Here is a 278,934-nt window from a genome sequence, read left to right as displayed (position 1 = left end):
TTTCCCAAATTCTTCCAAGGTTTTCAAGTTGTGTTGGGTTGTGAGATTTTGTATTTTTGATTTGCATTCTGCTCAGCTTCTGGAACACCTGAATGAATTTTCTCAGGAGTATGAGCTACGAGCTGTTTGCACAAGCTTCTTTTAAAGATGAAGCTGTTTCATTTAAATATTTAGTGTTACACCTCCCCTTGTGAAGGCAGTCCTGTACTAATCACCCACCCTTTCCTCATTAAAGTCTGTTCTACACTGATGACATCAGAAGTTTTGATATTTGGCCAAATATTAAAACTCCATAAAGTAGTAAGTAGTAATTGAGTAAAACTGAAAAAAATTAAAAATTACTGATAAACACTGTACATTTCATATAATATCTTTTCTCTGTGAACTTTAACCATTGTAAAAGTTTGTAGGCTGTATGTGCCACAAACTTACTTTTGATATCATACACCAAACACAAATATTGCAAAACAAGTGCAGCACTTTTTGACCATGTATTTTTGTGCATTAAACAAATTACAGCTGGAGTATAACAGAGATAAAGCACTTGTTTTGGTGCCAGCTGACAGTCTGGGCTTGGATTGTTATACAGTGACAAAATATAAACACATAACCTTCTTTCACAAGCTGTATTCATATTACTATTTGATGTAAACACAAAACAAGGCTTGATAAAACTTGAGATTATGCTGAGTGAACTTTTTCCACAGACTAAACCTTAATTTTCAATAAAAAGCTCAATTTATTCAAACATGCTCTACAGATGGCTGTCAGCACATTTGTCTTTACTCTTCAATGCCATTTGCTCCTGCCTGTTGGCTTGTTGCTTATTGTACAGATGTTGCTAGAGGGACATATTTCTTAAAGAGTATTTGTAGTGTCTCAAGTAGCAGATGTTTCTTTGATGGCAAAGAAGTCACATGCATTTCCCCACACCTCAAAGTATAGTCTGCAACTTTAACAAGACATTCATAACATAAAATCAAAGTAACAAATTAGAGCTTCTGAGAGCCAACAGCCAGGGCTTGGTTTTTTTTTTCTTCAAGTGTTTACCCATAAATGAAATGAGAAACTCTAAGAGAAATACTTCCCTTCATGTAAAAAAATTACGTGTGAGTCTCCAGTCTTCTGTGCAGAAAAAGGACTGCAGGGCCATTCTGCCATCTACTGCATCATTCTTGAACCCATTCCAAGCAAGTGCTGTGGATTAGAAACTAAAATAGTGAACAGAAACAATCTTACATACAGCTAAGATAAAGTCAAAGCTCAAGTAGCTGCAACTGAGGAGCATTCCAGCTCCTCAGCATCCCATAGCAAGTCTTTATAAAACTCAATTGCACCAAATCTACATAAATCGAATTGTTCCCCTGTATGTATCTCAGAAGATACATATAGGTATCTATATGTATATATCTATAAGATACATAGGGAATGTGTTCAAAGGCCTTGTTTTGCACATGGAAACAGACACCAAAGCCTCTCCTAAAGCAACTCTCCATCTCATATGTGTGAGGCTAAGGAAAGAAAGAAAGAAAAAAACCAACTGGTGATTATTTCTCCATCCAACAAAATCACTGACAGTGTCTTTTCAGCACTGGAGTCCTCTAAGACGTCCTTTTTGCAAAGCCACATTGTGTTCAAAAGAAGCTTGTGTCAGAAGAGAACAGCCCATAATGCACAAGGAGGATTCAGCACGGAGGAAGGGCTTTAACACCCAGCTCAAACAAGGGTAAGGGCCAGCATAAAAGACACTTCCAAACAAAAGCATCCAGACACCCAAAGGCAATTACAGTTTTTTAAAATCAAGTTAACTTTTTTAATTATAAAAACTATTGCGATAAATCAGCTCACTGTTAAACAACACTTCCTTTAGACAGAAACAGACACCCAAAGGCAATTACAGTTTTTTAAAATCAAGTTAACTTTTTTTAATTATAAAAACTATTGCAATAAATCCGCTCACCATTAAACAACACTTTGTTTAGACAGAAAAACTTTCTCCAGACACACTAAGGAAGTTAGTTAGGCTCACAGCAGACAAATTTTTTAAACCTTATCAAGCATTTCCTCTTAATCTGGTTAGAAGATCTTTATGAATTCAAATTGAAGTTTCTGTCTCCCCATACAGTTAAGGAAGAACCTGATCAATAGAAGTTGATTTACCATTAAATACTATTCCCAATGCCAAGCAAATACATTATTACAATGTACAGTATTTGAAGACATAAAACCCACATGAATTCCGCCAACAATTCAAACAGCCCTTGCACTCACCACTAAATTACCTCTCAGCTCACAAGGATCCAAAACCATTAATAAACACAGATGTGAGCTGCACAGGAACTGTGATGACAAGTTACAACTGGCAAGTATGGCACATAAAAGAGCATATTTTGTAATAAGCAAGTAGGCCAGAAATGGCATATCATCAGTCAAACATGAACAATTAAAACTGAACTCCTTTCTGCTGCCAGCTTGGTAATACTAAGAGTAACTCCTTCAGCCAGGGGAGATAAGTGGCTCTCTGAGGTCACCCTGTTCATAAACATTTCAGGTGTGAGAGTTGAGGGAGACAGCTTCCACTCCTACACACCATCACACTTTGAAATGCTGCAGTGATTACACTGACAAGACAAAAGCAGAACACAACAGTGCTATTCTCATTTCCCAGCTTTCCATAGTCCAGATGAGAGCATGTGATGAACAAGACTAGCAGATAAAGGCCAGCAAGCATTCAGATTGCCAGGCCATCAGTCATGCCCACAGGGACTAGAAAACCAGGTCACTTTCAGGGCAGCTTATCCAAGGCAGCAGCAAACACACTTAACGAGGGCTGACTATCCAGTAAGGTAATTTAAATTAAACACTTTTCACTGCAGGCCAAGCTAATTCAAATCACTCTGTTTAAATACAGGCAGGCATAGAGTAATCACAGACAAACTAACAAATTATAAGTTTTAAAGAACTAAAATATTTTCATACATTCAAGGCATCAAGCATGACTTTCCAAGATGAAAGTTCAAAGAACATCCCAAAAGGATACATAAGTATTTCCCTCCTCACTGCAGGGTGCTTCAACTAGACCTTTGAAGGTCTCTTCCAAGCTAAGTTATTTTGGCTCTGCATCAACCTTGTAACACACCTGCATTACAGCACTACCGAGTCAGTACTCTGATCTAAACAATGGCACCTCTGTAATATGTTCACATGCTTCTTCCACAAGGAAACCAAAACCACACCAAAAGGAATAGAAAACTTGGATATCAAGCAACAGTTTCATGGAGAATTTAAACAGACCTCCACAATGCATTCAATGAAAACTAAAACCTTTGTTTTCACATCACATTTGTAAAAATCTAGGAGATCCCGTCTAGAAAATATCTAGTCTCTTTTCTGCAATTCACAACACTGAGTTTTTTTGAGGGAACAGCTACCAGGCAGCAAGTGTGTTTAATTTAGTATTTACCATTTAGTTATCCAAACGTTTTGCATTCCTGCTTCTCTTCTTGGAGGAGGAAAATTTTAATCCCGCTTTTTTCTCCCTCTCTAAGCCGCGCTGGCCCGCTGCGAAGCAGCCTCTCGAGTGCCGTCTCCGGGTACCGCACCCTCACAGCCCCGGGGCGGACGCTGCAGAGGGCGCTGCCCTCGGAACGCCTCCATAGCCGGAGGGGACGCTCCTGGCAGCTCAGAGGGAGACGAAGGGAGAGCGAGAGCCAGAACAGACCGGGAGCGGCGGCAGTCCCTGTCCGTCCGTCCCTCCCTCCCGTTCCGCCCCGTCAGCCGCCGCCGCGCCCTCAGCGCCTGAGGGCCGCGCGCCCCCGGCAGGTGGCAGCCCAGGCGCGCGCGAGGGCGGGCCGTGGGCGGGCGGGCGGGAGTGGCGCCAGCGATAGAAGGGCGTCAGGGAGCACCCTTAACGCAGGCGCGGTGGCCAAGTGGTAAGGCGTCGGTCTCGTAAACCGAAGATCACGGGTTCGAACCCCGTCCGTGCCTTGGCGGGTCCGCGCTGGCGGGAGCTCTCCCCCTCATTTTTAGGGGAAGGCGGAGCCCCGGCCCGGCGGCCGCAGCCGGGACCCTGCACGGAGCGTGCGGGCATGGCGGCTCCGCGGAGCTCCGGCTGCCCGAGGCAGCCCAGCGACAGTAGAGCCACGCCCCCGGGCGTGTCCCCGGCTCCCCCGAGCGCAGGTACCCAGCCACGGGTCTCGCAGCGGCGGCAGCGGCTCCTCCCGCTCCAGCAAAGGGTTTTGGTGAATGTCGTGCCAGCCCTGCCTCCTCCTCGGTCATTCCTGGCCATGCTGCAGCGGCTGCGTGACGGCCCTCCTGACATCTGCAGGAATAGAACAGTTTTTCTTCGTTTACTCTTGGAGCCTAATCCTGCTTTCAAGAGATCCTCAGCTCAGCCTGAAGAAACAAAACATGGTTTGAAATGTGAAAGGCCAAGGTGACTGCTGAGGCCCAGTGGAAGTCATGCCAAACGCCTTTTCTACACAGCACTATTGAGGCAAGTGCTGCTGCCTGCCTTATCATGCAGTCATTCCTGGGAGGAACAAGTGGAGCCTCTGCTGGGTCTTGTTTGAAGAGATCCTCCAGCTCCTTCAAATTCTTGTTTGAAGAGAGCCCTCTCCAGAGGCTGCAGCTATCAAAATCATCCTGTAATCCTCCAGGTCCCTTTCATTGGTTCACCCCCACCCTGCCACCATGTAATTAAGTATTTATTAATTTGGTTCTTTCTTCTGATTAGTAAACCATAAGGTTTCTTCATTGTATCACCAACCACTTAGAAGAATTATTTGCAATCTGATTAGTGTGTACTTTACATTTTCTATTTTCTAATAAAAAAAACCTCCCTGTGACACTGAAAATGGGTAAGGCAAGGGTGCAGTGGTTACACTCACAGGGGCCCAGCAGTGCTCCCCTTCTCCAGGTAAAACAAACACTGGGTGCTTTGCTGATCCAGCAGCACCCTAAGTGGCCGGGAGGTCCAACTCAGTGACCTGACGGGACCAGGCACCAAACCCGCCCACACAGTTAAGGGTTGACAGCACTGAAACACACACTAACAGTGTAAATAGGAAAAGAATTACTCATTGAAGGAAATCTTTATTGATTCATGTTTGACATTTACTTACCATTTGAAATTTTACTGACCACTATGTCCACACGATCAATTTTGTTCTCTGCCTGACAAATCTTCCTCTCATATTCTGCACCATTGTTGTCAGGAATATAAACTGTATATTTGTTGTATGAACAGAAATAAATGTCCTTAACTATTTACACTTTTTTGTAAATATTCTTAGATATTTTTACTTAGAGATACAAAGGACAGTGAGGTACATCCATGTCCCTGGAGGGACCCATAGGAGGGTTGTAAAAACTAAATGCAAAAAATCAAACTCAAGGACAAAGCACATATCTGATAAGTACTGCTTTTTGTTTACTACAGTCTCAGGGAGGGTGAAGATGAGCCACCTTGCCACTGATGAGTAAAGCTTTCATAAATTCATGCTTGTTTTTTAGAAATAATATATTTCTAGGACAAAGCCAGGTATGCATAAGAGCTGTGGCTGTGTCTCACCCTCTTAACAATGGTTTGAGGCCTGTGACCTGTGTTAGATGACACAGAAATCAGATAACACAAAGCCTGTTTTGCCACAGTTTGCAGACAGAACTTATATTTTGTTGAGTAACATTGCTGAACTTTTAGCATGATGAACAATGTTACTAAGTAACATTTCAAGACATGTCCTGTGGTTATCTATTGAAATTAATTTTGTAATTAGAAAACTATCTGTGCACTCAAAGCCTAGGAGAAACTTGTGCAGCCCGGAAACAGTTACTCCAGCAGCAGTTAAGAGGTAGAAATAATTAACATATCACACGGGGCTACTGCCACAATGGATTATGTTAAACCTTTTTTCAGTGTTGCTCTATTTGCCTTCAACTTTCTTCTTTTTAGACAACACAATACCCAAATTTAAAAATCTCTCCTTTTAGGCCAGGTTTTCTACACCTTTAATCACCTTTGCTACAATCCCCAGTCCTCTCCAGATGCTGCACATCACTGTTGAAGCGAGCAGCCAGCGAGGCTTCGCAGCAGCGCTCAGAGCGGGCATTTCCGCACAGCAGGGCTGCCGGGGAGCCGAGAGCCGAGCGGGAATGCGCATCGCACACGACGGCCCAGCGAAGGCCGGGCTGCCATCGCCACCGTGCCCAGAGGGGCTGGCCGGCTGCCATGGCACCACGGCACACGGCTCACCACGCTGAGCACTGACGGGCACACTCGGCCCTGTCCCCACACCAGACCGGGGGATGTGAAATTTAAACCCCAAACTTCCTCTGTGCCCACGCGCTTGGCAGCACCGCAGCTCCGGCTCCCAAGGGCGCTGGCAGCTCACTGTGGCACCCGGGCACAGCCGGGGGCCGGGGAATGCCAGGGCAGAATTTGTACTACAGTCATGTGAAATAAGTCCTCTCCATAATCCAGTTTCTATCATTACATAATTTAAAAAAAAAAAATCCCTTGCACTGTGCAGTGTTATTGGTGAATGCAAAAGGTGAAGCAAATTTAATTTTGTTTCATATTCTTTTTTTTTCTTTTTTTTTCTTTTTTTCACTATAACAGCCTCTTGCTGCCTTTTAAATTCAATTTTAGTTGTGACAACCAGTATGACCAACAGAGGACAGCACATCCATTTCTTTTAATCATTAAAAGATCCTGAGCTGGAAGCTGCCATTCACTTTTTCACTCAGGAAATGAGAGTGACAGGCAGAGTGGAGCAGTGTGCCATAAGTAAGCCAGCCAGATTAAAAAGGCCTTTTTGCAATTAACTAGAGCTGTTTTGAATTCCAGGAGATTACTTAAAGTAAATCTACTTCTAACCAGGCATTATTACTAACGAAACACTGTGGGTGCATGTCGGTGAAACCTGTGTCTGTATTTTGACACAATTGTTTACTGAGCGCTGCAATAACAGTTAAAACACACTTAGGAGTAAAAGCACACTCAGGAGTGTCAGGTGAACTCAGCTAATTCCCTTTCAAAGCTGCAGACAGACAAGGTGTCTGTAACCAAGTTTTGATTAAATGTGAGTGTTCATAAAACACTGAAGTGAAGCCAACTCTACTGTTTTTATTGCATTTGATTTGGGGGCAGAGAAGACTGCAAGTCATAATGAAATTCAAAGAACAAACTCAAGGATTTCATGTGGCTGAGGGGAATTTCATTAAGGAAATCCAATTAACCTGCAAGAGTTGCACACATTGAAATCTATTATCTTCTCCCAAAAGCTGGCTTTGTGGTTTTTATAGCAACCTTTGCCATTCCTGGATAAATAATGCTTTATTACAAATGCACTGACATCTTTATATAATTAAGATTATAATAACATCTTCTTTTTTTCTTTCTGCTTTGCAAACATTCAATTCTGCTTGCCACGAAACATATCAAATAGTGTTTTTAAAGAAGATATAAGTCAAGAAGTATTGGGTGTTAGACACTAGCACAAAGCAAACAGAGATTTAGGAGACACATGAGGAATAATGTGGCTCCTGACAGCGTGTGGGTCTGCGTTTGTCGGTCAGGGCCTGATCCTGTGAATTGCTGAACTGAATTAATTAAGAGCCTAAGATACCATTAAATCCACGGGGACTAACAGTGCTCAGCAGTACTCGGTGTTAAAGCCCTTAAATAAAAGCCAACCTACAAATTCCGATTCATGCAAGTAACAATATTGCACACATCTACAGTGGGGACATGAATTATTCACATCAGTGTAGCATGAAAGATGCAAACGGCAAAAGCCTGTTTAAAATAACACACAAACACTCAGTGTTCTGTGATATGTGGGAGGGTTATCATTTGGCCCGTTTTTCACTCATATGCATATTCCTTTTATTTGCTGTGTGCATAGGTATGATATGAGGATGTGGAGAAAATAAATACAGGAGATAGACATCTAATAAACATTATTAGAAAATGAGGAAAGGAGGTTACTGATTAGCATTCTTCCCATATAAAACTATTAGATTGTATCAGAGAAATGTGAGTTAAGTGTTTTACCGTTCTTTTTTTTAACCATTATCTGATCAGAGAAGCATGAAAAGCACTTTATTGCCTTTTTTTTTATCCCTGTGCCAGGAGCCCTCTGCAGGAAGTGAAGCTGAATTTCACAAATCTTCCCTTTCTGACGTCTCCCGAATTTCTAGGAATACCCCTTCCCTGCTACTATATTTGGTGGTAGTTTCTAGGAAAAAAAATAATTTTCGGACGATCTTGGACTCACCACACCTCCTCGCAGAGGACTGTGCGCCCCGGGTCTCCTGGCACGGCCCCCGCGGAGTTGAGGAGCTCACGGCTGGGGCTCACAACTCCCGGCGCAGACTGCACGTCTTTGTAGCACTGTTGGAGGAATGAGCATGGAGAAGGAGTGGGAAGGGGAGAGGTGTCTTTGTGGTAACAATGAGTGAATCTTCTCTAGTTTTTTGGGGTTTTTTTCCCTGGCTCCTGCTCTTTGGTTTTTTGGGTTTTTTTGGTTTTTTTTGTTTTTTTTTTTTTTTTTTTGGTTTTTGGGCTTTTTTTTTTTTTTTTCCCCCTGGCCTTTTTTTTTTTCCTTTTTTTCAAGGAAGAGGATCTTAATGAAAGAAAAAAAAACCCTCTGGGATTTTTTTTCCTCTCCGCTTCCCCCCTCTCCCCCTCCCCTTGATGTGGCCTCTTGTTTAGCTTGTGGCGTGACCGTGATGAAGAAATGTTTCAGGGCGCCTGGCAGAGTGATCTTTTTATGTAATGAGTCAGGATTTTGCCAACGGAAGGAGCCGGCTTGGAGCGAGGACCGGAGGGCTGTCTCCTTTCAAGAACGGGGACCTGCCCGGCGAGCGGCTGCCTGTGCGCGGGATCCCCGCTCGCTGCGGGCGCTGATCCATTCCCGGTCCCGGCTCTCCGGGGCACCGCCGCGGGCACTGACAAGTGGTGAGTTGCGCTCTCCCTCCGCGCTCCCGCTCCGCGCCGCCGGCCCGCCCGCGGGGAGCGGCGCGGCCCCGCGACGTCCCCGCACCCTCGGGAGCTACAGGTGCCCGCTCCCCGCGGGGCCCGCTCCCCACGGGGCCCGCTCCCCGCGGTGTCCGGCCACCGGCCCCGTCCCGCTGCCTCCGCGTGGCTTCTGCGGCGACTTTCGTCAGGCACAAATAACTACAAATGCGCGTGCGAACCGTCTGATCAGGTCGTGTGCAAGCCAGAAAAACCTCCTAAATCATCACAGCGTAATGTGTGATTAATAAATCACACGTAAATAAGTCAGTTAAAATGTACGGTCTGTAGAAAGAGGAATTATTTAAACATTTCTACTTAGCCAGAATTTCCATCAACTTCTCTGCGTTTTCCTTTCAGGATGTATTTGGGGATTATAAGGCAGTTCAGCTAGGACAGCATTCTTCAGCTGCGCATTTTGATTATCAAAAGTAGAATGAATGTAATAGTGGCTTTTCAAGGACAGCAATTACTATCTTTTAAAGTAACTGACAGCATTAACCTACTTCAGCCATCCAAGTGTAAACTAAAATGTTTTTTAAAATGGATTTTACATAGAAGCTCTGTTGGAATTATAAAGTGAAGATTTTGAATATATGTTCCTTTAGTCTGTGAATTTCTACTTTTCCTCTCATCTTTGAAGGATTTTATGAAACATGATATTGAGGGTAGTAAGATGCTGATGTAGAGCTGAATACTTGAGACTGTAATTGTTAGTAGGAAGAGACCTGTTTTCAAGTAAAGTGAAAATAATTTGTAGTTTATTGTACAAATAACAAATTTAGAAAAATGACAGATATTTCTCTATAATGTGTCAACTTTAGTCTGAAATACAGTGAAACAGATAAATAATAACTTGTTATATACTTTGAGAAGAAATCTTAGGTATTTTGAGTGCTGGGTCTAATAACTTATTCTGTGTCATTTTATAGACACTTAGAAAAGGTGCTTCTTACCTCCTTGATAAATAGTTCATAAAATATTAATAAAATCAATTAATATCTGTTAGCAATTCCTGCTGTCCAGAAAATGAAGGAGGATGTATTGTGACTGGGCTATAACGTTCTCTTTTGATTAGTCTGAAAATTACCCACTCCATAAGCAATGACTCTGTTGATTTGGCATATCTGACAAAGATACTTTACTTACAAATTGAATCTTGGAAGGCTGTGGTTCCAGAGTCGGGGTTTTGGGGGCGAGATGAGCTTATGTTTTATCCAACTGGCCCACAAAGTCCCGCTTTTGGTGGTCACTTTGTTCTGCAAAAGAAAACAGCACATTATGGCTCTTACACTGGACAGTAAACTTAGTAGTAAACTTCTGCTGCACTTAGTAAAGGGCTATTATGCACTTTAAATAAATAATCATGTTCTAGCTTTAATGTTGTCTTCAGCAATAAAAAAGTGGATAGAAAATAAAATAATTCTGAAAGTTAAACTGAGAAGTTTTCTAACTTGGTGGTGTTTTCCTCTTAAAAAAAACAGCAAAAGCTGAAGAAAAAGTCACCTTTCAAAGGGTGGTCATGCAATACAGGTGAATTGGGAGAAAAGACGGTTCCCAGAAAAGAGAGGCAGTTTAAACCTTGAAAAAAATCTTTTAAACCCTGGTAGCATTTGTATTGTCAATCCCTGCCTCTTTTTTTTTGTTCACAACATATTCATTATAACGTATCTCTTGAACGTTCCTTTCTGTGTGTCTGTGTGTGTCCACATGTGCATGGTCTTTATCTGGATTCAGTTTAAAGACTGCTGATTTTTGTACTGGTAAAAGTTGTGGAATATATTATTGTGAGTAAGGCAGGGTAAACCTGTTTAAGTTCATGTTACTATTTACATTTTGGTATCAATATCCTGAAGAATTGAAGTATTATTTTTACTTAAAAGTTACATAGCTGTACTTTCCTCATGGGATTCTAGAAGGTGTTGAAAACACTGGTAGAGGTACTGAACTTTCTCATGGTTCCAACTATCCTGCACAGATACTTAACAGTGAATGAACACATGATACAAATTGTAATTTTTACAATGTTTCAGCATATTCACATAACATATATGCGGGAGCTCAGCTGGTGTAAAGCTAGTTTAGGTAGGTCTGGCATAGTTTTGACATTTAATGCCAGCTAATCAATCACCTGCTTAAGCTACACATAAACATCCAGACATTCACATTGTGATCACATTGTCACTGCAGTCAGGTTAATTTTAAGAGTTGACCTATACAGACTGAATCAATTTGACTATTTCAAAAAGGCCTGGAAATTCAGCTGAAGTGAGACAGTGATGCACTGTGAAAGCAAAGTTGTTGGCATGTGATTTATCTGATGACTACATGCAGGATCTGTACATTTATGCAAATGAATATCAGGATGAGTTATCGAGATTTTTCTATAGAATTCTCACATTTTACATTTTTTAGCAATATAATTGCAACAAAAGTGAAATAGGATGTATCCAAACATCAGTGCAACAAATTCCTCACTTGTTTAAGACTGAAATCTGATTTGGAGGAGCTTAGATTAAATAATAACTGTGGTGCTAATATGCTTTTTAGTTACTATTTTCCATGAAAATAATGCTGTTCAGAAGCAGCATTTATGAAAGATTAAATTTTCATAAGCCAATTAAGTTAAAAATGTAACTGTAGAAATTTTTTGTTTTTGACTTATACTAGAGTAAATTAGTACTTAGTTTGTGAATACATTCCAGACTTGTCCAATATTCCTAGTTGTCAGATTTGGATTGGTTTAATTCCTGTGGTTGCTTCTCTAGTATTCTGAGAATGTAAGAGCAGAGAATCAGAGATGAGAAAGTGGATCAATGTGAGGATCTTGCTTTAAGGGAAAAGAGAAACATATCCAAACATCAGCAAAGATCAGCTCTGCTCTGCTGAAATACCACAGTTGCTTCTTACCAACTGTTACTTAAAAGCTCTTAAATTAAAACGTAATTTTGTGCAGCTGCTTCCAGTAAGATGTAAAGATCACACTTTGTTAATCGTCTATTTTTAGATTATTTTTTAAAATAGATTCTATCTGGCTCTCTACTGAGGATATATAAAATTCACTTGCATTGCTTCTAGCACCAATAACCTAGCTATAGAATTAATACACTACTTAAATGATTAATGAGCAGTGTTAAAGACCACAGTTACGCTTCTGTAGGCCTCCCTCATACAATATTTTTATTCACATTTTTTCCCATCAATAAGCTTACAGAAAGAGCTCCTGTTTGTCTCTGGTGTGCAGTAGAACCAACAGCACATACATAACCAACAGCAGCATCTATATCTGCTGCTATAGATATCATGTGTATATTTTAATCTTTAAATGTATGTTCATTTTGTATGTTTTACTTAAATTAATGATGATTAGACAAAACATTGATAGATTTTCTAAACATCTGTGTTATAAAAATTTGATCTCTTTCCCTCACACTGGTTTTCCCAGCAGGTTTGCGTGCAGCTTGGGGTGCTGGCCTCAGAGCTGAGACTCCTGAAGTGCACTGTGTATCCACAGTATTAATAATTAAATATCTGGGATCAATCTATCTTGGTATTTGATATGAAAAAAAGAAATTTACAGAAGATAAAAAGTAGATGGTCTGTTTGTAATAAAAATCAAAATTTTCTTCAGATAAAAATGTAATTAATTATTGAAATAAAAATATTTAGAAATATCAACCCCAATTATTTATTACATTTATAATTTACAAAATTGAATGTCCTACTAGCTATCTTTCTATTTAGAATAAATTTAAAACTACATTTTTAGAATGACTTTTCTACATTTTTAAGCAAACCTTTAAAAAACCAGCTCACAAACACACTGAATCAGCAGAGGATTACTAAATGACCTAATCTGTTTACTTTTGAAATTTTATTGAAAGCAGTGAAAAGATCAGGATCTCCACCAGATCCTGTGGCATGGTTTGGAGGTTGCTCTGGGGCCTGTGTTTTCTGAAGCAAGGCCTCAACCTTTGACACCTCCTGATCCCGTGTTGCAACAGAAAAGTTTTGTGACTCCCCTCTGATCCAGCCACAGAAAAAGAGACGGAGAGATAACGACCCCAAGTTTGGAAACTCATGACCTGGAACAATTAAAATTTTGCCTTACTAAAGGCTACAGAATCAGTTGTCCTTTCCTAGGAAGTTATCCAGAGTTTTCCAGGGCAAGAACACAGACCCTCAAGGTCTGGTTTTCAAACTGTGCCTTGTTCTTTGCTCCCTGCTGCAGTGTTACACACCAGCACTGCTTCCCTGTGGAGAACCTGGACCTCATGCCACAAGAAAGGTCTATGCAAACACAAACCAGTCTGTTCAGGCATATTTTCTAAAGACATCACTCAGAAGATAATTTTACCTGCCCTGGAAATTGTATTTAGAAGCCTATGTAGCAAAAACAAAACAAAGTGGACTTTTGTAGATGGGTTTAAAAGATTTGGGGAATCACCTGGAAGCTGCACCTGTAGTGGAAGACATGGTAGAAAAGTGGTTCACACCACGTGGCTTGAGCTTCTGGTGGAATCAATGAATTTAAAGCATCATTTGCCCAATTCACAGTGCACATCAGTTAATAACTACACTAATCCCTTGCTGCAATGCCATATGCTATTCTCAGTCAAACAGTGCAAACATGTAGAGAATTTGGTAAAGGTATAAACATGGAAAAAAGAAACAAAGAATCAGTGGGTTTTGCCTGTTGTCAAAATGCCCAAATAGTTCCTGTTTGCAAGGTTTGGGGGCAAGGGCATTGATTCTGTATTCCAGTGTGAATGGATAGGCTTTATTCAGCTTGGGAATTTTTTTCAGGACCTTTCTTACAACACCTACAGAGTAAATAAAGATAATATCAACAGCAATAAAGGCCCATGCATTAGTAAGGTAACTGGCTTTGTGAGGTAGCTGGCAGGACTACATGTTAGCAGTTGGTTCCAGGAGCTTTCCCCTGATCTCTGATTCCCTGTTGGATACAAGGCTCTGGAATTACCAACACTTTTTTTTAATATTGGAATCGTACTTCTCTGCACATAGGCTCCAGGGTTTTGTTGGGTTTTTTTCCTGTTTGGAGCATACCTACTCCTAGCTCATCTCAAAAGAAGTCTTAAAAATTTGAGTCCTATGTGATTTCCTAGTATGCTGAATACTTACATTCTTAATATAAATGAAAAACTTTTAAACAAAACTATTTTGATATTTTCAGTTACTACTGTTAATTTTAATTTAGCTGTTATTGGGGGAGACTACAATTCAACAGTATAAAATAGTATTGATGCATTTTTGCTATTTGAAATATCTCAGCTTCAGTCAGACAGTCCAAATCTTTTACTGCAATCATGGCCTTTCTATATGAATAAATACAAAATAGTATCTAGACTATTAAAAAAATCACTAATTTTTAAAGTAAAGATTTTCATTTGTAGGTCAGGACAAGAATTAAAACAGAACACCCCTTCTTCCCCCCCCCCCCCCCCCCCCAAAAAAAAAAAAAAAAAAGTGTTTTGTCATCTACAAGGCATGTATTGGCAAGGCAAGGTTGTAGGACAAGATGAGAAAAATAATTTCAGGATGTTTCAGGACTGGCCTGAAACATCATGCATCAGGAAAAATTAAGTGAATGCAGTAATTCACTTAATTGAAAGGGCATTTCTAGATGTTACACATTGCTGCTGTTAAAAATTTCTGGTTTATGGTCAGCAAAATCTGGCTTTCTGCTTTGATGCTGCTGCTGTTTGTATTAAAGCTTTTTTTTGTAATCAAAGGCCTATTTAAAATCACACAAAGCACACACACCTCTGTCAGTAGGTGCCTGGATGCTGCTCTAAGTCAGAAGTATCTCCACTGAATTCACTGGATTTACATCCATAAGAAATGCAAGTGAGATCATGTTTAAATTTCTGGAACCTGAGAAAATAATTTATTTAATTTTTCATATTTTAGCATGATCAAAGGGCAAATGTATTACCCAGAACATAATATTAAATAACCTGAAAAATTGCTTTTTTTCCAACAATATTTTTGTTATATTTTATGCTTTGTACTAAAAGAATCTGTGAAGTACATGCCTGTTAGATGCTACTCAGTGTGGATTGTTTTAAAATAGTAAATTTTCATTTGGCATGGCAATTGAATGGGCATAACTTAAAGTTCAAATGTGCTACCTGTTTTACTAATGATATTTATAAACATGGATAATTCAGCCTACTAAATTTGGATTCCACTTTGTATTTTCACTCTGACTGGTCCTTCTGTATGTATGGAAAACTGCCCAGACTGTTAATTGGAAAATATAGTAAAATTGTTTAAAATGAAAGATGTTCTATAATTCTATTATGTATAATTTTCTCCTGTAAAGTGATGTTCACTCTGTCACTGAAGTATCCTTAAAAATGAGAAATGCAGGTCAACAGTTAATTATGGTTATCCTGGGGTTTTGTTTTGTTTTTTGGTTTTTTTCTTTTGGAGAGCTGAAAGAAGAAAAATTGTCCTGTATTGTCTGGGCTTCATGCAAAATGTATTTTGCTTCCCAATAATAGTATTTCTAAGATAGCTGCCTCAAAATTAAGTCTGTTGCATGGATAGAACCATTTTCTATATCCAGAGCTAATGAATTAGAGGATCCTTGAAAAACTGCAGTTTTACTATCCAGTGGACTAACAGAAAATGATGAAATCATGAGGTATTGTTGAAAAGTTGTTCTAACTTAAAAATCTTTTCTTTATAGTTTCATTCTTGATGTTCCACAGCATTCACCACATCCTGCATGGCTTTTAACCGCAGGGAAAATGAGGGACTTTTGGGGGCAGATGTGTTTCCATTACACTATCATAATGCCCCTAAAAATCCTTATTGCTCTTGCAGTATTCTTCTGTATTGCTGGGCCTGGTGAGAACTACTTGAAGACCTAGCTTATAAATACAGCTTTTCTCTAAAAACACTTTAAAAACACCACTGAGTTTTATTTTGTTTGTCTTATATTATTTTTAGTTGTGTTTACTGTTGCTTAAAATATAAATGGCAAGATGTGCAACCACCTGTTGGTAAATAAATGTCATAAGTCATAAATCCAAGAGACATGCTGATAACTGCATGGGATTATGAAGAGGGGTCTGGTTTGGCTTAAGAGTGAGAGCTTAATTTTTTTGGTACAACTAACTTGTTTTTTACATAAGAATTTAGCATTTTGTATCTAAAAATATGACAGATATTTTGCAAGCTAACTCAAATGACTGCTGTAAGTGAGCCAATGCTTTTGGAAACACACATCAGGCCATTTATCAAATTCATAGATCAGTACATTTATTTAAATGCACCAAAATATTAAAATCATGGTTTTATACAGTCTCAAAATAAAATGATGATTATACCTGAAGAAGACATTGTGGGTTGTCAGGTATTCTATGCTCACTCAACTCAGAAGGTCTTTGTGTGGCCATACCTCTTGCTGAGGCTTCTGAGGAAGTCACAGTCCATTGGGAATGCAGTCCTGCCCTGTGGCTCCTCCCATGAAGGGAGAGATGGCCAGGGATCTCCCAGGCACAGTTTATTCCTGCTGGGTGGCAGGTTCCCTGGAGCCTGCAGTCTTACAGTTCTGGAAGGAGAAGGCAGAACATACACATGTAAACATGGTTTGTTGTTGTCTTGGTCTTGCAGAGCAATACATCATCAGTTTGACATGTGCAGTGCTGGTAACATTTATTTCAGTAGCTGAGTGTGGGGCACACACAATACTGTCACTGCTTTGTGTTAAATGTACTCTTGACTTCACTGACTCGCTTAACAGAAATTATAGATGGTGTTGTATGGTCCCTCTGACAGGGTCTGCTAATATCTTTAAATACCCTTCAAAATATTTGGTGACACAGAAAAGAAACTAACTGGGTGGATTCACCATAGCAGTTTAATATAAAAGTTTAATCTCCAGGGAGATGCTTTTCTTCATTCTGCTGTAGGAATGGGTCTTATTTTTCACACAGCAAAATCTTACAGGTCAAGTCACGTCCTACAGGTCACAAAGCAGGCTTGCTGATACGACTGAGGCTCAGAACTTGTGCTGCGCAGAGAAATAGTACAGTAACAAGAAAACTCCTTTCTGGAAGGACAGAATGAGCAGTGTTGAACAATTTTGTATTCACAGGTCAAAAGGCTGGAATATGTCCTTCAACATAAAACACTGCAAGATGCAACAGCATTTCAAATTAATGTATAGACAGAGAAGAGAAAACAGTCATTACATTAATTTGAAATTTTCATATCAATATTTCAGTGCTCCTATTTGGACTACTGATCACAAGATGATCCCTAGCACCTTCTGACATAAATGGAAGGTATAACACAGACTGGCTTGAGGCTTATCCAGCCTTTATAATTACAGTTACATACAAGGTATGAAACCAATAGAGCTATTAATATTAGTCATAGAAGTTTGTTGCATGTTTTTATTCTAAACATGCCAAGTACCAAGGTGTATGTTCAGCATTCTTTTTATTTCCAAGTGACACTCGTAGACTCTGCATCTAATAGAAATTTTTTTTTAAAAAAGCACACAACAGCAAATAGCATATAACTGTCATTTTGTTTTACACATTTTTATCACTGAAGAATAAGCATTAGAAAATGAGAGTCAAGCATAAAGTTTGAGATGTGTACTTAATTTTTTAATTCAAATACTTGCCTCAAATTGTTTAAGTATTTAAATAATTTTGGTGTGAAACAGTATGTCACAAATATCTTTGGATATGATATAGCCTCAGAGGAAGGACTGCAAAACTCATCTGTAAAACTGTCCACTGCAGCTAACAGCACATTGGGAATAGGCTGTAAGTAGGTTTCAGTGTCAAACATTTTGTAAAAGATAATATTTTTTCTCTGTCTTCTTAAATATTAGCAAAGCACAAATTTCTATTAGCCTCTTCTTAGAGATTTTAGTTTCTTTTAATTATAGGGCCAAGAGACATTAACCGAAACAAACAAATTGCTCTAAAACCTAGAACAGTAGCAAGTAGGTAATTTTTCAAATAGAATTTCCACAGTGGAAAAGATATTAGTGTATTTGTTATATGCCAAGAAATGAGTAATATGAGAATATTTTGATTCTTTTACGAAATGGAAGAGCATTAACAGCATTTTAGTTTTTTATTTTATATAAAATTCGTGATTACCAACAGTCTCCTAATAGAGAAACAAAAATAGAAGAAAGGACATGCAAAGGACATTACCAAATTAAGAGAATGTCAGTTCTGTTCCAGCCCATTCTGAGGGGTCCCTGTGCAGCTCCTGTGCTGTCACCTGTGGGGAGGTGACCCCAGAGCCAGGCTTTGAGCACAGGCAGCAGCTCCGGGCTGTGGCACAAGGACGCTGCTCAGGAAAGCTCAGATAAAGCCACCTCATTCCACAGTGGGCTAGAGAAAGAGGTGGGAAAGGGAAGCATTGTAGCAAAGGGAGTAGCAACTACAAGAGAGAAACCACTACTCACATGCTGTAAATAAGTCTATAGAATAAATACAGAATGTAGAATATATATAAAATATAGAATAAAGCAGCAGAATGTGGCCAGAAGTAAAGGGGAAGGAAGGATTCATCACAGCCTGCAATGGAGCTTTTCATTGAATGCTTAGTTATGGGAGCAGAAGTGCATACAATAATAAGCTCCAGGAATAAATGGTCACTACTGCATTTCTCAATTATATTGAACTGTTTCAGACTTTGTTAATTTGTTGCTATTTGTGGCTGATTAAATATGTGTAAATGCTTTTATTTTTCCTTAACTTTTGAGTGTATACAATTTTATTCCCATATTTAAATAATTAGTGCCAAGATTCTGACTAAAGCGGATCTTTATCATTGCATTATCAACAAGTGCAAATGTCAGTTATGAAGTCCATGGCTGACATAATTTCAGCTATAGCTGGAAAAAAAGTGTGTACATACACTTTAGCAACACAAGGAATCAATGAAAGGGAATAAAAATCATTAAAAGAAACAACATATTTTATAATAATACTTTCATCAAGATATGACCTATTTTATACTTAAGAAATTAAAATAGAGGCTGAAATGTTTGGAGATGATGAATTTATTCAGTAGTTAGACTAAACAGGTGAGATTACCCAATAAATAATTTTCTGAAAAACTGGAATTCTTAACCAGAATTAGTTTTGTTGACTACTGGGGCTTGGGTTGTTCTTTTTTTAAGGAGAAGCCACTTCAAGATTTTCCTTACTTTTCCAATGACAGATTGTATTTTGTATATTCCTTTAAAAACAAAATCTACAGCCTTGCTGTGACTACCATCTGAGAGTTTTGGAGATCTCAGCTGTGAGAACAATGTAAATACCAAACAAGATTGTAGCAGGTTAATTTTTATTCAGAGGAAGCAGTAAGATCTTCCTGTATAAATCCAGGGAATCTGTGCTAGTCCTTTTTGAAGTGCTGACCTAATCCATAACAAAATTATCCCATGACTGCAGTTGGCAATATTGAGAACTGAGTGAGCCCACAAGATTCCCGAACTGTAGTCTGAATCAAATGTGGACTTTGTGATATAATCTGGGCTCATACTCAAATAGTCTAGCTTCAGTATTTTGATAATTCTTATAAAATCTTATTTTATGGATTTATTCTAACTTGTACGAGAATGTCACCATTTTATTCTTTTAAGACTCTGTGTGTGTCTAAAACCAAAAGGAAACAAATCCCTTCTTCAAACCTACTTGAAATGAAAACATATCCAGAGTTCTGCTTCCAGTCTGAGCATCGGGAGGTGAATGTTTCAGCAGGAGGTCCTGGATTCAAGGTCTAGGCCCTGATTTGCCCTCTGGCCAGTGACAGGGAGGTGCCAAATGCCCTGCCTGGAGCCCAGGTGAGGTCAGGTGGCATGTGCCAGCACTTCACCTGTCAGAAGGAGCAATACAGCTGTCACCCAATTCCAGAATGTGTTTTGGTCTGGAATATCGGCTCTGGTCTTAAACACTGTATCTTTCTGTACCAGCTCCATTCCTACCTCCTCCTTTCCAGATTATCTAGTCAATAAACAGAAAGTTCCAAGAAGTGAAAAAACACACCCAAAAGCAGAGGTAGGTACAGAGCCACAGCTGCAATTTCCTGATAAGAGCCTTGCAAACATCCCGGAGGGGGCTGTGTGAGTGGAAAAATGACACCAATTAGGCTGCTCTGGCCTCTGCATTTTCAGGTAAAGCAGGACCCGGCCATGCCTGCAGTGTCCCAAAGGCCACCTTTAACCAGGCAGTCACACCACAGTGTGCAGGCAGTGTCCCAAAGGCCACCTTTAGCAGGCAGTCACACCGCAGTGTGCCGGCAGTGTCCCCCCAAAGGCCACCTTTAGCAGGCTGTCACAGGACCCCGCAGAGCCGGCCCGGGGCCTGGGGCACCCCGGTCCCCCTGCGGGGCCGCCCTGCGCCTCTGTCCTTTGTGCTGCAGCTGCGGCTGCTCAGCAGGCACAGCGCGCTGCACTTCTGTCGCTGCTATTTTAGCATTTCACTGATTTTTTCTCAGATGTCACCCACAAGATAGCAAGAGATGGTGAACTGCTACATCTTGAGTTTCATCTCAACCAACTCCCAAAGAGAATTTCCTTTATAACTGTTAATAATGGAACTGAAAAACTGCCTACAACTCTGGTTGGCAAACAAAACAGTCATGCTTTAATGACACAGTTTTAACTGATTTCTCTAGGAGTTAATACCAGCAGAGTATTTATATATTATAAGAGTATATTATTATATATTATTCTTTATAATACTTATATATACTTTTTAATATATATATATATACACTCTTTATTATATAAAGAGTATTCTATATTATATATATCCTCGAATAGCAAATCCACAGAGTATATTACAATTCCTGTAATAGCAAGTTTTATCTCATTGCACCAAAAAAAAACCCCCAAAAAACCCTTTCTAATGAAGCATGATATTGGGTAGTATTGACATTATTATATATTTTCATCTTTTTATGGAGAACAGAAGAATATATTTTCCTATTCTGCCTACAGAACACTTGAAGATAATTAAGTATTTTATGCTAAAGGACCAGCGTATTGCAGTATTACAGCAGAAACACTGAGTTTTAGATATATTTGGGAGACAGGGACTTTGTTTCTGTTCTGTATGATGATTCTGCATCTCCCAGTCCTGATGTATCCATTTAACACTCAGGTGTTAAAAGGTTGGAAAGAACAAATAATAAATTCAAGGTGCTGTACCTGATTTTGGAATATTTTTTAGGATGTAAATAATTATTGCCAATCTTTAGCATCAGGAATACAGAAAAATTTGGGCTGAGAAAAGGCATGGGAACAAAAAAATAGAAGAGTAAAGCAAAGTTTCTAGACTTCAGGCCACTTGCCAGCTGCTCCTTACAACAACTTTCAATTCTGCTTCTTGCTTTGACTGTAGCAAAAAGATAAACATTTCCTTGTTGCAAGTTAACAAACACAGCCATGCGTGACAATTTGATAAGGGGTATTATGAGTTGTATCAGGAGTTTATTAGTTCATTTGAGCAAGAGATAAACATGGTAGAAAGTTCTGATGTGCTGCTGAAAAATGAAAAATGACTGGTCAATGCCAAAACCAGTTCTGCTGAAGAAAGGGTTTCTATTCTTAGTGACTGGAGCTTTCATTGCTACAGACAATTTTTCTTTCTGTTTGTAGTAAATTCCTCAATGTGTCTGCCTCCTTTGTAAACTTACACCACTGCTCTGTGGGTCTGTATTTTCAGGTGGTACAGATATAGCAGTCTGAATTCTACACTCACAAGAAAATCTGTTAAAGTCATGGCACAACAGGCAGAATTTGGTTTAGTGATGTAGTCTTTTCTGCTTGTGTCTTTTCAAATTAGCTGTAGATGTTGAGATCTTGTCTCCACGTTTTTGTCTGTTGTAGTTATTGAAAATTAAATACAGTGTATTAAAGTATTCTTTGATTTAGCACTTGCCTAATTCTTGCCTGATTATTTTTCTGATGTAGGCATACATGCCTTACAACAAACTGATAGTGTTTGACTCTTGATGTTCTCACCAAATCTGTATTTGAACTAAGATCTGCCAAAACAAATATTAAAAATCCTGCCATACATCCCAAATGGCACTTTTAGTTTCCTTTTTGTAAGGCAATGCAGTATAATATAAACAAGGAGAAACCAAGAGATAACACAGCAATGTAGGATCAGAGTTTACTGGCAAAACCTGGATGTGGGTATATTAATCACAGATGATAAAAACATAAGCAAAAAGGACTTCCTAGATTGCAGGAAGAGATCCTACACTGTAATGACTTTTTTGTATCATTTATTTTATTGAACAATTATTTTAGGAAATTTTTGGGGTTTTTTCCCTTACAGAAGTAACCATACTATTCTATAGTCCCTTTCCCCCACTAAGACAGACTTTAAGGCAGTGTTGACATTTGTGGTATGCCAATTTTTATGGCTCTAGAGAAATAATAATAACACATCTAGGAGAAAATTCTGACATTTTGTCTGGCAAATGTTGTTACACTTTGTCAAAGGCATAAGAACTTATTTTAATATCCTGTCTCACAATATGGGGTAAAAGGGACAAGAAAATTAGGATAAGATCAAATGTACACGTTAGCAAGATGTGATCAGTGACCAGTCAGGTAATATTTTCAGTTATTTCCATGACTTCAATGATTCCCAGATGCTTGAAGTAGGGCAAGGGTAAGGACTAGGAACTTCTGGATTTGATGGTTGCTTGGCACTGTGGAATGTAGGTACCTTTGCCCATTGTATAAGAACTGTGTCCTTTGCCTTGGCTTCCCACTGGGAGCTCATGACTGAATACACTGACAGTCTTCTAGGACTTCCTCCTCCTTGACTGAGGGCACAGTCATGGGAGATGCGTGTGCAGGATGTTTATGGGAAAGAATAAAAAGTTTTACAGCAACTGAATGCTTATGACAGTGTCACACATGCAGATATTTGGTGAAAGTAAACACACTCCTGTCTGTTTTGAAGGAGAAAGAGCAAGGGCTTTTCCCCCCTCTGTTTCTCTGTTTTCTTAGACACTAAATCACATTCTGCTAAAAGGCAGACATTGTTTACGTGCAGATGCTTGGCTTTCTTGAAAATATTAAATTTTCTTGGTAGCATATTAATTCACCATATTAATATTAGTCAACTAGGGGTTACTATTTTTGAAGTTGAGCTACTCTGAGGCTAATAGCACAGAAGTATTGCTATTGGCATGTTAGATACTTTCAATTTACTAAATAAGTTCAATAATTTAATTAATTGGTTTTCACTCAGTTATTTATGGAACTCACATATTTAGTGGCTTATTCTGGCTTCCTCTGATTCTCCAGTCTAGAATTTTAAAACTTAGACAACAGACCAGACAGTGATATACATGTAAATTCAGGGGTGGGATATTACCTTTATAAAACAGGGCACTAAAATTAGAGATCTCTTGATACAGGAGACAGTTCCACTATTAAAAAACTGGTGCTAAGAGCAGTTCTAAGATTCAGAATGTGAGCAGTCTGAGAAGAAGGTCTGTAATGTGTACATTTCAGTTTAAGTCTTTTGTGAAGTTAAAAGCTTCTTGCAGTGCAATGAAATTCCTCCAAAGGGTGTGTTATTTAACAGCAGTAGATGTTTGTGTCGTGACAATCAGCAGATATCTGTTTTGTCAGTCTGTATTGTGATAATCAGCAGGTAACACATCTTATGAAACTACTGTACCTTGACTGTGGCATGAAGAAAGCAGGATACTAATGGATCGTTATGGGAATTTATGCAGGCCTGCATCATAAGTAGCAGGCTGTGAGAATGCAGGAATAAGGAGAAATGTCCCAGATGAGCTGAGTGGCTGCCTACAGGAGCATCACACTGCTTAAAGAATGAACAGTCTTTCAGCTTCACACCAACTTAGCTGAGGGTATTTCCTAAGATGAATAGATCATATATGGCAAGCACAGAAAAAGACAGATAGATTTGTCTTCTGAAGTTTAAGAACATTTTGCTTAGCCTGTGCTGTAAGGAGCTAATAAAATGAAGATAAAATGGAAGAGAATATTGTTTGATAATATTTGTCTTAGATTGGGTCTGACAGATTCAATGTTTAGGGTAGAATAAAGCACATATATCATAAAAGATCACTTATCTAGCACTTTAGACTTATTTTCCTGTCTAAAGCAGATTTTTTTTACTTTTTAAATCAGGTTCTGTTACATTAGGTTGGGTGTCACACCTCATTGCAAAAGTAATCTACAAAGGCACTTCAAGAACCCCTTCATTTAAAACAATAGGCCAGCAGGGGATTTTTTTTGTTTATTTGTTTATTTTTTTGGAGGATGCATATTGGAAGCATTCTGAAACTCCTCCTTTCAGTATGTGTTGTAGGGAATTTGGAGGAGGGGAAACTGTTCTGAAGTAATGGCTCTTAGGTGGTGCACCAGGAGCACTGCACAGGAATTCATCCCAACAAGCTCTGATGTTTATCTCTGCTCAGATATGCACCTCATCTGCTCTTACATCATGTATTCCAGTTGTGATTAGAATTACATAGAGTTCCTTCTGAATTTTAAAAATAATATAGTATGAGTTAGGAATCCTCACAGACTATTATGAAATAGACATAATTGCAATATATAAATCTTGCAATATATAAATTGCAAGAAATAAATAGCACCTTTGATGCAAAGGTGCTATTTAGTTGTACTTGTAGCCTTATTCACCTTGTACAACCCCAAATATAATTTGATCTTCTGCATTTAAAACTGTACATTTCCGTACTGAAATTGTTTTAATAAGATATGTGTTAGTTAGGCATTGCTAAACACATATTATGTTCCTGAGTAATAGTTCAGTATTTATTACTGCAGTAAAAGAGCTCCAAGACACAAGAATGGGATAGCAAAAAGAGGATCTTCCCAAATCCATGCAACCCAAGTACTGTCAGAATCATTCTCTAAGTATGTGCTGCTTCAGTATGTGGTTTTTAATCATTAAAAAGTGCAGTCTTTTGTAACTTGAAGATAAGGACTTTAATGAGAATTTTTGTGAATGTATTACTTTCCTGTTACAATACTTGGAACACTTTGTTAATCCTGTGTCCCCTAAACCAGGACATCCTAGTAAAGCAGCAAATGGAATGTAACAATGAATGGAACTGAAAGAATATAGTCCTCCTCTACGGAGAAAAAATACTACAGAGCCGACTGGTAAGTTCTTTACAGAGGAGTATAAACTGAGGAGAGTATTAGAAAGCATTCCTACAGAGCATGACTAGTTTAATTCTTAGGGAAGTAACACATTTTAAAAATTTAATAAATCTTTATTAAGTGATTTTTGATAATATGGGAAGTACATTATGTGTAGTCCTATAAATGAAATACCTATTCCTACTTGTTTTTTAGATTTACAGCCATACAGATTGTTAGCCAAGGTCTAAATGTAAGTGATTAAAATAATGAGCAAACATTTCAGAATGCAGGTAATGCATTGTATCTTGTTCTGTCTCACGGCAACATATGGTCATTTAAGGAGCAAGGCCCAACCAGTATCTATTTAGTTATATATAGCTATATATATATATATATATATATATATATATATACACACACCTATGGTTTGCATTAGGAGGTGCAAAGGAAATACCTCTTTTCTATAAAACCCACATTTTAATGTTTGTAGGGTGACTTAACAGCTTAACATCCCTAAGGATGGTGTCTGGTTTTGTAGGAACATCCAGATTCAGAGTAGAATCTTTCAAAACTCAGCAAATTCCTCTTTGAGTCTGACCTACCTCAGAGGCTTATCATGTGAGAGGATGAATAACTCTTTGACAGTACCATTACTCTTCACTGATAGACAGTCCTCTTGTTCATCATGGTCCCTAGATTTTAGGGACCATGATGAACTTACTCCAAAGTAAGGAGGGATTAATTATCCTTAGCGTCACTATGTTCCTTAGAGGATTAAAAAAATGAAAATCAGCACATTATTTTTCTTACATACAAGATCAGAAGAAATCCTGAGAAAAGGGGTATTCTAATATTGTCTCATTGTGGCTGCCTATTCTATATATGGCACCACTTTATAAACTGCACAAATCTATTCCTGCAACCTACAGATACTCTAAATGACAAAATAAAATTGAGCATGAATATAGAAAACATAATGCATTTATCATGCAGAAATAATTTCCACCTATAAACATATTCTAAATTGAATTAGACAAGGCTAATATCACATTAAAAAAAATAAAGCAGCTAGACATTTAACTCACAGGAAGTAACATGATCAAAGATAAAGTCTAAATGACAAAACAGTCCGTAATTGTCTCCGTAAAATTACTGGCAGTAAGATTTTTATGTCATTATTATCATATTGGTAAAACTTTCTACAGTATAAAAGTATACATGAAACATTTTGTGTTGTAAAAATCCCTGTGGTATGAGTCATAAAAAACCCCAGCAGAAACAGGTGTCTCTATTACCTGACATCTCTACAAGGCTTTGAAATCAGAAACTGATCTGCACAACCATAAGTTTAGCATGCTTTAAAATAAGTAGATTTGTGAGACCATTTTACTTCTAATTAAATACAGCAAAATATTCTTTTGACAGAACATTTTATTCTGAGTCCCTATTTCTATATTTCACCCTAAAAATCACTTTTATAAATTACAAGTGTCACATAGATCAGTGTGAATTAAAAACCAAATCTCAATCTATAATAACAGTCTTGATTTGAATAGGCTGTTTTGCTTTTAAATCAACTGGAAACCCAGACAAAATTCCCTTTAACGTATGCAGTGTGCCTAAGCTGATTTTGGTTTCATTTCAACACAGCAAATAGTACTGGTGACAGGCAATAACATGAAACTCGAGAGATTTTGGCCGTGATTCTTGCAGAATCTGGAGAATTAGTAAGTCTGAAGTATGTGAAACCAGTACAGAAGTGAAGGAATTATCCATGCTAACCATTTCATGCCTAATTATTTACCAAAGTGAAACATTTTTGCTATATTCATAAAACTAAAATCCCAATTCATACAACTGTACTGAACAGGAAGGGTCCCTCTGCTATTAAATGCAGAATGATTAAACATTGGAGACTGGAAATTCTGGTTGATAAAAATGGCTGGTGCCTGTCCCAGAGGAGGTTCTCTCTGGAACACAGACTGATAGCTGGATTAACACACTGAATAAATAAGAATGATGACTTTTTAGATATTACTACTGGCAATTTCTTTGTACTCATTCCTCTGGAATACTCCTGGAATATTGGTTTTTGAGGAGAGGACACAACAAATTAACCCTAAATCCTATGCTTAATTCCACATTTCAACAGGCTCCTTTGCTGCAGTGGGAGTTGCCACTGCAATGAGAAACTGTGTGTGTGAGGGCAGTGTCCCATGGATGTGTGTCTGTACATCTCTTCACACCTAACACTGTGACCTCAGGCTACAAGGAGATTGCTTGACTTTCATATAAAAAAGCATGTTGCATGATAACTGGAAAATTATTTTTGCATTATTTCAGTAGTTGGACCAAATAAAGAGCTGTTGTGATATAATCCCAGAGAAAAATCTCAGGTACTTGCTTTGAGCTGCAGAACACTGTCAAATGAGTAGCATAATCCAGAAATCATCTAGGAAAACTGCATTTTGTCCTTAAAACTTACATTCAAAAATATTGCTTGTAGGTGTTATTTCACATTTTGCACAACAAATATGTTTCATTTATACAAGTGTACATTTTCACTCAGTATTTACACTCTTCATACACACCCATTATTAATGTAACTCTTACTCCCTATTGTAGAATGGATTTTTACCTGTAGCATAAGGTTTATCCAAAAGCAACTGTTTGACTATAATAAATAATGTAAAAATCACATTTTCAAACAATGACCTACATGAATCACTAGTGGTTAGTGACAGAAAACAACATGCTTATAGTTTGCTGTAAGATTTTTCAGTTCTTGGATTGAAGTTTTCTGGCAAAATCTTCACTACCTTTAATCAATTGTGATAACCACTTATTCACCAAAACAAGGTACACATACACAGTTCCGTCAGAATTCCTCAAGTCTTTACCAGCATGGACAAATTGCAATAGAAAATCTTTTAAGGATTTACTGGAAAAGGCAAGTTGTTAGCCTAAGAGTCTGTCCTAAAATGCAACAGTTTAGTTAAAATACATAGGAGAAGCCCTCATGGTGCTCTCTGCACTTGACTGCAGCCAATACTATTAATCCTCTAATGTCATAAATACTGCAGGAAAGACATGCTAATAAAAAAGACAGCACTGACACCATTTATCATGTGTAGGAGTATATAAATAATGCAGAAATCTCTCTTGCTTTTACAAGAAAATCACCTTTACAGTTTTCTGAAGAATTGACTATAATTTCACTGCAAAAATATTTATACTCTGAAAAGTATTTTTAAATAACCACATGACTTTAATTCTCATTGTTATATCTGTCAGCTTTTAATGAAAGACTTATGGATGTGTTATTAGTGTTCCTGCTATCTGTTCTGTTTGTAGGAAGGTTTGATTTAATAATGAAATCTGTTCCATTTGAAAAATGCATTTCAGCCTAGTGTGAGAGCTTTGTAAGCCTGGATTGGTTTGATATGTAAAATGACTTACAGTTGGGAAAAATGGGTTTTCTCCTAATTAAGACACATTACAATGAGATTGTTCAAATCAACTACTGCTAACAAAAATGCCCAAGTTACATATATTTAGAAAAGATTTAGCAAATAGCTGTTCTCTGATACAAGCCTGCTGCAGAGCACTCTGTAGGGAATCCCACTCTGTGGAATTTAAAGGCACTGGTGGAATTTACAGAGTCCATACACCGCATTCCTAAAATGTTGATAAAGACTGAGTTTCAGTTACTTACATCAAATTTTTAAAGGTTGTCAAAATAAATACTGCAAGGTAAAACTCAGAAAAATGCAGCATTGTTTTTACCATAATCTTTATTTTCCAGGTATTTGTAAAATTGAGTTGTTCAGCCCATTTCCTATTATGAAGAAATCCTTTATAATTTTGAGTAATGGATTGTGGCAATACCCATTAAGAAGGAGACAATAAGTATACCGATGGCTTTGGCTCCAAAATCTAAACCCTAAGCCTGTATAACATTGTAGAAGTAGTTTTTATTTATTATATATAAAGTGTTATTCTTCCCTGTGTAAACTGTGCTTTTGCAAGGAGCCCTGTAATCTTCATTGAACATAATTCAGTGATGGAATTCCACAGAGGAACAGGACTGCCTGGATACAATGCATGTAGAACTGAGGAATTTTTATTCTTTTTACTAAACAGAAAATAAAGTATATTTTGCTATAGTTTTACAATTCTTGTGGGAAAATTTTGAAAAAAATCTAAATTTTGTCACAATCCTTGTTTTGCTTATTCTTTTCTTATGGGTAAAATATTCTATTCTGTTATTTAAAGCCATGTTGAAAAGTGAGGTGATTCATGTCTGTACAAGTGTCAGGATTATGTATATTCTGTATATTTAGATATTCATAATGAGTATAACTTTGGAATGAGAATAAAATATGAATTAAATACTTTTCCCAATACAAACTGTACAGATTTTTGAAAGACTTTACAATCCTCACAAAACTTCTAGGGCCCACTTTTGTCTGCGGCAGACACCTTCTGGCACATGCACTGATTATATGAATAGATGCTAGTGAATAAAACATCTCTAGCTAATAGTTCCAAAGATATAATTTATAGCAGCAATGGAACTTGCTGTATGTACTGCTATGGATTATAATTTTCATTGTATGACTTTTTTATTTCAACCACAACTCAACAGGATGGCAAAGGAAAGTGTGAATACACATAAATGTGAGATGTTGTGACTAAGCACAGGAGTGTAACAATGGGAAATTTTTCCTACAAATAATCTCTTTGCATGAAGCTTTAAATGTATTTCCTCCACAGAACTCAAACCATCCCCCTGATGTAATAGTGAAGTGAGTGTCCTCTCTGTGTATGTCCCTTACATCACCATTCCTTATAACTGCTTTGTATGATACACAACTGCACAGAAAGGAGTTTGCTGTGACCCCACCCCTGCAGTTCCCACAAAAGCTACCACTGAAACCCTCAAATGCCTGCCAGAAATCTCAGCACTGAGAATTCTAAGGAATTTGCCAGTATGGTTTTAAAAGAAGCCAAGAGGATCATCAGTTACATATAATGATTACATTTTTGCCTGCTGATATTAATCCATTTTTAAAAAGAAATGGAAACAATATGTGTTTTACTTTTCTCATGCTTGTGACTGCAAATTCCAGTTAAAAAGTGATGATTTAGGTTACAGCTTTTGTACTTCCATTTTCTCCTTCAATTTGTCAAATGCAGTGAGAGCACTAAAAAAAGGAGAGAAGAATAGAGGTGGCAAGGCTTCTAAATATAACCAAGATTGTTTATGTCAATGAGCTCTGCAAAAGGATAGTGTGTTTATGTGACTGTCTCAGTGAGTTGGTTTGCAATGCTCATTTATGCTGTGCATCCCTTATTGTTCATATTTCACAGACCTTTTTTTCCCCAAGGCTCTAAACATACATATCAAAAGTTTAATTATTAACTCAGTTTAGAAATTCAAGTATTGAAGGCGACTGATTCTGTCAAGTCAGTATTTACTATTACAAGAAGGATTGGATTTCATGTCATGCCTCCAGATCTTACATCCAGAATTGTCCACCTACCAAACTGTGATAAGTGTTCATGTGTTTGGATTTAAGTGCTTAGATCCCATGCAAGAGCAATCAGGAAAATTACTAAAAATTTCTCAAGGATAACTCAGATGCTGAACATAAAACCCCCTCACATTTCATGTTACAATTCTCCTCACTACCATTTCTCAGGAATGTTCTGATTCATCCCTGTGGAACACGTTGTGTGCTGCAGTGTAACTTTGTATTTCTGTCATGGTACCAGCAATGTGCCAAACCAGCGATTTCCTCCAGCCCGCGTGTTGCTCGCTCCTAAGCCAAACGTGTCCTGTCTGCTCCCATCCCTGCTGTCTGTCAGAATTATAATTTTTTGTAAGATAAGAAAATCCCACCTTTACCACTGGAGAGCCAGGCTGCTTAGGTCACAAGATTCTCCTGGCTTAATCCTTGCGTATGAATCATGAACTTTCCCTAATAAGTACCGGCATTCTTCAGATGATCAAGCTAGCTTACGAAGGCTTCCAGAGCTTTCCACATTAATTATCACCATGTTTAAAGGATCCAAAGTAGCAGCTAATTGAGAATTATTAAGACTGTAAGTTGTTTATTCTTACTTTTCCTTTGTGTCCTCTACTCCTTACTCTTATTTGGGTTGATATTGTAAATGGCAATAATACAACTCAGTTAAAAGAGAACAACATATGAAAAGGATTATGAAAAATGTAAATTGAACTGAAAATCAGCTATAGGAAAAATTGGAAACAAATTTGCTTGCTCTCTACACTACAATGGGTCAAAAGTAAGCTATACATGACCACAATTTTTGTTCAGAAAAAGCTTTTTTCTCACATTACTTATCAGGAAATTGTAAGATAACCAATCTAATAGTAAGCCTCTACTCTGGAAATAAATGACTTCTGCAACTTTTGCAGAAGCACACAAACTATTGAGAAGTCATAGTAAATACTATGTGATTAAGTAAGTATTCTGTTAGAAATAAATAAGATAGTGACTTTTAAAAGAAAAATAAACTATTTTTTAACTTTTGAAAGTGGAACAGAACATTCATTCTAGATTCAGAGTACAGAAAATTGCTGAAATAAGTCTGGACTTCTAAGTACTTTCAATCTGGAAACTTGATGATCATGGGCACCTCAGGAAAAGATATATATTCTTGCACTAAATTCAGATACTAAGTCTAGTAAAAGCAGAACAATTAAAAGCCTATTATGTTTAGCTACCAAAAATATATTTTTTTATCCCAGGATGAGTGTATCTAAATAAAGATCTAAAGTAAATTCCTCAAACACTATTTTAAGTGTGGCACAGCATGATAGGAAAAAAGTGTATTTTAAATTTGGGAAAAAATAAGAAGATTTGTACTTAACTGGCAGTTAATTAACAACATGCATAGGTGGATCAATTATATATGTATGAATAAAAGGACACACCCAAGTCATAGTCAAAAATCCTTTGGGAACTTCTGTGAAGACAGCAAATATTTTTACAATAGCAGTGATTAAGCCTGAAAATAAAAGGAGAAAGCCCTGAAAGGAACACAGAAGTGAGTCAAAATCATTAGTGGTTGCTCTCATATTTATCATCCAAAGTGAGTCAAAATCGGCAGGCATTACTCTCCTATTTATCACTATATAAACTGTACTGTAAGAATGCAGAGAAGAGGAAATAAAGAAACAAGATTAAAAGAGCAAATCCATCTTTAATATTATTTCCAAAGAAAGAGTATTTGAGAAGAGTACTGAAATTTGAGAAGAGTACTACTAAAGAAGCATTAAATAGAAAGTTCTTCTTTAAGCACTCAAATAAGATCTGAAAAAGAACTAAAACCAGTGGAATAACATTCTAGTTTATGTTTTCCAGACAAATCCTTTGAAATCAAATTCAGATAAATACTGTATGCAGATATTTACAATTTTTAAAAATGCATAAAATATCATAAAAGTTCAGTATAGCCCTTTTTTGAGGCATAATTCAGTGACATACTTGAACAAGTGAGAAGCTGAACATTAGTCTTGCTTCCAAGGACTTGCATAATTCAGCACTCAGGTTCAGGACCTGACTAAGTAATACCTGATTCAATAAATTATTTGAAGACACAGGGTACTGAGCATTGAATTTACTGTTTGCTATGTCTGTAAACAGATAAACAGAATCCTGCTCCAGAATTAAGGTGTCTCTGCAGAAAAAGAAACACTCTCTAGTTCTAGTAACTGTTTTCCTGACAGAATACAGTATACAGAAATCAGACAGAAAATCTAGCATCTGTGGGTAGAGATCTATGCCATCCCTGTCTCAAAACCCCATTATTTGTTAGGGATAAGCTCAAGTAACTTAAGTAAGAGCTACACAGAGATAATCAATGCTAAATTGATCAATGCTAATGAATTTTTTCCAGACTTAGTGAAAAACACTGCAAAGTCTTATAAACACTTCATAGCATCGTGCAAAAATTTAAATCAAAATTTTAGGCTACCACTGTGCTGAATGTTTAGAGGAAAAGTTTAAAGTTCTCCAGAAGCTGTTCTGTTTGATTATTAACTCTTTTTGTCCTGTTCTTCACTACCTCTGAAAATATTTTGGGGTTTTTTTATGGAAGGGAATCTGCAGAAACAGTTTCACAATTCATATTAAAAAAAACTCCAACTCTAAAGCTATGCTTTCAACAAAACACACCATAACATCTTAACCTAATAAAGCACTGCCCTACTTTCGGATTCACAGACTTCCAGAAAGGAATAGAAATATTTTACTTTGGCATGGGGGCAAAATTACTTTCTAAGGGAAAAAAACTTAAAAAGTTACCTTATCTTGGTACTCCTTTCAATCCTAGAAACTGCAGAACCAGACTGTTTTGAGACATGACAATGTACATGATGCAGATCAGTAATGGGAGCCACACTGAATTGCTGCTCTACAATGGCATCAAGTAATCGGAAAGGACGACAAAAGAGAAACATTTCCAATGCTGGTTTTTTCCTTTGGATGAAAGGATGTAGAGTTACAAAAATGAACTAAAATTATAAGGCCAGAGTACAGGCATGGCATGATCCTAAGAAGAATCTGTTTCTATCTTCCATATGCTGTACAAACACAAAAATAATGATGGATCTGAGCAAAAATACTTTCTATTTATGAAAATTATTAATAAAACTATATTGTAATAGCATTAAAAGCAACAATGAAAAAAAGGTAAGTATATAGCAAAAAGCAAGATGGTTTTGAATGCTAGACAATTATACAATTGTTTCCTAAAACTTCTATCAGTTACTACTAAGTGTGTCATTCTTTGTGCCTCATCTTTGCACAGAGAGCTCCATCACTGATCCAGTGCAGATTGTTGATTAATTCTTCATATTCTCTGTGTATGACTATATTAAAGTATAGGAAAGTAAAGATACGCAGGGTTTACACCATCTTTCTTTTCAGTCAGCAGTTACTTCTCTTATTGGTTTTGTTTAATCTCTCAAAGGGACAAGGGAAGGAGAACAATAGATTTTCTCTGAAAAATGCTACTCGTAATATATGATATCTACTTCCAAGTATTAAATTCAATTTAATGTATGCAGTGATCAATAGATATGAACTTCATGGGGCAGTGGGGCAGTAAGGCTACAGCAATTAAACTCTATCATAAGTCACAAGGACTGCTGGTAGCTGTTCTCCTTCTACCCTAAGGGTTTTCTCTTGCTTGATATACCAGTAAATTTACATTATAAACCTGATTTTTTCTTATGCATGTAATATATTTTAATATAAAAGTTCAGCAACGGCAATTGCATCAGTTTAACATTCAACATTTATCTCTTCTTCATGATCTTCATTTATCTACCTTATTTATTATCAGATAATGCATAAGTATATGTATAAGGATCCTATCACATTACATTACTGCTTATGATTTAAAAGCAAATGAGTTAATTTTTTCTTAACAAAGAATGCAGTATGTTATTTTTATGTACCACTAGGAGAAAACTGATAAAGAGGAAATGAAGCAGGGGAACAGAAAAACAAAGTGAGAAATGAAATCCAAGTTTCTAATGCAACGATGTAATGCCAAGAAACTGCTCCAAAGAAAATGAGTAACTGCCAGCTTTTCTACCTGTTGCCAAGAAAATGTTGCTGTGTTCACTGATCCTGTAATTAAACTGAGTGTGTTCTGAAACAACTTCTTCTGAATTGTGCCATCTTCTGTGAAGGGGGAGAAAGCTTCATTCCTATAATACACCAATAGAAAGATGGTTCTTCTCTAAAAAATTAGGTAGAAGAGCAAGCTTGGTTTAATCATGTACACACATTCTTTAAAGAAAAAAAGTAACATTTGGAAAGAGAAATCTTATTGCCTACAGACCTTTGGAGGGAAGCACAGAACTGTAATTTGCATCATTCAAAATACTTATGTGCAGGGCAAAAAGTTTTAATAGCTAGCTTTTAATATCCTACAAAAACAGCAGTCTTGCTGACTTCTGCTGTTTTATCAACATTTTAAAATGTGACTTATTAATTGTATGTCTTATAGCAATTTCTTGCTGGGATTTTTAATAAATTTAAGTTATTGGTATTACCCATGCTGGTCAAGGTATTTGTATACAAGTATGTCAATAAACCAGATCATACCAGTAAAATTCTGTTGCCACATTTTATCTTGTTCAGCCCAGTGTTGGTTAACCAAGATTTCATAAAGGCTGACTATTCTCTTCACCTCTACTATGGTCCTCTGGGATCTTCTGGTAAAGCTTTATTGTACTTTGCACAGCTTTTCTGCATTCCTCATGCTTTTACACCTGATGAGTGAATGAAATGTTGCCTTTTCTCAGCCGAGTCATTCTTTGCTCTGTGGCTCGCTGTGCTAGGCAGGACAATGGCCCTCTCAGACATCTGTCACACAGAAGCACTGAACAGCTGGGACTGGAAGAGACCCCTGGAGATTGTGCAGTCCAATGCCCCTGCTGAAGAAGGTTCACCTAGAGCAGATTGCTAGGATCACATCTTTATTGGATCAAGATATGTCTGGATCAGCTAATAAAAGTGTCAGAAAGCCCTGGCTTCCAAAACAGTTCCCCAGTCCTTTTCCTCACAGACAGTGGTAACAACTGTCTGAACGTGCAGGCTGACAGGTTCACTCTGGAGCAAGAGCTGGGCAGAGCTGGCACCCACACCTGCTGCATTTGCAGGAGAGTTGCTTTGTTTTAATTCTGTGTTGGCTAGTTTAGTTGAGGAGTAACAGATCAGAGTAATTCACCAGACAGAAAACTCTGCTACTAATCTACCTCCAAGACAAATCTCAGAAGCAGAGCCAGGTCACTCTTACTTTCCTGGCTTGCATCAGTCCTACTCTCTCTTACTGATATCAGCATTATCCACTGACTTCAGTGGACATGAATATGCCCAGGTGGTCTATTGCTGATCATTGCTTCTAATCCTTCTAATCAGCTAATCAATTTTTAAGCCAAGCTTAAAAAAGCTTCTAAGCCAAGCTTCTAAGCCAAGCTTTGGACAGTTTAGTGGAGAATGAACAGTTAGCTCCTGGTGCTGATTCATTATTACCTGTTCTTTCTCAAGCTGTCAGCATGGATTCCAAATACATCTCTTCACATTTTCACTGCTGAGCAGTTCCACTTGCAATGGACCAAGAAGCAAGTGGTTTCCCCATTTGATAACATTATGAATACTTTTCAACCACTACTAAATATGCAGCAAGAGTAACACAAATGTGTGGATGTATTTAGACTTGCTGCAAGAAAGGCCAGAAGGTAGATGCACAGTTATATTGCACCTGTTCAAAGGAGACCACGTTCCATAAATACTGGGTTTTCAGCAGCTTCTCCAGTTGCCATCAGGAGAGCTAACAAGGCTGGCTAGCAGGCAGAGCTCAGCTTCTGGGAGCTGCTGCTTGTTGCAGTGCTCTCAGCCTCCCTTTGTGCCTCTGTCCTTGTGCCTGCCCTGCCAGCGGGGCTCAGTGCACACTCGCAGGGATACCTGTGAGAAGGCAGCGTCTTTACAGAGGTGACATCAGCAGCACAAAGCAGCTTGTGTGAGATGTGACACCTCACTGCTCGCACAAGGTTCTTAATCACGGAATTTGGGGGGAAATTAAATCTGGCACACAGCCCTTAATGTTGCCAATGTATGACCTAGATTGCATTTCTGTAAATGGTTTATGAGAATGTTATTTGAGAGATTCTTCTGGATGAAAGCAAATCATTTTTCTTAGTTTATTTTACATTTTTTTAAATTTTTATACTTAAGTGAAAGAGAAACTAGTTGGATTCCTGCATAAAAGTAGTATTTGCAGTTAAGTTACAGGAAAATTCACCTGTTCTTTGTAGTCTGCAATAGTAAAAGACATCTAATTTGATCAAGTGCATTTAAAATGGGTTTGTTTCTTCATTTTTCCTCTTAACCTTATATTGTCTTTAACATGCCTAACTACCCTTTACAACTCCAACAGAATAATGCTGTAGCAGCTTTGTGTTCTGCTGTCTCCTTCCTTTATGACCATCCCCCACAAAATTAAATTTCATGTTATCCTATTATTAACCATTTTTAAATCTTCCACTTTCTTAACAAGTACATTATTAATTCCATTATTAGTATTAAAATATGTTTCTAATATTGCTAATCTTCAAAATAGTTTAAAAATCCACAATCAGTTCATGCCTAAAATCCTTTGCAATAATATTGTCATGTGAAAACTCTTCTTTCTATTCCAATGTACAGAAGCAAAACCTTTACAGCTGCACATGGCTTTAAGTAATAAAAGAAATAACACCTTGAACTTTTTATTTATGACATGTCTGGATAATTCAGTCAAGCTCTGCAACAGGTGAAATTGTCTCTGATACTGAAGGTCACACCAAGCTCTTTTAGAGCCATGAAGACATTAAATCATCTTTTTGTGAGGCAAATTGCATACTTGCCATTATTTTACTGGTCTTATGGGATAAAATTAATTTGCAGGGAGTTTTGGATTTCTTTTTAACATCAATCTACAAACAATAAAAACTAAAGTGGTTTTTCTCTATGGATATTTATTTTATGTATCACTACATGCACCATTTGGAATGTAACAGTAAGAAGTGCTTTTTATGTACTCAAATCTATTAGTTTATGAGAAAAGATTTGACACAGAGTGTATAGGTTAGTTCTGTTGCTTACTTAACTGCACTGATTGCAAAATGCTGAACTGAAACCAGCTCACACAGGATTTGTTTTAATTTCTCTCTGTTGGAAGAAATAAAACAGATAATTCGATCCAAATTCCAATGCTGTGCTCTGAGTTTTACATGCCATCTAAAATGTACTAATAATGCCAAAAAATGAAACACTGAATGTTCTTCTATTTATTCTCCATGTATCATTTTCTCATTTTCGGAATCAGGCTCTGAAGTGCTGGCAATTGAAATAATCTGAACCATGAGCTTTTGAAAGCTATTCCTTAATACAGACCTTGATTACCTTTGTGGGTGGTGTTTCTTTGTACCTACGTGAAAAAAGAAATTTTTTTATGTCCCACCTACAACTCCCTTATTATTACTAAAGCTTCAGATAGAAGGCTGTGTTTTCTCCCTAGATTTCCTGATAAATATGAAAAATTAATTTCATCTGTTTAGAAAGATGAATAGGCTTCAATTATGAGAAAATAATATTGGCACACATTTTTGTTGGTCCTGAGTTGTAAGGGATTAACTATTTCATTTATAAAGATTTCTGGGCTATTACAAGTAAACACTTTGCTCAATGGATTTAGATGACAATTTACTAAGTAAATCTGCAGGCTTGTTCAATTACATTTTAGAATGAATTTAGAGTGAAACAAGGATGAGAAATTCTTTCTGGACAGTGCAAAAGAAAAGGTCTTTCCTTTTTTAGTTCATACCACATATTCATATTTTACACAAGCTTTCTAAAGAGGACTCTGCCAGCATAAAATACTAATTGGAAGACTTTCTCAGTGCTTTCTATCTTTGTAAGAAAACAAGGCAGAAGAAGTAGGACCATTACTATCATGATCTGGGGGAAATGATTTTTTGTAGATACGCCAATAAAATTGTTCATCTAAATCTGCACTGTCTGTACAGTCTGGGGAAAGATGGAAAGCAGAAAAGCTGCCTTCCAGAAGTGACTGCTTCTTCACAGGAAAAGCCTGTAAGGGGCCATTCCCTGGGAACTCAGTCTTCAGGAACTCCAGAGCAACTAGCTGAGACTGAACCGTCTTTCCTTTTTTAGTTCATACCACATATTCATATTTTACACAGGCTTTCTAAAGAGGACTCTGCCAGCATAAAATACTAATTGGAAGACTTTCTCAGTGCTTTCTATCTTTGTAAGAAAACAAGGCAGAAGAAGTAGGACCATTACTATCATGATCTGGGGGAAATGATTTTTTGTAGATACGCCAATAAAATTGTTCATCTAAATCTGCACTGTCTGTACAGTCTGGGGAAAGATGGAAAGCAGAAAAGCTGCCTTCCAGAAGTGGCTGCTTCTTCACAGGAAAAAACCTGTAAGGGGCCATTCCCTGGGAACTGAGTCTTCAGGAACTCCAGAGCAGCTAGCTGAGACTGAACGGCCAATCTTTAAAAAGGTGGAGTGAGAACATTGCTACTGAAGAGATACAAACTTAATCTCTCAGTTGAGCAAGGATAACAATCAGCTTGCAGAAATTAACTGTAAACTGGTCCATCAGAAATGGATGTTTGAATACACACAACACATAGCTCTGAAATTAATACTGGTTTTTGGTGTTTTTTTTTAATTGGCAATTCCCTAGAAACACTCCTACAGTACTGCAGACAGCTGCAAACCAAATGTAAGCCTGTAGGCAGTAGGCCAATTTGTATGGTGTAGCACATCATGCAGCACTGAAGACTTTCACATCAACAACATTGCTACTAGAGAAACTTTTTTGTAAGCATAATGGTAGCAAAAAATTATTTTAAACTAACTCTAACTCTTTAAATTTGCAGCTAAATGCAGGTTTCATCTGAATGTGTGTAGGGTAGTGTCATTTCACCTCCCTCCAAAAGTCACATGAAAGACGCATCTTGACTTACCAAAAAAATTGCTGAGAAGTTTAGAATTACATTCTTGACAAGTGAGAAATGTTCCTTAACCTTACCTTTTAAACTTTTTCATTAGGAAAATACATAAGATACATAACATGCCACAGAACAACTGTGATTTTAAATCCACACATCCATATAAATAAATGCAACCAAAATTATTGGTAACAGTAAGACCATGTTTTCACAGTGCAAAGCTTGTGCCCAGAAGTTTAGAAATCTCATATTAATACTGTAAAACATTCAAATGGCACTACTCATCTTTACAGCCACATTCTTAGTCTGTTTTGCACTGCTGCCTTCAAACTCTGCATGGTCTTAAAGAGCAATTTTCATTATCTAAGTTCCTCTAAGAATGGCACTTCCTTTCTAGTGCTTTGGCACTTTAGGGCTACTGTTGTTTGGCTTTAAATCACAAAGCTAAGAGTGTCTCAAATATTCTATGCCATTGTTTTATCAATAAATATTATCAAAGTCTATATGCCAGGAATCCAGCAAATCTGCTTTTAAGCACCAATATATCTCTGAAGCCTTAGGTGTTATTTCTGAAAATTATATGCCTGCATGACAATAACACTAGTTTAGGATGCACCACCTTCTGAAGGTAGCCCCAGTACGATTCAAGAAAACAATTGTGATTACTGATGTATACACACTAAAAGGTACCCAGCTATTCTAACCTTCTCCAGCTGTATCCATTTAAACAAGTTCCTTTTCAGCTTTCAGACAACACAGCCACTTCCCTCTTGATATTACCTCCCTGCTTTTGTGAACTTCTGACACTTTTCTTCCTGTTCTATTTTCCTCTCAACAAAAGCAGCTCCTTCACTCTGTTTAATTAAAGGAGAATGCTGTGACTAACACAGTGCATGAGCTTAACAACATCCTCAGAAACATCAATTTCAATAACTCTTATATGTTAATTTGATAATACACTAATTTTTAAGCATATTGCACACATTCATGGACAAATAAGATTTCTATTAAGATAATGGATTGAACTACATGATGTGAAAATTGCAAACAGGAGGGAGGGAGCAGTAATGGCCACTGGCCATCATTAGACAAGGTAGAGGCAAGATGCCCTTGAAGTACAGAAAAACACAAAATAATAATAGGACAGGTTAAGAAACAGGGCAGATAAACAGGCTTGTGGCAGAAGAGCAAGAGATACCTCATGGTATTTAGCACAGCAGTTATTTCAAAGTAGCCTGGATATGTCAAGGGACATAAAACCTGAGATTATGTAGTACTCCAGTCCTGGAAGCCTTCTGAACCCAAATGCTTCATTTCCTCCTGAACTGTGTGGGTTGGTATAGACAACACAATTCTTTGCCTAAGAACAGGATAAGCTACAGGGCACAGATGAGCTTGTGGAGCAGCTCAGGTTTCTGACATTTCCTAGTGCCAAGCAAGTACCTGGGAATCACCTTGCTAAATTCATAAAGGTGTAAAACTCTTCCTGCTGCTCTGAGAGATAGAAAAATGTGTCCAAAATCATCCTTTAATATGCAAATACTAGTTTGCTGAAAATGTAAGATAATAAAAGTTTATAGTGATTCACAATTGCTCCAGGAGTTCTTTGAACTACTGGGAGTAACTCGAACTGGTTTTTTAAGCAGGACGTCAGTATTTCTCAGTAAGCATTCCTGATTAGAGTCATGGCTTTGTTTTATTTTTTTTTTTAATTTTTTGACCTTTTCTATCTGGGACAACATACTTGTGCTTTGTGAGCTTCCAAGGATGAAGGTTTTATTTCTTTTTTTCTTTCTCCCAATTCTTGTGTGAGTAGGACAAATTCTTTGGGAATGAATAGAAGCTATTTGGCCTGCAAAACTTATCCTTTTTTGGTTCTATCTTTCTCCCATGATGTCATGCAGTTATTTTTCTGAATGACTTCAATGTCTTTGCCTCAACAAGTCTGCTATTTTATAATTATTATTGTACTTTTCATCTTTTTAAAAGGAAAGCTCCACCTTTTCATTAAAAAAACCCTCAAAACCTACAACAAAAAAAAAGTCCCAAACAAAACAATTTTCTTTTCTTTTTTTGCCCTTTTGGTTCATCATAATATCTGGGAGTTGTCTTGTAAGGAATATATAAGGTGGTAAGTACTACATGTGTCCTGCAAATATAAACTCCTGCTATAATTTTTGTATTGAGAATCTCTGATAACATCAAGCTGACTGTAAATAATTAGTAGGACTCATATAATTTTAATCTTGGGTTTTCAATATGTGATTGTCAATGCCTCTCTACTCCATTCTAATATTTAATGATGATAGTATATTACATTTGATACAATTATATTAGTAGGAATTTTTTTTAAATTCCAACCTACTCCCTCAAAACAAATTAATAAAATTTCCTAAAAGAAGGGATTCAATAGAAAGGCAATTATAAAAGAATTATAAAGATTTCTGTAAAAGATTCTGTGATAATTGGAAATATACAGACATCTCCCTCTCATCTGGCTTCAGAAGGGGACAAATTCCAGATTGCTAAAATGGAATTTGTCAATGTAGAGTTTGGAACAGTTAAGTGGGATAACAAACCTGAATCTGATAAGAAAATAATTTGTGACACTGACTACCTTTCCTGCCTAGCTTCTTGGTAAAACAAATTTGTATAATCTGATTGTTGGCCTGTCACTGCTAAAATAAGTACCAAGTATTTCCTGAGAAGTTTGAGGAAAAGCACTGTGATCCCAGCACAGCATTTTTTCTCTCCCAGTGAGAATTTATAACAGGATCTTGTCTCTTGGGAGTACACTGGATTTAAGAGGCTACTGTGTACACATTCTGGTACTTCAGGGTGGATACAGTCAGAAAAAACCCAGCCCAGGTGTGTGCCAGCAGCAGTTCTCACCTAGGGGACAGAGGTGTCCCTTGCACTGCACTTCCCAGGGATGGCTGCTCCTCAAGAGGAGATGACACTCATGGGACTCAGGGACACTCTCATGGCCATGGACAACAGCAGTGTGGAAAAGAACTCCCCTGGGAACAACACCAATGACTGCACAAATCTGTCCTGAAGATCTCTGATGTACCCTGTAACATTGCTTCAAATATGGCACATCTTATTTATATAATACTTAAAATCCCCACAAATATTCCGTTTTCTTGGCTTATTTCTCCTTTATCCACTCAAGTCCCTGACATACCACAGCTGTTCAAAGACTCACTTTCATATCTTAAAAATTAATTCAAAACCACACATAATCACATATTTTTTGTTGTTTCTCACTGTCTGAAAGGCTTATGAAACTAAAATATAACCATTATGAATTTTAATCTATTTTGACATTGAAGAATATATTCTTCTATCCAATTGATTACTGCCAAAATTATATACCTTTCAAAGTCCTTTAACTAGCTTTTAGATTTGAACAGTTTGAAATAAAAATATCTGAATTAAACACCCCACAAAATCCTGAGTAATTTCAGAAGTTTTAAACATGACTTCTAGTTCTTTTTCCACAGTCCCAAATCACACGTACACAACAAAGCCCCTCGGTTAGAACTTCTGCTTTCTGAAGTTTTTATACACCTCTGTTATGTGCTGTGCCTTTATTTGTATTATCTCACTGTGCATTTATAATACAGCAGGTAAAAGTAAGAGGAGCTGGTAATAAAACATGAGAAATAAAATATTTGTGATTCTCTAATATTCTTCAATAAATCTCTAGGAAAAGCCCAGAAGAAATCCACATTAGAAAGCCACACAGAAAAGCTGTCAAGGACTCAGAGTAGGTAAAAAAAAGAACCAGAAAACCTAGTCAAACAAATATTTGCACTATGGGAATGTGGTGAGTCTCTCTCTCTGGTTATCAAGATAAATTACATTGTAACTGCCATTTCTCTCATTCTCCAAGTTTTCAATGAAATTCAGCTGGTTAAAATCTAACCTTTCCAATCAAAGCTCAGACTGTGGTCTCCATGAGCCAGAAGTTGCTTTATGAAATAACTGCAATTATTTTTGGGTTTGTTTTTTTTTTTTTGTTATATTTTGTTTTGTTTTGGTTTTTGGTTTTTTTTTGTTTTCTTTTTTAATTCATGCACTTTCATTGCCACTCATGCAAAAAAGAAAACATCCCACTCTCCAAGGGAAAACATAAGGAATAAAATTCAACACTGACACTATTTTTATTCATTTATAAGTCATGCTTTTGGCAGCAATGCATGGGATTCTCTATGTATTTCTTTTTTCACTGAATTGAGACATCCTGCTTTATATTTATTATTATTTATTATTATTTATATTCTTCATATTTAAAATACATCTGTCCTCCTCACTACTATAAACTACCATTAACATACAAAAAACCTGCTTCATTTTTTATTGGAATATATATCAAACTATTTGAATACTTATATTGTGGAGTAGGGAGACCATGGAATAATTACTCACTAATTGGAATGTTTAAAAAGAAAAGCAAAAGCAAAAAAAACTACTTAATTTTCTGTCTCTTTAGTTATAATTTTCTAATAGATTGCCTGTACAGATCAACTGATATAAAGGAGAAATTACTAACTTCTTTTGAAGTAACATTATGTAAAAGTAATTTCATATTTTTAAATTATAAATAATTTTGCTGTTTTCAGGAAATGCAGTATTACTGAAAAGATGTTTAAAAAAAGGGTGGATCTAATAGATAAGATGCAAGAGATGCAGCAAACTCACTGGAGTTTAATTATGGCACTGATGTATCAGAAAACAAGTTATCCAAAATATTTTGAGTTATGAGAAAAATAGGATTTTCCAAAGAAACTGACAGGAACTGAGAAGCTTTTTAGCACAACTGGAGAGTCTTCTTGGCAGACAAGCCTAATATTGAGGAGCATTCTAGAATCCCTGCACAAGCTTAAAGATTCAATTGGCTCAGGAGAAAAAGATAATCAACATGAAAGAATTGTTTACATGTAGATTATTTCATTCTAGGTATTATCTTTATGTCAATAAAAATGAAAGCATAAAATAACAAGTACCTGGAGTGATTTTTGGGGCCTTATTCTCTCCTTTGTGACACTTGTCATACATATTCATTTGTGTGCAAACTGCAAGTTAAATGAAGATTTTGTACTCAGTATTTCTAACAAAAATTTGCATCCATTTTTGACAGCTACTGGAGACAGCACAAAGTGAGAGGTGATTTCTTGATTCCCCTTTGCACTTGTAGCTTTACATGTGCAATGTGCACTTGTGTGTGCTTATGAGATGACTGCAATTTTATTGCTCGAGATTTATTTCACTGCACAGTTTTGTATGAGTGATGAAGCTCTGCTCTCAGCTTAAAACATAACCATCTACACTGCTTAGTCATAGTGCAGTCAGGAACCCAATATTTAAATGGACTAATCATAAAAAATTAGTCAACAAAAATCTTAAAGATGATAAAGACTTGAGAAAGACATTAAACTGATGTTCCCAGTGAATTATTTCTTTTTTTAAAATGCTTTTTCCAAGCATCTGGATTCTTAAATAAATCCAAAATTACTTACAAGTTCTGTAAAATTAAAATCATTATTCTCCATACTTATTTAATAACTACTACAAGGAGTGACAGGAATTACAGAGAGCAGAATTAATGCTAAATCATTGAAAATAATTCATTTATACATACAGTAACTCATGAAAGGTGGTTCATACATAAAGTTGTTCTGTAAAGAAAAATCTCTAACTGACAAAGCAAGTTCAGAATATTTGCAATTCAGTAGTTTTGCAGAATTCCTTGGACAGAACACATCCTTTAAACCATTAAAATCAGATTTAACTGTCATGTCTCTTAGCAGCAGGTGAAAAGGTTGAGTAACTGCAAACACTTTGTAACCATTAACTGCTGGTAATATCAAATAAGGCCAACCTTTCACACACTACTTTTTTCATGCTAGCCACATCCAAAATTTAGGTTCATAACCTTTTATGCTAATTCCTCAGGATAAAAACTGGGGAGGAAATCTACAGTCCAGTGCTGAGCAAGTGAAATAAAGCTGCTATTTGTTAAATTTTAACACACAGACCCATGACCTGCAATGACCACAAATTCCTTTGGTTCTGCAGCCCTGGAATGGGACAGCTGAGCTGCAGAGCTGACAGATGAAATGAACTCTGGAACCAAGAAATTCACCTACCTGGGTTCTCCAGCTGTGGTCAAACACTTCAGAGACAGTTATGATAAGTCTTAAGATGTCACCCCTTTTACTAACTTTGTATCATCCTCAAGCCCCAGTAAATGGAACTGCCTTCTTGAGCCAGTTGGGTTCAGCTGAATTACCTTCTACAGCAGTTAAAGATTTCTCAATTTATTATGTCAGAATATCTGCAGTCCAGTCACACTGAGACCTATGAGGGGACAGAGTGTATCCAACAGCTCATCATATGCACATGCTTCATGTGGAGAGAAGTTATGGAAATAATCTGAAATAAAATTATCAAAGATTTCACTGTTTAATTCTAGCAAGCAGAGCTCATACCAGGAGTTATGCCCAAAAGGGTTAAAACTTGGTTAAATATGTAGATTTTTCACAGAAATAACAAAAAGCACATGCTCAACAGGCAGGTCACTTTCCTGCCAACATCAAATCTCAATTCCAAGCCTTTGGGTCATTCCAGTATTTCAAAGAAAAAAGTTGCCAGACCTTTTTTTTTCAATAAGGACAATACAGAACACACATCCCTAGCTTGCTTTAAAAAAAATTTTTTTTGAATATGTTTACCATGTTTACTAAGTAGTTTCTTTGGATTTTGTGCGTTTGTTTGTTTCAAGGATTGCTATGGTATTCATAGCTACCCTAACTACATTTCAGACTATCTCATGTGAATATTGGGTTGAGCAGCATAACTTCTAGGAGTACTCATTTAGAATTTGTAGACATTTGGACTGAGTGCCAAAACATTAATTCTGCAGAATCTGAAGTTTAAAATTTCTTTCAATTATACTCTTCCTATGCAAGAAATATATTTAACTTTACAAGATACAAGCAGATATAATGTACACTGATATAAAATTAGAACACTTACAATTGCCTCTTAATAATTCTTCCTTCTCAGTGCTCTTTGAATTTCTAAAGAGTTTTTAACACAATGAGTTTTAGCTAATAAGTTCATATGTCCAATAGTCTGGGAAAATCTAAGTAAAGCAATTTAATTTGAAAATGCTCAGCATGACAGAGAAAGTGGGGATCACGGAGCTAATGCAACACAATTCCTTAGGCACTAACATTAGAGGCTTCCCTTGTCTCTGGTCACACATTCCTATTCCCTCCCCTCCAAACCAGCATGTCCTGACATGATGCTGGTCAGAAAGACCCTGCTCATCTTTTTAAGTAAGCTCAAGGAGTGAAGCAAGCAAGATGTTATCCTTACAAAAAAGGGAATTCTCTTCTGCCAGTTCACTTCCCTGAACTGGTATAACAGCGAGGTAGGAATATGAAGCCAGGATCAAGATGACCATTTCTGTCTGGACCTTTACTGTGCGCAAGTCAAAAATAACAGATGGTGCTACTTGAAACAACAGCAGGAGAAAAAAAAGATGTGGCTTCTGAAGCCACAACTTCTGAAGCCAAAATTTTGTTTCCAAGCTTCTAGCCTTCTATGTGTCCATTAGTTTTTCTCTTGTTTCTGATTCATAATCAGTCTGACATTCTTTAGCTTAGAGAAGTATTGGCTATATCTTAAGATTTATATACACCAGCTGCTGGCTTTGAAAATCACCTTTTTACTTAGAAGTTATGTGGTGTGATAATGCTCACTTTTCATATTTTATTCTACTCTAACACCTCTTACATACTCTGCTCATAAGAAGCAGTGAGGTGAATAAGTATTGTACGAAATAGAGAATGCCACCAGTACAGCTTGTAGGTAAAATACTCAGAACTGTTAAGAAACCTGTGAAAAAGCATCTGTGCCGACGTGGGAAATCTATCTGTGTGCAAAGCAGGGATCGTGGTTGTGGTTATGAAACTGCTGTATCATTAAATATCTCAGAGGATGTGAAATCAGCCATATGCTGTCAGGGCTGAGTCATCCATGTCTCAGACATGGGGCTGTGGTAAATGTCCCACCCTAGCAGCTCCCAGTTAAGAGGGAACATGAAAGGACAATGGGGTGTCTGAGCCAGACAACCACAATTCACCCAAACTCTTCCTGCAAACCAGGGTCTTAAGCTACAGATTTCCCCCAAATTTGAAAGGAAGATCAACACCTACAACCCCTGAAAGCTAAAGCATTTGAGAAATGCTATGAATCACAGAAAGAAAAAAAACTTGTGCATGGAGAAAGAACAGTGAGGTGTGCTTTGCTAACTAAGGGCCAAGCCAAATGAGAAGGAAACTGGCTTTGGAACTGTGACACAGACATGTATGCAACATAATTTAGCAAAGTTCTGTACAGAAGTGGATGGCACAGAGTGCACAGACTATGCCCAAAACAACATTAGAACCAAGGAAGGGAAGTATACACAGTATAGCCAGTGTTTTCTCAGCTGTATGATAGATGCCAGCTAATACAAAGAATCATTGCTTTTATGAAAATTTTACACCTGTGCTCGTCTCCCTCAACTATCACATCTTTCTATAAACCTTGAGTGCATAAAAGGGGGGCAAAAGGAGAAGCTGTGCTTAATCTTTCAGAGAATGTAGCAACACAGTTGTCAGTGCTCATCCTTGGGGCTGGGGCACAAGTGCAAGCTGCCAGCAAAGTCTCACATTTACCAAGGAATCAAAGACAAATACTCTGACTGGAAACTGAACCAGAGAGAGATCTGCTTTCCACTTACATCAAGCAAAGCTTAAAGGTATGTGGGCTTCCAGAGAAAGGGTGGAAACAAAGCAATCCTGTCCATTTGCATCTGACTGGACATTATGAAGCCTGTGACAAGCCTGTTTCTTGTCACTACTGCATCAGTTGAAATTTGCAGGTCAGTTGTCAAATTTTCACTTTCAATAAAAGTTAACCTAATTATGATTATTTTAGCAAACCTTCCATGCATTCATAGCTACAAATGGCTCTTTGCTACAAAGATGCTCTTCATTAAGTAGTTTTGACAAAATTTGTGCTGTTACTTGTCTCTTCTTCCTATGGTTTTAGCCAAATGCCAGAGGAAGATTTCCTACCTGAGACACATACTTGTTCCCAATGAAATCTATATTCTTCCCTATATTGTAAAATTACACCCAAGCTACTAAACTGGAATTTCAAGCCATTTTTAGAGATACCAAAATAGGGTCAGGACAACATTCAGAGTAGTTTCCTTGACATTACAGGTAACTAATTCTGTCCTTGGCTTCTTTACTCATAAGAATAATTTATCTGTAAGATAGCAATTTGCATTTTTAGTGTTTTCAATGCCTCTTCATTATTACGAATTTCTTATTTGTCCGTAGGAAAAACGTATGAGAATGTATTGTGGTTGTCTTCTTTTTTTCTGGGTGGAGAACCACAAGCAAGAACTTTGCAAATCACACATTAGCACAACATTCAAGTCAAACCATGTCCAAACAGCTCTGGCTGCCTGCACTTCAAAGCACTGGCAAAGCCCCACACAGTGTTCTTCCAAGGTTTGCTCGATTGCCACAGTGGTGAATCATGACCATAAAAGAAGCTGTGTGAATGTTGGTTGGGTTTTTTCTCTCCATGCAGGAAACAATAAAACATTAATAAAGAAGTGAGGTCAAGAGAGAACTAGAGAACTGTTCTTCAGTGAGATCTAAGTGGCCGGGTTTTTGTTCCACCTGGGACACCCAGTCAAAACATTTGTTATTGAAGATCTCACTATGACTCACATGTTAAAATTCCAGATTCAGATTTAACTCAGTCCTAACTCTGACGAACAAAACCTGAAATATTTCGTATCAATAAATCTGACAGAGTTTGGTGTAAGTCACTTCTGAGCATTCTAGCTTGGTTTGGGTTTATTACTCAGAAAAAAATTAAAGTATGGCAAAATTTATGTCACTTAGCTCACAGAAAATTTAATGTTTTGCAAAATTAGACATCAAATCTAATGAAGGAAGCATTAACATACATTATGAATTTGCATTGCCACAAATCCTGATACAGAGATTATGAAATGTTTGTATTTTCTTTTGAAAAATATTTCAAGTTTAATAAAAGATCTGCATGTCCTCCAAAAAATTGCTCATCTGTCCAAATTTTCAAAAGCAAACCAATCTTTCAACTGTACAGCAAATCCTGTAAAATCTTGCTTAGTACAATACTTCTCCAGAAATATTTCCTCTATGGCATTTCAATTTTTTTTTTCTTGCAGATAAAAACCTGATTTATTATTTCAGTTATATAAGGGAACACACTTATTTCAGTCTATAAAATCTTTATATGAAAGAAATATTTTTTGAAAAAAAAGGGATTATGTAATTGAATGTAAAACCCACTAAATTACAAATAAATAATTATATAATTCAAATAGCTAAGACCTGTAATTAATACTCTAAATAGTACAGAATGCATTCTAATTTCTTTTCTCTTTATGAGTATCTACTAGAGGAAACATTTGAATTGGAGGCTTGAATCTCAAGGGAGAAGAACATGGAAAAGCAAAACTGAGTGAAATATGAAATTCGGATATCTTTTGGAACTCTGTGCCCATGTAGAAAATATCCCCTCACTTCAGGATGTCAAAGGCAACATCTAAGATTATTCACTGAATTACCACTTATGTATACTGAAAGCACACAGCAGCAGTTGCTGTGTACTGACTTTCAAAAAATCGATCTTTAAGGAAAATCAGTCAAGTATGAAAATAGCAGGAAATTTAAGACTTCTGTACAGTATTAAATATTACCCATTCAACTGGCAGTCTACTCAAAAACCTGGTTTTACTTAATAATTTTTAAACTAAGCATTAAGCTAATAAACAGCTTTCAGTAGATAAATTTTACAGCTTCAGCTCTTGTATAAATTAAGAATATTGAAATTTAAATAACATAAAAATGTAAAAGTAAAGCTGTAACATTCCAAATAAAAGACTTCCTATTTCCAGTGAACATATATCTGTACGAAATGTGATTGCTGTTGACAGGGGCTGATGAGAGCTACTGGATTCAGCATTAATTTACAATTGTTTCAAACATACATAATACACAACATTATGCCAAATTCAGATGAGAACAGTAAAGCTCCTTTACAAAATACAGCTATGTTTAACAATTTCCATTAAGTTGGTTTTTGGCACCAGAAAGATTCCTATGACCCAATTTCCACCTGCTTATTGGCTTTATATACCATCCAAAGTAAAGTACCAAATGGGAAACTGCTAAGTAAAAAGTAACAAAACATGAGGTTTTTAACAGTTTGCCATGTGTATGACATTATTTCTCCACTTAATTTACGAAAAATAATTACAGTTTAGGAAAGTGATGGAGACTGTGAACATTACAGCTCTTTAGGGAAATGAGAGTTAGGAGACCAGCTGATTGATTTCCTGAAAATTTATAGCAGCAAACAAATAATCACAAACATTTATTAGAGTTACTATATAAACCCCCATATTTTTATATCCTGTGTGTGGGTTTCACATAATTAAGAATACAAGAGTCAACAATGCAACACCAGATAATGCAGACACAAATGTTAGATTCCAAGTCCTGGATCTTTTTTAAACAGATGGCTTCCTAATGGTTTTGTTTATTGAAATAAAATTCCACTTGAGCTTTTTAGGGGAAAATTGTTTAACTGAACCCTATTTAATAATTTCTAATTGTGTATGTGCAAAATAGCTCAAGCTAATGTGCAGTAAGTTAGGAGACTTCACGCTGCAAACGTGACAAGATTGGCAAGTGCAACAATGGCAAATTTATAACATTTCAAATCAAAAATTTCCCCAGCAGGTAAAACATCTTAAAATTCCATGGGGAAACACACTGGCAACTGCCCCTTATGTGCAGCCTTTCAAAAAACTTTATCTCAGTCTCTTTCAACCTCCCAAGAAATGTCAATAATCAAATCCATTCAAGCCACTTCAATTGCACCTGTTTGCACAAGGTTTGAACTCTAACTTGTGTGAAGTTGATTTGGTTACCAAAATATCATTAAATACTGCTGTTTATTGATTCAGTCATCTCAAACATCTATTGGCTTGCACAGGCCTGTGCAAAAGTAAAATTCTCAGCCCTGAATACCTTTGGTTCGAGTGTCTTTTCTACAAAATTGGTCTTTTAATTAAAATGCATTTAATAACACACAGTATGTACTTACTGTATACAAAGTCTCTAAAGACTTTGAATTCTGCACTACAGAATTTTTAAATTGAGGTCAAAGAAATTACAGTGTGATTTTGGGAAAGAAGCAAAAGTTTTCAGGAAGGTCAAACCAATGAATCTTTGGAAACCCTGGCCTTATTAATGTCCTAATTAGGTCATCCTGAAATAAAAAGTAGCTTTTTACATCACTTGGCTCTTCTGCAAATAAAGATGATATTTTATTATTTCCCACTTATTTTTTATATAATTTCATGGAATCACAGAATATCCTGTGTTGGAGGGGACCCACAAGGATCACTGAGTCCAAGTCCTGGCCCTGCACAGGACACTCCAATAATCCCACCATGCTCCTGAGAGCGTTGTGCAAACACTTCTTGAACTCCTAAGCACAGTACTGTATAGGAAAATTTGCTATCTGCTTCAAAATTATTTTAAATAGGGGGTTTAAATACACTTTTCCTGCCTGCTGTCTTCCACCAAAGGGAAAGCTTGCTACTTAAAATCACCCAGATGTTTTTTAACCACAGTCACATTTTGATGTGTACCTTTGTCTTGTCTTGTCATATAAAAGTAGTGAATTATCAATCACAAAGTTCAGCTCTGTTGCATATAATCAATCACTCATAAAATCCAAATAATTCAATGTTAGCATTGTTTGAAGATTAGTCTGATTGCTTTTAGTGTAATGGCAATTGCTCATCTAAGATGCAGCTATTCCTTTAGCAGAGATAATTCCTACAATTCAGCTTGCAGCATCTTCATATTCCCTCATCTTGGAAAAAGTCCTGATCCCATTTATGTGATCTACACATAGAAACTAATTAAAGATTGCTTTAAAAAATTTAAAAGGTATTTGTAGTTTTACTTTATATCAACAAATCTACTCTTTGTACATTTAAGGAGAAAGAACCTCAAACTGAAGTAAGCCTGTTTCATGGTGTTTCAATACTGCAATTCCATTAGTCTTGGTCACACTTGTTTTTCCTATTCCCCCTTTCTTGGTCCCCAAGGCTTCATAAGGTGGTCAAGTCACTCCTCATGCACACTCATTTTCCAACAATGCCTTGTGTCCCATTGTCACATGAGGGCCCAACAGCCCCTGGGACAAGAAAGATTCCTCTAGAAGTTCTTGTGGTACTAAAGCTACGTGCACGTCTGCACACTGCTACTTCAGGGCAAGGGAAATAATGTGAAAACTAACAATTGTTCACCTTTTAAATTGAGAGCACTGTGTTCACTAGGCCTCCACAAGCTTTTAATAAGAAGTGTTAATTATGTTATTTCTGTTTATAAAGGTGATTTTCTGTCGCAGCAATCTAAGAATGCAACTTGGAAAAAAGTCAGTTGAAGGTCAGGAAGCTGTAAATACTAAAGTTAATTTGCACAAATGTCCCTCTTTTACTGCACACATTCAACATTGATATCACAGCAAAATATTTTCAAACTTTACACTGTAAATTGAAAAAAAAAGTATAAATGACATGCATGGTTCAACTTGGCTAAAGTATTTTGGATCAAATTAAGCTCAAGTTCAAGTGTGAGGTGCTTCTATTACAGAGCTGGATACTGCACTTATGCACTGCACTGCATATATTACATGAAGAGTTATATCCTAAGCAAATTAAAAATATTATTTATTGTTTGCTACCTTTCTTTGTGAGTCCCAGAGTCTTTTTCTCTACACCCAAAGAACTCTGTCTGCATAAATAATGTATTTTATGAGTGTCTACTCTGCATGGTTTTTAAATCCCAGACATTTTCAAGCCACCTTCATAAGCCCTCTCCTGGAGGTATCTGGCTCACCAGCAATGTGCATAGTTGGCAGAATGTACATGACCTTTAAAAAAACCAACATTTAGTTTTTGCTTAGATGCCGTAATAAGTCCAAACACAGCACAAGAGAAAACACTGTACTAGAATAAAATGACAGAAAAACTTTGTTGAAACTTAAAAAAAAAAAAATTTGAATGTGAAATTAATGTTAAAATTTTCATTCAAGAAATAAAGCTATAAGGACACAAAGAGAGCATACATGGAAGTTGAAAAGAAAAAAATTGAAGCATGCTTTCTTCTTTGCTATGCTCTGTTTCCATACAAACTCAAAAGCAAAAATTATAATTAGATTATTGAAACAAACAAACAAAAATCCAAATTCAATTTACTCCCATTTGTAATGCAATCAGAGCATCACAAATAAGTGGCCCGAATCTTAGAGTCCTGGTCTATCTGTTAGGGGAGAGGGAATGCACTGGATATGAACTGAAATTAGCATGTCACAACACAGGCAACAGAATAAACCTTTCTCTTTGTGCTTACATGACACTTAAACTCCACCAGGAAAATACTTAAAGAGAACTGCAGCAGATACTAAACGTCACTGGAAAGTATTTTTGTGTATTTAGTCGAGGAAATTTAAAAAAGTTTGTGCCTTTTCCTACAAATATCAAGATGAAAAGGCTGTGTTGTCCCACAGACCTCCATTTCTACACAAATACACAAATATTATCCAAGAAAACCTAGACTATGATTTCAAAGAACAGCTATTCTTATTGTTCTTTTACTTCATTTCCCCTGCCTCCTCCCAGTACTGCATAATTCCTGTGTAGCATTCAAGCTGCACAAAAACCCAGTTTCTGTGTAGCAGAGTAACTGCCCAGGTTAGGTTTTCAATGAATATTTATCTGTGGGACCTCGGGCACGCTTTCAGTGCCTACTGTTGTGAAGACATCTCAAAAAATAAGAGTTTGTCTTTTTTGCCTAAGGCAACTGCTCAGAACAAACTTCTCTAAGAAATCTCTTACACAGTAATTAACTTCCAAATTCACAAAGCCTTGGTACACATTGTTCAAACAGGAGTCGTCACCGAACGAACGCACATTTCTAACTCCATGCTCTGAGCTGAGAGTTTACAATGCCAGGAAAAGCTGCCTTGCAGGTCTTTTCAGGACAAGGTGGTGGGGGGCAGGGAGTGAGAGCACTGCATAAACTAAGATTCTAGAAAACAGCACCGTCCCTTATGCATCGAATTAGAATACAGAATAACAGAGTTTAGTTAAATAACACAGTTTAGCTAAAACACTGCTGGGGCACAGGCAAGGTGACAGGACCAAGACACAAAAACATAGTATTTCACGTATTTTCTGCAGATAGATCCTGGAAAGATTTCAGAAAGAACAAATGAGGCAGAATATTTAAGTGTGCATGGTCATATTGGTCAAATGAAATTGAAGAAAACTGTCATACCTGATTTTGTCAAAGACTTTACAATAGATGTAAAATAAATTAATTCACCATGTACTGCTTTCATGGAAAAAACTCACATAATCCTGAGTAAATAAGTACTAAATTCATTTAAGTAATGATTCTTTTAATATGCAATAATGCCACACATGAAAATAAAATATACTTATGGAGCTTAACTGAATTCAGTCTCAGAGAAACATCAGATATGTAATTATCCCTTCCATTTCAGAGATGGAGAAACCAGAGACACAGAAGGGTTAAAGCGTGCTGCCCAATGGCACGCTGAAAGCTGGTGGCTAAGCTGATGGTGACAAAAATCAGATTATCCAGCACCATCCTACCAGGGAAAAAAATTATCTGTCTCATAAATAACAGAGCAGCTCAGAAGTGTTTCTCCACTTTGCCAACATTGTGGATAAATGTTGGCAGTGTAAATGTGTGGAATTTGGCATAGAGCCTCTTTCCTTACAATGTGTCATTCATCCTCATTTTTAGCAATTCAGTGGCTGTTCCTTTTAGGTGGCTATTAAAGGGAAGAATAACAGAACAAAACCAGACAATAGAACACACTTATATTACACTAATGAAACATAAGTTAAGTAGAACATCCTCTAGTAAGTTTGCAGCATTAAAACAACTCTACAGTGACCATCAGATTAAGTGTTGGAGCTGATCTAGCCCTGGGATATACTGGAATATTAATTTTTCTGGTTTGATTTTGTTGTAAAAATGTGAAATTCATTGTGATATGATTTTATCGTACATTGAAAGAAGTGGCAGTTAAATTGACAGAGCAATTACTCTATGTAGAGCTAGCAGAGACAGGAAATACTGTACTGTTTCCCCTTGCAGTGCTGTACATCTTCACAGCTTCCCTGAAGAACCATCCTCAACTAAAAACTTTAGCCGAATACAGTATTAAATTCACACTTACAAAACACTTTAAATTTCTGCAGGCTGACTCAGTGTTGAGTATCCCAGCCACAGCCACTTACATCCAGTTCCAACAATGAAGGATTTCTGTCTTTTGAGAATAAGATTATGTCACAAGAATAAGAAGCACTGTGAAGGCAAGCAAGAGCTCCCTTAAATTGTATTATATTGCACACTAAGTTTGAAAATACATTTGTGAACTGTTCTGATTATTTCGTATGCTGCTGTATAATCCTCAACAGAGCAGTGGAAATACAAATAAACTAAAAAATAAGAAAAATTCATTATCCATATTTGTTGTAAAATCTCAAGTAAGTACATATAGAAACAAAAATCAAAATGCTTGCAGATTCCCACCAACCATGAATTTCAGTGTTAAACTTGTGATAAACATCCCAAATCACTCTATGAAGAATCGCTTTCATTTCAGACAAATGATTTCTGAATCTTTTTAGCTTCCAGTTAGAATATAATATTCAGTAGCACGTATGGCATAAGAATTGGGTGTTGTACAAGGGAACTCATACAGCTCAGACTGGCTTGCTCAAACTCCCAAGCCTTGCATTTGTAGCTCCCACTCAACTCAGTGCTAAAAGGAAAAAAAAGAGCATGAAAGGTGCGAGACAGTTGCAGGCACGTGAGAGCGAGCTGGATCACAGAAACACATGAACTGGCATGTCTGAGTATGACTAAGTGCCAAGCAGTTCTGCAGTGATTTAAACAGGGCTCGAACTTCAGGAAATGAAGGGGGAGTGGGAGACTGTGCTTTTGAATGTGCCATAATATTATTTAATCACTAAGCCATTACCTTCTTCTAATGAAACGTAAGTAAAGCACTCATGATTTTCAACTCAACTGTGTCAATTCTCCATTTGTTCTTCTGTTTGGATATTCTGAATTTTACAAAGGCTGTTAAGTCCCTGCCTTGGTTTTATTATTAAGCAGATACTGTGTAGCTATCATTACGGATGCTTTAACTTATTTATATTACCTATTTTTTCCATTCCAATTTCCAGTAGACATTTCAGTTACCTAAAACCCAGCCAGAGCATGCTAAAATGGATCCACCCAACCAGAGGGATCTCTGTCACATTTCAGATTTTCTCTCAGGATCATTCACATTTATTTCTATTCCACAGAAAAAAAGTCTGGAACATGGCAGCACTCTCAGTTTTTTATCTACAATAATAACTCTGTGCTGCTTACACTAAAAGCTTTGAAAATTCAGTGTGATGGGGTTTTTTTTTAGTTTGAACATGGATAGATCTCAGTAGGGCTCTCCTAATCTATAGAGTAAACACTGATGTCTGGTAGGTTCAGAATACACAAAGCAAGAGCACCAATGGAAAATACACAAAAGTGACAAGTCCTGCAAACTTTTCTGATCTACTACAAGTACTTGCATTTACATCTCACTACAGTAAAAATTTCTACTTTCTGTTTTGCTAGGTTAGACTACATTAAACTTGACAAGCAACTCACTTCTCTTAGAAGATACTTAAAAATCATCTGACCTTTTTGCCAGACTGAACTCTAAATCTATGTGAGATGCAAATACATTTCAGCATTAAGAAAAAAGGACAAACCCCCAAGTTTCCTGCAAATGAGTTAGCTGGCACTTATGTTACTCACAACATTAGACAAGTGTCAGCTTCATGTTTTTTCCCAGAAGTTTCTACAGTTGGATTGTTAGCAAACATAACTCCAGTCAGATTTATGTGCCAGAAAGATCACTTACTCTGTTCCGTTTCCCACAGCACTGAGATGCCAATGCTTGGCCTTATTCTTCCTGTGCATATCATACACACATCTGCACTCGTTCCATACTCCCATCTAGAGCTAGACAACACATTTTTGAATCTTATTTTTAGAATGTGCCTTGCAATACAACCAAGACTTCACAAGACTAGGATGCAATAGAAATGGAATATTCTCTTCAAAGACTGCTCAGACAAACATGTATTCTTACAGTGATGTCTTTCTCAGCAAAATCTGCTCACAGTCTCAGTAATTATCTATAAACTGAAAAACTAAGCTGAAAGCTGAAAAACCTAAAGTTTATACAGCATCTTCCAACTGTCTCAAAGAAACATACAGATAGTAAACCTACTAGGAATGTTTGATAAGAAAATATTTCTCATCTTTACAAACTAAAATTAAATGATTAAATGAGGCGCCAGAGTTCTTCTTAAGGATGTAAAAAGAATCAAGTAAAGGAATTTGGACAATACAAACCATTTTGTTCCTTTTCCTGTGTCTATTTGACTAAAAATTTGTGTATTGTTTGCTAACATAAAACAAAGTAGGTTCTTGTAAGGGTTTGTGATACAAATTCCATAGTATTGGCATTTAATAGAAAAGCTGTGCAAACAAGTAGCAGTAACCTTAGAGCCTGCTACATGCACTATTATTGCATGTTAAACAGCAATGTCAGTGACTATGAATTAGTTGTCCCTGACAATGACAAGACACGTAAAATCTTCCCCAGGGTGAAACATCTCTATCCTGTGGTCCAGCTGAGTGCTCAACACTTCCAGGCAGTGTTGATAGAGTTGCATGCTATCCAACAAGACGGGAAAACAATTTCACCTTTTTTTCACTCTAGTGTCACATTTGTCAAAGGGCATTCCTGTATGAAATCTTACCTGCACAAGACTTTTCAGTTCTGGTTAAGAAACCTTAAATGTGAAGACACAGACAAGAGTTCAACAACTGACTAATTAACTTCTCATGTTTACTGATAACCTCTGTTCATTTTCTTTCAGCTATTGTGGGATTTTTTGGGGTTTGGGTTAGCTCTTCAGCTTCCAAGCAAAACACTTGCAGTTTTCTGTAGCTTTTATCATGTTTGACAATGTACAATTCTCAGACTGTTAGATGAGCTGTTTGTCAGCCCCCCCAGCCTTCCTGCTTGCAGGAATCTTTTTGCACTGGTGGCAGCCTGGCTGGACACAATCCTTGCAGTATGTTAAACAGTCATCATGCCAGATTAGTCATCTTCCACTTCCCATAAATACTGTGCACGTGGAAATGCAGTGCTCTACCCATGAACACACTGAGATTACACAGGTTGCCTGAGTCATACAACAGCCAGTGAGAGGTAAAGAGGCTGCAATTTTAAACACAGTGATAATTTCAGTCCTTGCAGAGAGAAACAACGTGAAACCTATTTGTCAAAATGTGTAATGGAGCAATAAATACTGATTACAGTTCACAAATCTACCTTAAACTGTGTGACTAATGGTACTCCATGTTCAATTCACAGCAGAATTTTTATTATAATTTACTCCCAAAAGGTAAAATACACACAAGCAAAACTCTACATAATGCAAATTTTCAATATTTTTCAAAGTTTTTTACTGCATTTTTAAATGATATGTTTATGTGTGTGCTTTTCAGAAATGTATTCAAGAAATAAGAAAGTGTTTGGTTCATTTAACATAAGCAAGCATTATGTATAGAGAAATAGATGAGAATGTGATAGCCACCTTTAAACTTGCTGTGCATTACCTTGAACTGTTGAGATATGCTTGGGATGGAAGGCAGGGAAGTACCTTTATTTAAGAAAGTGGAATTCAGAACTTATCACAATTCTTGTCTGGTCTGAACTCCTGTAGAAGCAGAACCCAGAACTTCCCAAATTCCTTCTATGAACTGAGAAAACATCTACACTAGATTGAAAAGCATCGACTGACAGAAAATCTGTTTCACCAAAATACATGGGCCTGAGTGCTTGTTTTGGCAAGCCAGAATAAGAAAGTCTGTGCTTATTAAGATCCTGGGACCCATGCACAAAAACTTCTAGCTCTTGCTCATAACACACACACCCTAAGTTTAGGCATCATATACCCAAAATCCCAGACAAGGCCCTTCAAATATGAGTTTGTACACCCAACAAGTCTTTGAAAATTGCCAGACTATGCTGGGAATCCTCTCAGCACACTGAAGCCGTTTTTTGGCATGAAAAATAATGCACTGTCCTCAGAAAATGCTACTTTTTACTGTTGCTTATTAGACCTACTTTATATGTTGGAGTAGCAATTTCAGATGCATGTCTTTTACAGATTACTTCCAAGGCAAAAAAAGCTCCACCTGCTAATATTTGAGTGCAACTAGTATGGAAATATATTAAATTGAACATCATTCTCTTCTTTAGTCTTCTTAGAAATCCAAGTTTTGTAAGAGTTTGTATAGCTGCTACAATATTTTTTTCAGGTTAAACTACATTAATTTAGATTTTAGTATGAACTAGTACTCATACTGTCATCATAAGGGGTTCAAAATATCTTTCAGAATGTTTGTAAGGAAAAGAGGTATTTGCTAAAACCATCACTCTAAAATGCTTTCATATTCAGTTTATATTTAGTCTAATTCTTCTAGTTCTTTTTTCAAAAAACAAAAAGAAGGCAGAAAAAGACCCAAAGGTATTAAACAAGTGATTCTGCCACTAAATCTCCTTTTTACTTTAGACACATCCTCATCCTAAATTTCGTATTAGACAATAATTAAATGAACAATTACATTTTAAACTCCTGTTCTTGGACATGATTAAAACCAAAGGTGTGAGTCTCAAAAATTCTCCCGTGCATAATTGCAAATATCCATTAGAAATGAAGATGTTGTAAACACTTCAGAACACCTTAAAGTTCCACCCTCTACAAGACAGAAGAATTTACTTCAATTAAGGAACCAATGAATGAAGGACTAAAAATACAGTGATCTGTTCTATGAGAATGGAATATTAAACATTTCAAGCAACACCTCATTTACCTCCTAAAATTTGCCAGTTCCCATTAACTTCTTCACAGACTCATCACTTAGTACTACCACCCTTTAATCTGTTATAGTAACACTTACTGTAAAAGCCCAGGGGACTATGGCACAACCCAGCAGAAAGGGTTATCAGTCTGTGGGTGAGGGAGTCCAGTACCACTGAGGGGAAATTCTCTGGCAGATCATCTCTTTGCAACACTGCATTATTCATTGAAGACAACATGCTCAGCACAGGAGCAAACAACTGAACTATTATTTCCACTTTCAGCAGTTCTACACCATTGTAGCAAGTTTCTGATGGTAACTGGCAGCTTCTCAACAGCACATCCAAAATTGGATAACTGAAATTAAATCGAGCATATGAAAGAATTGGAAGGAAAGGCTGAAGCAGAGACCTTTTCTAAACAGAATGGAGGGTCAATTTTAAATTGCTGTGGCAATGTTAGCAAACATGTATCAGTTATTTATTGCAAATGAGGCAAGCAACTTCCCCTAATGCAAAAATTTTAAATTGTAGACACATGCATATGCTTGGAGCACACTTATTTTTGAAGTAAGAAGTATCCTACAATTAAGTCACCTAACATCTAAAAAAAAAAAAGAACAAACTAAAAAAACCCACCCCTGAGTATATACATGAACTAAACATGTTCAGTCATCTTTAAACATTCTAAGTTTAAAACCCCATCTGAAAGAAATATTCAAAGTTATAATACATATTTAGAATCAAATAAAATAGCCATTCTTACCTCAGTAACAGTGCAAAGCTTTTTGAAGCTAATAAAAGGAATTGCTAATTTCAAAAGTTTTCTTTTAAGCAATCATCTTTAATACAATCGTATTTTCAGTCATTTGATGGGTTGAAAACAGGTCACAGATTAGGGTTCAAGTGTCTCAGCACAGCAACAACCTCCAGACGTTCATGTTCAGCTGCACACCACTACCTGCCCCATCATACAGGGGCACTCTGCTAATAAACCACAACATTGTTTGCAAAACTTGCAGACTGTTGACTGCTTTGTACAAATACAGCTATCAGCTCTTTTCAGAAATTAATATACATGCAGGGAAATCTAACTTTTCCCAGTTTGGCTGAATGCTTTCTATACTGCATTTCTGAATATATGTGTTCCATATGAGTTTGCCTTGAGCTGGGACCAACCTGTGATCTGCTACAGCACTCATGGAAGCACATGGCTGCCAATAATTACTCTGGTGGAAAAAAACATACTTTTAAAATGAGCTTCCTGCATACCTATTGCAGCAAAAAGAACACCCTAAATATGTATACATTGACCCTATAAAATTCAGTCTAACCCATCATCTATTGCTCCTCATCCAATGAACATGTAGCAATGTATCTGTAAAGCATGTAGCAGTATATCTGTAAAGCACACATGCAGTGTTAGTTTAGTGTAAGTTTAAAGCTGTAACAGTACAATACAAACAAGAAAATGTTTATTCATTTACTAAATGTACTGTGGAGTAACTTGAGGAATCTTCTTCAATGTACACATCTGCTCAGCTGGCAGTAGTCTAAACACATCGGAAGCCAAGAACTTTTGATTGTCAGGAGTCTTTATGCTCTGACTCTGAATCACAGAGGACATTTTTGTCTGCATTACATTTACTATGATTTAAAGACAGTGAACACATCCAGGGTACCAGACATTTTCTGGGCACCATGACAGAACTCAAAAGTTTAAAGAAAGAAAGAATTACAACATTTACTTTTTCCCACAATCACCAGAAGTTTTAGCTTTCTATCTCTCTCTTGGTTTTACCACTGGGTCCATCATAAAATTTAAGTCTCCATCTAAATCATCTGAAGCTTTTAACTTTTTGCTCCAAACCATAAGCTCAAAACTGAGACCACAAACAGGCCATTGCACTCACAGCAATCTTAATTTCATATAAGATTCTTCCAGTCTCTTACCTGTCCCCACTCAAATCCATGCTTTAGGGACACTCATACTCTTCCCTTAATCTACATGACAATTATCTCTATTTCTCGTATACCAGCAACTTCCTAATCCCGTGCTGCAATCCTGGGCATTTTGACTCATTAACACTTCCCACCCATAAATACTTGAGATGAATTTGAAAATTATTATTTCAAATACAGTTTTGGTGTGCTTTCTGAGGTGAACAATGAAGTACTCCATCACCACAGATAAAGTACCACTGTCAAGTCTAAGTTCCAGCCAAATAAGCCAATTCTTGTTGCTGTGCAGTGGCAGGATTTCAGCTCACCTCCCTCACGTTTCTCCACACCATTTCGTCACATTCTGCCACGTTCAGGCCTACACTTCCAAGTGTCCTTTTTTTTTAAACACATACAAAACTCCCTCATTTTCTCAAGACAATTCCTCAATTCCTCCAACGCCTACTTCCAGCACTTCTATACCTTGCTGCTTGTTACTTCCTACACCTCCTCAGCGTCCCCCCAGCTCCGTCCCCTCCGAGCCAGCGGTGAGGACTGGCCGCTCCGGACCCTGCCCCGAGCAGGAACGCGGGGAACCCACCGCCACAGCACAGCCGCTGAGAAAATGTTCCACGTCAGCACTACCGAGGGCAAGGTCACGCCGGCTCCTTCAGACAGTCGCAAGGTAAAAGCACAACTCAGGGCGGCTGCAGCCCCCAGCTCCATACGGCCCGCGGGGAGCGGAGGGGCGGCGGCCGCGCCGCCAGCGCCCGCCCGGCCCTGAGGGGAGCGGGGCACCCGAGGGCGCGAGGCGCCGGTACCACGTTCTCAGGCACACGGCGGAGCTCGGGGCTGTCCGGTGCAGGGCCAGGAGCTGGACTCGACGATCCTCAGGATATTCTGTGATTCACTGACCTCTGGAGTCAGGAACAGCACAAACCCCCAGTGACCAGGAAGCCCCAGAGCCATCACAACTAGTGATGACAGCTTTGCTTTCCCAAAACAAATTCTATGCACATATTTTAAACATACATTATGAAATAAATGTGGATCTAATTTAAGCTACATTCTTTCCCTTCTAGAATTAATGATTTCATTTAAGGCGCAGGGAAGCGGACCAAACCCCACACAACAGCGGGGTCTGGTGCAGGATGAGTGGCGTCAGTCCCTGCTCTGGACCCTGACCTCCGACTCATCCACCCACATTTAGTGTCAGAAATATTACAGCCCCATCCAGCACAGTTTAGTAGCTTATCCAGGTGTCAACTGGTAAAATCAAACATACATAAAGACTAGGGCATGCAAGAAGCCCCTTTTCTTAAGCGGTATTAATTACCGATAGAGATCAATAACATCCAGCTTCTGAAAATGACACCTGAGAGGATTTGCATAGAAATAGTGGGTATAGCTGTTAACCTTTGTAGTGTAGACAAGTATGCATGTAGCCTATTCTGAAGAAACAAGTTTTAAGAGACTGAATAGTAAAGTCATTAAGACTTACATTTTCCCTGCAGGTATGTAAGCATTGCTGCTCAAGAGTGAAGATCCCAACGGCCTCAGAGTACAGACTTCAGGTGGATTCTCTGCTACACTGTGGCCCTTTGTGTCTCTTGAGCAGCTGATTCCTTGCCCCTTAACCTGTACTCCTGACAATCCCCTTAAATGCTTCTGTACCCTTTTGTCATCATGACTCAAGCTCTGTCCCAAATCATGGTAAACTAGTTCTTTAGGATATACAGTTAATAACTCCCTCCAACATTTGGATAGAACACCATGTCATTTACCTGAATCACCTCCACAAGAGATGAAGACTCCATTTGACTGTACTAGGTGTTGCACATATTCTGAGAACTAAATTTACAATTGTTTTGGACACTCAAGATGAAAGTGAATTTAAGGATTTAGTTCCAAGGTCATGAGTCTTACGGAAGAAGTCTCTGGATTCTGGAGAGCAGACGAGTTCAGTTACTAATTTTCCCTTGCATCACTAACAGCAAGTCTTCTTTCCCACATTTTAATGTGAGAATGTGATGATAGAGCTGCTATTAAACAATTTAATTATAGTACTTCTGGGAGTATTCTAAGGTTAGAAATGCAACATTTCACATTTAACATCTTGAAATTATTTTTTCCCTTTGCAATGCAAGTTGACAATCATTTAAAAACCCATGAATTTTGACATACCTTAGAACAGGTTATTCCACATTTAATAGACAGTGGTTCCCACTCTAGTGTAAATATAATGTAATGAAGCCTTCTTAATATTCCACACTTCCACAGAAATGGTTATGAATGTGCTGATTTGCAGAATTCTTTTGTTTTCAAGCCTCCAAGGGAAACACATAGCAATTTAAATCTTATGACAATAGGCTTGCTTTTCTTGGTTACCTTTCACAAATATCTTGAAAATAGTTCATGGAACAAAACTGTCTGCTACTCACAGGATGACAAAAAATTGTTATATTAGGAAGAAGGAAAATAAAAAAAAAAGATCTCACTCAAACCATTTCAGACACTAATAAATAAAAACAAACCAGTTCCTAAGAAAATGTCTTTAATTTTCATGTTATGGAAATACATATTTTGGTTTTATTTCCATGATACAAAAATTTAAATATCAAACATTTTCTGAAATCTACCAATGCAGATCTTCTTTTAAACAAATAAAGGGCTGGTGCAGTTAGCAGGTTCATCACATTTACCAAAAAACATTTTTTTACAGAATCAGGATTTAAAAGTGGAACAACAGATGTGAAAACAAAGAAAAACTACGTCCCGCCAGGAAATGAATGTTTGAGAAACTTTTAAATTACAGTTTTTTGAAAGGGTAGGTATGTGTAAGGCTGTATTTAGATGAATACCACCTGCACTGGGGGTGGGGGTAGAGAACAGAAATTCAAAAAATGTTCCTGGATAAAGTAACAGGTAGAAAGCAGTAAGTAAAACTGCAGCTCTACCTGTTTCCAGAATGCTGACAGCATACTGAAGCTGCCTGAAAAAATAGTTAAATATTAGGAGAGCTGTGGTAACTCCCCAAGCAAAGGAAACAGCCTAGCACAAAATCACAGAGTGCCAGTTCTTGTACAGTTCATAGCCAGCATGCCAAAGGAGGTGACCAAAGGACACTGAATCTTGCTTCTCAAACCTAACATCAGTTACAACAGCAAGGATTTCACAGGATCAACGACAAGTCATATACTAGGTGATGTACACATGAGTAGAATTGACAGTGATTGTTCAAGAAACAGTTTAAAATAATTAAACTGATTTTCAGGACACATACTTTGTTAACACCACTTTATTTAAATAAAGTATGGCTTCCAAGAGGTGTATTCTCTCAACTGCTTTCAATGAATCCCACTTTTTAAGGCAGTTGTTTCCTACCATGTTTCAGGGACCTCAAAAATTCCAGTGGAACTAGTTGTGAGGCTTCCTAGAAGACAGAATTATGGAATAAAAATTACATCAAACGTTTTTTTTTAATATGATGCAGTCTTCAGTTTCAAGAAGAACTTGGAATGTAATGGAGTAAGTTACTGCTAGAAGCAACAACTTTCAGGAAAAGAATTTCAGTTCTGTTCAGGCCTAGAACATTTCCAAACAGAACAGAAAACCATGTGCATTAACATGGTTCTAGCACTTACCTGCTGGAACTTGTTCTGTCTTGATCTTTTTCAACTTTTTGGCTCTCTTCTTACCATCTGGAAGGGACTCTGCACAGGAGTCTGTCTGATCATTTTCTGGATCTTGGCCTTCTTCTCCCTCTTCCATATCATCAGAAACAGTTTCCTCCTCAATAGGACTCATGCTTCTCTTTCCCACTGTACTGGTACCTGTAAAACTGGAACACAGAAGGAAGATGATTGTGAAAAAGTCAAGAGTAACTATTTCATAAGTACACATTGTTGTGCATCTATTAAACGCTTATGAATGTAGAAGAATAAACTGGCCTAAGTGGTGTACCGTGAAATTACATTTTCTGAAAGATTTGGCTTAACTACAAAATTCCTTAAATTTGCTATCTAACCCAATCTTATGTAGATCAAGGTATTCATTTTCTGTACTACTGATGTCTCAGACTTAGCTGCTATTCTGATGAGATCACTCATCTGAAATGTATTTAAATCAGTTCTCTATCCCTGCACAGTTTTACATGCTATTCTCATAGTTATGCAAGCTCTTTAAAGCACTGTCAAGAGACACCAAATCATGCACAACTGAAGCCTTAAAACCACACACTGAAATTGAAGGAGTCAACATGCTAACTTCACCTCTCTCCTGGAACTACAGGTAGTTATAAGAGCATTTATATATAAAGGCAGAGAAAACCATCAAGCTCCATAAATAAACTTTAAATCTGGTTTTCAAGTGTAGAGTCCTATTATTCATGGGGTCAGTAAAATAAAGCGCACAAAAAATTGCACACTCATTTCATTAGCAGCATTTGAATGAAGTCTGACTAACAGTATAAAGATGAACTCAGAGCTCCACTCCATTCAGCACACACTGAAATAACCTTGTGTAGGCTTTTGTTCCACTGAAATGCTATTGTTAAATTTCCTTAGAAGACAAATGACAATATTAAAATCAAATTAGCATGAGTATAAAACAGAATGAGGTAGCAAAGGGGCTAATTAAAAACCAGTTCCCATTATGAACTTCTAGATATGTAAAAACCAGCTACTTAGATGTCTAATATAATGCTTTTAGAACAACCAATTTTAAAAAGGGTAGGTTTAGATTTATGAACTTTTATTTTTTAATTAGAACTACACAACATGGCTGTATGCATCTAAGCCCTGTTCTATTCTGTGAGCTAAATAAATATTAACACTAAGTTATAAACCAAAACTTTACAAGGAATTTTTTTCTTTTTAATCAATAGCAGTGAATTACAGTGTTTCAATAAGGTTTCAGCTAAAGGAAGAACTGTTAAATTTTGCAGTATACTTTTGGCTTTGAAATGGAATTTTTTCAGCTGAACATTTTGCAACTTAAAACAGAGTCTGTCTGGGATGTCCAAAGGCAATAAACAAAGATGAAACATATGATTACATCTCATGCTCTTACATCCACTTTAGGAGCACAAACACCATTTACTTTGACGAATAGCTGGTTTTTCCTCCAAACATTCACACACAGAAGGCCTTCTTGCCTGATTTCTTACAAATCATCATTTTGAGTCATGCCACAACCACCACCAATAAAAAGCTGGATAGAACTGTTAATCCTATGTACACACTTTGAGATTGCAAAACAGGCAAAAACTAGGGTTGGAAAGAAAAAATGTCTAGGGAAGAAGGAGCATTAGGCAATGAAAAGCTACTATTTTTTAAAAATACAGTTTAGAAAAGCCTGTAAGAATTCTACTTTGGGGAAAGCCATTCTGAAAAATACATTAGGAAGAAAAAACTCAGGAACCATAAATCATGATCCCAGGATTTCTTCAGCACTTGGCTCTCAGAAGGGAACTTGCACTCACTGTAGGAAGAAGATTCCTTCTTGAATGGTCTTATGGCTGAATTTAATTTTTTCCAACATAAGACTCTTGTGAAGTTATTGCAAATAAAGAGAAAAGTTCTTGACCTTCAGTGCACATTTAGCTGGGTACCAAAGAACAACATTAAAATTAATTTTAGGCCTTATGGTCCTCCTGCAGATACCTTACAGGAAAAAAAAAACAGCCCAGCACCAAAAAGTGGCAGCACAAAATATGAAATAAACATATTTTATAATGAAGAACCATTATTCTTCCAAATAATTTTATTTTCTATTCATTTATTGATTGCATGGCTTCTAGAGGAGAAAGGGTTAATTTTGTTATGTCTTGTTCTCCTTTAACCTTATATAAGATTAAAGATTAGAGCAACATAATTTATGCACTTAGTAATAAATGAGTATGGTTGCATATGTGAGTTAGAGCACAACTCAAAGTTCAGTTTTCTAATTATAACAGTTATTTTGGATGTGTCCACATATCTGCCTCAACTTCCTCATTCAGCTGAGAAACAACTGAAAAAAGGTAAAGATTTGGACACAGTAATAGTTTTCAGTCATTGCCCAATGCAGACAGATTTCTTTTATGATCCTTATGACCATGCAGAGACACAGATTTACACCATCCTCTAACCACATAACACTTAGGTTTCAAAACACACCTGTACATCAGCTATCCAGGCAATAACTCTATTTTCTAGAGAATATATTTCAAGACATACTAAACAGTAGCAATCCAACTAGTACTATGGTAATTAAATTGAAAGAATCAGCAAGTGGAGGGGAGCAAAAAGTAGGAAAACAATTATGATGTAGCATTTCACATTTTCTGTTTTGGAAAAGCATGTCTGAGTTTTCAAAGAAACACTTCATCACAACAAGGTATTTGTAACTGGCCTGGATATATGAGGACCTACAATTTCAAATAAATTTAATTTACACAAAACTACAAGTTCTCTTGACACCTGAAACAACATCAAGGTGTGGGAATAGATACTGATCCATCACAAAAATCAGTTATTTCAGCTGAAGAGCAGGTGAACTCACCTAAAATAACACTACATGCAGGAACACTATAATAACTTACTTGCAATATTTTTATCTATACCCTTAATACCTCAGCTTTTGCAAATCCTATTCTTTACTGGGTAATAAACCACTATAAACAATCATTTCTGTAATAAACCGAAGGAATCATCATCAATAAACCAAGTAGAAACACTTGCACATTTCAAAAATTAGATAATCGTTGGCAAAATGAAGACATGCAAGGAAGTGGTGCTACAAACAGCACCCTGCATTGACAGAAGATGCAGCACTCATAGCTTTAGGCAGAATATTGCATCCCTTCCTTGTACTTCATACGAGCCTTCTGTCATTGCCCTTACTCTACTCTTTCCAGATGATGATCAGGAGAATAAGTACAAATAGAGCAGGGTACCTATTCTTCCATAGAGCATACCCTATTTGACTTTTCCTGCTATGGTTTAACACTGTTTTGCTAAGGCAAAGCTCTTAAAGCCATGCATTTAACAGTCATGGCAGAGCTGGCAGGCAGTCATTTGCTAAGCACAACATAGCCAGTTCCATCTGTTTCCTATGTGTGTTCTGAATAGCAACAGATTTGGACAAGGGGATCTTATTTACTACTTGAAGTTTTGTCAAATACAGCAGTTTTTCATCTACTTCTCCATCTTACATTAATAATTAGACATATTTCCATGGAAATCAATTTTTATATTTAAGGGTAGTATTAATTTATATGCTAGGGATACATAGTAATTATAAATAATTTTACCTTGTGACTGCTATTAATGCTATTAAACTTTATTTTCTGAAGAGAAATTCCTCTACAATACAGAACTACAGTTTTATCAACAAGACAAGAATTATAAAACCTTTGTTGCATATTTATCAATCTGTCAATTTAAGACAAAAGTTCCTTACAAGAAATACTCAACAACTTGCTTACTGAATGAAAAAGTAACGAGGACACATTGTCATCATGGAGACAAACAGCTATCCTGCAGCTGTGCTCCTTGGCAGAAGCTGATGCAGCAAGCTTATTAAATAATAAATAAATAAAGGATGTAGTAACATGAAGCTATTATAAGGGATCAGCTGCTGGATACATCACAGTGCTGAGTGCTCAGTTAGATATGACTTCAATTAATCTGGATAAATATACATGCACACATATATATTTGTCCTGATTGTTTATATAAATACTGATATTATATTTTATATCAAAGTTATTGTATATAATAGATAAAACTGAAATTTTTTTATACCTTTAGATAGAAATATTTTTATATACCTTTTCTGGAAAAGAATGATTTCACTCAAGATGAATTCTAAGACCATGGTTTGCAGTTCCACATTCTATCTAAACAGATTATACTTCAGAGGAAGCATTTACAAAATATAAGTTGACAAAAGAATTAAATATAACTGGTAAAAAATAAAAATAAATTAAGAAAAAAATGTCAAAAGACCTGCATGAGAGGCAGTGTGGGACAGAACCAAATCACTTTATTAATGGAATAATAAGAGAACAAAAAATTATGTAACATCAATTACAAGAGATCTGTCAACAAAATAAAGGCTGCTATCCAAGGCTATCAAGATATTGATCACATGAAAACAAAAACCTACTTCTTGTAGAATTTTACAACACTAGCTGAAGAAATATATTTAAAATTTTCAAGGAGAGTAAGTACTTAAGACAACCAACTCACTGGGGTATGTCAAACTTTTAGGGAAAAAATGTACTGAAAATTTTGTTCAGCAATTTTCCAAATGACACATTTGTGGTGGATCTTAAACTTCTTTGCAAGACAACAGCAAATCAGCTTTCTGCATTTCCTGTTCTTCGTGAGCTGCCATCATTACCATCTGCCTGGAGCCTGTGAGGTACCCACACTCCAGCAGTCATTGAGAGGAGACACTTCCTCTGGCAGAAACAAAACTAGAACTTAGTGTTTCTTTGCAGCAAACTCAAGGTGTAGTAAGTATTTCCAGACTAATTAATAGTCTACCACCTTAGTTACAGAGCTAAGCCTTAGCCACGTGCAGGCTGGTGCCAGGAGCATCCTTAAAGCTCCTCATCTCCTCACAGCAAGGACTCCCCAGGATCCCCGAGTACAACAGTTCCATTAAACTAACTTCATTTGACATGGATTGTATCATCATTCCTCCGTATGTTTTTTTGAATCAAACATGTCTATAACACATTTAGAATTCCCACCATGACAAAAGCCATGAACATCTGACAGCTTGCCAAAATACACACCTGCAAAATCATAAGGTCATGAGAAGAACAGAGCAAGTTTAGTGAATTTGTTACATGTCAGATTAACATTTACAGGAAGATACAATGAGAACTCGAAGTTAATTTCCAAGAAAGACAAAGCAGAAATACTTCAGCACTGGTTTTATGACCACCAAATTTGCTTTGTGTTACCACAGGGCAAAGAGGAAAAGGAGACAAAACCCCCCCAAAAACAAACCAAAACATCTGCTTAGAGAAATGTAACTTACACACTCCACTCAAACTTATTCTCATATAGAATTCATAGAACTGGGAGGACAGTGCAGGAGAAAGGAGGGGGAAGAATGGCAATAACTTGATAGGTTACTTATACAACTATATTAATACTAAAAATCTCTTCACATGCTCAGTTACACAGATGACTGAGAAAGAAGCTGCCTGTTACCATCACACCCAAAACCTGTCACTAATGTCAGCAGATAAATATGGAACAAGCAAAACACACAGCAAAATAGGGAACATGTCCTGACTTAATTTTGTCCTTAAATAATGAACTAAAGCCCTTTTCAAGTTTTATACTGAAAGCTTAAAGCCTTGCAAGTATCATCATTTGCTATCCTATTTCTGAAGCATAAGGACAACTTCACCAGGACAGCTCTAGAAGAGAATTTATACCATTCTTTGTGGCACTATTATCACCATGGAAAGTCAGCCCAAAACCAACATGGTCTTTAAAAGGATATATGATGACAACTAAGTGTCCACATGACACAGCCATTCACAAGTGTCATACGACTAAAGAAAATAATTTTGAAATTTTGGTTATACGAAACGATGCTACTACATCAAGCTCAGAAGCTGTGATGTGACCTGCCCTCAAGTCCCAGCATTTAAAAGTTTGTCTGATCATATTTATAATGAAAATTCCCTCTGCTCCTTTACCTATCGTCTTTTGACAGCTGATGTACCACTGCTGATTTATATGCCAAGAAATACATACAGAAAAAAGGTCCTGTATTAGTTAAGAACTACCTGAAAATTGCTAGATTTTGGACAGAAATGCAGTAAGAGCACGAGCTGGCAGCGCAGACATCTCACCTGTTAACACAGTAGTATCGACTCTGGGAAACGTAAGGTGTGCACTGGGTTTTTAACCTCTTCCTCTCCATCTCCTTCCAACTATCTTCTGTACATTTTCTCTTGGCCTGTTTCTCTTCATGTTTTTTTTTCTCCACATATTCTGCATATGTCTGGATCCTATAACTTTCAGCATACCGGCTGGTGTTTACAGCTATGGAGGAGGAGAATGATATTATATACAAAACACTTAAATGACAGCATGCCCTCTACTGAAATAGCTTATTTTGAAAAGCAGAAGGCTGCAAGTTATTTGTTCTGTTCATAAAACAATTTCTAGTTCCATTGTTAGCAATTAAAAAAAACAAAACAAACCCAAAATGCCATATTCTCTAGAAGTCACAATGTCAAACTAGATGCTCAAAGCTCTTCTCAAAGTCAGACTTTGTGCAAAAAGAGTTAAATCTACTTAAGACATTTCTTTTAAATTAGAAACGATCAATTCTTCAGTCGTAACCCTCTTCCAGATTGCTTGTTGGCAAGAAAAGATTTCCTGGATTTTTTCCCTTTTAGTCTCATTACTTAACCCAGCAGGTTTATTTTGCAAGTCTGCCAGGAAAAGACGACATTTGCAAAGCCTTTGCCAAAACTCTGTTTGATTGCTGTGAAACATAAGCTTATTTGAGCTGCATTTTTGGTTGCACAAGATATCCATGGAAGAAGCACTTAACTAACAGCCAGCTGTTCCATCCTTGTATCTTTCTATTGTCTGATCTCCCTTTAACCAAAAAACACTTCTTCAAGTTCAAGGTAGAAAGATTTCTGTCAATTAGAAGCGCTTTAAAACTGAAGAAAAAAAAACTTTCACTGCCTCCACTCAGTAACAATTTAACAACATTCCTTCAAGTCTCAGCATCTTCTCAGCTCTCAGCCTTTAGTCTGCGAGCCAAGCTCTGGCCTGATGCCATCCCTGTAACAGATGAATCAGCAAATTAAACTGACTGTCAACTGGTGTCTTCTGCTGCTGTCAGCCTAGCGCTCTGAAAGGAAGTATTGTAAACCAACCAGTAAACCAGTTTAAATGTAAACAAAGCAAAACAAACCCCCTTCCAACCTCAGATTGTTTTTCTGCACATTTTAAAACATTGCAATTGTAGTGGGACAAAAATCCTGATTGTATTATGTACTTCCAATTTTTTAGAGCCATTTCAGATGCATATCCCGCTTCGGGATTCTAGCTGAGCTGTTTTAAATACAGGTATTCTGTGCTACCTCTGGTGCAAGCACTAGAGATGGCAAGCTCCAACACCAAATTTCAGAGAAGGTGAGGAAGATGGGTGGATATGGCTTTTTCTCCTCTTTCAGGATGGATCATCCATTTTGTATCTTTGCTGTGTAACAGTGAAATGAGATATCTACAATACCTGCCATGGTACATAAATGCTGCTGTTGCAGTGTACATAAGACCAGGCAAGAGTGCTGATAATTTTAATCCCAAGTACAGATAGCAGTAGTTATGATTAACAGCCCCATGAGATAGTTGCACTAACCAAGTGTCAGACATACCTCCTTTCATCCCCCTTATATTTGTTTTGAACAGCGAAGTTACAGGGTCTGTTTGCAAGAATTAGGACAATATTTATTGCCCATGAAGTTATGAGGCAGGCATCATGAATGAATTAATAAGGCTCACTGGAGTTTACTGCATGCCAGCCAACATTCCTTGGGGTAAAATTTGTTTAGTTAAACTCAAGCATGTTTTTACTCGCTAAAATCAAGCACAAAGTTACCATGGATCATCTGATACATACTCATTTGTTAAAACACAATAACATTATTTGTTTTGCTACAAGATATGAGCCAAAGTTATGGGTCTGCCATTTAAATCCCTGATAAACTCAGCCCTTTCTTAAGGAAGAAAAACAAATAATTTGAGGCCTAAATATAATTCTAAAATAAATCTGTGCAAGAGTCAGTATTTTTGTACAAAGTCAACCCTACTTTCTTAAAATAAGGCATGTATTTTACAGCAATCCATTCATATGGCACATACACACACAAATATATACATATTATATATATATACATATATAGCATATATATTTAATATAAAATGTTACATGCTGAATATTTTGTTTCATCACTGAAAAACTGAAATGAAGCCATATGGAGAAGTCTAAGGAGCCACACAGATAAAACAAGCTTGCAATAGCAGCTCCTTGTAGGAGTTTAATACATTTTCTCTGATGCTTTTTTGATGGATGCTGTCCATATTGCCAAACAAAGCAAATACAGTTAGGTTGTTCTGCACTCCCAACAAAATAAATGCTCTGCAAATTCCAAAAAACTAAAGAGAACTCAGAGGGACTATTTGATTATTTCTTTAAATTGTAAGAGATGAGACAAATCTTTCTGTGAGAAACCTGACCTAGTAACCAACACCACATGGCTGCATTTCACATTAATTGCAGCCCTAAAGTTTCTGTCTCATAGCAGAATAACAGTAATTGCAAATTGTTTTGGGAAAAGCATTTCTAGAGGATGGCACCTTCCCTCATTATTAGGGAAGACATCAAACAGGCTGACTGTCATTGAGTGGTCCAAGAGGAAGGTGCACAAAAATACCCTTTTGTCAAGTCCTTGCTTTTATGCAGAGCAACATCCTGACAGATGGCCACTGACAATATTAAGCCTCTTAATAAAAAGACAAATATGTTGGTGAACTGTGTAGATAAAAGAAAAGCCACTATATATAAATACAATGAACACACAGAGCTATACAGATTAAGCTGCAATACTGAACACTTAAGCTTATGAAATACTTCAGAAAAATTTCACTTATGAAGCCTTTAAGTGACCTTTGTATCGATGCTGCATTAACCTTATCTGATCATGATTTACTTAAAACATGAGACCACTGCCTCAGCCAGAGCAACAGTGTGCAATTAGTCAGTAGCTAAGGTGGTATTTTCTTTTACCCTCAATACTCACCATATTGTTCCACAGCCTTATTTACTGACTACTAGGGCTATTCATGCCACATGTAACAATCCAGAAGTTTGCCATGATGAGAAAAGTGCACATGCATAATCCAGTTTTCAAAGTAAAACTCAGCAGTGGAAGCAGCAGTGCTGTGTGCCTATTTTTTCAACAGAAAGCAGAAGACTCAACATCCCAAATTAGAGGGCATCTTTTAAATTAACCTAAATGGAATTAAACTGTCCCCTACATTCAGGGCTGAGTTCCTCCACAGCAAATGCACAACTATAGAGGGCATCTTTTAAATTAACCTAAATGGAATTAAATTGTCCCCTACAGAACATTCAGGGCCAAGTTCCTCCACAGCAAATGCACAACTGTATTCCTGGAGAAGCCATAAATCCTAAAGAAACATGTATATGATCACATAACCATGGACATTATCAAGGTGTAAGAAGAATTCAACAATATTTTGTTAAATATTAGTGAAATCATCAGTGTAACATTAATGGCCCCTTTTGTTAACCTATATACAGTTTTCAGCCTTTCAAGCATACCAGGACTATTTCTGCTGCAAGGCATTAAAATGTTAACATACATGACTAATTAGCTGGACCAGAGCCTCTTAAGTATATTTGATAACAGCACTATCTGCAGACTGTACCCAAACTGATAACACCAATTTGTACATGGTGCTGCCCATTCCTTTGTTTTCCTCTCCTGTATCAGTTTAAGATAGAAGGTGCCTATCCAGATTCTAAATAAAAGAGCATTGTCCAAAGATTGGTATCTGAATGCAGAGCAAGGGGCAGTATCAGTGCAGAGACAAAGCAGATCTCCACCTTGCAAAGGAGGATGGCAAGTCAGAGAGCAAACCAACATAAGGCTTTGAACCTCCATGTTGGAGAGCAGGGGAAAATGGACAGGTGATCTGAAAGAAAATGGTTTTACAGAAGGGAGATAAAGTGCTAATTACGAAGCATGCCAAAGAAAGAAGAAGGATCCTTATGCAAAGCTTAAACTTAAAATATTTTCCTTAACAAAGAACAGAGAGGACAGCACACATTTCATGCTGTGCACATGTATGTAGATTGTTATAGAGCACTTTAACTCCCTTACAGATTAAGTTATTTAATTACTGAAAGAATTCAAGCTATCCCTTCTTTTTAGGCCAGCAACCTGAACAGTCAAAGCTGGATGACAACATTCAAAGAAATCGTGAAAAACAAGGGCTTAACATTGATCCAAAGCATTAACTGAGGACTCACAAGTTAACTGCACAGAACAGTTGAGGGGCTGAAGTAGTTGAAATACAACTACTTCAGATCATACCAATTTTTTCACTGAAATAAAATAGTGGGTTTGCTTGACAGTTAAGACAAGCTGAAGTCTCTCCCATTTTCCCCACCATTTCCAGACTATCTGGATGAAGTCTAGATCCTTGTAAGTCACAGGATCACTGAAACAGTACTTATTCCATACTAACCTCTCCAAATGAAAAGCCAGCTTTATAAATACATAAAGCTGAACAGCATCCAAAGGCAAACTTATTTAGCAAGACAACAATCTTAAAAGTCAGAAGTTGTATGCAAAAAGTTAGTGCTGAAGTTTCTTGTGTTCATCAGCTCTAACAGTGCACAGGTTTATCTTCTGCCACACACTTAACAAATATGTGCTTCATGTTTGACAGAAATGCTGATGCCACCTGCAGTGTAACTTGGCAACAGAAAGTTTTGTCTCCCAGATGTCCAACTAAAGGAATATCAACCTTTTAACAAATTCTTATTAATTACCTACTTGGATCAGCAAATCCCAACAGAACATAGACTATGTTTATTATAGTGACCATTATAGTTTTCAGGTGCTTGTAGCCTGGAAATCAGTTTACAGCACAGCATATTCCAAAAAGTTAAGACAAATCAGAGCCATATAACCACCACTTTCATAAACCTGCTATTGGCTTTAAGATGACATTGTGGCACCCAACAGCAAGAGTGACACAGAGCCCACTAGAAGCCAAGAGGCTCCCCCGGCAAGGGCCAGGTCCAGCTTGCACAGGCAGGCACAGCAGGGTGACTGTGCAACTGTTCCCTAGCATCTGTCCTGCTGCAGCTTCCACTTCAAGCTACAGAGAATGCATACATATGATTTTATACAAGAACAAGCCTTTTCTACTCATAATAAAGATTGCCAATGTGTGAGTTGCATGAATAACCAAATAAAGTGAAGATTCTTGGCCATCATCATAAGCAACAAAATGAGAAGTTTAAGGCATTTGACTCTTGTTTCCCAAGGTTTCTTGTTTGTGTGTTTAAAGCATGCCATATTCAGTTGGAAAGTTAGAAGCTGCTCCAAAATTGCCTATAAAAACACTGCCCTTTTCCCTACTTACTTTTTCAGAGGAAATAAAGTGGAAGAGAAAACAAGTCTTTTTATATTATGCTAAGATTCATAGGTCCTTCAGGGTAACTCCTGAACAATTAAAACACTGGAATGCACATTCTCCCTAGCAACATAAACACTACTGCTTATCATGTGAAATTTGAAGAGCTGCTTATTAGCTAAATTCAGCTAATCAAATGTACAGTTTATAAGCAGAAAATCTTATAGGCCAATGTTTTACCAATCAGTTTTGGACTAGGTTTTAATGGTTACCATCCATTACATTACTTAACTCAGGCACATTGTTTTAAAGAGCACTGGGGGATGAAGAGATATATTTTATTCTCTACATATTCAAAATGGATTTTTGAATCAGTGAGAAATCCAACATATTCCCAGGATGCTGATGAACAAGTTTTTAGCCTATTTAAAATAATTAAGCCAGGAGAGCTAGAAACAACAAAAACAGCCCAGCAGCAACAGTTTACACAAAGTGCCACATTTTGAGAGGTCTGTCATGTGTAAAGGTTAAACATGATAACTAATTATTTGAAATATGAAAGACAAGTACCATCATTTCAATACTACACTTAGATACAGTTACACAAAGCTAGTCATAGAGACAAATCATATTTCAAGTTCTCTTGTAACACCTATGAAGCTGAACAAAATTAAAAGTTATTGGAGCAAAATTGTTAAGAAACCAGGCAGATCCATCGACTGGTTATGTTGGGCATGCACACCCAGGGAGGATGGCAGATCAGTCTTTAAATGATGTGCTCTTCAAGTCTCTAACTTCACCTTAGTTCAGCCAAATATTCAGTGTTTGAATCACTGCTGCAACAGAAAAATAAAGACACCTCCCAGTTGTGAACAGGGTTTCAAAATCTGATAGACATGGAGTTAACACTCCATGCAGATAATTACAAAACCAGTCCTATTTTCATTGCTTTTTCACACACAATTGCCTTATTAAGAAGATGCAAAGCAAGTCTGGATGTTTTTACAGTACTTAGGCTCCTCTGTAAGGGAAATCTGAACACTTTAGGGGAAAATTCCATACACTTTTCATGTCCTTGATCCATTTATGTCCCATAGATGTTCTTGGTGCACTTGTGTTTACTTAACTGTAAATTTTAATACCAGCTCAAAGTAAGAAACCTCTTTAAGAGGTAAGCATAGAAGTACACCCGTAGCAACATCTTGCCTTGTATTCATGTTGCTTCACAGTCCTCCAAGGCTTTTTACAAAGTCCAGAAAATGCAGACATTTATAGGAACAGGTTAAAAAACAGGCCACAGTTTCTCCTAGGTCCTTCAGTTAAGCATATCTCACTAAATCACAAGTACAAACAGTGACTTTTATTACCAAAACAATTCATAAAGAATTGAAGATGAGGGAATAGAATAACAGAATGGAATTTAAAATGCATTTATTACAGAAAAACCCCAATACCCAAATAAACAAAATATCAAGAATTTTTAAAAAAAATTTACAGTAAAAATGACACAATTTTTGGTAATTGAGGTTGCTTTAATTTATCAGCTTGGTAAGCTCACTGCTTTCAGTACATGAATTTCTACTAACCTGATTTCATAAAAATCTAAGAAAGACTATAATCACCTGAGCTTTCAAACAAATAACATTTCCCAGCACGTAGGCCACAGAACAAGCCTCCCTGCTTGTCAAAGCACAAAAAAAAGACACAGAGCAGTGCCAGAAAGATTCAGTTTCAATATTCTGCAGACATTCAGCTCTTTCCAAAATATGTAGTTGCTATAACAAAAGCAGGAAAAAAAAAACCAAAACCAAACCTAACAACAACAACAACAACTAGTGGTGAAGTGGATATACCAAGCATTTAGACAATGTTACCCGGTAAGTACCTGAGGTGACAGCAGTGACAACAACAACAACTAGTGGTGAAGTGGATATACCAAGCATTTAGACAATGGGTAAGTACCTGAGGTGACAGCAGTGGGGAATTTACAGTATCAGCATCTAGGAAGGCTTTAACTGACATAATTCTTCTTCTGAAACTTCTCATTAGAAGTTATTTCATTCTTATATCTATATATGGATGCAGAAACAATGGCTCTTCCTGCTATGGAGCAATTGCTGTAAGGAGGCTGCTGGTGAGCCCTCAAAATCCTCTGCAGAGCTATGAATGTATGAGGAAGTGTGATAAACACTCCCAGGATGTTCACAAGGAATTACAGAGATGCAGCGATTGTACATGCAGACCCCAAAAGCTTCTTTAGTTGAGCTTAGTAAGGACAGATGATGGTAAACTCAGCAGTGTTTTCTAATTGGTTTTATTTCTTTTTTTAATTGTGGGAATTCTGTCTGAATAGCTCTTAAGTGCAATAAAATTTTAGCCAGTTAATTATAAGTGCTGCATATACTGCTGCTCTCACTGGCCCCACAGCATTTGATGCAAGTGTTTCAGAAAACAGGGGTGACACTACCAGAACATATCCCAGATCATCATCTATAATGGCCTACTTCCAGCCATTGCTCCCTGAAGTAAGGTGATGGGTCAGAACTCAAATAAATGCCCCAAAGAACTAGAGAAACCACTAAGAGCTTGTGGATTCAGCTACAGTCAAAAATCTTTTAAAAACCCCACCCCCAAAGCCACCCCCAAAAGAACATAAAATCCCCAAACCACAAACAAACCCAGCCTAATACCCAACACACTAAGAAGACTGTTTTCCCACATAAGTAACAGCAATATTTTCAAATGTTCGCATAAACATTTAAAAACTTAGGTCTGGAGAGGCTGCACATTGTTCATACACAGACACTAGGCACATTAGCAGTCCAGGCTCTTTGGACACTCTTATTCTGCGTGTGTTCTACAATGCACCAAAAGGCTTCTCACTGCATTTGTTCCTTGAAAATGTAAACCAAACTAAATGTGCATCAGTCCAAAGGGTACTTGGAGGTGAAGACCACAAAAGTCTTTGATAGTTATACTCTGTGCAAAGTAACAGTAAATAGCCTCAATAAATACTGCACCAAGTGAAGAAATCAGCACTATTCTACCTACAGGTTTAGGTACTTGGAGGACACTGGAATGAAACACAAAACTCTCAATCAAGTTCAACCTGGACTTGTCTTTGCTGCCACACATGTGCTGCTGCTGGTATGGAAGTCTAGTTCCTCCAAGCAAGTCACTGGTTTTGCCATTGGAATCACAGACCCTGCTGGCTCAGAGCATTTTGCAGGAGCCAGTTAAAGTCTTAATGCTGAAATAAATCCAGCAACACTCACCTATTTGTACTTGCTCTGGCTGGCTCAATGAGACAAATGCTGATGTATCGTCAATCCATGAAACCTGAATGTTACCTAGAAAAGCAAAAGAAATTTTTATTACTATTTTTATTTTCGACTCAGTCACAGATTTTTATCTGATATGTCATGACATAAAAAAGCCAACTAAGAGTAACTGCACTTGAGAAGGCTTTTGTCCACTGTACAGGTGTGTAGTTCATACCCCGCTGCACAAGGGCCTGGAAATGCTCAGAAAATCAGGACAGCATGAGCACCCTGTACACCCCAGACCCTCACATCCTCCCTTCATGGCTTCTATGCGAGTCTATGAAATAAACTGAAGTGATTTTCTGGGAATTTCAGCCCTTTACTCAAATAAATAACAGCTCTTTGAGTGATGATAAATTCCAGTCAAAAGGGGTGGGTAGAGGATTGATCACACCAATGGAGAACTCCACTGTTGGGACACTAAATTTTCAACCTCTGATTTGTTTGAATCCCACTATACATAATTTCCTGGATGTGAACTAAAAACTTAATTTGAGTCAATATGAGTACAAATGCAGAAAATCATGGACCTCATTTGGAAGCTGTTACAATGGAACAGTGACTGGAAATAAGTCCCTCTATTCATCAAGCAGTTAGTGCATTTTCTATGTGAATGGCTTAAAATGTCACATTAGCACTAAAAGAGCTCATAATCAAGCAAAAGCAGAGGAAAGGATTCCCATTCCAGACACAAGGTCTTATTATAGTCTGAAATCCATTTACATCTCCTGGGCTTACATCTCCTGTCCTTATCTAAGTGCTTTACTGTTAGTACAATTCAGGTATTGAAAACTGGTGCAATTTTTTTCATGTAGACTAGAAAATCAAGTTATATATAATGTTACATTACACCACCATTTAACCTTCAGACATTACAAGGTTAAAAACAACGATGCAAAAGGGCTTAAAATACATTTATTCTCAGTTGTTTAATCTATTGAAATCTAATTTAGTCTACAGGTTACACGGTTATAGAAATCTCTTCTGAAATCCAGCCAGATTATAAACAGATTTTCTAATTATAAAAAAATAAAAGCCTAGATAGATTTCATTCGCATGCTATACATTTGAGTAGCCAGCTATTTAGGAGTTTAAGTTATAATCATTTTGATCACTGCCAAAACCATAATTAATTCAGTATGGTTTCTGACATCTCCCTGTTCTGAAGGGCTAAGGCTGCTATTAAGGTGAGCCTACACCATGAAGTTAGAATTTCTTTAAACATTTTTTAGGGCCCAGAAATTCAATTTCTAATCATTCTGCCTTTGAAGAACACAGAACTTTGCTGCCTATGGGTAAGGCTCTTTGGTGTAGGAAGAACATCCTTTTGGCAGGACACTAACATGTCACAAAAAAGGCCCAAGCTGACTCGTGACTGCAGCTCAGAACTGTGGTGCAGTTTGGTAGGACCTGGACACAAAGTGTCCTTTAAAGGACAGAAATTACTGTACAAATTCATATTGCTCTGTATGCATTGATAAGTCTTTGCTCTAAAATTATTTAGGTATGAATTTCTCCACTTTTGTATTACTAATTACACAATTTTCTAAACAATCATTTCAGACATCTGAGACCTGTTGTATCCTGTTGTAACTCTGGAACACAGAAATGCTGTCCAGATTGTGTCTCTTTCCTATATATACGGTTTATTAATTTCAATCTTCCTCAGTAGACAAAGATAAAAAGAAAAATTATCCTGAATACCTTACAACTGAGCCCTCAATATAAAATATGAAAGATCAGTGACAGACAAAAAAAAAAATCTCATAACGGAATTCAGCTACTGTTCAAATGGACTTCAGTGTCCACATTTTCACTAAGTGGCAAATTAAAATAAATTAATAAAAATCCAACCTATTGGTGGCACATAATTTCAGTATCAGATCCTTATTTATTATTGCAGAAAGGCTGATGCATTCCATACGACTTCTGACTTTGTATATTGATCTAATAAAGGGTTTCAACACCTGCCAACATATCTTGCTTTTATACTCAATATTTATACATTTTCAATACAGAATTTAAAGAAAGTCAAACATTAAATAGCAGACAATGAATGCCCATCTGAAGCAAACCACAACAAAGGCTCTTATGCAACTCTCCATGCTTAAGAAATGCTCTCTTCAGACTGCCACATTTCATCATTATTAAGAAGTAAGAATTTAGAGATAAGATTAATAAATTAAATCATTCAGCAATACTGCTAAGCACTCAGTAAATATTGTGCATTTCAAAACTATGGTGAAATGCAAATAAAGAGCTGGAAAGCAAATGCAGCTGCAGTACAGTGTTTAGCAATCAGCAGAGCCCTGTGCCAGCTCACTGCAAGGCCAGTGCAGATAAGCCATGGACAGCAATGTAACAGAACACCAGCTCTAGAGAAATAAACCAGGAAATTTCTCTCACTGCACTTCTAGAATACATCAAGTCTTCAACACTTTGAAGAATGCCACTGGGTGGTGGCACTGGTGGACTATGACATGAAAGTGCAAGTAAAATGTATTTCTTCTATAAATAAATTTGAAAATTCTCCATATATTAGATTACATAACTGAAACATTTTCCTTTTTATACTCTGTTTTTGTACATTTCCTACATGACTTCTACTGGTAATTAAGCAGTAGTTTTTATAACACTTCGATAGTATGAGTTTTAATCAAAAGCCCAAAACCATTAATTTAAGTAGAACTTACACTAAAGCTGTATTCCAGCAAATCCTGTTTTAATGACTTCCTATTTCACATCGGCATGACCAAATAAACAATGCAAATTTAAGAATCTAAAGTCTGCTAAGAGACTGCACAGTGCTGCAAGTACTTGTACAGTGAAACTACATTCACCCCTGAGACTATAAAAACATCTTGCATGAACAGGTGTCCACTTGGTATGCAGGCAGTCCTGAAGGGTTTCAGAATCATGAACACCCCTTCTAGAGTAGCAAATGTGAACCAGTTCCAAGTGTGACACTGCAGCCCTTTCAGCTGTTTCACCATATTTTGTTAGAAGCCCCATGGAAGATTATAACTCTGCTTGAATTCATTCTAAAATAATTTTTCTGTAAAATTCGACTAATACTGCTTGATTTCAAGACGCTTTGCTTTAACTGATGTAATACCTTAGGATAATTCATGTTTGCTACTGCCTTTTTTTTTTTTAAGCTTTTGGGAAATCACTCAGCCTTACACCGTACCATTCTGTCCCTATCCACTGACAACTGAAAAACCATGGGTACTTCTGTATTCCACAATTTTGGAAGGAATAATTTGCAGTTTGAGATACCATGGCAAAAAGACTTTAAAAATATATAGATTAATTATCGAGCCTGGAGTCTGTACGTGGAAATACGAAAACACTCGGCTCTAGAATCTGGAGAAGCGCGGAATTGCAGCGCCACAGCGAGCCTCGCGCGGGGCGTGGGCGCGCCCCCTGGCGGCCCGAGGCGCGCTCGCTGCCCGGAGCAGCGCGGGAGGGCCCGGCCGCGGCTGCATCCGCCACTCGGGCTACTGACCCGAGCCACTACACTGACCCTGCCGCACTGAACACCGAATGCCCACAAGGAACCGAGGGAGCTGGATGCCGCTCCAGGGACCTGCACAGACCACCAAGCCACAAGAGATAAGGAGCAGGAGACCACCATCAATTAGTGCAGCTGTCCAGGTAACGAACCTGGACACTAACCTACAGAAACTAACCTACATTTCATACTTCTGCTTAGTAGAGCAACAACAGGACTACTGGTCCTCAGTTATTAACTACCCTTTTTGTTGTTTCTTCTCGTTTGGGTGGTGTTCACAATCTGGAAATCAAACTCTTTATTTTCAAGCTTGCTTGCTTGCCTGAACTCACATATGCTGGAGTTTGGCTTTACACCAGCTGCAGGATGAGAGCCTTGTTCCTAAAGCCTCGATCTGCCCCACACCAATCTCCATTCCCTTTTTCCACCTATATAAACTCTTACTTCCTATCAGCAGAGGCTGTAAATAAAAGGATAAAAGATCCACAATATTCAACAAGCACCAAATAAAGATGTCTAAAGAATAGTTAATAAGAATAGTAATTTTCAACACATCATTACAAAGTTCACAGGACACCAAATTTAAAAATTACAAAAAGAGATTCATCATTATTTATACTAGGCATAAGTCTGCACCAACAGACTAAAAATAACAAAACAAACCAGAAGTTTAACTTGTTAATAATAATAAAACAAAACCAAACCAAAAAAAGACAGACTATATCACTCACCAAAGGCACTGAAAAGCTGGTATAGGTCACTAGTCTTCCACTCTTTGGGAAAAGTAACATGAAGAACATGATCTCGTTTGGGCTGCACTACAAACAAAAATGCTTTTGTTAAAATAAGAGTCACTGCTAGTATCTTTAGAATATCCTAAAACAGTCATCTAATGTGGTCATGTAGCTTTTTTCTTTCCTTTCCTTTTTAAATAAGAAAACAGGCAAAGATTTATGAAACTGCACCAGATACAGTGAGAATTTGCCTGCACTCAGGCATGAAAGATATACTAAATCCTACCAGCTCATCTGCTTAAGAAATTGAAACAGCATTTCCTGCAGTGGGAAATGTCCACAAATGTAGTCCTTCCCATCCCTTGCACCAAACCAAGTTCAAGGACAGAAGAAAAAGGAAGAAAAAACCAAACACAAAACAACAACCTCTTCATGCTCCACCTTTAAAAAATTCTTAGCAATGGTTCAATTTTTGCCATTTTTCTGTTAGTAAAAAACTTCCTGTGAAACAATGTTCAACTCAATGTTCAGTTTTCATATAATATTAGATACAAGCTACAATAGACACACTTTTTATTATTACTGAAAATTACACCAAGAAAAAAAGACAGCTTATCAAGGCCAACATCAAGTGCAGAAGAAGTCTTCAGTGTACTACTGGAAGTCATTTTAAGGCTTGTGAATTTGAGAGAGAATCCAAATCAAGCTTCTGGAAGAGGTAAGAATACAGCAGATATTATTACTACGTATCTTATTTTTTTACACATTTCTCCTACTTGAAGTTCCTTTCACTGGGGATGTGAGCTTTTATAACCTGTGAATTCCTATATTTTAAAAAGAAACAATTGGAACACTGCATTTTCAGGGACGAAGATACTGAAATATTTCACAAAATTATTCCTATGGAACTATTTGCAGATCATTAATTAAGCCTTTCCACTGGTATCTGCAGAGATCTACTTTGTTATGTATGACACATGGCTAAATCTTATGTGTTGTTTGATTTGATGACAGAGGCTGAACCATTGAAGTCAAGTGCTCCAGTTTGTTCAGGATAACTCAAGGGTTAACTACAAACAGCTCGATGTGATCAGATTTTAATCTGACCACCGGGTAACACTCTCAGGAAAATTGTCTCTCTTCTTTTGCTATAGAGACATAGGGACTGGTTTTCATTTTAGTGAATGATTAGTGACTTATCCTCCTGAATTCCTTTGTAATACAAACTCTTCTAGTTTCTGATGTCCTTAGCTTTCAGCATTCAAACAGGAGAGCTTTCCAAGGTGCATCTCATTCATACAGCAGCTGTCCAAAATCAGACTATCAGCCACTTGTTATTGCTAAGTGTTTTAATCTGTTTCACCTAACAAATGGATTAGTCTGAGTTGACCAGAAACTCCCCAATGATAAATTACAGGTGTACATGAGCACTGAGAGTGCAATCAGGCTGGCCAGAGACACAAGTAGCTAAGGAAAGCAATCCCTTCAGGAGCACAGGTGAAATCCTTTTCCCTAAATCTGCTACTTAAACAAAAAGGACACAATATTTTTTAAGGACTAAAATTCATTTTGCATTATACAAGTGAAACAGCAAAACCCCACAAGCAACAGAAGATCAGTTCATTGCTGTACAGCTTACTGAACAGAGAGTAACTCACAGTTAAATTATTTGTAATCCAGTAGTAGAAAATCATAGCATGAACAACTCCAGTTTCAGATATTACAGCCCTTTTACATGGACCTAGCCTTCCTGTATCTGCTCATTCTTAAATTCACAGTGAGTCTGCTCTTAAAATCTCTAAATTTTCCCTACTCGGGTGAAAAGTATTTGATTCTTTTCTTTTTCTTCGCAGTAATTTTGTGCAGAAACTTCATTCTTTTAAATCAGTTTTTAACACACGTTTTAACAAAAGATGATGAAAGTCACATTCACATATTTAATACTATTTAACTTAGCACATGTTACTGAAATCCATTATTTCAGGAAAAATTGCACAAACTTGCTATTTCGCACTACCTGACAAACAGAAACATACAAATCACAACAGTCACCTAGTCAGCTGTGCCTCATTTTTTAAAAATACAGACTCCAAGTGCACCTCCCACAAAAACCTGGCTGTACTCTTTAGGCAGCTTTGCCTCTCTGCAAAACAGTCCCCCCACAAACAACCACCAGACTGCTACCTCAACCTGCAGGGGAGTTTACATCTCAGAACAGCAACTGAAGTGGCTACAACAGCCAGCCCAACATGCCACCCCTGCAATGCTTTCTGTTTTGAGGCTTAGAAAGCCTCCTTGGCTCAGGTTCTCCTAGACTATCTGCCTCAGTCTGCTCTACAGAAGTGGCTTTCAGATAAAAGAGACAGACTTTCAGAGGCAGACTCTTTTTTGGCAACCCTTCTTGGCTAAGTATCAAAACAATCCTGTAAGTTGGCCAGCAAGTGGAAGTAGCATCTTTACAAATTAGTAGCTTTGGCACTCTCTCAATGACCCAAAGTATTTACCCATTCTTCCACTCAGTATCAAACAGTTGGGGAAGGAAGATGCAATGTAATTAGATTACCATTCCAGCAGAGCCAGAGCTCAGTGATCTGACCACCTAACTGAATTTAAAATTAAATTTATGCCCTTACAGCATGTACTCTCCTCTCCAACAGTTACTTCCATCTCTCTAGAACTGCATTCTGTTACTATTACACTGGCATCTAATAGGGTCACACTCCGGTCTGAGCTTTCCGATGCAAGGAGTGGAAAATGTGGCCACATCAGTACTGCTCCCAAATGGGTATAATTTTCAAGACAGTGTGTACCTGACTCCTCAATATAAAATTAAGCTTTTATCTCATCAAGGACCAGACTGACCTCCAAGGCTTCACATTTTCCATAGTCAAGGCATCAGTGGGAACCCTCATCCAAAGTTTTCCCCCTCAAAATGAAACATCCCATAACAGCAAAGACATTTACATTAATAGAATCTATTTTAATTTAAATCTATTATCAACTAATTACAGTTCCAGGTCTGTAAACTGAAATAACCAGAAAGGTAAAAATGTTTTAAGTAGTACTTCTTCATTATCATAATCCCATGTGGCAAAAGAATTTTTAGGCTGAAGTTCAGGAGAGGTACTACTGCACGGCCAGAACCATTTGCTACTCACTAGTTCTGTATTTACTGCTGGGGTGAGAGGACAGTGTTAAAATCCCACTTTTTATGTGATATGCTACATAAGAATAGTTACCCAAAATAACAATAAAGCTGTTAATTTCAAACTCTCTCATTTAGTAACATTAACTTGATTTGTCCTTGTCAGCCCCCTTTATCATGCAGATTCTCTGGTCAAAGTTGAAGAATTTCTGGGTTTACTATTTTGTTAAAGGGAAACAAGGGAACAGACATATTTAAATCATTCCATAAGTAGCTAATAACCTAAACACAGCTGAAATCCTTGCTTTAAATATACATAATTAATCTTTACACTTCCTTCTCCAGGAAGTGTGTCAGAATGGTACTACTTTATCAACGAGAGAAGCTACTTACAGTCTGGTCCTTCCAAATTGAGATATGGTATGTCCATTACTCTCATAAGAAATAGCCTAGAAGCAAAATGGAAAAGAACCATTAGCAAATTTCTGCCTGAAGACCTTTTCCTTTTAATAGTTTTTTTACATGTTTCTTCTAAAGATGCCTAATTAACCATCCCAAACTTATCCTAAGGTATGTTAAAACGAAACAGACCCTCTAAGCCCAATCTCTTATCTAATAACCAGATTCAAAAGTTACTTGCATCATGCCAGGAATTTTACTTATTCAAGAAAACAAGGGCAAAAAAAGCCCAATTTGTTACTGCTGAAAACAGTAAGGACAAGTGGGGAAGGAACATTTAACAAGTGGCAGCTTTATGCAGTAAGAGCCCCTTGCACAGTGGGTAGTGCAAATGCTGCCATCATTCTATAATCACATAAATCTCCCCATTTTCTGAGCACTTCAACATGCTTTAGACAGAATGGATCTTAAAACCCTAAACTGCAAAAGCCATCATGACTTCTTTAGAGATAACTGCATTGAGTCTTTCCCTCTTTAACATGTATCTGAAGAGTTTCTCAGAACATTCAAGAAATGCTTTCAATAAAAGCTCTTACTCAGCTCTGAAAACTATTTCCTTCCCAAGTAAGATGAACATCTTAAAGTCCTGTCATAGGTACAGATGACACATTGATGGTACAAAACATTTGCTGTTTATAGTCACTGGAAGGCTAAAATAAATAACTTTTTCATCATAACTTTAAAAAGCTTCTAAAATGCTTATCAGATTGCAGTTCAGCATTCAACTAAGTACTGACTGATGAAAACAGCTGAGTTTTTTAAGTATACAGACTGTTCTGTAATTCCCTAGAGATTCTTTATATCACACCACGCTCACTAGTAGTTCCTAAGAGTTTGAGTATCATGCCCTTATAATTCCCTCTATCGCTGGTAAGTCTACTGGAATGCACTTGTTCACTAGGTTTTGCTACAAACAGGAGAAAGAAAAAAACCCCAAACACTGGGGTAAAATGCACTGTGTGGCAGGTTCACATGTGAGCCACAGGGTGTGAGAACTGGCACCAGCTGTGCCACACACTGTCCCACCTAAGTTGTCTTCTGAGTCTCAGGAAAGGTACAGTCTAACATGCACTGCATCCCCCTGAGCACTGCAGCACCTACAAGGAACTTTATCAGTAAAAATTACAAACATCTGTATCAATTAACTTCAGAAACTTCACCCGTTCCAGCACAGCACAAGTAATGAAGACATTCTACAAGGAAGCCAGAGTTTCTTTGCATGTTTAGCCTTAGGTGCCACCCTCCTGTGGTTTTGGCTTCAACACAGCTGTCTGTCTAAAGTGGACAGGAGTGGCTCCACCAAGAAAACAAGGAGGCACAGGGATCCCATCACAAGGGTATCTTTTATGGAATTAAAGGAAGGGGGAAGCAAAGAGGGAGCATGGGATACATCCTCCAAGGAGCAACAGAAGGGATGGGACTACTTTCCAAGTCTGCTGGAAGACACTGGGCAGGATCATAGCACCATAACAGGGCACCCAGCTGGGCAGAAAAGAACTGGGATCTGTGCTCGGCCAGTAAGCTGGACTGCAGACTGCCAAAAGAGGCTCGATTTATTACATATGATTTGTGCTCACATCTTCATCTGAAATGTCAGTGTCACTGTTGGTAAGAGATACAGCCCTCTTCAGACCCCAGTGCAGAGGATAAGCACAGCTAAATACAGTTTTTCTACTGGTCAGTAAAAGCAGTTCAGTCTTTCCTGGATACAGGACATCCATCATCCATGCCAGGACAGCAAAAGTGGGAGGTTTTATTAAAAAAACCAAACCAAAACAAAAAAAGCAAAACCAAAAACCCAAACAAAAAAAATACCAAAAGGTAGGTTTGTTTTAAGTTGACTTATCTGAACAAACTTTTGCCAAGTTTTCAAAAATCTACTACTTTTTAAAGCACTGAAATAGTAAGTTTTGTAGGTTTTCATAAAAATAAAGATGAAGTCTACTAAAAACACAACAAAAACTTCTGGAGAGAAGACTATTTAAGCTTCCCTCCCGCAGGTTTAATCATATTGAGGAAAACAATACAGTACCAAACCACAAGAACAGACCTGTACAAAAAATAACACATATACCTGAAATTAATTAGCATCAGTTTTTTATTCCCTGAGACAAATCCTACATTTATTTGTTTGGCCAAACAATTATGTCACTAAACAGCACATACACAAACACACATACTCCCTGTAGTCTAAATACTGATTTTAGTATTAAGTGCACTTCAGGTGTGTAACAGAAGTAACTGCATCTTGCAGCACTAACTTACTCCACATGGATTATGAACACTGAGCTCCAACATAATCCATTCTTAAGTATTCATAACTGTGGTTCTAGGATTCCTCATCTATCTGCAGAATTTAAATTTAAATTAATAAGACTTTTCTGTATGACAGCTTGATTCATGAAGTTGTGAGTTAGTGTTGTGAAAATCAGTGTCATAGCCATTTTTTTTAAAAGCTAAGCAGACCAAGCTAAAAAATGTTATTTCCTACACTGTTTAGGGACTACAGCTAGATCACACAGTCAGAGGACAGAGATCCATTTCTCAGTAAGACCTATGAGGTATTTTGAGGAACTTGGAAAACAATTGTTTCTGTGTCAAGTCAAATAAAATGAGGAGAGGAAGGCCATCATTGTGCCAGTCACAGCAGTGCATCAATATTCTCAAGGACTCAACACTGTTCCTCTGCACTGAGCTAGGATGAAAGTTTTCACAGCTGTGTGGTGAACTGTGCAGAGAAACTAATCGAGCTGGAAAAAGAAAAGGGATTTTTTTTAAACCCAGCTCAGCTTATAAATCCAGGTTACTTCAGCCACACATGGCTGCAAGCACAAGAACAGCAACTGTTTACTCCTACAGAGAGAATGGGAAACTACTGGTCAAACTGCACAAAGGCACACCCATCTCCTTTTGCAGTAATTTTGCAAAGAAAAATAAATTAATATAGAAAAGCTGAGGGATTTCCAATATATGCCAGAGAACACAGCTCCCTATGAGAAACTTTCTACAAATACAGCACAAACCCAAGTGATTTGCATGGATTTTGGTTTCTGGTATCCATTTTATAAAAACATTTCTAAGCTAATTTCTATTTCTACAGTCCATGGTGCTTTTCATGTCAATAAAACATGGTGTTCTCATTTCTCTACACCTCTTCCACCCCCTGCCTCCAGCTACATCAAAAGAATAAACAGCATTCAAACAACCCAAGGAGATAGAAAAGAACATTGTCTTTAGAAGTTTGTGAAGGGCTTGCGGGTGGAGGCAGGAAGACACGGAAGAGCCATTACTCTAAACCAGTCAAAAAATTTCAAACCAACTTGAAAGTATATGAGACAATAACAATATCCAAATTATACACATGAGAGTTTAGATACTGCAATAAAGAGTCCCATCATCTCAACTCATAAATGTTCATTGGGGATTACTCACAGCAGACAAACAGGATTTCTCAAAGACGTTGTATATACAATAAAGCATAAAGATTGCAGAAATGCATCTCTGGAATTCCTATCTTATTGAGCTGTTTATCATATAACTTACTGCATTATGCCTAGAAGAGCCTAACAGCCCTAAGGGAAAGTCTGTTTTTAATCAGTTCCCCTCTTACAAAAGCCCTAAAACTAAAGATTTTACCTACATTCATCAATAATCTATATGAACATTAATGTACATCCTGGCTGTCATTCTTGAACAGCCAGCCAGGAAGTTCCCTAATATTCCTGACATAATGAAACACATCAAAATTACTCTTAAAAAAAGTATTACCTTCATTTGAAAGCTAAGTTCATAAAAATCAAAGCTTGATTCTTTACATTTTAAATGTACCAATTTAAATCACATTAGTGACAAACCCATTAAAACAGGAAACATTTCCAAAGTCCCAGCAATGCCGTGAAAGTTTAATCACTAAACTGTAGTTAAATATTAACATCTAATATACAGATATCTTGAAATTAAGACTTTATAAGCAACCCAAAGAATCATGGTCTGTTTTAAAGAACATTTTCAAGACTGTATAATAGTTCAAACTGAGAACACTGCTTCTAAATAGTTGCCTTACACTAAACTCATCTGCTTAGCTTCTTTCAGGAAAAACTTGTGACACAAGGTGTAACTTGCATTTGTTTATCTTACAGTTTGCATGTTGTAGTTTGTGTTTTGCTTGAAGAATATGACTACAGCAAAAAGGAAAAGGTTTCCTTGTTCTGACTGCTGCCCACAGGATCAGATAGAACTTCTGGAGGAAGGAGGAAGACAGCTTTTTTCTCACCAGCAGGAAGAGAGGATGCTCAGCTAGGGAAAGAGTCTAGACCACAAACTAGAGACTAGGTGTAGCAGGAAGCTGGCTTGCAGCCCAGAGCATACCTGCCAAAGCAACACACTCACTAAGGGACCTTTAGGGAACTTGGAACTGCAGAGCCCTGGATGCTACTACAGGTGCTAAAACCACCACATGCTGCAGACAGACCTGCAAGGACTGACTGAACAGAGCAAAAGACTTGCTCATTTACACACCCCACAGCTCTGACTTCTGACACTGTACTTGAACATTCTTTATTTAGGAAAAAAAAAAAAAAACCAAAAAAAAAAAAAGAGTGACTTATTCTAGTTTGTCAGTTTTACATTATAGGAGAAAGAAAACTAGCTTGACAAATACAGGCCTTGGTCTGCTCACTGTAAGAAAAGGTGAGAGAGTCTCACCTCTAGGCTCTGACTTGGGTGATGTGGCAGATGTTAGTTAGAATATGGCAAAGCTTCTAAAATCATGTGAAAGTAAGACATGGCAAGTCTTCCAAGTTTCCATGATTTAAAAATAATACATAGCTTTTCTGAAACAAGAAGCTACAAGTTCTCAATAATGGCAGAATGGACAAACATTCTTTTCTTACAAAGAGTAATTTTCAGTTCTTGCTTAAAAAATAAAAAAAGGCAGCTGTGCTCCCTACAGCTTGTTAACTCTTCCTTTCTTTACAGTCAGGCAGTTAACCCTGAAGCCAGAACAGACACAGCAGGCTTCCTCTCACTTACTCTCACAACTTTGAAATGTCACTCCTAGAGGAATGTCACATTTCAAGTACACAATTAATTTGAAAAGCTTAAATTGAATGTACTGTTCTGACAGCTCTAGAAGTTGCTGTTTGTACTTGTAGCAAATAGGCATTTCTAGGAAGAATTTTGGTTAATGATTGAAAAATTAATCTGCTCAATTGGCACTTACTACTTGGCATGTGTGTTGGTGTTCCTGAAAACAACCTAGTGATAAATCCCATCCTAAAATGAAATTGTGCTGATCAATTCTATCTTCACTTTCACATTCAAACCAAGCAGTCAGTGTGGGTCCATGTTTCACCTAGGGAATATTTGTAGCATCTGCAAAAAATATATGGACTTATTGGCTCACATGTCTCAGTGTCAAGAGAATCACATAACTGATGTTACTATAATGATAGGATTTTCATAACAATGAAAGGCAAAAGTCATTGATTACCGTGATTTTCTCATTTGTGTGGGCCATCTGAAGCTAAAATAATTAATTTTGCCAACTGTTGTATTACAGGTTTGAAAGGATGGAATTTCTCCTGAATTTAAACAGACAGGGTAAGCAAAAGAATCTTTTTAATTTCAACTCCTTTTCCTTTATGTGACAGATTGCAGCATCTTTAGAAGTTTCCTAAGGTAAAATCGACAGATTAATTGCATAAAGGATTGACTCTGTGCACAAAGGATTCTAGATTCCCCAAGTCTTACTTGACTTTGTTCAAGGAGTTTGCAAGAAGATCCAATTCAAAAGCAAAATACTGCTCATAGCATCATCCCATAAATCATACATGCATATTTCTTATGCCATCTTAAAAATGGGTTACCTGACAATGTTAATACCAATGCTTTGTGTTATTTGGACTGACATTACCGTAGGGATATTTTAGTTTTTCCAGACTGCTGAGCACTCTCAGTTTTCATTATCACCAGTTACTGGGGGTCCCATAACATAAACAGCACCTGACCAGTTTTTCTTCAGTTCACCACTTCCAAAGCTTACTCCAGAAATAATGGCAAGCCCCTTAAAGCAGTCCAGGTACTTTCACAGGTCAGCACAAAGTAAACCATCCTCCTCAAAAGAAAAGCTATTTACTTCATAGCCTCTCCAGCACTACCAGCATGAATCAGAAAGCCAAAAAAACTTCAGTTTAAAGAAAAATGCAGTCAGCTATTGATTCCACAGCTAGAGGTAGATCTGCTGAAGCTCTTTTTGTACTTCCTTGTTTTAGCAGGTTTTTTATACAACTACTTACTTGTTAAAAAAAGGTTCAATGAGTTTTGATCTAGCAGACACATGGTTTTTCGGAGGACTGAGGAATGAACCTGATGAATGAAGAATAAATTCAGTATGTAATAAGCAAACACAGAGAGCACCAGGAAGAAGGTTTGGAAAAGATTTCACATGTACCTAGGAAATTAGCCATGGAAATGAAGCACAGTCCAGTAATGTAAGCATCATATCCTGCTTCGTGGAGTTGTTCAGATGCTGTATTGTAACTTGGAAATCCTTCTGCACTTTCTGAGGGGAAAAAGACAATTATAAATACACTATCAGAGAAGATAAAGATAGTCCTGTATGCTTACCCACAGGCTAATTTTGTCAGAGCATAACATCAGTTTACAAAACTTTCAGAACCTCTGACTTTTCTTAAGTTCTTAAAAAAGCAGTTTTGTTTGGCATTGTAAAATAAGAATAGGTTCATAAGATGGAAAGCCTTTCCCATTAAAAAGCCCTTAATTCCCAGACCTACTCAGCCAAAATGGAGTACTAATTGTAAAACAGTGACAGCAGAATTCCCACAAAGATTATCCTTTTTCCTGACTTGCATTTAAGAGAACAGTACAATTAAAAACTTTATTATTAACCAGATAGATAGTCAGATTTTTCAAGATATTTAAATGAAGATTAAACGGAGTGATTTGAAGATTTCTTTACTGACAAATGCACTTGGTGTTTATGCTCTGCACATTCAGCAATGTAAAAAAGTACTGCTCATCTTGATTTTGATCAAGCATTGAAACCTTCCCTTTCAACATACCCCACTCTACAGTATTGCTCTCCCTTTTCTAAATCAGCAGCTTAAGAAAAATTCCAGAACCTTGAGCTAAGCATCCCCTTGGATTAAATATCCTTCTGTTCACCTCAAAGCAAAAACCCCTTTTTCCTACTAAAAGAACTTTAGTGATTTCTAGAACACACACACACACAACTGGTCACTGCTATGTAAGTTTTCTCAGTTTTGTTTGTCCAAGTGCCTCCTGGAGTGCTCTGGCTTTGATCTAAAGGACAATCACCACATGAAAGTTTTAAACAAATTTCAAATTAATCCCCAAAAATCAACCTAAAAGAAAAAAATAAATCCATCATTAGAAGATGATGAAGCTGCTGTTCACTGAACTCATCATTCTTTTACTGTCTAGATTCCTATTAAGTTCCAGGCATACTTCTAAATATAATTGCACTGTATGTACAGTGCCCTCATTTAAAGTCCCTTCATCAAAACACAGAGTATTAGTAGGGGAATTTATATTTCATACCAAGAACAAAAATAATCAAAACATTTCAGAAATAAGAGCATTTTGATATATCCTCACCAACTTTAGGAGGGCTGAATGGAACCTCTTTTAAACGCTTTTCCAGTTCTGCAAGCGATGTATTATTAATGATCTCCTGCAAGAAAAGCCATCATTAATTGCTAATGCCAAGCACATTTTCCCTGGAAACTGAAATCAAACAGGATCAAATGAGTATTTACTGCTGCCACCTGGTGTTCTCTAAGGATCTACACATAGCCCTATTTCAAACTAATGCACCAGAGGTGTGTCAAGACAAATTCAGTTACCTTGCCTCACTTGCATCACAATGAGTCTCAAGCATTTATTAATGCTGCTTAGAATTATTGAGAGATTATGCCAAAGTAACATTTCTATTTGAATCTGGCTTCATGCAGGGTACATGTGGCAAGGGAAGAGGCAGCACAAACAGCAGGGCAAATATTCTAAATACTGGTCATAATGGTTGAAAGGCATTCAAGGTGAGTATTGTGTGCTTGCTGACTGGACATTCTTGCATAGTTTTACAATGTAAATACTGCTGATTTAAAGTAATACAGAGACTGTGAAAGAAGTCTGACGATCAGAAAGTTGCTCCTACACGACAACTTAGTTGAGTAGCATCAGTGAATCTGCTGATGAATTATATGCATTAAATGAAGAGCCACCAAGAGATATTATTAATATTAATTATGTATTCATATATATTAATTCCTTACTGAAGTTCTTAATCAAATATATGTTGTCAGTCAGTACAATGGAAACATGCACAATCAATAGCCAGAGAAAGCAAAACATCTCACACAATCTTGCTTAAAGTTGTCTGAGATCTATGAGGACCAGATTTCCTTTGGTTCTCAATCAAGCTTAGCTTTTTACGCTCATCAGGTCTGAAGACTGAAAAGTTATCAAGAACTAAGCACAATGAACAAGCTCAAATGATGCATTAATTTGGTATCCCAAAAGCAGTGTTTCATAACAGGCTAAAAACCCAAGCATCTGCTGCAGAATTACAAATATCAACATAGCTGTACCAAACATAAAACTTGTGGAGGTTTCTTACTTTTCAGAATGCCAAAGCCTCTATTCTTACCACAGCAGTGTGCAACACAAACCTGACAATACCTACAAGTGTATTTAATAGCACTTCTTTATGCAATGCTCTGGAGTCACAGAGCTATGCACAAAGAGAGATGCTGCTTCCTCAGCATGTTTTTTAATTAATTCAAGGGCACATGGGAAAACAAGAGCTTATGAACACTTATCTCAATACTTCTTTAGAGGAATAAAACTCATGCTGTAAGAGATTTTAAGAGAAACCTGTAATTTTTTTCCTCCTGCTGACTACCCACTGAGCAAAGGCCACAAGAGAACCTAATGATGATAAAGCGTTTTTCCAGACAAATCTAAGTCAGCATTCACAGTACTCTAAGGCTTTGAATATACAAGCAGCTATCCAGATCCTATTTGTTCATGAACAGCACTTTTTTATCTCCTGAGGGAACATGCTACTTAACAAGAAGAAAATAATCTACTAATCACATTTTACCTAGCAAAAACTCTGCATATTTTGCAATATGTTACCAAGTTACCATAAAGCTTCAAACAAAAGTGACAAAAGTCACTAGTAGGAAAGTAAAAATTTGCATTCTATAAATTCTGTAAGTTTAGATAAGGGGTAAAGAAAAATCATCCATCTACAGTAAAAGGAGCATCACAGAAAATATTATTGGACATCTTTCTCTACAAAGAAGTATCATTTGTTTCAATATACATGTATTAATGCAATTTTGTAACTTCAAATCATTCTATAATATCAACTTACCTTAAAAGGTTGTGTACTTGCCATCAGTTTAGTATCCAGTAACCTAGCAACAAAATAAGAGCTAAATAGGTTGAAACAGAAGAATGACCATTTTGCCAAATCCTCAAAAAATGTTTCACTGTATTGGTGGGGAAACAGCAGATACACCCTACTGAAAATTACTGTTGGATTTGGAACAGCCAAAACATTTCTTGGCTTTGTTCAGCATGAAAAAGGACAGCAACCAAGGCACAGCAAGAGCCGCAAACAACTAGCTGCAAATAAATCTTGTTCCAAATGAAGTGTAGATTCAAAACACCAAACATCATGCCAAACCCAGGGGAATAGCAAGGGTGCATCTTTTGCCAAGAAGTGAACCAACAACACTGCTTTTCTGAGAAAAAGCTGTTGAAAATTACTTTAACAATTGTATTTATCTAACTTGATCCAAATTTGTTTTCCAGTAACAGCTAGGGTACAGGGCTAGGACAAAAAACATCAGCTTGCTACAACTGTACTGAAATGGTTGAAAGTTTGAACTAAGAACTTACCGGGGAAAGACACAAGACGTGACTTCCTTGAACTCACTTAGGTCCTAATTTAACATTAAAGCGGAAGATAAAATCCAAGTCAGTGAACTGTTTACAGTCTTGGAGGACAGAGAGCAGTAGCTACAATCATCCAAAAACCTCTAAAAGTGAGCTACAGTAACTGAATTCTAACTTTAAGAGATGTATTTGTCAGCACTATCATAGACACCACCTGCAATTACACACAGCTACAGACTACGTATTTCTGATTTGTCTGTCATTAGTAATAAAATGTTCTCTCACTGCCAACACCTTGTCCTATTTTAGACCCTAGGCTAGCTCTAATTCCAGCCCAGTTAACAGTTCTTAAGTGTTCCCAGCATTTTGTATTTCAATGGAACATAAGCAGTCACTCCAGGTATGCAGGGACTGCCTCCAGGTTTAGATCTGCCAAGAGTCAAAATACAGGATCCTCTGACAGTTGCTTACACTCCAACAACATCCAAACTGGTCCCAAACCTCTTTTTCCCATCTTATGATCAAGTCTTTCCCCAAACACCATGTGAGCCATCCTTCCAATGTGACCTTTGGCTTCCTCAGACAGTGGTTTTGGTGCCAATACACTGCTTAGTTTAACTGAATAGTCCAGTCATTAACTGCCAGACAGCCCTGCAGCAGTCAAAGTGTGCTCCCTCCCATTATTCTGACATTATACCTCTTCACCTCAGTGAACATCATCCTGCTACAAGACTGCTTATTATTTTAGAAAGTGTACTATAGTATTTAAAACCACACATTCCCATTTTGTAAACTACAAAGGAGAAAACGCCATGTAATTGTGCTGAAGCTCAACACCAGTATCTTATAACACATCAGTCAGTTAAATATACCTGACATAAGCAAAAACCACTATTCTACTATCTGATTGAATCTTTTAAAAATGCAAAGGAGAACAATCCAACTAAACTTTCTACACAAATATTTATGACAATAAGGTAGTAGCCCAGAAGTACCAAACAGATTTTTCTAAAATACTTTTCTACACTTGTTCACAGGCTGACCAATTCTTCCATTCAGAACAAAGTGTGGAGATAATACCAAAATACATTAAGGCATTTATTCAATTATCTGAACACTCAAAAGATTACTTACATCAGGTAGGGGGCAATAGAACTGATGTATGGTGTGCATAACATCCAGCAGCATGTTGTGCCCAATAACAAGCTTGCCCTGTGAAAATAACATTAAATGTCTGTTACAAATTTCCAGTCCTGGCCATGGCAAAGGGCATGTGTGAAAACCCCACCCCAGATGCCAGCCAAAGGCACATGGGAACAAGTACACATCAATCCTCTCCATTTGCTCTCTGCCTGCCCCACAGACTCCTCCATTCTCCCAGAGCAGGCACTCCTTTTTCCTCTATTCCCACCCATTTATCACAGGCTTTCACAGCAGCTTCATATGTTGAGAAGATGCACTAGAACAGCTACTTACAACTTGGTTTCCAAATGTAATCTGTTTAAAATTGAAGTCAAGGCATTTCTCCATCCATTAACTTTTAATTTACTTCTACAACAACACACAATATATTCCTTATGGTTGTAACATACAATAGTTATCAAGGGCAAGGTCTGGCTTCTCAAGCTCTTTGAAAAAGCTCAACCAGTTTTTTAAATGTTAATTTTGATTCATTTGACAAGATAACAGTCCTTCTTTGAGAACCTTTAACTGCCAAGAAAAAAAAAAAAAAAAAGGAAAAAAAAACTCCAATATCTTTTCAGAACAGAGGAAAAAAAACCCACCAAAGCTTATTTACGTAAGAGCCCTAAGAAATTGCTATTCTTGACTCTTACAGATAGTAAGATTCTCCACATCATTCTTTAGTTTGAGCTTACTCAACCTACTACACTCAACCACTGTAAAATATGAAACAACCTAAGCTTAAAATGTCACTTTAACTTGTATTTCATCTTCTCCTCCAAAATGTAACAGCAAAAGAACCCTTTCTTTGAATGACTTACAAACAAAGGTAGGTTAAAAATCACATTAACTTACAGAATTAGCAATGGCATGAACAACTCTGGAAAATCCTACAGCATCATTCAATTCTTCCTGTAAGCAAAGATTCTGACATTAGTGAGACAAATACAAATACTGCCACAACTGTATCTGCAAACTGCCAGATGCCCCCAGTTCGCCTCAAACTGTTTCTCAGACATAGCCAAGAACAGACCATGAAGGAAATGTCAATATTTGGAAGACACAAGAGGTTAAAGCAGGATGCAGCTCACAGAATTTCCATTTTATATGTAGCTCTAGTTCACTGTCAAGTAGGATGAGTGGCAAGATGCTGTCCTGGGCTGCCCCTGGACAGAAGCCAACTGCCCTTTGCTCACTCCCCTACCCGAAATTCAAAGGCAGACAATAAGATTTGTGGATAAGGATAATGAGAGCCCATCCCCTCCAGCCTCCTTGCTTTTGAGGGAGGGTGGGAGGGAAAGCCTTGACACTGTGCAAGTGCTGTTCAGCAGCAGACAAAACATATGGATGGTATCACTGGTGTTTTAGCACAAAGCAAAGCACAGTAAAACACAGGCTGCTACAAAGAAGGATAACTTCTCCCCAGCCAAAGCAGCAACAGCTGCAGTCAGCTCATTGTCAGCACATGCCTCCAATAGTGCTCAGCAGCTGTGACACTGCAAACAGCTCAGAAGGTATTAAAATTAACCTACATATTTTCAGCTATACTTTTAACATGTATTGTTACATATGCAACTGGTTGAATCCTGACTGTCACTCCTATTAAATCAGACCATTCTTTTATGCTACCACAGACTGAGGAAGAAACATACTTCAAGGAGAAACATCAAAGTATGCGACTCATATTATATAACACTGTAGTCATATAAAATGACTTTTGATTAATTTGGGGGGTTCTGACTACAGCACAAACTGTTCTGTAACAGATTTTTCTTTCTCAGGTCCAGAAGAACAATTTCTGCCTTGTGTTATCTGTCTTTATTCAATCAGAACTAAAATTCAATAAAAACATTCACTGTTACTTTAGTTCAGCTCTGAATGCTGCTAGTTTGAGCAATACCCCCACTAAAAACCCTACTGAAGTAGTAAATTGCTCCCGACCTGCCTTCTAGAACAAGAGATTTCATATTACTTAACGTCTCTTTAGATTCTCTTTCCCTCTTAAAAGGCTTTCTGCATAGAAGTATTATTTGCTCCACCCAAACTGATTTTATCTTGATATATAAAAGCACAAATCATAAGAGTTTGATTAGGAACTCTCACAATTCAAATCTTATGACCTCCTGAAATTTGCATCACTCAGTAAGCAAGATACAAAGTTTAATAAAGAGTGGGAGTGTCTGAATACCAGGTGTGACCTCCCGGTCAGCCTGTTACCACAGCAGCAGTGTACAGTGTGGTTCTATCAAGAAATAACACATTCATTGTACTGGACACTAACCCAGCCAAGCAAGAGCAAGCAAGCTTTGTAAGAGAAGGGGAGACTGTGAATCCAAACCATGTAACAACTTGCTCGAGAATTTCTGCAAGAAACTGATGTTTCCTCTTACTGCGACAAACTTCTGTGAGTGTGGAGATTCATACATGGAGGTGGTCACTACTCCAGAATACTCATTCAGTATTCCACAAATTCTGATTTTTAAAAAAATGTTAGAGTGCCTTGCAACTCTTCTTGCTCTGTTGCAAGGTCTAAGTTATCTGGTAGAATTTAGAAAAATTCAGCCAGCCACAGCAAACTAAAGGGAAACAACAACAAACCCTGTGCTGCATTTTTGCATTGCTGAATGAAGTTGGAGATTCTCACCCTTCCTCTCTCACATAAACTAATGGAATTGAATTTATTTACCTGTTCTTTTTCTTGTTTCTGCTGCTCTCTTCTTTTTCGTTCCTCTTCATCTACCTTAGTAATAACAATATATCTCTCCTTCTAAAACAAAAAATGTATAGTTTGAGGAATGACTCTGAGAAGTTCAGATTGAAGGCTGCTGCAAGTTTCTGTAAATTTACATTGTAAAGAAAACGTTCATACCTCAGCAGCAGTTACCTGGCAACACAGCTGTTTCTATTGTAGGCACCACATTATCACCTACTCCCAGAAGCCTATTTTAGAAAGCTCTATTTGATTCATCCACCAAACGTAGTTTTTCCTGAACCCTCTTTTTACTTCTCAAGAAAGATTATCAGCATTTCCTTGTAAATAGTTTGTTTCAAATACCTTTTGAAGCAGAGATCTATGCTGGGAAGTGAGGACACAGCATGTGATGCTGCTGGTTTTCCTCTGAGATCACAACCTGCTTTTCACTAATACTGAACATCAGATCCACTGTATTTCAAAACACCTTTTAGTACCATTTAAAAAGTAATATTAAGCCACAAAAATACACACCCACACTCCATATGTTGGTCAGATAGAAACTAGTTCATTGTATTTCATTTTAAATGCTTTGAATTTGCATAAAAAAGCTCAAGTTAGATCTAAAACTCAGGAGAGATGGTGAAACTGAGAAATACAATTTCCTTTGAACAGAACAAACGTTAGAGGCAGTAACAGGCCTGGTTACCTTATCTGACTCCAGAGTTTCCACGTGGATGCCTTTTGGATACCTACATCGAAACAAATGAAAAGTAAATATGAATAGTTATTCACTTGGCATTTAGCATATTGAAACCACAACAGTAATTTAGTAATTTCATGTTTCATTATTTCTATAAGACTTGGGTGTAAAAGAACTATTACAAGCTTCTTTTTAATTTTAATAATGCAAGCTTTGAAGCAATAGGCTAGTTTAACTGGCCTCCTTACATTGCCTAACAGTAACTGGCACTTACACAACTTCCCATGCTATTGTTGTGGGACCTGTAATTTCTTATTTTGTGATATTAAGTAAACATCATCTAGACATTTCATCACAATCCAGAATCTTTGCTTTCAAGAAATCCAAAACAAGAATGCTCTCATTTACTTGCAACCCCAAGACAGCATCTCTTTAATACATCACTTATTTGAGGACTTATTAACAACCCTGAACTTTCTGCTACCAGTAGATTTTAGTAGGAATTATTAACTCAAATGTCATCACCTCTGCTACAGGGTTGCATCACACCATTACAATCACATTTAATTTCCGAAATAACACCATACACAGAGCCATAGAGCATCCAGCTGATAGCAAAAAAAGTATTGCCTTTTCCTGCTTAACCAGTAGCAATTAGTCTCATAATCTCATTATAATAAACTAACCACAGCTGTGCAACCACTTCAGAACCAGCAAGTTTCCTTGTCCTCTGGCTACTCCTAAAATTAGTACTGGAGAGCACACTCCAAAGGACCGTTGTCTCCTTTTCACCCTGACTCCTCACACAGTTTTCAGCCTCCATTGCATTTACAAGCTGCCTCATGCCACAAACCTTGGATGCATCAAAACACTGATGCACAAGAGACTATTTCAATAGAGAAAACGACCTGTGAAGAGGTCAGGACACAAGGGCAATCAATAACTTCAGTCTTCTGCTTTAATTAGCTCCATGCTACTTTCACAGCTTGGCTTTCTCTCTCCAATACACACATACAGTGTACACAGCTGTACTCTTGTAAAGCAACACTGCTGAATGTTAGAAATACACAAGAACACATTCTTCCATCCACTGAGAGAAGATGCAAGGATAAGTACCAGAAAAGCATAAAACTACATGCTACAGGAAGCTACAGACATGTTAAAAAAATGACACTGAAAAGTTGTTGAAAACACGTCTGCTTTTTTTTCAGATTAGTTCTTGAGCTCACTTCTTGAGATTCCATTTTCTAGAGAGAAGCTTTATTTTATCTGCTTCCAGTGTAAGTAAGAGAATGCCAGATTCAGCTGCAACACTGAATTAACTAAACTTATAAAAAAAGACTTGCACATTTTCCACATCTTACTACTGCAGTCAGAACAGTGAAAATCTTACTCTAAAGCCTTGGCAATATACTAAGGCAATATACTAATTTATCACAAGTGCTTATGTGCTTGGCATCCAACAGAAAACTCTAACCATACCAGTACCTACTACAGAACTACTATTTTTTCAGGTAAAGCCCACAATCTGTATAAGCACATGCACTTTCTGCTCACCAAATCCTAGCATGCTGCATTTGTTACATAATTCTAGGCTCTGCCGTTCTATTCAGAGATTTTACATAGGATAAAACAAACACTAAGCTTTAATATCTAAATTAATCATCACAAATAAGTTTAATGTAATTCATCTTCAGAACATTACAGAAGTCTTCTTTTAAAGGGAAAAATAAATTCTAGATCAATCACGTCACGGTTAAGTAGATATATCTTACCCAGATTTCTTATCAAAAACACTAAAAATATACAGTAAGGCAGTATTACCAGTAACTTACTTCCAGCTCAAGGTCTGATAAATTAATTTCCTTTGAAATCTAAAACCAAAAGACAATCGTGTTACTAATAATCCTTTTACAGAGTACCTCCTAGGAATGATTTCCAGTTTAAGCTGACTCTAAGTGTTCATTCGTAGAAAGATTTTTAAAGCAAGAGTCACTGCTAGCAGAACTATTGGCTAGGAAGAGATTTACTGAATTCTGATGTTCAGCTGCCAAACTGGAAAGGCATTTACACTATGTTTTAAAGTTACCCACATTATCTTCTCATCAGAGAGTATTCTGCAGTCATGATGACTCAATAAAGACACAGTGATGGTGCCTTATCGCCAGCTTCACCATTTTCTACTAAATTAGTTTTTTAAAAAAAAATTAAATAATCATACTCTCCAAATATCTAGTTTCCAAAGCTAAATAGAATTTTGGGAAGGAAACCTACTAAAAACAGTCACACACTGCCAACTGTGAACAACCAATAGCTCAATAGATTGGCAAAGTTTCTTTAAAAAATGCATCTCCAAGGCCTATGGATCACTTCAGCAGTAAGAAAAGGCAGCTCACACATACAAAACATTTATTGACTATACTTAAATATTTTGCCACTACACGCAGCTCAAAAGAAGAAGTTACAGCTCAAAATAAATTACAACACCCGCATACATTACCATGTATTCTCAACATTCAAAAATTAGTCAAATGAAGATTTTGCTACAGTTAACCCAAGTAAACATATTCTTCCCTGTCACTCCCCTAATTCTATATGATCAAACTAAAAAAAATTTTTAGAAGAAATGCAATTTCAGAAACTGACCCTGTACATGGCTCCAGTTCCAAACTTTCACTTTCTTCATTCTTTAATAAGTCTTCTATCTGATCCCTAGAAGAAACAGATTATTTGCTTCTGTATCTACTATTTTATTTTTTGGAAGTTTACAGCTCTCTCCAAAAGACAAGAAAATGCTTCATAACAAAAAGAGCAGCATTTTACAAACAGTGAAATAATAGACATGGCTTCAACGTGTGAAAATATCACTTCTGTTCACATTTTGGTTTTAACAACATCAGAGGATATTAAACAGTGTTACTTACACTATTTTCTCTACAAATTTTTTCTGGTCTTCAGGAATTGTTACAGGGCACTTTGTGGAATTAGGAGAAATGTATGACAGAGATCCTGCACCATTGGCTTGAGAACGTTTTTCATCATACTGTTCCCTTAGCTGTCTCTCTTCTTCCTGATTTAAATATGGAATTCCTAACAAAGAAAGTAAAAGCTCATCATAATTAGAGACTAATTAGGGATGCATGGGGGTTCAAGCATTGCCTCTGTTACACCTGCAGGCTGGAAGCAAACCCTTCCCTTTCAGTGACCTGCTGTAGATGTGTGTCTGTCCAGCCTCCCAGCACGTGCCAGGTTAGCTGGTACCACTGCTCTACAGAGCCCCAGCACTGCAGATCACCACCACTGAAGTCCTGAGCACTGCTCTCCTTGCTCTGTGCATCACCAAGAACAGAGGGCAGCAGCCCCAATCACAGTGCACTGGGATCCCTTTCCTAGGCCTTCCTGCTGATGTATTACACAGCTCCACACCTTGTTACTCATTCACGCTTTGCCTCCATACAAAAAAAACCAACCAAGCTCTCATGTCAGTAGGAATTCTGTTCTGCTGAACTACGCAATGAATTCTTGGAAAGGGAGTGAGTTATCATCAGCACAACAGCAGACTAGACAAGAATAATTCAAGAACTTCATTACATGTTAAGACAGTATCACAGATGGCAGCCTTTTTTCTTTTGCAGAAAACAATGAAAGGTGTCATCACAAATTTTGCAGACATTAAAAGAAATTGAAAACAAACCAAAACAACTCACCGTTGCGAAAAACTTTATTAAAATCAAATCCTTGGTTTGCTAAAAAATCTATACTTGAACTCTGCAACAAGAGAAAAAGGCTTTACAGTTGGCAAAAGTAGCTGTGGCATCAGTTCAGTCATTTTCACACTTGTTAAGAAATTATACAAAGTGGAAAGCCAAGAACAACCAAGTCTGTGACCCTAAAGAAGCCACTGAGAGTTTAGGCTCTGCTACTTTTCTTATTGATTTTCAACTTCCATAAGGTACAAGAACGATGAATATGGTAAAGGATAAAGATGAAAGAACAAACTATGTGGAGAGAGGAAACTAAAGAAAGCAAAATGTAATTCAGGACAACAAATCTGAGACCCGAAAAATGTTGGCAATAGCCTAGGAAGCAGTGAAAGTAGGATAAGCAGATGAGAATAAAGGATTAAAAAAGCAAGGAAACTGGAAGTTCAATGAGAAGAGGGGAAAAAACCAGAATCATCTTGCCAAGTTTGGAACATTATTTCAAATTCCAGAAATCACACAATGTAATGCATAACAAGAATTAAAAACTGAAGTCAAGCATATTCCCTTACAGTTCCCATTTTTGGGATTGCTCTTAACTGATGCTTACTTATTCTATAAGAAACAAACCCCAACCCAGAAACTTACATTTTTCTACCTTTTAAGCTCAAGTTTGTTTCAGGCATACCTTAACCAAATAAAATTAAACTGTTCTTCTACTAACCTGACAGACAAACTTGACATCTGGTGAATTTCTGTTAAAGGGTTTCGGAAAAATATAGAAATTAAATGACTTCATTATATACCTGTAGAAAAGATGAGTTACATGTCAATACACCTTATCAGTATTACTTAGAAAATCCTCAGTTAAGAAAACAAGAAATAAGAGAATAACGTACTTTTCTTCTGTGTCATCATATTTAAAAGTGCAAAGGCCAAACTGAAAGAGCAAAAAATCCATGGAATGCTGTAAAAGAAAGGAAAATTTTGCATGAGAATAAAACATGCACACATTTAAAGATTACCAGGTTGCACACATTTAAAGATTACCAGGTTGCAGCCACATATGATTTCTCTCCATTTCAAAATTAAGCAAAGTGAATCTTCTTAACCAATGTTTGTTTCCCTGGTAATTTGAAAGTAAACACACCAGAGTTTTTCTGCTAGTCTTCATCCCCATTTAATCATCTTACTCTTGGCCCAAGATGACTTTAGTATGCGCTTCCATTCCACAAAGAGACAAGAACTGAGGGAAGTTCCATCTCTCTTTCCTCCTGTTGGTCACACAAACAAGATGCTGCACCAAAAGCAGCTTCAGTTTTCATTTTGGTCCATGTAAACACTTTACCTTTTTAAGTTTCTGATACCTTTCTTCTGGAGTGTCAAAGCCATTTGTTAATGCACTAACTGAAGGCCCATCACTGATCCCTGAAAAAGTAGAACATATTTTGCTTCGGGTAAGCTTTTCAAAATTAATCACAGCAAAGAACCGGCAATTTGAGAAAAAGGCTTTCACTTAAAGTATGCATTACAATTATTTAATTTGAGAAAAATACTACTGCAATAAGCCACTCATTTTAATAAGGGGGTTCTAGAAGTAAAATTGTTCTGCAAAAGCTCTTGTCATTCTGGCTCCTATTCAACATGTCAGTAGCAGGCCAAGACCTACCAGTACTCTAATGTAAATGGGCTTTACAACACAATGCAGGATCAAAGAAAAACTAAAAATGGGAAGTGTTGCCCAGAGATTGATTGAATAACTTGGTCACCTTAAGCAATACGCAACAACTGTGCTTCCACAAACACCACACGTAACAAAACCTAGTCTCACAGGTGAACCGAACTCTACATCCCAAAAGTGAAGTACCTACTAAAGCATCTCTCTGCTGCACATACCCTCAGGGTTTCACAAGCACACAGGTTCTTAGCGCTGCCTTTCCTTGTCCAAACACTTGCAGGATCTGCCTCACTTAATCCCAATCCATAGCTTTCATGGCATATATAACACCTTCTGGTTTTTTTACCTTGAACTGCAACAATTATCAGTTGTCACGTAGAAAGATTATTGTGGGAGCACAAGCAGCATTCACATGACATGTATCTTTAACCAAAGCCTTGCTATCGCACACGTAACAAGTGGTTTGACGACTCTGCGGTAGCCTCAGCTTTAGCTTTTTCAAGCCAACCCTGAGATACATCACAGGAGCGAACTCGGGCACCGAGGTCAAACCAACCCCCCCCTCAGAGACTGCCAACAGTTCACAATGACAAAACAGGTGCAACTGTACCTGAAAACTCTCCATCGATGGCCAGGAAGTCCGACTCTTCAATGGCTTCATACACTTTGTTTAGATTATCCTTAAAATCTACGGGTAAAGGGTTAAAACACACTTGAGACTACAAACGACATCCTCCGGCAGCCCGGCGCCCCTCGGGCGGGCAGGGCCTGCCCGTCGCCCCCTCAGCCTCGGGGCCGCGCCTCCCCTCTCAGGGCTGCGCCTCATGGGTGAGCGGGGCAATGGGGACCCCTTCGCCATGAAGGAGAGGCTGAGGCCGGAGGGGCCGCCAGCCCAGGGCGGGGACGCCGGGACACCGAGACAGCTTAGCGCCAGAGGCGCAGAGCTCAGGACGCAGGGCCGGGTGGTCACTCACTGCTCCTGATCACCTCCATCCCTCGCCCCCGCCCGCCAGAGCTCGCTCCGGCACCGCCCGCCGCCGCCGCCGCCGCCGAGCGCTTCCGGGGCCGCCCCGCGCGCCGCACGTGAGCGCGCACGTGAGCCCGGGCAGCCGCCATTTCCTACCGGGGCGGAGCCCTCAGGGTCGCACCGCCCCGTCCGCCCGCGGGCTCGGCGCCGCCAGCTTCGAACGGTGCCTTCGGCAGCCTGCCGTGTGCTCTGAGCGGGCTCGGCGCCGCCAGCTTCGAACGGCGCCTTCGGCAGCCTGCCGTGTGCTCTGAGCGGGCTCGGCGCCGCCAGCTTCGAACGGCGCCTTCGGCAGCCTGCCGTGTGCTCTGAGCGGGCCGCAGGACCGCAGTGGCTGCGGCAGGGCCGCGGGGGGAAGGAAGTCTTACACCAACCGCTGCTCTGGGGGATGTGGTGAAATGTCATGGATGTGGACCTTGCCCTGAAAGGCAGAAATACGAAACTAGCACCAGCAAGGAAGAAGGCATGGGACTCTGCCTAGGAGACACCAGGAGCATGGTGGAGAACTGCTAGCGATGGTGCCTTAATGATGATAATTCCAGGGGAACTGGAGGCCTTGCCGTATTACAGAAGGAGCTTCTTCCTGTTCCGAGCGGCATTTTGACAGCTGGCTGCAGAGGAGAGCGCGCGGCAGGATGGGCCCGCGGCGGCGCTGTGCGAGCCGGAGCTGCCCCGGAGAGAAGGTGCGGCACAGGGGCAGAGGGCAGGAGCTGTGGGCACGGGCAGAGGAGTTCAGAGGGTGTGCTGCAGGGCTGGAGTGCACAGGGCTCATAAAGCATCTTTTCCAGAATTCCAGCAGAATGAAAACAAAAATTCTCACCAATTGTGGGGGGTAATTTCTGCATACAGAAAAGAGAAATAATTATGCAGGATTTAGTGGAGAGAGCTTTTAAAGATTCTTCAGTATAAGCAGTTTATTCAACAGACATTCCAAGGAAATCGAGTATGATTAAATGGCTCCCAGTAAGATGTTAGTTAACATGGCAGAGATGTTTTTATTTTGCAGTAAATTGGTTGAAGCCTAAAATCTTCGTGTTACTCCTCAGTTTTTTAAGATGCATTTCTGCACTTTCTAGTTAAAGTGCTCATGGCACTTTAAAGTGGTTGATGGTTGTTTTAGAAGCCTGACATTTCCCCACAAGTAGCTGACAAATCTGGGAACTCTTTGTTTCCCACACCTACAAAATAAACTGCAAGTCAAACAGTAAGGTAAGTAATTAAGTACTTTAATAGGAATTGAAGTACTATGTCTTACAGATTAGACATTTTTTACTTCAACATGTAGGTATTACTACGTAAGCAGAAGGAACACCTAAAAAGTGGGAGAGGGCAATACAAGCAGTTAGTTCGAGATTCCATGGCTTTTGATATGTCAGAAGTTTTATAAATTGGAACAGAAAGGCCATGTTTTCACATCATTCAAGGCTGCTGCACAGGCTATCAAACACTTGTATGCTCTTTTACTTTACTGAACATTGAATGTCAAACTAAGTGAAAAGACACAAAAAAGTAGTAAAAAAACTATATTCTAGAACAAGTACTCTGGGCTGCATTTTCACCTTGCATACCAAAGTAGATCTAGATGCACTTCCTCAGATCTGGAAGAGGTTGAATTCTTTCATGCTAGAGTACTTTAAAGATCTACTCATTGGTTCTCTGGAAAAAAACCTGAATAATATGAAAGAGAAAACAATGAGAGACTATTTCCTTTCTTGAAATAGGCTGGAATAATTAACTGAAATGTCATTTGAACTGGACTTGTAGTTTGTATTAAACTGAAACAAAATCCTAAAAGAAAATGTCACTGTGTGGAACAGTTGAAAAAAATACATCTCAGAGGTACACTTTAAAAATTCACAGAATCAATTAGGTTGGAAAAAACCTCTGGGATCACTGAGTCCCACCTGTCACCAAACACCACGGTATCATTTAGACCGTGGCACTCAGTGCTATGTCCAGTCCTTAAACGCCTCCGGGGACAGTGATTCCACCACCTCCCTGTGCAGCCCAATGTCTGATCACCCTTTCCTAATGCCCAACCTAAAGCTGCCCTGGTACAGAGTAAAGCTGAGTCCTGTCACTTGTTCCCTGGGAGAAGAGGCCCATCCTCACCTGCCTACAACCTCCTGCCATGGTGTTGTAGAGAGTGAATCAAATTTTTTTGGACTAGACGAAAAGAATTTCAGTAAGGGAACGGAGACTGATAGAAGTAATTGTGCATGTGTGGAGAGATGGACTCTTATGTGATAAGAATAGTCTGTGCACGAGGCGTTAGCACCTGAAAGTCTCATTTACTTCTAAGATTACACCTCGAATCTCTACTGTAAAATCAACCTTGAATAGTTTCTGCGAAGGAAGGCTGCCTGGGTGCGTAGTGTACAGTAAGCAAGCGTACCTCAGTTCCCACGATTATAGAAGTGTGTCTCTTCCCAGAAAAGGGAGCGTGGCAGTGCTCATGTCCGGTGATTTGACACGCTTGAAATAAAAAGGCGGTGTTGGCCGGCGGCCGCGGTGAGGGAGGAGCCGCGCTGCCGCCGCGCTCTCGGGGCGGAAGCGGCGGGGCGGGCCCGGGGTGCCGCAGGGGAGCGGGCCCGGGGTGCCGCAGGGCGGCGGGCTGGGGCCGCCCCGCGCCGGCCCGGCCGGGAAGCGCCGCGGGCCCGCACCGGCCGTGCTATGCCCACGGGAGCAGCGCGGAGTGCAGGAAGCTGGAGCGGGCAAGAAACAGGAGCTAGGAATCTGCTGCTGCTGCTGCTGGCTCTAACTTGGCGCAGACTGAGCGGTGAAATGTTTTTCCTGTATTTTCCACAGAAATCCTCTTGCCTCTATCTTTCAGGAAAAATAGAAGAATGTTTTTAGGTGCAAAAGCTTGTCTTTATTTTTCTTCTTACAAGTGCTGTTTTAGAAAGCCAACAGCCTGCGCTGTGCCGTGGAAATGCAGGTTTAGAAGTCTAAGGATTCTAATTTCACTATCGGTTTCTGGTTTTGGACTTGTGCTTTTTTCGTAATTTCTGTTCTTTACTTGCTTGCGTGCTTACTTCTTCGTGCTTGATCTGGAGGGCAGATTGGTAAGTTAGTAGTAAGCAGGAGCCGCAAGGTGGAGAGTGTAAACATATTTTGGTTTGGTAGTGTCCGAGGAGAAAATTGTCTAGTTCTTTATATCTTCTAACATATCATGAGTGATGAGTGAATGACGTGGACCAGTGTTTTTCTTAAGAAACTATATACTGCTGTCTAAGAGAATGGAGTAGGAATATAAAATATATTTTTTGTTAACTTGGAACCATCTTGAACTCTTAACTGTGCATTTTCTGTAATGCTGACAAAGTAACTACAGGTAAAGTTTATGTGGAGTTTAGACCTTTGCTGAAAAGGTGTGCAGATCAATCCCTTATGACTCTGAAGCATATGACTTGGTGGATCAAACTTTTATTATATTTTTTAACATTGCCCAACAATATCCAGCATTGACCTCTGTTAATAATGTTTTATTCCATGTGCTTGGAAAGAAGAGGGATGAAGTAAATTAGATCATGATGTTACACTGGTATTTTATTTTTGTATCCTCTGATGATACTTTTTAAGTATATTTTCTTTGACTGATTTCTTTTACTAAAACCTTGATTAAAGCTATTGTCAAAAGTCATGTGAATCATAGTGAATTATTTTGTTTCACTTTCATGTATTTTGTAACACAGGAGAAGAAAGCATAGGGAGATTGAGCCCAGCTGTTTACATCTAGAGTCTGGTTTTGATTGTAGTTGGGAATGAATATATTGTTGAAGAAGTAGATCATGTTTCATTTTGGGGAGGGCTGAGTTACGTAACAAATTTAAAACCATCCGAGTGTCAAAAGCAGTGCAATGATAAATCACATTGCTTACAATTCTAAACTTCTGTAATAGCTGTTTTCGTGTTGCTTTTCAGAAGTAGTGCCTTATCTGGTTTGAAGATCTAAGAGAGCTTTCTGTTCGTGTAAGGCTTAAAGGAAAATGGAAGAAGGTGAGACTTTACAAGGGGAAACAGAGAGGGCAAAAGTTGAACCGTGTGTTGCTCCTGGCCTGGGACGGCAGATATCAGTCAGTGAGTTCCTCTGCCACTGCTGCTACGACATTCTGATCAATCCCACCACCCTGAACTGTGGGCACAGCTTCTGCAGGCATTGCTTGGCCTTGTGGTGGGTGTCGTCCAAGAAGAATGAATGCCCTGAGTGCAGAGAAAAATGGGAAGGATTCCCCAAAGTCAACATCCTCCTCAGGTGAGTGAACTATTTTGTGGATTTCTCTTTTACATAAATGAAACCACAGAAATTAGCTGTCGGGTTCCTTGATTTGCTGCAGATATTCTTAGATAATTGGTAATCTGAACTGTCACAAAGAAATTTAAATCCCAAAGACTTTCAGTTTGTGCACTTGTCATGAACTGTTCAAGCACATGGAATTAAGGGGTGGGTTGGTTGGTTTTGTTTTGAGGGAGGAGGTTTGTTTGGGGGAGGGCTTTCCCCCTTCTACATTTTATGGGAGATGGAGAGGCAGGATCCTCAGTCTTCCAATATCGCTGGTTGTTTTCTAATAATTCTAAGTTAGATTGGTCTTGGATAATTGTGTAGTAATTTCTGTAATAGGAACTATTTATTGGAAGAAGTGTGATCATATTGCAGAACAAAGCTAAAAAAAATCTACTTGCTGTCTTGAATTACCCACAAGTTGTTTTGTTAATAATACTTTATCTGGGGTTAATAACATTTAAATAAATGGATGGTAGGATTGATTTATGGTAGGATTTATGTTGTCTTTTGTTTAGCATTTTTTAATAATTGAGGCTGGCGCACAATAACAGTGGCACACAGAATTCTAATTTTATATAAGAAATGACTTGGGAGTTATGTGGTATTTTAGCTTTAGAAACTAAGGAAAATATTGTTTTGCAGTGATCGATAAAATTCTAAATTTACAAAGCTTTAATAACTAATTTTTTCTTGCTTTTAAAAAGGATTGTCTTTAGTAAGAGGTTGGAAAACAAAAATCCAAAAATTACTCCCTTTTCTGAATATTAAGCCTCAATGGTTACAGTATAATGACAAATATTTTTCCTATTAGGGATGTTATTGAAAAGCTATTCTCTGATGCCATTGAACAAAGAAAAGAAGATATTCAACAGAACAGTGATGTAGCACGCAGCTTAGCAACTTTCCAAAAGCATGGGAACGACCAGATGCCTACAGTTCCAAACACAGGAAGAATTAATCCTCGAGGAGGGTTCTTCTCAGGTGTTCTGACAGCTTTAACTTGTGTAGCAGTAAGTTTCATCTGCTTGGTTTTCCCTGGTTGGGCTGAGTAAGTAAAGTTGCCTTCAGAGCTGTCTGTCAGGAACTACAACTGCAGTGTACAGCAAATGGAAGTCAGTGGGTAAAACTTCAAAATACTTTCTTAAAACCTGAATGTTCTAGTCTCCATGAAATGGAAGATTCTGTGTGTCAAACCTCTTACTGTGTGTTTATTTATATAATTCATGTATTTGCTTTGCAAGTAAAGGATCTTTGTTTATTTATCTTTGTAATCTACCTGTAGGTAGTTCTACTTGGCTATCACTGGAGTAGCAGAGAATTTGAAGATGACCATCTTGTCCACAAGCCTGTTGCTAAGTGGACTGCTGAGGAAGTGATACTCTGGCTGGAGCAGCTGGGCCCGTGGGCTTCACATTACAAAGAAAGATTTTTACTGGAGAAAGTAAATGGAAGGTGAGAGGCCTTGTGGTCAAGGACAGCTGTTATGTGATTGGACTAATGACAGATTCATTAGGGGTGGCTTATTGTGAAATGACTGTACTGTGTTACATGGATTGTGGGAATATTCTGTTGATGTGTCAGAATAAATTTCAGAAGGAGTTTTAACAATTGCTGTTGAAAACTTTCAGTAGTAGGTACTCAGTAAGCTACTGAAAATTTTCTAAGAACTTTTTAAAATGCTGACAATGCAGACTGAAATGATATCAAGAGTAAAATTCTACTAATGTATTATCCACCCTTGCACCTTTCATTCCTTGTGGAAATACGCATGTGCTATCTGCGTATGTATTCCACCCAAGAGCCATGCTGAAAGCAGGCAAGAGGAAGCTGGAAAAGAAGGAAATTTAAAACCCAGGCTCTGAGATGCAGTTGGTGTAGAACACTTGATATGCAATGTAATGATGATCTTTTAAAGTCCCAAAGTTTGCCAACCCAAAGTATTCTATGATTCTTTAACCCAAAAGGTGCTACCTTGTATCAGTAGCTTATTTTTCAGTATGCAGTTGTGTATTTGTTAGTCATCTTTTTGGTGAGTCGGCACTGCTCACCTTAATTCTTCTGCTTTCGTAGACTCCTCCTAACACTGACTGAAGAGGATTTCACCAAAGAGCCTTACAGTATAGAGAACAGTAACCACAGGAGAGCTATTATGGCAGAACTGGAATGTGTGAAAACTTTAGGTGTTAAACCACCACAGAACCTTTGGGAATATAAGGTAAATTTTATATAAAGTGTGTCATGTCATACATATTAATTATTTTTAAAGTAATACCTTTAAAAGAAGATTCTCTTAAAAACAGGAGGAGTGTTAAAGGAGTGGAATTACCTGTGTAAAAACTGCTCAGTTTAATGACCTGTTGTATTTGAAAAACAAACCTTTGAAAAATGATTGTCACAAAATCTTAAGAAGTGGCATGTCCCCTTCATTTTACTTTTTTACTGATTGAAACTTAATAATTTGATATCTTTTAGGCCGTAAACCCAGGAAAATCACTCTTTCTTCTGTATGCACTGAAGAATTCTCCAAGACTCAGTATGTTATACCTATATTTGTTTGATTATGCAGAAGCTTTCCTACCTTTCATCCACACAATTTGTCCTATGCAAGAAGACAAGTATGAAGATACTGTCACAAAACTACTTGTAAGTATTGAAAACATTAAATGTTTGCTTTAGTTATAAGCGTTTTAAGACTAGCAGCATAAAAACACATCATGTAATTATTCATGATTTCATCTCTTTACACTATGGCTTTAAAAACAACAGACCTGCAGAGTAAGCGGTTCTTTGATTTTATTGTATGCAATCACCAGTGTTGCAACCATTACCTTTAATAGGATTGATTTTAGCTTTTAAGACTTTAAATGTGTGAAACTGATTCTTCTGAAGTTCACATAACTAGAGAAAATGATGTTCTAATCTAATGGAAATTACTGGATTACAGTATTACCTACTAGCAAGTATAATAAAGATAAATTACTGCTTTCAGTGTATAAAACCCCCAGCTTTTCAACAAAAGACTAGTGGAAATAAGCCAGTATTAAGTAAGTTTAATAGAAAATTGATTAACAGTCTTTTTATCCTAATTTACAGGACCTTAAAGATCCTTCTTGGAGGCAATGGAGAGAATTCACTGTAAAGTATTTATTTTTGCCATACCAGCTGATAGCTGAATTTGCTTGGGATTGGCTAGATGTGCATTACTGGACATCAAGATTTATAATTGTAAATGCCATGTTGCTGTCTGTTCTGGAATTATTCTCTTTTTGGAGGCTGTGGTCAAGAAGAGAACTGAAGTAAGTCTTACAAAGCTTGTGGAAGAGGGTAGGAAGTACGCGGCCTTATAAAGAGAGAGTAACAGCCTTACAATTTCACAGTTGCTCACTGAAATGAGTGTCTAACCCAAACCCTGAGGTTAAGAACGTGTCAGTCTGCATTCCCACATATGCTACTGCTTGCTCTTGAATACCTTTATTTCTGTGCACGCTTCCAAGGGTTTCTTAGAGACAGTTTTACTTATCAGATGTAGCAAATGTGGAAACAGCAACAAGCATGTTCTTAACCACTGGGAGATATTAAACCTTACCTTGAGAACTGCCTCTTATGGTGCCTGGTATTAGCTGTCAGCTGAGAACTAAATACATCAGAATGTAGCCATGACACAGTGTAGTTATTTTGGGATGAGTCCTCAGAATCGTAAATAAGTTCAGTTATACTGATACTAGTTCTGATAATATATCAGAATTCCTGTTTTCCGTTACTACCTCAGTCTTAACGCAAGCATATTAACATTGGTAGTTGGTGTGATCTTTGGAAGTGGGACGGGAGAAATTGTGGTTTTGGTGTGTGCTGTGTTGTGCCTTTGCCAGCCGCTAGAGGGCAGAGCGTGCCCAGAACAGCTCAGGGAGCAGGGCACAGCCTGGGCAGAGCTGTGCTGCGGCACTGGCACTGCGGGCTCTAAGTGCACGGACAGCGCTGCCTCTTTAAATCTGCTGCTACTGCCTTTTAGGAAAGCTTTTCGTGGAGTGTAAAATGATGTTTTCTACAGGTACCCGAGTAAGGGCTAAGTAGTGCAAAGCCACAGCACCTATTAGGATCTCTTAGAGCTGGGTAAGAACAAACCAGAAAGTTCCTCTAAGTCTTTCCCTTTCCTTTTTCACAGGACTATTCCTCACAGAATGTGGAGACATTTCTGGAAAGTCTCAACCCAGGGACTTTTTGTTGCCATTTTTTGGCCTTTTATTCCTCAGTTTGTCTGCAATTGTTTGTTTTACTGGGCCTTGTATTTTAACCCAGTTATAAACATTGATCTTGTAGTTACAGAGATAAGGCGTCTGGAGACACAAGTGCAGTGACTGGCATTGGAACTCTTGAGCTGTTTAGCTTCTAAAAATGGACATTTTAAATAGACTTTGCTTGTCTTCTTTATGTATGTGGCAGTGAAAATGGTGGATTATGTTAATTTAAACATACAAAAAAGCTTTAAGATAAGTTACTCTTAAACCAGCTGATTCCAAATTGAAGGATGAAGGAAAAACGAATTTTCCATTGGAAAAAAAAAAAAGCACATTCCTGTATAGCCATGTAAAACTCATACAGTCATCTCTCCCTATTTGTATCGGATAAATTTCTTTATTCTGTCCTGAGCATTCTGTGTGTTTTCAAGCCTGCCTTAAAGTCAGTGTCTTCTGCACTGCTACAGTGATTTCTTTCTTTTTCTTTTTAAACTTAACATTTCATACCAACAATGTGTTCCTCAACTTCAGTTTGCCAAAGGAATGCCCTTCCTGAATAGGCTTGATGTTGAAAGAACTTCATTTATTTCAGTCTTTTACATGTAGCATTGTGACTGCCCTATACACAGTCTCACAGTAGAGTTTGCTCCAAAATTCCTGCAGTTGAAGGCAAAGACTACTTGAATTTTCTTGTGTCTTGGAAAATGTGATAATTACCATGGAAATTTTTTATTCAACTCAGTTAGACTTCATCAACAGCTCCTTTCATTCTCTCTTCTTAAATTCTGTTGCAAATTCTTAAATTCTTAAATATCTCTTAAAAAGGATTATTTTGGAAAAGTGACCTGACACTGTAATTATGGCAATATAATGTGTGTATCTATGTGAGCAAATATTGACTGGAAAGTTATTTGTGTAAGCAGGATTGACATTTCTTAATGCATGTTCCTTTGACTGAATCAAAAGGTAATCAACAGATTTTTTTTCAATAACTTTGTCCCCTTGCAGTCTGCATTGGTTTGTTGTTTTGTTTATTTCATTTGTGTCAGTAATGTGATCTAAATTTGCCTATGAATATTTTTCACGATTAAAGATCTCTCTTGAAATCTTCACTGTTCCTATAGAGAATTTGGGGTTTTGATTTTTATTTTTTTTAATACTGAAGTACATGTCATTAGCTTTGACTTGTGCAAACCTGTTCTTTAGCCATACATCTCTGAGTAAGTTGAGGTGGGTGAAAGCAGACATGAAACACTTCTATAAGTGTTGAAAACAGCAGATACAAAAAAGTGTATTATTCGTCAGTTCCGGGTACTGATTTCTCTTCCCAGAGGGTTAAAAATATCTGTGAAATTACCCTATCTTTATATCCTGATGAGGTGTATACACTTCTGAGCTTCATAAACTGTTGCTGTGCAGGATCATAACTTGTGGGAAAGCCAGTTGGTCCCAACAAGTTCTACATTTTTTTTCGTGTTTTGTTTTGGTGATGGTTTGCATTTGCATTTTTAAATCTGACTCTAAAATTCTAAGAGTAGAATTCCTCCCTGTGCTTGCAGGGAATTCAGGGTGTACATAGACTAAGGAGTCTGAGCCTTATAAAATAAACAGCTGTTTAGAAAACTCTACTTAAAAAGTAAATTCTAGAAAAAACCTGATTATATGATTCTTCAATGCAGGTAGCATTACTCCAGGTGAATGAAATTCAGCACTTAAATTAGGCTTTGTAGTAAGTGTTTAATGTAGATGAGAGGGCTCTTTGTGCTGACACTGCCACTTCATGAACGTTTTCCAGCCAGTTCAAAGTTAACAAATGCTAAGATTTGTTAGTGGAGAAGTTTGATTTGTATCTTCTAGCCAGTGGAGGGGGGGTAAGTTCACAGCGAATTATATTATCAATCTGAAAAATCTGTGAATCTGAATATAAACAAAAATTAACATTGGCAGTTACTCCTTAAGCAGATAAATTCAGATTTCTATTTAGTCAATAATAAGTGCATGGGAGAAAGTAAATAACAGGAAAAATGTTTACTTTGGCCATTTTGAGGTGGAGAGGCTGAGGTGGAATGAAGGAGTATCAAGAAAGGGGGAAAATCATTTCTTGTCATTACTGTGGCCAAAAAAAGTAATTTTAGATTTAAATATATACAAGACTTACGTATCTAATACCTGCACAAAGGCTGAATCTCACCACACATAAAGTCTGGCCACAAAAGGTATTTTCTATGGTAGGGAGCTTTAGAAAAACATTTGGCAGCTTCACGGTCACATTCACATGCCATTTTTTGACATGTATCTTCTAGTGAGTCTGAAAGAAAACACAGTAAGTTTGATATTAGTCTGAAGAAATTAAAAATCCCCAGTGGACTTTTACCAAGAATTGCTCCCTCATGTTCCCTATTTGCAGTACAAATGCTTACATTTCAAGTGCAATAGGAACTGCACTGAGCTTTGGTAAGAATGGGAACCTGTGGATCAGTCAGTAACCACTGATCTTGGCAGGTGAAAATACAACAGCCGGATAAAGACTTAAATACTCTTCCAGTTTTTTAATAAAGGAACTCTGATAACTGATCTCTGTTTAGAAAGTGGCATGGGACCCTCCCTGCTTCCCCTCTTGCTCTAGTGAAACTTGATTTTGGGAAGATATTCCATTCACATACCCTTTATAATCTACTATAGCATATAGCATTAAAAATTATATACGGGATATATACATGGCATGTAAAAGTATTCCATGTCCAGCCTAAACTGCCCACCTTTTTTTATTAAGGTGAGAAGTTAGGTAAAGTGTGTTTGTGTGACAAATCCATGTCTTGTCATGTTTGTTTTATAATTGTAGTGTTGTAACTGAACAGATTTCTTGGCATGAGTGTTTCTTCTTGGCATGAACATTTTCTTCTACAGCCACGTATTTTGGGTTCAGTGTGCCAACCCAGAAGTGTGTGGTTTTTTTCTCTCTGTAACTGTCTGTAAACTGAAGAATCCTTGATTACATTTTGTCTGAGTGTTTACCATTTTAAAAGCTTAGCCAAATGACTGCTTGAGATTTGTCCAGAAGCAGAACAAGTGTTCAGTTTTGTGAATGAAAATTCAAATTCTGCCATGAAATGGAAGCGTTCTTAATGTATATGTGTTTATGCTGCAGCTAACTGCCCTAAGAGCTACTCAATAGCACAGGTGGCATGAACAACCTGACAGGATAAAAAATGAAAACATGAAAACTGAGAACTATTGCTTCTTCTGTTCTTCTCCTGGTATTGCTCCAGACTTTATCTTCTCCATGCTGTGCCAGGCACTTGGTTTCCTGACATCATGCCTGATATCTTGGCCAGTATTTTGAATATTGTCAGGAGCAAAATCTTTACAGCCAAATAAGGGTGGACTGTAATGTGATTAATTAGTGTGAGAGAGAAGATGTTTTGTCCATCTGGGGCAGGGAAAGATGTGAGCAAGTAGAGATTCTGAATGAATTTTTTACTTGGGCAAAGTAAAAATTGAATGTGAAGGAGGAAAGGAAGTAATATCCAAACTTTCATTTGTTTTCAGGTCAGGCAAATTCTAAATTGAATATGAAATGAGAGGGTTTTGTATTCTCTGTAAATGGCCAACTGTTGCCTTTAAACCATGGTAGTCAGAAACTCAGACTTGTTTTAAACAAGTTTATGTAAGGGTTTTTGCATTTCTGTAGTGTAAATAATAACCAATTTTCAAGCTCATTTGCATTCTAGGTAGAAGTATAAAATTATATGCAAATTAACTGACAAAGCACCTCATTTTAAAAACAAAACAAGCAAATAAAATCCCAAACAACACACAAACAAAAAACCAATAAAAGCGTGACAACAACAAGAAAAAAAACCTCATAAATATTGGGGGGGCTTGTGCCAAGCTACAGTTTCAATGAGTCTTTCAGTATATCAGAAAGCATTTGCTAAAACTTTGGAAGTCATGAACAAATAATGTAAAAGAAAAGCTGCATTTTCCTGTTAACCATTTTTTGGGGCTTTTCTTTCTTTGTGATCTCTTTGTCCTTCCCTTACCTCAGCATGGCAAGGATATTTTGGAGCAATCAAACAAAATTTATCAGGGTGTGGTCAGCAATCTGTTGCAGTTTGTATACTTGAGTTATGTAAATATTTTCAAATTAGTATTTGTTAATTTAACTTCCAGAAATAAACTCATCAAATATTTTATTACCTCATTGTTTGAAACTGTAACCCGTAATTATGAATTCATTCATAAATTGCAGCCATCAGTGCAACTGATCAGGGATAAATGTGCCAAAAACATGTCCCTTATAAACTTACAAATTGTGGGAAATACTTTCTGCTAAGTAGGGAAAACCTCCTTTTTAAACTGTTAAAATTTTCTTGTCTCCTGTTGGTACTTGCTCTCCAGGTGGAGACTTGCAGGGAGTAGCATAACATGGGTTCCTCAGCAAATGTAAAAGGATGGTTGTGGTTGTGCTTTCTGAAAAGGTAATAGGTGCTTCTAGCTCACAGTTTTGTTTGCTTATGTCAGAGGGAGGATTAAGAAAAAGAAACTGCATTCAGTTCATTGGTTTAGCTGTGCTTTCTGGAGGCACAGTGTATCCTGACAAAAAAACATCACAAAAGGAAGGTAAACTAAGAATTTTACAGTTAATGAAGAAAATACCTTTCTAATGAGACAATTAGTAGAATTAAGAAACAACCAAACAAATAACCCAACACCAAAAAACTTCCAAGTGCTCACTCACCACACACAGCAGAATTGTCTTTGCATTCCCAGTGGTAGCTTTCAGTCTTTGGCTGACATCCTGCTTGTTCTGCCCTCCCATAGCAGCAGTCGTGGTGAAAGCAGCACCTGAGAGGAACAGAGATGGTGATTTATGGTCACACACTCTGGGTGGGCTTTATCAGTGGGTTACTACAGCTGTGGAATAATGAAACAGTCAACATCAGTGAGTGTACAAACATTACCTGCTCAGGAACCAAACCAGGGTAATGGAAAAATTTACTATTTGGAAAAATTTACTACTTTTTCATGTAATAAGTGATGAGAAAAATGTCTGATATACATTGAGCTAATTGAATCTTCAGAGCATTCTCTGTTATATGTGAGTATGCTTTTCTCCTAGCCCCTTCCACAAAATGAAGCTCATTATCATCAGAAAATTTGGAAAGTTGCTCAAAATTATTATTTCAAAATTGTTCTTGTCATAATTGGCACAAAGAAATTTTAGGCTTTCTCTATGACATTGTGAAACTGAACAGTACAGGTAAGAATTAATGGCATTTTAATGCTTAAAAAAGGCATTAAAATATACTGCTGTAGTGTCTCTGCTGTGGAGTCATTGCAAGCCCAGAAAAGCAAGGAGAGGAGGTAACAAGGACCTGAAATTAGGCAGCTTGTAAGTTTTTGCTGCAAACTAATTACATCCTTTCTTTTTGACTTGCTGGAAGAACTGGGTGTATCCACAAAGAATTCATTCATTCATTCATTCATTCATTCATTCATTCATTCAGTTGTGTCTGCAATAGGAAAAGTTAATGCTGTGAGCTCTCACTTTGCAATTACTGTTTTTCCCATGCTTATTAAGTAATTACTTGGTCCTTCCCCACAAATCATTGTGTAAAGATCCTGTGGTACATAACAGTTGAACAACACAGCTCAGTAACTCCTTTTCACGCATAGAAATTTTAAAAAACCCCAAACCATGCAACAACAAAACAAAACCAAAACGAAACCCCAAATCATCTTCTTGTCAGTTAATGTTCAGTTATAAGTTACATTGATGATATCAGTATACTGTGATTTAGTACTAAATGGAAAGGTTTGGGTTTTAGAATTATTTTTCACCAGGTTGAATTTTGCATAATTCTTATATATTATTGTGAATACTAATGACATGAAAGATAGTAAAATCAAAATATTTACTACTGTCTTTATTTTTTTTAATTTTTACTTTAGATAGCTTCAATGTTTGAACTTTAAAGCTTCTCCAACAAAACTTTAGTTATTTAGCTCTTTGCTGAAACACAACAGCAAAGACTCAGTTGTACTGTGAATCCTGTACTAATGCCATGAGAATTTGAATTCAAGGCAAGATAGTGTAGATCTACAGCAACACATTTTGAATGCCTCAGAGTTTCTTAGCAATCTGAGCTGTATTTAAACTCAGTTCCCTCTCTCAAACAGGCCTAATTTATATTTTAGTCCTTTTATTTGTCATCTGCATTCAGTACTTAATTATTCAGATAAATAGTTGCTCTCACCAGTCTACTCTGTCCTTGGGCCATCCTCTTCCTCCCAAGCCACAGTAGCATCCGTAGCGCAGGTAGGCAAAGGGAGAGCGCCCTGTGGTGCATCTGATGGCTCCAGCCAATTCCAGGATTCCTCTTCGATTTCTCAAATGGGCTTCCCCAAAAGTGCCTTTATAAACTGTGGAAGAAAAACTGTTATTGAATCCAACATGCAAATATGAAATAGTTGGGATTGTTTGGGTTTTTTAAAGCATTGATAATAAATTACAGTACTTGAAAATAATCCGGTTTTATTTTTTGGCACTTTGGGGCCATGCTGCCAGTCCCTTTGTCCCCAGTCCAGAGTGAGCAGAATACTGAACCCTGAGAAGAGCTGCAGTGGTTTTCTCCCATGGAGGCAGTGTTCAATGGCAGACCAGTCATTTCCAGTCTTCCAGCTGGTGAGGGCCAGCATGTGTTCTGTGGCCCAGGCCCACCCAGTTGCTAAGATTAGCCGCCTCAGAGTTGCAGTGTTTTCTCTTTAACATAACGTGCAATTTTGCCCATATTATTTTGTAGAATGTAGTGCTTTACATTGGAAGAAAAAGGTCCTTTATGATAGGGTTTTTGTTTTCCTGATTTTTAGACAAAGCAGCCAAATTACTGGTGGGAATGGTGTGGTGGATGTAAGGAAGGGAAATGAATGAGTGCTTGGAGTTTTTCCAGGGAAATTAGAAAGGTAGGGTTTGGTTATTTTCCTGTTTATTTTTGTTTGGGGTTGTTGTTATTGAAGTGATTCTCACTATTATTTCTCCAGAACAAAATTTACTTTAGGAACTATATTTTAACCATCCCATATCAGTACTAAAGCAAGAGGTCCCAAGCAGCAGAAAACTGTTGAGACTCTAGGTGACATTTTAAGGGGTTCATGTCATGCTTAGAGATTGAACTAACACACTGAAGACCCCAATGGTAATGGGCAGCCTCTCCTTGCAGTGCAGGCTCCAAGCTATTCAAGCAAATTTTAAGAAGTTGAATGACTACAAAACAAATGTTTTAGAAGCCTTCTGATTAGAGTTTTTTATTAATCAAACTAATTACTTATTTTGGTATGAGGAGAACAGTTTATAAACCTAAACTCCAGTACTGGTTACAGATTCCAAAAGGCATTAAGATTTAATAACTGGTAATACCTGTGATGGAGACAGAAAAAAAACCAGGCTTCATTGTTGAAGGCTTTGATGGTTACTTTCCTACAAAATAACTATATGATTATGCAGTTTTTATATAATCTAAATAAGCACATAATCTATTATAATAGCATAATAGAGTAACCTTTTGTAATAGATTATATCATAATAGATTATATGATTAACTATAATCAGTTAATGGAAAATCTGACAGAAAAAATACCGGTCCCAGCACAGTTGAGTAATTTGAAATGTGTGGGATGCTGGTGACCTCTGGCACTTGTAATGTCGTGAAACAGTGGAATTTAAACACCTCATGAAATCACCTCAGTAAGAAATTCAATTGGTTTGTGAGTGAGAATGGTTAAAAAAAACACTTTAGGAAGAATCCTGAGGCAGCATCACTTTCCTGACTGGTGACCACTCCCAGATCTTGTCTCTCCTGCTTTTTGAGCATGTGATCTGGGGGCAGAAGTGTTGAAACAAGGGTGTTTAAACTTGCACATACAGCTTTGGCCATTGATTAAAAGCAATCATATCCTGAGGAATTAAGAAAAGCTTCCTTGCTATGTAGTCGATTGCAGTTTCATTTCAAAACTGCTGAGTTAGCCCTAAATTTCCTTGCTAAGACAGTGAACAGTATCTGTTGTGCATGGCTTCTGTTCCAGAACATTACCTGTATGTTTAGTGTGAAAGTTTGGTTCTGGGTAGCAGAAGCATCCTTTTGGCTATAAACAAATTCATTTTATGATAGCATTGAGAGCTTTATCTTCATTGCCACTACAAGTTCAGTAAATTCTGAGCTGAAAACCCTGCAATAAGGCTGCAGCATTACAAGTGAAAACTGGTTATGCTCTTAGTGTCAGTAATGGTTACTCTTGTAGACAGCCAGTAATGTCTGGAGGAACCATGGTTAATGGCAAAGCTGTGTTTGCTCTGCATGACCTCCGGGATTCTGAAAAAAGTGAAGATTTTTACATTATGTCTCAGTTCCTGGTAACTGGGGAAGGATGGTGTAGGAGAGATACAAGTCAGGAAGAAGAAAGCAAGAATTTCCAAATCATATTCCTGGTTTCATCTGAGAATTGTTTGCTGACTTGGGACAATTGCCAGTCCCATGATTTAAATCCATGACAAGTAGAAGTGATGAACTCTCTGATGAACTCTCTGACCTGAGGAGCTCAAGTATAATATGCCATGTGTCTTAAAGAAAAGAACATAAACTTTTTGTCCTTGTAATATATTTGTGTTACAGCATCTGGACATCCAGTTGTAAACCAGCATGGCATAGATACTCTCAATATGATACTCTGTCACAACAGCTTTATGAGCTGAGTTAATAAAAGCAATAAAATACCATCTGAGAATGCACAGAGCTATGGAAACAGAGTATCAATATGATGATGATAGTATATGCTGTTTTGTGGGTTTAAAAAGAATTTTTAAGCTGTTCTTTTAAAGACTAAGGATACAGAAACATTTTTTATGGTAAATATGTGTAAAATTTCCTTTCTAGGGATATCTCTATGCAGTCATAAGGCTCCAGTAATTCAGAACTTGAAACTTGGGAATAAGCAGACTTTCTGATGCATTTCCAAAATCTTGCAAAAAATAACTGTATGCCTTATAGAAACCTTAGTTTTTGCTTAGCTTTTTACCTCTTGTTTTATAAGCCATCAGGAATGGCCTTTTTCCCCTCACTTTATTGCCCAGACAACTTACATGCTATCTCCACAAACTCTGGTCACATGTAAATTTTCTGAAAGGTTAAATTTTCCTGTTTTGATACTTTGGACCAGTTGGGAAACAGGTAAATTGCATTTCCCGTGCTCCTCACTGCCCACGGAGTGGGTGACTGAGGTGCCTGACTCAGAGCAATCGGAGCGCAGCCAGGCTCTCTGTAATGAGCGCTCCAAGCTGGCAGAAACAGTGATTTCATTGCTTTCCTTAATGTTCTTCTGAGGTCTGTCCCATGCAAAGGATGAAGTCTGGAGGATGATCAAAATGCAGAAGGAATCAAAGGGCAATCTGAGGTCAGGAGCTAGAATTGGGCCAGGGAGCTTGGGGGACCCTAAGTTGGCCCCATTATTAAGCACCTTACCTTATGGGCTTTAATCACAGGACTGCCTTCCCCCAAACCCTGCTCCATTCTGTGCCCAGAATCTGTTCTAGGAATTAATTGAGGCTCTTTTCTTTAGGATCCTGCCATTTGCAAGATTTGCTAACTGTGTAAGAATGTATGAAAAAAACTGCAAGAGAATCTTTTACTTAAGGCAGCTGATTGCTATTCTGGAAGATAGGATTTTATCCTTGCAGCTGTCACAAAGGTTCAGCATGAGGTTAATTTAATCACTTTAAAGCAATGCCTATTGATGTTTACAAATAGTAGGCTCCCAACCTGCTGAATATGCTGGGGTTGGAGTACCAAGCTACCACAGCACTCAGTAGAACCAGGATTTGATTAGTTGGAGTTCCACATAATTTTGTGTAGTTGTAAGTTAAGTTGGGTTCTACCATGTCACCATGGGAACCTAAAATTAGAGGATGCTTTTTTGTGTCAGCCCACATACATATCTGAAAAAGAGGGACGATAATATAGTTTCGGAGAAATTAGTACAATCAGATGCTGTACTGATGAATACCTCAGAAAACCTACGAGGAAATGGACTGTGAATTGTTCCAACCAGTCTTTAACACTGATTAATAAATAGGATGTAGGAGAGAAAAAAAAAAATTAAATATTTGCAAAGTGACTAATTGGCTGTGTGAAGGTGTGAGGCAGGGGTCCTTTAATTACATTCTCACATCATAACTTATTCATGAAGACTGATTCATTTTTCAGAATAACCCAATTAGGGTTTTGTAGGCGATCTCAGTCCTAGCAATTCCTGCTTCTGAACTGCTTAGTAACTCTGCTCCGTGACAGCTCACTCCAATACCCAGAGAAGAGCGGGGTAAAGTTCCTGCCTTTATAGAAAGGTTGGTATTGCACGTGCAAGCTGCAAACTGATTTCAAGCACGGAACTTCGTTAGCGGACTTGCACATTACTGATGAACTTTACAGAAGTAATGTGCGCCCCTGCAGCCCCGCTGCCATGTGCAGGTGCGGTCCGAGCATCGGCCGCGCTGTCGGTGCCGCTCCAGCCGCCGCTGCCAGCGGCAAACCGGGGGTTCCCTTGGGCGAGTCCCAGCCAGCTGTGCCCCAGCGCTGGCCACCTGTCACACGGACTGCTCTCCGTGGGAACACAGGCACCTCCCGAGAGGTGAGGTGTTTCTCCTAACACTCCTTTCTCTACCCCTCTTCCCACCTGCCAAGCCCCATCCCGCCGGGTCCGGACAAGGGAGCGCCGCTGGACGCGGCCGCTTCCCTGCCGGGAAGGACCGTGTGGATGCCGAGCCCCGGCCCGGGGCTCTGCTCTACTCACCGGCCGCCGGCAGCAGCAGCAGCAGCAGGAGCGGGGGCAGCGGCGCCATGCGCAGCGACGGGCGGGGGTGCGGGTCCGGGCAGCGGCGCTGTGCGCGGCAGCGGAGTGTGTAGGAGTGAGCCGCAGCCCGGCGTGCCGGCTATAAAAGGCTGCTTTCTGCCCCGAGCCGGGTCCCCCGGAGCCCAAGTCCAAGCTGTGCTGTCCATCTGGCCAGAAGGGAGGAGCTGCCGCTGGAAGAGCCGGCGAGAGCTGGGACCTGTCACTCGGGCAGCGGAGCGCGGTGCGGGCACGGGGGGTCACACCCCGCAGCTCTCTGAGGGGGGCCGCCTCTCCGCTCCTCCACACCTTCCTGCTCTGGCAGCTGTATTTTCTTTTTGAATTACAGCAGTTCGTAGGTAATTTAATCCAGATCTAGAAGAGGAAAGCAGGAATTGTGTTGTAAGTTAGTCTGGTGGTTAATTATAACCAGTGCTGAAGACGTGCTTTATCTGGAGTCTGCATCAGCCAGACTTCATCTACTGATTGCTCCTTTCCTTGGATGACTAAAGGACAACCAACTCCTAAACTGGTTACGGATATTTGTAGCTTGATAAAAACTTTTTAATTGCACCTCAAACAAATAAACTCTCAAAGTGAGTAATTTTTTGTACATTGCATATTTGTATATTTTTCCCTTTCCAACTCTTGTATTATTTTGCAAAACATACAACTAGGTGTCTTATTACAATCAGTTTCATTGCTTCTCTCAACACACAGACAATACTACTTGCTTTTATGTGATTTTTTTTTCTGTATTCATACTTTCCAAGTGTTTCTTCAGACCTTTCATTATTGCACTGAAACCAGTGCATTTCCTGTCAGTTGTTCAAGCAATCAGGAGCCCTGAAATTTAGAGTATTGATTATGTGTGCATGTGTTTTGTCTTGTGGTGCTCATACTTTTTCTTCTTTTTTTTGGCATTATTATATTCCAGGATATTACCCCCATAGGATCCCATTGAGGCCTACACTGCTAGGATATGGAAAGAGAAATAAAACTAGTTCTATTTATGGAACTTACAAATAATTTTTTATTTGTCATGTCATCTTACTATTGGAGAGAAGCTGGTAGTTTGGTGGGGGGTTTTTGTGAATGGTATTCTCATCAAAGAAATAAAATCATTTTTTCATGCACATACTGAGGAATAATTGTATTTTTGCATTAAAATGCTCTGATTTCTGTGTTATGACATTTGTCTTTATTCAGGAGAGGTAGAAAATCATATGTGATATGATTTCAAGAGACAAAAAGCATGTACAGACAGATTTGTTTTTGTTATGCTCTCATTAATCCAAGCTCTTTGAAATGTTTGTATTGGCACTGAAGTGAGGGGAGCATGGGATTAATGTGAAACGTTGATTGGAGGCAGGATACTGATATGCCATTGTACACCTGGTGGGCCTTTGTGCAACTCCCTGCAGAGCACCAGGCAAGGTGTGGCAGCTCAGCCAGGACTGTGCACGGCACTTTGCAAGGCAGAGGGTGCCTGTGGGAACTGCACACAGCAGAAATGAGCAGGGTTCCCACCACAGTGCTGGTGTTCTGCAGAGAGGGGAAGGTTGCTGGAGGCTCCCTGTGAAGCCCTGATGGCTGCAGTTCCAAGCAGCTGCAGGTGAGGTGTGCTGGGACAATGCTGCCAGCCTGTCCCTCTCCTTCCACCCCTATGCATGGCTCTGGCCAGCACGGGGAGCACAACTGCCCCAACACAGCTGGAGCGGAATACGAGTGAAGTGGCTTATGTGGCAAGCGGAAAGGCTGCTCGTGACCCTTATATGTGTTGGCAGAAAACTCATCTATTGGGGATTTTTTTTTTTTTTACATTTTTTAAAGATTTTGTTGCTATTGCCATCAACTGGGTCAGGACAATTTTCCTATTACTCATGGAGTCACATCGCTAATTACTGTTACTCTGGTCTCCTACTGTCACTTATACTTCATTTGTTTACCGACTCTTCCGGTCAATAAGTCACACCTATTAGAACACTTTAATGGTGTCCGAGAGCTGCTTAATGAAACTTCCACTTGAACACTATCCCATTCAGCATACCATTGCATATGACAATGAAAACAGTATCCAAGGGAGCAAGATGAATTACATTTCATGTTGTTCTTCAGGATGCTGACTGACGCAATGTGTTAGTGCAGCTGATATGTTTTTCTCTGAAGAAAGGAAAGTAACGTTGTAACCACTGAAAAATCAAATGAGACTGAAATGCTCAGATGACACCTGCTTCTATCAGAAAGTACACAAAGATGTGTGGGGACAGAAACTGTATATAGTGATGAAATAAGGAATGCAAGTCATGAGTTCTGATTCCTGTGAGTATAGTAAAAGTTCAAAGGAGAACATCCAGTGAAATTGGTGAGAGGGGAGGAAATCTGATAGAAGGAAATACTTTTATTGAGGCAGAGCTAGATTGTCCAGTTTATTGCCAGGCATATGGCTAAGAAAATATACCACTAACAGACTGGAAGTTCCTATGGATTACAATGATGGAGTCATGTTGTTAAAATTAGATTTGGTTCAGTTTAAATTTCTTAATTAAAAACTTATGTAGCAGTGTAGACCTGTCATATTTCTTTTTGCAGTGTTTCGTTTCTTCTATTTGAAGCACTTGGAAACTGGCCTAAGTCCTATATGACAAATGGCATTTTCCCTCTTACTGATGAATTCTTTCTGTCTGTCAACTGAAGCTGTGCAGGGGTGGGGAGAAGCATTTGCTTTTCAAATGTACTTTCTCAAAAAAGGCTGCATGTGCCTTATGATTGCTTTAATTGTTTTTAAATCTGAGAAATAGATTAATATAATTGAGACACATGGCTGTACTGAGGAACACTGTCACAGCATAACACTGTTATTGGGAAACTTGTTAAATGAGTTCTAAAAGCCTCCTTTCTCAGGGTCTGGGATTATGTACATGCAGGAAAACGGCAGGGTATAATAACCCAAAATGTTAAAATGTTTATGGAAAGTGCTAGAATGGTCTAAAATATAGTTAATGTAAGTGCAAGTTATCCACTACCCTGTGATCAGGTGAAGGTAGTGATCCTAAGTGTAACAGTAGATTTACTGCTGACTTAACAGCTGAAAAGCTGTATTTTTGTAGAAATAATAGCTCCATTAAAATTTTTATTTAGTAACAGCAGTTATTTTTCCTGAGAAATGAAAAAGCATGGCACCTACCTTGGTCAAATTTACAAATACTCTGCATTTAACTTGTTGTGAACCAATGTAATGTTGCTGCTGCTGAGTACAGAAGTACTAGGGTCTGTAGATGTCTAAGCAAAGTCCTAAAAAATGCCTACAGCATTAAGCATCTGGCATTTAAGCCATAGGGCATACTTGCTGCCTCAATGAATTAATGAACTAATAAAGAATGGTGAAAGAAATTATTTTCCCTGTGTTAGAGATGGGAATGGAGGCAGGGTGATTTACTTAAGGTGCTTATGATGGCTGTAGCAGAGCTGGAAAACAGGAACTTGATGTTTTGCATCCCAGGTTAAGTCCCAGATTAGGTTGTTCTGTGGCACTGTCTCCTGGAGGAAAATAAGGAAAGAAGCACGGGTATCAGAATAATTAGAACTGAAGAGTTGTTTCCCAGCAGTTAAGTCAAATGACTGTGTTTACTTGTTGCTACACTGGGTAAATGTCTCTGAGTTATCCCACATCTTCTTAAACATTGGATTGGAACACAGGTTTTGCCTGGAATATATCCTTTACAAGTGCATGTTCCTTCAGATACAGATGTCCATGTAGTACACAACTTCTTTATCATTGTTGTCTTCATAAAAATACCAAAGCAAACAGCCTTAATTATCTGAGTGTTTGGAAACATTCAGTGCCTTTGTTCCCATTTTTGGAGGTTTGGCTGGGTTTCCTCACTTTCATGTCCTTCCATCTTCTCTTAGCTCCTTTTCACAACCAATGCTTCCTGTTTACTAGTGTTTTCTTCAGCTCATGCTGTTGGGAGATGTTGTCCCAAAGTGTACAAGAGTTATAAAGCCAAGTTTGGAGAGACAAGCTCCATGTGGAAGATTAGAAAACATTCTGCTAAGCCAGTTTATAGTATTTTGCAATGTACATGTATTATCTCAAATAATAGTAAGTTCTAGCATACACCACAAAATCTAGCTTTAAAACTCTACCAGCCTATAGCATAGCTTGTAAAGTCTCTGGTAATAGCAAGTGTCTGAGTAGCACAATATGTCCCAAGAGAATTTTGGGGGTCATGTCTGTAGCATTGTCCTTTCCTGCCCTTTAGGAGCAACGTTACTCTGTCCATGCTGCAAAAACACCATGTAGTGTGTCACTGCCCATAACAGACAGTTGTGTGCTGGAAAGGTTGTTATTACAGAAATGTTCTTAAAACTGTCTGCAGAAGAGCTGAATTACTCCTACAGTTTTCTTTTCTCTTCCTTCTAGTTTTGTTTTTTTTCCTGATCCCCATTCTGCCCTCTGCCCCTCTAGTACAACAGCTGCTAGCACAGATCCATTCCATCCACACAACCACCCAGGCAGGCAGTGAGATTGCAAGAACGTCCTCAGAGCACCACGTATTTACCAATGCAGTTCTGTCCATTTTTATGGCATGGAAATATATTGCCTATCTTTGAGCAAAGGCACACACTGGAGATGCTGGGGAAAGACTCTATAAATAACTTGCAGCTTGCTTGGCTCTTAGGTTCTGACAGTCATCTCTGCCTTCCAGATTTGCACTCTCTAAGTCAAGTGCTACATTTGACATTTGCATCCAAAAAAAGACTCATGGCCTGTTTCTTGTGGAACCCAGAGCTATTTCTTATTTTTATATATTGAGAAAAAAAAGACTTGGCAATGCCGTGTGTGCATGTTTCTAAAACAAAATTTGAAGCCTCTGAAAGGATATTTGACTTGCTTTCTTTATATAGGTTACATCACCTTGGATTCTTGAAATGGCTGATGTAATGACCAGGATGATGGGATAGAATGACCTCTCAGCACATTTGTGGGTGATACCAAATTGGGGGGAGTGGCTGATACACTGCAAGGCAGGGTGCTACTCAGACAGACCTAGTCAGACTGGAAAAATGAGCTTTTGGGGACCTCATGAAGTTCAGCGAAGACAAATGCAAAGCCCTGCAACTGGGTTGGACGACCCCCCAAGTGGGACAGGCTGGGAACTGACTGGATAGAGAACAGCTTTGTAGAAAAGGAGCTGAGGGTTGTGGTGGACAAACTGAATGTGAGTCAGCCGTGTGCTCTTGGAGCTAATGTGCCCAGCTGCCAAGTGGGCTGAGTACCGCCGGTAGGTTTGGAGGGAACTGATTCTTCCCCTCCATCTGACACTTGTCACATCACATCTGGAGCTCTGTGTCTCATTTTAAGAAAGCCATTGACACACTAAAGCAAGACTACCACACTGCTCAGGCAGCTGCAGTTCATGACATCCAAGAAGATGAGAGAGCTGGATTTGCCCAAGTTTAAAGAAGATGGTGAGTGGAGATCATCGTACTGTGGAGCACTTTGTAAAGCAAGGGTGTACAAGAGATGCAACCACATTTTTCCCAGAGGTGCTCAAGAAGCAATGAGCACAACCTACAGCAATTCATTATAGGAAACTTTTTTTTTAAGGATCAAATACTGAAACAATTTTCCCTGAAAGGCTACGGCAACTCCATCCTTCCAGATATACATAACTCAATTCAACATGACTAAAGGCAACCTGCTTTAATGGGACCTGCCACGAGGAGAAAGCTGGACTACAAAACTTGTAGAAGTCCCTTGCCACATACATGATTCTGATATTGTGATGTGATAGCAGATATCTTCAAATTAGCAGTTCCACCCTGCCAGGGAAGGAGACTCCAATATCACTTCCTTTTGCCTAAAGGTTTTTATGAAACCATGGCCTGTAGGCAGGGAAGGCAGTAGGCCTGTTCTGCAGTAACAAATTAATTGCTAATAATTTTTTCCATATATCACCAAGTAAAATATGCAAATGCACTGAGGAAATCATCTGTGCTGAATTCAAAGAGACTTAAGATTTTGCCTGCTTTTATTATCTAGACAGCTTTGTCACAAACAGAAGCAGTGCCCTTTTCATACTTGCCTACCATTTTAACTCACTGTTATGAAATCCCATTTCTATGCCTTTGTCCTTGTTGACCATTTCTGAATTTTCTTCCAGTTCTATTTTTAATGAGACTGGGGGGAGGCTGCAGAATTGAATGCAGTATTGAATGCAGGGTGGAGGCAGAACATGCATTTATAGAGATTACAGACTATATTTCATTTAAGAGAGAAGAAAAATGAATTCACAGTTCTGTGTAACTTTTACCATGTCTGCTGGCTTTTTCATTGTCTCTAAATGTTTTAAAATGCTTGAAAACAAAACGAAGATATTTTCATTACCTATTTATTTGTTCACTTCTTAGTTGTTGTGTTGTTCACCCTCTCAACAGTGATCACCCTATTGGTCTGGTCTGCTTGTCTTGCAGCTTTCTTTCAGGAGCATCTGTGCAGTTTTATGGTAACTGAACCCATCAAGATAAAATCCCTAAATAATGTGTCCATCAAAGGAAAGGTGAACAGAATGTAGCCCTTGATTGTTCCAGGCTAATCTGCACAAGAGCCCTCTGTCTTTAAACACCATCCAGACTGCTTTGGGAACTGGGAAGTTACTAAATTTCTTGTTGAGGGTCAAAAAATCCCTAGAAGTACTGAGGGGTAGGGAACACGGGGATTAGTTGGAGAATTTAGGAGTAGGAAAAAAGTGAGGATAGGAAAACCCATATCTTAAGACATGTAAGATCAAAAAGGTGCTGAATAGTGCTGAAGAACTGAGTATGTGTAACTTGTCAACTAGGTTCTGAATTTCTCATCTCCAGGTCTCTGTGGAATGAAGCCCTACTTTTATTCTTTGCTTTTGCAGAGTGGCTGGGATGAGGAGTAATTGAACCAGAGAACTGTCAGCACTAAGACCATGATTTGCTATATCTGAAATAAACCAGATACTTCAAATCAGCCACAAGATGCAAGAGTCATTTGCTGAGAGCATGCACAGAGTGCCAGTGCACAAGAGGAAGGCTGATGTTCAATAAAATGTTGTTTAGGCACCAGGAGCTGCTTGATTTTCAGAGAGAAGTGGGGACTCAGTATTGCATTGGAAGGCAACAAATGCCATGAGTACTATACAATATAAACAAATTAGAGCTATTTATATAACCTGTAATTATAAAGAGTTAAGCTTATGCTTCTTTGGAGTATCAATTACTGTCTTAAGAATACATATTCCTAAAACAAAGAAAGACTTTATAATTCTATAGACTTTGTATTTCCTTTAAAAAGATCAGTCATGGACAAAAGAAGACATATTCAGGACACTTACGAGCAAAAGACTTATAGATTCATTGCCACAAAGAGCTAAGGAAACAGTGGAATGTGAAGGAAGCTGCTGAATTGAAATCCCAGTACCTTCTACATGTTACAGTGCTCAGGAAAGATGATATTTAACTCTTACAGAGTTCAATGAATCTTCAAAGACAAATAGAACTGTTGCATAATTTCCATAGTACAGATTGAAAACTAGCACACCAAGGGTTTGGGAGTCTTCAGACTTGGTCATTCTTTTTGATTTTATTTAAATACAAGGAGGATGATCAGCTGGTGACTGAGCACCAGAACAGATTGCCCAGAGTGATTGTAGAATTTCCCTCACTGGAGATATTCCAGAACCAGCTGGATGCAATCCTGTGCCATGTGCTCCAGGATGACCCTGTTTGAACAGGGGAGTTGGACTGGATGGCCCATGCAGTCCCCTCCAACCTTACCCATTCTCTGACCTAATCCAAATACGTAAATTGCTTCCTTGGTTTAATATAAAAGAAATTCCTCATGGTGATACTGTATTTACAGAATTTCATTGTGAGCCATCTAGAAAAACTCTTATCTACAGATCCTGTGACTAATAAAGTTCATACCAACCTAAACAAGTAGAGCTGCACTCTTTAAAATAACATGTATGAAGATTATTGTCTACTATTCCTACATATAAAGACTATTCCTACATATAAAGGAGAAAAGGTTTTAATTGCATATGAAATGCCATCATAAAATGAAAAGACCAAATGCCATGAAATGGCAATATACCAAATACCAAACGCCTCCTTGCATTTACTATACAGAACAAGGGAGTTTGCTGTACTGTGTGTACCAGGCCTTGCTAACTGGCATCAGGATGTGCAAGACAGAATGGAAAAAAGGGAGTGAGGAACCAGTCTCAGCAAAGCTTTAAAATGAGTTTTTTTTATCTTCAGCTGCTAGAGGCATGAATCTTACTAAACATTATTTTATATTATATTAATTTAAATTCTTCTGAGTACTTATCCTACAATACATGTAGGTAGCATCCAATCAAGGGTGATCTCAAACCAGCAGTCAAAAAGTGACTGTTGGTTTTACAAAGTAAAGTAGTTCACTCCTCTGACTCATTCCTTGGTAGCTTTCTAGTTTCAGGTCTAGGTTATAGCCTTCACTGATTAACCTTTTAAATAAACAGACATTTTCTCAAATAGCCATATTGCAGTCTTCACAAAAGTCTTTCAGTTGGTAGGTACTAAATATATTTTACCTTTTTAGGGTGTAAACCAGCACATTTTAATTGTGTCTCAGTTACTTAACCAAAAGTATCTTCATCTAAATTATGCTGAATGATAAAAATTTTGTCTAGCTTCTTTTTTGTGACTATGATACCTCAAAAATAGGAATAATATGGTACATACAAAATTTTATGCTGACCACTTTCAGATTACCTTTTAAAATAGACAGCTTATGCATACTTGACATTTTTACTTCGCAGAGCAAAACAGTTGTGCATACAGAGAGTATTCTGAATTTTATGTGTCCGCACATAGGATCTGCATACTGAAATGTAATGGTGATTTGATGTTGCTGTGAGGGTCACAACCACCCAATTTCCCAATTCTGTTTGCAATTCTTTAATGCCACATTAATATTTTAATCTTCCTCTGGTTATCGTCCCTCTCAGAAAGAAGAAAAGATAAACCCTTATTAGTTTATGGACCATGTAATCCCTAGGAAGGATTTGCCTGGAACAGATAATCTTCACTTATGTAGAAGTCTTATTTAGACTGGAGGGTCAACTTAATTACATAAGCAGGCCTAATTTTTATTCTAAAGTTTTTTTATTCTAAAATTTTTATTCTAAAGCACTAGACTGAATTTTTGTTTAGATTGGTTCTTTCTGACAACCACAAAAAAAATACCTGTATAGTTTTTATCAAAAAACCCAACAGCCAATACTGCACATCACTCTTCCAAATGCATGGACATACACAGATAATTGTGTGCAGAGATGCTGCTGAACATCCATTTTCCTCCCATCAACTGGGCTTTTTCATGTATTTATTTTTGTTGAAGCAACACACAGTTTGTCTATGGATGTGTGCAAACATGTTTTGCATATTCATACAATAAAGTTGAATTAAAATGTAAAGGAATGTGAAGTAGTAAATTCTCTGTAATGACTTAATTCCTGTTCCCAGGGGAGGGAATGCATCTTAAGATCTAAATAACACAAGCACTAAATGATCACTTCTTTCCTGTATGGAGAGAAACATTTTCTACCATAGCACATATATTGCATCCCCCCCTCCCTCAGTTTTCTGTAATCTGCATAGTTAGCTGATTACTGCACAACTGGAAGGACTGGAATTAGGTGGGTGCTTTTATGATCATTATGACAGCAATTTGAAGGAAGAGGAGGAGCTGCAGCAGTCCTAATTTTACTTGAAATACTGGATTTAGAAACCTATGTGAGAACACCAAGCAGCACAATCCCTTGGAGAAGGGCTGACCTCAAAACAAGTGTCACAGCTTACTGCTGTGCTGCTGCTTTCAAGTTTTTGGTCTTTGAATTTTGTTTTTCGTCACTTTTGTCCTGGCCTCTGCCCATCATCTTTTTGTTTTTGGCTTCTTAAGTCACTTGTCATTTGTTCAAGGAGCTGAAGGTCAGATCATCTGATCTGACTTGTATGCCACAGGCCCTGAAATTTCTTATACCAGCCCAAGTAACTTCTCTTTGAGCAAGGCATATTTTCTACCTGCTTAAAGCACATAATTAAATCTGGAGTCACACAACATTAGAAGATAAAGAACTTCCTGTTCTGTTATCAGAAGAGCATCTTGTAAGGGGCCTGTGTCTGGAAAAAGGCTGAATGGAGTAGGCACCAGAGGCAGAGACAGGCCAACCTAATTATGGAAGGATTTATTTAAAATTGATTGACTTACTGTAAAATGGGACTACAGACATTCAGAGTGTGTCATATTTTCATAGTAAAACCAAAATTTAATAAACACAACTTTTTTATCCCTTCAGAAAAAAGGCAGGCTGTTAATTGAAATATTTATTATAAGCAATAATTTGGACCTTTAGAAAAGGAAGGAATGGTAGTAAGTTCAATAATAAAATGTTTCAACTGACAGTCAGAGAAGGTTTAGTCTTCAGAAAATATAAACAGCATTAACAAATAGGTTAAATTCTGACCTCAGTTAAACCAGTACATAGCTAAAAGGTAACAAAAATGTATAAAATTATCTAATGCCCAAGATTCAGCAGTTTCCAGAAGAAAATACATTTTAAAGTAAATAAATAATCACAGCTGCATGAGTCCCTTTTTACAAATTTAACTAGTGAGACTCAGGATAACTGAAGCTCTCTACAAAGTCAGTGGAAAGACGAAAATCTGAAGAGCCCAGCTGCTTGTCATTTTCTGTGCTAAAGTGTGCTAGTTCTGCTTATTGATCAAGAATAACAATGCTGTGGTTTTAAAGAAAGGCTGACATGCCCAGACTAAATGAATATAGAAAAACCTCAGAAGGCAGGCAACATTTCCTTTTAAAAGAGCTTCTAACAATGCTTTAGTATAATTACACATGCTCCAGACTGAGGTTTGGAAGAACGTTAACTCTCCTGTCAATCAAAACCCTTCTTTTTATGCCGCCAGTGGGTGGGGTGCCATATTTGAAAGTGCAGCATTCAAGTTAAAACCTCAGCCATCCAAGGTTTGTTTTGAGTCTTACAGCACACAAACTCAAACCTCAAATTTTGTGAAAACCTACACTGCTAGAAACACAAAAATGGATTTATAAAACAGATTTCAAAAGCATGCAAAAAGTGAAAAGTTGATTAGAGTGAAGTATGAGAAACAGCAGGACTCTGCCTGTTGTAGCAACTTCCATCTTAACGGCAGTGCAATTCTGTCGCAACTACAATTGTTTCTTAAAAACATTACTCCACATACCTATGTCCTACCTTGTAATAGCTGTGTGGACTAAGACTGTGTGAAAGGTCTTTGCTGCTCCATCAGTGCCATCATTATGGGTAATGGCTACTGTAAACTCTGTGTCCTTCTGGATTCTCTTCCATACTTCAGAACCAGAACTCCAGGAAGCCATAGACACTGTGTTAGTCTCTTAGTCCACTGTCATGGAACTCTCATCACTTCTGATAATGCCAGTTTGTAGGAGTAATCTGTATATACTGGGATGCTTCCAATCCAGCTGACAGCTGCAGTTATGTCAGCACTACTAAATTAGGCAGTGCTAAAAGAGTAGCTCACACTTGCTTCCCAAAGGTCTTGGGCAGTGTGCTTACTAGGGAATACTGACTCTTTCAAGGAAGAAGAAAATGTGATAACTTTATTTTTAGATATATTAATTTCTTCAGAGTAATTCTCTGAGAAATCACTCATTTCTAAGCATAGTGTTGCTTATATGGCAAATCAATTTTAGCCCAAGACTTTATAATTTTAGGGTCATATTGGTTTGAATGCAGGACAGAGGGATGTAATGTGCAACTCTTTATGGAAAATACTTTCCTAGGGTATCTATGGCAGCATTAATAGGGTCATGGAATGGTTTGGGTTGGAAGGAACCTTAAAGATTATCTTGTTCCAGATAATAAAGATTATCTCTGTCACAGGCCCAGGGACACACTCCACTTGCACAGGTTGCTTTAGGGATGCATTCCAAGAATTCTCATGTCTTCCTGTTCTAATTGTATGATTTCCTTAAAATGCTAATCATTCTAGCTGGAGAAACAACAACTAAAATACTCTTTACCCTTTTTGTATTTTAAAACACTTACTTGCCCAAGAAGAGTCAAGAATTGAAATGAAGATTGCCAGGAAGGAATGAAAGGTGAATTCTACAAAGTTTAACCTGGAGAGGTGTGAGTGTTTTAGGAGGGTGGGAGGACTCTTTTTGCCCCTGCCCTCTGAAGATGTATTTTGGATCCTGTATTTTGGTAACAATTGTAAAGGAAACAAAGAAAGCTCTTATCAGTTTGATGCTCAGCAATATAAAACCAGAAGTATGTGCATTGAATGTGTCAACTAACTTCATTCTTCTTGTGTTTCTGCAGAGGTATTTTCTTTGAAAGACCCTAGTCAAGTCTGGCCACTCCTTATTTAAAGTTTTATTTAAATTCAGAATTATTCAGTGTATATATAAAATTGTTAGTTTTGTAGCATGGCTTTTGTTTCACTACATTTCAGGAAACATTATTTTTCTTTTTTTTCCAGTATTTTCTGCAACATGAGAAAACAAAAAGCAAATATTACTGTTAGGGACTTCAAACTCCAATTGCTTGCAAAAAGTGTCAGAGGTGAAGATGAAGAATTCCTTAAGTATGTTTTTATACACAGACAGCTTGAAGATACTTTGCCATTTGGATGACTCCTTGACCTTTTGGAGTAAGTATGACAGTTAAGATAAGCTGATGAATAAATGCTTATCCTGTTTGCAGGAATTAGGGTATTGGTCTATAACTGAGCATCATGGTGGCATTCTCTATAGAAGGCCTGAGCTTCCTCCATAGTACATGGAGAGAGTTGAGAATTCATAAGAGCCAATATGATCATTGGGAATTTCTGTTTTAGCCACATGGATATGGTTAAGCAAGGAAGAGAGGTGTAACATTTAGCCTCTTTGACCTAAGACTGCAGGGAAGCAGACTCAGTGCTGATGTGTTAATAGCTTTCAGGATACGAGAGAAACAGTTTAGAGGCTTTGAAGATGTTTAACCTACTTAGCTCACCTACAAAAAGGATAATCTGTTTGCCAGCTTCCAGAGGATTATAAACAACCCTTAGCAGTCTCCTGCAAAACTTGCTTTGGAGAGATCATTCATGCTCAGAGCAATCTATCTCACCAAGTGTGTGATTTAGCACTTCATTGTGGCTCAAAACTGAGCCAAACTGATTGTCCTCATGCAGCGGGCTTTGGTTCATTTGATAGGGCTGTCTCAGAGCATGGGACTCCTTTAGGGAATAAGACAGGAAGGTGTCCTCCAACCATGACATTCAATCTGTGTGTTCAGACTAAAGCTATTCCAAAGTTAACCCCTGAAATGTGCATTGAGGCTCAGCATCCAACAGCTACACAACATTTGCTTTATGAAAGGGCTTCATTTGGACGAGTCTGCTTGCACACAGGCATGAGCACGTGCAAAACCAGCAGCACCAGCACCCACCTTCCTCTCTGGTCTCTCTTGGACAACTTGTACTAAATATACACTCCTAAGAGGAACACTAATTTTCCTTTGACATTACAAGAGATTGAGATCTTCTAGATCTTGGCAAAGCTAAAAACCAAAGAAAGGTTTATTCTGGCAGGAAACTCCCTGTGGAGAGAGGTATTCCTCAGTGCTGCTGTGTTACTTGGCAAAGCACAATTCTTTAACTGAATTAGACAACAAACCATTGTTTCCTCCTCCCCCATCTTCTTTATGGGCAGATTTAAACCTTATATATAACCTGTGATAGAAAAGAGACCAATTCACTTTACCCCTATTCCATCTTTCCAACTATAGCAGAGTTCTCTAGCATTAAAGACCTGTTGTAGTTAACCTCTAAATAGAAAACAAAGCAATGTGGACAAGGTCAGGTGAAAAATCAAGACACTGAAGGTAACTAAAACATAGCTCTAAAGTACAGCTGCAATGAGCATTATGCATTGAATAAAACACTTCCTGAGTTTCACGCTAGCAGTGGATGCAGTGACAGTCTCTGTCTTCCAAAGGAAGTAATCAGACACACCTTATATTGCTAAATTAGTCAGTGCAGCCACAGTTACAGAAAAGCAAATGATAAAACTGAGACGTGATGTAAACAGCTGAAGCTCATGATAATGGGTTAGCTAGTTACAACAGTGAGGTAAATATTATATTAGCAAACAGGTCAGAAAATAGGTGTAATTTTCCTCACCTTAATCTTCAAAGCCTGTTTATTACATACAAATAAGACAGCACTTCAGAGAAAATGGAATAGAACAAAATAATCAAATAACGTAGGACATAGATTGTTACATTTAATCATTCCTCACTATAATAAATAACAAGGAAAAAAGGATTCCTAGGTTTTGTTTTTTTAGAGAAACTGAAAAACTAACATAATATTAACAAAATGAGAAGTGTCTCTGAAAGAAGAGTTGACAAACTAAAACCATTATGTGCTTATCCTGCACTTTCAGAAAGGATCCTTATCTTACTGGACATGGAGAGAGAACTGCTCACAGAACTACCTGAACTTCTGACTGCTCATTACCTGTCATAGCTGGGATAAATAAGTTATGGTTAAATCAAGAATTGAAGCAAAGTATATATGATTCCTATTGAAATACAGCCTTTTTGTCCACACAGACACATTTCTCCAATAGTAAGAAATTTTGCAAATATATGACTCTCTTAAGCAAATAGTAAAGCACCTTAAAAGATTTACAGATCTTCAGAGTATGCAGTGTCAAGGCTCAATAAGGTAGAAAACTGAATTTAATCTACTAAGAGCCTGCAGAACAGAACTTTTATGTGTATCAGCCTCTCAAATTTATTTACTCTTTAATATTCCTTGTTTAAATTAATACAGAATTTTTTACTTCATTTTTAAACCACATTTTCAAAGTTCTGTGTGTGGCTCTGCAAACAAATTCAAATCTTGAATTTCATAGTGTAGCAAAAAGCTTTATTTGCAAATTTTTACCTACTTTGGACAACTAATGCTTAGGAAGGCTGTTTTAGCTAGGCACCTTGATTGTAACAATTATTAACTACTGCATTTTTAGAACAGCGTGCTGGAAGAGATGGTTTGGGTATTTGCTGCAGAGACATTTTCAGGAATGGCTTCAGTTTTGCCCCTCCTCCTGTCCAAGTGCCTGTGTCACCATCAGGTCTAATCTGTAACACCACCCACAGCCAAACCGTTCTGGCTCTTATCCTCCCCCCTGCCAGAGCGGTGCAGTTTGATTTGTTGCCAAACACACTGAGAGGTTTGAGTACCTTAGATACCTCCGAGAGTAAAGCTAGCTGGGGAAAAAGAAGCTGGATCGATCTCCCACCTGCCCATTTTAATTGTTACCACCCTTTAGAGAAGGTTTGAACACAGAAACTGGCAGTACCCCACACCCTTTTTGTTTTATTTCTGGCTAACAGAAGATCTTTAACCAGTCACCCATTTGAAAAAAGGTTTTGTGTTTTTTCTGCTCGCATCTTCATTAGAGCAGTCATCCATGACTTTGTCACAATGCAACGTGCTTTACTCATGACTCTCCTCCCGGCTGTCCTGAGGCCTGAAGCTAATGCTCCTGATGGCGGCTGGCATTCACATTGCAGCTTAGCCCGCTTAAGTGTGCCACAGTCTGCCCTCTGTGTGCTCAAAGTCTGCACTGAAGCGGCTTTTTTTTAATTGTATTATTTTTTATTCAATCCATCAATTCCAGCGCAGAGGAATGGCGTTCCTCACCGGTCGTGGGCCGGGTCAGACACGGCCGGGAGGGACTCGCTCCCGCTGGCGGCCCGTGGCAGCGGAACTCCCCCTGCATCGCTGACACACTCCACGCGAGGCCGCACGGAGTGGCTCTTACCGCGGTTCATTTTTGCCGCAGACTACACTGAGACATTGAAATCAATCCAAGGTATTATCTCTTGTAAAAGATCTACAGGTGTTTCACTACCTTCCACCAATTTCAACAAAATTTTAACATGCAAGAGATCTGAATTTAATTTTTACAATGCTAAATAGTTTCCCAAGGAAACTAAACCTCGGACTCATACCACAAAAGTTACAGTTTAACTTGTCCTGTGGCTGCTCCCCCTCCACCAGGGTCGATCTCCCAGCCACAGCAGAAATCACATCGCTGCCAGGGCAAGAATGATATGTAAAAGGAACTGAACTTCAATAGTTGTTAGACTGACAAGTCACAAACACAGCTTTGCAGCATCCCATTTGTGTAGTTGGAAGATACTGATAAATTGTTTAGCTCAAGTCTGAGGGTAACCGAGTTATAATATACAGATTTTTAGGAAAGAATAAACAGAAAAGTAAAAAAAACCCAAACACCAAAAGCTCTTCATTCATACACAGGTAAGTGTTGTCTGCTATAGGATATTTTTTCTTGCATGGATGTAAAAAAAACATAGACTGATGTAGTTTCTGCTAAAGTAAAAGCCATCCTATTTTCATGGCTCAAACCCATAAATTGACTGGAAAGTGCTGGAAATTATAATATGTAATTTCATTAGCATTTAAAAAGAAAAAGCTGTTGCTGTTTCAGTGATGCAGTGGGTCAGGGTTTTCAAAAGCACGGTACGCACATGAGAGAGCAAATAAAATACCACAACGACCATAACTTGCATGCAATACTCTACTTTTTATCACTTAAAGATAAAAGTAGTGATATGTTTATATTAAGAACACATCACTACCAACAAAAAAGCAGACACAAAACCTAATACTGGCAATACCTTTAGTGAGACTCCTCCTCCACATACAAGAATGTCCATAGATCTTCCTGTTCTGGCCAGAGAAATGCTCGCTCACCTCTGGGCATCCTAAGCAAAGAGCTGTGTCAAGTGGTGGCAGCAAAATGAACAGCAGCCACTGCAAATTGACTTTTAGAATGGATTGCACTAGACTATATTTAATATACACATGATTACCTAGACTAAACAGCAGCATTTTGGTTAAGTCACCTTTGGAAGAGAATTGTGCATGCTGTAATTTAGTTCAGTTTAATTTTGCAGGTCTCTCTTCTCATTAAGTTCTAATATGGTTGAAGTATTTCAGTGTGGTTAATTCAGGTCAATACTCCCAAGTATGACTTTGCCAAAGGGGCTCTCCTTTTCACACTCTCGTTTTGTATAAAGCTCTGTCTTGGTGAAATTTATAGACTGTATACATCCCTTGTTGTGGAATATTTCCTTGGGTAGTAGTTATAACAAATTCATATCTGATCACAACTGACTATTTTTAGAGATGTTTAAAGGAAAAAAATGGAAATTTGTTGGTTTAATTATTCAAGGAGATGGTTTTTTTTTCCTCCCCATGACACATGCAGAGCTGGAGTAACCATATATTCCATGACTACTGTTTGAGGAAAGAGAGCAATGGCACCATCCATATATTTAGTATGTAATTCTGAGCCTGGGAAAGATCAAGAACTTGATTCAAATTGAAAAAAAAAATTGAAACAGCAAAATCAAACGTGTTTTGAAGGGAGCACATTCCTGAAATTATCTCCACACATAAATATTATTCACATAAGAAATTCAAGTGAACTGTAATCCTCAAGTCAGAAAGTGCTGCATGATAAGGACTTCCAATGCTGCAGATTAAGGAATACACTGGAAAAATGTACTTGTCTTCCACTCATCTGGAACTATCATTCACACCCATGTAATCCCCTTGATCAGAGAGCACATAATAAATATGGGTTCCCAAACAGTTTATAATACTTGAATTATAAAAAGTCAGACTGGTTTTGTCTCCTCTCCAAAAGTTTGCTTTAGAGGTCAAGAGAAGTCCCTTTGCTTGCTTTGTTTCATAAATTTATTCCAGATTTTATGGGAATGCAACTTTTAAAGTCAGGAACTTGTTCAATAACCTCCTAATTCTAACCCAAAATTTATTTTGTTTTCTAACAGTTTGACAGGCAGCATATTTATATAGACATTTTAGTAATTCAACTTTACCTGATGTGATTTTCAAGCTCCCACATTTGCAGTCTGTATTACATCTGAAATATTCCCAAAGTAGTCAGGAATTCCCAACAGGCCATTCTCTCCAGGTGAATAGTATGCAGCAAATCCTAACAGCAGGCTTGGAAAAATCAGCAGTATGATTTATGTAATACCTATATATCAAAAGGATTAACAGCTAAGATTTTCATTGTGTTACTAGCAGCCAAAAGGTTTTACCTCAGCAGTGGTTTGTTGTTCTGGATGAGAATGATCATACTGCTTGCTTTCTTAAGCTGCTTAGTGTTTACACAATTGTTATTTGGAATTGGATAAGCCTTCTTACCATTTTTATGGTTTATGATCCATGGATATAACTGTTCTTCTATGCATGATCTTTTTTTCTGTTTCTCTCATGTCCCTTTAGATCCTGCAGTAAGCAAAGGCCCAATTTCAGCATGACTCTTAGGGATCTGTTAAATGCCATACTGTACACTCAAGCACTACTATTTAATACTTGACTGCTGTGATTGAATTGTCACAGTCTCAAGAATCACTGGGCTAAGATCAGCAGGAGGTAATTCACACTTTGGAGCTGAGAAAAGCCTCAAGGCAAAGCTTCAGCAATTCAGACATAGTCCCTCTAGGGTAATTAGACTGGAATAATGTTTAATACATCAATTTATTAATAATTAATGTTTTAGGCCTCACAAGGTCAACAAACTTTCCATCAGCATAACTTCACCCAATAAACTACTAATTGGCTGCATTCCTTCCTGTCTTGATTAGTGGCAGTTTAATCTTCATACTATACTGGTTAGAACTTCTAAAGATTTCTTCATGGAGTCCTGCCATACAGGCCACATCAGTTACCACAGTATTTGTGGGGGCATCTGTTCAAGACTGGTCAACTTCACTACTGACATTGCCATCACTAATGTTGCTGAAAAAAACGAAAGAGAATCAGAAAATCCTTAGTTGTGAAGAACCCACAAAAATCACTGACTTCAGCTCCTGGTGCTACACAGGACAGCCCCAAGAATCCCACCATGGGACTGAGAGCCCTGTCCAAACATTCCTTGAGCTCTGTCAGGCTTGGTGCTGTGATCACTTCCTTGGGGAGTCTCTTCAATGCCCACCTGCCCTCTGGGGGAGAGCCTTGTCCTTATAGCCAACCTAAAGTTCCCCTGACACAACTTCAGCCATTCCCTTGAGTGCCACCACTGGTCACCACGGCAGAGATCAGTGTCTGCCCCTCCACTGGCCCTCATGAAGAAGCTCCAAGATCACAATAATGTCTGCCTTCAGTCTCCTCCAGGCTGAGCAAGCCAAACCTGACCTCAAGTACTCCAAATGGCTTCCTCTCCAGACCCTTCACAATGTTCCACATGATACTATCAGAACACAATTATGTCCACAGAGAGGGGGAAACCCAGTTCCTCTCGTTTGGGAAAGCACTGAAGACAGCTCCAATCCGGTCGTGCCGGGGGCAGGGGCTGTGTGCCACCTGCCCGGCCCAGGGACAGCGCCATTGCCCGGCCCAGGGAAGATGTCCCCGCCTGCACCTGCCGCTGGTCAGACCGGCCACGGCTTAAAGGATCGACAGCGCCCCTTCGGCCTCGTGCTCGCTCAGGGGCTTTTATCGGGCAAAGGCATTTTCATTTCGTGCGTTCCGCCATGAGAAACCCCAGGTCACAGCAAGTCCCCGCACTCACGCGGAGCGCCACCCCACCGCCTCACCACTCTCAGGGCAGCGGGGAGCGCGCACGGCACGACGCGCACGCGCAGCGCCCTCTCGGCCAGGAGTTACGTCACTGGGCGGAAGTAATCCCTCGAGATGCTCACGTCAGGAGGCTTCCGGGACAACCAACCGGAGCCTTAAAGGGGCGCAGCAGCTCCGGGTAGTGGCGGTCCCGGGCTCGGTCGTACCGGTGTCTCCACGATCGGCCAGACGGCACCGCTCGAACAGGGCCACAAACCGGCTGAGGCGGGCTCCGGCCCGCGGAAGGGAAAGAGCGCGGGGGCGGGGCCGCAGGCAGCCAACCAATCAGCAGCCAAGAGCTTCCCAGCCGCCCCCAATCAGAAGTACCGGTTCCCAAAACAATCGCGGCGAGCCAATCGGAAGCCCGCGCCGCTCGCGCTCGGCTCAGGCCGCCCCCGGGCTGTGCCCGCGGCCTCCCGGCAGCAGGGGGCGCGCGGGGGCGGCGGCGCTGCGCGGGCGGCGCGGAGGAGGCGCTGCCGCCGCTCTCGGTGTCGTTATCGCCGTCGCCGCTGTCGCGCCCGTCCCGCCGGCCCCGCCTCCCGCTGCGCTCCCGCGGCCTCACAGCAGGTACGGGCGGGGGAGGGACAGACACACCGCATCCCGGTGCCCGCGCGGCGCCCTCCGCCCGAGGACGGAGTGCTCGGACGCGGCCGGCCCTGTTGCCGTTCCGCCCCGCTCGGGGCGCGGGGAGCCGGTCCCGCCCGTCCCTTCCCACGCCGCGGGGCCGCCTCTCTCCGCCGAGGTTGAGCCGCGGGCTCGCCGCGCCCCTCCCGCCGGGGGTCGCGTGTCCTCCCGGCCGTGGCCGCTGTCGGTCCCGCCGGAGCCGCGGCCGGGCCGGGCTCCCCGGAGAGCTCTCCGCGGCTGCCGGAGCCGCTCGGCGCGAACAAAGAAGGCGGGCGGGCGGGCGCGGCGCGCTGGGGCAGCGCAGCCCGCGGCTCCGGAGCTCTCCTGTTGCGCCGTGAGCGGAACAAACCCCCGAGAGCGCTGACAGCGGCCGGGCCGGGGCCCGTGCCCTGCGCGCGTTCTCCGGGAGGAGTTCTGGGGCTGTCCGCGCTCTCAGGTGCGCGGTACCTCTGTCGTTCCTGCAGCCCAGGGAAGGTGCCTGCGCTCCGTGCCTTCGGTGTGCCCGGCAGCTCCGGCGGGCAACGCTGGAAGTGTTTTGTTACGGAAAGTCAGAACTGTCTTACAGGAAGTGGGAAAGAAACCCCAAACCAACCCCACAACCAAAACCAGCAGCGAAACTCGAATATTGTCGATTGTAGTGACCAAAATCGAGTATCAAAGTTTATCTTGGTTTAAATCCTGTTGATAAATCTGGATTTATTGGTAAGATGCTCTTCCTGCGGTTAGGTTTTTGGATCTATTCTTTACTGAAGTATCTGAGAGAACTGTAAACTGAAGTCCTCCAGCCCTGCTTCTTAATCTCCTAGGGAAGTGAAATGACTTCACAAAGCGTATTTGTTCTCTTCTGTTTCTTACATGGATTTTAAAAAAATGTAGCAAAGCTGTGAAAATAGAAAATAAATCTTGAAAACTGTCTTATTATTTTGTGGATAGGGAAGAAGTGGGAGGAGATGCAACTAAATACCGAAGGTAAGTAAAGAGTGGAAAATTAATACATCTTAAATTACTGCTATATGTGCTGGTTTTTTTTATTCAGATATTTCGTTTTTACTACCATCGGGTTCACTTTTTAGAAGTAAAAGGTGGAACTGTGTTTTGTCTGTGTTAGGTGGTTTTTTTGAGCTGACATAACAGACTTCTGTGATTGTGGCCAGAAGTACTAGATTAAGCAGAGAAGTTAACTTGGGACTATTGAAATGTGTGTTGTGTAATGTGTTTCCTGTTTCTCCCCCAGCATCATGCATGTTTGAAATGTCTCATAAAACAGCTCAATTATGCGTAAACATGAACATAAAGTCTTTTGTGCTTTTGCTGTCTGAGGAACACATTTGTTTTGTACAGATTTTGTATTAAGGTTTCTATTTTCCCTTCCTTATTTTGATGCCAGTCCCAGTCTGATGAGCAGTTTACAATCTCTGTAAGGCATGCTTTAGTTTGCACAGTAGTTTATTATCTGTAATTATGCTTTTAATCTGTCATATGACTGGGATGGGCAATAAAACGGCTTTGACAAGTCTGCTTTCTGGCAAGGCTCATTCTGTGATGGCACGTGCTCCATGTCCAGCTGGATCCTCGGCTGGGCTGGAGCTGGGGTAGTGGAGGTGTTTGTGGGGGTGGCATCTCTTGAGGAAGCCATTTGGGTGTAGCTGCGCTGTGCCACTTCTCACTTGGCTCTGTTGAGGCAGAGTTCTGCTTTCCTGTGCCCCTGGGGTGGGAATTACACGTCTGTAGCTTTTGGATCCAAATGCCTGAATGTATTGTGCTTGTTGCTGCTGTTAGTGGTGCAGGAGGTAGCAGCAGAGACAGGCCTGTTTCTAGTAGGTGAGAGGGATTTATATTGCCTGCCTCTTAGTCATGTCTTCACTCCTGCTGTTCTGTTTCAGTCTTGCTCTTCTCTTTGCAGTATTCCCTTTATTCTAGGGTATAACTTCTCTCCTCTGGAGTACAGTTTTCCTATATGGAAACAGTGGCAAACTGTTGTTGGTGTTGTTTTATAACACAGGCTTCTGGTTTCACAGATTCTGACCAAAGTTTTGACATATGATGGTGTATCTACATATGATGGGTTCATTTCTATCAGACTGAGGGGGCGAAGGCTGGTGCCAGGATACAGGAGGGGTCTCTTCACTTGGCGTGATTTTATTCGCTAATTCAGCTGAACCACTGAGGCTGGTAGAGATCTGTCAGCTGCAGTAATGAGAAAATTTTCCATGTGCTTTGTGCTGTATAGAAATTTGAGATTCCTGTAAATGTGTTAATAGTGAACTCGGTGATACATGGCAGAGGATACGCTCCTGTAATTTACGAGAACACATCTATGCACTATCCTTGCTTTGTAAGTTTTAGTTCTTTGGAGAGAGAAGTGAAGCAAGGATCACTGACTTCCAGTTGTTTTCAGCATTTAGGCTGAAGGTGCAGAGAATACTTAATTGAGGCATTTATAATAGCCAGAGCCATAAATATCTACAACAAACAATAACAGAATTATTTGGTCAGCTGAAGGTCATTAATTCCCAGAGGGAGTAGTTCTGGTCCCCAAATGATGTTATGCATTTTCACAGCATTCTCCATTCATCTCTACAGAAGCAATGTGCAAAACTGTGCAAGAGAACAGATCAGTTCTTCCCAGTTCCCTGTCCTGTGGGACTGAATTTTCAGCTGGGGGAACTTGTGTGCATGGCAAACTGTAGGTAGTTGCTCTCTGGTCCTGCAGTTTAGAAATGGAAAGGCTCAATTCTCTATAGTTTTACACAGTGGAACTTTGCTTTTTACAATAGCCAAGGCCTATATTCTTTCTACAGAAAAACTCAATTTCTACCTTCTGTATGAATTAATTCACTTGTGTTCCAGAGATTTGCTTTGCAAAGGTAGTCTAACAATTGTACTCAACACCCTTGTGCCTGAATATGACACTTGGTATATGCTAGATAATGGGAATGTCCTTTAAAATGTATCTTGAATGCCTTAGAAGTGCTAAAATCCAGAAAAGAAAAAAACTGTCTTGCCGTGTGCTGGAAGGAAGGCACATAGCCAGTGAGAGCCATAAGTGCTTTGTGAAAGGGAGAAGTGGAGGTGTGCCTGCCTGCCTGCACTGCCCAGACCTGCTGTCCTTCGTACCTCCTGTTTGTCTGGGTGCACCCTGGTCACAAAAGGTGTCATGGCTCCTGGCAGAGTCCTTTCTGTCACTTGGCTTCTGCTTCTGAGAAACAGGATAGTTAAAGCCTGTGGTGAAGATAAAACGGGATGAATTGTTCTTTAGGATGTCTAGGCAGCTTTTTTTTTTCTTTACTACATTTAGTAAATTGAGCTTGTATAGCTCAGTTCTCTCATAGCAGCAGTCGTAGAAATACTGCATTTAATGCAACAATTAGTTCTGCCTGTGATATTAATTAGTGATACATTAGTTTGCTTTTTTTTTCAGCTCTTGTACTATTTTTTTCTTTATTTTAGGTTGTTTCTCTCAGTGAATTGCACAAAGAGTAAAACAAAAGTACAGGCTTTGCTTTTCTTGTAATTTTTCAAGCGTCAAAGCAACATTTAGACTGTTTAAATGTATGTATGTACTTAAGTTTATTTTTCTTTAAATTCTGTCCCTGCAAATGGGGAAGGGCTGTTGCTACATAGGCAGGGGTTTCATCTTGCAAAATGAATAGATGACATTAAAAGGCCAGACATGATTGTTGTTTGCCTTGTATGTAACTGAGTCTTAACGTGTTTCTGGTTGCTTCAGAGGATATAAGGAATATTTGGGTGGAAAAATTACTGTTAAAGGTGCTATCTGAAACAATTTTAAATTCTCTTCAAAATCATCAAATATTGGGGCAATTTGACTGTCAAAAAAAGGTAATTTTTGCCTGAATATCTTGTGGATGCAAATGAGTAGGAAAAAATTAGAAAACTGCTTTGAATAATAAATTTCAGCACTCACATATGTTCATAATTTGCTAGCTATTCTTATGTATGCAATGCCAGTTTGTAACATTTCCATTAACTTTATTCGTGTGGAGAAATGGGATCTGCACATCCTCGAGTTCGATATATCATTCTTTAATGTTCTGTTAGAGGTGATAAATAAATGCAGGTGTCACTTTGTTGGACTTTTCCCATGGCATTGAAAGTTGAGATGGAATACTGGGATTTCTTAAAATTAGTAAAGCTGATTCTAATTTTGCCCAGATTGTGGCAATACACAACACTCTTGTGTGGCAAGGTATTACATTGTCAGCTGTTAATTCACAGGGCTAAAATGTGTTTTTCAAAGCTTACTTCTGAGGGAAAACATGTGCTACTATTCCTGCTTTCTTTGGTTAGTGTGATAATTTCTTAGTCTTACAAGACTTTGTTTGAATTCTAAAATCTAATCCATGAGTGATAAATAAAAACCATTCAGATGCCCAATAAAACGTCCTTTAGGTATTTACATTTTGATTTCTTCATGGATGCATTGTTATTTATTAAAAACTTTATCATATAGCAAAAGCATAGTATGTATTATTAACTTATGGAAGAAAAGTTGATGCATAAAATGACATGAAAACCAGTTAGTTCCTCTCTGGAAAGTAGATTACTGAGGGCTGTTTGTATACCCGAACAAGCAGTAGCTGAGAAATTTCTGTTAGTGAACTATCAGAGCTGTCCATGATATTTATCTAAAGACTGAGTTTTAGTTTCATGTTTTTTTATAAAGCTTGCCCTTTCTGAGGTCACAGTGGGAAGTGAGGTGAAATGGGGACCTTGGAGTGCTTCCAATAATTTGTTTAATGACCTTAAGAAAATTACTCATTTTTATGCTCATTTTAGGAATGTATTACAATAGGAATAACTTGTAATGACTTGAAGTAGTCTAGACTTCATACATTTGTTTAAGGGGCTTTGAAAATATTATTACTATTATTATTATTAGTGCTGAAGATTCTTTAATTGTTTTCTTATTCCAAATAATTCAGAGAAAGTAGGGTATCTTCTGCAGCATGTTTCTGTCCTCAGTTGGGATTTTGTGGAGTTTGCTGGGGGTTAGTGTGTTTCTCATTTTACTTTGTTTTCATTCTTCTGCCACTGATCTGAAATGGCAACCTGGCACAAAATACTGGCTTTTTTAACTTAGTTTCAAGACTAACATAATTGTACTGCATGTAGTTCAGGTTTTTTAACTATAAATTCCTACACTAAAGTAATTTTCTTCACAAAATATATACGGTTCCTCTAGCTAAAAGCCTTTTTTTGAACTTGAGTATTTTCAGAATAAAACTTTGTCCTATTGGTAATTTTTTGGAAAAATAAATTGTATTCTTACTTCACAATTGGGCATAACAATGTACAATTGTGACAGCATACTTCAAATAGCCTTTTTTGAAGGTTATGCAGATCATTTTAGCTTGTTTAACTTGAGCATTTGTAAATCCAGTCAGTTAAAGACACAAACTGGAAAAAAAAAAATCAGTGATTGAAACAAATTTAATTGAAATGTGGAATTACCTTGAAGTAATTCAGTTTTTCAAATGGAGTAAGTAGTCTTTGCTACTGGTAAAGTGTCCAGGGTTTTCACCTTGGCTGACGTAGGTATTAATAAAGCAGCAGTGTTTGCTTCTCATTTCACCTTAGTGCTTGGGGGATGATGAGATGCTGTAGAACTAGACTTCATGGTAGCTTTCTCATCTGTTTGGTTTTTATTAATAAATATACCAGGATCTTGAGTTTATTTCCACTTCAGCAAGCAAATAAAAGAAGTGTAAAGCTCTTACAAGGGGACAGTGTGGAACTGCAGCTCAGTTTAGCAGCAGTCCTTGAAAAGATGGACTTGTGGCTTGGTGCAGTTACACTGACAGGACTCTGCATCCTCTGGATGAAGTGAGTGGAAACCAAAGATAAATTAGAAACTGGAAGAAAGGTTCTCTTCAGCAGTATTGTGTAACTGGGCACTGATGGGGGGGATGTTGGTTGGGACCTGGGGCTTCTCCCTGTGTTTCTCTCTGTGGTTCAGCTGTGTCAGGAGTTTCTGCAGTGATCTCTGAAGCTTGGTGCAGAATTATCTTTGTACAGTGGACTTAGTGTTGATGTGAGAGTGGATCCTTCTGGGCCAAATGCACACTGAAACACATTATAACAGCCATTTATCTTTGTTCCTTTTTGAGGAGTGGCATATCCGAAAAGTGGATGTTCAGGATAACATGTCCAATGTCTCGGAAGAGAGAAGCACTAGACAACAGGACATTAAGAAAGGACTCCAGTTTATAGAGTATGATTTTGTGGTTTTTATTCTTGTATTTTCATTTACATGTTTATAGATATTTCTATGAGATGGCTCTGGGAAAGGCCTTTTGTGTTTTTCCTTAGAATATTTGCTAGCACTAACATATTAAACAGGGAGCAGCTTTAAAGAAAAGACAGCACTTCTCTTTGTTCCTAAACAGAGCAGCTTGAAGGTGAGAGGTTATTCCTTTCCTGACTTTGAAGAAAAAATAGCATTTAATCTTTTTTAGTGGGTAGAAAATGTTGGTATCCTGATAATCCACCTTAAGAATAACTACTCCTAAAACTAGGTTGCTACTGAAAGGGGTGGGTTTGCTCACAACTACCTAAATGTTTTAACTTTGTGGAGCTAAAATTTAAGCTATTGAGAAATCATCTGAGTATTTAACTTTCATGTGGGTCAATGCCAATTTTTTTTTTTAGATCCTGGCTGTCTTAAAATAATTTTGAAATTTCATACTTGTTCACTGCTCATATATGGCATTCTTAGAAAACAAAAACAAACAAAATATCAACCAGCCAACAAAAAATCCAACAAAACTTTCCCCTCCCCCCAATCCCTGACTATTTAAAAACTGTTTAAAAACAGAATCTCAGTTAACCTGTACGCAGAAGGAAAGGATTCCTGCTTTTCTTCCTGAAAATGTAGAAGTAAATGCTTCCTTTGTGTCCTAGAGAAAATCTGTTGTATGTCATACAAAAGGACTCTTAAAATTCCTGTTGTATCATTGGTGTGACTTAATTAAAATTGATGTGGGTTTTTGATAGATAATTTGTCATTTTATAGTACTTAATAGAAGATGGCAGTTCTCCTCATCTGTAACATGGCTCTGCACAGGAGAGGAGAGGAAGGAAATTGCTTTCAAAGAACAGTGTGTCTAAAATTCTCAAAGCATTCAAAATCTCAATGCATTTTGAACAGCAGAGTTCAGATTGACTATGTAACTTCAAAAGAAAGTAAGCCATTAGTAATAAGAAAGCTCAGTTTTGTAATCAAGACTCATCTACAGCATTTTTCCTTGTTCAGTGCAGGCTATGGGCAATATTCAGAGATTTGCCTGTTGCAGAAGCAAGGCTGCTTTTACTAAGAACCAGCATTCCTCAGTGTGATTGTCTTTTGAGCAATATATATAATAAGTGAAGCTTGTAATTTTTTTTCTAGATCCACTTTGCCCTATCCAGGGACGCAAGAACAATATGAGGTAATGAAATGATTTTTTAATTTCCAGAAGAGTTTTTAAATGGACCTATATTGTTATAGTTAATCTTCATTTTAGTCATCATTTAGGTGATGATATAATATGAATGGTAATTTTAAAAGTCTCAAAATTGGAACTGGACAACTACTAACATTATGATACAGGTATTCAGATATTTGGGTGTCCTGAATTTACTCATACAGCAGTTGAGATGAAGTATTTCTCTGCTGGTATTGTGGATGAATTTGGGGCATTAATTGAAAAAAACAACGTCCTATTCTGAGTAAAGCTCAGAGTAGCACAGAAAAAGTAAAATAACAGGACTTCAGTCACAGAAACCTTCAGAACATATTTTATTTCTGTATGTGTTACGATTTTGCATAATTTTGGCTTGTATTTTCAGACTTGTCCTTTTAGTACTTTTTCCAGTGGTAGGTGATTTCATTGGATTTGAGAACATATTAGATAAAAATGCTGCCAGTCACATTTTGATGAAAATACCCTTTTTGCAAAGCAGCTTTTGTGTTCTCCTGCTTTGTCAGTTGCTATGGCTGCTGCTTGCAGAAAGAGTATATGGAACATATATATATACACATACATCTTGGAGGTTGTCTTGGAAAAATGTCGGAAGAAAAACACTAATGTAGACAAAAGTTTTGCATTTCACTCTGATTCTGTGGAGTTACAAGTACAAATTTTATATTTAAAATTTTCCTTGGGAGTATGGAAGATAAACAAGCAACTGCTATTGATGAATCTTTCTTTTCTTTGTTGCAGTTATTTATACGAGATCTTGTTAGAAATCTTTTTCATGAAGGAAATGATGTATATCGAGAAGGTGATTGGAGAGGATCACTGAGTCATTATACAGAAGCTATAAACATAGCTGATTATGCTAATTCAGAAGAAATCCATGTTTCTGATGATGTGTTAGAGAAGCTACATGTGAACAGGATCGCATGTTTTTCAAATATGGTAAGCTTCTGTTTAAACTAGGATTTCTCCAGATCAGGATGCAAACAGGGTATGAAGACACAAAGTCTAGTGAGTGAAAAGCTCTTGATTGCAGTTTGAAGATTGACATGTTTCAAATAATCTCTTTGGTACGTTCTTGAAAAGCTTTTTACACGTATAATGGAGGTATTTTAGTTACTAATACTAGAATTGACATAAAAGAGTCATACTGGGCTTGGAATTTGATGGAATGTATTTTTATCCATTTACACTGCTGACTGCACTGAGTTGGCTGTTTTTGCTTTCTCTGTGGAACAAGATGGCTCTTGTGAAAGAGCTACATTTCCTTGTGACTGTTACTGCATTTTAGGTAATGATGGCACTGCTTGTTTTTAGTTGCCTAATTTAGTGACTTAGCAAAACTTACACATGCCCTGTGCAGTGGGCTTGGTGAGTGTTTGATAGTGTTTCCATACCTTTGTCCAATGCAGTTCAAATTCACTATTTCAGTGATAATAGTTCTGATTAGTGGTTTTTTTTTTCCTTTTTTCTCCTCCTAGGGTTTGCATGAAAAAGTTCTAGAGGACTGTGAGGTAGCATTAAGATTGAATGAGAACAATTTCAGAGCTCTCTATCGTAAAGCAAAAGCTTTGAATGAACTGGGAAGCTATAAGAAGGCTTATGATGCTGTAGCAAAATGCTCTCTTGCTGTGCCACAGGTGGGTAAATTGTATATTGGTGATTATTTTTAAAGTTTTGAAAAATACACTTATTTCAAGAGCAAGGTTGTTTCTTCTGGTTTGGGGTTTTTCAATGCTATAAAATATTTTTTGTTACTCTAAGCATTATTTTTTTCTTGTGGAAGTGCAGACTGAGGGCAGAGATTATGGTCCCTAAGCTCAGTTTCTTGTGTTAACTTTTAGCAGAAGAAATACAGCAGGGTTCAAGTGCCATGAATGTTTGCAGTAAGCAGTAGAAGCATTGAATTAATTGTTTAAAATTCTCTATGATGTGAAGAGAACCCCGCCATAATTATAATGTACATTTAATCTTCTGATAACTGCATTTTAGCTTTCCAAGTGTTTAGTAACATTGCTACCAGTGCATTGTTCTTGCTGTGAATCACTTGCTGTGCACCCTGAATCTTGGGCTCTGTGTGAGTTAGCAGGCACTGTGTGGTGTAGGAGATGGTCTGTACACTGAAATTCTGGTCCTAAGCATCCTCCTTCCGTGATTGTTTGTGTAGTTGGGTTGTTTTTTTTAATTTGTTTGGGTTTTTTAGGAGCTGGAGTGCATCAAGTGCATTCCTGCAGGGTTTTAGTTACATCCAAACCCACTTGGTTCTCTGGGACACTTGACAATGCAAACTAAAATGCTGTGAGTGAGGATGATTAAGAGATTTCACTTCAGAAATGCATTCCTGATTTGAACTTTACATGCTGACGGAATCTTTACGTGCTTTGCTCAAAATAGACTGGTCACAGGATAAAATACTGACTTGCTGCATCAAAACTACAGTGAGACACTAGACAAAGTGTTGGGCATAGGTTTGCCTCTTGATAGGCAGAAGGTTTCAGTTGTGTTTCCAAAGACATAAACAGTTCATCTGAATGCGTAACTTTGGACTTTGGATCCTCACTTTGCACCTTCAGATCTGAATGTTTTTGCTTAAGGTTAATAAGCCTTTATGTAAGTTTTATAAATAGCTTTTTCTAGCTGTAGGACGTGATCTGAATACTAAATCTTCAAATCTTAAAATATTTTAAATAGGTAGTTATAACTGTAGGACTGAGGGAAATACAATGACATTTTTAATTGTAGTGGTATGATGCAATGCCTCCCGAAATACAGAGTTCTCATTAAATATTAATCAGTGTCATGTACTAGCTCATATGCTAATCAGGAATGTGGCCCTCAATTTGTGTAGAAGCAAAACAACAAAACAAGCCCCCATCCCCTTAAAGAACAAATGCCCTCCTCAAATAAACAAACAAAAAATGCCCACCCACAAAAAACCCTTAAAAAAACAAACGAAAACAAAAAAAAAAAAAACCCCAACAAAACACTTCTTTGAATTTCTCTGGCTTTGGAAAGCCTCTATATTATTTTAAATCCAGATAGAAGGAGAAAGAGGATACTGTCCATTTTCTGTCAACATAGATTTTGCTTGAGGGTAGCTGTATTTTCAGCTATAGGTTTCAGTCCTGTGTTTGTGAAAGAATAAAGCTGCGTTTTCAGGCATCCTGCATGTAGGGATCTTGCAGAATACAGACTGAGATATAAACAGATGTCTTTGCCTGATGACAGTACATGTAAATTATGATATTTTATTTATGTCTTTTAGGATGAAAGTGTGATTAAGCTTACTCAAGAACTAGCTCAAAAACTAGGGTTAAAAATAAGGAAAGCATATGTTAGAGCAAAGGTAAGATTTTATTTTAACATTTTATGTTAAGATTTCCCTCTTTTGATATCAAATTTGTATTTAATGAAAGTATCTTTTCTTTGTAGCCTCCCTCATCAAATTCAGTTTCTAGTGATGTATCAACTCAGGTAAGGTTTTACGTGTTCCAAGTGCAAGCTGACTGTAAATTTCAGGGAATAATTGTTTCATAATTTCATGATGATAACGGGGACAGTAGTGCAATTGACATTTTATATTAGAGGCTGTTATTTGGGACTTTGGGGTTCTGTTGTGTTCAGTTTTGCTAGACAAGTATGGCAGACTAGAACATAAGATTATTATTCAAATTATCTTTGTTGAATAAATGTTATCTAAAAGATTAAATCCAGTGCAATGCATGTATATATTTTTCATGTCCTGAGGCAAGAGCGAAGTTAATGGATTTATTTGTAATTTTATTTAGTTGACAGTATTCAAGATGAAGGGTGCTGGGATAAAATCCCTTTTACTTACATGCATTTGTCCAAATTTGATCTTCATTAGCAGCTGAACTTGCATTTATCTTGCTCTTTGTAATGTGTCTGAATAGCAGTAGTGAAGAGGAGTTCATCTTTATCTTATAGACTTCTTTCACAGGAATATAGACAATTTAGCTGTAAAGTGATGAGGAAATTTAGGAACAGTTAATTTAAGATACCACTTAGACTCTTTCATTCCCTAAGTGTCACTCTCCCTTTGGCTGCTTGGTTGCAAATTTTGACCTTTACATTACATTAGACTTTGTAATTTGAGATTTTATAAAACCTAAATTTGAGAGGACTTATATTATTTATCTGTAAATATGTATTTGAAAAATTTTAATGGCTCTTGTGGCTGAGAGGTATTTTTTTTCTCATTTACAGAATTCTTCTGTAGAAGATATTGAGTTAGGTGAGTCTTGTGTTACATTACTAATGCTAGGGAGCTAGATATGCCATACATATTCCATTGCATTAGGAAAATCTGGATGAAAATTCATCTGGTCATTTGAAAGTACTGGGGTAAAAGTCTGATCTGGTTATCTCTAAAACTGCATATTTAAGTAGCTGAGCAGAATTTGCTTTGGCCTCCTCAACCTGATATGATGGTAACTGCTCCTGTAGTGATTGTCTCCATGTCCTCTTCAGCTTGAAAAAATAGAGGAGGGCAGAATATGCCAAAGCTTTAGTAAAGTATCAGGTCTGTAACTTTTTACGTTTTAGCTTGAGTAATAAATAAACATTGAGATAAAGATGCACATAATTTGGAAGCTGAAAGCATTTGATGTGGTTTTGCTTAAACATTCTTTGCATTTCTTCGCTCTCTCACCCTCCACATTGTCAGGGTAAAAGTAATGCAAGAATTTCTCACATCTTTGAGCAAAGGTTCCAGTCATTCCCATCTTACCTATTTCAGATTTATCTGACCAGAAACAAGAGATGGTTTCTGCTGCTTCTTCATCAAACTTTGTTTCTGAAGTGTCTAAAGTGTCACCAGTACCTGTACCACCTTTACCTACTGTTATGCCTCTCCAGATGGAAAAGGTTCCTTTGCCTTCTGCACTGTTGGCAAATGGAGGGAATGTTTCTTTCTCCATGCCAGAAGCATGTTTAGATTGTGGAGATGGAGATATAATTATCGGAGAAGAACTTGATGAGTTACTTGATTCTGTGCCTGATCCAGATGAAAGTGTAATGGTAAGACTTTTTGTCTGTTTTCTTTCTTGAAAGACTCTCTTTATGGGTGGGATCTCATATTTTTATCAGGTGGGCTAGTGGTGATGTTTGTGTTACCTTTCCTAGTTACATTGAGCTGTCTTTGGGCACAGTCAGGGTGGTTTTTTTTCAGGTTCAGATTCTTGTAAATGTGGCTGTAAAGATAGCAGGACTACTACTGCTTCAGAAATACTGTTATGCTACTACCAATGCTACTTAGAGGAAGCACTGTGAAAAGTGAATTGGACATTTGAAGTCTGGGCTAGTGTGGTTTTTTTGGGAGGTTTTTTTTGTGCAAATAAACCCTCTTAGAACATGAACAATGTGTTGGAATGCTCACCCTCTAGGTGTAGAAACTATAGTTAAACATAAGCAAAAACCTTTGCAGCAGAGTAGTACTTGGGCTGTGGGCATCTAAGATGCTCACTGGTATCTCTGCAATCAGAACTTTGTCCAGATCCACCACCTGGATGAACAGAAATAGACCACTGTGGGTCTGACTTCTTGTATTTTTAGAAGAGATATTGGAGAAGTGTAATTCTATGCAGTGTTGTTCCTACTTACATCATTATGCCAGACCTAGAGCAGACTGTGAAGCCTCCAGAGTTCTGCAGTTGTTAGTCAAACTGAGAGCTCTGATTGATGAGCAGAGATGTCTGAACCTATTACCAAGGTTACTGACTCCCTGCTCTGGCCCTGCCAGCCATTTGGAGTATTTCTTTTGTATTGCATTCATATTGCAGTGTTAAATGAGGCTGTGACACATTCAGTTCTGCAGTTGTGATTTTAATTCCTCATTCAACTCTGATTTACAATTGCAAAACTTTAAATCAAAAATGCTTGACTTTCTTATTTTCTATTTTGTGCACTTCATGTCTTAGAAAATGTGTCAGAAACAGAGAAAGTAATTATTTTTAAGAGATCCTAGGATGTTTACTATAGTAAAAGCCAGGAGGAAATGCAGTCTTCCAAGAGAGACTGCAGTCTCATGGAGTGTAGAATTGAGTGAGCTGTACTGAGTGAATTGCAGACTGATAACTGGGGGAACATGGAGTTTCTAACTGGGCAGACTGTGCAGACCTACTCACTCAACCTCCAGACAAGGAGGGAGCTCCTTGGGATGGCAGGAAGGGTGGGGAAACTCCCCCACTTGGTATGTCCTTAACAGAAGTGTACAGAAGGATATGTTACTTTTCATGGGAGGATGGAATGTGACCTGGCCTTTGCAGAACGTGTTACCATTTGATTGGATCTGAGGACTTCACCTCAAAGCCAGCCCATACGTCTTCTGCTGTACTACAGCAAAATTGAATTACATTCTCCTTATTTAGAAACAAATCCTGTTGATATCTGACTCTTCCTACTCTTCCCTGGTGTTTATGTTTTTACCATAATTTGGAGATTCAGCCATAATCTGATGAATAAAAAAAATCCTGATCTCTTACTGACTTAGTAAGTGTCTGGTAACTGAACCTTTAAGTGTTTGATCAGTGGATAATGTCTTGCACCTGGGGCATTGTTTAGGGCTTGGTTACTGCAGCTCTGTGGTGTACCTGTCACTGATGTTTTTCAGTAGGTTTACAAAAACTTTGCAGAAACTTGACTAAAAAAAATACTGTGGCAGATTACGTTCATGAGGCCTTCCTTGCTTAGTCTGAACATTCTTTTTAAATTATTTTTTTTTCAGCAAACTACAGGAGCCAGAGGACCCATTCCTGCAGGGAGTGTAGCTCCTAGTGTACCTTTCTCTGCCTCTTTGTTGGGGACACTGCCAGTTACTGCAGGATTTGTTCCTTCAGCTTCTCTTTCAGAAATCTTTTCACAGCCTTTGGCTTCGTCGCTGGAAAACTTCTGTTCACCATTAAGCACTTTTTCAATCAGTGACCCAAAAAGAGGTAAGAAATTAGTCCTAATATGTAACTTTTTATGATGATGAGAGTTGTGCATGAGCCAAGTGGTTTTCCTTTTTAACAAGTTAGTTTTCGCAACTATTGGTTATATTTAACACATAACATTTGAGCTGTGCTAATAGGTTTTGATTGTTGGTTGTATATAAGAATTAATAAATAAAGCATTTGTTTCCTTGGGGTCTGTATAAGCACGCTCCAAGCTCCCTCTGTGTAGTTTTTCTGTATCCATTATGTAAATTTGTTTCAGGTGAATAAGTTTAAAGAAGAAATACTATTCCCTCAAACTTTCTTTTTTAAACAGTCTTGCTCTTACAGCTTAAACCGTTTGTCATGATTTGGCAAAAAACAAGAATTCTAATAGGGTAATGTAACTGTACTCTGAAAAGGTACCAGTATTACATGCTTGGATTCAAGCTGCACAGACTATAATTATGTAGTGAAGTCAGGTATGCGAAATAACAAGATACAAGTAACAAACTACAGAAGATAAAATAGAGTTTTGTCTTTAATTATCAGTGTTACAGGACTATGCTGTCTTTGGAGCACAGCCAGATTTACAAAATGAAATAAAAAGTTGAAGAATCCTTTTACCCCTCTTTCATCTCATTTTTTCATAGTCAGATATTGTTTATCTTGCTGCCCTTTTTGTACTGAACAAGTATTTTCATGTTGCTTCAGTATCTGCCTGTGAATCTGCCTTCAGTATCTGCCAGTACTGCTGGTGGTAACCAGGTGTATATTTTGAAGATGATTGCCTAATAACTTTTCAGCCCAGATGTTTACAAGGGGCTTTTAGGTAATTTAAAAAAAAACTTAATGTAGCAAACAAAAAAAAGTTGGTGCTTGTCAAAAAAACCAAACCTCTAATATTTCTCAGGAATGATAAATTATGTTTTGCATGGGGTGTTCTTGGGAATGCATTTAATCAAAATATCTTTTTATTCCTTTAGACATCTCAAGTTCAGCTTCTAGAGATGGAACACCAACACTTAACAGCAATAATTCCCCATTGTTTGTACGTATCTTTCATGTTTTTGTTCACACCAGTTCAAATGTTATCACCTTGGAGGCTTTACACAGGTCTGCAATTTTACAGCTGAAGATTCTATTTTTAGAAAAACAGCGCTTCTACCATTAAAAGTGGGTTCTGGCTATGAGAACTTACAGGAACAGTAACAAAGAAAAAATTTATGGAGGTTATGTGTGCAAATTTTGACTGATGTCACAACCATTATTCCATTTTGAGGAACTTGCTGTAAAATGCTGTTGACTTGTAAAATAACTAGTATAAAATCCCTTATGATCTGAGTACCAAACACTAGGCACCCTGAAGAACTGTCCTGGTGCAGGAGCAGAGCAGATGCCACTGTGTGCCTGAGGATGTGTGTGCTGTGCGTTTTCAGTCACGCTGCTGGCACTGATTGTGGGGAAAGGTGGCATGAAGGATTGAATCCTCAGGAGCCAGGAGGGAGTAATAATTATCCTCACAAAGGCTGCCTGTACCTAAGTGGCTCTTGTTTTATGCTTAGTTTGTGCTGTGTATGTGGCCTTTGTAAAATCTCCATGTCCCTTCTCAGACATGTGTTTGAAGTTCATATTGTGGCTGTGAAGAAAAATCTCAGTAGGTTAAATTTTAATTATAGATAAATAAATTCTGTGTATCAAGTAAAATACGCTTTCTTTCAACAGATAAATGGTCCTAGTAGTCTGTTTGGGTCCGAAAATTACATGGGAATTGCAGGCCAAACTAGAAATGACTTTTCCAATGTTTTTAGCAGTACAACTGCTAATATACCTGTATCTCTGGCACTGGCGGGAAGGAACCCTCTGGAAGGCACACATGAGCTAAGACAGGCCTGCCAGTTATGTTTTGTCAAAAAAGGTAAGGATGGGGTTGATTTTTTTTTTTTAAATTTTTTATGGGGTTGATTTTTATTTTTTTTTTAATTAAAGAGCATGCATTTAAAATATTCACGTTCATAATTTAACACTGTTGGCTTCCAAACCATGTTAATCCTGACTTGTTCTTTGCAGATGTAGCATGATCTTATGATTGGTGAAATATTTCAGCCAGTGTTTTATCTTCTTTCCTACTGTCTTTGTTTCTTTTCCTAATAGATTTCTTGATTGCTAAACCCAGCACAAATCACCACACTCTTTCCCTGTGTGTAAGGTCATTCACATTCTGTATCCACTTTCCTCCCAAACCCCAGGGTACTGTGAAGAATGACACCTTTGCTCAAGACTAAATAAAACTTGCAATACTCTCTCTGATTGGCCATGGGGAATTGAACTGCAGTTCAAAGTACCTGGTAACCTTCACATCCCATCTGTTTTCTTGTTCTTTCAAACTAATTCTAAATCATAATCATAAGGCTTCCAAACCTTAGTAATAATTAACTCCACTGTATTGACTTAAAGGAGCTTAACCAGTATTGGTCATTAATATAACTAATCTTTTAGGCCTGAGCTGTTGCTGTTAAACAGAGCCATATTCTAAAGGCAATAGCTTCTATTAAAACTAATCTTAAAAATAAGCATTGTGTTTGAAGTTACAGGTGTCATTGATATCAGTATACTAATAAAGAATTGTATTGAGACCTTTAGGGGATGACTATTGTACCTTTAAGACCTTCTATACTGGTTTAAAATTATTTTTACTAGAAAAATCCACAAAGTGAAGTTTGAAAAACCACAGAACATATTCTGCTAAAGCTGGAGCTATAACATATTGGTGAGAGTACTTAGCATGTTCCTAGCTTCACTTCTTGTGTCAATGCATCTACTTCCTCTGTTTCTTTCCATCTGTCAAAGCCTTTAAGTGTCTCCTGCTTTTACTGCCTTTTGAAATGACACTGTTCCATCATCTTCTTGTCCAGAGAAAACTGGGTCATGCTCTTGTTTTTCAGTCTCACGAATAGCAAAATTCACTGAGCCTTGCTCATCTTCAGATGCTCTTCCTGATGTCTTCATTTAGTACCATCCTTAAGACAGAGTTTGAAGCTGGGCATATTTTTGTTTCCAAAATCACAAATTTCTGGGATTGACATTTATGTTTTTGGCACATGTGAGCTTACTCCAAGTGTGTTTTGTCTTTGAGCTTAGTACCTCTCCTAATAAAATAACTATTGAAGATTAAGAGAGCCATTTACTGATCACTGGAATTCACCTGCATTGACTTACTATACAAGCAATTTACATTTTAAACTAGTGTTATTGAACACTTTTAAACTAGTGTTATTGGAATTGATACTTCGTAATTTGAAAAAATGCAGCAATTTGCTGACCCCAAGAAACCTTAAGGTTGTAACACAGCATCCCTCCCCAAATATAGCTTGTGGGTTTTTTCTTGCTGAGACAGCCTTTTGTAAGTATTTGGGTTTTCTATTTTGCTCAATGTGGTGGTTAATGACTTTCGGTTCTTCGGAGCTGCTGGTGCAAGTAGGAATTCTATACAATGTGTTTGTGTACTTCGCTTTTGGGCCTCTGTGTGTATGGACATGTTCATGTTTGATGCAATTTGTGCCAATACAAGCAATTTTCTGTGATTGTTTCAGGTCCTAAATTATTGGATTATGCTTACCATCCCAATTTAGAACATAAATGTAAGAAGGATATTTTAATTGGCAGAATAAAAAATTCTGAAGATAAATCATGGAAAAAAATACGTCCAAGACCAACAAAGACACAGTATGTGGGACCATATCATATATGTAAAGGTAGGTGTTACAGAGGGTAACCTGGTAATGCCTGTGCTCAAAGTAATACAATTTAGCTTTTCCAAGGTGAAGTATAGAAGGAATTTTTATTTATGCTTTTGGGAGGTGGAGAAGTTAATTTTGGGGTGTTTATAATTTCAAAGGCTGTAAGGAGAGCCATATCTTGACCACTAATATGATTATTTAGAGAGCAGGCAGTGTACTTCTGTACTGTTCTCCATCAGGAATAATTTTGCTTTTGGGTGTTGGATGATTACTGTTAAACACAGCAATAAGGAAGCATTTTTGTTAGACTTAGGCAATATGAACCTCTAATTAGGATGTAAGCAATATGACTTGTGGGTTAATGAGCAGCTTTATTTGAGCAGGGGGTATTCTGGGTTCTTGGCATCGTTGCCCTAGATTAGTGCAAGATAGTTGATAGAGGTGTGCATTAGCTGTTTGGAGGAGTTTTACATTTACACTTAAGTCATTCAGCATAAGGTTTTGCTTCTGTTAGATTTAAGTGACAAATTTACAACAGATCTCTGTAACTTCTTTATTAAAAGTATTTGAAACTGATACAGTGGAAGTTTTGAAATTAATTTCCAAAAAAGTTGTGTAAAAGCACTGCCCTGTTTGATGCTGTCCTTTGAGATGTGGCTGCTGAGGAGGAATGCAGGTACCCAGGGCACTGCACGTTTGCCTACTGCCAAGAGGAGATCGATGTGTGGACGCTGGAGCGCAAGGGAGCCTTCAGTCGAGAAGCTCTTTTTGGAGGGCCTGGGAAGATCAACTTGACTGTGTCCCAACTTCTTCAAGAATACCACGGATTATTTATGTTCCTTTGTGAGGTGCTGCTTTATTTCTCGTAACACAATAAAAATGGTAATAGATAATTAAAATATGTGGAAAGAAATTCTTTGGTTCACACATGACTATTTTGTAACTTTTGAAACAGATTTCAGTAATTATCTGGCTGCCTTTAGATTAGAGACTAAATGAAGTATCTGTTGAAATCTTTAGGGTAAGGTATATTTTTAATTGTCTAAAATATATACTGTAAAATTACTTGTTTTTCTATTGCAGAAATGTTTCGATCACAAGCCCAGAATAATAAGCAAAAGGAACAAGGATAACTCATCTTCTTGTTCTCACCCTGCTATGCATGACTTTGAAGATAACAAGTATGTTTGAAATACTATCTCTATAAGTTGCAATTTAAAAGCAAGGGCAGTTTTTAATACTGACTTTCATTTCTTATCTGTTGGTCAACTTCTCTTCCCTGCTGACTGTTATGCTTTGGCAGGGTAGGCAAGACAGACTTGAAGAGCAAGGTTTGACAAATGTAACTAAGTTAAAGTGAGCTATTTCTTTATCAATCACTCAAAATTAGTGGTGTCTACCCTCATCTTTGAATCTTATGGGATTTGGTGTCCAGTTGTTAATTGCTTATCCACCTGGTGAGCTGTATTGCTGTAAATAAATAGATGTGTAATGTTAAATTAAAACAGGAATTCCAAAGTTGCTCTTTCTTTGATGTTTTGCTTATTTTGCTGTAGTTTTAATTCAGGTTTACCTTAATTACAGTCTGTAAAATAGACCATAGTCCTTATTAACTCAGTTGACAAAAAAGTGAGAGGAGTGTCTTTATTTTTTCTTGGAAAGTTTAAAAAGTTTTTATGGTTGTAATAGCATAAAATAAGTTTTGGAGAATTAAGAGACTTCTGTCTTTGTATGATCTAAAAGTAAATGGGAGCATTGGAATTGCTTTCTATTGCAGTGCCCTGTATTGAGGAAGCACTACAGCTACAAGAGCTAGGCCGTTACTGTTCTGCTGCTGTTCTTAAGTGGCGCTCTATAAATACTCCTTTATAGTACATGGGTTAGTAATTAGATCAGGATATATACTTGAAAGTGGGCATGATCTGCTTTCCTTCTTGGAAACCAGTGATCCATCTGGATTGAATTCAGTAATGCTTTGCAGAAGAGGGACTCTGGATTCCCAAGAGTGCTGTTTAGTGTGTTTACTCAGCCTCGAAACAATGCTTAGATGTGACCTCTTTCTGGGAACTTTCCTGACGTTCTGATTTCAAGTAAGAAGTGTTTAAAGGATACTTGAACAAGCTGTAGTGAAGGGTGGTTATTTTAAAGAATATCTAGAACTGTCTGTTTTCAAAACAGGTGCCTTGTCCACATTTTGCGAGAGACGATGGTGAAGTATTCCAAAATCCGCCCTTTCCAAGTTCGGTGTCAGCTTGACCTGTGCAGACATGAGGTGCACTACGGCTGCTTACGAGAGGATAAATGCTTTTATGCTCACAGTCTGGTAGAGCTTAAAGTCTGGATAATGCAAAAGGAATCAGGTATGTTTAGTAAAATGTTCCCTTTACTCTTCACTGTATTGTCACTCCTTCCTTTTGTTGACTCCCTCTGAAATTAGCAGCTTGGGATCAGTACAGGAAGCAAGCAGGAATAACCTGATGCCTCTCAGCTTGCATTTTGGAGAGGGACATACAGTGTAGGTTTTATGATTACATTGGCACTAGAGCTCTAGTCCATTCATTTAAATACTGAAAGATGCACCTTATTGTGAGCAAATTGTAATTTAAAAACCTTGTATGCTTTCCATTGGGATGATACAGCCAACATTTCTGTTTTGGATGCCCTTAATGTTCTTAAGAGTGTGTGTATGTATTTGTGTGTGTGTGGACATAACATCATATCTGTGATGTAAGTGTATATCATGTATATCACACGTGTGTGAATACTTACACAACACACAAAAAGAAAAATGCATCAAAGCTTTGGGGCTTCAGTAGCATTCCACTTTGAGCCTCTCTGTAAGGCTGCAAGAGTCATAAGTACTCAAAGACTTTTCCCTTCCTTTACAGGTATTTCACATGATACTATAGTTCAAGAATCAAAGAAGTACTGGCAGAACATGGAAGCTAGTGCACATGGATCACAGGTATTTTCATTTTTCCATTCAACTAATTTTGCAGTGACTGTGGTGATAATACTTTTTTTTAATGTGTGTATATAATGTAGCTTATTTTAGAAATTACTTTTTAAATTATTTCCAAATAATCTCTTTCAGTGTAGGCTTTCTTCATCTTGCTCACTTAGACTAAAATGCCTGCTCTGCTGCTGTGCAACTCCTTTTTTGCTTTCATTGTTCTGTCCCAGGTGAAACATAAAATGTAAATATAAGTTCAAAGTCAGCTGATCTAGGGCAATTAATTATCTTTTCAATATGTAGTTCTTTGATGTGTTTAGTTGTACACATTATCAAAACTTCAGGGTACATATACCTAAATCAGAAATAAGTTCAATTAAAAAATGAATTTGTTTAGAAATGTCTAGTTTGAAATGACAAGCTGAGCTGTTACAAGGCATGCAGTGTAATATCTGCTTCACAACATGTGTTGAAATCTGTGCTGTAGGGTGTAATTAATAACTATGTATGGATTTCTTTGCAGATAAAAAGTTCCTTTTATTGTTGTTTTTATTTTTGCTTAAGATTCTTGGGAACCAAATGAAATATGGATCGCTTAATTTGAAGATGAAGTTTGTTTGTGGACAGTGCTGGAGAAATGGTCAAGTTAGTGAGCCAGACAGAAACAAAAAATACTGTAGTGCAAAGGCAAGACACCCGTAAGTAAGATCAAACCGTGAAAATTCACTGCTCATTTGCTCACAGTCCTGAGACTGATCTCTGCTGTTTTGTCAGCCATTTAAAACCTCTTTTGGGAAGCTGTTGCTTCTTAGGAAAGAGTCATACAGGAATTAAAAAAAAAACAAAAACAAAACAAACATACTGAAGTAGGACAGAGTTATCTCTTTGTGGTATGCTAATAATTGGTACTGAGAAAACACTTTGATGGCTACCATAGTGTTTGTGGTTTGGTGTTGGAGGGGTTTTTTTGTTTAAGAGTTTTGGTCAAGTTTATATAGAACTTCATTAAATCTTAAATATATGGTGCAAGCTTTAAAAACAAACTAACTGAGCTTTCTTGCTTCTGCTTTATTTGCAGAAATTGTGGGGGTTTTTTTTGTTTTTTTTTGTTTTTTTTTTTTTTTAATAGTGTTTTCTTTCATTGAATGCTTGTGGTTTCCAGATGGAGCAAAGATCGCCGTGTGGTGCTGGTAATGTCTAATGAACGTAAGAAGTGGATGACCATTCGTCCTCTGCCTGCAAAGAAACAAGTGCCTCTGCAGTTTGATGTATGTTAACCTAAAACTAACATTTTGGTTAAGAAAGTAGATAATAGCCACTGGAAAATGCTAGCAATTGTGCTGGTTTCATCAGATCTGTAGAAATTCCCGTGGGAGTTTGTAGGAAAACGTTCATAGTGTTTCTACAATGTTCAGCCTTAGGAAAGGACTGATCTCATGTTACTACTGAAGTCCTTACTTGTCAGTGGAAGTAAATATTTCTGAAATAATTTATACATATCTGAGGTCTGGTAGTGTGGTGGGAGGCACTTACTTTCAGCAGTTCTCTTTTCCTAACTATAAATGAGTTTTTTTGTAAAATAAGCATTTTTATTTTTCACATTACATAAATATTTGACTTGGAGGGGAAACTCTATCCAAGACTGAAAAAAAAAAGTTCTACTAGCATCCATTCTGCTTTATATTCTTAAGGATTTCTTTAAATTCATGTTCCAGTTGTGCAATCATATTGCTTCAGGCAAGAAATGTCAGTATGATGGAAACTGCTCATTTGCTCACAGTCCTGAGGAGAGAGAGATGTGGACCTATATGAAGGAGAACAGCAGTAAGTAGAAGAGTAAATCTAACATGTTGTAAATCCAACTGTTCTGCTTTTCATTCTTGTACTTCAATTACTTTTTAATCTAATTTCTTCCATTATCTCTTGTAGTAAACCTTGCAGGTGCCCTTGTCTCTGAATTTAAATAAACCCAGATCAAGCATTCAAAAATAGTATTAAAAATAGCTGTATTGTGTATTCACTGCTTGATGGGTTTTCTAACAACAGAGTAGTCTGTGGTTTTTTTTAGGTGTCTTAGAAATATTGATCCTTGCAGCAATATTAGTTGGTGCTTGTATTGCCATGTGCACACACATGGATTCATGGAATTACATATGGGGGAAACTATTTGCAGAACAATCCTCCCCAGTGTATTTACTGGGAATCACCATTCACTTTTTGTGGCTGACTTAACTATCCCATCAGTGTTATTGGGGAGAAAGCATCAAAAATCAGAAGTAATAAATGACACAAGTTATCAGATCATGGTCTGCAAGAAAGCAAACTAAATTTACGAAAAGCTGTAGCACACATGAGATTAGTTTGTTGAAATTCAGAATTGATATGCAGCAGCAGAGTTCCTATCTGTACTTTGGGTGCCCATTCAGAAACCTGTAATCTCTTGCTGTCCCCTCAAGAGGCACAGAGGGCTTTTGGTAAGTAGCCAGAGATGCCTCTTCCCCTGGCTCTTAATCTCTGTGTAACTGTCAACATTTGTTTCCTTCCCTTTTTCTTCTTAGACTAGGTGGGGACTGAATTATGCTCACAAACTCAGTCGTTTATCTAGTGTTCTCAAACTCTTGCCTTAATTGCTAATTACTTATTTTAGCTTCTGCTCTCATTAGTTCAAGACTTGGAGCAGTTGTATGACATATGGCTAAAAACTCAAAAACCAGAAAAAGGAGATGATACAGCTGCTCAGGCAAACAGAGAAAATGGGAAGCAAATTCATATGCCAACTGACTATGCTGAAGTTACAGTAAGTAATCATGGGTATAATCCAAATCCAAGCATATGGGGGTTTGTTGGGCTTTTTTTTCCCCAGTCAGTAACTTAGGTTGTTTCCCTTATTTTCTTAGTGCTTCCTTAGACCATAGATAACTATACTAAATGTAACTGACACTGTACATCAGTTCTTCTAAAGCCAGTGGAGATCATAAACTTTAGGTGCTTGTTTAAATAACTGTGTCTGTTTAGGTAAAGAATATCCTGCTGGCCAACATAAAGAAAACATTCAAAATGTATTAGGAAAAGTTCTGTCCTTACAGGATTGAATTTGCAATGTTTTGTTTTCAAATTCCTTGTCAAACAGGTGGATTTTCATTGTTGGATGTGTGGGAAGAACTGTAATAGTGAGAAGCAATGGCAGGGTCACATTTCTTCTGAAAAGCATAAGGAGAAGGTTTTCCACACTGAGGACGATCAGAACTGCTGGCAGTATCGCTTTCCAACTGGATATTTTAGCATTTGTGATAGGTATGTCTTTTGTAAGATGGCAAAAATGTTTAAAAATGAAAGTTCATAGTTTAAATAATTAAGGCAGTTATTAGTTCTGACAAAGTTTCTAGTATTTCTTGATTTGCATATGTCTTTCAACAAGAAATTAAGTCATTAACAGTATTTTAACATGTTAGAACTCAGGGAGTGACAAGGTGCCTAATTTTGGAACCAGATTAACTGCCTGTGTGATGCTCATGAATGGTAGCAAGTTCATTGCAGCTGTGTGAATATTGTTGGTATTATTACAAGTTTGCTTAGGCATCTGCATATTAATTAGAGCCCAAGAACAGTACCTAGCTGGACAGTGATACTGGAGCTTTAAGGCAAGTAGAAATATTGTTAGCATCAAACCAAATTTGTTAAAATTGAGTATTTGTTACTAGAAATTACTTTTGAACAGGTGGGATAGATCCTTTTGGAAGGCTAAAAACTTTGGAATTGAGCATTCTGGAGTTTAAGGTTCAGTTTGCTGGTACAGATGTCTTTGTTACTCCATTGTCAGTTGAAGATTTTGAGTGTCTTGGAGATCTTGAGAAACTGCATAGCAGAGAAAGCAAGTTAGTTTTCATTTGCAGTCTTTACATGGAAACTTACATGTCCCTTTACTAAATGTTTAAGTAGCATTCTAAATGTATTTTCTTTGAACATAACAGACCTTGGATATGCAGCATAAAGCGAATACAAACTGGTATGTTAAGGTGTTCTGAGTATTCTAATCTCAAATTTAGTTAACAAACTAATTTTAGTTTATCCAACTAATTAATTAGTTGGATTTTTTAAACAACAGTCGTTCTTTAGCTTAGTGAGTTAAATGGTAAGATATTCATTAACATGATGAACTTGATGGTTTCAAGCATTAAGTGTCTCAGTCTAAGTAGGAACATGAAGAATAGAAAGAAAAGAGCCATCTGTTGTCCTCTGTATATATTTGTCAGCTGGGAAACAAAAATACAGCCAAATGCTAAACAGAGTTAGTGTCATCTAACTTTTAAAAGTATATACTCTTCCAATTTTATTTTTGTCCTTACTATGCAGTTTATTTGAAAAACGACCTGAAGAAAATACAGGCACAGTAGTGATCATGGTAATTCAATGAAAACACTGTTCAAAATCTGTCTTAACAGATATATGGCTGGTACTTGCACTGAAGGAAACAACTGTAAATTTGCCCATGGAAATGCTGAACTCCGTGAGTGGGAAGAACGAAGACAAGTTTTAAGAATGAAACTCAGCAAAGCAAGAAAAGACCACTTGATTGCTCCCAGTGATAATGACTTTGGAAAATATAGTTTTTTGTTTAAAGATTTAAACTAATACTGAGATGACACATACATGTTATCAGCTGGAAGCATAAACCAGAAAATTTGACAATAATCAAAAGCATGTGACAGAAAAGCTGCAGGTTTTCTGCTTTTATTGGCATACATTGTTCCTCCTGAACAGCAAAGTATGGTAGATTTAGGGGGATGGAGCAGACCTGTCTATGCTCTCATGAAACAGAGTGGTGATTAAAAAAATCTGAAGTATTATGTGCTTACTCACCTCCTGTTGGACAGAAAGTTAGGAAATAGAAGGGGGGAAGAGTGGTTATAATATCTAGGAAGCCCCCTAGTCTCGGACCTTCAGTTGAAAAACTTTAAGGTATCAAGGTATTGCAAAAGAGAGTGTTAGTGGCTAAGAAAATGATGGATGAAAATTCTTCAGATCTTTTAATGGAGAGGATTTGTTTAAAACAAAGTTTGCTACTTATCTATATGTAGGTTGCTAAAAATGATTTTCTTATTAAAGATTTTAAACAAAATAACCATTTAACTACAATATACGTTGAATGGGTATTTTTTCTCTATTTGTATGTTTCAATATAATTTACTGAAAAAGGATCTTGAGAGGAAAAAAGTATTAATTTTTGAAAATGAAGTAGTTAAAATTCTGTTTCTTGGTCTTTGCTGTTTAAATGATGATTTTGAAAGATTACACTTGTATGTCAGTATTGTGTATTATTGTATGGACTAATGTTGCCTGTAATAAAGAGAACTTTACACAAAGCTGTTTTCTGCATGTAGCCTCTCAGGATTGAGATTTTGTAAAAACAATGATTTGCCAGTTAGCAAAAGCTTGAGCACCTGTAGCTAAACATTCACTGAGTTGGTATTTGTGTCGCTAGTGGCTCGTTTGCAGTTCTGTATTGTCATTAGCTCATGGCATCACTGAAGTAACAGAAATGGCCAGTAAGTTGTGGTATAGGCAAGCAGTTTGGAGCTACGTGGTGCTGGGACACCTTTTCAGCCTTGGACATGGACATGAACCACTGCCTCAGCTGCACGGAGGATGGTGCTTCCCATTGCCTTTCCTGCAGAGCACAGGAAATGGAAAACAAGTTACAGGCTGAGGTGACTGCTGAGCCTTTGGGCTTTCCAGTCACTGGAGCTTCTGTTGTGTTTTGGCTTCTCTGCAGATCCTGCTTTCTGCTTTCTTTGTGTTTGCTTATTTCTTCTTTTTTTTTTTTTTTTTTCCCAACTAAGTTTCTTTCAGCCATTTATTTAAAATAACTAAAACTAGGTTTCTTCTTCCCTCCCTCCTCCTCCCCCCCCCCCCTGCTCCCCCCGCCCCTCCCACCGATACTTTTTTCTGTTCCTGCTGATCTTACATAATTAGAAGAGCTTTAACTATGACCTCAGTAGTTCGAATGTAGTCATTGGGCATACATTGGCTATGTAAAAAGTGTTGAACCAATGTTCAGTGATAACCCATACACGATATGGATGCTGTGTCCCTTTCACTTCACAAAAGCACAACTAATTTGAAACCAACACCTCCTGTGTGCTTCAGCCATGGCTGGGGGCTCTTGCGAAGTGACTGTTCCCCCCAGGCTGGGCTGCAGGACACTGGAGGACACTAGCTTGGTGCTTGAAATGCCACCTGCTGCAGTGCTGATTTTTTACATTATTTGTAATAAAGTGAGTGTGAGCCAGAGTACTGTGGACACTGTTATTTGTGTGACAAAACCTGATTGTATCGTGTGCCTTTCTGAATTGTTTTTTCAATTTTATGCTTTCATTGTTTAATGTAAGTGCTCTGTAAATCATTGGAAGTAATTCTAGACAAAACTAAACATGACATCCTTGTTCTCTGAGGCCAGTGTGAAATCTTTCCTGCTGCGGGGTGGGGCTGTTGGGGAATAGCTGCCGGGGGGCTCGGGGATTATTCACCGGCTGCTCCCGGCCAGGGGACTGGTAACGGTGCCGATGCCGGGTGACGGCCGGCTTTTCTTTTTCCTAACTTTCTTAAAATCATCTAATCCTATGGATTCCCACAGCCGGGAGCAGGAGACTAGCACAACACTCCCCGTCCCGGTTTTCCCGGTGCCGCGGGCTGGACCCGGAGCGCCGGGCCGGCCTGTGCGCCTGCTCGGGCGGGCGGACGTGGCGGCGGTCACGGGCGGGCGGTGGGAGACGTGTGCGAGCGGGAGCGGCCCGGGGCCCGCGGCCCTGCCCCCCTCGGCCGGGCCATGTCGGTGTGCGGCGGCCCCGGCGACGCGGCGGCCCCGCGACTGCGGCCCCGCGCTGCCCTGATGGCGCGGCGGCCCGAGCTGCTGTGCGGCGCGGCCATCGTGCTCGGCTGCGCCTTCCTCATCGCCCTCAAAGTCACCTGCAGGTACCGGCGGGGGAGCGGGCGGACCCGGGGCTCGGCCAGGGGAGAGCGGCCGCCGGTCCGCCGCCATTCCCAGAGGCGGTGCTGCTCCGGGGCCTGGAGCACAGCCGCTGGCGGGGCCTGGAGGGCTGGGGTCGCCCAGCGGCGCCGTGTACCCGCTGCGGCCGGGCCGCGTCGGGCGGGGGCATCCCCGGACTGGGGGACGAATTCTCCTCCCGGTCCCCACCACATGCGGTCCCCAGGGCAACTGCGACCAGTCGCCTGTCGGGGGGACGCCGTGTCTTCCTCAGTGGGATGGCACGGGGCAGGCAGGGGCGATAAGAACGTGAGTGGGGAGGGAGCTGAGAGTTTTAGGAGACATCTGCCGCACCGCGGGTGTCGTGCTGTGGCGGCAGATTCGCGGGGGCACCCGCTTCTGAGGACAGTATCAGTATATGCAGGGCGGTGTCTGAGGGAGAACCAGGCTCTGCTCGGTGGGGCTCAGGAATGGGACAGGAGGCAGTGGGCAGGAACTGATGCCCAGGAAATTCCACCTGAACACGAGGAAGAGCTTCTTCCGTTAGTGGCCGGGCACTGGGACAGATTGTACAGTGAGGCTGTGGAGTCTTCCTCGCCGCAGATATTCCGTAACCATTTGGACATAATCCTCAGCCATGTGCTCTGGAATGACCCTGCCTGAGCGGGGAGGTGGAACCAAAGGACCTACTGTGTTCTCTTCCGCCCTGACCCGTTCTGTGGCCCTGTGACAGGCACGTTGTTGGGATGGAGCTGTTTTTGCTCATCTCGGAGGTGCCTGGGACCTCGCTCTGCGGCCGAACGGCCGAGGGGGCTCTGGGCTGCTGCCCTGCCCTCAGCGCTCTGAGCATCGGCCGAACGAGCCTGCCCTGGCTCGTGTGTTGATGTCAGCAGCCCCTTTTGCCTGCACCTGCTTCGGACACAAAGATGTTTTGTGGTTTCCCTGCCAGTCTGGTTGCTCCTCTTGGGAGCTGGAACTTCCTTCTTTGCAAAGAGCTCTCCAGTTCCTGTTTGCCCGGAGCTGGCGTACGTGGAGCCGGGAGATGTTTGCACTGGAGGGGCGGGGAGCAGCGGCGATGAACGGTGGGCACAGGCTGCTGGTTCTGGAGCCTAAACCAGGGTCTCAATCTTCTGGATGGGTTTTAGGTCAAGGTCACTATTACGTGCTCCAGGCCATACTGTATTAAGAACATCTACTGCACTTGGGGTTTAATTTTGATATTAGGAGAAGGCTACAAGGTGCTGATTATGTCCCTGTTCCCCAGCATCTGACAAATTTTTGTTCCACAAAACACTTGATTCACAGGTAATGCGTCTGAAAAATACTAAGGCTTTCTTTGCTTACCTGTCCACAAAGGGTGTATTACTTGAATCAGAGTGAATTTTAGGTCTGTATATGAGTGCATCTGAGTAGCTGTGCCTCCATTCCAGGACTGTATTTCACAGTGACCAGATAATGTAGATGGAATTATAAAGCTCTTGCCATATTTCAAAATGTATGGTGAAGGATGTCTGGACATAATCACCTCCCTGGTGTTACATTACTAAGAAAATAATACTTTTTTTTTTATACTTACAATGATGCTTCCTGCTCTGCTGTATTCAAAACCTGCATATTCCTTTCATTTTACTGCTAGCTGTGTTTGAAAGCTCACCGATGGAATGTGGCTGGAATGTGGTTCTCGCCACCCTGTAATCTGGAAGTTTGATTAAGGGGGTTCAGCTTTTCAGATTTTAGCTAAATAGACTAATATCAGTTAGGTATTCCCTGTTTTGTCAGAAATATAGGAAATTCAGGTGTTAAAATTCCTTGTGCAATTTGGAGCATGGTTAATTGCACATGTTAACTATAAATATAGGACATAGTTTCTCACCACATGTCAGTGTGATTTACTAGCAAGACACAGCACCAGAGCATAGGTACTACCACTGCTCTTACAATATGTAACTTCCGATATCAATGGATAAAAAGTACAGAAAAGGAGAATTCCTGTACTGCAAGGCAATCCATTAGTGGGATTTGATGTGTTGCAGGTTTGTAGTGACTCAAGGAATAGCCAGATGAGACCTGACCTAGCATGGGTTGGTATGTAAAGCCTGTGGTCTAGAAACTGAATTATTTCTGGCACGATGCAAATGTCTTTAAAAGAACCCCACTCTCAGGACTGTGCAATCAAAGGGGCTGCCGGTCTTGTTGGCACTTGTATATGCTTCCCTTTATTACCAGGCTGTTCTCATAGAAAGTTTAAGTTTTTGTAGGCTCTGGCAGCAGCTAAATAACACAATCAGTGTTTTAATAAACACTTTGTTCTTACTGTGTTTGTGTAATCATTTCTTATGTAATCCTCGATTTATATGTGTGTAAATTTTAGGGGTTTTCTTAGGGAAGTTAATCAAGGTATTCTATTATATGTTGGGTATTGTACTTAGCAAATCTCCTTAAGCAGCTGTTAGCTATTGATTTATTATGTTTTGGGTTTTAATAGTTACTGGAATTTTTATCATATTTGAAGGTAGTCATGTAGTTTCTGACTCACTCATGTCACGGGACTTCTGCTGATGTGTTCTACCCAGTCTCAAAATTTGGAGCCAATTCATTTGCTAATTTTTAAGTCTTACGCTGTAATTCTTGAACCAATCATCCTCTTTCTGTTTAATTCAGTAGAGGAAGCAGAGATTTTATACATGAGGTTGTCTGTTTTCATTAAACTAGATGGAGAGGAGAAATTCTAGCTGCTGTCTCTGAAGAAGTGTCGTGCTTTCAGCAGCTGATCAGTGTGTGCCAGAGCTCGCACTGGAGCTGTGTCCTGTCCACTGGCTGGCAGAAATCATGGCAAGAAGCTGCAGTTTGGATAAGCACGGGGTGCAGGAATGGCAGGGAACCAGAGGTGTTGGTTGTAAGGTGACTGAAGAACTTGAGGGTTGGGAAGGAGGTGCTGAGATGGTGGCTGGGGGAGAAGGGAAGGAACACAGGTAGAAGTCCATAGAAGAAAGTAGATTTTGGATAATCTGTGCAAAAATGTAATGTTTGGACTGGATGAATTAATGAATTATAAACAGGAGGAACCATTTAACATTTTAAAATTTCTGATTTTGAAGATTTGATTTTGAAGCAATTTTCTCTTATATACAAATTAAGAATTTTGATAATTTGTCATATATACTGAGGGCAATTCTAAAATGCTAAAGCTTAAGTGAGTAGCCTGGAAATGAGAGACGAATTTTTTTGCTGTATTATAAAGACAAAGGTACTTCTTAAAAACTAGATAGATTGTGAAGTTTGAAAGTGTGGCAGAGTTTTTAGGAGGTTGCTTAATATGTGAGTTTGACAGTGTTCAGTGTTCAATAATTTTATCACAATTAATAAAATTTTAACCTGACAAGGATCAAATATCAGATAATATTTTTTATTAGCTTTTTATTGCAGGAAAGTAAAAGAAATGCACACAAAGTAAAGAAATGCACAGTTTTTCCTAAAACTTCTAGCCCTGTTATGAACCATGGCAACATTGAGCATGACACTGTTGTCCAGTTTTCAGTCTGGCTTACTCTGGTGTAAATATAGCTAGTGAAAAATTTTAAAATGAAGACAGTATAAAAAGATTTGCATTTAAGGCAGATTATACCATGGCAATTTCTGAACACCTGGGAAGTCCCAAATTCTAGATTGTTTGATTGCTGATTGGATAGAAAGGGTTACCTGAGTATTTGGTTTATTTCTTCGTATTACTTACTGGCCAATCTGATTTCTCTTTAAAAACTTCACCTGTCATAATGTCTTTAAATTTAGACTCTCTATTTGTTGATACTGTCCTTACATTGATGTGCCCACAGTTTGCAGTCCCTGCTATGATCAATAAAATAAACTAGTGCACATTTATATATCTTTTCCTAATAGAATATAAAACAATGTAAGTATAGAATACTGTAAAACAAAGCATAAGGCATGGTAATAGGCTCTGTTTATATAAACAACACGTCACAAAACTTTATGACCAGTATCTCTTTTCTTATCAGGCTGCTGTTACCTAAAGTACAAGTGTTAAAAGAGGATGAGGCCAGGGAAGAAATCAAAAGAAATCACTCTTCCTGGTAATTTTATGCTCTGCAACAACCAGCCATAAGAGTGTGAGCTAACTACCCATAAACATAGTGCATGGTATCAGAGTGTGACTTTCTAAAGCTTGTGAAGGGTGGTCTTTAGATTTTTATAGTATTTCATGAAACTAACTCAGATAACATAAATTGTAGTCGTTCTGCATCAATTTCTAAAGTTTTGTCATCATGTGACTTTTGCTAAGGATAAAACTTAGGGCTTTGGGTACACTTCTTTAACACTGCTGTACAGTCTCAATAACCACTCCTAATTTTCTTCTGCAGCCGAGCAAAAGATGTAACAATGCCAGCGAAGCTTCCCGTGAATTTTTTCTCCACAAGATCTCCAGTGATTGATCTTTTCCGGGGGCAGTTAGACTATGCAGATCAGCTCCGTCAGGATTCAGAAATTGTGCTGTATTTCTTCTATGCGCCGTGGTGTGGGCAGTCCATTGCAGCAAGAGAAGAAATAGAACATGTGGCCAGCAGATTGTCAGACCAGGTAACTCCAGAGAAAATACCAATCTTAAACATGACCTGGTGGCTTTTCTGTGTCCAATTTGATGCTGATTTCTGTCTTCTCGTGGGAAACAGTAGGACTTGAATGCTCACATTTTAGGGAAACTCATCAGTCACCTTAAATTTAATTTATCATAGAGAGTGGTAGAATAAATTCCTGCTCAGTTGTCTGTTATTTCTGCTTTTAAATGGGGAAGCTACATCTTCTAGTTATAAAGTGTTTTCAGATTTATTCACCTACCTTCAGACAGAAATTCCATGGAATTTGCTTCCAGCTCTGGGATCCTTGGAGACACTGGTAATCATATAAAGATTTTAACCATAGCAGTGCTTTCAAACAGTTGAGTGCCTGTGAATACAGCTGTCCTTAACCTCCACTTGTTGAGCTCCACTCTGCAGAAAAAGTTAAAAAATTAATGTGGGTTATGATTAAATTAGTAAATTTGAAAGATTGGGATTAAGCATAAAAGCTAGAAAGAACAGTGACCAAAAGGATTGCTGTTGCAAAATGACAAAAAGAATGAAAAAAGGTCTGTCTGTGACAGATACGGAATACTGAGTTGAAAAGGCCCTGAAAATATCAGATGAAATGGATTGGAAAAAGTACATCAAGTACACCTTGGATAAAGTAGGTCACAGTAATGTACTTTGTTTGCTGTGAATTTTTACCTGCTTTGCAGGTGCTGTTTGTGGCTGTAAATTGCTGGTGGAACCAGGGGAAATGCAGGAAGCAGAAGCATTTCTTTTATTTTCCTGTGATACACTTGTACCATCAGAGGTAAGATTACGTATGTACAGTCTAGGTTTTTTATTGTTATTTTCGGAAACAGGTATCATATAAAGTGCTCATTTTGAAAATGTTACATTTCTGGCTTCTGTAAATAGTTTTTGGGTAGATTCTAGGTGAGCTCATCCTGTATGCTACTCAGGTGCCAGGTAGGGCTGTAACTGTCACTTAAATGACACGCTGGGCAATTCTTCATCCTTATGGAAATTTTGGGTTGCCTGTGCATCTCCTGGAACTCTGCCTCCAATGAAAATAATTCACCATTACATATTAATTTCAGATGTCTGCTTGCTCTCTGGATGGATTATAACAACTGGTCCTAATTTATGACAGCATTAAAGAATGTACCTAAGGGTTGTTGAAGTTAGTGGAATTGAAGTGCGTATTTTAATTGCCCTACATAGTGAAGACTATGTTCTAGTTTTGAACTTTGCACTCACTTTTTTATTCCCCCAAAGCTAAGATACCATTGTATAAAATTTTATATAACCTCACTTTAATTTTTTAGTATTTGTATGTATTATCTGTTTTTTTTCTCTGTGTGGAGCAGGAGGTAAGGAAACACAGTTTCTAACACTACATAAAAGTATTTATCCCTTGTATTTTGCTTTATTTTGCTAGTCTTGAACTCCAGCTCTCTTTCATTACAGTAGAGGCTGATTTTGTTTTTTGGGGGGAGTTTATGCATTGAGGAGGAATAGTCCTGGTCTTTGTTGGCTGAACATGTAATAGTCACGAGACACTGGCATAATTCAAGCTGTAATAGAAGAACCCTACAATCCCACTTGGATGTACTTTGACTGAAACTTACTTGACCTTGAAATTATGACACAGTAGATGGATGCACTTGGTATCATCAGTAACCTTAAACAGTGTTGTAACAAGATGAGGTATAAATCCCTATGGATACTTCATAAAATCCTGAAGGGCAGTGCACCCCTCATGCCTCAGATACTAAACCTCACTTGTGGTGCCCTGGGCATGTGACATGCTGAGCAGTGAGTATTGCTGTGAAGACAGAGGTTTGTAATAAACTCATGTAGGATGTAAATGATCTAGTGGGCTTTAGGAGACCATTTTGAAGCACCTTAATGCAGGTGTCTCAGTGTGAGTTGGGTAATTTCCAGTGTATCTGTATGTACAAGCTATATTAAAAATGCATCACATTAAATTCTTCAGTGGAAATGGGCTAATTCTTTATGCTTTTTGTGTTTGATTTCATGTGGGACACTGATGTTTTGTCCAATCCATTTGTAATTAGGAAGAGAACCTCTGGAATTCACAGTTGCAAGCTCCAGCCCACGTTATGTTTTAGCACTAACATTGTGAGAGCTGTTTTATCATATGGCTAGGGGGGGAAACTGGAGCTTTGCTGAGTCTCTTCATCAGCAGTGCAACTGAATTTGTCCCTGCTTTACTGCTTGCTGCTCATAACAGCCTGTGTAAAAATATTGCACCTTTTCAGACTGACACCGTTTGAGACGCTGAAAAAACAAGGGAAAATAGTGACGTTTTTCAGATCTGTGTTTTTAAGTCTCGTGTTTACTTCAGAAAAAGTAGAAAGATATGTATATGGTCATGTAATTTATATCTGAGTTTTACCAAGTTCTTTAATGGGACTGAGAAGTGGTCTCCATCCTTCCAAGGTCACCAATACTCTGTCCCTCCCACAGATACTGTGGCACTTCCCTCTGGTAACACAACTCCCTCATCAGTTACAGAAGCCACTGGTAAAACACAGAGCAATTCCCTAGAGGCTGAGCATGCTGTCTATATAACTCCTATCTGCCACCCCCAGGAGGGACTCTCTACTGTTAATTTAAGTCTTAATGTTCTATTATTTTTTTTGGTACTAGTTTTGGACCAATTGAATACAAAGGCCCTATGAGTGCTGTTTATATTGAAAAGTTTGTTCGCCGGGTGATGACACCACTACTCTACATCTCGTCTCGATCAAAATTACTAGATTTCCTCTCAAATTATGAGGTACTTGTCTCTCTTCTCTAGCTTTACCACTGTGGTTCAGAAAGAGTTTGACTTGTTCAAGGATTAAATTTGATCTGCTCCAAAGTACTAGTTTATTTTCAGGATTCTGAAATCAGTGCCCTATAAATTTGTTAAAATCATAAAAATATGAAATGACAAATTCATAATGTTGATTCTCTGTATAGTTGCTATTATGATCTAGTGATGCTCTTAATTTACATTACTTTACTATGTCGAGACAACAGTCAAAGTTGTTATCTCACCAAACTGTTATGTACAAACAAGAAAGAAGGGAGAAATCTTTTCACAAAAATCTTGCGGTCTAAGTTGGGACAGCATTTGAGAAATATATTATCATTACTTTAATTTTTAAAGAATAGTAAGCTTTTCTAGTAGGATAAGTCTTTTAACAGGGAACAAATATGAAGACAGTTGAAGCAAGGGCTCCTAATCTCTTTGTATGTGGTAACTTGATGATTTTTAATCCACTGGTACACGTTGTTTTATTCATTTTTGTCTCTTGTGTTCAGGGGTGCCGAGATTGGTAGCAATACTGGTGGAACAATAACTTCCAGTTAAACAAAATATGCTTACAGCAGAGCCATTTAAAATCCCTTTATAACTGTTGATTCTTGCAGTGCACAGTGCAGAAGTACCATAATCTTACTAAAGCCCAGGCTGTGAGAGCAATGTGGAAAACCTGGTCAACAAATCAGTGCTGTGGCAGTGGGCACAGCACAAGAGGGACCCTCCAGTGTCTGGGGCTGGAGCAGATTCTGTGTGAGTGGAGCACACTGCAGTGCCTGCTTCTGCTGCAGGATGGAGCATGGCCTGTGCTGTTCAGTGGCAGCTGCCACAGTGTAGGGGACACACACTGGGAGTTTGCCTGGGCAGGTGCTGAGCTGTTCATGCCAGGAACTACTACTGGGTTTGGTTTTCCAGTGTTTTAAGTGAGGTCTGTTAGTTGGGAGTAGTGAGTTGTGGCCTGTCTCTGGTGCTGGTACTTTCTGTGATCACAAGCAATTCTGTTGTCCTTCTATTCCTTAAAATTCTAAAACATTTATTTGCCTCTTAGAGAGATTTGAAGAAAGCCATGCTTGGTTTTTGGTTTTGTGTTATTTCTTGGTAGACTGCAGAAGGTTACCAGTGAGCATATTGTCATTAAGCTTAAATTTGCTTTGCAGTTAGAGGTGCACTTCCACTTTAAAAAAAAAAGGCTAAGATAAAAGACAAGTTTAGGAGCAACAAATATATTTTCAAATACTGCTTAGTAGTTGAACAGATATTTTTGTTTCTGCATTCAGACTTTCCCCCCCTTCCTGTGCTTGAAATTGGTGGCTCCAAGTGCTGAGTTGCTGTTTATGTTCAGCATTTGTTGGTTCTTGTTTTTTTTTTTCTGAAATGGCCCAAGAGCAGAGGCTGTTGCTGTTCATGTTGCCCCACAGTCATTCCTGCCTGTTCTGTGCCAGACCATGGCTCAAGGTGCTCAGTGTCTTTCTTGCCTCTGTAAAGTTATGCAAGAGGGGAAGGAGGGGATAAAAAAGTAGCAGATACAGATAAGATGAAAGAAACCTAATTGTTTATGAAGATGGATGCAGAAAAAACCATAGACACAAAGGAAAAGTTAGTTTTAACTGGAAATAAGTAGGTTGTTTCATCACTTCAGTCAGAAAAGTGAATGTTTTACAAAGATTTCCCTGCGAGTTTAGAAGTTGATGCCTTTTGTAGGAGAAGATACAGTCCAGGGGTTAGTCCTGTGTTTAAGAAGAGAGAAAGTTTGGGGAATAGAGTAGATTGTGAGCAATTGGGACATGTATGGCACAAACTAACTGCTATTTTGAGACCCTTGGCTAGTGTCTTCCATTGACTTTTGATCTTCTCTGTATAAAAAAATACTGATTTTTAGCAGAAGGGAAAGGAGAGAAGACTGTCAAGGATTGCTGTTGGGCACTTTGTCAAATCTCTGCTGGTGGATCGTGACTTTGTGATTTCACTGAAAAGCTAATTAATTTCAAGCTCGAAATAATTTGCAAGATCTCTCATCATGACTCATGATTTCAGTCCTGTGTTCTCATAGCAAAAGGATTCTGCAGACTAGAAGAGATTCTGATGAACAGAATCCAGTTAAATGTAGGAGCCGGTGGTGTTTGTTACTTGGTCGTTGGTTCGTTCCTTGACCCTGTCACGACTGTCGTGACATGCCGGTTGCTGTCACTAGAGGGCGCTCACTCCCCATGAAACAAAACCTGGTTGAGGACTCGCAAGTTGAGCTCTTGCATTCTCTGGCACTGTTTAAGGTTGGTTTCTCTGGGGTCGTGGAATGATACTAGTGTGAAACTAGAAATGGGTAAGAATTCACTTTTGAGAGCAAGGAAAATGTGCCGTTTGGAAAGCAGTTAAAATCTTGCAATGTTAAGGAAGACCTAAGTTAAGTGAGCAGAAAGATGTGCGGTTTCTGCCGTAGCTCAAGGTACCTGTGAGTACCTGTAATTAGATTTCTTTTGTTTTCCTAACTGCAGAGATGTAACCGTTTCATTTTAATCCAAACGGGCGTGTCTCATTCCTCATCTGACTGCCCTAGCTGCTAGAAATGGCCTTGGCCTCCTGAGGCACAGAGGAAGAAACAGGAAGCCACTGTAGTTAAAAGAAAAGCTTCACTCATTTATCAATATTAAATGTGCTCAGGGATTTCATAATTTTCTGGCTTCAGGAGCAGTAGGAGAGGAGTTGGTCTCTCTGGGAGGTGGGTGCTGTGTCTCTTAACATGATGTCAGCTTTCTGCTTTGCTCTTTGTGTAGGAATGCTTCCTGAGCATCAGCCAGCTGGGTAGGTTTGACACAGACAGAGATTCAGCTGGCTCTTGTGTGGTGCCTGTGTTGAATGATGGTGTGAAAATTTGCTTTCAGGTCTGGGTGCACAATGATTTTGACATCATTGGAAAATGATGTGAAATGTAAATTTAATCTAGTATCATTCAACAGTTTCTTTGCATTTCTACAGTACAGATATAGTTTTATGTCACATTGGTTCTTCTCTTCCCCAGAGAAGACACATTCCTTTCCTCTTGCTGTTGGCCTTCCCATGTTCATAGATAAAATGAGGCAGGAATTGCCTGCCTGCACAAGTCTGAGAGTCTGAATAAAATGACCTCTCTAACTTCAATACAATATAGCCAAAACATTTTTTTAAATTATAAATTGGGATAGAAGTAACTGGAGTATTAAAAGCATTTATGCAGTTGTAAACGAATCAGTAGTTGGGGGATTTTTCCTATCATCTGTTCCCATTATTTTACTTTTTTTGGCCTTTAAATTTCAGAGCTTTTTCATCACAGTCTTTTAATGCTGCCTTTCTAAAACTTCAAGTCAGTTGTAGTTTCAGTGACTCCCATGAACCTTTGCAAGTGTTGTTACTCATCCTTTTCTCCCTTTTCTAAAGTGCTTATAGAAATACTGAACTGGCTGAGTATCAGTACACATCCTGGCTGGCTATCTTTGGCTGCTGAAAAACATTAATTTCTAATGTGTTTTGTCTTTCCTACTTTCCTAATCTGGAAAAGAGCCTCCCATGTTATTTCTTATCACCTTAGTTCCTTCAGGAGTGGTTGGTAACTTCTAGATTTTGGGGGATTACAGCATACTGCCTGGGGTCATCTACATGCTTGCTTATTTCTTCCAAAAGTTGTGATAGGTTTGAGGCATGGTTCAGTAATAACGTTGCTAGCTTTTCTCCAATAGAAATTACTCATCTGAAAATCTCTGTTCATTCTTAAAGTTTCCATAAACTTGCTGTTTGGTAATTGTTGAGATGCTTGGTAAGTCTGTTACTTGATTTAATTGCAGCCCACATCACTTCCATTCCTATGGTGTAGAGACCAAGCAAAAAATAGGCTTCACTGCATTTGATGATTTTGTATTTCCATGTATGAGTTTCATTAGGAGATAGCACTAAGAAGTCTTCACTAATGGACATCCTCAGGTTTGCTCCAAAGCCCTTCCTAGAGATACTTGGCTTGAGACAGAGACTGAAAATCATTCCATGGAAAGAAAAGCTCCACTCTAGCAGTGCCCATTCTCCTAATGCTCCTAAGCACCCCTGTGTCACATGTCAGTGTTTATTCCTCTGACTTTAGACAGCAGCCGGTTCAGCTGATTACTCCTAAGTGCTCACGTCAAGGTGGGTACCCAGAACTGCACACTGCTGGTTGCCTGGAAGCAGCTGCTCATCAGTAAGAGATTGAATGTAGATGTCCTCCTGAACTGTTTGCCAGCAGCTGTTGCTGAGTTTTGGAGGGTCTTACAAGAAAGAAGGTGGGAGTTGTTGCTGTACAGCTTTTCTTGGCATACTTGTATTCCAAACCAAGAAATTCTGTTCACGTTGAGATTCCTTGTCTGTGAGACTTGAGCCTCACTTGTACAGAGCAAGAATTGTTACTACTTGCAATACCTAGAAGCATTCAGTCTTGTTAAAAACTTCATTCTTACAGGCAGGAAAACTTTTCTGGTACTTGAGAAGAAATACAGTAATTTAGTCCCTTTCCTCCTATGTATAATTGCACCCTGTAACAGGCCAAAAACTTTAACTGGTCTGGGATGATGATTAAATGGACTTTATTTAACCAGATTACTGATTAGGCATAGAGCATTAGTAAATACTAGTATATATAGTAGTATAATATATATTAGTGTATAGTAGCATATATTCTCTAACTACAGTTTTTTTTAATTGAAAAGTCTTTTGGGAAACATTATTCACAATCTGGAAATCTTAAGCTTCTGGTGGTGTAAAGCAGGACTAGCACTCTGAATCAGAATGTTACCTTTTAAATAACATTATAAATACTTCTGCATCTGACTTCTGGCTTCCTGCCACATTTTACTGTCACTTTTGACTCTCCTTTCATTCACTGTTTGGTGTCCTAAATTCACTTGGTGCAGGATTAGTATTCAAAAATGGTCGTAGGAAATGGAAAGCTAAAATTTTGATTATCTTATCTGTCTCCTTATTTTCGTTCAGTTGAATGCTTTCAAAGTCTTTTAGAAGGGATTATTTATTTTTACTGTCTTAGTTTGGAACTAAAAGAAAAAAATTATCATTAATTACTAACCTGTATGTTGTTTAAAAAAGAACACTGGGTGCTATTATTTTGCTGTGTTTTTTCACTACTATTTTATTTCTATTTTTATTTTCTTCTTGGTAATTATTGTTGCAGAAATTTCCCTAATTGCTTGTAGATAATTTTTGTTATTGACAATTTTTTGGGATACCTCACGAAGAATCTTTATGAACAGGGGGTTTATGCTTAGCATTCATCCATGAAAGAGGGTTCCTGCCTAAAAAGGAAGTCACGAGCTGGAATGGGCAATGTTGTTATTGGTGAACATCTTCAAGATTCCTAATTCCTACTGAATTAGATCAGTGTGTTAGGCTGATATTAATAACTGAATTCATATTAATAATAACAGGTAAAATGTATGTTCCTGTTTTAAAAAGAAATTAAAAATTTTATATGTAGAGCTGAAAAAAAAAAGAAAAAGGAGCGTCTGAAGTACCAAATGAAAGTCCTCATGTGAGGATGTATTTGCCACACAAATGGGTGCCAGGTGAGTCTGGAATCTTCTGTTCCACAGCAATCCCTGAAGTGCTCTTGCTTTGTGTGTCAAATGCCTTCTGTATGCACTGGTGGAAATGAGGAACAAATAACACCAAATAACCAAATGCCATCACTTACTCTGTCCTGAAAGTTTATTAAGCCCATTTGAGTGATGAGTCAAAAACATAATTAATAGTAATTTTTAATGGATTATGTTTTGAAAAATTTTAAACCAAAGCTTAACTGAAATATTGGAAAAAGAAAAATCTAGAGTGTGTACCTCTTTTTTTCCAAGTCAGCTTCTCCCAGATTCTCTCCTGAGTTTAATAGGAAGTCATTTGCCTGGAAAAATCAGTAGGCCTGTTCTGGGATGAGTCTTTTAAATTTGGAATTGTCTGTCTGGCAATTTGAAGAGCTTTGTGGATATGCAGATGGGATCTGGAGTTCTCAAGATTTTTGTTCAGTTGGTCTCTCGCTGACTCTTGCAGGATGTACTGAAAGGATTTACAGGGACTGTGGCTTAAAGATGAGAGGATCACTTATCTTAGTAGTTCAAGTATTGACACACTAAATTTGTGAATTCATATGTACATACTAATTATGTGCAGCATAAACAATTAAAGTGTTACTGCTTAAGCTCTTTATACTCTGAGAAATTGTATTTGATACTCCAGTTCTTAAAAAATCTTTATGATGCTTATGCTTCTTACCTTGGTACTAGAACTGGTTCAAAATATAGTTGCAAAGCAAATAGTAATTGTTTTTGGTGAACTTCAACATGGGAAACACACCATTAGAAATGTAGCTTCCATAAAGCCCCTTTCTCTTACATAAGCTTTTGAATGACAGCTTCATTCTTTGAATGAGAACTGATTTCCATTCAGTCTTTTAATATTAAAATCTTTGTTGCAGCATAAAGTGACTGCTCTTCAGCAAACATTGTTGTCTTTTAAGAGTCTGTTGTGTTTACTGTAGTCCCATATATTTATACTTGAAAATAGCTTAATTAACTGTAATTCTTATTGTTTCAGCCTGGAGTTGTGGGATTTTTTGAGTTCAATGCTTCACCTCAACCGCCTGGTTATTTAACATTCTTCACATCAGCATTACATTCATTAAAGAAAGGTAAAAGCTCCATTTTCATAATTTAAGGTGTCTGTGAACGAGTGATATCTAAGGGCTTCAGTAGTTTTTTGCAATATTTTGTAACTTAGGAATTAATCCCTTCTGAGTGTTTCTTGGTGTTGGTCTAACTGTGAGACTGTCTCATTACAGTTGAGGATTGCTTACATAAAAAGCTTACAGTGTGATCAGCCTGGTTTACACCAGGATAGAGTTCCCTGAAACCCCCACGTGTAGCTGCAGCCTATCCAGGACCATAATCAGAGTGGCACTTGTTTAAAGTGAATCCAGGAGTCTTTGTCCTGTGCAGTGTCAGAGGCACTGGGATGGACTGGACTGTGTCAGCCCTTGGAAGCTGAATTCAGTGATGGGGAGAGTTACAGAGCTGCTGCAAGGCAGCCTGAGAAGGCCTTTCTCCCCCTCTTATTTTGCACTGATAATCTAAAATACAAACCCTCTTGATTGTGTTTAAACATGCAAACTTTGTGATGATTAATACCTGCTTTTTGAGTCATGAGTTTTGGATAGATTTTCTTAAAATTCAAAAATTAACATGTTTTTTGAATTTTCCTTCCTGTCAGTAAATGAGGGAGATTCATACTTATTTTTTCTTATTCATATTTATTCATTCTTATTTTTTACTGTGCCACTGATGTGATAAAGAGCCTGTTCTATATTTTGTTCTTGATTTTCACATTTGTGCATGGTATTAGTTCTTTGCAACATAAAGATAAGCAGTCTGTCTTTATGTGTACGTATTAATGAATGTAGAATGTATATTTATAAATAATACATATTTACCATAAATGTACATCACTTAACGTTCATGCCTTTCCCTTACGTATTTTATCTTGGCTTTTGAGATGCCATAAACCACAGCAGGGTGCATCTGTGATACCAGATTCTCTATTTCCTAAGCAAATGGAGAAGTTGGACAATTGAGGTTACACAGACAGGTCTCTGTACCTGGAGTGCAGAAGGGGAACGCGTTTGTGCTTCTTGCCATCTTTCTTTCACCATAATCACCAGCGTTGGCAGTAGCTCTTCACAGATTTCTGTGCCTTTACACAGCACTGTTGTGTGTTCTGGTTTGAGGGTGGTGTTCCATTAGAGTTCAGTATGTGTAACTGTTTTCAAAGATTCCAAATGTGCCCTTTCAGATTACCTTGGGACAATCCGCTTTGGAGTGGTCACGGATAAACGTGTGGCAGAGGAGATCTCCCTGGTGCACTCTGGCAGTGTGTATTTGCACAGACATGCCAACACATCTCTTGTGAGTATTGCTGTGTCCTGTAGGGACTCTGATGTGGTACAGGGATGCTCAGGGATCAGAATTAGAAGACTACTTGAATGAGGATATTGACAAAGGTTTTGTGGAGGGATGGTAGGAACAGTGAAAACTTCCATTTTGGCTTAAAGGTATAACATGGCACTGATTAGAAAAATCACACAAATTAAATGAATTTATAATAACTCTTAATCCATGTGTCCTGCTTTTTGAAAAGTGAAGACTGAAAATACTAACTTTCAGATTTACTATTTGGCATAGAGACACTGCCTACACACACTGGCGCCATGAGTATAAACTGTACAAACAGGTATTGTGATGTGTATTTTATTCAGTTGAGACTATGAAAAGCAGGGGTTTGGGTGAAATAGCACAAAATACATAAAAATTACATTTTTGTGCTAATTACTTAAGATAAACTTGCTTGAATAGATTAAAATTGATCCTAGAACCTGTGATCACCTTTTCTTATATATTTCTTTCCTTTGCATTCAGGAATGAGAAATACCAGTTTTAAATGCAGCCTTGATGTTTGAGTCTTAAAAGGCTAATTTAAAATGAGTTAATATGGTGACTGAATAGTAGGAAGAATGTTCTAACTTTACATAAATAAAAATATATGATGATACCAGCTTAAAGCTCTTTCACTTACAAAGAAATTTTTTACTATTGGGCAAAGTCAAGATTATAAAGATGTATTAAAAGAAAGAGGAGCTTCCCTGGTAGAATCCTTTTTGCTTGTGGATGTTACTATAATCTGATGAGCAATTGGAAAGCTTTCCCAAAGGGAAATCTTGTATGAAATGCTGAAGTTTGGTGACACTTACTGCATTTAGAAAGAAAGTTCTAGTCACTACAGTAACAACACATACTGAAGAGCTGCATTTGTTACTAAATCAAGTGAGGACAAAACTGTTTTTTCCCCCTCCAAGATCTATCCAAAAGACATCATGAACTTCACTGCTGAGAACATTTGCAAGTGGGCTCTGGAAAATCGGGAGATGCTCATACGCTGGCTGAGACCACATGGTGGGAAAAGCCTTCTTCTAAACAATGAGCTGAAGAAAGGACCAGCACTTCTCATATTTATTCCTTATAATCCCCTAGAAGAAATTCATCCTCTTTTAGATGAAGTAAGTGAACTGATGCTTTTTTGACTTCAGAAATACTGAAACATGAGAACTGTGGTCAGGGGTCTGAGCTTAATTGTGACAGATACCTCATTTTAACTCACTGTTCCAAGTATCTGGTTTTGTTTAGAACCACTTTTTCAAGCCATACTATCACAACTCCCTTACACTGGTTTGCATCTCACACAACGTGCCTTTGCCTTTGTCTCACTCAGCAGCTGTTCAGAACAAGCATCTAACTCTCCCTTGACCTCCTACTTTCTGTGGTGGGTACAGTGTAAGAGATGCAGATCTTTCCCAGCTAGAACTGAAGATTTGTGTGTTTTGTCCACCCCATTCTATTTCTCCTCTGCTGTCCTTCCAGAGGTGCTTGTGTAGCGCAGAATGGATCTTTTGTAAAACCAGACAGTGTTATTTGAAATACAGCCCAGTCAAATTACTCAGAGCCAACCTGATTTTTATATCCTGTGTGTTCCTTAGTCACCTTCCAATTTTCTCTTCCTCTGAACTGCCTAGGACAGGAGTTTGTGGAGCTGTGCAGGAATGACATAGGGAAACTAACTTGGATGAAAACTAGTCTTTTGTCCCTGGGCTATTTTTCAGTTGGAAGCCATCATCCCATTTAGTATAACAAAAAGCTGCACATCCCAGTGTGGTAATGTAGCTCTAAGCAGTGTGGAACAGACAAGCATTTGTGAAAGACCAAAAGCAGGGCTGAGTTTTTGTGACAGTGTTGACTTACTTACATGGCATCTGTGTCCTGGAATGTGTAGTTTCCACAAGGAGGCGTAATTAATATTGCAGTGTCTGAAACAATAAGCAAAACAGTAAGGAAAAAATTAAAGTAACTTATTATACACTATTTAGCAAAACAAAATAGACACAATAAAAGGTACACTGCTATGAAATAGTGTTGGGGAGGTCTATGCCTGGAGAACTGCCATTATCCTGTAATAACCTGTCTTCTGTTTGGCAGGCTTTGTTCAGTGGTGCTTGTCACAGATGAAACATTCTAGTAACAGGTACCACTTATTTCTATCAAATCAGTGCAGCATAAGGTGGATGTTCCATTTCAGATTTCATTCTGCTAAATAACAGTGTTTATCAAAATGTGAAATGAGATACAAAATAATCCCGTTGTCCTTGTATAGCTTCACTTTGACAGGGAGATATTATGCAACTTGTTTACCCTGGGAAGAGCTGTTTACTGCAGCCAGCCTGTGGATTTCATCAAGCAGTGAAACCACTTGACTGTAAGGCAGTTGCAGGGAACAAGGCTCTCAAGCTGAATGTTGAAAGATCTTACAGCAAAATTTTTTTCCTGATCACAGCTCACTGAAATGAGATTTCTTACTGCACATCTGGTTTTCTGTTCATAATCTCTTTTAAAGTTTCAAGTATTCAGTTTAAGCGTTTTCAGGATGAAAATTTCAAACAACTAATTCTAGAAGACTGTAACAAAGCATTGCTGTAGACCACGTGTTAATACTGAGAGTCCTGTGACACAACAGCCCTCCAGGATGTGACATTTTAACATCCTTTGATAATTTTAGCAGTTTCTGTCAAAGTGTTCTTCTGTAAGCAGTGTATGCTCTGTATTTTGTTTAGTGTGCTAATAAGAATGATAGGAAACTTCCTCTCTTGTTTTTCTTTCTTGCATGTTCTGTTACTTGTTTCCCAGAAAGGGAATTCATTATATGGTCCATACATGTCCCCTTTTCTCTGCTTGTTTACCCTTGGTTATGAAAAGCAAACTGGTGATGTAGCACAGAAGTGTTTGCATGGAGGGACAGGTTGGTTTTTTCCTGTTTTCTTTCTTCTCCCTGTAAGTTGTGATGTGTGCAGTACGCTTGGAGTATTACAACTAAATGCCAGTGGTTGGGAGAATGCAAACATTGCTTCAACACTGTCAATGATTGTTACAAAATCTGTGCACCACCTATCTCCTGTGCACCAGGAGAAATCTCTATTCCCTTTTCTTATGGGAATGCTATAATCTATTTTCTCCTCCTATTGGAAAATGAAGGAAATTCAGGAACCTCTACTCAGTGATGCTTCCTGTAGTGGGGTTTAGCCATAATATATAGTGTTATTGCACTGTAGTAAATGTTTGCATGGAGGACCTTTCAATCAGTGTGGTGGACTGAAAAATACTTTACAGTGACTTTATTGTTCTGTATAGTCAATGTTTATATGCTGAAATACCTGAAAACTTAACTTTGTTGTAAAGTCAGAGCCCCCTGTAATTTTTTTTAAAGATCAAAGATTACTCAGCTTCATGTTTCTGAAATTCCATCTCTGATTGCATATAATGTTGTTAAACCTGCAACAGATAGCTGCATTTGGTTGAACTATGTACAGTTAGTTTTGATTTTTTTTCTCTCTCTTTTATTCCCCCCAATAGATTACCAAAGTGGCCTTGGAATACCACAAGTGTAATAAAAGCCAGGCAGCTGAGGCAGACCTTCAGCACGTAGGAGACTCTGATTCACCAGCTTTTGATTCCTCTGTAACAGATGCACACCTGAAGTTCTCCGAAACATTTCCCATAGCCAAGTACCCGTGCTGTAACACGGTGGTGCTTCCGCAGTGGCACTCCATCTCCAGAACTCACAACGTCTGTGAGCTCTGTGTTAACCAGACTCTTGGTGTCAAACCAAATAAAGTCCATGTGCCACACTGTAATTTTTTAGAGATAGAAGCAGCTTTGGACTCTTTCTACCTCCAGGAACACACTTTTTTTCAAGTAATATCAAATACCATAGAATGCAGCAATTTCTTAAGTTTCTATAGTCCCTTTAGCTATTACACTGCATGTTGCAGGACAGTAAACAGGCATTTTTTAAGTTTCATTAGTTCTGAGAAGACCATCTTTCAGACCCCCAAAATAGCATTTTCTTCCCATGGGAAGAAAGATGACACTCAATTTTCTATTCCTCACATTGAGGATAGGAATTGTTTTATTCCTGATCTTAATATTAGTAGCACGAACATTACTGGTCTGAGCTGCAGGACCAACAAAACCTTGAATCTCTATCTACTGGATTCCAATCTTTTTTGGATATATGCAGAGAGACTAGGAGCATCAAGATCTACTCATCTTAAGGAATTTGCTGCCATTGTTGACCTGAAAGAGGAAGTGCACTATGTCCTGGACCAGAATCAGTCACTTGTTGGACCTACCCTGGGTACAGTATTCATTATACAAATACTTGCATTCAGAAAATTGTTTCCAAGCAGCAATGGAAAACCTAATGCCATTTTGAAAAGTGAGGCTACTTTGTGAAGTTAACATTGTGAGTTGTAATTTATTCTGTTCTATTTAGTAGTTAACCAAGCATTTATGAATGATTCTGTTGGCTAGAACAGAATCATATTCTAGGTGACGTAAGAGCTAAGTTCATTATACCATAAGTAATTTGCTTTATAAGAATTGAACCTTAAAATGTGTGATTCTTGACTGCATGCAGTGGTTGAATTGGTAAAATCTAAATTAACTTGTTTGTGGAAAAAAAATTCTGTTCATCTAAAATACCTGATTACAGAACACGTTTGTATATTAATGGCAGTGTTGGTGTTTGCTCAGCAGTTCTGTGTACTAAAATATCACAGAATTTTGGGAGATACTGACCACTTAGCAGCAGAGACTTTCCCATCCTCTTGTCCTCTGAAACCAACTTAAATTGCTTTAAATTTATTTTGAAATGTGTATCTGTTTTCAAGGTAACAAGACAGAACTCTGAAGTGGTTGTGGCCAAATCTGCCAATTACTGTTACTTCCTGTCAGAATTGGAGGAGGAAAAAAAAAATCAGAAAAACAAACAAATAATAAAAAAAAAAAACTGACAAAACCACTCAAGGATTTTAGTTCTGATTTATTTGCAAGTTTGTGAATAAGACAAAATACTCCCGTGTGCATTTGTGCTGATATGCAAAACTGAGTGTACCTTCAGAAAAATCTGGGTTTCCTAATGTTGGTTATGTAAGTAAACATGGAAGAAAATTCAGCTATTAAATAAATTGCTCAAGAACATACATCACTATAAGTCTTTTAGCACCAATTACATTTCCTTTTTGCTGTAAATCTAAGTACAAAAAGATGCACAGCATAGAATAAACAGCCACATTCTTATTAAGGATCACATGCAGCCCTGTATCCTGTCTTTATCCCAACCCCCAGGAAAAGACTGGGAAAACAAACAAAAACCTCAGTAACCATAAAAGGATACTTAGGAAATACTAAAATCAGAGTGAGGACATAGAAATTTCCTTCCCCTTTGTGCTCCTAGTACTTTCTGTCTCAAACATTTTTTAGGTCACAGGATTTCCTGAGCATGATAAGGCTTTCTCTGCAGAGTAAGATTCAGTACATTTCTGTTCCATCATTTGAACATCCAGAAAACTTTTCCTTCTACATATTTTGTCAAGGAGTCTCTGATTTATGATTGGGTTTTGTGCTTTTAATTTTGTTTTGATTCCTTAAGATTTTAACTTAATATTTCATAATATCAAAACATACTGATGGGTGCTTAATACCCTTGTCAGATCTCAGTCTTTATAGATGATTTCTAGAAATTCAGGAATAGTTATTTTATTTTAATTAACCCCTTTCTTTCATTACTGTTTTATCATGCACAGATATTCCAAGCCTGGAGATCTGAAAAGAAAAAAAAGCCTCTTTTGGCCTGGTGTGAGAATTAAATGAAGTGCTGAATAGTAAATAAGGAACTAAATGTACTGCTGTTCACAGTTTTTCAGAGATAAACTTGATGATCTGGTATTTTGTATGTCAGTACAAAAGTGCCAGTTTTACTTGGGCCTAGTTTTTATGCTGGAAATACAAGCACAAAGTGGTTTCTATTTGATCAAGCGATTATTTTTAATGTTTTTCATATTTTACCTTTTTTCCTGATTATTAAATACAGTTATTGTTTAATGCACAGAATAATATTTCTCTATTGAAGTTGAAAGGACGGATATTGCTGTAACCTTGGAGCAATTTTGAGAATGTAGTTCAGGCTCAGAATAGTGTAGCTGAAGGCAGTTCAGGGCTTTGGAGCTTATTTTAAATTTTTACCAGTGGCCAGCTACTTGCTAAATATCTCAAAATTAAGGAGAAAGGAGAACAAAGAGGAAGGTGGTCACTGGTAGACAAAAGGGGATTGGTATACTGTCAAATATGGAAATAGCAGGTCTTTAAAGGTCAAAAGAAAAGAATTGCAGAGAAACTAATTAAAAATGGAAGAAAAAAATGCAAATAAATATAGAACTAAGTGGAGCCTTTCAATATATCTAGAAGTTTAAAAATTGAGGTTACTTTTTATGATTTAGCAGGTGTGTGATTAGGAGAATAGAATATTATTATGGCACATTGACACAAGATTAAAGTCACGTGTGGCAACTGACAAGACTGTAATGAGCAAAATAAAAAACAGTGAAGCTTTATCCTGTTTTCACATCAGTTGTGGTTACTCAAGAGTTGATACCAAACTGTCAGAAATTAATGACGTGAAACCAGATTTCAGTTTGTATTTTCTCTGTAAGTTCTTCTGAATTCTAAAGCAAAAAGTGCCAAAATCACCTCTGCAAAACCTTAATAACTTTGGTATGTATCAATTTCATTTCAGAGAACTTCATTAAAAATTTCAGCGTTCTCTACAGTCCCTTGAAAAGGCATCTGGTTGATGACCCTTCAGTTCATTTTCATGAAGAGCATGTGGTCACTGAAGTGACCACGAGCACCTTTCACCAGACCGTGTTCCTGAGTGCCAAGGTAAGCCCTCATCACTCAGCAGCTTTCTTGCAGGTCATGGCACAGATTTTAAGGAGGGGGTGTTTAATACTGCTATGCTTTTCTTACTTGTAACATAAAATATGATGTTTTTTAAGAATTCAGAAGCTTTCCAATTGCATGCCATGAAAACAGATGTCATCCTGAGTACAGTTAAATTGCCTTGATTTTGTAAAATGTGTGATAGTAAGGAAAATCCATTGTCATTCAAGTCTGCAGTGAATGTTTGCATCTCCAGTTGGTTTCCAGCAGACCCAAGCCCTGCTTTGCCAATTAGAGGCAGAAAGCAGAAGTCTGGACATTGTTTTTCCCCATTTATGAAGTGTACAGTCAGTGTTATATAGGAAATTAGGAAAGGCTGCAAAAGAATCTTGGGAAGTGTAGTAAAGTTTGGTGCATTTTCACTTAAAGGGAGTGATCCTAAACTAAGTATCTTTTCATTTTGACTTTATGGAAAGAGAATTCCCCAATAATTTTTATGCGTTAACTCCGTAGTCAGAGAGCAGCAGTGAATAACCTACAAGAAAGTTCATTAATATTAGGAAAAAATTTGCTTTCACATTTCAAGAGTTCCCATGGCTAGATGGTGTGAAAACCAGTCCTCCTTTCTGCAGATTACTTCCAACAGATAATCAAACTCTTCTCCATTTCATTTTCCAGAATGTCTTGCTGCTGTATTACGCACAGTGGTGTGGATTCTGTGCTTCTCTTAATCACATCTTTATTCAACTTGCTCGGCTTTTGCCTCCTGACAGTTTCACTGTGGCAAGGTAAAAAAATTCTAATTTCATCTTTCCAGAATAATGTAAGATCATTGAGGTCATCAGCCTAGAAAATAAATACTTTTTTTTCTCTCTACAACTGTGCAATATAGATGTGAATATCATCTGCTTAATTTATCTTTGAATGCATTAGTTTGTTTTCCTTTGTATATATTTGGTGGTTTTCAATCTCACTGCAGTAGTTATCCACTTTCATTAAAATTGATTTTAACCTGGGCAATTAACCTTGAAACTTCCTAATTTCAGGAAGTGAATCCATAACTTTGTGATGATTTGTAGCAAATAGTAATATGCTGTTTGTGCATGTGTGTGTGTATATATATATATATATATATAGTTGTTAGCAACACTATTTGCATCACAAATGTAAAATGGCAACCTACATCCTGTGATAAAGAAAATTAACTATCCCAGCCAAACCAGTTTACAGAAATATATTTATAACTATATATGCATGTGTGTAATGTATATTTATATATATATGTTAAATACATTTAATATGTAAAAAACCATTGTTTTCTTTGGTGTTTCCAGGGTTACTAATATTTCAGTGCATCTGACACATTATTGTTCATGTATGTGATAATAATGCATAAATACTTAGAACATCTGCTCTGATTGCATCTTTATTTGAATCAGACTGAACTTACTCCAGGAGATGGCATGAAATGTAGAGAAACAATAAATCAGTTAAAAATCTGGATTTTCATCCCGTTTGTAATTGCGGCTTTATTGCCGCAGATGTGATGCTGTTCCCAAGGCTGCACCCATTCTCTTGCCTGACTTTGAAGTTCTCTCCTTTGCTCCATTATTTTCACAGCAGTATTACTGATGTGATTATCTGTTTTGTTCTGTAATAATTTGTAATTAATAAGAAATTTATTTGTGAAAAGAAGCCATAAAATACAGAAGAAGACAGTAACAGAACAGTTGAACCAAGTGTTCCTTTCTACTCATAGCTTTAGGGAAAAGAGCGCCTTTAAGCATGTGCTTGTCCTTGGAAGAAGCAAAATAATTTACTCCCAAATCTATTCGGGGGACAATATTAAGAGATGTACTTGAGGAGCAAATTAATGACTAAAAATAACTTGTCTCATGTTTGGTGTGTCTATCTCAGAAGGAAGATGTGTACACAGTGTGTGTGCTGTGTGTACACAGTGAGCAACGGGGCTTGAATTGCTGGCTGAGAGCAATTGCAGTATTGAACGTACTATTCTAGAGAAAAACCCACACAGCTGTTTGTTAAACTGAGAGTCATCATCTTGAATATTGGTAATTAATTCTGCTGACTCATGTGCACAGTGTATTTCTGGCAGAACACATTTAGACTTACTTTCACAGATACTTAGATTTCCTTATTCCCAGTTCTTAAAACAGTATTTTACAAGAAAATGTAGATTATCTGCCTGTTCTCTTCATCAGTGTGTCTTTTCCTCACAGAATTGATGTGACTCGAAATGACCTTCCCTGGGAATTTATGACAGACCGTCTCCCAACCATTTTATTTTTTCCTCATCAGAGGTAATGTAATTCTTTTCCCTGTGGTTTTTTAACTTCTGTTTTACTGAGCTGCAGTAATTATCTGGTTACATGTCTTAGTAGGGAAAAAAGCCAAAGAGTAATTAATTTCTGTATATGCATTCTCACCACATGTGTATTCTAATGAAAAAAACCACCAGGAAAACAACAAAATAACCCAGTGAACACAGATTTCCACCCTTCTCCCTCAAGGGCTCTTACCATCAGCAAATGGGATTTTAGTCTACTGGTACTGGGCAGTTACATACCACAAAATCTCTAAACCTGTGCCTTAAGTTTTGCCATTCATGTTTTAATCCAGTACAGAAAGAGTTTTGTTTTTATCAGTTCTGAGCCACCCCAACTGATTGGTTCCCTATTTATTTTCATTTTTCTTGGTCCCTGTAATGCTGTAGACAGTCTCTGGAGGGACAGACTGAGTGCTTTTATTAAAATTATTTTTGTAATATTCCAGCTGGCTTTATAAAGGTACCTTATCTCTAGTTACTGCTTTCACTCCTGCTTTTTCTCTCCAGTGTTTTTTATATTTTGCTGCATGTAGGTAATCAAGAAAATTAGGATCTGATGGTATTTGTAGTACCTGTAGGACTACTAGAGTGGTCATATATTCATTTTGGATATAAAGGTGCCTTATATTAGGGCTTTCAATGCAGCTTCTTATCCATTTGCTTTATGAAACAATTTTTGCAAATTAACTCTGTTCTCAGTTTCTTTCCACCACATGCTGTTAATATTTTGTTCTGCTATTTGTTTTAAACAGCCTTTTAGCTTCTTTGATACATGCTGTGGTTTTGATCAATAAAAATGGATGATGATGTAATAAAACATTACCATAATACAGTGAGTCAATTTTGATTTAGCGTAGACTATTTTTTGCCTAAATTATGTCATGATTCATTAATCTGGGATGGGAGCTGATAGTCAGCTGAGCAACTGCTGATGGTAATTACAAGAGTAACTTGGTCCATCACCAGGAACCTGCAGGGGAGGAAAACTCAGAAAAATGGTGCTCACTCTGCCAGAAATAGCTTAATCTTGATGAGCAGGAGCCTCATCTGACTGAAGTTCTTGAATTATTGATAAAATATGGTATCTTCTTCTACCTGCTGTACAGTAAGTAGTTTTCAGTAAATGAAATGAAACATTTTTATATCCCACATGTTTAGGAGCTGGATTTTACAGAAGGCATTTTTGAGGGAAGTGTAATTGGTAAGGAAGGAACTCCCCTGTTCCAGATGCACATTGTAACCAATTCATGATGTGATGTCACACACAAGGGGACATAAGATTTATCCATGATGTTGTACAGGAGCACCAGGAGACTTTAGGCTTTATAATTGAATCTGGATTTCTTGCTTTGCAATTATTTTTGTTTGGGCTTGTTCTCTGTCCTTTTTCTCACTTATATAATTAACTCAGATCTGAATGTATGCTACTTGCCACTACTCTAGTCATGAATTTGACAGCCAGATAGAAGCAAACTAAGCTTTTCTTCCTTGTTTTGGTGGCTGCCTCAGGAAAGAGAGAATACACTGCTGACTGGCAAAGCTGGAGCAGACCCAAAGTGATAAATTATTAACAGGCTTCCCAGTTGTACAGGGTGAGGTGGAAGTGGCTGTGCTGCAGGAGGAGGTGAAATCATGTTGTACTGGAACATGCTGAGTGAAAGGCTGAAGGTGGAACTGGTTCAGGAAGGGAAGAGCAAGAGAGAGTTCCAGTGCAGTCCTTAGAGGACAGTTAGCCTCATATGTGTGTTCAGGGTTCACAAAGGGCTGTAATGGTAACATTTGTCACAGCTGGAGCTGGTGGTTTTTAGTGGTTAATAGTCTTGAGGAAGAAATTTGGTACTTGGTGTTCTTGGCCTCTCTTGTAACAGTTTATGCTGTTGCAGAAAGCAAGGAGGCTTACCTGCTCCATGTGCTGGGCTTAGTATTCACAGCTTCAGGGTGGGGAAAAACACTGACAGAAACCAACAGAGAAACCTTGTTTGGTTTGCTTACTTCATCACCTCTGACATAAAGACAAAGCAGTAAGAGGAACAAGTAAAGAGACGTATTTTTTGACAGCAAAAGGGCCTTACTTTTGACTAAAGTGACTTACTGTTCAAAAGCAAACTGCTCCCTTGCCATGGCTTTCAGGTGCTAGAAGTCTCTAAGCTACTGCTTCCAGGAAAACAGATTCAAAATAGTGATTTCCCATTGTGTAGCTTTATGTATCTGGACTTAAATTCTAAATAATATGTGTAGACTTAAGAACATTTAAACATCATCCTTCAACTTACAAATACTAATGGTACTGTACTCTGTTCATACAGTGATGTTTCCCTATGTATTTGAAGCTCATAACCCATGATCATGACTATTTCTTTTTTAAGAATTAAATCTGTTTTCTGAGATTTTAGCAGAATTTTTTTCTTCAAATACCAGTCCCATGCAGAGATGCTTAGAGCACCAAGACTGGAACACGTGGAAAAGTGGAACATCAAAAGAAAATTTGTGTGATCTATGTCTGTTACATGAGTTTAGGTTTCTCTTAGCTGCTGTACTAACCATACTTGATAAAAAATAAGGTATCAAGTTGGAGTTAAACAGCAGATGCTTAGGTAAAATTATGCTTAACCTTCCAGAGTACTTTACTGTTAACTTGTTATGTCCTTCTAGGAAGGAGCAAAGTGTGAAGTTCCCTGAAGACTTTTCAGTTAACCTTCCTAATCTCCTGAAATTTATTTTACATCACTCAAGTCTTTCTTCGTCAGAGCCCTGTACCAAAGAATGCCTACATAAAGAGTCAGTTCTACAGCAAGGACACATCTCACATTTGGAGAGAGAAATTCAGAAGTTAAGATCAGAAATCAGTGCCCTTCATCAGGCCCATGACCAGCTTGAAGCACAGCTTTCTGAAGCCAGGAGAGAGGAACAGAGACTACAGCAGCAAAAACACACACTGGAAAAGCAGCACAAGACACTGCAGCTCCACAGTGAGCAGTTACAGGCCACATATGACCAGAAGAATCAAGAATTGTTAGAAATGGCTGAAAAGCTTCAAGAATTAGCTGATGCATCAGAAAACCTCCTTAAAGAAAATGCTTTACTGAGAATTCTGGTGGCATCAAGAGGAGGAAAGCTACAGAGCAAAGATGAAATTGAAGAACCCTTTCAATCTGAGCAAACACTTTCTGAAGATAATGATATATCACTTTCAACAGCTACTGCTGCTTCAGAGGAAAAAAGGATTGATAATATTGATACCATAGAGACAGAGCACAGTAGTGGAAATAGGACAGAATAACTGCTTACACAAAGTCAAGTGATGCAGTATTGGGTAGGTATTTATGCAAATTTTATTGACATTCAATGTAAATAAAGACTTCCCCCACATGATCTAGAAAAAGAAAAATCAAATGGAATATTTTTGTATACTTGAACAACTTATTAGATACCCCCATCTTAAGAGAAGAGGAGAATGGAAAACACTTTCTGCACTTTACTATTGCACTAACTTGCAAACACCTATCCATTTAAATGAAACATACTGGTTTGTAGGGGCAGCAGTTTGCAGCACCTCTGACTAAGGACCAGTTAGTTTTCACTGGCTTTCTTGTAAGCTGCTAGAAGGGAAATCAGACCTTTGATTTATACTTTTCCATAATTTCTGAAATTTGCCCTTGACACTGCATTCTCTTTGCTGAATTAAAATAGATACTTCATTTGTGTAATCAGTAAACTTGAATGGACAAAGTCATCTTGTTATAACTGTTCTGTTCTCAGACTTCAGCATTTTGTATCACTTTTGTATACTGGTATTCTGACTGCATACCACAAGAGCCATGTGTGAACTGTTCTCTGTTGAAAACTAGAGGAAGTCTTACTGAATTAATCCTGTTTTTCTTTGCTTTTAAAAGGTCTCAAATACAGCTATTTAAGTGTACAGGTCTGACAATACATGCAAGTCTCTTGAGAGCAGTCTTTTAAAAAGCATGTGTCAGGGTAAGAACATTATCAGCTGTACCCAAAATGTTGTAACAGCAGGAGCTTTTTACTACTGACAGCATTTTTTTGCTTCAAATTACAGCTTTCAATTTTAAAAAGGCAAATGTAGCACTAACAAAGCAATTCAACATCTTGGTGTAGAAGAAGGGGACAACTTTTTGTCTAGGCCATTCTTGTCTTGCATATAGTTAAAATTCTCAAGCAAGCTTGCTAGGCCTTAAGTTATTCCATATGTGTAAGTACAAGAAGCAAGTCTAATGCTTCCTCTGGAGCTGAATTAAGGCTAGGCAATTAAGTGTTTAAAAACATCAGTAAGCAAAGGAGGCCATGTATAAAGTAATAGGAAACAGGCCAGTGACCTCTAAGCTTGTGTGCCTACACAAAGAATTAGAATATATAAGCTGCCATTGGCTGCTCAGTGTTGTTCCTTCTCCTCTCCCCAAACCTTTGCAGTCCAGACCTTCCCATTTAACACCCTTTTACAGTTCCTACAGTTGATCTCCAGCACAGAGCAGGAAATGTGTTATGTGGAAAGACTTGGCCAATGCTAGCTAAAAACTTCTACAAACTGACCAGCAATAACCCTTGCCCCTGTCAACAGTAGAAAAGACAAACTTCTCCTGTTGTAGTACAGTTCCATCAAAAGTTATATACAAGATACATTAACTGAAATTCTAGAGTTGTCTGGCTGTATGTATTACAAAATACCTTTTTGTAACAGGCTGTTAACATACACCCTAAGTACACAAACCAGTGTTCTAAGAAGAATTCATACTAGTTGCACTTAAGCCAGTTTTGCTAAGTAACCACTTATGCAGTTTCAGCACACAGACCTGTGGAAGACAGAAGCCTGCTCTACTGACATTTCAAACACCTGGAAACCATCTGGACTTTCCCTGAGGGTTCAGTATCCATCATAAGTTCCCAGGTTGGAACCCATCAAAATGGCAGTTTCCTTGCAGTAGCTACATAAGAACTCAGTTCTAGCAGCCAAAAGCTTAAACAACATAGCTGCAGCTAAAGGAACTTATCCTTTCTTGCTCCAGTGTTTCCTCCTTCAGCATATTCCTGAAGGCTTATCCATTCTTTTTAAATGAAGTTCTCTGCATCAGTCCAATAAAGGAGGAGTTCTGGCTGCACACTCAGTCTAGTAGCAGAAGCAAGCTTTAACTGCAGATCTGGTTTTGGAGCTCTGGAGTCCCATCCATGGTCGTGGCTCAGGAGTCCCTGTGTATTACATACAGTTGCGTCATATTCCCCTATGTTACAGAACACAAAGCAAGAAGTTTCTGGCAGCCTATTTACAGTTCACAGTTGTAAAGTAGTTCACATTGCAGTAGTAGCTCCATCAAAATAGGCTCAGCTAAACATTCAAGTAACAAAAACCAGTAGTCTCTTCACACCAGTATATCCCTGTGCCCATTGCCAGCAATGGACATTACACTAGGTTAGTCATCTGCCATAGAGCAATGGGGATACACAGTTGATGCAAAGTGCAACTTCTCAGTGCATGCAGTTGCAAACAAAGCTTATTTAATTGTCATCAGGGTGTTTTCTGATGAGTATGTGCACATGACCAGGTTCTTCACAGTATTGAGATGCTTCTGCTGGTTACACATCATGAGCATAGCCCATCTGCAGGTGTTGCTCTGAGTTAGCTGTGTACTTCTGGGCCATTTGGAGTTAGCTTAGCTTTCCTCTCCACACAGGGTCCTTTAGCAGAGTACTGCACCAGTAGAAAGGGCTCTTTGGTTTCTCCCTCACCCACAATGCTTTCCTCATCCTCAGACTGGCTGAGCTTCTGCAGCCGCAGGTAGCACCAGCAGCCCAGAATCAGAGCTCCCAGAGCTGCAATAGCAATCAGGATCACAATGACAGTCACCACTCCAGTGGTGGGGCTGTGATCTGTGATAGACATGGCCAATAGTTCAGGCTGTACTCTTCTTCAGGAGATTTTTCTGTCCTCACTGTCAGTCTTGATGCATCTTCAAACTCCTGCAGGGTTAAAAATAGATAATGAATTTGTGCAGTTTTACTGCACTCAGCAAGATTATATTCATGGCTGGTATTGTTCACAAGGGCACGTGATCCTCTTGCACTCCAGGGCTTTGTGCTGTTCAGTCACAGCATCACAGAACCATGTTTTGGCTCCTGACATGCTTGAGATAGCACATGGTCAGCCTACTAAGAGGTAACAATTTTCACTAGGAGGTACAAGACAAGACTGAAAGCTCTATGGAATTATAGGCTAGCAGAGGGAGATTTAAGACTGTTCATACAACTGCTCTATCACAAGTGAAATCTCAAATCCATGACAAAGTAGCAATTCAGCTATCTTTAGTTTTTCTCAAGGAATCCTACAGAAACAGTACATTTTGGTGCCTGGCCTTTTTTAAAATCAAATTTACAAACCTCCTTCTTATACACTAACAATTCCAGGACCAGTAAGCTAATTGTGAAGGTGATTGCAGTGCTAATGCATTACTATAAGTCTGTCCATAACAACGGTCTGCTTACAAGGGCTGGGTACACGGCAATTAATTGTTTGTTCATTGAGCACATAAAACATCTGTTGCTATATTCATAAAAAGCGGGTAGAGCTGTATTTATGACTAAAAAAGCACAATGGAAGCTTCTGCTCCTCTTAGTGGCTTTCAAACCGTATGAGAAACGGTCTGTTAGGACTGCAGCTGGAACTGAAAGAGAGGCAGCAGCAGGAAACTGAAGAGCTCCAAGACTTCCTTAGTTTGCTGTAGTGTGAGCAAGAAAAAAAATACACAGGTAATGTCTTTTGCTACTTCTTCCAAATTCTCAACCCTATTTTAAAAAAAGTCATGTGAGCCTTGTCTTTAGTTTCAAAGTTACCTTTACAAAGGTGATAGTTTTACTTTCCTTCCTTCAACTAGGCCATAAAAGGTAATTAATGAATTACTGGCTTCTTTCTTACTACCCTAGCTCTTAAACACAGCACAAACTCATGCAAGACTATAGTAGAGACCAGAGCCAGTCCTACCCAGGAACATCTCTTACCTCTGCACTACTGTGAAAATCAGGTTAGGGCTCAATGCTGCCATTTCAGGTACAAAAGGTGCAGTCCTTAGAGGCTCTAAGGCCAGCTCTGAGCACACACGTGCCTTTCTCTGGACCTGGTAACAGGAGTATCTTCTGGCTGCCAGTCTGTTGAGGGTCACATACACTTATCCAGGAAAGGCTCCTCCTCACCACCACTGCTGCTGCAGTCTCAGCTGCAAGTACAGCATCTTCATACAAAAACCCCTCAGAAGAAGTCAGTCTTGACCTACCCTTACCCAGGACCACTGGGTTACAGTGAGTGTCACCCAAATGCACCAAAAGTCTCATCTGCATTTCAACACGAGTCAAGGCAATTACCGTGCAGGATCCTTACCAAGACAGCTCAAGCCAGACACCAAGTTTGTTCCTTGATGTGTCATGGAATAACAGACCCATGTGTATCACCATTTCAGCAAGGACACCACTACAGAGTTCAGCATTCAGTGTCATTAGAATCCAGTGTCACATTACTTGCAGACACTGGTTACATTTCCAGCCCTGTAAACTACAGCAATCGATAGCTTGTACTGTATCTGATACAACCAGCCAAGTTCTGCAGGCCCAGTTTTGCCTAAGCAGTAAAACCAAACTTGACCACACCACACACCCTCGGCAGGGCTGTGTGCCCTCTGCAGTCAGAGAATTGTATGATTTGCCATAATCACCTTGGTTCTGCAATGCTTATTCAACACAGGGTGATCAGCTGAGGGTGATTAAGAGTGACTTTCATGTAATTCATTTTCCTCAGGGCACGTCTGAAGAGCAGCACTGTTTGATCCAGCCAAAAGAGTACAGCATCAGCATAAACGACAGTTTACCTTGCTTCACATGCAGACACTGCACAGCCACACTGAGGCTTCTTCTGCAGCTTGTGCTATTGTGACAGCCTGCTGTTCCTCTACAGCAGTTTGGGTCAGCATATACCCTTACATTAAGCAGTTACTGTCACCTTGAAAATAGTTTTTCATAGTGGAAACTATTGCAGATGCTACCCCTGTGCCAGTCTTTGAGTAGACAGCATCAACTATATAAAGCAGGAAACTGTTCGCATCACCAGCCTTTCTATCACCAGGATTTTCTGGCAATCTTGTTTCAGGAGACTGATTTATGATGACTAGATAATTTTGAGTCCAACATAGCAACTTACAGATTCCTCTTAAAATTTTTTCTTGGCCAGATCCATAGGTTACCTTTAAACAAATAGAAAACATTTGGAATTTTAAAGAACTTCACCTCTCAATGAAAAAGTAGGCATCCTTCCTTCAGGCCTATCCTCTTCCCACTCAGGGACATGAGAGCCAGCACCCTATATTAAGCATCTGTACAGGTAGCACAAACAACTAGTTAATAGAGTGTGACAGTACCTTTAGAGAGTTTAGCACCTATAGTGTTGTTGCTAGCTCACACTGCTATTTTTCTGGCTTTGGGTCACTGTACAGCTAGAGCTAAAGCTCTCCTGCAGTCTTAGTTCTACCCTAGCACAGCAGATTTGCATGTTGTAACTATATTAGCAAGAACTTCCAGAGAAGCCTTGGGATTGTGCTGTTTTCTGGACACACAACTCCAGCCTTGCTATTCTTTCCACCAGCAATTGACTGGAATCCAGATTAAGCTGTCTCTGTACTCCCTTTCTTGATAGGGGAAATACTGCATTTTGTAGATCCCCTTAAATTAATTTAAAGGCCACAAATTGTTCAGACTCACTTTCCCCTTAAAGTCTACCTGAGCTAAAAAGCCCCTATAAGCATACCAGGAGCAGCACTGCCTTTGTTCATCACTTCTACTGGAAGATATTAGAGGCTCTAAATGCCTGATCTTCAAAGGGGTTGCCAGCACCATCCGTATCTTTGGTGGCACTTGTAAAGCTATGTCCCTTCCCACCACACTTGCTATCAAATCAAGCATCTAAGCATATTTATTCATTAGCAAGATTAGTCAGATGTCTGGTGTGAACTGCAAATAGCCTATTTTAGTTCTTACAGCAACCAAGCAGTGAAAACATCAGCTAGAAACCATTTTTCCAAAATTAACTTCCTTTTCTTTTTTTGCCTAATACCAGCTTCTACTCAGAAATTCATTTGTGAAGTTTTGTTATCCAGTTCAGAAGCTGTAACTGAAGGACAAACAGAAAGGCAGTCTGAACTGTAGAAGGCTGCTAGGGGACAAATGCAGTGCAAGACTGAAATTAGTTCCTAAACCAAGTTTTTCATTATTACAGGCATTATGCTGTGAGGTTCACTATTTTTAATGCCTGCAGGCATGTTTCACTGCTACCATTCAAGCCAAAGCTGTAGGGAGAAGCTTCAAAAGCAAGTTTACTATAGTTCACCCAGATATACTGAAGTCCTCATCAAGCAGTTATGTTCAAGGTTCAAGTATTAAGTCTTTTTTTTGGGGGCTGGGGAGGTGGGAGCTACTGTATTATAGTGTTCCACCTAAAGTAAGTTAAATGGGGCACGGTAAAGAAATGAGAATAAAACTGTCAGAGTGACCTTCACTGTATTTTTTTTAAAAATCAGTAAGAACTGTTTACTTAAAAAGCCTCCAACAACAGCTTCTAAATCGACATGCTTCTGATTGTGAAAAATGCTTTCTCCTGTTTCTGTAGTAAAATCCCTTTTCAGGAACACTGCATACTCATTACAGTAACACCCTTCTTTCCAATGGAAGACAAGGGGAGAACCCACTGGGAAGATCAGTGCTGTACATTTACCACTGGCACACAAGTGTGTATAGCATCCACACTACCCATAGAAAGCAAGGCCTTTACAATACAGGGCTGCTCAGGCTTCACCACTTGCACATAAAAATGGTATCACTGTTATTCTTCATTAACTCCAGTTAATACCACCTCCTTGTGATAATGCCAAATTACTCTGCACAAGCTGGGGCTTGGCCAGAGGCTATTTTAGAACCAGGGAGCTGTTTAGTAGAAGGCTTCAATGCAAATCATCTTTTCCCAACCTTTACTATAGTGTTGATGAGGAATAGCAGAACAGGGCTTTTCTGTGGCTAATTAGCTGTGGACAGTATTTCAAAAACTTAGCATTCAGGCAATTGTTTGGCACTCTAGAACAACAGCTGATACTTAACAGCATTGACTGGAACAGCAGTTAGTTCCCACATGAGGTGTAGTAGTACCTTAATCAAGATTCAATTTTAAATCTTTGCACCAAGGTAAACCACACAGAGGTTGGTAGTTTACAGAAGACAGCTAGATGGAGAGATGAGAGAGTAGCAGTCTAAGATGTTTTCCAGATGTGACAACAGTTGAAAGAGCAGACAGATGTTCTCAGCAGCACAGCAAGTGGAGGAGGTTTATGCTGTAACTCCTGTCAGGCAAGTCAGCCAGTTAATGCAGAACTGGAAACAGGCTTACAGAGTTAAGACCATGTTGACTTCAGAGGAAATTGCATGGCTGGCAAAACATCTGTCTGAGTCCAGATTTTTATCTGTCAGCGTCACATCCACATGGTGCTCTAATGAAAAGTCTGACATGATAAGAGTCACTTCTGACATTCCATTACCAGAAGTACTATTTTGTATATATCCCCAGGCATAGCCTAATTCTTGATATATTAGAAAAATTACTGAGATGCCAACATTAAGTTTGCTGATAAAAACAATGGTTTTTTATTTAGATTCAAGGTAGCTCTCCAAATGTGTCATTTTGGGTTTTTTTAACGGCTTTGTCTAACAGCAGCTGCACAGCACCTGATGCTTCTGACAAGCAAACCGTTTTTAATACACAGCTCAAATCTTCAGACAGCAAGTATGCCAGGAGTCAGTCACGTACCTGCACCAAGCAGCTCTGGCTAGGAGTCCTCTATGCACAGAGTTTCTGAGTCACCTTATTACAAAGGTAAAGGTCACACTGGTTTTGGATCTTGTCTGGCAAGTCTTCCTTCTCGCTCTTCCCCTGTGGAGAGTGATCACATTGGTCTCTAGCTGCTCTGCATTCTAAGTGCCTTTCACTTTTGGCTTTCCAGTGATATAATCACGTTTAACTACCAGCCAGTAGTTAAACTGTGCCAGTCTGGCACAAGCTGTCAGGGAAAGATCCTTTACTGTTTCACCTACCTGCTAATCAAGGTAACAGTCTCACAAGTGGTTTGAAGTTCTTTAGGTTTATTCAAAAGCAATATCTATTGACAAGCGTAATGTCTACACCTACACTTGCGTCAGGAAAAGGAAGAGCACGAGATGCCACGGTACACTGCAGATACTCAGAGGAAGGAACAAGACTCAGTTTGAACAACACGAGTTACCAAGAACTCCCGGATTGTCATCGGTTTGGACATAACCCTGCCGCACGTACCAAACGCCTCGCACTGGGTGAGCGGGGACGGGTCTCTCCAGCCGACAGGAGCCCGGCGCCCACCCCGAGCAGGCGCCGACAGTCCGTGAGGCATCGCCTTGTGACTGCAGCACGGCAGGGCGGCTGCAAACGCCCGGAGACGGGGCCGAGCGCCGGGCGAGACAGCACGGGCCGGGGGAGCCCCGAGTCACCCACGGGGCCCACGCGAGGCCTGCGGGACGCTCAGCACCGCTCGGAACCCGGCAGGGCCGGGCGCGGACACAAAGAGCGAGAAGGGGCGGCCCGGGCCCAGGGCGGGGGAACTCGGGGGGAACTCAGGCGGCCCCGACCCCGGCGCGTCACCGACCCCCGCCCCCGGCTCACAGCACTGCGAGCCACCGACCCCCGCCCCGGCTCACAGCACGGCGAGCCGCCCACCCCCGCCCCGCAGGGAACCGAACCGCGCCTCCCCGGCTCACTCGCCCGCAGTCACCATCCCGCAGCAGCCCAACGCACCCACCAGCCTCGCAGCGCCCGCGGCAGCTCCTTCCCCGCCCGCGCCTCCGCCTTATAGCGGGGGCCGGGCGGCGCCGCGCGGCGCCAATCGGGGCCCGGGCAGCAACAGCTGACGGGCGGGGCGTCCGCGGCCCTTCCCTCCCTTTCCGTGACAGCCTCGGTGGGTCCCGCCCCGCGCCGCGAGGGGTGAGAATGGAATCACAGAAGACAGCCAGGGAGTCGGAGAATCATAGAGGCATGGAATCGTGGAATCAGCGAGGTTGGAAGATATCTTTAATACCGTCCAGTCGAACCGTCAATCCAGCACCATCAGAATCACCCCTAAACCTCTAAACCACATGAGCCAGCGCCACATCCAGATGCCTTTTCCTCTTAAACACCACCAGAGGTAGTCCCGCCACCACCGCCCTGGGCAACCTATTCCATTGCCTGACTACCCGAACAGCCGCCGTCTCAGCTTAAAGCCATTTCTTCTGGTCCCCTCACTGAGCACAGCCGATGAGACCGGCCCCCAGCCTACTACAACCTCCTTTCAGGCAGTTCTAGAGAGTTATGAGGTCCACCCGGAGCCTCATCCGGGCTAAACAAACCCAGCTCCCCCAGCCACTTTCCACAGGACATATTTTCCAGACGTTGCCTGGTGGGTCTCGGCGCCGGCGGCCCGCGGAAGGCTGAAGGGCTCCCTTGAAGGGCCGCGCTCCTTCCTCTCGCCGCCTCAGCCCTCAGCCCTGAGCCCCGCGCGGCGTCGAGGCGAGGGCGTGAGGGCACAGCCGCCCTCGCCAGGGTCGGACGTCGCTGACCCAGCCCCAGCGCTCTTCTCGCCAGCCCCGCCGGGGTAAAAGCCCTCAGACACCTCTGTGACCCCGCAAGAGGCGCCTTCTCGTTTCACCGGGCAGCAACAGGACAGGGGCGCGGTGTTGGTGGCACTGACGGCCAGCCCTCCTTCCGTGACCCCGAGCAGACAGCGCCGGCCCCCTTGAGGGCGTCTGCCGGAAGCCTGCAGAAAGGTCTCGTTCCCAGTACAGCGATTTTATTTGGTAATTCATGGCATGGTACTGCAGTTAGGAAATTGCCCAATACAGGGATTTGTCACCCTTCGGCTGAAGTTGGTCGTTACTGGAGTAAAAAAGAATATTGCGACTCCTCTGATGTGATATAGTTACTGGAAACAGAGATCCCAACTTGTTTGAGGTTCATCTGAAGTCTGGCAGAATGAGTTTTGAGGGAATAGACTGTGACAAAAGATCAAGTTTAGAAGTCACCATGACTTACAGAAAAACTTGTTTTACAACACAGTTTATATTGTGATTTAACCCCAGTCAGCAAACAAGCTTCCCATTAGCAGGATGGGGGAAAGAATCAGATGACTTCATTTTATTATTCACTTTTAGTTATCAACCCTGCTTTCAAGGAAGATCCACAACGTAGCCCTGCACTAGCTACTGAAGAAAACTCACTCTATGCTAACCAAAACCCGCACAACTGCAAAATTTTCTATAGGGTAAAACTAAAACTTTTTCCTTCCTTAAATGCAGCGTCCACCATAAGCATGAAACAAGGTGCGTGGTCTCTTTCCATTCTCTTTCAGTGGAAAGCTAAATATGGCCCAGTACCCCTATGGATGTCTCACCTCTTCTACTTGCTCTCTAAGCCATCCAGACACAAGTCATCTTTTGCCTGACGGCTGTACAGCCCCATTCACATATGTTGGTGTATCAGATCTTCCTAAGATTCCAGGTGACTCTGGACTGTTCCCAAATCATATCTAGCCAGTTTGCAGCATTAGCAGAGCAGCTGTTTCACGGTACACACTGCCCCAAGAACACCATCCTGTATTTTGTTTAATCAAAAATGTATGGTGGCATGGAATATCTGAGATACCACAGCCAGTTAAGAAGATTTTTATAAAAGTAATTGTTTAATGTAAGATTAACAGTTTAAGCTTTGGCTCTAATAAGAGTAGTGCAGCATCCGTTTCTACTGTCTTTATGCATCAACCACCACATAAGAGATGATAAAACACTACTAAACCTTGAAAGCTCCTAATCTTTTTTGAAAGAAGTGTAAGAGTAAGCACAGACACTGTTTACTTCCACTGTTGGTAGCTAATAGTCTGAGTAGTCTGGCAAAGTAGTATTGGCCATGGCTGTAAGCTTCTGTGATGTGAGCAGATGCAAGAGGTAGCCTTTGGACCAGTAATTTAATAAGATATCTAAATATCATTTTGATACTTGAATCTCCCCAGAGATGCCTGTTTTACTTACATAACAATGGGTGGAGTCTCCATCCAAGTGTCCCAATCCATTTCAGTGAGAAGGGTCATGCCCTATTGTACAAAAATCACGAATGCAATTACGACAAAGCTGACTGGTAAAAGCCATCCAATAATAGCACAGCCTTAAGAGAAGAAGACTGGCAGTCTCTTTTTGGTATAATTTGAAAACTTTTTGCCTTTGAGAAAGTTTTAATAGTCATTTTGTATCTTATGTTTAATAAATGGCACAGAGAACAAAGAGGGTTCATTCACATCAGTTTCTTATCTTTGTAAATGGGCTGCTTGCTCTGTGCAGGCTTGGATGGAAAATTTCCAGTCTGTTGTGGAGAAAGTACAGGGCTGTTAATCCTTCAAAATTGCTTTAAGAGCTCCTCTTACTTTCCCACCTTCACCCATCCCCAGTTAAAGCTTAAGGCTTTTAGCAGGAGCAAGGGTCTAATGATCTCAGATCCACACATGGGGAGCAAAGAACCCACTGTATTCTTCACCAGGAGCTGCTGAAGCATACTCATTTAAAGCCATTGAGTAATATGATTTCCAGTTGTGCTAAGGATGAAAAAAATGAGGGTTTTCTCTTATTTACTGTTGCTCCTTAGCTGTGCACAAGTAATGTACAACTGTAAACATGCAACATGCTACTACAGGAGATATTTTTCTCTTCCTTGGTGAAGAATTACAAGTTTATCAGTACAATTTCTTCCTCGATATTCGTAACTTACATAAAGAGATGTGACAATTTTCCGAATTTACACTGTCATTTAAAGCACACACTTCTGCTTTGATGTTTTCATATCACAAGAACTCAAGAGTTTAAACCATTACATGTGCTTATATATTTCACTGGGAATTAGCCACAAAAGAATTCTGGGGTCACTTGTGGTTGCCACTGTGACAGACAGTGCTGCAGCTATTCTGACACAAGCATAGTTTCCAGCAGTGTTGATTTTAAGTGTTACTAATTACAGAGATTCTTTTGTTTCTCTTCAGGGACTATACCGCGGTCAGAGAAATAAATTACAAGATTATAATATGCCTCTATTTTTTTTTTTGTTAGAAATAAATTGTTTCCATTGTTTGCAAATTCACATCACACACTCTTTGTCTTCTAATGTGGCTATTTTAAAAGTACTTATTTTTGGAGTTTCCTTCTGTCAGTTATATCCTGTGCCCTCTAAGTATATTCTTTGTATATTCATTATGCTTAAATTTTGAACAATTACTGTCAATATTTGTTCCTGTAATTAGGGACATATGTTGTATTACTTCTGAAATGGTGGCCAGTAAAATAAAGCATGTGCTCCCTCTATTTCCACTGGGAAAGACAGAGAATATGCAGCAGATGCATATTACACCTATAATATCTGTTCCATTTCCTGTTCTGTAGCACTCCTTGGTGCAAAATGTGTTCAGTAATCATTGTGCACTCTAGAAACTTTATCAGGGAAAGAGACCATGCAGAACAGTTTTGCAGGTCCGTAGGGGGATTATTAAAAAGGACAAACTGCTGCTGTCTCTATTTGAGGAGGTGTAAATAGCATCTTGCACCTTTACTTGCAGGTCACTGGAGAGCACATACACAGAAAATGGGATCAAGCTGACCCTCTGCAGCAACTTGAGCAGGTTTTATATTTTCTTATTTCACCTGGGAAAAAAATGCACAACAAATTATTAATCTAGCTCTGTGCATGAAGAGAAATTAAAGTATATGAAGAGTTTGTAGGGGTTAAAGTTTAATTTTTTTTTTTAAGTTTTGCAAAACCTCAGGGTAATACTAAACCAGGATTTGCTTCCTCTACCAGAGCATGCTCCCAAATATTTTCTTGCATTCTTTTGCTGTGGAACCCTACCAGTTTTCCTTAGCTTTCTGCTTAAGAAAGCATCTGTTGGGTTTTGTATTGGCTATTTGTAATTATGGGTATGACTCATGAAGTGTAAAAGCACTTTTAAGACTAGTGTGAGAATAGACTCACTGTATATCTGAACAGTAGAATCAATCCACTTCTGCATTAGTGCTGGGAATACTCATCATACCTATTTAAAAGAAAACCCTCAAAAGATAGTTTTTATATGACAGCATAATTGAATGGTGCATTCTCTAATTCTGATTAGTGCTGTTAAGTGGTACTTCATGATGAGAGACTGTGAGTCCAGGCCAGGAAAAATGGATTGTTTAAAACCCATCTGAGCATAAGCTTTAATTTAGGATTCTGAAGGCTGTAGCCCTTTTTTTGGCATAGAACCTAAGTTGGGGCAAGAGGTGGTTCTGCTTGGATGCCTTGCATTCTGCCCTGAAAAGACAGCTTTTATATGTAACTCCATAGATGATAAAAGGTGAAAACAGTGCTATACATCATATTCACAATGAAAAGGATAATCTTTATTTTGCTGCAACGCTAGGAGATAGCTGCAGCTATCTCCTATTCACTTCCACAGCTTCAAAATATGCAAAAATATTAACTTACTGTGTTGAACACAGCAAAATGTTGATCTTTGTCTCATGTTTTGGAGGCTGTTTTTGTACCTGAAAACTGATGAACAAGGTACAAAGCATTTCCTTTGTGCAGCAGTTATTTCTAAAGCTGTCTGCCAGAGTTGTGAAGCCGACTGAGAAAAGACATCTGGTGAGAGTGCCAGCATCTCAGGCTCATTCTGTGGATCTGGGTGCAGTCAGTTCCCCATCCTTCCAGGTTATTACTTAGCATTCAACAGTCATTTTAGAACATGTTATTTTAAACTTGAGAACACACAGGTTTTCGCAAAATCAAATGTTGCTCTGTAATTAGGCTGCAGGCCTAATCTGTGGGAGACAGGAGAGGGGATGGTTTCCTAGTTAAAAGATTTGTCAGTGTAACAAACTTCACTTTAAAGGAAGAGTGTTTGCTTGGCACTATAGGTAATTCTGTTATGCTGAAAAATAGATTCCTTGATATACATTTGGAAAGCACATTTGTTAGAGTGGTTCAGCATTTCCTTCAATTTAACTTTGTCACAAAGAGATTTGCAACAAGACTCTTCCCTGTTGCAAGACTGGAAGCAGAGGCAAAAAGTTTTTATTTTCATTCCTTCTCTCATCCATGGATAAAACCCCACATATTTTATGTTGCTGTGTGTAGCAGCCTTTTCCTACTCTGGATCAACTTAGAATGCTCTTATTTCCTTCTCTCATAAGCAGTGTGGCCCAGAATATGCTTTTCCTTTGGCAAAGCAGTCTCTTTGGACAGTCTGCAATCAGCTTCTGACTGGTTTCTTAGTAGGAAGGCTGCAAAAATGGAAGATTAGATAAGCACAAGCCTAGCAACCTTCATAGCCTGCAAATAGTCCAAAGGAGCATGGACCAAAATATAAAAATTGGCTTTAAAAATGACACGGCTAACCATTATGTGTGTGGTTGGAATTTTTGTTTTCTTTATTTTATGAAGAAACATTTAAGGAAAAATTGAGTGATATAGTAACTTTCTGGAAGAGTTGGTCACATGAATTAATTTTATTAAGTAACTTCTTTCTTCCAGCTATTAAAAAATCAAATTGTAAAGAAGTCTTCAGTGTTTATTTATGGATCTTGTTAGACCTTGGCCAATTTGGAGATATGGATAAGTAAGTACTCCATCCTATACACTGGAACTGAAACTTTATTTTTCAAGTTTACCATTTTAAGTGAATTTGATCAAATAAACAAAAAGTGGCTTTGAACATTACCAGATTTTTAGCCCTCTCCTTGTTTACTGCTTCCCCTACTGGAGCCATATTTCCTGTCTTCAAGACATTGGATGTGTTAGCTGGGGAAACCCAAAGAAAATCTGTTCAGATTGCAAATTTGTGTCTTTACAACATTCAGATTGGAGTAGGATTGTTTTGAGACTGAGTAGTCAAATGTTGAGTAACTTCTTGACAGTCTTATTAGACTTTATGACCATAGTCCTGCTTTTTACAGCAAATGCTTCCTGAAACAGTGTAAGAGCAGTGACACAAATCAGTGTCCCCCAGTGTATTGCATTTACTGTGACAGATTGCATTGCAGTGAAACATCTCTCCAGATAAAGCCTAGTTTGAACCTTCCCTAGTGTAGCAAAGAGAAAAAGAAATCCCTTGTTATCTCAACATTTGTGCTGATTTGCCTGACTCAGCTTTGAATTTTAGGAGCACTTCTGAAAACAAATCACAGTAAAGAGCTCAAGCTGGAAGTGTCAGCTCTTGGGGAAACCAGAAAACTCTACATGGCTGATACCTACCCAGAACAGAAATCTAATGAAACATTTGCTACTGCACTTTAGGACTAACTGCCTGGTGCTTGGAGAGAAGGTGGGGATGGTTTAGAGACAAAACGGGGGTTTGAGTGATGTAAAAAGGGAAGATGGAAATAATCTGAAAAACTAAGCCCAAACTGACAAATCAACTCAGACAGCTTCATCTAGTCTCTTGATAACTCTGGTCATCATTTTTTTTCTGCAAGTTTCCTGATAAATTTTGCCTGGATGTTGTTTACTCCTCCTGTTTTCCTGGGAGTAAACACAACCTATGAAACCCAGGATAGGAATATTGCACCAGAGCAATCAGAACATTTAACATAGACAATATTTAATACATGAAGGAGTTGTTTTATCTACTAGTAAGGAAGACTATTACAGCAGTCTGATTATGAGTAATTGTTTGAGTTGCAATTAAGATCTTCAGATTAATTTCCTGAATACCAGCAATTACTATACTACAAACTGAACCATAAGCTGTTCTGATGGTGTTGTTCAAAGGCCTTCCCTCTCCTTCAGACTCCTTCAACTTAATCTATCTGTAACTTTTCCCTCTTCCATTTACTGCCATTGTTTCAAGTGTCAAGTAAAGATTTTTTTTCTCTTTATTAGGATTAGGTGTACTCTCCCTCTGCATATCTGCAGCTGGACATAATTTGGGTTGATTCTGCTACAGTAGCTGCATTATGCTGTGTCAAATCCTAAATGTCAGAGTATGTGTTTTTTGCTACATTTTAATTGTTGGTAGCATTCTGTGACCAGTTTAGACAGGGGTAGCAGAGATGAAGAGGGTATGAAATGGAAGTTTGCAGTGGTTGGGGATGCACTGGTCACTGTGTGAGGATCACATCTCCTGAAGAAGGCCACAAAGCTGCAAGGATCACAGAGTTCAAGGTGTGCATCTTGGGAGAGTACTACAGCTAACAACATATGCAAATCCTTAGGGAAGGGGCAGTTTGAAGACCAAGGAATTCAAGGTGTTAACTCTGCGTGGTGAGCAGTGCACAAGAAGGGCATTGGAGCTTGACTAGTTTGCAAGTAAGATTTTACATTCTTGTTTCATCAGCTATGATGCTTATTTGAGCAGTGCCAAGTCCCTCCTGGGAGGGCAGAGTTATGAGTGCCTGTAAACTGTGGAAGGATCAGAACAGCCTTTTCTCTAGTGACCTGGCTGTTTTGTTGACTCAGCTTTTAGAAAATTATGGTTTTATAAATTTTTATCCTGAGAAATGTGGGTTAAGTTGTATATTTCAAAAGTTCAGTGTAAATGTGATTTTTGTGGCATTTTGTTTGGAATAGCTCTAGTTTAGAAAATTGTGTTGCAGAATTTATGCAGTGGTAAAGCTGTTCCTACAAAACAGTTTACAGTAACTGTCAGCATCAGATGTTTTCTAAGCACTACATTTGCCACCTAGCAACCACAGTAGGGTAATTGTGCTGCAAGTCATCCATGTGTGCAGCCCTGTCAGATAAAGAGACTCTGCTGCAGGATTACCCACCAGTCATTAGTCATTAATGACAAGATATTTCTTACAGTGCAAAGTGCTCTGGAGATTCCCCAGGGTGAATGCACAGGGCTTCAAAACAGCACTGCATTTTTCTGTAAAAGAAAACCTATATGGTATTCCTTATGGTGAGGTCTCCAGTCAGCAGCTATTCCCTGCAAGGCAATTTTTGTAGGGAATATTTAATTTTTTCTCTTCCATTGCATTTCAGAATTCCAAAACTGGACATGCATATTATTTGGAGCTTATATTAATTGCTGTAAGAAATCAGATTCACTGTGCTACATGGAAAAAGATATAACCCTTTAAATAGAATGACACATTATTTTTTCCCTGTCTGTTCTCAGATGCTCTTACACCCCATCTGAATACCATCTCTCCATTTTAGAGACCTCTTTGTTTTTTGAAGAGTCTCATGTCTACTGGACTTTCCTGTGAAGTTTCTCTGCTATTTCTCATTACTGCAGCTATACTAATGATGGATATTTTGGACAGCCTAGACTGTCCAGAGTTAGACACTGTAGCTGTTCCCATTTTGGCAGCAGGCCATGGCACTGGCTGAGTGCTGGCAAGGACAGTGTGCTGTATTGGGGCTTGTGGGATATTGCAAATTGAGTAACAGGACTTAGAGTGAATGCTGCTGCTGGGAGAGCAGTTACTTATGAACACAGGGCAAGTCCCTTAATTCCTTTAATCTTCTGAACAGTCGAGGACTCTATGGTAAGAATAGTACAATAACAGTGGTATGGTAAGAAAAACAGAGAGCAAGCAATCTGAAGGACAAGAAAAATGCTTTAAAAGCTAAAGGAGAATACTAAAGGAGCACTGGGAGGCAGTGTGAGTGTCACCCCAGAAACTTGTGGGGATTATCCCAAACATTGCTCCACTCCATTTTACTTGTTGAAGCACTCTGTGGAAAGACTGTAGCTTCAGGTGGGATATAGGATAGCAGACATGAAGGCATTCTGGGATAGTCCTCCAGATTTAGGTACACATTTTTTTAAACAGAAAAATCAAGGAAACATAGGTATTCAAACATGAAAGGTATTACTAGGGCATAATTTAGATCTGCTCACAGTTATAACTGTGAGCAGTTTAGCTTTATATGCTTGTGGCTTCTCTTGGAGCTTTTTATCAGATATTTGGATAGAGATGTGATTAGTGTGATTATTTGGTTCTCATATTTCTATTTTATGTAGTCATTACTACTTCTGTTTGCTGGAGTGTCAGTGCATAGCCAGAGTTCCTTTTCTTTACTTTGGTTCCTATCTCTGCAGACCTGTCTGTTCATGGCACAAACACTTTTGTTCCAGTGTAGGCTGGTTGTGTTCCCTCAAATAAGCTGACTTCTTTCTTTACATACAATTTTGTATGTGGCAGAAAGGTGATAAAAGCAGAATCTTTGCCTGCATGGTTTCAGAATAAAACAGGGATTTTTACATTTTCAGAAGATTAACAGCAAGATTGTGAAAGTTTTTCACGTGTTCTGGTAGAATCCCTTTTCCTACTGTATTCGATTACTATTGGCCATGTATGCAGCTCTAGAGATTTGAATTTTTTTCTTCTACTTTCCTCCAGACCTATCCTTTCACTGAAGCAAAACCAAATCTACATTTGTATTCTGACTGCATAATAGATAGCCTAATAAAAATAAACACCACCACCTGTCACTGTCTACACAGAAGCAGCCAGTAACAGAAACGGTGGCCCACACTCATATGTTAGCTAATTTACTGTACTGAAAAGGAAAATCCATTAGTGGAAGTCATGAGAGGGTATTCCAGTGAAAATTTAATTTAAAACTAGCTTGTATAAACCTGTTTTTTCTTTCTGTCTTTTTTACCCTCCTTTTTCCCTTTCCTTCACCAAAACTTTGCTCTGACTTTGTGAGGCTAAGGTAATGGTGGCCATGCAAACAGTAGAAAGAATTCAAAGCTTGTTTGACTGAGGAGCAGTGGGTTTTTTACTCACAGTTTTGCACTGTCTAGGCCCAGTTTTGTTCAGCTAGAGATGCTGAACACAATGCTTCTTCAGATGGCGTGTGCAGTGCTCTCCAAATCCCAACTGCCAACTGAAACCTTGGAGCTATGTTTAAGTAAAGGCACAATCAAGAGATTCCTTAGCAGCATGGAAGAGTTAACTTTAAACACTTAGCTGCACTTACTATGCAGCCAGCCATCCTAGCCTGGTGTACACAGAAACTTTATACACTTTTATCAAATGTTTGAATTAGGTTTTTTTTTTTGGTGAAAATTAAACTCTTCTGTAGGAGGAAGCTTGCTCCTACTCTGTTGCACTCTTTTCAGGCAGACTAAACATATTTGTGTTTTAAATGAGTTTTTTTGCCCTCTTTAATTTCCAAGTTCTAAAGGGACTGTGTCATGCCAATGCACTTAAGGCATTTTCACTCTTTGTAGATACTACATTTGCCCTTCCTCCCTGTTTGTGCATCACCACTCCCTTCCAATACACAGAGAAGTGCCTATAAAAAAAAAGAGAAAGAGCTGTAATTAGGACACCAAATTACTAGATACACTTAACAGCAGAATTAGAGATCAAGAACTTGGCACCTTAAATCCATCTTGGCTCAGCTTTCTTGGTTGTTGCTGAATCAGCTTAGGGCACAGCTTTAAAATTCAATCAGCAACCTTATTATTATAAAAGGGAAATGTTGTTAGCCTTTCAGTTGGTGTTCCCTCACAAAGACCCATCTCTTCTGGAAAATACTTTATACAACACCCGCATTTTCTGCTGTTGATGTGTTCTTTATGAACTCAGCTCTTTTGTTAACTAAAGGAGTCACATGAACTGTACCAATGGCTGGAATCATCACAAGTTTGCAAAGCAGTGCTGGCAGAACTCTTCAAAAGGTCTTCAAATGCTCATTTCTCCTCACAGCATGAAAGACTCTGCATGATGTGACCCATTCAAATACAGATGGTAACTGGGTTTTTTACATGAAATAACAGAAATTTCCAACTTCTGTGTCCTGTAGCAGTGAGCTTGCTTCCACGTTGTGCCAAGTGTTAAAGGTGTCCAAGCTTCTCTGTGAAAAACTTTAGTGATTTGCTGCTATAGGAACTTGAAATAACCCAGCTATTTCCAGCCATGTGTGCATCACCAGGGTCTGAAGTGGTGACACATGCAGAACAGAGAGGTGTGAGTGGAGAACATATCACACACAAGACTAAGTACAGTGCCTGGAGTTCCCTTTGGGACCCACCACTACCATGGTCTGGGAACTGGGAGAGCTCCTCCACTTACCAGGTGTGTGTGATCTGTGCAAATCTCTTTGCAAAACAGACCAAGTTATGCCTTCAACAGTGACAAGCCCTTGGCCATGATCATTAGGTGGAATTAAGCTACAGATTTTTTAAGCTACAGGGGCATTCTTTATGACCCTCCAGGTACGTTCTGCTAAAGGTTCATACCTGGAGGTACCTGTTAAAGGTTCTGGGTTGGTTCCTGCTGACCTCCCTATAGGCAAGCATCTTATATATATAAATATATAAAAGATTCACAGTATTTGAGCTTTATTGAATGTTCTAGGTCTTAAATTTCCACCTAAAAATAGGTTGCAGCAGCACAGTTTGTGGGGACATTAAAATCTCTTGAAGACACAGATTACCAAAACACTTTCCCCCGCGCTTTTTTTTCAAATGTGCTAAACTTACAGCAGCTTTAGCTACTTGACAACTTGGCTTTTTAACAGGAGTTTAAGAAAATGTTAATCAAACTTTCATATTCTAATGGATCGTTAATCTCTCTAGACTAGACAGAAAAGATTACTACAGAATCTCTAAATTTTTCTGGGAAACAGGACTGTATCTCCATGATATTACTTGCTATAGAAAGTGTTTAAATGCATAGTGAATTTCTTTGTGTTTATATACCATGTCTTTGTTTATTCAGACTTCTGCTTTGCTAGGTTAAGCAACTCAGCTAGTGACTTCTATCTGTGATTAAACATGGAAAGCAGTAATTTAAATAATGAGAAATGCATGCATTTTCATTTAGAATGAGACTGATGCCATGGTTGTCAGAAGTATGAAGAGTGAATTAGAATTATGTGGGAAGGAAGTCAGGCTTTTCCACAGTTATAAATTAGACTGGCCAGTTGCATAAATAATTATTTGTATGCATATTATTAATTAATAGCTAAACACTTTTCTAGTGCTTCTATTAGATATGACACATGCCAGGTAGGTTTAAAATAATTTTTTTAAAAAATAAAAAACAACCCAAACAACCTCACAACATTCTAACACAGACTTCAAAGAGGGATTTACTAACTTAAGACTCAGATTCAGGTCATAGTGTAGAACCCTCAGTTCAGTTATTATTGTACACATTCATATCAATGAAATGGCTTGACTGTTTAATTCTACAGACTCCAACCCTCTTCAGTTTTGGAGCTGCTAAGCTCTCTTAACTCCCTAGGCAGCCAATGATATCTCTGTATGCTCAAATCTTCTAGAAATCCACCCCACTGCAATATAATTCTAAATCAGAATACATCCCTGTTCTGCATGACATCAGATAAAGGTTCCAGTTGTTTGGCCTCAAGTAGAAGAATACACATAAAACTGTCCCAGCCATTACCCCTTTTTACATCTTCAAAGCAAGTTATTTTTCTTCTCTAACACAGAGCATAAAAATAACACTGAACTCTCTCATATGCTTCTAAAAAGAGTGAGAGAGAAGATTAAATTTATGGAAAGTAATTGACTCCATAAGACATGCATGCCTTGATTCCTACAGCATGACAGATCTGAATTGTTACACAATTGGGAAAGCAAAAACCAACATACAGAGGAAAAAAACTTTAAAACCAAGTTTATTATTTTGTGGAGGGGAGGGAAATTCAACTTACTATTTTCTTTTCACCACAGTTGTTTAAACGAAATGGAAACACAAAGAAACTGTGAAATTTGTATATTTCTAAAATGTGCAATAGGATTCAAAGTGAATAGTGTCAGATTACTATCATGGGGAATGAACTTGTGTGCTGCTGTGCCTCACAGATATGGTAGACTGCTGACATCAAATGAAGAAACACAGCAAAAATATAAAATATAGCACTTATGTGCTGGATGGAAAATGATTAATTTATGACTCTGTAGCTTTGAACATCCTGACTCTCTTTGAACTGTCAGTTTTCGAAATGCTTTCCAGAGTGCCTCTTTTATTTATCCTCTCTGCACTGAGCAGAGTGTGGAAGTGCTTTCCCTTTTCCCTGAAACTTGCATCTGATTGGAGGTTTGAAGACCAAAGAGAAGCAAAACAGTTTGAAAGACTCTGTACCAGCCCGGGAAACGCCACAAGGGCACTTCAGACCCTTCTGCAACATCTTCATCCTGATAAGCCAGACAAGAAAAGCCAACTCAGGGGCTTTAAATTCAAACTTTTCAATCTATCTTTCTCTTCATGTAAATAATTGTTTCTTGTCACTTCTACCCAATAGTCTGGATTTACCTGCACAGCCAGTTCAAATTAAGTGTATAGTTCTTAAGCACCTTATTTCAAAAATAACCTAGACTGTGGAACAATGCAGAGACACTATCTTCCATATGATGACAAACAAAATTATTTTTTCTCATAATTTGATATCTACATAACAAAAGGACAAATTTCAGAAAATTTGTAATGTTTGGACTTGGTTTAGATTGAATGTCTTTTCAGACAGAAGCAGCAGAACAGGGTGTTTCAGGGTATCCTCAGTGACATAACATAGCAGTGTCAGTGGGTTTAAGCCTTTTCTGGATAGGAAGCTGAAGTTTGAAGCCTCGTTGCCCTGCAGGCAGTGGGATGCAGTATTGGCTCTCTCTGCAAAGCCTTCTCCCCTTGCACTTTGCCCTGGGCTCTGTGCACTCTGCACTGAATTCATGGCAACCAGTACAGTGCTGGATTGGATGTCTCACACTGTTCCTAACACTGAAAATCCTCTCTCTTCTACCTTGGGGAATAAGGATCTTGGGGATCCTTATTGCTTGGGGATATTGGGCAGACTGCTTAATAGTTGGGGAAGAAAACACTTTTGAAAATGTAAAGAACAACGTTTCATTTGCTAGATTTTCCCTTTCCACTTATTTGTTGTCTGTTCTATCCTATTTTTTATTACTGTCTTTTTTATTCCTCTTTTCCATGCATTTTTTTTTCTCTCTCTATACAATCAATCCTGTTTCAATGCCATCTTAAAGATTTCTGCTTTTCTTACTCACCTGTGAACTAATGTGGAATTGGGTTAAAATCAAATTTGTGCTATATTCATAAGTAATACCAAGAAAAGGAGACTGAACTTTGTGAGTCTGAAGTATATTTTTATAGGTGAGTTATAAAACCTCTAAAATAGGAAGCTATTGGAATAGAAATGCTGTGATAAATGTTACTGGAATGACCTGACTGCAAGGAACTGAACTTAAATTTCACTGAAAATAATGAGGAGTTTAAGTATTGCCACAGTAACACAATACTGGTATTTTCATTTTAAATGTTAGGAGTTGGTTAACTGGATTTCCTTGATTTTCTCTCGCTTTTTCTGTGCTCAGTTCTGCTCAGTCTCCAACCCTACGCTGCCTGCAATGATCCATGGCTGCCCTGGACAGCTGCTTACCTAAATGGGCACCAGGAAAAGACTACATAGCATTCAATTCAGCACACAAACTGCTTGTTAAATTAAAATAAGCAGTTCTATTATATATGAAATGAAGAAAATCATACAAGAACAGAAAAATTGCAATCTGCCAGATTCTCTAAAAGCATCCACCAGCTTATTCTTGCATGTTTCTGCAGCTAGTCTTCTTTGAGGTTGGCATGGCAGCCCTAACCATTGATCTCTGCATTTTGGCACTAATCAAACTGATACCACTTTTTATCCCAACGTTGTACAGAAGCTGATTGTATATCTTCATAATTCCAAATTAGAATTATATTTCAATAGGCTGTTTATTTTGAGGAAATACTAAGATACTCATCTTTTACTCTTCCTGGCTGCACTGGTAACTACATAGAGTAGTGGATGTAACTAGGTTAAAAACAGTAGCTGTCTCATGATGTTTCCAGAAACCTTTAGGGTGTCTATCCTGTGTTGGATCAACAGTGTGCAGTGAGCCACACAGTCTCATGTGCCTGTGACTGTAGTGCAGTGTCTGATTCTGTGCATGTGAGGAGCTGCTCCAACAGGCATTCAGTACATGTCAAAGATATTCATAATAGCAGGAGGATTTTCATACTCAGGGCACCCTTTTTGAAGAAGGGCCTAAAATATTGCTGCTGGCAGAAAGGGAGATGCACTGACAATTCCTAAGCAAGGATTAGCATTCCCTTTCCTCTGTCTGTGAGTCAGCTTTAGCTGATTTGACCTTTTATTTTTTAGTATTTGCTTTTGCATTTTCATTGATGTTGAGCCCTCAGTGGGAAGAGAGAGTGATTAAATTCTTCCCAAGGCTCTGAAGTGGGATATGGCAATTGCAGGATGATAATTCAGTGAATGGCTGTGCAATTCAACCAGCCAAGGGGCAGCACAGATACATTTTGGCAGCACTATATGATACTCTAGAATATCTCCACAATAAACAGAGATTGTTTTTTCAGTCCTTTACTGGTGATGCAGATATCCTGGTGGTTTTGATGGCTGTCAGATCTTATTCACAGAAAAATTAACTATGCCAAAACTCACAGTGGTAATTTAAGCTGCAAGACTCAAATGTCTAGGCTGACAATCAATGGAAGGATTGTTCAATGAGAGGCATTTCCATCCTTTATATGTTTTAATAAATTTTCAAGGCTGAAACCTTTTTTCAGTTTCTTTTAAAAAGTGCTAGATGCTAAGGAAAATGTGTACTTGATAGCATAGGGTGTAAAGCTAACAATTTTTACATAAAAAAACCAAAGCTCTTTTTTTATTAAATTCAACAGAAGTGACCCTGCTTATTAGCCAGGACAATGACATACATTCTTCCTTTTTGGCCAGTGTGAGCTTTGTAACCTCCCCACAATTTCTAGTGAAGGTTAAACATCCTATGGCACATGGAGCTGATTTCTAGTGCACTCCACTGTGGGAGCTTTCTACCAGCAGCAGTGTGCCAGGGAGCCAGCCTAAAGAGAGCTTTGGGAGGTGAAATCTTTGTGGGTTTGTATTTTGTGATGGAGTTCTGAATAATGTGACAGCACTTTATGCAGATGTGAAAGAATGGGGAATTTCAACTCCTGCTTCTTCAAGGCAAGGTTACAGTTGAAAAATGGAATGTGTGTCACGAAGAAAATAGTTGGGATAAAGCTGTGTAGTGTTCACTATTTTGTGCTTTTATCTAACTCCTGTTTGTGCTTTCTTCTAACTCCTGTTCTCCCTTAGCCCAAACCCTTCTGATGAGCCAGCCTTCCACATCTTCCTGTTTTAATCTCTAATATCCCTCTATTCATGAGAAGAATTCTTTATGCTCTCATTTCACTGCCACATAAAACATCTGCAGTTGCCATCTTCCAAAAATTTTGTGGTGCTGAGGTATTCCATGATATTGTATGAAAGACAAGAAAGATTTTCTTGAAACTCACAGGCTGATCTATATGATAGAGACATTTATATGCTTACTGTGGTATGACCCTACTTTAGCTACCATCTTCCACTGCCCAGGTGTAAATGGTCACCCAGACCTAGCAATGTCAACTGTTAAGTCTTGAATAATAATAAAATAAAAAAATAATGTCATAGAAAGTTTGAGAAAGGATATATATTTATTAAAAATAATTGCCCTCTCCCTAAGCCTACAAGGGGAAAGTGGCATCATTTCCTTGTGGCACTGCACATAATGACATTTTCAGAATGATCAGAGCACAAGGTGGGAGCTACATTCAGTGTCATACAGACAGTTTATTTTGAACTGGTGTAAAGAAAAATTCTGCAGGATTGGCTTCAAGTTAAGATCAAATGAACACAGTGAATCAGTGCCTTCTGGCCAGGAGCCCCAGCATCTGCAAAACTGGCTGCATCACAGTGGGCAGTAATTCCCATTCTTGTCAATAATGTTAGCAAAGACCATGTAGACCAAATAGACAAAGAGACTAAATTATATACCTAAGGCTGGTCTCACTAGAGACAGCTGAGACAGTTCTGTGCAATGCAGGGTTTGTGATACTTGTGTGCTTGTTTAGTGTGTGGATAACCCCTAGGACTGTCAATACACAGTCACCTTCCTTGGGACACCTTACCTCTGGTATTCCAGTGCAATTAATTCTGCTTCTGCTCCCTGTAAATGGTAGAAGTCAAGATATCAGGCACAGTAGGTTAAAAGCTATGTTTCTAAACATGTGCAAATGGGAAACTTCTAAGAGGCAGTGGAGCTCCAGAGAAGGAAGGTGGGGCTGTAGTCTATAGTTTGGCAAGAGCTGAGGAAATAGACAATAAGTGATTGGAAAGACAAACTTCAGTCTGGAGAATATAAAAGAGTATCATAAATCAAACAGACGAGGTGGTTCCTTCACTCAGTAACAGACATGGAGTGGCAATCATTCATGCTGTGAGGTAGCTTGGAAAGTTTCTGATCCAACCCACTGCTGAGAGCAGGACAGATTGCTCAAGGCCTTGTCCAGTCGAGTTTTGAGTATCTTCCAGGCTGGAGATTGCACAGCCTCACTTTCAGTATGTTCCAGTGCTTCCTCCTCACTGTGAAGAATTCTTTTTAATGTTTTAACAGAAATTTTCCCTTGCTGCCACTTGTTAGTTCTTATACATCTGGTTTTTTCAGCCACTCTCCAGTTGCATGGAGTGTTTACCTTGGTAGCATGTCACAGCTCCATAAGTAGCTCTGTGCAAGCAAGCAGCCTATCTCCAGTTAATATATCCACTGCCAACCCTTAATTTTTGTTAATCTTACTTACCATGATCCTTTAGAAGAATGCAAAACAGGAGGGAATAATGAACTTGATAGGTTTCCAGAAGTCTGCTAATTCATTTCAAAGAGTGAGGATTGCAGTTATTATTTTGACAGATGTTTCCTTGTTTTGTCCTAGACTAACCATTTGATTGCTAATTTTAAAAGATTCTCAAGTTAATCGTGTGCTGGCAACCTCAAGGGAGGAAGTGAGAATTGTGTTTTCTTTTTCTTTGACAGGAAATGAGTCAAGGTTGAGATACAGGCAGTTCAATATGGCACATGTTCTGGCAAACTATTGCTGCTTATTTCTGTTTCTCCTTTGCATGCCTCTGTAAAAGTCCCAGCAAGTATACAAACACTGATGTTCTCAATAACCCTGCAATTATTAGTATGCATTTAACTGATTTGGCTCCCTCTTTGGAAGTGAAATACACATTTATGGGAATAATTTAAAGGTTTGAACAAGAGTTCAAACCATCAGCTGTCTCTGAACTCAGGTGGAAAGGCAGAAGGACAAGCTGGTTTGAGATTCTGTTCAAAAGCAGGTCTTGTTTAATCTAATATTAACTTCTTCTGGACCAAGAAGTAATAGCAGGGTTATTCTGTCCTGCTAAATAGTGTTACTTGCTGTGTTTCTGGTGGCTTCAGGAGGTCCACATGTGAATCTTAAATGCTGTAAACTCATGGCTGCCCCCAACTTCTTGAAGGCAGGAGGCAACAGAGGATGATGAGAAAAGAAAGATCAGTGCAATAGGCAGTGGTGTGGGTGCAACAGCAGCAGCTGTATAAACTGGCTGTGTTTTAAAACCACATGGTAGAATTTTAAGTAAATGTTTGACAATGTCCGTTGAAGAATTTTTTTAAGAATCCTTTCTGTTCATGATAAACATAAGGAAGGAAACAGCAGGCTGCAGAGGTGATCAGTGAAACTCGCTGAACAGCTCAATATGAGCAAACAGCAGATCAGCTCTAGGACCACAGAAATTGTGAGTATGACCTGAAAATAAGGTAGGGGTAGATTAGGAAAGGTTTTGGAGAATGAAATTAGGAGAATCAAAACAAGATCTTTCAGGCAGGTTTTGGCAGAATAATTTTAAAACTACCAGAGTAAAAAGTGTTGTTGAAGGAAGTCAGTAGCATAGAGACAGAAATTACAGTTTTAATTATACCCCCAATATATTAGGGGGAAAACAAAAGTATAGAAAAATTCAGTAAATAAAGTCCAGAATGTTTTAAGACCACGGTACATGGGAAGTTTTTATAGTGCTGCTACAACGGACAAGGAAAAGAAAGTGGGAGAAATGGAAACATTTGGAGTAAGGTGATTTCAATGTCACAGGTTTATCATTAGGAGCTGAATAGTGAGATCAGCTTAGAGAAACTGTGGAAACTCCTGTAGTAACAAAATAACTGCTAGAAGCAATTCAAAATGAAATTGATTGCACAGGGGAAAAAAATCAATGAACAGAAGAAGGACTGAGTTGTGAGGAGAAAAAAAATCTACACATTCCCCTAGACCTCATTAATCAATTTCCTTCTTTGAGTTATACACATAAAATATTATGCACTTTTCTCTGGGGCTGTAGCAGTGCTTGCTGAAGGGAATAAAGGCAGCATCTGGGCTTCAGTGTCCAAGCACTCATGGGGATGTATAAGGGAATATTAAGGCAAACTTGTTTACCAGCATTTCATCTCCCCTTCCATTACCTTTTTTTTCCCCAGGAGGTAAGTCAGTGTAAGTTTGAGCTTTCTTCTCAGTGGCTGGTTACAGCCAGTCCACCACAGGAGTTGGAGTGCTTTCATAATTTCCTGCTGAAAAATACCTGGTGATCTGATTACCATGTATCCAAAACAATCTGATTAACATGTATAAAAATTAACAATTTTGAATAATAACAAATAATGGCCAATACAAAAGCATTCACTGCCAACAACTATAATATTACCTTTGAAGCCAGAAGAATTTCCTCAAGATTTAAATTCATTAATGAATTATTTCTTTCTGCTGATCCAACTGGATTCAGTTTGTCATGATCAAAGCTCTCAGGGTAAAAAGAGAATGAAAAATGAAGAGAAGCAAACAAACACTTTTTCTTTACAGAAATCTGATCTATGTATCTAATTTGTTTAATGTATCCTTCAAAAATGTTCATAGGCTTTTCTCATTCCCCTCTGTAGACTTTTTGCAGTGAAGGATTTTTCTGTCCCTATCAAAATAACAGTAAATTTATTTTAAAAAATAGGAAAGTCTTCAGGGGGAGCAGACTCATCCTGGGAAAAGCAGCTGCTTTGCAATCTGTACATCATTATCAGAAACGCAGAAATTTATTGTATGAACAGCGAAGTCTTGTCCAGAAAAATATACTATGTCAGAGTATCAGAGTGTTGTTTCTGGTCTGAGTCTTCTAAGACTGGAGGATTTCTCTGGACACTTCCTCTACACTGAGGGAGGGTAATGAGAGGCTCTTCTCTTAAATAATGCTGTGCACTGGTTTGATTAGGTTTTTGCTTTCTTTAGTTTGGGTTATAGCAGACACTGTAGAAACTGCATGCTTGGCTCAGACAGGGTGAAGCAATGAAGACTTCATGTCCAGTGGGTGCTTATGCAGGATTTTGGCTGCTGGTCCCAGTGAACTGGGGAAGATGTTTGTGCAAAGACACTGCCGGGATCCCCCAAACACACACAGAGAATACAAAAGCATGTGGCATTAGCTCTGCATTCCATGTGCTCCACTAAGAAATTCTGAAAAACTGCTCAGGTCAGTCCCTATGTGCAGCAGGAGTCAGATTTTGAAAAGTCCAGGGAAAATGACTTCCCAAAGCGACCGATGGTTTGGGTACCTCTGTTTCCAGAACTGAATGTGACGTGCCTAAAAGAACTCATCTTCAGCACGGCGTTCCTTGTCCTTGGCCCCTTGCATTTGGGGATTATGGTATTGACCCAGGCAGGGTCACTGTGGAAGCCTGTGTGGCCCACAGAGTTGTGGGTATCACACCTGTATTTCAGAGGATGCTTTCCTGAGGACATGTCCTGTGAGTTCCCTTGGGTCCAGTGGGATCAGCCATCCCCTCCCAAGTTCCTGTGCACATGCAGCTTCCTTGCTGGTGAGGAGGTACAAGAATAGAAAAGAAAGATTGTTACTCCTGCTGTAATGTTGGAGAACAGTGTGATCCTTCCTTGGGGCCTGAAATAAAAGTGAAAGTAGGTCACTTCTCCTCATTTTGATAGGTACTCATAGGCACATTATCCAATTAAATTATTATCTTATTAAATATTTCCAGAAATTGTGACCTAAATGGGTCTTGTTCATAGATAACTGGCAAAAAAGCCTCCCTTTTGATGTATCCAAGAGATGTTTTAACTTGACTCTGTTACAATGTGGCAAAAGGCAGGGAAACCCCCTTCTCTTCTGCCGGAGGCATTGCTCTTGGCTCTTGTCTAACACTGAGGCAGAATAGGTGTTCTCATTTTGCTCCTAACACAACCTCTATGTGACCACCCCTGAATTTAGTTGAAATCAGGTGGTCCATCAGTGTTGCCCTTTCCTGGAGTTCTTGTGAGGTGTTAGTAAACCGGTATGTTTATTTGCATTGAAATTAGAAATGTGCAAAACACTTTGTTAAAATGTACTGATGATAAAATAATACTTTTTTTTAAAAGTTTCAGATTAAAAGTACAAAGTGTAGGTTCACTGGTTTTGTCTTGTCACTCCACCAACACAAACAGATGCATGAAATGTGGAAGGTGTATTCCTACTGCTTTACAGTCATTTCAGTGAACATGTATCTGGCGTTTCTTGTGTATATTAAGAATGTCTTGAAACTCAAATGCTAATTTCATAGGTATCATGAGGTAACATGCTTTTATGAGGACATAATGACCCCTGTGACCACATAAAATGTGAACAATCTATATTGTGGTAAGCTTCAGAACCCCTTATTTCTTAATGACCAGCAGATCTGAATAAATGTATTATATTGATCAGCTCTTTATTATAATCCTACCTATGGGAATTAAAACTCAGGGTGAATAGATGAAAAATGTCATCCAAACAGATGTGAAGATAATAGTTCAGTCCTGAGCACAGTAGATTCATATTTGTTAAATATTCTGCCTTACAATGCATCCTTTCATTTGTTTTAAAGCCAATTTCACTTCAGTTTTTCAGAATATTTGGTGCAGGAAGGGAACTGGATTGGACTTAGAATCCAATAAATATTGAGCTGTGTTGTTCTAATGTGCTTTCTGGTTGCATTCCATCTACCCTACACACAGAGGGTAGGTCAAGCTATACTGGCTCTACCAATATAGGTATTGTGTTCAACAGACCTTCATGCACTCAGGCAATGCAGATGTTTTTAATCAAAACATATGATGATTCAAATCAAAGATAAAGTAGTAAAATAAAATGCAAATTTCAAACACAGTTTTGTAGTTCTGTTAGTTCTTTCTTTTCAAGAATCTATTTTAATTCCATCTTTTACCGGGTTATGATTTTGCCTTTTTGAACAACATATCTCAAAGATTAACTATTTTTCCTTTTCCTCTCTTATTTATATAATGTTTAATTCCAAATGTACTGAGAGGTCCAGATCAAAAAGAACTTATATGAGATCTAAAATTGTGTCATTTACAGAAAAAGAACTACTTGGTTCCTAATGCTTAGATCTACCTCTCCTGTCATATTATCCTTCAGTTGCAAAGATTTATTTTGCCTGGACCAGTTCCAAACTAAACGTTAATGCTGCAGTCTCAACAGATCCTGATATTTTCAAATAAAAATGATTCATTTGTATTCTTAGAGAGCATCTATCTCTAGATTTAATATCTAAGTTTATAAATTTGAAGGAAGACTGTCTTGTGATGATAAGTTTCTAAAATACTGCACTGGATCTGACAATTCATTTGCAGAGTACAGCTCTTGGTCATTCAGGTCAGGTCAGAACTGTAAATACAATCTGCATTAATACAGTGAAAGAGCAGATCTGAAATGTTATTAATCAGTCTGTGACTGAAGACAGTCATCACTACCCTTAAACTTGATGGAGGGAAGGGCAGCAGAAAGGAGGGGGAAGGAGCAACATGGAGTCTACTGCTAACATCCTGTGTCCATGTGACACAGGAAAAAGTCTGATTGTTCCATAAGATTCCTAGAAAATTTGGACTTGGCGAGTTTAAAAGAATTGGCTTTCCTGTGAAGGGCATTACTTGCCAGACTGACCTTAAAATATGTAGCAAACCCAAAAGAAGGTACAAAAAAAATAGGTGTGGAAGAAAAGAGATTTAATTTTTTTAATTTATCTACAGAACATTTTTAAGCCTGCTGTATGTCATTTTCACCTTTCAAGGGATTGGGATAATAAAGCTATTTTTATTGTCTTCCCTCTCCTCATCCACTGCCTAAAATACCCCAGGCAGCAATGGATTAGCATTTTCTGCTCCACAGAACTTGATAAGAGAGCGTTCCGTCTGCAGAAGGTGCTGAGAACTCGCCTGGCCCTGCTTTACAGGAATCAGAAGTTTAGGACCAGAGGATTAGGCAGCAGAATCAATATATTTGTTCTATTTTTGTCATGCTACAAAGGAGTCTAGAGTCTTTTAAATCAAGGAGAAAGTTTGCCATATATTTTTGGTACTATCACTGTGTAGTTTGCTTTCTGTGGAAAGTAACATCAACCCTGCACTTTCAGTCGGTGCCTAAAGGGACAATATCTTCATCTGCTCCTTTCTATTTATGGCATGGCCAAGGACAGCCCTTAAACCACTTGCCAAATTGTTTCTAAAGATCACAAAAGACATGCTCAGCTTGTTGAAGTTTCATTTATGAGTCTCTAATTTCTTGAGATGTGGAAAGAAAATTAAAAATTGAGTCCACTGTATTATAGCTTCAGCAAAATAACTTTTTTGGGCATATTTTCAACATTTTTTCCATTAAAAACATTTTAAAGTATCTTTTCATTTAAATGAGACCTTAATTTTTAAATTATGTGCATAGATCCATCATCACATGTATTGCTTTTAAAAAGTTAACTTCTCAGGACATGCCACCAGTAATGGTGGTTCAGGTGCAAACACTGCCCCAAAGGACTTTGGAACTTGCCAAGGTATATCCAGGATGTGCCTCTGCTTGAGAGCCTGGCCATTCCAACTATGAAGTGTTTGGAGGCTGTTTTGGGACATGGTGTAATCACTATGCCTGGAGTACAGATAAATGCACATTGAGTTTGGAAAACCTCATTTCCAGTCTGACTGTCCAAGACCAGGGTGAAGCCATCTTGAACTTCAGATTTCTGACAAAACTTTTATAAATGATGAAGAGATATCAGAAGTGCTGATGCATTATGGTATCAACTTGTTTGACATTTGAAATATTTTTGCATCCAAACCATGATGGCCAGGTTATTGTTCATAAAGTATAAATATGAACCATGAACCATCTTGAAATAGATGTATTGACATAAATTTACTCCTCAGATAATATGAAGAACCACAGCTCATTTAGTGCAAGAGAGAAAAAGTAATTGGTAGTTCTTTATGGCTCCAAGTGGCAGCTAATTTCAGCTGATGTAAGCAGACAGTGGGTGTCTCACAGGTGGGCAAAGGATATGAAAGTATGCTTCCCCTTTTGAAGAGGATTACCCTCACACTCACAGCTGGAAATAACTAACTTTTGGCATTGCTTTGTTTCAGTGAATAAACCTTTGTAGGAATACAACAGACCAAATCACAATGAACGACTCTAAATTAGGCACTTTGTACTACTACACTGAACATGTAATTACAAATAATAGCTCCGCTGCTGTTTGAATCTTTCTCAGAGAAAGTGCATTTGCACACATTGTCATGGGATTCTTACATATAACATTGTAAATGCCAGCTGCTAGAGGGATATTCTTCCATTTTCTGGGTCTGTTTCTCCTCCATCTCCACCAAAAACTAAGTTTACCTGTGGTACAAGCATGTTATGCAGCATCTGTATACAGCCACTGCCACTTTGGCCATCCTGTACTGTGGAAAAAATATTTCACTGGTTTGGTTTAATTCACTACTCTGTGGAGAAAAATGTAAAGCCAGAAAAAAAACCCCTAGCATTTGCCTTTGAATAAAATTCTTAACACTTCCTTTATATATTGAAAATTGCATTTCAGTCTGGGTAAAACAATTGTCTTAAAAGCCAGAAAAAAAACCCCTAGCATTTGCCTTTGAATAAAATTCTTGCACTTCCTTTATATATTGAAAACTGCATTTCAGGCTGGGTAAAACAATTGTCTTCGTTTCTTCCTAATTATCTTGAACTGATTGCAACAGCTTTTAACTTAAAGTGTTGTTGCTTTTCTTCATCTTTTTAAGTGTCCTTGTTCCACTCCTAGAGGGAGATTTTCTGTACTCAACAAGCCTTAAAAAAACTATTGCCAAAATGTGATTGTTGAAGATAAGCAGCAAATGGCAGTGTGTGTAGCTGCAGCCTGCAGTGCCCCGTGAGCCCAGGCTGGTGTGTTTGTGCTGCACTCACAGACTGCCTGGGGCAGGAGCAGAATTGTCTCTGACCCAAAGACTAGATTAATTTTTCATTCTCTGTCCTGACTATTTTTGCTGTCTGGCACCACCCCCAGTGGCTGGACCAGTTTATCCTCACAATGTCTCAAACTCAAGTTCTGATGTTAGTTTTCAGCAGTTTTATAGTCTTCTGCCTCCTGAGTTTGTCACTTCTTCCTATATTTGCATCAGCATTCTGGAATTTTTGCACATATCATGAGGCATAGAGGTAGCTGCCTCCTTTAGGCAGGACAAAGCTTACCTTGTGCTGGCAGGTCTGATATTGGCTGTGCCTGTAGATTTGGCTCTTCTCAAGAGAAGGAATCCTGAGTAGTTTTGTGGCAATGAAATAATTTCTGAAGCATGAGAAACTAGCAGCTGGTGTAGTGCAATAAGGTCTGTGCTCACAAGATTTAGTTAATCTCTAAGATTGCATTAGCATTCTCTTCTATATATTTTGGTAGTTTTCAATGTGGGGGGACTTTCACCTGACAGGTACTGAAGTGCTTTGTCAGAGTAAAACCAAATTAAAGGGGAAAGAGGGGAAGCTCTGTCAACTTCATCTGTACTTAGCATGAAGTTTCTAAAGCTTCTTCCTTGGCAAGAAATGAAGAAAAACTCCACAAACATAAGGATAAGATGATATCTAAGTACATCAAACAGTTAAGTGCAGGGGATGGAAGTTCATTAGTTTTTTCAAAGCATTTTGAGGGAATTCTGAGGCAGGCTGCCTCTAATACCATCTCTTTGCTAATACTCTTGTCATTATGGCATCAAGCTGAAGATCTGAGCAGTCGTGCAGGAGCTCCTCAGGGAGAGGCCTGGCAGCTGCAAGACCCCATTTCCCAGCCTCTCTTTCCAATAGGTAGCAAAGACTGAGGCTTAATATAGTGCACATTGTCATTGAACTAAACTGCAGGTTTAGTATTGATTTCAGTGGAGCAAAACAAGGCCTAGCAGTTCTAACTGCAGTTATAATATATGGAAACAGAATAGATACAGCTGAGGGCAAAATTAATTCCACTATTTGGAGAGAGGGAGAAAGTTGTACATTTGCAATTACGAGGAACCAAAAATATTTTAGATTAGTCACAGGACATTCAATGTTTTAATAGCACAATTTAAGACTCTAACATAAATAAACTCTGCTTGTTCAGAAATTTGTATGCAAGACAGCAGTAAAGCAAGACAGGCTGAGCTAGCAGTCCTGTAGAAATATTTGCATTCTCACCAGTTTCAAAACATCGGTCTTCTACAATTATGTGCTTGTAATAAACCACTATAGAAGGCTGAATTGGAAAAATAAAGTAGAAGATTATTTCACTGCTGACACAGGACTAGTTGTATATCCAAAACAGCATCTACTTTCTCTAAGTGCATCAGGTATCACTGCTTTAGTAAGAAAGGTATAGAGAAGTTTGGTATTTTGAGCAAACCCTCAACAGCATTCCATGGCTGATTTCTGCTTTTGTCGTACACTTTCAAGCACAAGATGTGAGAAATACTTCTGAATTCAAAAGTACCCTTATCAGAAGAGAGCTGTGTTCGTTCTATTCATCACACAGTTCTTGTATAAGGGGAAAACTCATGCTGCAGTTTTGTGGAGCTCCAAACACAATTATTTGAAAAAACTATTCCCAGCATAGTGACATTCTTGCACAGAACTGATGTTTATTTATTTACTTCTGTGATTTTGTATATATTCAAAATTTCTGCAATTTTGAAATAGCTCCAAGCTATTTCTCCAATTTTTCAATCACAATCTCTACATTTAGGCACTAATGCTTAATTGAGCATCTTGTGGTGGTACTTCAGTGATTTAAATGATTGCACACAGATTGTCAGCATGCTGCAATTGCTTTGAAATTCACTTCCCATAAATATTTTTGCAGCGAGAGTTCTTGGTCTTGCATCTGTATTCAAAGGGCATACAGTCTCCTTATAGCCTGTGACATAGAACTCCAGCTGAATAGTCACAGAATTATTTAAAAATAATTATTTCAGCAGTCCATTGTATGATGGAGCACAAAATAGGATCAGATCAAGAACTGAATGTGCAGTTCCCCAGTGTCCTGAAAGCCCTTACTAACAGCAATTAGAAACTCTGGCAGCAGCAAATCGCAAATGTGATTAACCTTAAATGGAAACAATTTTATTAAACTAAAGATCTGATTAGCAACTGAACTGCACAATGCAGATTTTCCAGCAGGGGTTACAATACTACCAGAACCTACAATTTAATGCTGGTATGAGTTAATTTGTTTCTTTGCATAAATGCTGTGGTAAAGATTTTTTATTTTTTTAAACCAGACATATCCATCCTTAAAATAATTCCTAGTGGATGTATTGTTGCTAGTCAGTGGGCTGTGTTGGAAATGACTTACAGAACATTAGGAAAAAAAAGGAAGATATCAACTCATTCCCACTGATGGGCATCTCTTGCTTTCTGGGGTCAGTATAGCAATAGGTATTGCTGCCTCCCTTCCACTCTCAGTAGTGATATTACAAAATGTCCACAGTTTATTTCCAATATCTTTCCTTTCTGCCCAGCAGAATGAGGGAATAGAGCCTGTTTGAAAGCTGTAAGAAATTCTGAGGTCATTTACAATACTGTTCCATAAATTCCTTGCCTGTTTTTTTATAAAGCTGTTTTTACATTCAGAACTACCCAGCCAAGGTGTGACAAACAGAGGGAGACAGAATATCTTAGCCAACGTCTAGTGCAGTCATTGCTTTTATTTCTTCAGTTTGCATATTAGGCTTCTCCAGAGAACTCATGACACACTTGGAATCAAGCTCTTATGTAAGAATCCCACAGATCTAAACCCACCATGCTCAGTTTTATGGAAGCAGGGAATAAAGGCACAGCTAGCTCATGGAGAGGGGAACACCACAGTCTATGTATAAAGACCAGTAAGAGGGAACCACCTTCATTTGTAATTTCTAGGATATTATTCAAGTCTTCTTCCTATAGCCATCTTCTATACAGTTGAAGAAGAGCTCTACAAAGATACGATTTTACCCTAAATTGGCACATCCTCACTTTTCCTATAGCATTTGGCCAGTTTTCTGTGGAGTTTAGGTAGCACAACATACCAGTCTTTATGAATGTATGTGTGTGGGTGGAAGCAAAGTCCTGTTTAGCATTCCATGTAGGAAGTGAAGTGTTTCTGCAATCCATCAGCAAAATAAAATGTATGTGCCTTTTGATACTTCAAGGCTTGTTATCACAGTGCAGTGATGGAGATTTTACATACACTGTGCTTTTCTTGTGGGGAATCCTATTTTTGTTTTGTGTTTGGGTGAGAATACTTGATTCCTTCCAGAGGAATGAATGGAGCACTGTGTGTGTGGTTCAGGGATGTCCAATCCTCGCTTGAGAGACTTCAGGCATTATAACAGCCTCCTTTGTGAGGGGAACAATGTCCCTCTTGCACTGCTTTCCCAATTCCCTGGGCAGTGCTGCAGTCCATGCAGTCCTTCTGCCACTGCTGCCATGTGTCTGCTGCCTCTCCACTCCCCAGCATTTTCTATGGGAAAAGAATCTTGCTCCTCATTCAGAAAGCTGGGAATGCAGCTCATTAGAATCTTGGCAGCATGAATGAAGCTTGTCACTTAACATCAGATCTTATTATGGCTCAACAGAAGATATAAATTGTCAGATAGGGAGCAAACCTAGTACATTATGGATTTAGTAGTCTCTTTTTTCCTCCCCTCTATTTGAATATGCTTTTTGGATATGAAATAGAAGAGCTTAAACCTCTCACTGAAGTGTTTTTGAAAGTGATCTCATTTCTTCTAAATCTCCAACATTACTGTGCTGCCCTCTTTCTGCCAGAGAATCCAAAGGGCTTAAGGAAATTAAGTGCTACAGATATGATGCAAGAGTTGCTGAATGGCAACTCCCTTAACTCATTTCCCTTAAGGAGAAATGAGTTATATTATACATTTTCCTTCAATTCCCAGAGAGTGTCTCCAGGACATCACATAAAGGATACCACACTTCCTGCCAATTCTGGGGTGAAATTCTTTGAGCCTTAAGGAATGTGCACAATCCTCCTGTCAAAATCCTGTGCACATTCTGGAAAAAATGCACAATTTGCTCACTTCCCAGTCGATAATCTTGTTGATGTTACTGTTGACTTCCTTTGATTTTGAATTATTCCATGTTAGGCCTGTTTTACACCTCTGTGTGGTGTCATCCCTACCCACGTACTCCCACTCCTTTAGTCAGACTTGCTGCTCTACTTCTTTTTTGCCCTCTTTTCTAAAAGCACACATTCTCTGTATATATAACTATATGCATACTGCAGTTACAGTTGGGGAAAATGCTTTGTTGGCTTCTGTGTAGTACTTTTTCCTGATGAAAGCTAAGAAGGCTGCAGTTAGGTGAGATATTGTTAGTGGCAGAAGATTCTTATTGTACAACCATTTATTCCCTTCCTCAATCCATGCAGATCTCCAGGACAGTCTGGCCCTCATTCCCCCACAATTCCTGCCTGTGGTGGGGGCAGGCAGCTGCTGCCTTGCATGAGTCCTGCAAGGGTAATGACACAAAGGAGGGAAGGTCTTTTTGGCATTCCTTTAGTCTTTAAAGGCTTGCAGATGGAAATCTGCAGAAATACTGTTAGCACTAGGAGAGCTATCATTGCACATTGATGCAATCAGGCACAATCCTTCTCTTCATTCCCAAAATGAAGGAATGAGAAAAGAAGCCTGACAATCTGCTATGACCATTGCAAAGGCACTGGTACAACGAAGAAGGTACTCACCACCCCTTTTAGCCTCTGTTGTAGTCAGTTTGCTGAGTTTGAAATTAATATGAAGAAACAAAATCAGAATCAAGTAAAAACAAAAAACACGGTGAAAACTGTTAACTGTATCCATTTCTGCAATACCTTCTATTTTAACAGGTATTCTTCTGCAATTATGCTGTGCATGAGTCTCTGTACTCATGTCATCCATACTTACTGGTGCAAAGTTCAGCTTTCACAGTAAATTGAAATACTGAATGTCTGTGAGTGAAGAGACACAGGTTCACTAGATGTGTTTAAGCCAGTGTTGTTAGAAAAAGGAAGATCTTTTAATGAAAAACCACCAGTTATGATTTTAATTATTACAAGGAATAAGCTGTTTACACTTGTTCAGCTTGTAATTTTTTAGCATTTAGAGTACCAGAAGGTGTATTGACATCTATAGCTTAGAATAAATAGAATTTTGAAATTACTCAAATCATACTGATATAAATTTTTTAAGAGTCTGAAGCAGCTTTTAATGTTTAACCATGAGTATCTGCAGTAGCTGGGCTGCAATGAGACAATCTGTAGAAATTAAATTAGTATCCTTGAAGTGATTTCCACTGATTTAACTAGATTGGATATGATTAATTTTGTTTTAATTTAAACTGCAGTTTAGACTCTGTAGCTTTCCTGTGTGAGTGAGGCCTCAAAACTGAAAGTACACCCGAATGCAATCTCACCCAGCACATTCAACATCACTTGTTTTTAAATAGCATAGTTCTTCTCATAGGATGAGGAGGTGCTAAAGAAGTGCCAAGTCACAACACAAGACCCGTGGTTAAGTCATCTCTACAGTCTGGCAGGAATGAAACTGGCAGTGTCATCTGTCTTCCTTTGTTTCTTTGCAGGCACACTCCGGTTTTTCCGTGAAGCAGACTGTGCTCTGAGCTTAAGGCTGGGTGTGCTCTCTTCAGGGTACTGTTTTGTTGGAGCACAGACTTCAAGTGCTTTTCAAACCTCCCAGTCACTAACGCAGTAAGTTGTGACTGCAAATAATGGAACTGCTGTAGAAAACTGTGGCTTCCCTCCTTTATTAAACAAAACACAGAAGAACAGAGTTTGTTAAAGGAAATAACAAATCACAAAGCCGAGCACTTGCTAAAGGATGCTGTCTCTGGGCACCTGTTCTGTGTACTTTGGGTGACTGTGTTAACAGTTCAGATGCCTTAGATGCCTGAAATTAGGTGGGATGAATAGGGGTCTAAACCAGTTTTAGCCAATTACCTGATTTGCTGTGGCCTCTACAGCTATTAATGCATAAAATAACTGCAGCAAAGATAGAGGCTCCAACAAATAAGCCAGTGTTTACGATTTATGTCAAATAAAGAGTCCCTACCATTTTCCCTGCATGCTGGATCGTTGCCTGATGTCCAAGTGTTGGTGCAGTGTGAGCACTGCAGCAAGTTCTGTACTGTCAGCACTACTTGCTGTGGAAGGGGAATGAACAGTGAGCTCTGACTGAACAGGTACTTGAACTGACTGAGAAGGGGAAGCAGAGCCCTGCCATTGCCATGAGTTCTGTTAGTAGATAAGTAAGTACTGGTGCTTTATACAAGTGCATGTACTTACAGCAGAACTTTGTCTATACAGTGGTAGTGGTGGTTGTGTGAATGGGGACTGACACCAGAAAAGCTTCAACCTTTTTATGAAAAGCTTAAGTAATTTCTCTAATCTAAAAAGTACACCCAGCCAGTAATGCAGCCTTGTGATTTCATCATATACCATGCTGCCTCACTGTTTTGGGCAGAATCAAAAATGTTTGCTGGCCATAACTATGACGTGTGTTTATAATCATTCAAAAAAAAAAATCTGTAAAACTTAAATTGATTTCATTAATCTATGGTCCAAGCTGTAGTGCCATCATCTGTTTTTGTTAGGGCATCACTAAAAAAGCCATGCCAGTAATTCCCTATGGTCACCAAGCATTTAGTAGAGAGGACAGGTTATTAGAAGAGGTTATTTTAGCTATTTAGGTTTGGATACTGGGTTTGGAAGTGTAGCTCTTCCTTCTGCTTCCAAACATTTTGTTGGGCTATTTCAAGGAGTATTAGTATTCTCTAACTCCTGTGTTCAGAAAATGCATAGGAAAATATTCATTTTATGACTAAACATCTGGAAAGGATAAGGTATTAACCTGTATACAACCAGCCTAGCTGTAAGAAACATACCAGAGAGGTATATGAGATGTCTCTGTAGTGTTCTTTCTGGTTTTTGTATTTGACAGTATCAGCTGAATGCTATGGCTATGAAAAGAGAAAACTCTTCAGGGCTTTGAAGTTCTTTTTAAAAATTTTGTCAAGTCTTCCTAATACCAAGCAAACCTAGTAGCAGATGTTGCTCTTCTAGGCTAATACATATCCAGTATACATTTTTGTCACTATTGATGGCAGCAGAGATTCCTCATGGTGTGTTGCTTTCAGTGAGGTAGGGACAAAGGACAGGATCTGACAGCCATGCTGTGGGGTTGATTCATCCACACTCCTTGAGATCCTGGAGATTTCTGCCCTGGGATTTGCTAGCACAGCTCATTCAATCCAATGTTGTCTCCTATGGGAGGAAAGCAATGCAGGGTCTGAAATTTAACATACTATAAGTATTATATACCACTATAAGGTATTCAGAGGAAAGACATTTGTCAATGTTTTGTTAAATTTCAAAGAGATTGTGGCTCTCTGGAATTTTTAAGTTTAAAGAGGCTTTTAATACATTAAGCCTAGTTTTCACATTATGGAAGGGTTTAAATGTTATTTAAAACATTGCTAAGCAATTGTGTCCTAGATACAAGCTACCCAGTTCTCCCCTTACATGTAAGCTCAGCAGAGCTCAGTGTGTTGAGGTGCTGCTGGCTGCAAGGCATTATCTGGGCATGTTTGATGGGGAATTACATGCCCTAGAAAGAAAATTAATAAAGATACCTCCTTTCAACTCATAAATTCTCTACCTACTTCTTTCTGTGATTAAAAAAGCACATATTTTAATATATACAATCCTAACACTTAAAATTACACAGTCCATTTTTTTTGGTCACGTCCAGGACTTCAATAACGCAAGCAATTCATGGGAGAGTGGGAACATTTGTATTATCTCACCCAGATGAGCTGAAGCAGAGTAAATAGGCTGTACACAGCTCTGAGAAAGCAGCTTGTTTCAAAGGGATCCTTTCAGCTGCAAGCCATGATGTCATCCCCTCTGAAGAGCTGCCCAGGCCTGTGGCTCTGGGAGAGCTCGGAGTGCTCGTCCTGGGGCTGGCTGGACAGACTCCAGAGTTTGGCTACAGCCCGGGCTGCTGGGTGAGTGGCATATTCACACTGGAGCTGCAGGTGAGAAGCAGAGTTGATAGTGATGCTGGCAAGGTGACTATGAAAAGAAGCATTTATAGTGCATCCTTTAAGAATTCAAGGTGTTTTTATGCAGCCATTCTTTGTGGCAGTACAAGCAAAGTTCCATAGAATGGTGTGTTCTCGTGACTCAAAATACATCTTCTGCAGTCATTTCTTTGAGGACTCACCATTGGAGTGTAAATCTTGCTTATATTAAGATCTGTGATGAAATGTTACTTCCATTACTTTTGATACATGGGCTTTGTTCACTGTGGCATGTTATTGGTAAACATCTATCTCTGTGTGATACACAAATTCCTTCCTAAATTGCAAAATCTGCAGAAGCAAACTTAAGTATTTTTCACCCTTACATTTCTTAACCCTTTCTTGTATCTCTTTGAGTAAAACTTGTTTTTTTTCATGAGCACCTTTTTTCATCTTCATTTTAACTGGTGTTTTCTCTTTCGTCTACTACTGTTATGTGGTATTTCCATAATAATTTTAAGGTCCAAAACATTGGCTTTTTTTTTTCTTTTGGACAAAAGTTTAGTTTATGAGAATGTGTATTTTTAGTATCTCTTTAACAATGAAGTTTCTCCAAATTGCTGTGTCTGTGAGTGTGGTGTCCAGACTACCCTACAGTTTTCTAAAGGGAAAGAAGGAGGAAGATACTGGTATGTGGTTTCAGGAGAATCTAAATAAAAGATTAATAAACTGAGATTGAATGCCCTTGGGAAACAACTGCGCACTACTGTAGCTAAACCCACTTGTGACTATGTTACATTCCCCTTCAAACTATTTATTTTTTATCTACTGGAGGTGAATCACTGAATCAATGTTCAGTTATATGCTAATCAAGAGAAAAGCAAGGCTATAAATTAGCACTGAGTTTTGATGTGGTCAGGCAGCATTCTGAATTACTCAGAAGCATCTGATGAGCTTCAGCTACGTTGGAGGATAACATTCTGTATTACTGGCAATCTTGAATGCCTTTGTGTGTTTATATACATATATTATTTCATGGTCTTAAAGCAGGTCTTGAGCTTTGGTGTATTTAGTGTCACTTTGAGAGAAGACTGGGGAGCTGTCAGAGTAATTACTGTGCAGGAGCCACACAGTAATTTTCTGCAAATAGGTTCTTTAACTCGCAACCTGTGAAATCCTGTTGACAGCAGGGATCCTTGAAACCATAAATTCTCTTCAGAACACGCATTTAATGGTTTGAAGGAACAACAGTAGCTTGTGTAGCTCCAGGCAGGCCCTGTGTAGTGGGAACAGAAGATTGGTGCTGTGAGATGAAGCAGAACAAGGCTGCAGGGCCAGAGGCTGTCCCTCCTGTGGGTCCCACAGCTCTCCCACAGCCAGCCAGGGAAGAGATGCTGTGGTTCCAGAAGTGGGATGGCATGGAAGCACAAGGTGGAAGAGAAAGATGACTGGAGAAACTGGAGCTGAGTTGATGAAAGATCTTATCAGGAGTAGGAATAATATCTCATGGATAGTGAAAGCACTGAAGTAGAATTAGGTTCACTTTTCTTGCCATACTCCAATTATTAATAGCTGTTATACACTTGTGTCTGATTAATAAAGGAGCTAAAGGGAAAGAGGGTGATGATAGATCTGCCATCCTGATGCAGATGGAAAGAAGGAAAACATAACCAAGTTCACATAGAGGGAAAAACTTGAAACGTCTGGAACTGATCTCTTTGTAAAAGTTTATTCCATGCTTCTTTTTAATCTGTTATATGGAAGAGAACAATGTTTTGCAGCAAGGTAGTTGATGTGGGTAGCTATAAATTGCTCTTGCTGCTGTGGAAAAACATAGATCCCATTCAACTTGGAAAGGACAGAGAAATTGATTTTAAGAGTAATGTGTGTAGTAAAGAAATAGTTGCAGGAATCCAATCTGCATGCAGTACTACCATTGTTTGGCAAATCACAGGGAAAAAAATAGACAGAAGAATCTGCAGCCATGTATGTGCTGCTGGTCCATAGTCACTAGTAGTGATTTCTCTTCACCAGAGACAAGCAATCTGTTTACAATATATTACTTAATAAATATATCTAATGTGATAGACTTGAAGGTGGTGGTGTTTTTTGGTTTGTTTTTGTTTTTTCTTTTGGGGGAGAAGGTATAAAAATGCTCACTTAGCTTTGCAACCCAGGCTGCAGGTGCATCTGTCCTGCTTGCAGTCTTGCAGAGAGTCAACAGCATTTACTGTGCATACACAAGGACTGGACACACTGGACTGATTGCTCTGGGCTGTGTGACCTTGCAGCCAGAGTAGCAAAACTTCACAGATCCTGTAGAGCTGCCTGTCAGGGACACTGTATGCTTGTGAACTGGACACAGGATCCAGTCTAATGAGAGGATGAGAGCCAGAATTCCAGCCTCTGGAGCTGAGCTCAGCTGAGCTGAGCTACTTATTCATTGTGGAATAAGTAGCAGAAGCATTTTTTTTTTTTAACTATTGTTCTTTCTGGCAGCAATGTGGTCACTTGGCTTTTTTACAGGCATGGCTCCTTCTGTTCCTCACCCCGTGGTTTGGCACACAGTAGCTAAACCTTCAGCACCAGCACATTACAGCAGGAGTGTACTCTGACATATGCCATGGAAGACAACAAATGATGCATAGTCCATACAAGGGTGTACAAGAAACGACCAGAATGATGGCAAACATCTCAAAAGCTATTTCTGAGTTCCTCCTTATTAGACAGAAGCAATCCTGTTTCTTGAAAACTCAGAGGGAATATGGAGAGACAGGAGAGGAGCAGGGTGCTATTTTAATTAATATAATCCTCAACCAGAATGTCTTAACCTGTATCTTAACATCCTTTGTACAGCCTCCCTTTGTCTGGGATAAACAAATGACTTACTGCTGCTCCACTTGCCTTGTATAGAAGGCAAACACACATTGTGAGAAGAGAGAGCATGGATACCTTGCTGACTTGGGTATTTGCACAGGTGAAGGTTGTACCTTCACCATCTGTAAGCCTTGCCAAAGGCTGCTCCAGCAGAAGTGTTCAAGTACCTCATGTCTGCTTCTCTAACTGTGTGGATATTGCCTGTGGACCATTCTGAAGTCCCAGGAAGATCCTGCCATGGACTGTGCTGGTAGATTCTTGTGAAGTCTGAAGCTGCACAGAGGTCTCCCAGGTACATCCACGCAGGGCAGCAGCCCCAGGAGGACCTGCCATGGGAGCCTCATGCACTTGCCACATTTAGCAGCAAGCCTTGTCCACCCCCTTCTCTTAGTGCTGATCTCATATTCTCTTGTGAGCTTTAGAAATCTTCTAGGGGGTTTAGACCCTAGCAGCACTCTGTCCTTTCACTTAAAAGGACATCCAATGCTGTGTAGCACATAATGAATGAAAGTCCTAAAAGCTGATGCTCAAGTCCTTTTGGTACAATTCTGATATAGACTGTCCTAATAAGGAGCTGTAGCTCTATTTTTTTTTTGCACTGTTGTATTTCTCAGATACAAATTTTATCTAATTCAAGCAATGAAAGATGGTATGATGATTTCTAATTGTTACCTGGAAGGCCTATTTGCCAATTCAAATAGAGCAGCTTTAACTAGTATATCCTGCAGTTTCCAGGGAATCATTTATATCTTCCAGTTTGCTTTTGCACAGCTGCTGAAAGAGCAGAATTGCAACTGCAGCATTGTCAGTTACAAACCTGGCAGGGTTGTTATCACCCATCCAGCTTTCCCTGTATAATTGGGAATTCAGTGCAGCTCTCGCTGAAGAAAGTTGGAGTTTTTTGAGCTTCGTTGAGATTTTGTAAGTGCTTCAGATAACCACAGCTAAAAGCATCCAGTGTGCTTGTACTGAAGCAAGGACAAGCAGGTTTTTCCCTTTTTTTCAGGTCAGTGGTCCCCAGAATAATAATGTATGGTTGAACACACAGCCTCAATTCCAGAAGGATGATATTGCAGCTTAAATGGTTGATGTTGAATTCTAGCTGCAAACAAATAAATTCTAGCCTTCACATATGGTTTGAACTGGAATAAATGCAATATTTTGGTCTATGCCTTACATTCAGAACCTGAAAATTGATTCATTACTAGAATAAAAAGATATGCTTTAATTTCTTAGAATGCTCATTGTTGGGCACTGAGAATAAAAATTAAATGTGTCAGCAGGAGCTTAACCAATTTGCCCATTTTAATTCCATTTTATTGGGTATATTTCACATTCATAACTAATCTGAAAAATATTGACAGGCTGACATTTAATTAAAAAGTATATCACATTCCTCTGCATGGGGAAATTAGATTGATTTCACACTGATTTAACATTGCTCTTCTAGGCTGCTCTTGCAGCTGACATTTGTGTCTTTCCTCTGGGTATCCAAACCCAGTGTCTGAACTAATCAGCAGTGGCTGAACATTGAATGGTTTGGGCATTTTGGAACAAATTATACATATTCCAATTCAGAAATAAATTAATAGGAAATGTATTAATAGTATCATATACAGTTACTGGTCCACACCTATTGATTCATGGAAGATAAAATAAAATGCACGGTTTGCTAGACCAACTTTTCATCTAATTTTTCAAGTTTTCAGGATAGGCAGCACACTGATACTACTGCCAACAGTCTCCAGTATAACTTCAAATAAGATGGAATACCCTGGAGAATATTGTGTGCCTGAGTAACAGATTTTTTCTGATGGGGATTTCCATTACATACTGTGTAAATCTCACTGGGATTGATATGGAGAAGGGACATTATGCAGACATGTAGCTCCCACTTTAGAGCTGGAATAATTAATGCAGATTATATTTTTAATGTGTGTGTGTGATATAGGTGTTTGGGAGGATTGGGGGCAGGGTGAGTTGTTTGGGTTTTATTATTTTTAATGAACAATTTGTATAACTTCTACCTCTGTACCTGGGTGATTTTTAAATTGACTTTTTTTCCCCTCTGTTTTATCATCAAACACTAATAAATAATGGACTGTCCATTAAATTTGCTCAAAACACAATCCCATAATAATCACCTGCAACAGAAGAAATTCTGCGTTCTGTTCTTATTGATACACCTCATCTTGCAGCTGTGGATGTGGCTTTCCCATGTTATTTGCTGGAGGTCCCCTTTGTGGGCTCTGAGTAGCAGCAATTAATCTCATTTTGTCAGTGGCAGCTCTGTGCACTGGAATTGGAATTACCTTGTTACAGAGCAATTCAGTAAAGGAAATAGGAAACTAAACTTGGGTGCTCAGACTACCAGTGTTTGACCCATCAGCTGTCCCCTCACCCAGCCTTCTTATTCTCAAGGGCTTAGGGGGGTTCAGGTGTTTTCCCCAGGCCTGTAAGCACACCTGGTGCATGCTTAGGAGCACTTCCTAGCAGGAATAAAACACAGAAGTGCAAAGGAGGAGTTGGAGCAGTTATTGTATGCAATTGTATTTCTTCACTCTGCTTTACCTTGTGTGAAATGAAATTTAGCCCCAAGTTTCCACAGTCTCTTCAGTTTAAATATGACAAAGAAAATGCCTCTGGTGCATATCTGTTTCTCTTACTGCACTTCTGAGCACTTTCACAAGTTCTGTGGAGCTGTTAACCTTAAAATAAATTTCTTCTAAAGTGTCATTTCCACCTCACACTCACTACTAGCCATTTCACAGCTCAGAGCATTGCCTTTTCACTGGTCCCTTGTAACCTCTAAGTGTCTCTGTGCTGAGGTGAGAGATGCCCTTGCTGGCATTACCTGAAACCTTCTTTCACCCTCAACAGTCTGATCACCCAGAGGATTTCTGCTCAAAACTTCAGCTGTGGCAGGTGGAGGAAGCAGCACTGACACAGAACAACCCTTGCCCTGCAGCACACGGGAGGTTCTCTGCTCTTTTCTGTGGAATGATCAAGAGCAAACAGAAATATGATGCCAGCATTAGAAAGGGACCTTGTTTTGTGGGAGCAGTGTTGTACTTATTGCACCTGTGCTGTGTTGAGAGCTTTGTAACAAGCTGGCTCCTGGATAAAGGCCACAGCCAGATTAATCTGCCCGAGATACAAACAGGGGAAATGTAGAGGATTTTGTAGTTAGTTAGCTAGCTGACAAAGATCATGCTGGAAGCAAGAGGGAGACGAGGATAAAAGCGGCAAGGTCACTGTGCCCTTGCCGAAACTTGAGGTTGTGGGAGAGGTTCGTTAGCTAGCAAGAATGAAGGAACGATAGCAGAAACCATAACAAGGTGAACACAAGAATGTAAACGTAGACGTAGTTGACTGATAAATGACTAACCAATGATGAGCTCAATTTTTGCAATATGCATTAGCCTTATTAACACTGCTATAAATGTGTGTGCCTATCCAATAAACTTTTGAGGCTTGTTGTTCATCATCTGGTGTGCAAGTCTTCCTTCTCCATCAGTGCTGCACTTCTAATTCCATGGATTTTAGTCACTTCATGTACCCATTGCTGAAAATATCTCCTGAGTGACACCTCAAACCCCTTGTTGGCCTCTGAGATTTCTAATACAGTTGCTCATAGTAGCAGGAATTTTTCATTCCCTTGGAAGTTTGCCTATAGGACACAGACCAAACACCTTTCAGTTTCTGAAAAGCCACCAAGGGGCAGCTTCCTTCACGCTGCTTGAAAGCAGATGGGTAGGAAAGCCTGCCCAGTTGTCTTGGCTTAGGCTAATTCCAGTTTGCAGTGACAACAAGGTCAGTCTGAAGGGGGAAAACTGAGGGATTTTATTTTTAATCTGAACAGACCTGTGAGGGCTCTGAGAATTTGATGCCTTTCAGTTATCAGGCACGTAAGGATAAATTCTTCTGGACTGTTAATCATTTTATCTTCCTGTGAAGCACTGTTGCTTTCACTCTGAGTTTTTCAGGTTTGGTCAGTCCTTTAAACCCTCAGCCCCTTCCACTCTTGCCTGCTTCTCCTAGGCAGTAGGCTGCTAAAAACCAGATGTTCAGTAAAGTTGTAATATTTCTCCCTGCAAGGCCTTTGCCTCTTGTGTATGACTTAACTTGGATCCAGCCACCTGAAATCTCAAAGAGAAAAATGAGTTCCCTTGGATGACAGGCATTTTCTGTTTTCCATCTGAACTGAAATCTGCCTATCTCTGAAGCAAGCAGATTTTTGGATTATATAAGCAAACCAAGGAAATAATTACCGACATGTTTTTTTCTGCGCTTACCTAGAAGGATAAAGAAATTAAAAAGGATAATTACCATGAAGGTTTTTTTGCCCCACAGATGTTACAAAGCACATTTCTGTGTCAGAACCTTCTGGATACAGTGCCTGCCATCTTGTGGACAAGCCACACTCTGTCTGAATCCTTGAGACGAATATTTAAAGACTGTAATATTTCGTGTGTGTGATATTTGTAGCTCAATGCAAACAATCTTTCTTCTTGGGGACGTATTTTTCACTTGAAGTTACTTGAGTTTGCATCCCTTACTTTTGAGTATGCTTGATTTCCTCTCTCCCAGTTGTTACCAGCTGTGAAACTATCCAATGTAAAATTCTCTGCAGTTTACTATTTAAGTAAGTTAAAATCAATAACTTAAAATGTTTATCTGAGAACCAGTCAGAAGTAATTCTGAGAAATCTGTCAAAGCAGCATAATTGCTACATGCCAGTAATAAGGAGAAAATAATTTTACAAATTCCCTTGCTTCAAATCTGAAAGCAAAAATATTCCTCTTATTACAGACATAAACAACTTGTACAAATATTATTTGAAATTAAGTTATCTATATTTTTATTGACCATACTAGCTTGATTCTTTCTTGGTAGAATTTGAGTGACAACTCTTACATCATTCTTTAGCGAGTGAAAAATCCTTTCCCAATGCAATAAGGATTCATTTTACGGGGAAGGCTCTAAGCCCCCAGTATTTGTCAAAATATTATGCTTGCTGAATGAGATAATTTCCCTTTTGTGAAAGTCCTTTTGGAGCCCACTTCCTGTTTTTCTAAAATTTATGGTAAATGTTCCCAAAAACAAGTACGTAAAAGTTTTTAAAAATTGTTACAAAGGTGATGTTTTTGCTATTATATTGAAAGTACAGTTCTAACAAGAAACAGCTTCAGCTGTTGGTCTGACTTAAAATCTAATTTGGACTCCATTTTTTGTTTAAAAGAAAAAGACTGTAATTCAAATCTGATTTAATTAATAAAAGTTAGTGGTCGAACTGTCACTGTTGTCATTCCCATCTGATTAAATAAACATTAAGGTTCATTGTGCTGGTAGCAGTGTCTGCCCTACAGGTGGTCAGAGCCATTCCTGGCTTTAGGGCAGATGTTTGAATTGCTCCTGCAGAGGTACTGGGAAGGTGGCTGATTACCAAGCCCTGCCACCACCCAGGTGTAACAGAATTAGTGCCACAGAGGTGACAGCTCCTTATAACAGATTTGTGAGGCAACTCTGAAAGCTGAAAGCTATCAAGGAAGTAGCAAAGCTGAAAGCTATCAAGGAAGTGGCAAAGCAGCTGATTCAGATATGCAAATGAGGGTAACATAAGCTGCTCAGAGAACTGATGACTTACTAAACAATCATCTGAACCCACGTGTTGCAAGTGCTTGAAGGTTGTAAAAGAGCTGGCTCTAATGACAATTAATGAGGCCATGCACAATGTGATAATCATAAGGAACTGTGTTTGCTGACCAGTGCTGGACAGCTATTTATAAGCTGGACTAAACTGAGCCATACATTTGCAGAGAAGCAGTTTATTTTTAGTTACTGTAGATTCTGTTGTGATTGTGTCACAGACCACATGATTTTGCTGCAGGGCAAATTCAAGAGGAGCTGTGCATACAATCAAGACTTGCAGAATCTCTGCACCCAGCAGATCAGCCAGCTCTCACCAGCCTACCTGAGGCTTTCTAGTTCATTTATCTTTATTACTAGTCTTTGTAAGCATGTTCAATTGTTTACTGATTGCTTTGTTTATCATAAAGGATCGGTCTGAAAAGACAAAGGTTTCATTTCAAGCAAGAAGTGTCCTAAACATTTGGCATCCAGTGTAACAAGCCACTCAAGGCTGCACAGCAAATTTGGGGAAGTGTTTTCTTAGTGTGTAGCAATGGCTGACGAGATTGCATTTCCCCATGGTTAGTCATCTGTTTGGTAAATGATTGTCAGTGCTCACACTGCTGCTGCTGTTTTAGCTCTGTAGCTGTGACATTTGTGCCCAGATGATAAGCTTCCTGCCTTGCTGCTTCCTAAAGACAATCAAGTGACAAGATATGACATAAAATGTCTGAGTTTCTGAAACAGGAACTGACCCCTTCCAAGCTGAGACTTGAAAGATTCATTGAAGTGGCTTCAATGAAGCCAGTCCTGCAGAGGTGGGCAACTGAAATGCTAAACATGATGTCAAAGCTATCCTTAAATCATGTAACCTAAGTAAAAAAACCTAGAAATTATAAACTAATACATAATTCAATATTGATAACTCATAAAGTGAGAGAAGCATAAGAAAATAAATGCTCATTGCAATATAGCTTTGCACATAATGTGTGAGAGATGCTAGAAACAGACTTTAAGAGAAGGGGGTATTTGAGGCCTGAAGGAAAGCCTTATTGGATAACTATGAATTGTTAGTAATACGGTCTCAATCCTTATACATATTTCTGTAGCTCTTGCCTATATCCCAAGATCACAAGAATCCTGGTGTCCAGATGACAGATGTGTGAATATTCTATCAGAATTATGCACAAGAGAATACTGTATCAATCCTTACTCATTTTAGATCCACAGAGCTGGATCAAAGCACTTCATGAAAACATGCCTGGCTGCTGCCCCAAGCAAAATAGCAGGAAGCTTCACTGTAAGATTTAGGTCAGTGATTTCAGTGTCAGATGCAAGAGCTGGCAAGGCTGATTTATGCCAAGATTATACCACAGCTTGGCAAAACAGCAGGTCAGGCATTATTCTGGAGGAAGGGTAAGAAGAAAGGATTTTTGCACCACTTCATTCAGCAATGACATCAGAGCAGTGGAAATCATGTTTCAGTTCTGTCTACAGGAAAATAATCAGGCAGCTTTCTTTTTAAAATCACATCCTTCCTGTACCCTGTCAAGGGAGTAGGAAGATGAATTTGAAGGGTAAATGGTTGGAGAATCGTAATTTTCCTCTCTGTTTTGTCATGGCATTAATAGATAATCCATCAAATAGTGGTTAATTTAATCAAGAGAGACCTGCTGTTTTTAAAGATGAAGCTTTTCTATCATAACCAGTTATTTTTGGTTGTTCATACTAGGAGAACCATTACTGGCAGTGAGTGGTTATTCTCCTCATAATCCTTGACATGAAGTGCCAAGTATTCTGAGAAAAAGAAATCTATCATTACCTCTTTTGACACCACACTTTTGTCTCACTCTCTAGGGGAGATAATATGATTTACATACTTAAATATTTTGCTGTACTGTGTTTTGCAGTCTGGCAGCTGTTATCAGTTGTTACGATGATCAAATAACACTACGGGAGTTGGTAATTAAGAAGGAAGCAGTACTAGAAGGACAGCAAAATACTAATAGTTAGGTTTGGATTAATGTCACAATTCTGTCAATCAATTGCATTCCTGGGGAATCATTTGCAGTTTTAGACTAAATATACTGCTTCTGTTGAATGTGATAAATGACACTGAAGTGTGGGATCCTGTTGTCATCTTTGAGGCTTCTCATGTGAACTTCAACACTTGTATTATTGTACTAACTGTTGAAACTGTGTTGGAGTTTTTGTTCTGTTTGCTTAGCAACTTGAATCAGCCATTGCAGCAGTGGAGAAAAAAACAAACGTGCTTTCAGATTATTTGGCTTAATGTATCTACCTTGCTTCTCTTTAAATCTGTCTTTGTACATTGATCATTGCTCTGAAACTGCATTCTGGTACGACTCCATAAGTATCTAGTATTGCTGAAATGATCAAAACTCATAGAAATTCTTATCTACCTTCAACAAATCAGTATATGCAAAATTACATACACACATAAAAAATATTTATTTGTATGTGTGCAAGTCCTGTGATTTCCAGGCAGGGGAAATTTAAGGTGAGATGAAGGTTTACTTATTTACATGTTATTGAGAACATATTACAGTATGTAAAATATGGCTTAAAGGTTTTTAAATGTACATCAAGTTTTTAACTTCATTTAGCTTTTACAGAAGTCTTCTGCTGTAAAAGCAAAGGCTAGTAAATCCAGCATGCAATTATTTTTGGGGCTAAACTGACATCTGCTGGTGTTCTGCAATAGTGTGTGTGCAATCAGTGTGATGACAAAACATCACTATATTCTTTGTACATTTGCACGGTGCTGTTAGCAGCCCTGGTGATGACTCAGTACAGCAGAGAGAAGATGAAGAGTGAATAGAGCAGGTGGGGCTGCTGAGCACACCGTGCCACGGGACTGGGGATGGAGCAGAGCTCTCGTGGTTACATCCTGCTGCATTTGTGTGTCAGCCTTCTGAAACTGCCACGGGGCCCTTTTTTCTCATGATTTATTAAAAATGAGTTATGTTTATAATCTTCAGGTACACAGCTCATGGAGAAGTGGGGAGGAGGAATGAAAAGCTGTATCAGTTTCTAGCCACATTTCCTCATGCACGCCTTGAGCTGGCACTGGCTGTGTCCCCCCAGTCACCCGGTCTGCCGCAGGAAGGGACCTCCTGTGGGTGCCAACGCGCAGGCAGCAGCTTCGGGGAAGCTCTCTGGGATCCTGGGCCTAACCCAGCCAGGCTGTTGGGCTGCAGCTCTGTTCCATTAGACTATGAAATTTAGCACAAAATAACCCCACTTGTGTTGGAGATCAGAGGGGCTGGCCTTAATTTCTGGTTATAATCAATTTGGCACTCTAGTCTGGTTGTGTTTAATAAGAACATCCACAATCACAGATTCACAAATAGTGCTACTACTGAAGCAACAAGGATACAGATTTGGAATTGCTGTTGATAAATGCTGTTAGTGCATTAGCATCAGCCAATGGTTAAGCTAAGTTAGCTTCAAGCTAAATTAAAAATTCAGTTTTTCATTACACTTAATTTCACAGTTATTTAAGCTTAGTTTCACCCAGGTATGGTCTGACACAGAGACACGAAACTTCATAAGGAGGCATCTCTCCTTTGGGGAGGAGAGAGGAGCATCCACTTGTCTATGAAATGGGGTCATATTCTCATCCTCTACATGGAGGATTCCAAAGATCAATTTTATATTTTCAGATAAACAGAGGTGAGACTGTAGTCAAATACAATTGGTTACCTGTTGTTTCCATCTTAGATAGTGGGGAGGAAGGCACTATCTCAGTTGCATGTTGCTGTATGTTTCATAGGTAAATGAGGGATAATGAGGGTTTCAGTTACCTTTGGTCAGGCTGAGTTAGGATTAATGGTTGAATCAAAGGCAGAACAGAAGCATGATACTTCAGTATTGCTTCCTCCACCACTCAGCTGAGGCAGCAGTAAAGGTCATCCGACCTTTGCTTGATCACCTTTATTCCCATCAACATTTTACAACTGCACATCATCATCACAGAATCACAGAAAAGCGTGGGTTGGAAGGGACCTTTAAATATCATTTAGTCCAAGGCCTCTGCAATGAGCAGAGACACCTTTCAGTAGACCAGGTTACTCAGAGCCCTGTCCAATCCAGCCTTGAATGTTTCCAGGGGCACCCACCACCTCTCTGGGCAAACTATGACAACGGTTTGCCACCCACATTATAAAAGCCTCCTTTTTTTATATCTAATCTAATCTAAACCAACCCCTCCTTCAGTTTAAAATCATCGTATCTTTTCCTGTTGCAACAGGCCCTGCTAAAGTTTGTCTCCAATTTTCTTATAGGTCCCCTTCAAGTACTGAAAGGAACAGTAAGGTCACTCTGAAGTCTTCTCCAGGCTGAACATCTCCAGCTCTTCCAGCCTGTCTCCACAGCAGAGGTACTGCAGCCCTTGGCACGTCTTCATGGCCACCTCTGGACTTGCTTCAGCAGCTCCACGCCCTTGTTACGCTGGGGGCCACAGACCTGAATGCAGCCCTGCAGGTGGAGTTTCATGAGGGTGGAGCAGAGAGACAGAATCCCCTTGCTTGCCCTGCTGGCCACCCATCTCCTCACAGGACCAGATTTCTACTTCTAATACAGCCTGCTGTGTGTGGATAAGGGGGCTGAGGCCCTGTCTCCATACAATGGGTGAGCCCACTCTCTACTTCACTGAGGCACTGGGCTGGGAGCTCTACACTTCAGCCCAGACACCATGAAGGGCTTAAGCCTCACTCAAGTCAGGTGTAATATAAGCAAGTACCTCAACTCATCCTTGCCCAACCAGCCTTATCAATTCTCCATAGCAAACCTGCCAATTTTCCACAAGCATGTCACTGAGAATCAGGAATAAAACTCCTTAATGCTAATGTAGTATTTAGGAGCAGGTCTTTACTATTTATGGTGCCTGATGGACATGTAACTCTGCCTAAGGTGCATGCTTGGCTCAAGGTGGTAGAAGTATTTATTAGCAAGAAGTATTTATTAGCAATTTATTATCAGAAAAGTGTTACAGTTTGTTACTTTAGGTGGCCACATAGCCCACCGCCTGTGTTGCGCTGATTTGTTCCACTGACCACTACACAATGTTCCATTAACTCTGACTTCTGTGTCATTTTCCACATGCTCACAAGTGCTGTGGTGACCTGGTCAGCCACAGACTGGCTAAAGCTGATGCTGCTTTCACCCAGTGCCATCCAGCAAAACGGCTGGAAAGGCAGAATTAGCAAATGGTGAGAAGGAGGATGGATAGTGAGAGGAAACACACTCACGTACCAGTAAATGGATGCCAACTGCCACTTTGGACATTTGGGGGAAACAGTAGTGGGGCAAAAAGGAGAAATGTTACTGGGGTCCCCAAGGAGGAGCACGGGCCAGCCTAGACTAGATGCAAAACACAACATATAAGAGAGCATGGCAGCTGGAGTAAGAAGGCTTTCAGCTGAAGGCCATTCCTTATTTCACCCTGGGAGATGTGTTCAGTCATGGCTTCTCTCTTCTGTGGCTTCTAAGCTGCTCATAGCCACCTGGAGAAGGGGCTTTAGTTATTAAGAGAACAATTATTCCAACTTTAGTTAATCCAGGCCACCAAAGCCCAAATTACTCAGGTTCTGCTCCTGAGAAAAATAATATATGATGTGATTTCTTGATAATGGTGTAAATTTATTCACCTTTAAATCTAGTTCTAATCTCAGTGCTGATGAATCACACTCCACACTCCTCTCCCTAAACTGGGGGGACTGGAGCATTCATGCCCTCAATACTTTCAACATCTGATGACATCCCCAAGTACCCATACTTGCAGGTGATTCAGTAGATTACTGTGAATCTAAACCTAGCTGAAGCAGAGCTTCATGTAAGGTTTATCATCACTTTAGGTAAACTTCTTTCATCCTATAAAACCTGACTCCTTGCTCCAGGATGGATTTCAATTGAAGCTTTATGTGTGTTCTTTAGGGCAAGGTTCAAGAAAATATTTAAATACAAAACTAGGACTTTGATGGATTTTAGATGTTTTCAGCCAAAAGGCCTTATGAACTGTCCCTGCTGATAACCTGCAGGGGTTATCAAGTCCCTCCAGTCTAAGGTAGATTCACACAAACCAGCATGTGAAGCAGTCCGTTTTGAAGCCCGTTTAGGAATCTAGCCATAATTTACTTTTGTGCTATCCTGGAGCTGGATAGAGGAAGGACTGACATACTCTTGTGTTTTCCAAAGACTGAATCCAATTCAATTGCTTGTAAAGGCACTACCTAAAATCAGTGAATCTTGAACTTGAAAGTTTTGTGATCAATTTATGTGTTCTTGTATGTTGTCTGAAATGCTTGATCTGGTAATGTCAAGGGCACTGCAGAATTACAGAAGTGATTTCCCGGCAGTGCTACAGAACGTGGTGTTTGGCTGCGCTGCTGACGGGACAGTTGAAGATTACTGGTTTAATCTGAGCGAGCTCTTGGCGAAAGCCGCGGAGTTCCCGATGGCCGTGACTGTGAAATGCGCCAGGAGTGCCTGTATTTCCACAGGCTTTCCCCGTTCCCTTCCCGTCCTGCCCAGACACGCCGCTGCCGGGAGCCGATGGCTCGGGGGAGGCGGCCGAAGCGCTCCCGGACAGGGCCCGGCCGGGGCCAGCGGAGCGCCCGCCCGAGCAACCCCCGCGGCGCCTGCTCGCGGCTCTAGGGGGAAGGGGAGGAGGAAACGCGGGTGGGGACGGGACGGGACGGAACAAGCCCTGCTGACGGTGGCTGCAGCCGGGCGAGCGGAGACGAGCGGAGAGGCGAAGAGGGCTGGCGGGCACGTCTCGGCACGGTAAGGGCTGTGCCGCGCTGCCCGGAGCCCGGCGGTGCGGCGGGCAGGACAGAGCGGGCCGGCGGGGGGGCTTTGCTCCTCCGCAGGGGCCGCTCCCGGGCCCGAGCGCTGCCCTCCCGGGGCCGCTCCCAGTGCTCCAGTCCGGCTGCGGGGAGGGGGAGAAGCCGCGGCTCTGAGGCTGATGCCGCCCCGCAGGAACCCCCGGGGCACCGAGGGCAGGCTGGGGCTTCATGGGCCAGCGGTGTCCCGAGCGGCGCAGTCCCAGTCCCGGTCCCGGGACGGTCCGGGAGAGGCCGTGGGCGACGCCTCCTGCCCTCGGCGATGCGGGCGGGGGCCGAGCGAGGCCGGAGTTTCGCTTTCCCAAGTGTGGCAGGCGGAAGGTGGCCCTTTCCTTAGGGAATGCTCTCGGGATCCGCGCGGCAGCGGCTCCTCTCGGACCGGCCCTGCCCTGCCCCGAGGAGGGGTTTACTCACAGGACGAAGCCTCTCACTGGATTATTCCAAAACTATTGGTTACTTGATAAAAGTAACACTCTAAACTCTGAAATCACTGCTGCCGGCAGAACACACCGTGCGGGTGCTATTTCTACTTCATATAGAATTCAATGTGACCACAATGCCATTGGTTCTTCCTGAAATCATAACATGTCAGAGTCTTTTGTTGTGATTACTGGATTTTATTCTCTCACAAATGCCTGGGAAATTTAAACAACTTTGAGATAGTATTTCTCAGCAGGTTGGTAAACTAGGAAGTTGTTCAGCATTCAGATGAAGTTGGTGGTCCAAGAAGGTGCTGTGTTAGGGCTTTGCACTGCAAAATCCGAGTGCTCTGACAAACCTGTAAATCCTGCTGGGTTGTTAAAAGCCTTCAACCTGTATTTCATTCTCGGTGTTGCTGACCGGTGGCTGTCTTAGACTCTGATGTGCAGAGAGCCCTGTAAACCACCCGTGGTGTTGGAGTGCAGCTTGGGATTTCTAGTGAAGAGGACTAGAAGAGTGTAGGAATTGTTTCATTTAAGGATTAAATTGTGTCACATTTCAGCAAGAGATAAGGTAAGGGCAACAACAGATTTGTTTGGCCAGACTAGGTTAGGATAGTTGTAGCTGTAAGCAGTTCTTCACTAGATGGGTTTTTGGTTGGTTGGTTTTTTACATACCAAGCAGAGAGGTGGGCTGTTACCTTCTTTTTCACTTGTCCCCAGCCTAATTTTTAAGACCTGGAGTGTGAAACACTTGCACAGGCTGTATGAAGTGATGGTTCAAATATCTCTTCAGAGTTGACATTTAAAGCAGAAGGGACATTAGAAAAATGAAATTGAAAAGCTGAAGTTGTGGTTACATCTACAATACTCACTATGTTGAAGAGGCTTTTTTTGTAGTCCCAATGTCATCTTGATGTTTATTAGGAATTTTTGTTTTGGTAGATAACTTCAAGAAATTCATACATGGTTTTAGTTTTTTACCATTCACTGTAGTACTTTGTACATGTTATTTGTGCTACAGATTTCAAACTTTAAAAAAAAGAAAAGGGATTCCACAAAGTGCTGTGAGGACCTGAGACCTGTTCATGTTTGTCTACAGAAAAAGAAAAGTGAAAGTGCAGAACAAGCACAGTGATCACTTTTAAATTGAAATGGTTGTTCAAAACCATTTGGTGGTAAGAAATGAACATGCAATGTAATTTAAAATAAGTAAATGTCAAGACTTGAAGTGTTCATGCTGGAAGTTATATAATTTTGAAATCTGTGAAAGGGTGTAAATCAATTTCTTAGAACTTGCTTGTCAGGGAAGCAGAGCTGAGCAGCTGAAGTAGCTGTGTGTTTAACCCCACCTGGCAAGTGAGCACCACACAGCTGCTCACTCACTGCACCCCTGAAGAAGCTGGACGGGTGTGAGAAAACTCATGGGTTGAGATAAGAACTGTTTTACAATTGAAATAAAATAATAAGAAAAATAATAATTTAATAGTTGTAATGAAAAGGAAATTAACAGAGGGAAATACAGTCCAGCAAGTGAAGCAAATGAGAGCAATTGCTCACCAGCAACCAACCAATGCCCAGCCAGTCCCTGAGTAGTATTTCCCTCCCAAAAACCTTCCTGGTTTTATTGCTGAGCATGATGCTTTATGGTCTGGAATATCCCTTTGGTCAGCTGGGGTCAGCTGTTCTGGCAGCATCCCCTCCTGGCTTTTTGTACACCCCCAGCCAACACCAGCACACCGAGTGGGACCAGTACATCGTGATTCAGCTCTGTAGTTTAGTCACAAGGAGGAAACTTCTCTTTTCTAAAGAAAACAGAAGATCAGTATTTTTTAAAGGTATAGCTGTGAAATACTTGTTGCTACAAAAACTTACGGAGTTTCGACACCTTCAACTGCTGTCTTGTTCCCTGTTCATTCTGCCAAAGCTGCAGTGTGAGTATGAGGAAGGTGGGAAGGAGTAATGTTTGTCCCAGGCTTACCACAATTACTGCTCCAGCCCCTGTAGCCATGTCTGTTCTTCTGTACCAACTCCTGTGTTTGTCCTGGCCATGGGGCTACTGTAAAACCCACACTTGATTGAGTACACAATTCCCTTTGTAATACACCTTTCCACATTTCTGCTAAATCTGCTGGGAACACGGTGGGACTCCTGAAATATATAAACATTGGTGTTTGCTGGTGTATCCCTATGCCTCCAGTGCAGCTGATTAGTCCTGTGTAACCTGGAAGAGTGAACAAACCTGTGACAAATTCTTTATGGAAGTGTTTATAGACTTCACTGAAATCCTGATGAAAGCTGTATTGTGTGAGGAAGGTAATCAGCAGTATTCCAGGGACTTTTGCATGCTCTGGGAGAGTGGAAAGGCTTGTGTCATTGTTGGAGACTTGTGTGCTGGGTCTCACCCAAGCTTTGTGTGGATGGAGTGACACCAGTCCTAAATAGACACACCTGAAATTCTTTCTCTTTGCATGTTGTCTTTTGTACCTCCAAATTGCATCAGTGCAACTTCCCTTCTTTTATTCATAGTAGTGCTGTGGGTAATTGGAGCTCCTATATAAGTTTCATAGCACCATAGAATTAATATTCCAAATACAGGTTGCCTTTCCCAGATAGTACTGAGTGAAAAGACATGCATGTGTACAGAGGGATCGTGTTTGCAGCAACAGAATGGAGTGTGGCTCTTGGAGAGCTGTCTGATGGTCCTTAGGAGGAAGGGGAAAAGGGAGATGCTTGGTCAGCATTGATGCCATGAGACCTTGACAATGACAAAGAAAATGGTGGGCAGACTACAGGAAGTGGGTAGCTGGGGAGGAGGAGAGGAAGTCTGCATTGAAACCACAGTAGTTTCTAGGCAGTGGTCAGCATTCCTGTCCTCTGCAACAAAATAACAATTGGTGGAGGAAAATTTGCCCTACAAATTCGTTAAAACATTGCTAAGAAGTGAAAATGGCAAGGGTAGATATATTAGATATACTTGATAGTTGTAAAAGTTTTGAGTTTAGTTGGACATGCTTAATTGTTTGGGTTTCTTCTTCCTTGAATATAATTACTTCTTTCAAATTAGAGCAGAGGTAAATACTATTTTTTAAATATTGAAGTTTCATCACAAACCAGGCTCATGTTGGTTAGCAATAACCATGTGGCCTATCATACTGTTCTGTTTTTCAGGTGAACAAGAGAGTTTAGAAATAGTGTTCTTGGAGAATTACGAGACTTACATTTTTTAGTATACTAATAAAGATGCCCCACCTCCCTTCATTAGTAATTTTAATTTATAAAGGAAGAATTGGTGTTGGGGCAAAGTGTAAAAAATTCCCACTGAAAAGGTATTGGGAAGTAGGCTACAACAACAATGAAATCAAGATTAACATTTAATACTATCAGAAACAAATACCAGCCAATTAATTTTATGCTGGTAAAAGTCCCTTTTAATCTGGTTATCTTCTTGCTGTTGAGTTGAGCCTAATTATTTGTCAATTGACATTAATACATAATACCTTTTGTTATGGTTTTCTCTCTTTTATGTTTTAGATACAATGTCTGCTGCAAGTGGCAATCCTATCCCATCTGCACCACCTTCTTATGAGGAAGCCGTAGGAATCAATGTGAACTATCCTCACCCCTACCCCATCCCTGGCCCTGGACAGAAGCCAGATGGGAAGGGAATGAACCCTCCCCCACACATGGGACAGCCTCCAGCAACAAATAACCCCAGTAAGCTTCCAACACTCTTCTGTACTTCATGTTAAGTTGGTGTCAAAGTGCTTGTATAATAGGTGTTGTTAGAAGATGAAAAATTGTGGTTTGCAGGTGTTCAACGCCTGCCAAAAATACTTTTGAAGAGAATAAGGTTAATCAATTCTTGTGAATCCCTCAGTGTGCAGTGATATCAGTAACATCATTTGGCTTTCTGCAGTTTCTAGTGCAGCTTTATTTTTAAGACAGTGTATTTCTGCATTAGGAAATGCCACGGTTATTTCAGTCTGTTGTTGCGTATTTCATTGTTCTGAGCCCTGAATATTTCAGTTATACCTGGTTTAGAGGAAGTTAATTGCTCCTGTTTTTTCCTGTTCCTCATGGAGTAAACAGCCATTTCTCTGCTCAGTTACTGTTCAGACGGTGTACGTGCAGCAGCCAGTAATGTTTTATGACCGCCCAGTTCAGATGTGCTGCCCTTCCTGTAACCAGGTGATAGTGACACGTCTCTCGTATGACTCAGGAGCTTTGACCTGGCTGTCATGTGGTGGCCTCTGCCTGCTGGGGTAAGTCAACTCCAATTTGCACTTTTACCTTGACTTTTTTTAGCTCTAACATGTAACAGAGCTCTCTTTCTGTGTGCGGGACCTGAGCCTTTGTGCTTCAGTTGTGCCCTGCTGGCCCTTAAAGCAGTTCTGGAACATTACGGTAATGGATTCCATAGCCATGCGTGTTCTTCCTAAAGCTTATGGCACCAGTTTTATTGATTGCTTTTGAACAAAATACATTTTACCTTATTGTGTGTATAAAAGATGATAAAGTAGTGTTTTTCTCTTTTTTGCCTTTGCAGGTGTGTAGCAGGCTGCTGCTTAATTCCCTTCTGCATTGATGCTCTAAAGGATGTGGATCACACGTGTCCGAAATGCAATGCTCTTCTTGGTTCTTACAAACGTTTATAGGCAGTGTTTAAACATTGATTGATGAAGTTGTTTAGCACCTCTGTAAGCCCTCTCTGAAGCTTCATGGAGACTTCCCATTTTTTCTGTGCATCCTGTCACTGGAAACCAATAAAAAGTAATGTTTATTGCTAGATGGTTTGAATACGCAATTGCTTGAGAGGGAGTCTCTTAGGTCTGTGAAAAGCATACCTAATCTGTATGGGCCACTCAGTCCAGCACCAGTGGAGAGCAATGGAGTGTTTCCCTTTTTGCCTAATACAGAACAGGTTGGTGATATTCTTCAGTTAATCTTGTCTCAGGCATGTTGCACACTGTGCTTGCATTGAGACTGTAAAGTCTCAGCACAGAACAAGAGGAGGACGTGTATGGAGAACAATTTAGGCTCATGCTTTGGCAGCAGCACTGTTTACAAACTTGCAGGGAGTTGCCTCAGAGACAGGTGCTCCTCTTTGAAAAAAAGAAATCTTTTGTTGTCATCTTTTCATGAGCACTAGAATTCATTTAAAAACTTTTGTAGTTTGAAGAGAACCAAACCTGAAGGCTTCTTCCTTCTTGGAGGTAGCTTTTCCAAATGGACAGTTCAGGTGGTTGTGCAAAAATAGTGAATGAATCTAGTATCTGAATTTTCTTGCCAGTTTCAAGTCTAGTCTGTTCAGATTAGATGTTTCTAATCTGAAGTAAAGATGTTCATACAGAAGATATTTGTTCAGTGGTTTTTGTTAGGCTGGAGGCTTTCTTACTGCTGACTGAAAGTCTGTGAAGTGTTTTCTTCACCCCAATGGAAATGCCCAGAGAGCCTTGGTTAGAACATTAGAAAACTTCCTTGTGAATTTACATAAGTCAGCTGATTGATCATAAACAAACCTCATCCTTATCTTAAGGCTCAAATTCCTCCTGAAACACATAAATAAAAAACAACTGGGCTTTTAGTTGTTGATCTGCTCATTAATTATTGTTTCTTTATTAAGAAGGTAAAATGTGTGTTAAGGAGTTTCTCTGATTTTTCTAAATTAAATGAAAGATGAGTTCTGCTTTTAGAAACTTAAGCTGGATTTGGTTATTTAAGATGATAATCACAAAAAATTAGGGAATGAGGCTCTGAAGGTTAAAGTAATTTCTGTGACAAAAGCAACTGGATCAAACATTTTGATGCATATCACAGAATCCGAATCACAAAAGCAACTGGGTTAGAAAAGGCCTTTGAGATCATTATATCCAACCTGTGTCCTAATGCCACCTTACCAACCAGACTGTGGTGCTGAATACCACACCCAATCTTTTCTTAAATACCTCCAGGGACAGTGACTCCATCATCTCCCTGGGTAGCTCATTCCAATATCTGATCACCCTTTCTGGAAAAGTCTTCTTCCTAATATCCAACCTAAATGATACCTGTCCAGAAAAGGAAAACAGCTGTTTAAGCAAGGCTGTGTTGGTAATACTGTATTAATATCTGTAAAAGTAAAAAACTAAAATAAATATAAATAAAAAATACTGCATTTACTGTTCTTACCAAATGTGCCTTCTGTATATATCTGGTATAAGTTAGTTTTTCAAAAGTCTTTCAACACTTTATGTTTGAAATCCAGTAACTTTGTAGATCATGTACAATCTCTAGGCCTTGTCTTAATTAGGTTTTGTAAACTGATGCTGCTTGTGAGCCAGTCTGCAAGTGATTTAAGAGCTTCCTTCTGTATTTGGAAAAGGTTTCTGGTCTCCTCATGCCGTAAGAATGTACATCAGGAGCTACTCACTAGCAAGAGGATGATGGAGATAAAAAGCTGGTAGTTTTGTAGCTTCCCATGTTGATGACGTGGTACTTTTGTGCTTTTGTCTGCTGCTGCACCACCATAGTGCTCTGTGTTCTTGGGTGGTGCTGCATTGTATTTTTTGTTCTGGTGACATGAGCAAGTCCTGTGCCTTACTGGGTGTCACAGAAAATGTGCTTCTTATCAGCTTATTGTCAGAGCAAGACAGAATGAACCAATGAAGCTCGCAGTGTTTCCAAAATTGGGATTTGATTGCATGGTGGGAAGGAGTTTTAATTATTTTAGTACCTTGTCAGTCTGGTCTGGATAATCATGCCATATATTAATTTGGTAAGTCTTCCAATTTTTATTACCTTAGCTCCTCTTTTCTCTCCAAAGTGATGGTTGGAAAATCTGAGGTGGTGGCACCAGTATGCAAAACACCAAAAAAAATTCATTTTGATTTATGTTGACAGTTCGTTGATTCTCTTTAAGTTCCTTGTATGGATTGAGAATAGGACACACAATGTTGGCAGCTCTTCCTTCTAATTCAGCATTCTGCAAGGCTTTCTGCTGCCCCTTCTGTAGTTGTGTTTCCTTAAATGCAAAGCCTGTGTTTGTTCTCTTGTGTATGGAATAATCTACAGACTGTGCCAAAGTAACCTGCTTTGTTAAACCTACCTTGGACAAACAAATGCAGGATATAACTTGCTTGGTGTGAAAGCACTTTGTGTTTGATAGTGTTGAAATTACTGTTTGTTTTTAAAACTGACTCTGTTTAAAATAAAAACTTTGTCTTTCCTATCTAGTGCTTGTAATTGGAAAATTATAATATTTGGAATGTTTCCAAACACGTGGATGGCTGAAATGTTAAAAGAAGAAAAGTAATTACAGGGAGAAATTTTTCAGACTCTCACCTGGACCAGGTCTCTGATAAATGGCACCATCTGCCTTGCAGACCAACCGTCCTACGCAGAGCCACACTGAAAATGTTGTTTTCCTGCAACCCAGGTCCTAGAAATATTTTTTCAATTAAAACTTTTGGGTAGAACTTTCACTTACAGTGCAACTAAACAAACACATAAATATGGCTCCATGTTCACATACCAGGAATATATATCAAATATCACTGTATTCAGTAGTTAATCATGTGAGAATACCCTACTTTCTTTCAATATTTTCTATATATCTTTCAATATTCTTTCTATATTTTTGTTTGGTTGGGGGTGTTTTTTTGAGGTGCAGAAAGCACAAGAAGGCAAGGTTAGTACCTCAAACAAGTTATTTTTATTAAGTTTAGGATTATTTTGGAAGTGAGTATTGTATGAATAGTTTTTCCTTGGTAAGGTAAGATACAGAAGGAGCAGTGCAGGCTGTTTTCACATAAGGAAGATCACAAGGCACCTGAAATCCTCCAGCCTCACATTACAGGTGCAGGTAAAACCTTCCCTACACCCACCTTCATGAGCTTTCCAGGATGATTTTGCTTTCTCTTACAATTTGACAGTGTTGTTTTCAATAGCTTCTATTTTTATTAGCCAGAACTTGCACAATGTTCAGATTCTAATGAGGATTGAGCCAGAAAGAAATACAACTTGTTTTGTCATACAAAGAGGATCCAAAATAAAAGTTGTTAAAACAAGTAAGAGACAGCTGATAGCCCTACAAGAGGGAGTTGTTAAGTGAGTTCAGAGTGGTTTCAGGAAGCTGTTTATTGCAATGTTTGTGAAAGCATTTCTGGCAGTCTAACCACAAGGATTTTTTAAAAGAAATGCTAGTTAATTTAAAAAAAAATCAAACATAGTTAATTATTATTCATAACTGAGCAGCAGGAGGTCAGTAATGGAGTATACAATAATGTCATCCTCAGAGTAAAAACTAACTAGTGCAAGTGCTGTGACAAAGGTGTAGTTTTTGTAGTTCAGGGATTGCATTTTATAGCAAATTAACTTTTGTGTTCCTCTTTGCTTCATAAGATCCTGCAATGTGATACAAACCTTTTTTTTTTTTTTTTTTTTTTTTTTTTAGGATGACTTTTGATGTATTTTTTGTGAGATGAATACTCTCATGTGTGATATGCTGGGTGTGAATACAGTGTAAAAATAAATTTGCCAATGAGCATCTTAGTACTTTTTCAAAGCAGGACACTAAAAGGTGCGTGTGAAACCTATGAGTGGTCTGGAGGTGCTGAAATAGCTGTGCCCAAGCTGAGAATAAACCAAGCATGAGTAGGCAGCTTTTTGAAAGTCCTTTTGTGGTTGGCTGTTTTACTTCACACTACAGCTTTCTCTTTGTAACAAAAAATTACCCCCAAAAAGCATCCTCAGTGAGCTCTAGAGGACCATGGCATTAACAGGGGGTATGACAGACACTGCTCTGGGACCTAAAGCCACAGTGCACCTGAATGTGACAGCAAGGGATTCACAAAAGCTTTAGGAGGGAAAAAAAGACAAACCCAAAGCAATTTCCATTTCTTGCTCCACACAGCCTCTGAAGTACCTTCTCCTGGTGCTACTCTGAGTCTTGGTAAGTAAAAGATTTTTTTTTACTCCAGGATAACAGAATCATAGAATCGCTAAGGTTGGAAAAGACCTCTGAGATCACCGAGTCCAACCTGCATGCTCCACCTTTCAGCCGTGCCCCTAAGCACCACATGGACATATTTTCTGAATGCTTCCAGGGATGGTAGTTCCAGCACTTCCCTGCACGGCCTGTTCCAATGCCTGACCACTCCTTCAGGCAGCTGAGAGGGAAAGGTCCCTCCTGAGACTCCTTTTCTCCAGGCTGAGGCCCCCAGCTCCCCCAGCTGTTTCTCATCAGCCTTGATGAGGAGCTCCACTGCGCGTCTCTGGTCACGCTGCAGCAGCTCCATGTCCTTCTTGTTGCGAGAGGTGCGGAACTGGACACCGGGCTGGAGTGCAGCCCCATCACTCCATTTCCCCCAGCCACTGACCCCGTCCTTCTTGTTGCGAGAGGTGCGGAACTGGACACCGGGCTGGAGTGCAGCCCCATCACTCCATTTCCCCCAGCCACCGCTGACCCTTTCGCTCTGCCCGCCCTCGCCGCGGCTGCTCCTCGGAGCTCGGAGGCCGAGTTTGGGGACGGTTCGCCGGGGACCGGCCACTGCCAGAGACCTGGGGCGGACAGGTGGCTCCTCCATTGCTTAACTTCGGCTGGGAAAACGCCCTGGAAAGAGTCAGTGTCTCGCAGCGCTTTCACGGCGTCTCCCCGACACGTGGGGGGCGTTTGTGCTGCTGCCCCGGGCAGTGCCCGGTGCTGTGAGGGGGGCTCCGGGACATGCTCGGGGCTGTGAGGGACCCCCCGGCCATGGGCTCCAGGCGGTACCCGGTGCTGTGAGGGGGGCTCCGGGACATGCTCGGGGCTGTGAGGGACCCACGGCCGCGAGGTCCCAGCGGTGCTCTGCGCTGTGATGGGTGCTCCGGGACATGCTCGGGGCTGTGAGGGACCCACGGCCGCGAGGTCCCAGCGGTGCTCTGCGCTGTGATGGGTGCTCCGGGACATGCTCGGGGCTGTGAGGGACCCACGGCCGCGAGGTCCCAGCGGTGCCCGGCGCTGTGAGGGCTCCTCGGGCTCGGTTCGGGGCCGTAACCAGGCGGAGCTCCCGGACATGGGAGGGCTGCGAGCGCAGGGAGGCGGAGGTGCGGCGGGCACACAGGTGGGTGTGGGACGCTGGCCAAGGGCACTTCCCTCCTGCCTTCGGCTGTTGGGGCTAAACGTCAGTGTTACGATAATATTACTGTAATATTGTTTGTGGGGCCTATGCAAAGCAGACTTTGCCAATTTGTAAAAGCTCAGGCTTTCTTGGCAGTAATGCTGAACAGTTCTCAGGTGTCCACGGACAGGCTCACCCTGTTGTGTGACAGAAGGTGCTTTTTATTAAATTCATTTTCCAAATTTGAGTAAAGCATCCCTTAAAATGGATGAATACTTTTCTGAGACTTACAGCCAGTGTGGGTCTCATGTGTAATTAAACCAGTGTGTTTGCAGCCTGTGAGTCAGATTTTCTTCCATTTTTTAAGACTATCTAGGGCAGCAATGTGCTGGAAATTTCTCATCAGGAGGTTCTTTTTCTGCCTCCTTTTTGGGGGTGGTGTTTCAATTTTTTTAGAAAAAGCTCACCTGGTGTGAGGTAGGAAAATAATTTCTCTTCAGGAGGTTCTTTTTCTGCCTCCTTTTTGGGGGTGGTGTTTCGATTTTTTTAGAAAAAAACAGACAATTTCACCTGGTGTGAGGTAGGAAAAAGTGCTTACCAGATGTTGAGTCTTGGGCTCCATCCTGCACTTGTCAATCACTACATGAGGGATGTCAGCTGAATCAAGTGCACAGGACACTTATGTGGTATTTTATCTTAAAGGATTGACTTAAATGTGCATTTAGGACCTAGCTGCTATTCAGGCATTTAATTCTGTATTTAGATGTTTCAATAAAAACTACCTCAATCTGTGCTCTGCTGAAAAGAGCCGTTTGCAATATTTTTATCAAAAAAAAAGCCCTAGAGTTTGTTCGTAAATTTCTTTGTTTGTTGCCTATGAAATTGTCAAGATTCAGGCAAGCTCAGATTTATAAATTCATGAGCATTCTCATAGTCCTACCATAAGATATTTTTCTTCTTTTTTATTAGTATAGTTTCTTCGCTAAGAAATGGGAAGCTACAAAGCTAAAACTTGAGATTAAAATGTAAATTAGATTATTTTAGAAAGCCTAAGTTACTCTCTGCACTGGAACCAGTGCCAAGATAAAACAGAAATTCTGTCTAATTTCAGTGTCAATGTTTCTACTTGACTTTGATGCAAATTTTGTGCTTTAAAGGTTTTCTTTTCAATAGGTGTATGAAATATGTTGAAAAATCTTATTATATAAACAATTAGAAGTCAGAGTGGCGTGGAACATGGGCAATAGTAGTGATTCAAGAAAAGAATTGTAACAATATAGCAATTTTCTGGTAAATTCATCATGTTTTTATGTTCCTGCCCAGCTATTAACTTTCCTGCTTCTATCCATATTACTGATAGTAGACCAAGAGCTAGATGACTGCTTACATGGAGTACGTACTATGCCAGACGAGCTGTAGTCTTAAAAGAAAAATTAGAGTGAGTATCAGACTGAGTAGCTTAGCAGAGTAAAAATGGCGATGACTGCTTACATGGAGTACGTACTATGCCCAGATGAGCTGTAGTCTTAAATGAAAAATTAGAGTGACTATCAGACTGAGTTGCTTAGCAGAGTAAAAATGGAAAACTCAGCAAGTAATTTGCCACAAAGAAATCACTGAAGCAGTTTCAGAATAAAAATATTCTGAAAAATCACTGTGAAGGCAGAAGAAGGCTTTTTCAGGTACTGCTTTGGGTTGGTTCTAGGAAATTTGAGCTGCTGTGTGAAATATGTAGGTTTTTGGTTTTTTGTTTTTAAATTGAGTTTCAAACTTAGACTGACTCTGAGTTTGGCATCTGGCAGGTCAGGGATTTTGATAGAGGGACCCAGATTACATCATGGAGTATTTTATTAACTCTTTAGACTGGAGTCGCTCGCTCTCACCTTCTTTAGTCATTGATGTTTGCAAAGCACACCTGAGAAGTCGCTTTCTCTTTAACATTTGTAAGCATTTCACAAGCAAATGTTACATGATGAAGGAAGTGCAGGAAAGAGGCTGTGTAGCAGCACAAACCTAGCGGGGGAGAGTAGTACCAGTGACTGGGATTGTTACTGAAATTTCTACTTGTGACTCTTGTTTGCAGTGAGCAGTAGCTCAGCCTAGACCCGAGGGCTTGCAGCAGAAGGAAACAAGCATTTGCCTGCCCACACGGCTTCCCTTGGGAGGTGCTGGCACACAGGCACAGCTGAGCTGTGGCCATGGCTCACGGGTGCATGGGCTCAGAGTGCATGGGGAGTGTGGGAAGAGCCCCGGGCTGGGAAGAGGGGTCTGCTGGAAGCCCTGTGTCTGATGTGTTGTACATACCTGACTGGTACCAGAAGGACGGTGGCTCAGTGGTTTTGTGTTATTCACAGACAATTTCACCCATTTGAGGTTTGGGACTTAGTTTGGTGGGATGAGCTGCCTCCCATGAACTTGCTTGCTCCAATGGAAACACTTTCCCTTTACTCCCAAAGCTTTGACTTTCATCCCATGTGCTTTTTGGTTGATTAATCATCAATGAGTGATTGCTAGGGTGGCTTTTACATTTGTTAATTTAGTTTAAACTCACTACATGGGATTGGTCTGAGCATTTGTTCCATTATGATGCCATATACCTATTTTATTCTCCTTGCAGTTTTGTGGGATTTCTAATAGATTAACTTCTCTTTCTCTTGCAAAAAGGCTGAAATGCTGTTTGGGATGGAATCAGTGATGTATCTGTCTCTCCCCCTTACTACAACCTCCCCCTCCCCTCTGCAGGCTGCCCTGCCAGAGCCCCTCCTCTGTCAGGAAGAAGGGAGTTGAAATAGTGAGCTCCTGCTTTGTGAAGGAAATTTTCTTTCAGTGTCTTGCTCAGAGGTGCCTTTGAGAGCAGAACTGATGTGTTTTTGTTAACTTCTGGTCTGAGGAGGTGATTTCAATGGCCACAGGGTTGCTCACCATCGTTTTACTCTGTGCTGTTGTGGCTGGAACTTCAGGTAGTAAGTAGAAGAAATTTTTTCTCTGCTAAGATTGATCTCTCTCAATGCAGAATACTTCTACTAAGAAATGTTCTCACTGGCAAAACCTCAGAGGATTATGTTACGGCTTGTAGGTTTGTAGTAATTCTTGTGGCAGCTTTGTCTGGATTTTTAGTGTAGTGTAGCAGTTTGCTTTACTGAGCTTTTTGAGTTTGTACTGGGCAGGTGGGAGAGCATCCTCCTTGGAGAGGATGCATTAAATAGTGTATCTTCCTTCAGCATTCTGGGGAAAGCAACAGAAATAGTGAGATTGTCAGTCTGTATACTTGATAGAAAAACTCTCATGGATTTATTTGTTTGTTTTGAGGACCCTGCTTTGATTTCAGTAATTTCACTGAAGTTCAGAAGCAACAGGTCTGTGTTGAGCTGCACACAAATTTGCAGCACTTTTTTGTTCTGTTCCTGTCATTTCAGGATCCTCAGAGAGGTTAAGTTATGGAGCTTCCTGTTTTGCAGAATGTGTAGGTGAGTAAAACAAGATGAAGAAAGAGGAATTTGAAAACTTGCACAGGGATATTGTGTTCTGAGAAGAATGATACTTATCTCTGAGTGATCAGCATTCATGGAAGTAGCAGAGAGGTTCCACCAAGGTTTACCAGGCCCACAGCTGCCTGAAGTTTGCATTCTGTGAACTCTGAAAAACTGCTAAGCATTAGAGCTGAGCAAAGGACTAAACCACTGTGGGACTAAGCCCAGCCATAGGCATGAAGAGCAAATCTCTTTAATGTTGCTGTGGTGAAGGTCCTGCTGCTGCTCTCTGAAAGGTGTCGAAAGAGCTTCGTGCTGTAAATGCATTATGTTTCTGCTCTGCCCTTGGAAATTAAATTCTTGCCTTGAAGAAAATTGTGAGGTTATGTGCTTGGGAGAGGGGAAGTCTTTTCATCCACCCTACAGGAGCTATGGCTGGCACACAGGGTGTTTTCAGAAACCCAGTTCTTTCAATTGAAAGTCCAGATGGGAAGGGAACAATCTGAATATCCATCCCTTTGCTTAGCTGATTTCTGTGGCTGAAAGATTAAAAGACAGAAAAAAAAATAGAAGGGGAAGTTTAAAAAACACCTCCCTTTTTTATTTCCTAGGACACAGTGCATCATACTTCCCCAAAAGAGCTAGATACAGCTACAGGTATTCAGCAGTCACCAACACATTCCTGCAGGGAAATAGTTACAAGAGCAGTGGCATCTCTCTGGAGAGCACAGTGATCATTGAAGTATTGGGGAATTGCCAGATGGTTTTGAAAGTAAGTATTGTCATAATTGTTTGAATGATTGAGATGAGCTGATGTGGAATCTTATTTTTCTTTGGGATTATTGCTACATTTCAAGCATTTGTTTTTCTTGTAATTAAAAGCCAGTTCAATTCTGGATCTCATAATTAGAGTTGGAGTATTGCTTTGATGCACCACAACTTGAAATTAGGTATTTGCCATTTTAAAAGGCAGATTAAGCAAATAATTGTTTTCTTTTTTAAGTGACACAACAGTTTCATGGGTTTTTTTACGAAGTGCAGAACTGGAGGTAAAGCCAGTCCTTGAAAGGAACTTGGTTTACTTTAAAGCACTTTCATATCTGTAGTAATAATTTTAAAATAGCAAGAATTTGAGAGCTTGAGAAACTTGTATGATGTGCTGGATTGGTGCCATTCCTAGCTCAGTGTAAAGTTCAGTCTTGTAGCACTCCATTCATCACAACAGATCTGTCTCTCAGTGACAAGAGCAACAGGGCAGTTTCAAACTGCAGAGCTTCTCCTAGGGTTAGCCCTGTGGTAGGCCAGGTGGAGAACTACAGTGCTTTAGAACTACAGGGCAGCAAGGAAAATCAGTTCTCAGCTGTCTGGATTTTCCTTCAGGTTAACAGAGGGGATAATTCACTGCTTTTTCTGGGGGTTGACATGTGTCTACTAAATACACACACACATGAGGCCAACAAAGA

The 278,934-nt window shown here is 39.0% G+C and overlaps 8 protein-coding genes, 2 long non-coding RNA genes and 1 other non-coding gene across 27 annotated transcripts in view; 7 read left to right on the top strand and 4 right to left on the bottom strand.

Annotated features, from left to right (window-relative positions):
• The first annotated feature begins 3,915 nt into the window (after positions 1–3,915).
• TRNAT-CGU lies at positions 3,916–3,987 on the top strand. The gene has a single exon. It is a non-coding gene; the product is annotated as a tRNA-Thr (tRNA).
• Positions 3,988–8,600: 4,613 nt separating this feature from the next.
• On the top strand, positions 8,601–35,726 carry LOC121334402. Of its 2 annotated transcripts, XR_005952443.1 has the most exons (4): positions 8,601–8,962; positions 25,128–25,223; positions 33,570–33,928; positions 34,705–35,726. It is a non-coding gene; the product is annotated as an uncharacterized LOC121334402 (long non-coding RNA). The 2 variants fall into 2 exon arrangements; XR_005952444.1 differs by lacking the exon at positions 33,570–33,928.
• LOC121334403 lies at positions 9,044–24,953 on the bottom strand. The gene is made up of 3 exons (XR_005952445.1): positions 19,726–24,953; positions 16,381–16,604; positions 9,044–10,278 (listed from the first exon to the last, which is right to left on the bottom strand). It is a non-coding gene; the product is annotated as an uncharacterized LOC121334403 (long non-coding RNA).
• A 29,703-nt stretch (positions 35,727–65,429) lies between the features above and the next one.
• On the bottom strand, positions 65,430–110,295 carry PARN (poly(A)-specific ribonuclease). Of its 4 annotated transcripts, none has more exons than XM_041401360.1 (24): positions 110,152–110,295; positions 109,788–109,865; positions 108,848–108,927; positions 108,399–108,466; positions 108,224–108,305; positions 107,506–107,566; positions 106,723–106,888; positions 106,445–106,510; positions 105,634–105,672; positions 103,805–103,847; positions 103,090–103,170; positions 101,259–101,315; positions 100,356–100,433; positions 99,225–99,268; positions 98,695–98,737; positions 96,912–96,987; positions 95,725–95,835; positions 95,570–95,639; positions 89,208–89,263; positions 85,667–85,753; positions 81,374–81,448; positions 72,758–72,950; positions 66,537–66,733; positions 65,430–66,325 (listed from the first exon to the last, which is right to left on the bottom strand). In XM_041401360.1, the coding sequence occupies exons 1-24, from the start codon at positions 110,291–110,293 to the stop codon at positions 66,273–66,275; spliced, it is 2,046 nt and encodes a 681-aa protein (XP_041257294.1). In that variant the 5' UTR covers positions 110,294–110,295; the 3' UTR covers positions 65,430–66,272. The 4 variants fall into 4 exon arrangements, with proteins under 4 accessions (XP_041257294.1, XP_041257296.1, XP_041257295.1 ...); XM_041401362.1 differs by having other exon boundaries at positions 108,867–108,927; positions 110,165–110,206; XM_041401361.1 differs by having other exon boundaries at positions 110,165–110,205.
• Positions 110,296–110,410: 115 nt separating this feature from the next.
• Positions 110,411–119,830, top strand: BFAR (bifunctional apoptosis regulator). Of its 4 annotated transcripts, none has more exons than XM_041401367.1 (8): positions 110,411–110,884; positions 114,126–114,456; positions 115,298–115,496; positions 115,769–115,938; positions 116,557–116,701; positions 116,959–117,129; positions 117,580–117,782; positions 118,649–119,830. In XM_041401367.1, exons 2-8 carry the CDS (start codon positions 114,191–114,193, stop codon positions 118,839–118,841), a joined length of 1,347 nt encoding a protein of 448 aa, XP_041257301.1. In that variant the 5' UTR covers positions 110,411–110,884; positions 114,126–114,190; the 3' UTR covers positions 118,842–119,830. The 4 variants fall into 4 exon arrangements, with proteins under 4 accessions (XP_041257301.1, XP_041257298.1, XP_041257299.1 ...); XM_041401364.1 differs by lacking the exon at positions 110,411–110,884 and adding an exon at positions 112,753–113,057; XM_041401365.1 differs by lacking the exon at positions 110,411–110,884 and adding an exon at positions 112,754–112,980.
• Positions 119,831–120,730: 900 nt separating this feature from the next.
• On the bottom strand, positions 120,731–149,347 carry PLA2G10 (phospholipase A2 group X). 2 transcript variants are annotated; one of them, XM_041401369.1, is made up of 7 exons: positions 147,626–149,347; positions 146,399–146,485; positions 133,039–133,139; positions 129,564–129,974; positions 124,982–125,147; positions 123,463–123,569; positions 120,731–121,029 (listed from the first exon to the last, which is right to left on the bottom strand). In XM_041401369.1, the coding sequence occupies exons 4-7, from the start codon at positions 129,610–129,612 to the stop codon at positions 120,884–120,886; spliced, it is 468 nt and encodes a 155-aa protein (XP_041257303.1). In that variant the 5' UTR covers positions 129,613–129,974; positions 133,039–133,139; positions 146,399–146,485; positions 147,626–149,347; the 3' UTR covers positions 120,731–120,883. The 2 variants fall into 2 exon arrangements, with proteins under 2 accessions (XP_041257303.1, XP_041257304.1); XM_041401370.1 differs by lacking the exons at positions 133,039–133,139; positions 146,399–146,485; positions 147,626–149,347 and having other exon boundaries at positions 129,564–130,023.
• A 469-nt stretch (positions 149,348–149,816) lies between these two features.
• On the top strand, positions 149,817–176,465 carry ZC3H7A (zinc finger CCCH-type containing 7A). 4 transcript variants are annotated; one of them, XM_041401358.1, is made up of 24 exons: positions 149,894–149,939; positions 150,930–150,965; positions 156,128–156,231; positions 157,408–157,447; positions 158,222–158,419; positions 158,959–159,117; positions 160,743–160,823; positions 160,910–160,951; positions 161,705–161,732; positions 162,237–162,517; positions 164,223–164,430; positions 165,396–165,460; positions 166,135–166,327; positions 168,003–168,164; positions 168,801–168,997; positions 169,233–169,330; positions 170,328–170,509; positions 171,038–171,114; positions 171,667–171,800; positions 172,265–172,370; positions 172,818–172,926; positions 173,766–173,899; positions 174,233–174,396; positions 175,545–176,465. In XM_041401358.1, exons 3-24 carry the CDS (start codon positions 156,164–156,166, stop codon positions 175,732–175,734), a joined length of 2,916 nt encoding a protein of 971 aa, XP_041257292.1. In that variant the 5' UTR covers positions 149,894–149,939; positions 150,930–150,965; positions 156,128–156,163; the 3' UTR covers positions 175,735–176,465. The 4 variants fall into 4 exon arrangements, 3 of the variants coding, with proteins under 3 accessions (XP_041257293.1, XP_041257292.1, XP_041257290.1); XM_041401359.1 differs by lacking the exon at positions 150,930–150,965 and having other exon boundaries at positions 149,817–149,939; XM_041401356.1 differs by lacking the exons at positions 149,894–149,939; positions 150,930–150,965 and having other exon boundaries at positions 155,742–156,231.
• A 1,393-nt stretch (positions 176,466–177,858) lies between these two features.
• On the top strand, positions 177,859–206,114 carry TXNDC11 (thioredoxin domain containing 11). 3 transcript variants are annotated; one of them, XM_041401349.1, is made up of 13 exons: positions 177,859–178,074; positions 182,104–182,178; positions 182,467–182,683; positions 183,381–183,478; positions 185,344–185,473; positions 192,098–192,191; positions 193,349–193,461; positions 194,409–194,609; positions 197,011–197,794; positions 200,234–200,379; positions 201,058–201,167; positions 202,620–202,700; positions 205,379–206,114. In XM_041401349.1, the coding sequence occupies exons 1-13, from the start codon at positions 177,929–177,931 to the stop codon at positions 206,004–206,006; spliced, it is 2,823 nt and encodes a 940-aa protein (XP_041257283.1). In that variant the 5' UTR covers positions 177,859–177,928; the 3' UTR covers positions 206,007–206,114. The 3 variants fall into 3 exon arrangements, with proteins under 3 accessions (XP_041257283.1, XP_041257284.1, XP_041257285.1); XM_041401350.1 differs by lacking the exon at positions 182,104–182,178; XM_041401351.1 differs by lacking the exons at positions 177,859–178,074; positions 182,104–182,178; positions 185,344–185,473 and having other exon boundaries at positions 182,553–182,683.
• SNN (stannin) lies at positions 206,041–214,671 on the bottom strand. 4 transcript variants are annotated; one of them, XM_041401354.1, is made up of 3 exons: positions 214,597–214,671; positions 213,576–213,698; positions 206,041–208,702 (listed from the first exon to the last, which is right to left on the bottom strand). In XM_041401354.1, the coding sequence occupies exon 3, from the start codon at positions 208,623–208,625 to the stop codon at positions 208,362–208,364; it is 264 nt and encodes an 87-aa protein (XP_041257288.1). In that variant the 5' UTR covers positions 208,626–208,702; positions 213,576–213,698; positions 214,597–214,671; the 3' UTR covers positions 206,041–208,361. The 4 variants fall into 4 exon arrangements, with proteins under 4 accessions (XP_041257288.1, XP_041257287.1, XP_041257286.1 ...); XM_041401353.1 differs by having other exon boundaries at positions 214,593–214,632; XM_041401352.1 differs by lacking the exon at positions 214,597–214,671 and adding an exon at positions 214,098–214,576.
• A 48,562-nt stretch (positions 214,672–263,233) lies between these two features.
• On the top strand, positions 263,234–271,132 carry LITAF (lipopolysaccharide induced TNF factor). The gene is made up of 4 exons (XM_041401842.1): positions 263,234–263,444; positions 267,457–267,639; positions 268,031–268,187; positions 268,472–271,132. The coding sequence occupies exons 2-4, from the start codon at positions 267,462–267,464 to the stop codon at positions 268,578–268,580; spliced, it is 444 nt and encodes a 147-aa protein (XP_041257776.1). The 5' UTR covers positions 263,234–263,444; positions 267,457–267,461; the 3' UTR covers positions 268,581–271,132.
• A 7,068-nt stretch (positions 271,133–278,200) lies between these two features.
• The window catches only part of LOC121334429, a 74,170-nt gene continuing 73,436 nt past the window's right edge, over positions 278,201–278,934 (top strand). Inside the window, exon 1 of the mRNA XM_041401573.1 lies at positions 278,201–278,243. Coding sequence (XP_041257507.1) covers positions 278,232–278,243 — 12 coding nt within the window. The 5' untranslated portion in view covers positions 278,201–278,231. The remainder of the gene's footprint in view (positions 278,244–278,934) is intronic.

The sequence above is a fragment of the Onychostruthus taczanowskii genome, unplaced genomic scaffold, assembly GCF_017590055.1.
Source record: "Onychostruthus taczanowskii isolate IOZ18803 unplaced genomic scaffold, ASM1759005v1 scaffold19, whole genome shotgun sequence".
In the NCBI taxonomy this organism is placed as follows: domain Eukaryota; kingdom Metazoa; phylum Chordata; class Aves; order Passeriformes; family Passeridae; genus Onychostruthus; species Onychostruthus taczanowskii.
The sequence above is the reverse complement of the archived record's forward strand: the minus strand, read 5'-3'. Positions and strand labels throughout refer to the sequence as shown.

Coding starts and splice junctions, on each gene's coding strand:
- LITAF (XM_041401842.1), top strand. CDS start 267,462: ATGTCTGCTGCAAGTGGCAATCCTATCCCATCTGCACCACCTTCTTAT. Junction 267,640..268,030: donor TCCAGCAACAAATAACCCCA/GTAAGCTTCCAA, acceptor TTCTCTGCTCAG/TTACTGTTCAGACGGTGTAC. Junction 268,188..268,471: donor GGTGGCCTCTGCCTGCTGGG/GTAAGTCAACTC, acceptor TTGCCTTTGCAG/GTGTGTAGCAGGCTGCTGCT.
- BFAR (XM_041401367.1), top strand. CDS start 114,191: ATGGAAGAAGGTGAGACTTTACAAGGGGAAACAGAGAGGGCAAAAGTT. Junction 117,130..117,579: donor ATACTGTCACAAAACTACTT/GTAAGTATTGAA, acceptor CCTAATTTACAG/GACCTTAAAGATCCTTCTTG. Junction 117,783..118,648: donor TGGTCAAGAAGAGAACTGAA/GTAAGTCTTACA, acceptor CCTTTTTCACAG/GACTATTCCTCACAGAATGT.
- ZC3H7A (XM_041401356.1), top strand. CDS start 156,077: ATGCACACTGAAACACATTATAACAGCCATTTATCTTTGTTCCTTTTT. Junction 160,952..161,704: donor CTAGTGATGTATCAACTCAG/GTAAGGTTTTAC, acceptor TCTCATTTACAG/AATTCTTCTGTAGAAGATAT. Junction 168,998..169,232: donor TATTTATGTTCCTTTGTGAG/GTGCTGCTTTAT, acceptor TTTCTATTGCAG/AAATGTTTCGATCACAAGCC.
- PARN (XM_041401360.1), bottom strand. CDS start 110,293: ATGGCGGCTGCCCGGGCTCACGTGCGCGCTCACGTGCGGCGCGCGGGG. Junction 106,511..106,722: donor AAATTTGTAGAGAAAATAGT/GTAAGTAACACT, acceptor TGTTTCTTCTAG/GGATCAGATAGAAGACTTAT. Junction 66,326..66,536: donor GACAGAACAAGTTCCAGCAG/GTAAGTGCTAGA, acceptor TCTGTCTTCTAG/GAAGCCTCACAACTAGTTCC.
- SNN (XM_041401354.1), bottom strand. CDS start 208,625: ATGTCTATCACAGATCACAGCCCCACCACTGGAGTGGTGACTGTCATT.
- PLA2G10 (XM_041401369.1), bottom strand. CDS start 129,612: ATGGCGCCGCTGCCCCCGCTCCTGCTGCTGCTGCTGCTGCCGGCGGCC. Junction 125,148..129,563: donor GCTGCTGCTGCCGGCGGCCG/GTGAGTAGAGCA, acceptor TTTCTTCCACAG/TTTATAAAGGCACTTTTGGG. Junction 121,030..123,462: donor AGACAATTCTGCTGTGTGTG/GTGAGTGAGCAC, acceptor GTTTTCTTTCAG/ACTCACTAGAAGATACATGT.
- TXNDC11 (XM_041401349.1), top strand. CDS start 177,929: ATGTCGGTGTGCGGCGGCCCCGGCGACGCGGCGGCCCCGCGACTGCGG. Junction 200,380..201,057: donor CCGTGTTCCTGAGTGCCAAG/GTAAGCCCTCAT, acceptor TTCATTTTCCAG/AATGTCTTGCTGCTGTATTA. Junction 202,701..205,378: donor TTATTTTTTCCTCATCAGAG/GTAATGTAATTC, acceptor ATGTCCTTCTAG/GAAGGAGCAAAGTGTGAAGT.